Source organism: Corvus hawaiiensis, chromosome 6, assembly GCF_020740725.1.
Source record: "Corvus hawaiiensis isolate bCorHaw1 chromosome 6, bCorHaw1.pri.cur, whole genome shotgun sequence".
Taxonomy (NCBI): domain Eukaryota; kingdom Metazoa; phylum Chordata; class Aves; order Passeriformes; family Corvidae; genus Corvus; species Corvus hawaiiensis.
In genome coordinates, this window is record NC_063218.1 from 918,216 (window position 1) to 1,161,278 (window position 243,063).

General features: G+C 52.5%; 8 protein-coding genes, 1 long non-coding RNA gene and 1 other non-coding gene across 29 annotated transcripts; 4 read left to right on the forward strand and 6 right to left on the reverse strand.

Annotated features, from left to right (window-relative positions):
- Positions 1 to 15,489: 15,489 nt before the first annotated feature.
- LOC125327033 lies at positions 15,490 to 24,316 on the reverse strand. Its single transcript, XR_007204118.1, has 3 exons — positions 24,190 to 24,316; positions 16,422 to 16,535; positions 15,490 to 15,654 (listed from the first exon to the last, which is right to left on the reverse strand). It is a non-coding gene; the product is annotated as an uncharacterized LOC125327033 (long non-coding RNA).
- Positions 24,317 to 74,301: 49,985 nt separating this feature from the next.
- LOC125328117 (protein PBMUCL2-like) lies at positions 74,302 to 84,815 on the reverse strand. Of its 10 annotated transcripts, none has more exons than XM_048308357.1 (3): positions 80,112 to 84,543; positions 77,126 to 77,707; positions 74,302 to 74,683 (listed from the first exon to the last, which is right to left on the reverse strand). In XM_048308357.1, exon 1 carries the CDS (start codon positions 83,343 to 83,345, stop codon positions 82,437 to 82,439), a length of 909 nt encoding a protein of 302 aa, XP_048164314.1. In that variant the 5' UTR covers positions 83,346 to 84,543; the 3' UTR covers positions 74,302 to 74,683; positions 77,126 to 77,707; positions 80,112 to 82,436. The 10 variants fall into 10 exon arrangements, 8 of the variants coding, with proteins under 8 accessions (XP_048164314.1, XP_048164311.1, XP_048164316.1 ...); XM_048308354.1 differs by lacking the exon at positions 74,302 to 74,683 and adding an exon at positions 76,454 to 76,721; XR_007204540.1 differs by lacking the exons at positions 74,302 to 74,683; positions 77,126 to 77,707 and adding an exon at positions 78,074 to 79,751 and having other exon boundaries at positions 80,112 to 83,246; positions 83,313 to 84,543.
- Positions 84,816 to 96,318: 11,503 nt separating this feature from the next.
- KLHL28 (kelch like family member 28) lies at positions 96,319 to 105,185 on the reverse strand. 2 transcript variants are annotated; one of them, XM_048308014.1, is made up of 5 exons: positions 105,085 to 105,185; positions 101,655 to 102,553; positions 98,927 to 99,370; positions 97,760 to 97,968; positions 96,319 to 96,968 (listed from the first exon to the last, which is right to left on the reverse strand). In XM_048308014.1, exons 2-5 carry the CDS (start codon positions 102,551 to 102,553, stop codon positions 96,805 to 96,807), a joined length of 1,716 nt encoding a protein of 571 aa, XP_048163971.1. In that variant the 5' UTR covers positions 105,085 to 105,185; the 3' UTR covers positions 96,319 to 96,804. The 2 variants fall into 2 exon arrangements, with proteins under 2 accessions (XP_048163971.1, XP_048163972.1); XM_048308015.1 differs by lacking the exon at positions 105,085 to 105,185 and adding an exon at positions 104,998 to 105,054.
- Positions 105,186 to 105,537: 352 nt separating this feature from the next.
- On the forward strand, positions 105,538 to 147,539 carry TOGARAM1 (TOG array regulator of axonemal microtubules 1). Its single transcript, XM_048305960.1, has 22 exons — positions 105,538 to 106,950; positions 113,005 to 113,125; positions 113,628 to 113,762; positions 114,335 to 114,631; positions 115,803 to 116,065; positions 125,757 to 125,989; positions 127,959 to 128,059; positions 128,715 to 128,795; positions 129,066 to 129,211; positions 130,006 to 130,180; positions 130,308 to 130,442; positions 132,584 to 132,731; positions 133,828 to 133,933; positions 134,277 to 134,512; positions 137,257 to 137,415; positions 138,388 to 138,514; positions 138,658 to 138,776; positions 142,745 to 142,934; positions 144,483 to 144,702; positions 144,980 to 145,066; positions 146,552 to 146,819; positions 147,250 to 147,539. The coding sequence occupies exons 1-21, from the start codon at positions 105,538 to 105,540 to the stop codon at positions 146,800 to 146,802; spliced, it is 4,743 nt and encodes a 1,580-aa protein (XP_048161917.1). The 3' UTR covers positions 146,803 to 146,819; positions 147,250 to 147,539.
- A 964-nt stretch (positions 147,540 to 148,503) lies between these two features.
- Positions 148,504 to 163,177, forward strand: PRPF39 (pre-mRNA processing factor 39). Of its 4 annotated transcripts, XM_048305815.1 has the most exons (14): positions 148,504 to 148,566; positions 151,496 to 151,847; positions 152,213 to 152,338; positions 152,974 to 153,092; positions 153,831 to 153,998; positions 154,670 to 154,826; positions 155,551 to 155,658; positions 157,539 to 157,703; positions 158,012 to 158,138; positions 158,224 to 158,492; positions 159,037 to 159,221; positions 160,465 to 160,539; positions 161,155 to 161,275; positions 162,500 to 163,177. In XM_048305815.1, exons 2-14 carry the CDS (start codon positions 151,518 to 151,520, stop codon positions 162,548 to 162,550), a joined length of 2,001 nt encoding a protein of 666 aa, XP_048161772.1. In that variant the 5' UTR covers positions 148,504 to 148,566; positions 151,496 to 151,517; the 3' UTR covers positions 162,551 to 163,177. The 4 variants fall into 4 exon arrangements, with proteins under 4 accessions (XP_048161772.1, XP_048161774.1, XP_048161773.1 ...); XM_048305817.1 differs by lacking the exons at positions 148,504 to 148,566; positions 151,496 to 151,847 and adding an exon at positions 152,684 to 152,846 and having other exon boundaries at positions 152,246 to 152,580; XM_048305818.1 differs by lacking the exons at positions 148,504 to 148,566; positions 151,496 to 151,847 and adding an exon at positions 152,684 to 152,846 and having other exon boundaries at positions 152,257 to 152,338.
- On the forward strand, positions 158,576 to 158,661 carry LOC125328228. Its single transcript, XR_007204610.1, has one exon. It is a non-coding gene; the product is annotated as a small nucleolar RNA SNORD127 (small nucleolar RNA).
- Positions 163,178 to 163,479: 302 nt separating the features above from the next.
- FKBP3 (FKBP prolyl isomerase 3) lies at positions 163,480 to 167,729 on the reverse strand. The gene is made up of 7 exons (XM_048305821.1): positions 167,540 to 167,729; positions 167,347 to 167,448; positions 167,154 to 167,261; positions 166,514 to 166,649; positions 165,521 to 165,588; positions 164,454 to 164,551; positions 163,480 to 163,707 (listed from the first exon to the last, which is right to left on the reverse strand). Exons 1-7 carry the CDS (start codon positions 167,648 to 167,650, stop codon positions 163,653 to 163,655), a joined length of 678 nt encoding a protein of 225 aa, XP_048161778.1. The 5' UTR covers positions 167,651 to 167,729; the 3' UTR covers positions 163,480 to 163,652.
- A 288-nt stretch (positions 167,730 to 168,017) lies between these two features.
- FANCM (FA complementation group M) lies at positions 168,018 to 222,893 on the forward strand. 6 transcript variants are annotated; one of them, XM_048305811.1, is made up of 24 exons: positions 168,019 to 168,568; positions 169,331 to 169,503; positions 170,384 to 170,461; positions 170,930 to 171,088; positions 190,962 to 191,093; positions 191,894 to 192,026; positions 192,223 to 192,351; positions 192,778 to 192,879; positions 194,332 to 194,513; positions 195,244 to 195,450; positions 198,304 to 198,538; positions 202,765 to 202,922; positions 203,465 to 203,617; positions 211,430 to 213,332; positions 214,065 to 214,144; positions 214,245 to 214,313; positions 214,839 to 214,961; positions 217,185 to 217,341; positions 218,199 to 218,305; positions 218,878 to 219,026; positions 219,129 to 219,429; positions 220,125 to 220,635; positions 221,059 to 221,350; positions 222,682 to 222,893. In XM_048305811.1, the coding sequence occupies exons 1-24, from the start codon at positions 168,139 to 168,141 to the stop codon at positions 222,809 to 222,811; spliced, it is 6,093 nt and encodes a 2,030-aa protein (XP_048161768.1). In that variant the 5' UTR covers positions 168,019 to 168,138; the 3' UTR covers positions 222,812 to 222,893. The 6 variants fall into 6 exon arrangements, with proteins under 6 accessions (XP_048161771.1, XP_048161768.1, XP_048161767.1 ...); XM_048305810.1 differs by having other exon boundaries at positions 194,335 to 194,513; positions 218,878 to 219,429; XM_048305809.1 differs by having other exon boundaries at positions 168,020 to 168,568; positions 218,878 to 219,429.
- LOC125327004 (heme-binding protein 2-like) lies at positions 172,381 to 182,829 on the reverse strand. Of its 2 annotated transcripts, none has more exons than XM_048305819.1 (5): positions 182,597 to 182,829; positions 179,477 to 179,568; positions 178,306 to 178,447; positions 176,751 to 176,934; positions 172,381 to 175,776 (listed from the first exon to the last, which is right to left on the reverse strand). In XM_048305819.1, the coding sequence occupies exons 1-5, from the start codon at positions 182,823 to 182,825 to the stop codon at positions 175,605 to 175,607; spliced, it is 819 nt and encodes a 272-aa protein (XP_048161776.1). In that variant the 5' UTR covers positions 182,826 to 182,829; the 3' UTR covers positions 172,381 to 175,604. The 2 variants fall into 2 exon arrangements, with proteins under 2 accessions (XP_048161776.1, XP_048161777.1); XM_048305820.1 differs by lacking the exon at positions 182,597 to 182,829 and adding an exon at positions 179,712 to 181,020 and having other exon boundaries at positions 179,477 to 179,606.
- Positions 222,894 to 223,881: 988 nt separating the features above from the next.
- MIS18BP1 (MIS18 binding protein 1) lies at positions 223,882 to 238,473 on the reverse strand. The gene is made up of 16 exons (XM_048308190.1): positions 236,837 to 238,473; positions 235,403 to 235,528; positions 234,636 to 235,147; positions 233,749 to 233,825; positions 233,004 to 233,134; positions 232,078 to 232,168; positions 231,704 to 231,867; positions 230,878 to 231,041; positions 230,305 to 230,410; positions 228,753 to 229,620; positions 227,743 to 227,912; positions 226,356 to 226,495; positions 225,706 to 225,854; positions 225,021 to 225,105; positions 224,426 to 224,468; positions 223,882 to 224,293 (listed from the first exon to the last, which is right to left on the reverse strand). The coding sequence occupies exons 1-16, from the start codon at positions 238,242 to 238,244 to the stop codon at positions 224,199 to 224,201; spliced, it is 4,329 nt and encodes a 1,442-aa protein (XP_048164147.1). The 5' UTR covers positions 238,245 to 238,473; the 3' UTR covers positions 223,882 to 224,198.
- Positions 238,474 to 243,063: the final 4,590 nt, after the last annotated feature.

The window sequence follows — 243,063 nt, forward strand, 5'->3', positions numbered from 1 at the left end:
GAGCTGAGCCCAGGAAGCTCCCTGGCTAATGAGGTCCCATTGATTAATCTCATTAAATATTTCATTAGGGCAGTAATGGGAAATTAGCAGGTTCTTACAGCCATTCTGCCTTCAGCAGAACACGGCCGAAAGGGCAGCTCCCCACAGAGCCAGGCTGGGAGGAGACTTATCCCATTTATTTATGGGATACTGGCTCGGATGCCGACCAGGAGAGCTGGAATAAATGGAAGCAATTGGAGAACAAGTAATTATTTTCTGATTCATTCCTTTTCTGAATAAATACCATTTATGTCACCAAAAAATCATAAATGGAAGGAAAACATGGAATTTGGGGGCAGAGCTCTGGAGTCCTTAAATCCTGGGAGGATACTGAGGGAAAGGCAAAGCAGAGAAGCTGGGCAAGAGGCAGAGCTCCCACACTGGATTTTGGAAGGATTAAGGAAGTGTAAAATGTGGCAAACTGCTGCTGTGGCCCCCACACCACCAATCTCCCCATTTTTACTTGCAGCAATAATCTGGGTACATTTTTTTCCCAGCACAGAGTTTATTGGAATTAAGCCTGTTGCAGATTCCTTGTTCCCAGTGTGCATTGAATGTTAATCAAAAGGGGAACCGACACGAACATAAAATGTATAAATTGATTTAAAGCTGAATTGTTCATTGTTCAATAACAATTCTCAGCATCACACAGAATCCTGGGATCCCTGAGGCTGGAAAAGCCCTCCCAGCCCATGGAGTCCCAGCTGTGCCCGATGCCCACCTTGTCCCCAGCCCAGAGCTCTGAGTGCCACCTCCAGGAATTCCTTGGACACCTCCAGGGATGGGCACTCCAAACCTCCCTGCCAGTGCTTAACTCCACGCTTAAAGTTTGGAGAGATGAGAAGGCGGGGGCAAAAGGGAGTTTCAGTGACTTTGGTTCCATCTGGAAAGGTCAGAGTGAGCTGCCCTTTGGAAAAGGTCAGTGCAGGCCCAGGAGCTGCCCAAGGACTCGGTGCCAGCAGCCAGGCAGCTCTGGAAGGCTGGGACCAGAGGGATTTGTGATCCCTTGATTCCCCCAGCACCACCCATCAGAGAATTGGCCCTGATGGAAAATAATAACGGCTTTAAACTGAAGGAAGTTAGGGCGAGATGGGAGATTGGGAAGGAATTGCTGGCTGGGAGGGTGGGCAGGCCCTGGCACAGGGTGCCCAGAGCAGCTGGGGCTGCCCCTGGATCCCTGGCAGTGCCCAAGGCCAGGCTGGACATTGGGGCTGGGAGCAGCCTGGGGCAGTGGGAGGTGTCCCTGCCATGGCAGGGGTGGCACTGGGTGGGCTTTGAGGTCCCTTGGACCCAAATCATTCCAGGATTCCACGAGCCTGCCGAAATAAGAACTTTTCCCCTCAGCAGGGTCCATCCCCAGAGCTGTGGGGGCACAGCAGGCTGGGCCAAGAGGAGGGAAATGCTGCTCAGGGAGATGGGTCAGACCCTGCAGGAGAACATTCCCTGTCCCAGACCCCCCCACAGCCTCATCCCACTGCTGCACTGCCTGGCTCAGCACAAGGAGGAGCTGGGCTGGTGCTGCAGTGCCAGGAGGGCACAAAGCTCAGCATCCCAGGAGTGGTGCCCAGGGGCAGGCAGCCAGGCCCTGCAGGGGCTGGCACCACAGATCCACCTCACCATGGGCCAGGGCTGACAGGACAGGGGCCACTCTGTCCGTACAGCCAGGGATTCAAACCCCCTCCCTCCAAAACAGCCAGGGAATCAAACCCCTCCCTCCAAAACAGCCAGGGATTCAAACCCCTCCCTCCAAAACAGCCAGGGAATCAAACCCCTCCCTCCAAAACAGCCAGGGAATCAAACCCCTCCCTCCAGTGCAGCCAGGGAATCAAACCCCTCCCTCCAGTGCAGCCAGGGAATCAAACCCCCTCCCTCCAGTGCAGCCAGGGATTCAAACCCCCTCCTCCAAAACAGCCAGGGAATCAAACCACCTCCCTCCAAAACAGCCAGGGAATCAAACCCCCTCCCTCCAGTGCAGCCAGGGATTCAAACTCCCTCCCTCCAAAACAGCCAGGGATTCAAACCCCTCCCTCCAGTGCAGCCAGGGAATCAAACCACCTCCCTCCAAAACAGCCAGGGAATCAAACCCCCTCCCTCCAATGCAGCCAGGGAATCAAACCCCCTCCCTCCAGTGCAGCCAGGGAATCAAACCCCCTCCCTCCAGTGCAGCCAGGGAATCAAACCCCTCCCTCCAAAACAGCCAGGGATTCAAACCCCTCCCTCCAATGCAGCCAGGGAATCAAACCACCTCCCTCCAAAACAGCCAGGGAATCAAACCCCCTCCTCCAAAACAGCCAGGGAATCAAACCCCCTCCCTCCAATGCAGCCAGGGAATCAAACCCCTCCTTCTGAGCTTCCCAGCACTCTGCCAAGGTCCATTGCCATCCGTTGGGTCTTTGGCTCCTGTGGTGTCTCTGCTGTGACTCCAGCAGACTCTCAGCCCACCCACTGGGGTTTTATCCTGCTCTCATCCCTGCTCTCCGCAGCATCCCACAGCGTTCTGTGTGCTGAGGCCACAGGCCCTGCTGGGACGCCCTAATGGATGCTGTGGCAGCAGGAAATGAGAGCCCTCGTTTCTCTGGCTGGGTGCTCAGCTGACCAGGAAAGGTCAGTTGGAGATAAGAGGTGGCCAATAATGCACAGCTCTCGTCTGCTACTTATTATTTCACTGAGAGAGCTCAAATTGCTTTGCAAAGTTGACCAAGCATTATTTCTTAACCTCTCCGTGTGATAGAGAGCCCACTTTCCTCCTGTAAGTTCCTGGAGATGGTTTGAGCCCGGTGATTAAGGGGGCTGTGTCATGAAGAGAGCATTTCAGCATCGCTGAGGCCTGGGGAAGCAGACACGAGTTCTGGAGGAGGCAAAGCAATGCAAATCAGCATTGTTCCATTAGGGACGGCAGAAAGCAGAGCTTTGGACACTCCTGCAGATCCAAAGCCAGGCCTGGTGCAGGAGGGAAGAGCTCAGGGTGTGACCCTGCTGCACCAGGTCCCGCTGGGAACACCAAAGGCAGGCACTGCCGGAAGAAAAGCCAGGAAAATGGGGCCAAAGTGGCTGTTCTGGGCTTTTGCATGGGCAAGGACACAAATGCAGCAGATTTTTGGACAGATGGGTGTCAGTAACTTGCTCTGATCATCCCTCACCATCAGAAAGTTCTTGCTCAGGCCTCTGCCACAACCCAGGCCCCAGCAGGGTGGCACCAGCTGCGAGCCAGGGCCTCTGCCCCTGGATTGTTCCTGACATGGAGGAGATGAGCTCAGCTGGCAGCAGGAGGAGGGGAGCACACAGAAATGTTCACGGTGTCCGTCTGCTGGGGCAGGGCATGACAGCGAGGAGCAGGGAGAGGAGTTCAGGGCTGCACAAGATGCACCTCGAGCTCCCAAGGGCACAGAAGGAAGGAGAACAGAGGTCACCGAAAGCCTCAATCGTGGCTTAAGTTTCCACATCCATCCCTGCAGCGAGCCACATCCATATGCATTCCAGCCCCTGGAGCCGGGCAGGCACGGAGCTGTCCTTCTGTCACCTCTGCCCATCACACCCTTCACTCAGGGCAGCCACAGCTGCCCTCGCCCTCAGCTCCTGCCAGGGGCTGGGGTGGCATCACAGCCTCACCTGTCACAGTCCCCTGGCCCTTCACACCTGATAAATCACATCAGCAGCACGCAGAGCGATGGCACCGAGTGCGTGATGCCCCTCAAACCATCAGCAGTGCCGCTGGCACGGCCCCGGGGCACGGCTGCCTCTGCCAGCAGCACACGGAGCTGCCAGGGCTCTGCTGGGGCTGCTGCCCATGGCAGGGACACCTCCCACTGTCCCAGGCTGCTCCCAGCCCCAATGTCCAGCCTGGCCTTGGGCACTGCCAGGGATCCAGGGGCAGCCCCAGCTGCTCTGGCAATTCCAGCCCAGCCCCTGCCCACCCTCCCAGCCAGCAATTCCCAATTCCCAATCTCCCATCCAGCCCTGCCCTCTGGCAGTGGGAAGCCATTCCCTGGCTCCTGTCCCTCCATCCTTGTCCCCAGTCCCTCTCCAGCTCTCCTGGAGCCCCTTTAGGCCCTGCAAGGGGCTTCTTCAGAGCAGGTACTGGCAAAATAGAGCTGCAAACTGCCCGGAGCTGAGCAGGATGAGCCATGAGCTACGAAGTGAAATCATTCCAAGGCAAGTCAGGAGAGCTCTGTCTGTGCACGAGTCGGTGCCAGGAGCAATTGCAGCACCTTTGTGAAGCAGCTCTGTTAACACAGAGACAGCTCAGCCTCACAGACGTGCAGTGCTCTCACCTGACGCCCCTGAACAGGGGAATAATTTGTCAGAGAAATTCGATTTTGCGATGCAGCATTGCAGACAGCCATTAGAATATGCTTAAATGCAGAACAATCACTCTGAAGATTTAAATAAAGCTGGCATTGCTGAGCAAAATACATTTTACACAGGCCTTTATTACACTCTGAGTAGCCTGCAACTGCTTTGTTTCCCAGCCTGTTATACAAACAACCGGTGGAGCTTTTTCCCTTGGAAAATGTTCCTGAGGTGTAATTTCTGGAGCTGCCCTTGCCCAGCCGAATCAAAGCACCAGACTAAAGCAGCAAATACAGAAATTCAAGTTCCCAGAGTGTCATAAACAGGCCAATGTGTGAACAGAGCCATTCTCTCTGCACTGCTTGTTCCTGCTCCAAAGTTTTTGTGCTCAAGGGTTCTCCAGCCACGTCAATCTGCAGCTTTCCCATAAAATCAGTCTCCTCTTGAGGTCTGAGCACAAAGAGCTCCTTCCCAGGTTTCAGGCAGCAGTTCTGAACAGGAGGCACTGCCAGCCCCGGGCTGAAGGAGCTGCAGCGAGTTCCTTGTTTAGGGCAGGGCAGAGCTGCAGGGTCCCTGAGGGCTGAGGGACCCCTGTCCCATGAGAGGGCAGGGGACACTCCTGGGCTCCCCACAGGGCTTCCACAGGGGCAGGAGGAACCCACAGACAAGTCATGGATCCTCCAAAAATTCCAGCTTTGAGTCCTCAAGCCAGGAAATTCAGAATAGGGGATTTAATTGCTAAAGGAATGATTTTCTAGAACAGCTTCCTAGCAGGAAGAGGCAGCAAAGCCCCGGTGAGGCTGCGTGGGGTGGGCACAGGCAGCTCCCAGAACGTGGAACTGGGTCCATTTTCATGGAATCCTGGAATGGTTTGGGTTGGGAGGGACCTCAGAGCCCACCCAGTGCCAGCCTTGCCATGGCAGGGACACCTCCCACTGTGCCAGGCTGCTCCCAGCCCCAATGTCCAGCCTGGCCTTGGGCACTGCCAGGGATCCAGGGGCAGCCCCAGCTGCTCTGGCAATTCCGGCCCAGCCCCTCCCCACCCTCCCAGCCAGCAATTCCCAATTCCCAATCTCCCATCCAGCCCTGCCCTCTGGCACTGGGAAGCCATTCCCTGGCTCCTGTCCCTCCATCCTTGTCCCCAGTCCCTCTCTGGTTCCCAAGCCCATTCCCAGAGTTCCAGGAGCTGCAATTTTAATGTGTGAACACCCAGCCCTAATTAATGCTGGTTAATTCACAGTGCACAGTGCCCTGCCAGACCCCCCCGGGAGTGAGCTGCTCCAGGAGAGGAGGCCGTGGGACCTTCCCAAGCTGGCCTGAGGCCGTGCTCTCCTCCAGCAGGAAAAGCTGTGCTGAATTTGCCTCAGCCCCGGTTTTGTGCGGCAGAACCTTTGGATTTCACTGCCATGAAAACTGAGGAAAAAAATGAGAAAACACCCAACCACATCAGCTGCTGGAAAAGCTTTGGCATTCCTTATTCTCTGTCAATCTCCTTTATCCTCAATAATCCTTAGAGGGCTCCAGAGCTAGCCACAGATCAGAAATATATTCATAAATCATGAATTCATCAGCTGAGAGGGGAGGAAAGGAATAAATCCATCTGTTTGTGACTGTTCTTTAGGTCAGGCTGAGCAGGGGCTGGGGATGTCACCACTGCCAGCCTGGCTGTCACCTCCCTGCTGGGACACCGAGCCACAGACACTGCCTGGGCTGGCTGAGGCTCAGCTGGACAGAGCCAGCCTATCCCGATTATCCTGTTCCTGATTAAAGGGTGGGAGAAGTAAGGAAGGACTGGGAGAGCTGGGAATGTTCAGCTGGAGAAGGGAAGGCTCCAGGGAGAGCTCCGAGCCCCTTGCAGGGCCTAAAGGGGCTCCAGGAGAGCTGCAGAGGGACTGGGGACAAGGCATGGAGGGACAGGAGCCAGGGAATGGCTTCCCAGTGCCAGAGGGCAGGGCTGGATGGGAGATTGGGAATTGGGAATTGCTGGCTGGGAGGGCGGGGAGGGGCTGGGCTGGAATTGCCAGAGCAGCTGGGGCTGCCCCTGGATCCCTGGCAGTGCCCAAGGCCAGGCTGGACATTGGGGCTGGGAGCAGCCTGGCATAGTGGGAGGTGTCCCTGCCATGGCGGGGGTGGGATTGGGATGGGATTTAAGGTCCCTCCCAACCCAAACCATTCTGGGATTCCAGGATTTTATTAATTCCCAGTTTTCCCCTTGCCTTCCTCTGCTGCTGCTGCTGTGGGAATGGGGATCAGGAGGAGGCTGGGGACCAGCAGCACCTCAGGGCTCCAGCCCAGCTCTAGGACATTCCCTGGTTCAGCTGTCAAAAAAGGCCAAAATCACAGAGACGCAGACCCAGGGTGTGAAAAGGGGAAATCTCAGGTTTGGATGGGATTGTAAATGAATAATAACCATGGGATTGCATTTCCATCAGTGCTGCAGGCTCAGAGGGGAAGACAGGAACAACATTTATATGTGTCTGCAGCTATTTCCATCTCTCAGTCCCTGTTTATCACAGAATGGTTTGGGTTAGAACCCAAAAGACTCTAAAAATCCTCCAGTTCCAACCGCCATTCCAAGGGCAGGAACACCTTTCCCTGGAGCAGGTTGCTCAGAGCTGCATTTCTGTGATCCTACAATTCCCTGGGTGATCCTAGAATTCCCTGTGCTTCTTTTCCATGCCCCCACTCCGGCCCTGCCTCTTCAGAAGACACGAGCCCCCTGCCTCTTGCTTTACTCCCACTGTGAAATTCAGGGAGTTTAGGTGATCTCTGGGAAAAACCCCCTCCCCGCTCTCCCACATCCAGAGGAGCTGGAGCAGGTGCCTCCTCAAGGATCCTCCACCAGCAGCTGCCACACTCCGAGACATCTCTGGGGGAAAATCTGTCTTTAGCAAGACACACTCAAAGGCCTCTCCTGTTCTTGGGCACGGAGGAGGGCAGGAGGCACGGGATTTGGAGGGATCCTTCCTTTCCCATCCTTGTTTTGCTCTCTGCAGGGAGGAACGAGGTCTGTGCTCCCAAACAAGGCTGCCAAGGGCTCGTTACAGTAATTGCACCGCTCCTGACACAGCCGGGAGCGGCTGCTCCCAAGGAAGCCGAGCTCCGCACAGTTTGCAGCAGTAATCTCTTAAGAGGTTTATTCCTCATCCCAGATAACGATTCCTAGGGCTGAGCATGAGCTGGGGTAGCCGCGGTAATTCCAGAGCCCTCCCGAAGCCCCGCACCCGGCCTGTCCCGGCTCCAGGCTCGGCATCTCCCCGGTGAGCTGAGCACAAGGAATCTGCATTTTCCCTGCTTTAAATGTCCCCCTTTCCTCACAGCAGGAGGAGACACAGCCCTTCCTTCCCCTGCCACAGCCTTTGGGAGGGTGGGAGGCACCTCCTGAGCCCCCCAGGGCACCTGAGAGGGGAACAGCCACGTTTGGAAGGAAATCGGAAAATTTGCTGCAGCTGAGGTGAGACCCGACCTGCAGAGCTGGGTCAGCTCCGGGGCCACCAGCACAGGAAGGGTGGGAATGTGTTGGATCAAGTCCAGAGGAGGCCATGGAGATGCACCAAAGGCTGGAGCCAGGCTGGGAGAGCTGGGAATATTCACCTGGAGAAGGGAAGGATCCAGGGAGAGCTCCGAGCCCTTTGCAGGGCCTGAAGGGGCTCCAGGAGAGCTGCAGAGGGACTGGGGACAAGGCCTGGAGGGACAGGACCCAGGGAATGGCTTCCCAGTGCCAGAGGGCAGGGCTGGATGGGAGATTGGGAATTGGGAATTGCTGGCTGGGAGGGTGGGCAGGGGCTGGGCTGGAATTGCCAGAGCAGCTGTGGCTGCCCCTGGATCCCTGGCAGTGCCCAAGGCCAGGCTGGACATTGGGGCTGGAGCAGCCTGGGACAGTGGGAGGTGTCCCTGCCATGGCAGGGCTGGGATTGGGATGGGATTTAAGGTCCTTTCCACCCAAAGCATCCCAGGATTCTGTGATGGAGAACACCCCTGGGACTGGCCCCATCACTGTGACCCCAGGGTGACGTCCAGCCAGGCAGGGGGGCAGCCCTTCAAGCTGTGGGGACAGACGGGGACAATTTCAGCCCCACACCCCAACTGCGTCCCCTCCGGTCCCCAAAATGCTGAGAGCAGCCCGGCCCTCCAGGCAGGGCAGAGCTTTTAGCACCACAAGGATCCTCACCTTCCCCGCTCATCTTAAAGCACAACAATAATATTTTTAAGCCAGCTAGCCCTTCCCAGGAGGGGAAAAGCAGGACACCAGTGCCCACCCCACAGTTCCTAGCCCAGGACAGGGTTAGGGGCAGTGACAAGGCAGTGCCACATTTGCCTGAATGTTTCAGAGCAAAGCCGGTGCTGAGCACAGAAGCTGCAGTGCCCAGCAGCCCTGGGGCTCTGCACAAAGGCAGCAGGGCTGAGTTTTCCCCTTTTCCTTTCCACATCTCTGGATAAACCCCAGGTGTAGCAGCCACAGAAGGGGATTTCAAAGGCTGGCACAAGCCATGACACACACTGTCACCACAGCCCAGGTTGCCACTGTCCCTGAGGCACCAGGAGATGAAAAAGCTTCCCTTCCCAATCCCACCAGCCCCTGTGGCAATCGATGCTTCAGAAACGAATAAGAGTTTTTAACTTGCAAACCAATTTACTGTGTTTTAATATCCATGAGTTGCCAGTGATTGGAAACCTGCTGCTGCCAGGAAAGGGAACAGCAGTCACAGCCCTCAGACGAGCCCTTTATAAATGGCACACTTCAATTAAAAGAAATCAAATCAATATGACAATAATTTCGTTTGCAGCAGGTGGTGCTGCAATTTTTCTCCCTGGGAAATGGGATGCACCTGTGCAGCACAGAGAGAGCAGCACAGGCCTTGGCACAGCTCATCCACAGCCTTTAATCCCAGTTTTGCTCAGACCTCCAAGGGTTAATGACAGCCAAAAGCAGTGAGAGGAGAATGAGCATCAAGGTGGAGCATTTATGGAAGTTTTTAACAGGCAGAGTCAAAAATAAAGCAGCAGTGACATCATCTCTTGCTGCCACCCTGAGCAGAGCCTGTTCCCAGCTCTTCTAAAGCATCTCCATGGGAAAAGTCCTCTCCCATCCTGCTCAGCTGGGTGGGAATCAACCCCTCAGCAGCAGCTGAAGACCCCTCCGAGGCAGACATGGGGTGATCTCAGCAGCTGAGACCTCACCTGCCTGGGGAGAGCCACCAGCACCTCCTGTCCCTGCCCGGCTCAGGTTCCTCCTGTCCCTGTCCTGGCTCAGGTTCCTCCTGTCCCTCCTCTGATTCAGGCTCCCCTGTCCCTGTCCTGGTTCAGGCTCCCCCTGTCCCTGCCCGGCTCAGGCTCCTCCTGTCCCTGCTCTGATTCAGGCTCCCCTGCCCGGCTCAGGCTCCTCCTGTCCCTGCCCAGCTCAGGCTCCTCCTGTCCCTGCTCTGATTCAGGCTCCCCTGCCCGGCTCAGGCTCCTCCTGTCCCTGCCCAGCTCAGGCTCCTCCTGTCCCTGCTCTGATTCAGGCTCCCCTGCCCGGCTCAGGCTCCTCCTGTCCCTGCCCGGCTCAGGCTCCTCCTGTCCCTGCTCTGGCTCAGGTTCCTCCTGTCCCTGCTCTGATTTAGGATCCTCCTGTCCCTGCCCGGCTCAGGCTCCTCCTGTCCCTGCTCTGGCTCAGGTTCCTCCTGTCCCTGCTCTGATTTAGGATCCTCCTGTCCCTGCCTGGCTCAGGCTCCTCCTGTCCCTGCCCGGCTCAGGCTCCTCCTGTCCCTGCTCTGCTTTAGGTTCTTCACATCCCTGCCCTGGTTTAGGCTCCACCTGTCCCTGCCCTGGGTCAGGCTCCTCCTAACCCGGAGCAGATTTTGGACTGGTTTGGGAACAGCCACAGTTCTGATCCTTCGCTGTCACCAGCTCCAGAGTCAGGTCCATGCAGGGCACCAAGCCCACCCGAGGACAAGCAGAGCTGCTCATGGGCAGCATTCCCAAGCGTTGGGGTATTTTCCTGCTCCTTTTTCCAGTAGAAGGAAATGGTTTGGGTACAGAAGCCCAGCCTGGGCAGGATCAGAGGCTCGAACTTCACCGTGCCACAGAGGAAAATGCGGACTCCAGTCTCCTTCATTCACACATTCCACGGGGAAGGAGCTCCTTGCTCGCACCACAGCTGCTCCAAAAGCTGGGAAAGAAGAGGGAACACAGAGAAAATGCTACCACCAAGTGGAGGTAAACGTGCAGGTAACAGCAGGGAAAGGTGGAACAACACCAGCGTCTGTAAATCCCCACCAGTGCTCCCAGTGATTTATCTGGGAAGGAGGGCACCGTTGTATTTTCTGGTTCTGTCTTCAATAGGGAGGAAATGGGTTTTCTTCCCTCTGCCTTGCAGATATTCCCACATCCAGAGCTCCGTGCTGAGCCCCAGCACTGCACACGGAGGCTCCGTATGTGCACAGAGGATGGATGGATGGATTTAGGGAACAGTCGGTGCAGGAACATTTGTCAGCCCCGAGGGATTTCCCTCAGTCACTTTGCCAGATGTCAACTCTCTGCTTCAGTGTTCTGGCTCCCGTGCCTGGACGTTCCCAAGGCAAGGAGCATTCCGTATTGTTTGGCAGGGAGGGAAGAGGCTTTCCCACTGCAGGAGCAGCCTGTGGCAGCAGGAATGCAGCACAGCCCTGGCTCCTGCTGGAGCCTCCAAGCCCATGGTGGAGATTCCCAACTCATGCTCAGAAGATTGATCTGTTTTCCACAGCTCACCTAAAATTTGAGCACTTGGGTGCTTAACAACAGATTCTTCCAAAGATTTTTTATTTCCTAGCCTGTCAAACACAGATGGAGTCACAGAGCCCCAGATGGATCAGGCTGGCAGGGACCTCAGGGGGTCACTGGTGCCACTCCCTGCTCCAGCAGGGCCATCCCAGAGCCCAGGGCACAGGAGCGTGTCCAGAGGGCTCTGGAATATCCCAGGGAGGAGGCTCCAGCCCCTCTCTGGGCTCTGTTCCAGCCCGGGCCCTGCCCAGGGCAGCAGTTCTGCCTCCTGTGCGGGGCAATTGCCGGGCTCAGGCCCTGCCCGTGGCTCTGGTGCCGCTGCCGGGCCCCGGAGCAGAGCCCGGGCCCTGCCCTGAGCCCTCCCTGCAGCCAGGGACACCCAGGGCTGAGGGCCCCTCTCAGCTGGGGCTCCTCTCGAGGCTGAGCAGCCCCGGCTCCCTCAGATTAAAATACGGAGTCAGTAGGGTGGAATGTGAAAATGGCTTTGTTATTCCTCAAGTGAGAGACTGCAAGTAAGAGCTGTGTGGCCATCAAAGCCACCGAGCTCAGATTATTGTTTTGAACTTGTGACCTTTCTTTCATCCCAGCCATCTCCTGGAATGGCAGAAACCAGGAGTTCTACTGGCTGCAGTGTTGGAGAGCCCACCCCACCCTGGGTGTAAGGTCCTGGCAGCCTAAGAGCTGAGCAGGAGGAGTGGAGAAGGCAGAGAGCCCCAAAATGGTTCAATGAAGTGTCAGAACTGAGCTGCCTCTGTGAAATGGCAGCAACTCAAACTAAACGCGGGCTGCAGGGCAGGTATTGCAAAGCAGAGCTTTCCAAGGCCTCAGCTCCCACTCAGGCAATGAAATCCCTGCTGAGATGTTCCAGAACGCTCCTGTTCTGCATCGTTGATAATTATACAGAGAAGCACTTCGGGGCACTTTTCCAAGGTGCTCCAGCAGCGGTTACTCTGGAAAGCAGAGGTTGGGAAGCCGAGGTGCAGCCTTTTAAAGCCCAGATCTAAGAGGAGAAGCCATCAGAGGCTGCAGAGAGGAATGATCTGATGGTGGCCAGGCTGGGAAACCTCCAAGCCAAGGCAATGACAGTCATGAGCAACGTGCTGCAGTTTGGAGGTCACAGGGGTAGAGATGGGGCAGTGATGAGGGGTTGTTTGTGCCCAAACCCAAAAATGCTCATTCAGAGCTGGGCAGGAGGAATTTGGGAGGTTGGGAGCTCCCCACAGGGCTCCTTCTGCTGCTCCTTCTCTGCAAAAGGCTCCGGATTTCTCTCTCCCTAAATAATTCTGACAAAATGTCTGTCACTATGGCAACCAGGGAAAACAAATTGATTAGAGAGGTGTCTGATATTCGTAATGCATAGAAATTATTGTTGCCATGGCAACGCGATTTACAAACGAATGGGAATATTTAGGGAACAATTAGCAATGGAGACTCCTCGGCCTCAGGTGAGTCTCAGATGGCTCCAGAGCCACAGCTGAGGCTCCTCACCTGCCCAGCCTCAGGGTGCTCGGGCACTGAGCTCAGGGGCCTTCCCAGAATGGGTGGCTCAGGAATTTGTCATGGACTTCGGAGGAAAGCACCACGCAAGGCAGATCAGAGTGACAGGATGGCCAGGCTGAAGTGCCAGGAGCTCTGGTGGCAGCTGCCCCTCTGGTGACACCCACAGGGACATTCCAGCTCTCCCAGTTTGGGGCTGGAGCAAACCCTGCTTTGCTCTTCAGATTGAGCAGCAAAACACCTCATCTGGAGGGGCCACGGGAATGATGTAAAAGTTGTGTCCCAGCCCCTGGGGACAGGGGACAGTGGTGCAGAAGAGCCAGGGCCATGGTGCAGCACCTCCAGCCCTTGAGAGAGCGGTTGGATTCACAGAATCATGGAATGGTTTGGGTTGAGTGGGACCTTAAATCCCACCCAGTGCCAGCCCTGCCATGGCAGGGACACCTCCCACTGTCCCAGGCTGCTCCCAGCCCCAATGTCCAGCCTGGCCTTGGGCACTGCCAGGGATCCAGGGGCAACCACAGCTGCTCTGGATAACCTCGGCTCCTGTCTGGAACCTTCCAGAGAGGGAGCACAGCACCAGCAGCACCAGGTACCAGCCAAACACCAATTCCATTTCTCCAGACCCAACACTTCCATCTTTCCCAGGAGTTTGGCTGTCAGGCACCTCCTGTCACACCAACAGAAACTTTATGGGCTGTTGCAAGAGGTCTCAGAGTAGAAATCCCTGTGGATCATTTCCTGGTGTGCCAGAGGATTCTGGAGCTAGGGTGAGAACTGAAGACTCTGGGGATGTGGAGCTTCCTTCAGAGTTTTCCATTCCCCTTTTATCTGCACACACTTGGACATCAATCATGAGAGATCCACCCCAAACTCTTCTGAGGCCTGGACTGATGTGGAATTTCCACCCAGCTCCCTGTGCTGGACACCACATCTGCTGGACGTGGGGCTCTGTGTCCCTCCTGATCCTGAGGGACACCCCCAGCAAAGTCCCCTGGCTCTGAATCACAAATCCACCCACGGAACCAAATCCCTTCCCAGGATCTCTCATCCCGCAGTGCCTGTGGGGGAAACACAGCCACAGGGATTTGCAGGGCAGTTTTCCTTCCATCCCACCTTTATCTCCTCCCAGCAAGGCGGGGCAGCCAAATCACCCCTTTTCCACAGCATTCCTGCACAGCCTGAGGAAAACCTCACCTGCTCAGGGCAGGGCCTTTCCCAGCAGCCAGCACAGCAACCTCCCCGTGTTGGTGTTGCTTTCAGCCAGAAGAGCACTCGCAGCATCCACAGCAAATGCATTTCAGTGCTTCCCTAAAACTGCCTGCGAAGCACTTCGGGATTGAGGAGTCAGAACTGGAGGGAATTCACACAGTGGTGAGTCAGTGCTGCTGGCGCTGACGGGACATCATCCCCGCCCAGGCACAGGGACTGATTTTGTAAAATTATTCCATTTTCCAACCCTCCAGGTCTTCACTCCCCCCAGGTTACTCAATATTCCAGAGGTGTGATAATCAGGAGCAGAGCAGGCCTGGAGGTCCTGCCCAGAGCAGGGAACACGCCAGGACACCTTGGAACGCTCTGCTTCAGCAAGAGATTCCTGTTGGAAACAGGAATTAACCACAACTCTTCAGCTTGAGACTAAAACAAATTGGAAAAAGCAGAACTGTCACCTAAACTTTCAAGAGGGACATGGAGCATCAGCTGGACTCGATGATGTTGGAGTCTTTTCCAGCCTAAATGGTTCCATGGTAAAACCCAGAGATCCCCATCCCTCCTAGTTTGTGGGACTGCTCTGGGAAGACCTGACCCCCAGAGGATCCCATGGATGCACAGCTCAGCCTTACGCCCTCACAGCAGGTTAATTTGCAAATAAAATCCTTTCTCAGATGTTTGGCTCCGTCTTGCTCTCTGCACACACCCGATGTCACAGAAAAACTGGAAGAAATGTGGTCAGAGAACACGACAAAAAAATCAAATTAAAAGTACATGACTGAGATCTAAGTCCCCAATAAGAAGTTTTTATGCCTTAGTAAGCAAACAGGGCTCTCCTCCACATTTCCAAGATTTCTGCATTTATAATCTCCTGTGTTATCATCTGCTTAACTGTAAGAAATTTAGCAGAGAGCTTCAGGCTGTGGAAGCCCAGAAAACATCCCGATTTTTATTCAGAGAAAAAGCAGAGAAGCTGATAATCCCCCTTTAATTTTCCTTTAATATCCCTAAAAACTCCGAGTTCAGCTCCTCTTCCTTGGGCAGACCTTCCACCACCACACACGATTTTCCATTTGGAAGTTGTACTTCCCCCTCTTCAGGAATAATAAAACATTTCAACGTTCAAGGTTACAGCTACTACTGACCCCAGGAAACCCTCTGGGAACACTGGAATGGAAAAGAGCCCTGGCACGAACGTTTCAGCCCCACCATCAGCGTGGGGATGTATAAATCCATAATCACACCCATCACAGCAACCAGCTGACATCCAGCAACCCCTGGCTCTGATCTGCCTCTCGCTGAATATCCATGACCATGGGAAAAGGGGTTTTTTGCAGGAGTTTTCCCATTGTTATGCTGCAGATAAGCAGATAAGCATTTGAAAAGTGTGCTCTGCTGTCTCCCGATAAGTGATAAGTTACGTGGTGCTCGCTGCAGCGATTGGACAACCTGATAAACTCTTCTGGCAGAGGCAGTTGTGCCCACGCATTTACAAACCCATTCCCGGAGTTTTTTCCCGAGTTGGATCATTTGTTTTCTGAGTGGGATTTGCTGTTGCATGCAAAGCCTTTTGCTGAGATGGCTCGGTGTGAATTTCGATATCACACTGAGGCAGGGGGTGGATAAGAAACTTTGGCATTCACAAAAGTTGGCAAAGCCAGAGAGATCATGGATTATTTATCCAGGAGGATGGAGTCGAATATTCCAACGCAGTTACAGGTATTTATTTAGAAGAAATGAATAACAGGTTCTGCTCAGGGACAGATGTGGGGACAGGGCTCCTCCACCAGACTGACTTCCTGCACTATGAGGTTCACCCAAAGTGACCTGGATCCAGGAACTTCCAGAGCTGCTGTGTCAGAGACCAGTGTGTGTCTGTGGAAAAGAAATGAGAGGAATTCAGAGAATTCCACAGCCCGGAATTCTGCCTGAGCTGTCTCTGGGTACCTGATCCCAGCTGGAAGGCTCTGTTCAAGCCCCAGCCATAAACAACCAGGAGGCAGGAAGAGAATCCCCAGTTCAGTGGGAATCTCTGAGCTCCAGGCTAGAAAATGAAGTACTGAGGTTTCCTCTGTCTTGGACACTGCAGCAGGATGGCATTCCTGTGCCAAACATCCACCCTCGGCATGCTGGGATCCCCTCCACAGAAAAATGGTGCAGAGGAGTAGGAGATCAACAAATGGAAATCTGTTGGTGGGGAGGAGCAGCCCCGACAGCAACACAGCCAACACGTGGGGAATGCTGAGCAAAAATCTGGTACTAAAACCAAAGCACGAGGCTGTAAAATCATGGAATGGTTTGGGGTGGAAGGGACCTCAAAGCCCACCCAGTGCCACCCCTGCCATGGCAGGGACACCTCCCACTGTCCCAGGCTGCTCCCAGCCCCAATGTCCAGCCTGGCCTTGGGCACTGCCAGGGATCCAGGGGCAGCCCCAGCTGCTCTGGCAATTCCAGCCCAGCCCCTCCCCACCCTCCCAGCCAGCAATTCCCAATTCCCAATCTCCCATCCAGCCCTGCCCTCTGGCACTGGGAAGCCATTCCCTGGCTCCTGTCCCTCCAGGCCTTGCAGATGTCAGGTCTGGGACAAGGAGCTGAATCCACCCTGCCCTTGATCCTTGCAGGAATTCAGCCTCCTGACCTACCTCCTGCAGCTCCTGCAGGGAAAGGGGTGAGGCAAAATCTTCCCAGACACGCTGGAATGTGTTACCAGCTCCTCCTGGTAACATCCTGCAGTGTGACCTCCTCGCTCCTCTGGGCTGAAAGAACCAATATTAAATTAACACAAATTGCAGGAGTCATCCTCATCCTCGCCCTCCCAATTTATGCACCCAAAATAGTTCAATTCATGCTTTTGAAGTGCAAAAAAAAAAGTCACAAATGAATCTGTAGCTTCCACTGCTGTGGGGTTTGTTTGTTTTTGTACAAGACCATGCCAGCAGTGTCAGTCTGCACCTGAATATGAGGTCACTGATCCAAAGCTCACTTCCCAACCCTCTCATTCCCAGGATTTTGGTGTGTTAAGGAGCTTTCTGAGCAGAGAAAGGCCTGGAGGCACCCGAGGTCTCAGCCTGTGCCCAGCTCCTGCCATGGCTGTCCGGAGAGGAGCCACGACCTGGATGGGAATTGTGCTGCAGATTTTTACTGGAGCTGAAACTCCACTGGGGGAAAATCAGCTCATGGTCTGTCCCAAAGCCAGCAGAAGCTGCCTGCATTGCTCAGAAAGCAGTGAGGGCTTCGGGTGAAGCAGTTGCTGCCCCATCCACAACGAAATATTGAGAGTTTTCTCTCACTAAAAGACAAATTCCCTGTGTGCCATCACAGACACACCGGATGATTTCTAGGAAAGGCAGTGGGGACACTGGGGCAGCTGCAGTGTGGGATCCTGAGGCCCTTGGCAGAGCTTGGAATGCCCACGCCACAAAAATCCTGCCAAAATGGGTCCTGAGGGAGGAATCGAAGTACAGCAGAGCGCCCAGCCCCTGCCAGCGCTGTCTGGAGCTCATCAGAGGGACAGGGGGTCGAAAGGAGCAGTGACATCACTGCAGGCCACAAGCCACACACTGGCTTTGATAAGCCACGTCAGCAGGGCTTCCTCCAGCCAGATTATCTCAGGGTGCTTCGGATCCTTCCCTGCTCCGGCTGGAGATGCACACACCAAAGCAAGGAGATGTAAATATTCTCTGAAAGAACACAATTGTTCCCTTCCCGGAGCATCCTCCCTCGGGTATTCCCTGCTAATCCTATTACTGCACAAATAAAGCATCTGCAGACGCTTTAAGGATTAATTTATCCCTGGGTGAGAGGAGGAAAACTCTCCCTGCCACCAGGATCTGGCAGAGTCATTGCAGGGATGTGCCAGGGACGCCCACCCGGGTGGTTACCGGGGTTGGGGAGAGCTGAGTCCAGGGAGAGTCACCAAGGGGACAGCCTGGGACAGGCTGAGAGTGTCACCGAGGGGACAGGATGAGAGTCTGTCACCAAGGGGACAGCCAGGGACAGGATGAGAGTCTGTCACTGAGGGGACAGGCTGAGAGTCTCTCACCGAGGGGACAGCTTGGGATAGGCTGCAGTGGCACTTGGAATTTACTTCCCACTTCCTTGCAGTGGCTGGTGGAAGCCACTTGGCCGCCACGGGGAATTCCTGCAGATCTGCACCCTTGGACAAAGAAGGAAAGAGCCTCTGGCAGCTCCTGGAGGTAAGAAGTTGTGAAGGTGAAAAAAGGATTTGAGTCAGGTTCCAGGAGCACCTGTAGGGCTTGGATCCCTGCCTGGGCTCACCTGAGGACACGGAGGGAAGGCACATCCATGCACTGATCCTGTGGCCGCAAGGACAGACCAGAGTGGGAAGAAAGGGAACATCCTTTGGCCATGCCAGCACCAGAGAGCAGCTGGGACTTGTCCCAAGTTCCACCTCATGGGGCAGGTGCTGAGAGGTGGGAGAAGGCCGACCCCAAGCCCAGGAGGAAATCCAGGTCCCTGCAGTCAGCGGGACACGGAGGAAGGAGGCACAGGGATTTTGCTTTCCTGGCTGGATCCTCTCATCCCAGGATGCTCCTGATTATTTCAGGCTGGGGAATGATGCAGAGGAGGAAATGGCAATGCAGGAGCCACTTTCCTCTGCTGCCCTGGAGTTAAGGGCTCCTCTGGGATTGCAGCCACGACTGACAGATTCTTCCCTTCTTCCAGAAAGAGATGGACGCCCAGAATTCCAGATTTCCCAGATCTAAGGCAGAGAAACAGGACAGCCCCAAACAACAGTAAACACAACCTCTCCTCCCTGCTGTGGGCACGGATTAAAGCCCTGCAGGGAGAGAATTTCCTGGGCACCTCTGTTCCTCTGCAAGCAGTGAAGTCTCCTTGTGCACTCCTCAGATGAGAGAAAAGTCTCTGGTAGATCAGAGAGAGGCTCTTGAAAGGGAGACAGGGCTTGGAAACCTTCTGCTTTGAGGGATTCATTAAAGGAGGAGAGGAGCAGGAAAACCAAACACAGAGAGAGGAGCGGAAGCATCTGATGGGGTTTCAAAGCAGCTCGGGGCTGAAGAAGGGATCCAGGCTGCAGGGTCACATCCAGCTGGATGCAGGGAACTGGGAAAAGGGGATCTGGGGGAGAAAAGGTGCTCCCTAAGGATGGGAGTGGGGCTAAAGGGGTCTCATCCTCATGGATGAGCTTTTGTGGGGTCACTGTGCTTTGGACACCCTAAAACAGGGATTCAGGGACAGGCTGGGCGGGAAGGTGCTGCATCCACAACTCTCTGTGCTGGGAACATCCAGAGGCCCCGAGGGATGCCCAGTTTATCCCATGAGATCCAAACCACAGAACTTCCCACATGAATCCATGACCCTGCAGAGCTCACAGACCCTGTGGGTGAATTTCCCTGAATTTCCTGGTGTTCCTCTGAATTCCTGGTGAGCCACAAAAGCTGATTCTGCTGGCACAAGTTCCAGTCCCAGTCTAAAGTTTTCCTTTGTATTTCCTGGTCATACCCAGAATTCCCTTCCCAGCCTGGTGGCTGAAATGCTGAACTTTTCTGTCAGGTCCTGTGAATCCCATGATAAAATTCCCCAGGAAGGACCCTGCTGACCAGGGCTCATTCCAGGTGCTGCGCTGGCACCCAGCAGAGATCAGACACAGAGGGAGGAGGCTCCGTTTTGTCAAGACCTTGAGGTTCATTTTCATCCTTAATTAGAACGACATCTGAAAAATGCAAATTCCTCAAAGAGGAATATTCAGAAAAAACGTCAAATTGGGGCCAGGAAGAGACAAATTGGAACTTGCTGTATCAGTAAAATGTGTGTATTATAAAAAACCCCCACAAACCCCCACAAAATTTTGTTATAAAAAACTTATTCCAAAGATGTCAAAACAGAAAACTGCTCCTGACTCAGTTTTTCTAGTAATTTTCTTTCAAAATGAAATATTCTTGGTTCTGCTGTCCCTGGAGGGATTCTAGGCTTTTTTTAAAGAAATGGATACTCAAATTTAGTATCATTCTGCTGTTTCTCCCAGAAGAATTGTTGACCGCCAGATTATCCCACAATCAGCTGGAAACCAAATAATTCCTTTTATTTTTTGGCTCACCCTGCTCAGGATGAAATTCTTTCCCAAAAGTCCCAAGGTTGTTGTGGCCAAACCCGAGGAGCAAAGTGGACTTTTGCTGTTCTTGGGATCAAGGAAGGTTTTTCTTTTAAGTTTAAAAGCCTCTCGTCAGTTTGTTGCACTGATGATCCTTTGATCTTGGGAAACAGTGGGAAGAGCCCTGGGAACAAGTGTTGCCTGGCAGGAAGCTCTGAATTGCTTTTCTCTCTCAAATAACTTCCTTTCTGTATCCATTTCAAACCCTGTGGTCACATATCCATGTGGGATCCTTAATTCCATTCATCCACTTTTCACTCCCCCTGTCAAGCAGAAATCCTTATCCACGGCTGGCAGGGAATTCTCAGGGATCACAGGGAAATGCTGGGTGTTATTCCAGCTGTCCCTGCCCTGACCCATGGACACAAATGTGCAATGTTTGATCCTGAGGTGTCCAAGGCCAGCAGGAAAATAAATCCCCTGTCACTGCCTCACTTTGTCCCACAGAATCCTGGAATTACTGAGGCTGGAAAAGCCCTCCCAGCCCATGGAGTCCCAGCTGTGCCCAATCCCCCCCTTGTCCCCAGCCCAGAGCTCTGAGTGCCACCTCCAGGAATTCCTTGGACACCTCCAGGGATGGGCACTCCAAAGCTCCCTGGGCAGCCCCTGCCAAGGCCTGAGCACCCTTTCCATGGGGAAATTCCTGCTGCTGTCCACCCTGAGCCTGCCCTGGCCCAGCCTGAGGCCGTTCCCTCTCCTCCTGTCCCTGTTCCCTGCGAGCAGAGCCCGACCCCCCCGGCTGCCCCCTCCTGTCAGGGACTTGTGCAGAGCCACAAGGTCCCCCCTGAGCCTCCTTTGCTCCAGCCTGAGCCCCTTTCCAGCTCCCTCAGGAATTCTCCAGCCCCTTCCCAGCTCCGTTCCCTGCCCTGGACACGCTCCAGCCCCTCCATGTCCCAGAACTGGACACAGGATCTGAGGTGTGGCCTCACCCATTCCCAGCACAGGGGAACAATCCCTGCCCTGGTCCTGCTGCCACCTATTCCCGACCCAGCCCAGGTGCCTTTGGCCTTCTGGACACACCTGGCTCAGGTTCACATCCCATCTTTTGCCTGCCCCTGCAAAATTAACAAAAGAACCTCTCCTTCCCCTGGGAGGGGTCCTGTTGTGCTCAGTTCAGCTGCACAGAAACCCCAGCCCCAACCTCTCCTCCTCACATCAGTGATAAAAACACTTCTAAAAAACCTGCAGTTACTCAGGAAGCTCCAATTCTCACAGCACTGCCTCCTCCAGCCTTCCTGGGAGCTCCAGGAATTTGTCAGACATTCATTTCATTTAAAAAACTCCTCCAGGTTGTATCACCCCTCTTTTATTTTCTCCTGTAAATAACAACAATAAGCCAGGAGCACAATGACCCAACATTTGGAATCAGCTGAGGAAATGTAGCTGGGAAATGTCTTGAGTAGAAGCTTTAATTCAACATTTCCCTCCTGTACCAAACAACAACAACAACGACAAAAAAAACAGAACAAAAAACCCCAAACCAAACAAACAAACCCCACCAAAAAAAAAACCCAAACCAGGATTAATTTAACAGGGTGCCCCTGGATCCCTGGCAGTGCCCAAGGCCAGGCTGGACACTGGGGCTGGGAGCAGCCTGGGACAGTGGGAGGTGTCCCTGCCATGGCAGGGGTGGCACTGGGTGGGATTTGAGATCCCTTCACCCCAACCCATTCTGGGATTCCGTGACCTCGGGCTGGTCACTCGAGTGAGGGGGAGGCACCTGGAGGGGAAGGAGGCCCAGCTTTAGGTGCAGGTAAGTGCCAGCACTGGAGCTGGGGGACAGCAGCAGCTGGGGGGACTCTCCTGCAGCAGAAAGTGCCCTGCGAGCACCCCTGGCTCCCTGGGAGCTCCGATTTCCCTGGGCTGAGAGACAGAAACAGGCAAGGCAGAAAAGCTGACCGCCCACGGGCAGGCTCTGCTTCACCTGGGGATGTTTTACCCCTCCAGGGAGCAGAAACCCTGGCTGTTCTGGCGGAGGGGGCTCGGTGTGCCCACAGCAGACGCTGTGCCCGGGTCCAGCAGCAGCTGGGCAGCGCAGGACGCTCGGGACACGCAGCTGCAGCCGGGGAGAACAGGGATTGAAATGGGAAGCACAGGACCAGCCTGCAGCCTCCCACGCCCAGAGAGATCCCCAAATCAGTATTTGCCAACACCCTCCTTGCAAAGCCAGCCTTTTTCTTTCCAATTTAACACTGTGAATATTTACTTTGCACATCCCAGTCCCCGGACTGCTCTGGCAGGTTGGAGTGTCCCGTGGGAATTCCGTGTGTGATCAAGGCAGCCAAATCAAATCCGTGTGTATTGCACAGGGAGCAAAAGCCTGGAGAGGCACAGCCGAGCCATTTGCATTTCCTTTTGCTTCTCTAGGAGACTGACAGCCCGAACTAGGCCAGGGATGCTTCCACGAGCCCGGGGGGCTCCCGGGGGAAGGGTCCCGCAGGAGCAGCGGGATCCACCTGGCGATGCTGCTGGAGGCCTCAGCTGGTGCTGCCCCACATTTCCACAGCACTGCCAGAGGGATGGGCAGCCCCAGAGCAGGCAGAGGGTGCTGCAGGCACAAATACTGACCCTGGGGCCAAAGGGCTTTGTGAGATCCAAGCTCTGCGGCACGGCGGGGTTGAGTGGCTGCTTGGTGTGCAGCTCCTCCTGCTCAGCCGTGCCCAGCAGGGACTGGAGATGGGGCTGGGCACAGCCGTGTCCCTGCCAGCTGCAGCCAGCTGTGCAGCAGCAGCTTCCCGGCAGTCCTTGGAATCATGGCACTGTCAGAGGCACCCAGTGCAGGGGAGGAAATGCTCTGGGAATGGAGAGAGAGCAGCTCAGCTGAGGTGTTCACAGAATCCCAGGATCCCTGAGGCTGGAAAAGCCCTCCCAGCCCATGGAGTCCCAGCTGTGCCTGATGCCCACCTTGTCCCAGCCCAGAGCTCTGAGCGCCACCTCCAGGAATTCCTTGGGCATCTCCAGGGATGGGCACTCCAAAGCTCCCTGGGCAGCCCCTGCCAAGGCCTGAGCACCCTTTCCATGGGGAAATTCCTGCTGCTGTCCACCCTGAGCCTCCCCTGTCCTTTTCACTGCCATCCTCAGCCCTAAGCCTTAGAGGAAGCCCCAGAGTCCAAGGCACAAAACCAGTGCTGGGGGACAGACACAACAGATCACAGGATGCTGGAATGGTTTGGGTTGGAAGGAATTAAATCCCATCCCATTCCACCCCCTGCCATGGCAGGGACACCTCCCACTATCCCAGGATGATCCAAGCCCCATCCAACCTGGCCTGGAACATTCCAGGGATCCAGGGGCAGCCACAGCTGCTCTGAGAGAGTCAGAATAGCTTTGAAAGGAGCTGAAAGGAACAAACAAGTTTCACATACAAATCAAATTTCCTGAAGAATGTGCTTCACCAGCTCAGCCATGGGCAGCCAATGGGAAATGCTGCACCTTTGGGAAGCAGCAGGAATGTGTTCAGATGGACTCACTGCTACCAACAACACGTGGGGAATTATCTCTCTTAACGGAGCAGCACATGCAGAGCTGTCCCCAATTGTAAAGGCTGAAATATAGCGGCAATCTACAGCCATAAGGTGAGATTTCCATCTTTATATGACATGAAAAATGTGCCAGACACAGGTTTGCCCATAAACAAAATTGCTTTTTTTTCAGCCCTGCCTTTAATGTGAAATATCAATCTTTTGGTGGCTTTTATTACAGAGAATTTAGCTTTTGTTTTTGACAGACGGCTCGCACTCAGTCCAGAGTACAACTGTGCATCATCCCCAGTACGGACACATCTGAATTGCAGAACATATCTTTTAAAAAGGCAGCAAAAAATGGCAAAACAGCACCTGGCAAAGCGAGGGCAGTCACGGAGAGCCCACTTGACTGTGGATTTAAAAGTGAAGAGGTTTGTCAGCCCCAAGCCTCTCGCCGTGGTTTGTGTTCACATTACAACATCCAGCTGCTGCCCCATGCAGCACAACCAAAATGAACAGAAATGTTATTTAAGGCCGGGTTGCAGGGGCTGGGTGGGAGGAAACCACACAAATTTCAATGATCAGAGGTTTCCTTCAAGTTTTGTCAGTTTTACTGAAGTTTTCCAAATAACTGATCGAAACCTGGGAGCCCCAGCTGCCTCACTGCTCCCAACCCTCCCCGTAATTTTACCTTAAATGAGCTTGAAAGAGTTTTCTCACAGACCTATTTAACCTATTGCGTTTTCAAAACCAGAAAGAAGTTATTTCATTAAGGACTACCTGTTAATTGGATTTTCCATCCCATTAACTCACCTGCCCCTTCGGTTTCTGTTCCCTTTTACAGCACCCACTCCAAAGTCCAGATGTTCAGCTCAACATCTGCCTGAGTCTCTCCTCCCAGTTCCTGCAGGTGATGTGTTTCCTGCTCTTTAGATGGAGATTGGGAATTGGGAATTGCTGGCTGGGAGGGTGGGGAGGGGCTGGGCTGGAATTGCCAGAGCAGCTGTGGCTGCCCCTGGATCCCTGGCAGTGCCCAAGGCCAGGCTGGACATTGGGGCTGGGAGCAGCCTGGGACAGTGGGAGGTGTCCCTGCCATGGCAGGGGTGGGATGGGTGGGATTTAAGGTCCCTTTAACCCAGCCCATTCCCGGATTCCCTGATTTAAGCAGCACTTTTCCAGGAGCTGTTTGACTCCAGGCACCCACATCCCAGGGAGGAGGCAGCGGGAGGTGGGCGCCTGGGACACCTTGGAGCTGTGCACATAAATCATTGTCTGGAGCTCTGTTACTCTGCAAACAGGCAAAGCAAGGGACAGAAATTTGCCCAGCTCAGTCAATAAAATTATTGATTGCCGAGGACAGGCAGAAATCAGGGATGCAGCTGCCAGAGCTGCTCTTGTCGTGTTTGTTCAGTAACACAGCCCCAGCCCTGCCTCCCGCTCCGCAACGCTCCAGAACCCCCATTCCAGCAGCACTCCCTGCTGCTGCACCAACACATAATCAGCCTTTATTATCAACTCCCAGCCGCCTCTGTAATCAGTCACTGAATTTACAATTTCCCAGGTAGCTGCACAAAAATATTAAGTACAGTTAAGGCTCTATTTGAAATAACAAAACCAATTGCTTTTTAAAAACCTTGGTATTTAAAACCTTTACATTCCTCACACGACCTGAGGCAGTTGTGTGGCAAAAGCGAGTATTTAGAACAGAAATGGCTGTGATGAATCCATCAGCAATGATTCATTCCCTTTGCTATTTAGAACAGAGTCCCAGAGCCCTGAATTAAAATCAAATAACGCCCATTTCATCCATTCCTGCTCGGCTTTTTGTCCCAGGCACATGTGCAGGTCACTTCTATATTTTTAATTTGCCTGCCCTGTGAGGGTGATCAGGGCACAACGTTGGATGTCCTGGGCACCCAGCACGGCCTCCTGAATTCCAGGAGCAGTTCCCACAGCAGACAGCAGCTGGTGTCTCCCAGAGCACATGGAAACCTGCAGAGCACTACAAGAGGCTTTTCCTGGATGGAACAGGCAGGGAAGTGCTGGAGAGCGCCCAGGAAGGGGAGATGAGGGAAGGAACCACACCCAGAACTCTGGGAGCATTTGGACACCGCTCCCAGGGTGGGACTGTTGGGGTGTCTGTGCAGGGCCAGGATGATCCTGGGGATCCCTTCCAGCTCAGGGTATTCCATGATTCTCTGATCTCTGCCTGCCATGATGAGACAGGAGTGTCCATAACTTACAATTTGCAAACAAAATGGAAGAAGTCCAAGTGAAAATTAAGAAAAAGTTATGTGGATTCATGAGCAAGACTTGAGAAATTCCCCCTCCAAGCTAGTCCCAGGTAGGCAGGGAATGGCAGGACAGGGGGGAGTGCCTAAAGCTGAAGGAGGGCAGGGATGGATGGGATATTGGGAATTGGGAGTTCCTGGCTGTGAGGGTGGGCAGGCCCTGGCACAGGGTGCCCAGAGCAGCTGGGGCTGCCCCTGGATCCCTGGCAGTGCCCAAGGCCAGGCTGGACATTGGGGCTGGGAGCAGCCTGGGACAGTGGGAGGTGTCCCTGCCATGGCAGGGGTGGGATAAGAGGATATTGAAGGTCCCTTCCAGCCCAAATTATCCCTTGATCCTCTAAGTGCCCACGTGGAGCCAGCACCCCAGTCCAAACCCTGGATTTGCTCCCCCTCATCAGGGTGTGGTGATTCAATCAGAGACCGAGCACCTGATGGACCAGGTTTATCCAGGCCCACCTGGAATAACAAATCCCACTGCCCTGTGCCACTACTTCCTTCAGCTCTTCCTTCAGGCACAATTTTTAAGCATTTTCTTGATTCCTGAGGGCAAAGGAATAATCTTTAGTAAAAAAATCTATAAAAATGTATCCCCAAAGCACAAGGGGAGCCCTGCAGGGCAGTGGGTGGTTATGGATACACAACACATCCCCCAGCCTGGAGCCCTGGTGGGATCGCTCTCCAGATCCATCAGAATAACAGGAATGACTTCAGCAGCTTTTCTCTCACTCGCATTGTTAGAATAAAGCCCTTGAGTTAGAATAAACTCCTGAAGAACCCACTTAGTGCTGCAGCTCTGTAGCGCAGGCTGAGTGTGCACGCAGGGCTGTTTATTCTCTGTAATTTACATCCTTCTCCAAGCTGTTTAATCACCCAGTGCTGTCAGGAATTGAAGGTGGTTATCCCATTCCCTGCATGCACATCCCGTGGCTGCCCTGAGGTTCCATTAAAACCTGAATATTGGAACAGAAGTGATCCTGCTTCAAATCCTGACCCTCTGCCCTCCCTGCCTTTCCCTTGGCCTCAGCACTTAGCCCGAAATTAAGGACTTGAGAGTTCAGCACCTGCAGCACAGCCCTTTGTGAGACCGTGTGGAAGTGATGTGGTTAATTCCACACTGGGAATCAGAATCATGGGATGGTTTGGGTGGGAAGGACCCTAAATCCCACCTTGCCATGGCAGGGACACCTCCCACTGTCCCAGGCTGCTCCCAGCCCCAATGTCCAGCCTGGCCTTGGGCACTGCCAGGGATCCAGGGGCAGCCCCAGCTGCTCTGGGCACCCTGTGCCAGGGCCTGCCCACCCTCCCAGCCAGCAATTCCTTCCCAATGTCCTATCCAAAGAGCAGCCAGCATTCCTAGAAATTCCAGACTGGCTGGGATTCTTTCCAGCTCTCACACCTGCACCTCCTCTCCCAGTCCAAGCTCCCAGTGCAAACCAGAGCAGGAGCAGCAGAACTGAGCAGGCTCCACTGAACTCTCGAGATTCATTCAGGCCAAGAAGGAAAATCTGATCCTACACCAGGACAGAGCTGAAAATCAGGAAGGGAAAGCTCTGGGAAAGTCAGGCTTCCCCAAAACCACCGCAGTCACTGACCTGGGATTTATTGATACCTCAGCTGGAGGCAGCCCACACCACCTCTGATCAGAGTCCTTTCAGATGGAGATTGACTTAGTGGCACAATAAATTTAAGGAAAATGCTTCCTCTGGCTCTGTTCAGCCGTCATTTCCCAGCTGCCAGGGAGAGGGAATTGAATCTCGCACCCACGGAGTGGACATGAGCACAGGCTTGAGCAGGGAGAGGGGATCATCTCTGGATTAAGATGTAAATCATGTTCTGTGATCTCCGGCTTAATGAGTGGCGAGGCCAACATACATAATGCAGGCAAAAGTTCTAAATTATTGCTGTCTTCAAGGGACCATTACAGAACTAAAAAATCCATGTTCGGTAATTATAGAACAGGGTTAATTAAGCAGCCTGGTGCCCCAAATCTCCCTGCAGCAGCCAGCCCTGACCACTCTACCCAGATTTCCACTTCCAGGCAGGAAATAACACTTTTCTGTGAATACTTTTACCCAAAGCTTTCCTGGTGGGGTAGCAGTTCCTTCCTCTCAGTTCTTAGTTAAGTTACCCACCTTTGTGACATCTTCCCTGATGAATCAGGAGGTGCATCTGATCCTTCTCAAACATTTAAACCCAAGGTTTCTGTTGCTTGTGCCAAATCTCTCATCCCAGCAGCTGGGGCAGCTCCCCAGCCTCCAACCAAGATCAAACAGGAGCCAGGAGGTGTTTGCAAGAGCAGGAGGGGTGGCTCAATGAGGACAAATTGGGATAAATCAGATAATCCATCATCCCAACCCAATGAAAGAAAACATTGGGTGCTTTCTCCTCTCAGTGAGGAATCAGGAGCTGAGGTGTCACCCTCAGGCATCACCTCTACTCGTAAAAATAAGTTAAAGTTAATGGCAAATGGAAAATGTGATCAATGAAAAGCAGTGCCTGAGCTGTGCTGCAGTGACACGTGGGGAGCAAAGAGATTGTGGGGCCAGAAACCTCTGCAGAGAGACGAGATGTCAAACCCCTTAATTTAATTGGGAGAGGGAGAAAGCCAAGGCTGCAGTGCGCTGTCACAGCTCTCATGGTTGGTAGAAATAAAACTGGGAGAAACACCAGCACGAAGGTGGCTGGCGAGGATTTGTTCCAGCACTGGGGTTGTTTTCCTGCTCCAGCTGGAAATCCCCAACCCTGACACGACATCGGCTGGGTATTGATCAAACTGAGGGGAGATGCTCCAGAAATGCCCCACCCGAGGTGCCGCTGCCCCAGGCAAGTTCTGCCTTGCTGTCTCACAATCCCCTGGAGGTTTATTCTCCCCACCCCATTTTTTTCCCCTATTTACCAACCTTTGTAGGTAAATGGGCCATGAGACACAAACCTGTTGAAGAATGGTTAGAGGATCAGGGGCATGGGTCATTGATAGAATTATGGGACCAATAAAAGAACTGTACAAGCAAAAGGCCTGCAAGGAAAGGTTTGTGTGAGGAACTGCCTGCATGAGAAAGCACCTGTGTGAGAAACAAGCCTGAGAACAAAAAGGGAGTTTTGAGGATGTGCAGCTGTGCAGATAAGATGTACTGGCCAGGAGAAGGGAGGGTGAACTCTGAATTCTTTAATCATAGCATAACTAGTAGAAGCTTGCCAATGTAGTCTAATTACGTAGAAGCAGAAATGTGCTTTGATAGGTTTAAGCCAATTAAGAGTTAACAAGCTGGTATACTACATAAGTGCCTCTGGATTGCTAATAAACGGAGCTTGCTTTATCAATCATATTGGTTGTTCTGAAATGTCTTCCCCCACCAAAGTCGTCGAACATTTTCAACTCAAACTCATCCCCCAGACCTGTGGCACCAACAGCACTCGGGTGTCTCGCTCCTTGCGCAGCTCACCTGGAATGTGGCTTTAATTTGGAATGGTCAGAGTGGTCACTTACGGTCACCCCATGGAGCCCAGCTCCAGGAGGAAGCCAAAGAGAGCTGGGTGGCATTTGAGAATACAGACACAGCTGGTTTAGGGGCAGTGCAGCCTCTGGCTTTGGCAGTGGCTCTTTGGTTCAGCTTTGGGAAGGAGGAGCGGAATTCAGCCCCAGCACAGGGCTCAGGCTGCCAGCCTTCCTCAGGGAAGCTGCTCCCATCTTCAAAAGGCAGAAAAGTTCCTTCCTGAAACTCTACAAAGAAAGAGAATACAGGACTTCAGACTGCAAGTTTTATTTATTTCCAGGGATGGGGCAGCCACAGCTTCTCTGGGCAAAGCTCTGCCAGGGCCTCCCCGCCCTCAGAGCCAAGAATTTCTTCCATAGAAAGAATTCCCTCTTTTCAAAGATATGCAAATATTTTACACACACCATTGCCCTTTCCCCTTCCACACTCCACAGCTCCAAGTGGTGTTTGATTTTTTCAATAATACGACTTAATACTCGAGCTCAATGGTTCAGGGTTTTTTTCCAAATCGTGTAATCCCCTCAGCTTAGCTGTTTAATTAAAAAAAGAGAAGAAAGCAAATATCCGAGCTCCAGTAGGTTACAGCCTGCAGTGACTTTGTGTGGAGATGGTGTTACCTGGGAAGGAGCAGGGAATTCTCTGTGCCACTGGCTGGAAACGTTTCCCCTCCTGCCGGGCCTGCTCCCCCTTCCTCTGAGGGACAAGAACTTGAGGTAAAACTCAGAGCAGCTGAAAAATTAATGTGCCTGAAACATCCAAACAGCAGCTGGGAGCTTGGGGGTCTGGGAGTGGGGAAAACCAGACAGATTTATGGGAAAAGCCACAGATTTATGGCCTCTCGCACCCCAGCCATGCTCCCTGGGGCCAGCTCGAAGTTGCTCAGGTACAATTCATGAGGTGCCACTGCCCCTCTAAACTGCACATCCCCTCACCCTGTTTTTCGCTACAAACCCAGAGCATTTTCCTCAGGAATATGTCAAGGACACGGGAATAGGAGGGAAAGGGATGTGCCATTGCTCAGGGTGGAAGCTGCCGCTGGGGACTGTGGCTCCTCAGGCATGGGGGGTCCTCGCTGCCTGCCAACCCTGCTTATGCTGAAAATAAAACTTGAAAAACCAGCTTCTAAAGTGTGTCTCTGCTTTGCCTGACCACCTTTGGAACTCCAAACAAGTCCCAGGTAAAATATCCTGGATCAGGACCACCTGGTTTTGTCCCTACCCCGGATGCACAGGGCCAAAAAGCCTCAAAGTCCGAGCGAAATGCTGGGTGAGGTGAACAGGCCTGTGCTGCTTCCAGTACTGAAAGTACCTTGTCTTCCAGCCAGGTATTGCAAATTGTGAGGGGTAGAGAAATGCTGAAACTGAAAAAAAAATTCAATATAGTGTAATTAATTGCTAGGAGTTCTGCATGAGCTCTCCCTGTCGTCCCAAAAGTGAGCCCATTTCCCGGAGCACCCGGTGATGTCCTGCCAGTTTCACCCTCTGGGACTGCAGTGCTCTCCAAGGCCTGTTGGCTCATCCCCAGATCTGGGAAGAGGCGTTTATCCCCTCAGGATCCCTGACATGTGAGGGAGGTTTTTAACACAGGGTCACATTCTGATTTTTCCTTGGAAAAACCACCCTGGCCACCCTTGGTCACTCACCTCAAGCACCAGCTCTGAGGAGAGGCCATGAGCACTGTGCCAAGGGAACTGTGTGGAGAAATTCCCATTAAAACTCCAGCAATGCCACGTGCTCAGGAGAGAGGGACTCTTCACCCCATGCACTCAGGATTTCTTACTTTTCAGGAATTTCCTAAATACTGAAGTTTACAGGAGCCGCCCTGTGGCTCCCAGGGTTCTTTGCTCTTTGTGTTCCTATCTTTTTCCTGTTCTTCCAGTGTTTTTTCCACCCAGGGCCCAGAGACAAGGGAAAGCTTGGATGAACCAGTTCCCAACCCTGCTCCTGATGGAATTAAAATCTCCTTCCAATGCTGCTCCTCCCAGGGGATCCCCCACCCCCTGGGCCAGCAGCTCTCATGTGCAGCTCCCAGCTTGGGACATCCAGAGCATCCCAGCCTGGGTGAGCCTGGGCAGGCTGGGGACAGCAGGGGACATTCCTGAGAGCCTGGACAGGATGGGGACAGCAGGGGACATTCCCGAGAGCCTGGGCAGGCTGGGGACAGCAGGGGACATTCCTGAGAGCCTGGACAGGATGGGGACAGCACGGGACATTCCTGAGAGCCTGGGCACACCAGGGACAGCACGGGACATTCCTGAGAGCCTGGACAGGCTGGGGACAGCAGGGGACATTCCTGAGAGCCTGGACATCCTCTCAAGGTGGGACAACAGCCAGCTCCAGAACCCGGGGCAGCAGAAGACAAGGCAGGATAAAACCAAGCTTAGGCTCAGCCTAGAGACAGCGCCAAGCTGGGATTTAGGATGGAGCTCAAATAGAGCTCAGCTGATGGGCAGGGCCCTGGGATTGAGGGCGGTGGGCCCAGGTGGGGCTGGGCAATGCCAACGGCACCTGCAAGGGTGTGACAGCCACTGAAGGCGGTGGCAGTGGAGGACAGGGAGATTCTTGTGGGCGTGCCCCATCCCAAACCTTCCCTCATCCCACATCCCCGTGGGTTGTGTGGGGTCAGGTGTGTGTGGCAGCTGTCCCAGTGCTCCCACCGATAATTCCTGGCTGGGAGGGAATCCCTGGCAGTGCCCAAGGCCAGGCTGGACATTGGGGCTGGGAGTAGCCTGGGACAGTGGGAGGTGTCCCTGCCATGGCAGGGGTGGGATGGGTGGGATTTAAGGTCCTTCCCACCCAAACCATTCCAGGATTCCATGATTCTCTGAAGGGAGGGCTCACTGCCTTCTCCCCAGCTCCTCCCCACAGCCCCATTCCATTCCTGATGAGTCCGTGGAGCTTTCCTGTGGTCCATCTCTGGGAGGACATCACCATCCTGGGCATCTCCATGGAAAAGGCTTTTCCTGTCATTTCATCCATGTCTAAAGCACAGCAAGAGCCTGGATTCCCAGCAATGTGTCACAGCTGAATGGTGGCACTGGAATTTTTGCAGCTGAGCTTTCTAGAATAAACCCAAGTCTTTGAAATAGTGGCTTTCATTAAGAGAAAATTTTAATTTGTCTTCATTAATGATGTGTGTGAATGACCTACTTTTTGATTACTGAAGGGAATAATATATTTTTCTCCTAACTGGAAGGTACCAAGTTATTTTTATTTTCCTCTTTAATCCTGGAGATGGGTTAGGCTGTAGCTGGATGCAGAGACTCAAACCTACCGAGCTCCTGATGCAGCAGGGTCACAGCTCTGGGAATTCCAGCACTTGCATTCACACACTTCTTGTCTGTACGAGGCAGAGAATTCCTGACAGAAGGATCAGAGAGAGTGGCCAGGCTGTGTGTGCTCCAAAATACATCCCACTTATCCAAACTTCCTTCCCAATCTCCCATCCAGCCCTGCCCTCTGGCACTGGGAAGCCATTCCCTGGCTCCTGTCCCTCCATGCCTTGTCCCCAGTCCCTCTGCAGCTCTCCTGGAGCCCCTTTAGGCCCTGCAAGGGGCTCGGAGCTCTCCCTGGAGCTTCTCCTCTCCAGGTGAACACCCCCAGCTCTCCCAGCCTGTCATCCTCACCCTGGGGACCCAAGGGCTGGGGCAGAGGTGACAGCCAGGAGCGAATCGTCCCTCAGGGCTGGGGACACCTGCGGGGTGCAGAGCCATGGATCAGAGCTGAGGATGGGGTTGTTTTCCAGGGAATTCACTCCTGAGGTGCCTCTCGAGCTCTCAGAACCCAACCCCAGCACTCCATGCCCTGCCGGCACCAGGCAGCTCCCTGCTCACTTCCACACCCTCAAAACACAAAAAGCGAAGGAAAGGCCAGCTCAGGCTCCCTGCTACCATCCAGGAATCCTTCTCCCTGATTTCCTTTCATGGATTTGAAACCTTGTGCTGCGAATCTTAATTAAACCCACATTTTTCAATATTCAAGTATGTTGCCAGAACATTTTCAGCTGTGTCCTTCCACAGGAGCCCTGGGAAGCCTTTTAAGTGTTTAGGATTTGTCTTCCATTTCCATTCTTAAAAGGTACTTTACATCCTTTATTCTTCCAGATTTAGGCTCCAGGCACTCCTACAAGGTTTCCCAACTCCCCCCCCCTCATTGCTGCAATCTTAAAAAAAAAAAAAATCCAAAGTTTCTGGTTTCCACTCAACCCTTGTTTTTCTCCGCTGTCTCCTGGGCTGGCTCTACTCTTTATGCAAATTTCCTGTGATTATGCAAAAAGATCTAATTAGATTGATTGATACTGTCATATCAACGAACCGCAACCCTGCTCCGCGGTCGCCAGGACATCCGTGTGCCAGGCAGAGTCCCGGGCTCTCCCCGGGGATGTGCCTCGCCTGTGCTGCTGTTTCCCGAGCGGGGCTGGCTCCTCGCAGCTCCTCCCCTGGATCAGATTTCTTTAATCACAGCTTTCCCTGGCGGTGCTGATAATCGCCACCTTTTGCAGCCGCCTTTGATGCTGCCAAGGTGAGAGGGGGTGTGGGCTGCTGTGCCTGCCCAGGGAGCAGGAACTGCGCTGCCACAGAGCCACGTTTCCTGGGAAATGGGAATTGTGGGGGTTACACGCTGAAGACACTCGTGGCTCCCAGGAAAGGAGGAGCTGGCTGTGCCCAGGTCACATCCATTTTTCCTTGGAAATGCTGCTCTCCTGGCTGGGAGGAGCTGGAAGCCTCCAAACACCTGTGCAGGTCCCACACAGGAGGAGGCATCGAGGCCAAAGGGCAATTTCTTTATCGTAGGATCCCAGACTGCTTTGGGTTGGAAGGACCTTAAATCCCATCTTGCTCCATTCCCCTGCCGTGGGACAGCTTCCACTACACTCCAAGCCCTGTCCAGCCTGGCCTGGGACAATCCAGGGAGGAACTCTGAGGGATAAAGCCCTTCCCTGGCATCACCTGGGGGCCAAGCACAGCACAGGATGATGAAAAGCCTCACCCCATCCCCCTGCAGTCACCCCTGGAATAAAATGCCCCAGCCCATTCCAGGGCTTTAGGGGAGGGCAGCTGGATTCACCCTGGGCAGTGAGAGGGGGAAACACCCAAATTCTCTGAGCGTTCAGTAACAACTCGGACTCGCAAAGTGCAGAACATTCGCGTTGAACAAGGTCCTTGGTGAATTTTAAACCATCCAAAGGAAGGCGCTCTGCAAACTTTAATTTATCCAGACACAACTGGGATATTTTATGATATGTTTTGAGAAGAAGTCGGGACGAGAAGGGGAGAGAAAAAGAGAAAGACAAGGTGGAGAATCTCCCCCCTGATTCCAGTGTGGCCTTGTTGTCCACAAAAATCAGATCCACCACCCCTTGTGAAACAAGGCAATAATTCCACGCTGGAGAGAGACCTTGACTGGTTGTTTCAGAGCTGGGTGCTCAGTGGTGCCCCACAAACCAAGCACGGCTTTTTTACTATTTGTACCTTTTAGCACACAGAGGAATTGCTGTTCACTGGCTGCAAGTGACACAATTCTGTCATTAATTAGCGTTCTAGCTGCATTGGTTAATGCTCCTGCCCCTTCTCAGGCTGATCAGTGCCATGCTCAGCGTTCCTCTGGGTTTGGGTTGTGGTGTCCTGGGTCAGGGTCACAGACCCCCTGCTGGAGTTCGCATTCCCCAGTCAGAGCTGATTTCAGTGCCTGAGTTATCAGTTTCATTCTCATCCTGGGAGTTCTGCCAGCTGTCCTCATGGCCCTTAAATGCTGCATTCCCTGTGCCCGCCCACTCCCCGAGGTTCATCCTCCTTCCCAAGCCTTGTTCACCTCCCCCTGAGCCCGGATCATGGAAACACAGCCAGCCTGAACCTTAACAAGGCAATTCCACCGAGTCTCGCTGCTTTTCCAGTGCCTGGACATCACTTAGAGCTTGTGGGCTGCTCTGTTCCGTGGAGTCAATCTCCCTCCTTGCTGATTAGGCTGGAAAATACACAAAGATCAAACATTAAACACCCTCCTTTAGAAAATCTTACGTATCCCACACTTTGCACCATTCCCAGCTGGTTGTTTTGAGCCAGTCAAGGCTCCTGTGGTCTCCGACACCCCCTCCCCTTGCTGGGACCTTCTGAGTGCTCCCAGGCCCCTGCTGGACACAGGACTTTGCCAGGACTGACTAATGGCCCCGGGAGGGTGAGAGAGAAGCTCCTGATTCCCAGGGAGAGTGAGACACACAGAGGCCTAAAGAAATAAGAGTTAAATAAAGAAGTGAGAAGAACTGAATAAAGAAATTAGAATAATTAAATAAAGAAATGAGAAGAATTAAATATTACCTGCCCTGGAAAGCTGCTCGTCACTACCCGAGGAAATAAAGAGAATAAAGATAAATATGCTGCATAAGGAAAACTTCAGGCCTGGAGCAGAGCTGGCATTTTCCCAGGACAAAGCAGGAGGAAAAGCTCAAGGAAAGGCAAAAGAAACTGCTAAAAAGTGTCTCCAGCTTAAAGTCATGTTTCTTAGTGCCTCTCATTATCACTCCTTAAATACTCATATTTTACTCCAGTCCTGAAGAGCAGCCAGCTTCTCCTCCATGAGGAGGAGGTTTCCCAGCTCCTCGTTCCCAGCACGTTCCCTGGGTGTGTTTCTGGCTGTTGTCCCAGCATTGCTAATGAGAATATTTAATAAAATTAACTAAAACTGGTCCCCTCTCCAGTCTCGGAGAAGCTCCACAGGTAACTCCCCACGGCCTGTGGCTTCCACTGGCAGCGTTTTTCACCTCTCCTGCAGGCAATTATTCATCTCCTTGGCCCGATTATGGCTCTCATTATTATCCATCCTCTCCTATTTGAGCAGTAATATCCCATCTGTGCAGAGGCAACTGCTTCATTCCCTTGTTCCCTGCATTTAGCACAAACCATCCCTGCTGGAAATCCGGTAATGGCTGCGCTGTATCCGTGCTCTGTGTGCTTGGGCTGGCCATTTAAACGACGCTTAAATCCTGCCCAGCCCCTCCTCTTCTCCCTCTGTCCCCTTTTGCCCTCATGAACTTTGGGATTCAGTGTTTAATTGCCCTTAAGGAGCACAGCTGAGCCTGTCCTGGGGCTCCCAGCCTTTCCCTCTACTTTTCCTGGATCTGAGGGTCAGTTATTTCCGCAGATTTGTTCCTAATTCCCTTCTGGGATGGATTTGTTACCCCAACACCCAGTCCTAGAAGGTTTTGGCACTGTGGAATCAAACAAATCGGGGATTTATCCATATCCAGCTACCTGAGTTCTGCCAAATTTCCCAACAAACCCTCGGAATTCCTCAGTCTGGCCCTTTGGAATTCCAAGCTTGGTTGAGGGTTTGGGCTCTTTGGCAGCATCTCCCTCTCCCCTGCCTTTTTAATCCCTTCAGACTCAGTGATTTAACCTGATCTGACCTGTAAGTGTTCAGTTCAGGGCTTTCACTCACAAAAAGGGAGAATTCTTCACAATCCTCCCCTCCCTGCTAACCCAAACACCGCAAATGCCATCACCTGCTGTTGACCAGGTGAAGGAATGGTTCAGCTGCTCTGCTCTGAGGCGTTACGGAGCCACCACTGCTGCTGCAGCTTCTGGGCTTTGTTTATCCATGGGAAGATCAAGTCTCTGCTGCTGATTTCATTCTCCTTTATCCCCGTGAGGGGGGTAAATGGACATATTTCCACCCTCCATTCCCTCCCTGAGGGCCAGGAGCAGCTTCCTCTGATATTTCACTGGTTTATCTGCTTTCCTGCTTTTCTGTAACCTTGTCCTTCCACCCCCCAGCCCCTTTTCCTCCATCCGTGCTGTTTGCTATGAGGGTTTGATTATCCCGTCCCTGGACCATGAAATCGGGGTAATACAATGAGAGATATCACAAGAGGGAATGTTAAAGTATCAAACACTTAATGCTCCCTCAAAGTTTGAAAAAGAATATTCTGACTGGAGGGAGCAGAGGCTGCTGGCAACACTCCTTTGAATTACTGCTGCTTAAATATGCCACATTCTCCTTTGATCTTATTAATTCCAATCACAAACCAAGCATGGCTTTCAATCTGAGTGGGGTTTTTTACCCTGGAAAAGATCAAAATATATCTTGTGTCCAGCAATTAAACAGTTTGTTTCTGAACTCCACCAAGTTTAATATTCCACTTGAAACGCAAGGGTAGGAAGCCAATTAATAAGAAGTATATTAACCGTGATTTATGCTGAGCTTAAACACTTGGCAGTGAGGCTTTAATGGGATTTTGACTTATTTAATGGGTTGGGAGAAGTGGGAGGGCAGGGAGGAGGTGCTTGGGGTCTGGAGCTCCCTCCAGTCTGTGGGACTTGCTTCCAAAATGTAAAACATGAAACCAGAGCCGTGCAGAGCAGCTCTCCTGGTGCGGTATTCCTGTGTGCTTTAATCCTGGACCTTTCATGCTTTGTGCATTATGGAAATGCTCCCATTGAGAATCCCGGATGGAAAAGGCCTTTCCCTGCCCAGGTTTTCCCAGGTGGAAGCTCTGGCCCAGCTCAGCCTCTGCCCTCAGAGCCGTCGCTTTCCTTGGACTTTCTCCTTAGGAAAGAACAAGTGGAGCCCTTTGGAGGAAGTGGGAACACAAACTCCAAGAACACTCTTGTACCTGGCAGCCCCCAAGCCAGGAGGGAACATTGCGGAATTCATTCCCACTCCCTTCCCTGCACGATTCCAGGGCTGTAATTTGGCTTTTCCCTGGAGCCCTTGGATAAGCTGAGCTCCAGCAGGAAGGGCTGGAAGTGCTCCCACACCTGCTGTGAGCAGGGCAGGAGAGGGATCACATTCCCACCTCATGGGGCTTTGTCCCCACAGCCCCTCCAGGGCTCAGCAAGGAACACCCTGCTCCCCTGGGCATTCCCTATCCCTGTGCTCCCCTGGGCATTCCCCATCCCTGTGCTCCCCTGGGCATTCCCCATCCCTGTGCTCCCCTGGGCATTCCCATCCCTGTGCTCCCCTGGGCATTCCCATCCCTGTGCTCCCCTGGGCATTCCCTATCGCTGTGCTCCCCTGGGCATTCCCCATCCCTGTGCTCCCCTGGGCATTCCCCATCCCTGTGCTCCCCTGGGCATTCCCTATCGCTCCCCTGGGCATTCCCTATCGCTCCCCTGGGCATTCCCCATCCCTGTGCTCCCCTGGGCATTCCCCATCCCTGTGCTCCCCTGGGCATTCCCTATCGCTCCCCTGGGCATTCCCTATCCCTGTGCTCCCCTGGGCATTCCCCATCCCTGTGCTCCCCTGGGCATTCCCCATCCCTGTGCTCCCCTGGGCATTCCCATCCCTGTGCTCCCCTGGGCATTCCCATCCCTGTGCTCCCCTGGGCATTCCCTATCCCTGTGCTCCCCTGGGCATTCCCCATCCCTGTGCTCCCCTGGGCATTCCCTATCGCTCCCCTGGGCATTCCCTATCGCTCCCCTGGGCATTCCCCATCCCTGTGCTCCCCTGGGCATTCCCTATCCCTGTGCTCCCCTGGGCATTCCCATCCCTGTGCTCCCCTGGGCATTCCCTATCACTCCCCTGGGCATTCCCATCCCTGTGCTCCCCTGGGCATTCCCTATCCCTGTGCTCCCCTGGGCATTCCCTATCGCTCCCCTGGGCATTCCCTATCCCTGTGCTCCCCTGGGCATTCCCCATCCCTGTGCTCCCCTGGGCATTCCCTATCGCTCCCCTGGGCATTCCCATCCCTGTGCTCCCCTGGGCATTCCCCATCCCTGTGCTCCCCTGGGCATTCCCATCCCTGTGCTCCCCTGGGCATTCCCTATCGCTCCCCTGGGCATTCCCTATCCCTGTGCTCCCCTGGGCATTCCCCATCCCTGTGCTCCCCTGGGCATTCCCTATCACTCCCCTGGGCATTCCCATCCCTGTGCTCCCCTGGGCATTCCCATCCCTGTGCTCCCCTGGGCATTCCCTATCCCTGTGCTCCCCTGGGCATTCCCATCCCTGTGCTCCCCTGGGCATTCCCCATCCCTGTGCTCCCCTGGGCATTCCCTATCACTCCCCTGGGCATTCCCATCCCTGTGCTCCCCTGGGCATTCCCTATCGCTCCCCTGGGCATTCCCTATCGCTCCCCTGGGCATTCCCATCCCTGTGCTCCCCTGGGCATTCCCTATCGCTCCCCTGGGCATTCCCATCCCTGTGCTCCCCTGGGCATTCCCTATCGCTCCCCTGGGCATTCCCTATCGCTCCCCTGGGCATTCCCCATCCCTGTGCTCCCCTGGGCATTCCCCATCCCTGTCTCCCCTGGGAGTTCCCCATCCCCGTGCTCCCCTGGGCATTCCCCATCCCTGTGCTCCCCTGGGCATTCCTCATCCCCGTACTCCCCTGGGCATTCCCTATCGCTCCCCTGGGCATTCCCTATCCCTGTGCTCCCCTGGGCATTCCTCATCCCCGTACTCCCCTGGGCATTCCCTATCGCTCCCCTGGGCATTCCCATCCCTGTGCTCCCCTGGGCATTCCCATCCCCGTACTCCCCTGGGCATTCCCTATCGCTCCCCTGGGCATTCCCATCCCTGTGCTCCCCTGGGCATTCCCATCCCCGTACTCCCCTGGGCATTCCTCATCCCTGGCATTGCTCCCGGGATGGGGAAGGAGCTTGGCTCCTCCTCAAAGCAGCTTTTCCGTGGCACAGCAGCAGCACCTGGGAGCAGCTGAGGCGCTTTTCTAGAGGAGTTTGTTGTGCAGAAAAACCAACTGGGAACATCTCCTGCTGTTCTCCTTGTATGCCAGGCAGGAGAATTCCCCTGGGATAGAGACCTGGAACCAAAGAATTACAGAATCATTAAGGCTGGAAAAGACCTCCAGGATGATCAAATCCAACCTATGATCACCATTTGCCCACTAAACTGTATCCCAAAGTGCCACATCCACTCTTTGTCTGGACACCTCCAGGGATGGGCACTCCAAAGCTCCCTGGGCAGCCCCTGCCAAGGCCTGAGCACCCTTTCCATGGGGAAATTCCTGCTGCTGTCCACCCTGAGCCTGCCCTGGCCCAGCCTGAGGCCGTTCCCTCTCCTCCTGTCCCTGTTCCCTGGCAGCAGAGCCCGACCCCCCCGGCTGCCCCCTCCTGTCAGGGACTTGTGCAGAGCCACAAGGTCCCCCCTGAGCCTCCTTTGCTCCAGCCTGAGCCCCTTTCCCAGCTCCCTCAGCCTCTCCTGGGGCTCCAGACCCTTCCCAGCTCCGTTCCCTGCCCTGCCCCAGCCCCTCCATGTCTCTCTCAGCACGAGGAGCCCAGAGCTGGACACAGGATCTGAGGTGAAGCAGAACCTGTTGTTCCTGCCCCTCATCCTTGCACTCCCTCAGCCTCCACCCATCCCCTCTCCATGCTGGAATCTTCTCCAGTAGGTCCAGCCCCCACCAGACAACCCCCGACCCCAACAGGAGCTCACCCGCCCTCCATCCTCGCTGGACCAGCTCCGGATCCATCCCCTGACCTGCCCAACCACACACATTCATTCTCTCACAAAGTTCAGCCACAACTGGCGTTTGCTGTGTCTGGGTGTTTCCTCTCACTGCTTTTATGGCGTTCCCATAAAGCTGAAGAGCTCACTGTGTGCTGTAACCAAGCTGAAAAGCCACCTCATCCCAACCATGGGGTTGTTTATGCAACCCAGATGTTCAGGCAGCTCTGGAGGAGCCCAGGATGCTGTAAAGTTGATGCCTATCATAAATTATAATATTTTATTTAACTCCGAGTAAAACCCAGCTGACAAAGATATTTTATGGATACCTATTCATGGGAATGGGAGCCATGGATCATCCCTAACACAGGGAACAAATCCTGTGGGCCGGCTGCTTCACAAGGAGTCTCTTGGGAGCTGGGTTTGCCATTCCACCCAACAGCTTCATCTGGGGGACGGGTTCTCCCCATGCTCTGCTCGTGCTGAATATTTGATTCACTGCTAAATACAGTGACTATTTTCTGCTGGGAAAAAATCATGGAATCCCAGAATGTTAAGTTGGAAGGGACATTAAAGCCTACCCAGCCCCACCCCTGCCATGGCAGGGACACCTCCCACTGTGCCAGGCTGCTCCCAGCCCCAATGTCCACCTGGCCTGGGACATTTTAAGAGACCTGGAGAGGGACTGGGGACAAGGCATGGAGGGACAGGAGCCAGGGAATGGCTTCCCAGTGCCAGAGGGCAGGGCTGGATGGGAGATTGGGAATTGGGAATTGCTGGCTGGGAGGGTGGGGAGGGGCTGGGCTGGAATTGCCAGAGCAGCTGGGGCTGCCCCTGGATCCCTGGCAGTGCCCAAGGCCAGGCTGGACATTGGGGATGGGAGCAGCCTGGGACAGTGGGAGGGCTGGAATGGGATGGGATTTAAGGTCCCTCCCAACCCAAACCCTCTGGGATTCTGTGACCCTCACGCTGAAACCCCCACAGTGACACCCACTGCAACACCGCCAGTGGCTCTGAGGGACGTGCAGGACTGTCCCCAGGAAAGGGGATGGGAAGAACGAGAACTCTTTGTGCCACCTTTTCCTGACAGAAAAAAAAGAGGGAATGGGAATGGAAAACAGGGAATTAAGCAGCCGATCTGGCACAAAATTCGGTGTGTGCTGTGATGATGACTCACGAGCCCTGTGCACTGTGAGAAGGGGACGGTGCTGTCCCCTCCAGCCTGGGGACATCCTGCCTGGAGTGGAGCAGGAGGAGCCGGGAGGAGGCTGGGCAGCAGCAGCTGCTGGGATGGAGGTGCTGCTCCTTCCAGGTTCCCTTTGCCTGCGGAGCACTTTGCTCACAGATTTCCCTGGAGCATGGAGCATTCCTCTCAGGACAGCCTGGCTTTCCTTCCCACAGTGTCCCTAATGCAGAATTCCTTCAGCTCCTGGGGTGGCTCCTGCTCCCACCCTGCTCCATCCCCGGGGAGGCTTTGGGGTCCGAGCTCAGAGCAGAGCCCAACTGCTCCTTCCAGCTGGCCATTTCTGCGTGACTCGAGAGCACCAGGAGACTACAGAATGTCCTTTCCTCTTCGGGGTTTTTAATTAACATTTCTATTATCAAGCTTAATTAGCACAGCTCTGGCTTCCATCTGCTTTTCCCTGTTGCAGCCTGCTGCAGACACTTTGCTGTGACATCCTGCAGCCCATCGCGGGGAATAACAAATGAGCGGTGCCGCGCTCACACGGCACAGCTGGAGCCACAGGACCGTGGGGACAAGGGACAGCCACTCCTCGGAGCTGCTGGTTGATTCCTGGTGTCACCTGGGGGTGTTTGTGACACTGTGGCCACAGGAGCTGCACGTGCTGGGAGCACTGGCCTGGCTGAGCTGTCTCTCAGAGCCCGTGTGGATCCCTTCCACCCGGGATGAGCATGATCCCAGCAGCGCTGTCAGCCAGGCCCTGGGTGGCAGCCACGTCACCAAGTGTGGCGCTGGCCCCGCGCAGGGACGGGCCAGGACAGAGCAGCTCGTGTGCAGCGACCTTTTCACTCTCCCGGCAGAGATGGAAGCGCCAGCTTGGCTCCTTTGAGCGGAGCAGCTTCTGACAGGTGACCGCAGGTGCCGGCTCCCTTCACCTCCCGTCAGCCCTGGAATTCCATGGATGCCCCAGGACATCGCTCCCTCTGCCCACAGAGCCCTCACCCACAGCTCCCAGCCTGGTTCTGCCACAGTCCCTGTCCCTCCACAGCCACCCCTGATGACAATTCCAGGGAATCCCCAGGAAAGGGGGGTCTGAATGCCAGGTAAAGAACCATGGAATCCCAGAATGGTTTGGATGGGAATGGATATTAAATCCCATCCCATCCCACCCCTGCCATGGCAGGGACACCTCCCACTGTCCCAGGCTGCTCCCAGCCCCAATGTCCAGCCTGGCCTTGGGCACTGCCAGGGATCCAGGGGCAGCCCCAGCTGCTCTGGGCACCCTGTGCCAGGGCCTCCAAGCCTCCCAGGGAAGGATTTCTCCCCAATATCCCATCTATATTTATCCTCCTTCCGTTCCTAAGGGACACATTCCCACCCCAGTTCCCTCTGCTGGCTCTGCTGGGAGCCAGGGCCTTTCCTGATACCCAGGCTGGGCCTCACACACCAAAACCAGCCCAGCTGAGCTCGAGGTCACACAGCCTCCGAAGGTTCTCATTTCTCTGCTGCGACCTCAACTCCTTAAAGCCAAAATCCACATCCCCCTGTGCCTCCGGGGATGGAGAGTGGGATGAGGTCACTACAAGGAGGAAATTTGGGCTGCTCAGGAGCATGCAGCCCAGGGATGGGATTCCCTGCAGGACTGCCAGGGCCAGGCAGGACAGACCTGCTGGAGTCACACTCCTGCCATGGATCCTTTGCCTCCAGCAGGCAGCACGGAGGAGCCCAGCGCTGAGGATGCCCCAATTCCCAGTTGGACACTGGAGATGTGCCCAGTGGGACACCAGGGGGTCAGGATGGCCCAGCCCCTGTCCATGGGGTCCCTGTGCACCCACAGGGTGTGTGACACACGGACTGGCAGCAGGACTGGGATAAATCCCACCCTGCTCTCTCCTCCCTCCATCCGTGAGGCTCCATCCGTGCTGCTTCCACATCTCCATGGCAACCATCCCGCTCAAATTAGCTAATGGCAGCGAGAACCTGGAGAATACTTAGGAAATTCTCATAGAATCGTTCCTGCTCCTCCAGTTTGCTCCGTTCCGCTGTGTAAAAACATCTCCTGCTCGTGCAGCGGTGACACGGGCACGTGGGGAGTGTGGGGGCTGTGGCTTGGCTGATTTCCCTGTACCTAACCTGGGTGAAATCTGAAACCCCGAGTGCTCACAGGCATGAGGGATGGAGGTTTTATTTAGGTCATTCCAGAAAGCCTCTATTAACTCACCTGGAGAGCAGCGCACGTTAAAATGGAAATACAGCTCTGAGCTGCCTGGGTCTGCTCACGGAGCAGGTTACTGCTCATGCCAGAAGTTATTAGAAGGAAAATCAGTTGTTTAAAATGTTTCTAATTGTCTCTTGGCTGCTCCCAGCACTCCAGCGCACACTGAACGTGCCCTGGGACTCTCGGAGTGTCCAACACGGACACGGAGGCTGGTGCTCGGTGACAGATCCTGGATCCTGGAATCTTTGGGGCTGGAAAAGCTCTCTGAGAGCACCAGGCCCAGCTGTTCCCCAGCACTGCCGTGTCCCCGAGTGCCACAACAAGCTGAGGTGGCCCTGCAGCCCCCTCCTGGCTGGGCACACCCTTCCTGGCATCGCAGCTCCTGTCGCGAGTTCCAAGCTGTTGGAACAGTCCTGGTTTCCATCTTCCAAACATTCCTGCTTGAAGCACCAAACCCCAGAATTTCCCTCCACCTCTGCTTTGCCTCCTGGATAATTCAGGCTCCCCAAGGCTGGGCACCTCTCCTGGAAGCACAGGAGGTCCCGCTTTGCTGCTTGGTAGGCACCAATCCATCCGAGGCTCCGTCTCCCCTGCGTGAGGTGAAACTGAGGCAAATCTGTGTGAGGGAAATCTGAAATCAATTTCCTATTTACTGGTGCATGGCTGGGTTTGATTTGTGCCTCGCTGAGGCAATCAGGAATCAGGGTTTTCTCCACGTTTAGATAAATTCGTGGGAAGTGTGGAGCAGGACAGGAGTGGGCAGCACATGGCAGTGCCCCAGCTCTGGACACAGAGCCTTCAGCCAGCGAGGTGGCCGCAGGTCCAGCTTCCAGATCTGCAAACTCCAGAGACCCACAAGGCTCCTGAAGGAATTCAATGCCTGTTAAAAGTCTGAATTTTGGGAAGGGTGATGAACTGATGGCTCTGAATTGCCGTGGGGATGGACAACGAGGCCCATCTCAGGCTCTCCCAAAGGCCACCGTGCTTCAGACATGGAAACAACATCAAAAGAGATAAAATAAATAAAAGCCGGGGGAGGCTCAGGTTGGATATCAGGGAAAATTCCCTCCTGGAAAGGGCTGTCCAGCCTGGCACAGCTGCCCAGGGCAGGGGTGGAGTCCCCATCCCTGCAGGGATTTCGAAGCCCTGTGGATGTGGCATCTGGGGACATGGGGCAGTGTGGCCCTGGCAGTGCTGGGGAGGGGCTGGACTCTGTGATCTTAAAGGGACTGTCCAACCTCAACGATTCTGTGATTCCATAAATCCCAAGCCCCATCAGAATAACGGCCGTGGGACGTCCCTGGAGCTTTGCTGACGGTGACACCTGAGCCCAGACATTCCCCAGGGTCTGGCTGCAGCATCCAGACCCTGTCCCACCAAAATGCAGGGTGGGGAACAGACTGGAATAGTCCTGGGCCACGAGGGAAAGCTGCCAGCTGCTGGGAGGCTTCTGCAGGTGGGAACGGTGATCCACGGGCAGTGGGAAGCACAGGGCAGCTTCCCTGCTGCTGCACAGCGGCTCCGGAGCTGGAATAGCAACTCCAGGAGGGGAAAAGCACTGCTGAGGTGTTTTTCTGCTGTCAGAGCAGAAAGGAACCAGCGCTGTTCATCGCTGTAGCCTGCTGAACTGAAAACAAGGCTCTAAGCCTGCTGTGCTCTTTTCTACACTCTATTTATACATGGAGTCTCTTTCTAATCCTGTGGCACACAGACTGGGAACAGGAGGGACCTCGGGGTGTTGCACAGCCTGCTCCACAATGAGCTGCTCTGAGCACGTTTCTTGGGAATTTTAGAGGGGTGAGAGGCAGAACTTCTCTGTTTTTAAGCTTCCTTTCAGTGCTTTCAGACATGGACTCACCTTTCGGCTCAGGAGCGTCCCCATATCTGATGGGATAAGCCCAGAGCAGGAGCGTGCCCAGGCTCAGCTGCCTGTGGAAAAGAAATGCTAATAAATTGTTCCCTCTCCTCTCCCTCAGTCGTTTGCTGATCCTGGAAACGCAGCTGCTGGTGGATTCGTGCAGCCTGTGCCTCCCGGGCTGCGGGAAGGGCATCGGCTCCTGATCCGGGATGGGAGAGCTGGGCAGGACAGAGGAGGGTCAGGACAGGGAACCCAGCCTTGAAAATCCTGGCTCTGATGGAAAACCAGAGCCTTGGCTGATGTGTGCAGTGAACTGCGGTGGATTCCGGTCCCATCCTCTCAGAATCCTGGAATCCTTGAGGTTGGAAACCCCTCCAGGACCATCGAGTCCCAGCTGTGCCCGATGCCCACCTTGTCCCAGCCCAACGTCCAGTCCCTCCTTGGACACCTCCAGGGATGGGCACTCCAAAGCTCCCTGGGCAGCCCCTGCCAAGGCCTGAGCACCCTTTCCATGGGGAAATTCCTGCTGCTGTCCACCCTGAGCCTGCCCTGGCCCAGCTGGAGCTGAAGTTTGAGAAGAATCACCAATATCGGACCAGATTTAGATATTTTTAGTGCAGATGTGAATCCAGAACTGGCCTGATTTCTCCAGATGTTCCTCTCCCCGCTGGGAGCTGCGGCACTGAGGGACTCTCAGGGAGGGTTCTTGGGGTTTGCTCCTCCCTGGATAATTCCCTTTGCCTTGGAAGTTGGAATTTATTACCTACAACTAACAGAAGAACCAGCAAACAGGAGAGGTATCCATCATGTGTCCATCACATCTCTTTAAACCCCATTCTCCTCTCATTCCCAGTAAATAATCTGCAAAATTATGTGAAAATAAAACCCCATCATAATAAAAATTACTTTTTAGGCAGTTGGCAAAGCAAATTTCCAAGGGAGAAAAATAGAAGCCTGGGAAATAACTCAATATTCAAGATACCAGCCTATCTTCATCAGCCTCTGCTACCAGATTAAGTTGTCAATGGAAAATCTTGATTTAAGGCTTTTTTTCAGAAGTGCTGTGACTTCAATATTGAAATTTCTCAGCAAATAAAGTCGTACACAGGGATAAATCAGCCCCTTCTCTCAAAACATTTGCTCAGGGATTTAATTTGAAAGCTGAATAGCTTATGGCATTTATTATCAGCTCATTGAATGACAAGTTTAAACTTCAGTTAAATATTCAGGCTGCTTTTAATACGACATTTTCGCTGCTCATGTGCAGCAAAGTCTATTTATTATTCCCAGAATAAAGTTCAAATCTGGGGAAACAAGCCCAGGAAGAAGGAGTGGAATATTGAGGAGTGATGAGTTTATTTTAACTGCTCTGCCAGCTACTTTTAAGAACAATTACTCACTAAAATATGGAGTTTTGGGAAATTTTGCTAAATTGGGGCATGGAGGGTCATTAAGAGGGGTTGGAATGTCCCCAGGCCCCTGTGGCTGTTCCTGCCCTGTCAATCCCCGGTGAGAAGGAGAAGGATCCATCCAGAACATTTCATGTATTCCCACGGGACCACATCCTGGGATTGTTTCCATAAACTGCTGAACTTCAAACAAACCCATCATTTTCCCCTTCTTGTCCTGTCGGGAGCTGTTCTTTATTTTAGTGGAGGTCAGAAACTTTCTTCTGCTTCTCAGCCTGAACTTATCCAGGGACACTTTAAATCCTTCAGGATAAATCCTTCCCTGGTGTCCAGCCCTGGATTTCTGCAAGGCAATCCCACCCCTCCCAGTTCCAGCTTGGCTCCAACTGTTAATCCCCACTTTCAGCCTTTCCTCACGGGAGAAGCTCAGTTTGGGTCTGGTTTAGGCAGAATTAACTTGAACTGGACATGAGGAGGACACCAAAGCTGCTGGGCCAGCTCAGCACCTGAGCTCCTCCCACCTCAGGGCTTGGGACGGCGTTTTCATGGAATTCTGGAATGGTTTGGGATGGAAGGGACCTTAAATCCCACCCAGCCCCAGCCCTGCCATGGCAGGGACACCTCCCACTGTCCCAGGCTGCTCCCAGCCCCAATGTCCAGCCTGGCCTTGGGCACTGCCAGGGATCCAGGGGCAGCCCCTCTTCCCACCCCCTCTTAGCCGTGTTTGATGTGTTCTGCACATTCCACATCCACCTGCCATCCTGAGAGCAGGGAATAAATCAATAAATGACCATGGAGGGCCCCAGCTGTCTGTGGCCACCCCCAGTTCAGCATTTCTGAGCTCAGGCTGTGCCTCTCCCAGGCTCTCTCCTCGCCCTGCTAATGAAAGCAGCTGAACTCCGGTGTTATCTGTGCAGTACACATGGATAAAAACCCAAATAAGCACCAGGAGCCAGGCTGGCAGCATTGAAAATAGAAATCTGCTGAAGCAAGCCCATGAATAAAACGCACTGCAGTCCCAGGAAGGAAGTGTTATCCCTTGAAATGAACTGCCCTGGCTGACAAGCTCCGAGGGGCCCTCGGCATCCACAGAACCCCGGGAAAGGATGTACTTGGAATTACAGGATCTGTGTTGCCTGTCAGCCCTCACGAGGCACTGCAGAGTCATCCAGGCTTGAATTTCAAGTTGGTTTTGATTCTCTGGGCTGTTGAGAAAGGCTTGGAGCAGTTTATTTGTCACAGGCGTTGTCACATTGTGTCACCTGTGCTGTGCCACAGCCAGAGGGACGCTGCTGGGCCCTGGGCACCTCAGAGGAGATGCAATTCCTCCTGGACACAAGGAAAACCACTTTACAAATAGAAATAATCTGCATTTATCCCATTGGAATGCTCTGGAACAGAACATTGCACATAATGCCAGGAAACAACAGGTGAAAATAAAAGGAAAAGAGGTAATGGGATAAAGAGGAAGAGAACATCACCACCACTCAATTTCCTGCATTAAATATCTGCCTCCAGATCTGTTAAATATCCAGATTTCAGGAAGAGCCAGGAGTGGTTTGCTCTGGTCATCTATAATATGAAAAGTCCTGCTGATGGATACAAAAATACGGGATGGGGCATCCCTGCCCTGCCAGCTGGCCGTGGCTCTGGAGCAGAGCAGGGACAAGGTGGCCTCTCCTAAGGACAGAACCCCTCTGTTCAGTGTCATGGCAAGAACCTCCGGGGTGCTCAGGGAACAGTGCTGGGATCAGGAGCTGATCCCTCTCTCCTGCTGGCTTTCATCTGAAGAGCTCCAGAACCCAAAAGCTTGGGGTTGTTAATTATCCTGGCCAGCCCCGGGAGGCTGATCGGGATCAGCTCACACGCCCCGTCCGTGGCTGCAGCTCAGGGACAGCCCCGAGTCACAGCAGCAGCCCCAGAGCCAGGGATGATCCTTTAATCATCAGACAGCTCATTAACACGAGCAATTACTGCTCCGAAGTGAGTGAAAGTACAGCCTCGACCGGGCAGCAGCTCGCGGCTTGTGTGGGGAGCGCCCAGGGCGGCTGGGCTGGAGAACCTGTCCTGTCACCGCCCTGTGTCCTGGGATCCTGATCCCAGGGTTTGCTGGCCCTTGGAGCAGCAGAAAGGATCCCAAATCCCAGCACCGAGGTACAGCCGGTGCACAGAGCCGGTCTCACAGAGCCGGGTGCACCCGTTCCCTCAGGGAATGCTGCGCAAGGAGCCAGGCGATGAAGGAGATTTTCGTTTTCCACCCCAGGGATTCCGAGCAGATGGAACCAGTCCAGAGGAAAATGAATCCGTATCCTCTGGACACAGAAGGGGGGCAGAGCTCACCCCTTGTGCCACGGTGGATTAAGGGTTTCTCAGTTTGTAGGAATCAACCCCATCCCAAGAATCATCTGGGACAACTCCAGTGCCTGGCACACCCTGGAACAGTGGGTGAGTTTAACACGGCGTGGGTTTGGAATGTGAAATAATAATAATAATAATAATAATAATAATAATAATAATAATAATAATAAAAATCTTTTCCAGGCCGATGCCTGGCCCGAGAGCCACCAAACACGGCAGCCCTGCACTGGTCACACTCCTTTGGGACACAGCTCTGCCCAGCCCTCAGCTGATTTCTTGCCCAGCCAATTTAATTTGTGCCAGGTCTCTGCCCCATCCCCGGGGCCTGCAGCTCCCAATTCCATCATTCCCTGGGCAGGGAGACCCCAGATCCAGCCCCTTCCTTCTGCACTTCCCCACAAAAACCTCTTCCCTCGAGAGGATGCCAAGAGGAAAAAATGGCTTTGTCTGCCAGTGGAAATTTCCAAGGCTGGTAATTTGTACCACTTAATTAGCCCAGCCATGTAAATTAGAGCCAGGTTTATCCATCAGTGCAGGGTTTGATGAGCTCGGGGCGCTCCCTCCTGAGCTCCCACCACTGCCAGAGGGGAGCCAGGAGTGGCAGAACTGGGAAAAGAAGGAGGAATCACTGATTGCTGTGCCCTGGGGGGAGCCCCCGCTCCCATTCCCATGGAAAGCAGAGTTCCAGCAGCATTCCTGAGGCACAAGAGGGGCAGCTGCAAAAGGAAATCATCTCTCATCGGAGCCATCTCGTTGTTCTGCCAGCTAGTGATCTGCCGAGGTAAAATCGGATAAAATAAATGAGATAAGGTAACATGAAATAATGTCATTCAATTAAAATAATATCAAATAAAATAATATAGTATCGAATAAGGTAAAGTAAAATTAGGTAAGGTATAATAAAATAAAAGATATAATATAAAACTAAATTAAATAAGAAAATAAAATGAAATAAGGTAAAAAATGTAAAATGAAATTAAAAATACAATAAAAAAGAAGATATAAAATAAAAAACCCCAATGAAATAAAAAATAAAATAAATTTTAAACAATAAATATAAAAACTAACAATAAAATAAACAATAAAACCCCCAATAAAATAAAAATAAGAACACAATAAAATAAAAACAATAAAATAAAAATAAAATGAAAACAATAAATTAAAAAAAACTTAAAAGAAATTAAAAAGAAAATACAAAACTGAAATAAAATAAAAATTAAAATAAAATAAAACAAAATAAAAAGATTCAATTAAAAATAAATGTGCTAAGCTGAACCTGCCAAATGAAGAATGGGCAGCAGCTCCAAATTCTGGTGCTTCAGTAGTCCCAAATCCACATGAGGAGAGGTTCAAGCTGAAGTCCCTGGAACAGGGAGCAAACCTCAGGGATGTGGGAAGCGCCCTTGAGAGGCGGAACAGGAGCAGCTCCTCCAGGTCAGCAGTGACACCCAGCTCTGCGCCTGGCACCCAGAGAGATCCAAGGGCCTCTCCCTGCAGGTGGAAACCTGCTCCAGGAGAGACCAACAGCAGCAGGAAAGGGGAACAAAAAATTCCATGGAATAACAGAATCCCTGAGGCTGGAAAAGCCCTCCCAGCCCATGGAGTCCAAGCTGTGCCCGATGCCCACCTTGTCCCCAGCCCAGAGCTCTGAGTGCCACCTCCAGGAATTCCTTGGGCACCTCCAGGGATGGGCACTCCCCCATAATCATAATTCTGGGGGCTGCAAGGGGGGTCCAAGCCCGCCCATTCCAGCCCTGCCATGGGCAGAGCCACCTGCCACCATCCCAGGGTGCTCCAAGCCCATCCAGCCTGGCCTTGGCTCAGGTGCAGATAAAGACACCAATTTCACCCCAAAAGGACCAAGCTGCAGCTCCCTCTCTCCTCATCTTCTCTGCTGACACCCAAACCCACAACCCAAGCCCTGCCCTCCAAAACAGCAAAGGAATTGCCTGGTATGAGGCCAAGGCTGGCCCTGTCCTGCCCTGGGGACAAGCAGAGGATGGGGAGGGAGGGAAGGGATGTCCCCAGCCCAGCTGGTGGCAGATCCCTGCAGGGGACCTGTGGCTCTGCTCACCCTCACTCACTGCAATCACAATCCCACATCTCTCGTATTTCCCACACACAAAAAAATCCAGCTGCCTATTAAAGCTGAAATGAGGCATTTTGAGAGCTTTTAGATTTATGCAGCCAATGCCTCAAAAGAAATGGATGGCTCCATTATAATGAGAAAGAAAGAAAAACCTTTCCCAGAGCCCATTTCAAAATAAATAATAATAAAAAAAAAAAGTCATTGATGTCACCCGCTCAACAAAAAAAATCTAATTTAAGGTTTATGACAAACATGCCAAAACAAGCACAGACTGCTCGGGATCATTCACGAAACACAGCAATAGATGAATAAACAGCCATAAGTAACGCGGGGAAAATTTGTTAATTAAACATTTAATGTAACCGAGCTCGTGAGCTGGCTGGGGGTTGAACTGAGCTCTATTTTTGGTGCTCACTGAGCTGAGCAGCTCCTCTACCCACACGGAGAAATTACGGGCCCGGAGTTAATTACGGGTTGGGAAGCGCTACCTGGGGAATGGGGTTGGATGCAGAGCAAAGGGGTCCATGGGGGGGCTGGGCTGGGGCTGTGGGGTTGTTCCTTCCCAATAGCTGGGGCTGTGTTTGGGATCTGCACCCCCAGGGATGTGTCAGGCCCTGCTCTGCTCCTCACCCACCCCACAGCGAGGGGCTGGGGGGACACAGCTGGGACAGCTGATCCCGACTTTCCCAAGGGATGTCCCAGCCCCCAGGACACTGTGCCCAGCACGTGGAGCTGGGGGACAGGGACGGGGCACATTTGGGGTTTGCATTCCCAAGCCGTGTGCTGGAGCCCTGCTGTCCAGGGGATGGCTGAGCACCACAGGAAGCAGGGAATTAATGCCTTGATTTGCTTTTCCTACCGAGCTGTCTATCTCAACCCACGGATTTTCTCACTTCCACCCTCCCACATCTCTCCCCGTCCTGCTGGGAGAGCGAGTGAGAGGCTTGGGGGGGATTGTTTGGCAGCTGAGGTTAAACCCCGGGAAAAGCCAAGGGAAAAGCTCTGCTCCTGCACAAATCAGCTTCCCTGGAGCCCCACAGCCCCTGGCCCCTTCCCTGCTCTCCCTCCCGAAAAGCACCACCTGCTCTTGGCAACCGCTCTCGTTTCAAGTGGCAACCCCGGGAAAGAACAACCCCAAGTCTCCCTCTCCCCGGGACTCCTCATTAGTGTGGACGTTCCCATGCATCACCCTAATGAGGCCGGGCCGTTCCAGAAACTGCTGCCCTGGGCTTTGTGGAAGCCTCCAAAAATCACAGGAATTTGGGGGGGAAAAGAAAAGCCATTAGTTAAACACAAAGAGTCACAAAGTACCAGTGGATGCTGCCAAAACCTGCCTGGGTTTCACTAATAACCGCTGCCCGGAGCACGAAGCGGGGGTTAAATGTGCTCCTGTTTCACTCGGAGCAGGAAAAGCTCCCGGCTCCTGCCAGAGCAGCACCGAGCAGCCAGCACCGGCAGGGCACGGACAGGATCCATCCCAGCTCGGACAGGAGCATCTGGACCCCACAGGGAAGGAGGCAAGCTGAGGTGATGCCTTTTCCTGGTCTTAAAATCAAGAGTCAGACACGGTTAGAAGGGGAAAAGGGATTTTACCTTGGTATTTATTTTAAGGATCCTTAGGTGCACACGCCCAGGTCATATGCATCGAGATGCACCCCACCGAGAGTGTGTGTCAGTGTCCCCCCCAGCATTGGGTATAGCATTCTAGGTGTTACTAATTAGCAGATCTATCAAAGATTCCCCAATGAGAGGCTCAAGTGAGCCCCCTCCCCAAGGAGCCTTCCCCTGGATGGTTCTATCTCAGGTTACAGAATGTGTTCTGGAGAGGACCTTGGGCTCTGGGGCACACTGATCCCCAGCTACGAAGCTTCTGGGATGTTGAGTCTCCTGGCTGAACAAACAAGTCCAAGAGTGGAGGCAAAGAGCACTGAGAATACAGAGGTTGTAAAAGGTATAACAGGGGTATAAAAGAAAAGGCAAAAATCTTCATGGCATCAAGGAAAGGCTCGTTATTCCACACTCCGCTTCCTTCTCCCTCCAGCATTCCCGCAGTTACGGACCCCAGGCTGCAGTGGGATGAGATAAAGGGGCATTCCCAGCTGGAAGCAGGCAGGGACACCTCCACATGCCCGAGGCCCCGGGAATTTGGGGTCAGGAATGTTAGAGGGATGTCTAAAAATAGCTTTCTCGAGTCACCTTTCAGCATTTCTGTTGGTTTTGCTGTTGGAAAATAAAGCTTGGGGGACCCCGGAGAAGGCAGAGGTGGCTGGGCAGGAGTGGGGCACAGCAGGACCGTGTTTGTGGGGTGGATCCTTCACCCCCCTCTGCTCTGGGGCTCCAGGGTGGCTGCTCACAGAGGCTCCGGATGGGCTGGGGAGCAGGGCAGGGTCTGGCTCCAGCAGCTCCACCAGGAAACTTCGGGGGAATCGCTGCTCTGCCAGGGCTGCATCTGCCTCCCAAGGAGGTCAATGGGTATTTATTATCTGATAACTGAGCGTATCACAACGACAGGGAGATACAGCCCAGGCAAGCAAACAGAATGCAAAAATCTCCCTTTTCAACGTCAAAGAACCATGGAGGAGGGAGACTGAGAAGTCTCCAATTCCCACCACCTGCACAAGCCCCACGTTTTGGGGCTGAGTCTGGTCCCCAGGTGTGTCAATAACAAATTTTATTAAAAACCACCACTGGCCCCGTGACTGAGCCACCACCTCATCCCCTTCCAGCAGCCAACAAGGCACCTCCTGAAGCCATCACTTGTCTGCAAAGGCTTTACTACAGCTGTAAGTCTTTCATAAGATCATTAAGACTTGTAAGATACTGGGAAGGAATTCCTGGCTGGGAGGGTGGGAAGGCCCTGGCACAGGGTGCCCAGAGCAGCTGGGGCTGCCCCTGGATCCCTGGCAGTGCCCAAGGCCAGGCTGGACACTGGGGCTGGGAGCAGCCTGGGACAGTGGGAGGTGTCCCTGCCATGGCAGGGCTGGCACTGGGTGGGATTTAAGGTCCCTCCAACCCAAACCATTCCAGGATTTTGTGTGTTTCTCTACAATCTAAGATGAATAAACTTGGAAATAAGACTTTCTTGAGTCTCTCAGGAGCTGTGTCCCCTCCAGTGACCCAGATGCTACAGGAGCAGCCCCAGCCTTCTGGCCCAGCTACTCCCAGCGGAAGCAGAGGAGGAACATCCAATACACCCCGACATGGAGGGCCCAGCTAACAACAAATCCAGCTCTGGACACAAAGAAAGGCACGCAGGAGCCCTCAGCACATTCACTCCCTCGTGAGAACACTGTCACACAGTTTATTACTCGCCAAGCCCTTGGATGTGCTGTTAATGAAATCCATTACACAACAGAGGTTTATTTTTAAGGAGCTCAAGCCTCTTGCAGCAGCAACCAGAACCGTTTATTCAAGCCCAGAATGGATTCTGAGGTGTTCAGACTGTATAGAACGGGCTCATTGTGCCTGGCACTCCTGCAGAGCTGCTGAGGACACTTTATCCCCATGGAAAGGTGTCCCTGCGAGTGCTGAGGTGGCAGCCAGGGCAGGGTTCTCTCTGTTGCTCCACAGGCAGCACAGAGGAGTTGGGAGCAGCAGATGGAGGATTCAGAAAGCTGGGAAGTTCAATGTGAATGCTCAGTGAGGAGCTTTTTCCCTTTGGGAAGCCTTCCCCAGCCTTGCAGCCCTGCTCCCTGCTCGTGCCCGGGCCGAGATCCCTGGAGCGGTTTGTTCCTTGGAGCTGGGAGCTGAGTTTGCCCTGATCTGCTCAGCAGTGACCTCGAGGTGCCTGAGCAAAGCAGCCAGAGCACTCCAGCCCTCCCTGACTCCATCAAAGTCACCAGAATTCCTCCCCTGTGGGATCCCTTTGGTGCCAGCTCACCCCACGGAGCTGGGGATCCCCTCCCTGGGGCAGGACACTGTTCCTGGCACATCACCAGCAGTGGGTGCACACAGAGCTCCTGCTGCCAGGTGGTTTGGGACACCTCCCTGTGCTTCCAGGGGCTCTGGGCTCATCCCACAGCCTCAGCAAGCCCAGCAGATGCAGACTGTGCTGGCAAGGGTTGAATCCTACAAGAGACACTTCCCCCCAGGGCGCAGCAGGGAGGATCCTCCATGGATTAATTCCTCATTCTAATGCTGCAGATAAATACCCTGGAAAAGTATTTAACAAATAAGAGAGAAGAGAGAGAGAAGCTTTCCAAATGACACTTGGGTGGGTTCAGGAGCGGCAGAAAGAGAGGGATTTCTGTCTGCAGAGGGAAAGGGGCAGCGTGCCAGGGACAGCTCCGAGACTTGCCCTAAAAACACAGCAAAGGAGGGCAGATTTAGATTAGAAATTAGGGAGAAGTGTACTAGCAATGGAGGAATGTGGAAGGTATCTTTTCAGCTTTATACCGGCTAGCGCTTGTATTTCAATGCCTTAGAAAGCCTCGAGCAGCCTTGAGAGGTAGCAAGGGCGATCTAGCACTTTAGTAGCTCTAAAATCGGTACCTGAATCAGCTGCAGAGCAAATACCATCAGCAGAAGCAAAGAGGGAGAAATAGAGCTCCCTGCTCGCTCAATTCCCTGCAGTTAGAAGCTTTCAAATGAGACAGACAACCAGAGATGTTCACAGGAAAGTCGCTGAGCTGAGTGAGAGTTCGCCTCCCCTCGACCATCTTTATCAGGAGAAGGGGAAAGGGGAGGACTGGGGGCGGACCCGGGGTGAGCGGCCAATCAGACACTGCTGAAGAGTCTGAGTTACATTTGGCTTTGCCCGCGCTTGGAACAAAGGAACTCGGAGCACATGTCTTTGGGAGGGGGGAGGGGAAGCTCGGAACAGGCAGCAACAGAGAAGCTCTTCCCTGGCAGGGTGGGCAGGCCCTGGCACAGGGTGCCCAGAGCAGCTGGGGCTGCCCCTGGATCCCTGGCAGTGCCCAAGGCCAGGCTGGACATTGGGGCTGGGAGCAGCCTGGGACAGTGGGAGGTGTCCCTGCTATGGCAGGGGTGGGATGGGATGGGATTTAAGGTCCTTCCCAACCCAAACCGTTCCATGAGTTTATGATTTTAAATGAAGGTTTTCCTGACACCTCGGTAGTTTCACATCTCTGTGAGAGGCTGTGCTGAAGCAGCACAGCTTGCTGGGTTTGCAGTCCCAGGGTGCAGGAGCATCTCTTTTCCCGGGCTCTGCAGCCGGTCCCTGTGCCCTGGCCCTGCTCTTTCCTCACACCAATGCCCTCCCTGTACTCACCGATGGCTCATCCCCGGAGCCCAGCCATTCCCAAGGGAAGCAGGGGGAGCAGCCCCATGGAGCTGTGCACCCCGGAGAAGGCAGAGGTGGCTGGGCAGGAGTGGGGCACACCGGGACCGTGTTTGTGGGGTGGATCCTTCACCCCCCTCTGCTCTGGGGCTCCAGGGTCCCACTGGGACAAAGCCCCTGCTCCACCACAGGAATCTGAGAACCATTTAGGCTGGAAAAGCCCTCCCAGGCCATTGAGTCCAACCATCACCCAGCACTGCCAGGGCCACACTGACCCAGCTGAGCATCCCCAGCCCCCAAGGCACACCAGCAGTGCCTTGGGCAGCAGCAGAGCCCTCCGTGGCCGCAGCGGAGCCCTGTGCCGTGCTCCAGCAGCTCTCCCACAGTTCTGGAGCAGGGAATGCTGCTCCCTGCACAGCAGCACGGGACTCGTGGCTCCAGTGATGCCTTTTCCTGGTCTTAAAATCAAGAGTCAGACACGGTTAGAAGGGGAAAAGGGATTTTACCTTGGTATTTATTTTAAGGATCCTTAGGTGCACACGTCCAGGTCATATGCATCGAGATGCACCCCGCCCAGTGTCCCCCAAAGATCTGGTATCACATTAGAGGTGTTACTAATTAGCAGATCTATCAAAGATTCCCCAATGAGAGGCTCAAGTGAGCCCCCTCTCCAAGGAGCCTTCCCCTGGATGGTTCTATCTCAGGTTACAGAATGTGTTCTGGAGAGGACCTTGGGCTCTGGGGCACACTGATCCCCAGCTACGAAGCTTCTGAGATGTTGAGTCTCCTGGCTGAGCAAACAAGTCCAAGAGTGGAGGCAAAAAGCACTGAGAATACAGAGGTTGTAAAAGGTATAACAGGGGTATAAAAGAAAAGGCAAAAAATCTTCATGGCATCACCAGGCAGGAGCAGGAGGGAACGCAGGGCTTGGTGCTGCTCCAGGAGCGGCGGTGCTGGGGCTCCAGACCGGGAAAAGGAGCCTCTGCCCCTGCTCCTCACCCTGGCAGCGGGGTCAGGGTCCCCCAAAAGCAGCACTCGCTCTGTGAACACTTCCAGCATCCACAGGGATCCTGCCTCCACTCGGATCCTCCATCCACAGGGATCCAGCAGCCAGGGGGAACACAAGGATGGGGAGAAATGGGGTGGGTGAGCACCGAGGGCACCCCTGAGTGAGGCAGGAACGGTTTCTTTGGCACCACAGAAAATTCCTGTGTTCAAAACACAATTTGGAAGGGCCAGCGAGGGCTGGGCACCCACCCCGTGCTTCTCCTTAATCCTGACACCTTCCACGGGCAGGGATCAACAGCAGAGCTGGGGAGAGCCCTGGCCTTGGAGCAGCCTGGGGCTCTCTCTGAACCTCCCGGGCTCCAGGAATAATCGTCTGGTGCATGGCCAGAATGCGAGGCAGAGAGATGAGAAACCAAGGAATGATAATGAACCACGAAAGTGAAATAAATCTGCCTAAATTATTCAGCAGCCTTGATGAGTGCAACACTTCGGAGCACTGCAGAGAGGCTGAGCCACCTTCCCTCAGTGCCCAGTGAGGAATCACGGGATCCTTTAGGTTGGCAAGGAATGAAATCCCTGACCCAGGATGGGAAAGCCAAGCAGATTAAAGGAGATGGTCAGGACAAGGAATCCAGCCTTGGAAAACCTGGCTCTGATGGAAAAACAGAGCCTTGTTTGATGTTTGTGGTGAACTGCAGTGCATTCTCATCCCATCCTCTAAGAATCCCAGGATCCCTGAGGCTGGAAAAGCCCTCCCAGCCCATGGAGCCCAAGCTGTGCCCGATGCCCTCCTTGTCCCCAGCCCAGAGCTCTGAGTGCCACCTCCAGGCCCCCCCAAAGCCCTTCCCAGAGGCACATTTCCCTGTCCCTCCTGCTGCCAGGCCCTGCCCAGCCTGGCAGGGGAGCTGAGCCCATTCCCTGTGTGCTGTTCCAGGGGCAGTGCTGATTTAGAGTGTGCAGGTGCATTTGGGATTTTGCACTCGGGCCGAGTTCAGGAACAGGAGCTGAAAAAAAAACCCAATTCCCATCCTCAGTGCTGGGCCAGTGTCTGGAATTCTGACAGCAAACAAAGCTCCTCCCTCCCTGCTCCAACACGCAGCAATTGCTTTCCCAGCTCCCTGGAAAGTTCAGGAGGCGCTAATGAAGGTGCCACGGCTCTCGCTGGCAATCAGCTCCTGGGAGGAAATTGCAGGAGCCCGAGAAATTGGCAAAAGCTCCGCTGCATCCTCAATTACAACAATCAGCTCCAAAGCCTGCTCTGCAAACAAATTGTTTGTTATTCTGCTACGGATCTGGGGAGGTTTGATGTGCCGTTGGATGAGTGCTGTTTTCCAAGGAAACGGGGACAGATCATTCCCATCCCTTTAAGCCTCACTAAAACAGAGCTGAGTTCCTGGTTTTAATTGAAATAAATGCAGCAGGCCAGTAAGTTACCAGCTTTAACTTGGTGGCACCTCAGGAATTAAGGGCAGAAAATGATTTCCACAAGCAAACACCAGACCCACAGACTGAAACAACCCTTCCTTGGCTGTCCCCTTCCACAGGCACCTCAATTTCTCCTCATCCCTGATCCACAGGGCATTCCCACACTCTCCCACACCACAGTCCTGCCCTATTCCCACTCCAAAACACAGGGCAGCTCCACAGCTGGAGTCCTGAGGGGATTTCACTCCTCCAAAATTGCTCACCCATTTCTCTGGATGCTTCCTCTCCATCTCCATCACCTGCAGGTTAAACTCCTCTCCTAGCACAGAGCTGTCCTGCACATGGATTTACTCTCAGCCCACCCCCAGGCCATAGCTGAGGTCCCTTTCCCTGGCTCTGTGCTCCCAGATGTGTCCAGGTAAACACATTCTCCTCATCCTGCCCCTTGTCACTCTGGGTTCATCAAGGCCCTTCCAGAACTGTCTCCCTGAGCTCGCCTGAGCAGAAGAAGGAACAGAAAATTCCTACTCTAGCTGTTAATGAGTGATTGGCTTTTTATTTGGCTAGTTTAGTACAAATTTTTGGCCCTCGTGGCAGACGGATTTAATAAAAGGAGTGACCCTCCAGATTCAGGGCATTTTTAGAAAAACACAGTTTTTTAAAAGCTGTTTCAGAGGAAAAATATAAAATCATTCCAAGCATTTAAAATTACATTAATTTCACCCTTGTCCCACAGCTGAGAGGTTGCTGAGGCACAGCTCTGAAGCCTGAACAGGTATTTCTGTTCATCCCCATCAACATGAACACTCAGCTCCTGGCCAGCATCAAACCAACAGCTCAGACTCACCAGGATGAGCAATTCCTCCTGCACAGAGCTCCTGAGGGTCAGGAATTTGGAATGTGCTGCACCTGCTCCATCAGCTCAGAGGGATTGGGGTGCTCGGAGAAGCCAAGGTATTTCCAGAGAGCTTTTGTAGGACCAGCAGGGATTCACCATCCTGGGTGTTTTACCCTGACACAACTCACCCTCCCCTCTCCTGCAAACATCTCCCTTTCCAGTCCCATTTCCACTGCAGCTGGAGAGCCTCAGATCACAGGGAACATGCTCCGGGTGCCAGCTGCCAAGGAAAAGCCCACGGGGACTTGCATCCATCCCTCCTGATTTGGCTGAGCCCGAGTTCCTCGCTTTGAAAGCAAATCACCAGGAGATACCCCAGCACACATCATCCCACAGAAAACACAGGGGATTTTCCCAAAGTGCCCAGCTCCCTTTGCTGGTTCGGAGCTGCTTTGTGTATTTTGAGTGTGTGGCCACTGGACACAGATTTTCCTTGATGTTTCTCTGCTCCAGAGGTGGCTTGGGGAGGGAAAAAGAGAAGGAAAAGCATCAGGGAAGTGGTGAGCAGGTTGTGTCACCTCGTCTGTCACCTCCCAGTGCCAGGTGGAGGCATCCAGTGTCCTTATCTCTCAGCAGAGTGCTGATACCTGCGAGGCTCCAGGAGATAAGTGAGAACATTGTTCTCAAAGAGGAACTTCGGCTTTAAACTTTTCCAGTTGTTTCCAAAACAAGTCTTCCTGTTCTTTGTCAAGCAGGAAATGCAGTCAGTGCTGGATTTATCCACACCTGCACCCTCTGCTGTGTGGGCTGGGTCCATCCCATCCCATCCCATCCCATCCCATGCCATCCCATCCCTGGGCACAGCTGCATCTGCTGTGCTGATGTGCTGTCCCAGGGACACATCCCCATCCAAAGGGGACATTCAGATGGAGGAAGGAGCAAAGGGAAGATGGGAACTCTGGGATAATGCTGCCCTGGGGAAGAGCTGAGTAGGTGCAGCCCCATCCCTCTGAAATCCCTCCACAGTTTTTGAGCCACCCAGGAAAATTAAAATGGGAATGCAGAATCAAGGGATGAATGCCAGTGGATACAGAGCCGGGCCTATCACAGAATCCCAGAATGGAATGGTGGGAAGGGGCCTTAGGGCCCACCCAGTGCCACCCCTGCCATGGGCAGGGCCCCCTTCCATGGATGAGGTTGCTCCAAACCCCATCCAACTTGAACCTCTGGAATCTGGGGCCTTCACCCTTTTCCACCTTTGCAGCTGGAAGAGCCTTGGCCCAGGAGCTGCTGATTTCTTTAAGGCCCTGTGGTGTCTGTGCAGGTGGGTTGGTGCTTCCCACCCCGGATGAAGGGCCAGGAGCACAGGAGGGGCTGGAAAATGGCAACAGTTCCGGCAGCAAACTGCTCGGATAAACACCAACCCTCTGTGCTCTCCGTCTGAAACCCCTCAAGGCTCTTCTTTCCACCAGCATTTGGGGAAGGAATGCCCAGGAGGCTGCTGAGGCACTGCCATTGTTTGAAAAGGTGATGATTTCCAGGGAGAAGGATGGAAGCACTGGCTCCCAAACACACCTGGGACCCTCAAAGCCCCAATAATCGCTCAGTAACTGGAGCAACGTGCCTTGGACAGGGAGAACTCAGCTGGAAGCTGTGGGATCAGGGGAGCTCTTGGTGGGGCTGGGAGGTTGGCAGTGACCCAGGGAGCTGGGAACCCTCACTAAGGAATCCTTTTGTCTTTTGTCGTGCAATTTCTATTTCAGATTTGTAAATCTTCCCAGCTGCTTTCATCTCCTGCTGCAGGTTTTGAGCATTTTGTCTTTTGTAGCACTTCAGAACATCAAATGGACTCGCACTGGAGAGGAAGATGCAGATTTCCAGCACAAACTCCACTTTATGCTCACTTCTCCCTGAATCCCCTGCTTCAAAAAGCAGTGCCTTAGTGCTGCTGTAAATTTCCTTTAAAATCCATAAAAACATAAAACTCCAGGTTCAAGGGAAGAAACCAAAAGCGCTGTGTAGCCCTTCAGAAATAAATCAGACATAAAACCACAACTAAGTGTCTGAAATGGAGTCCAAAGGCTGCCAGTGTTCCTGAAATTGGCTTGAAGTGGTGGGATCTAAAAACCCTGCTGGAGCTCCTGGGATGTCCTGTTTTCTTTCCGGAGTGTAAATCTTTAGGGTTTGTGTTTTCAAGTGTGATGGGTTTGCTTTGGATCCAGAGCCGCCCGTGAAAGGCGGTGGTGCAAGCAGAGGGAGCTCCCAGCACCTCAGGGGTTGGGAAGTGGGGCCTCAGGAAAGGACAAAATCCTGCAGGATCACGGAGAGAGGTGGAGGGAAACCAGAGCAAGGGAAAGGACAATTTCTAGAAGAAGGGTTGATTTATTTCAGATACAGGGAGGAGGTTTTTGCTATGAGGGGGGCAGGCCCTGGCACAGGGTGCCCAGAGCAGCTGGGGCTGCCCCTGGATCCCTGGCAGTGCCCAAGGCCAGGCTGGACATTGGGGCTGGGAGCAGCCTGGGACAGTGGGAGGTGTCCCTGCCATGGCAGGGGGTGGGAATGGGATGGGATTGAAGGTCCCTTCCAACCCAAACCAGTCTGGAATTCTATATGGGATGGAATGGGATGGGATGGAGTGAAAGGGAATGGGATGGAATGGGATGGGATGGAATATATTTCTTCATGCCCAGTGCAAGTCTCACTCCACATTGTTTTTCTGGATAGCCCCAGTGCCCTCCATGCCCTCCACATTCCCTTCTCACCGCCCCCATTGCCCCACCCCGCCCCTCCCTGTTCCCAGCTCCCAGCATTCCCAGATCCCCCATTAATAAACCATTGTCTTTTTCTCATAATTTCCTAATTACAAAATTAATTCAGCTCTTAAAAACCTCACTCTTCGCCCGGCTTTGTTTTGCTCAGCTCGTTCCAGCAAAACCTCCGCTCCAGGATTCCAGCAGGGTTGGCTTCTCCCAGCCTGCAGCTGAGGGGGAACTGTAATTCCTGAGCCAATAACCATCTCACACTCGTACGTGCATAATTTCAAATAAAAATATTGAGCACCCCGTGGCTGCCTACAAAGACATAGATGAACTGTGAGCCTCATTTGTGCTGTGTGGATGCCCGAAAATCCCTTTTTAATTTGCTCTGTCACAGTTAAATATGATTGCTCAGACAGCAGAGAGCATCCTTTGCGGCGGTGATACAAAGAAATCATTTGGATGAAAGAAGTGGGGAAACAAATTTCCAGGCAGATCTCAGCACAAACGAAATCCCGCTCCTGGTTCATGGTACATAATCAAGGTTTTATTAGTTCTAAATCAGCTCGTATGAATAGAGGGATAATGCAACCACTGGGTAAAAATAGATTTTTAGGGAATTAACAGCACAAGAACACGGGCTGCTGAAAGGAAAAGTGCCCAAGGAAGGAAATGAAATCTTATGGAGGTAAAAGCTGCGGGCTGTGGCTGCTGTGGTCTGTACCGACAGAAACTGGAGCTCTCCAGGAGCCCTGCCTGGAGCCAAAGGCACAGCTGGGACAAAACACCTGGGAACTCACAGCAGCCATGGCAGGATCATGCACAGGAGGGGATGCTCCACCCTCACCCTTCCAGGGAGCTGCAAAAACAGGGGAGGGTTTTAAAGCACAAGAGGGCAGGGATGGATGGGAGATTGGGAATTGGGAATTCCTGGCTGGGCTGGAATTGCCAGGGCAGCTGTGGCTGCCCCTGGATCCCTGGCAGTGCCCAAGGCCAGGCTGGACATTGGGGCTGGGAGCAGCCTGGCACAGTGGGAGGTGTCCCTGCCATGGCAGGGGTGGGATGGGATTTAGGGTCCCTTCCACCCAAACCATTCCAGGATTCTCTGGTTCTTTCTCTGTCCCTATTTCCATCCAGCTGTGACCATGTAACTTCACAATCATCAAATGTCACTGAAATTCAGACTGAGAGCAACCAAATTCTCTCTTCTCAGAATCCTTCCACACCACAGCCCCTTTTCCTACATTTATTTCCCCAGTGGCACTTTACCAGATGCCACCAAGGCTGCTGAGCACCTGACACAGGAACAAATCCATGTCCGTGCAAAAGTGGGGCTTGCCGTCAGCATTTTCTTCCAAACCTCAGAAGAATCTTTGGATTTGAATTTCCTTGTAACAAAGTACATTTTTCCCAAGCTTTTGGATTCCAGATGCAGTTTGGTTGTGCAGGAGGTCGGTGGAGAAACACCCAGCCATTGCTCAGATGTGGCGCCTGGGGACGTGGGTGAGTGCTGGCCTTGGCAGTGCTGGGGAATGGTTGGATTTGATCTCAGAGAGCTTTTCCAGCCTAAACAATTCCACGATTCTCTAACCCCCAGCAGCATCAGGTTAGAGTTAGATTTCTCTGTATATACAGATACGTGTATAATATAGATAAAAATTATATATATATTATATATATATAAATATCTAACAAATATAAAAGTATTTTAATATATAAATATAATTTAAAAAAAATAAATATATAAATAATAATAAAAAAATATATAAATACATAAAAATATCCACCAATCACTCTGAAATGTTGTTCAAGACAACAATAGTATCAATTTTTCTCGTCTCCTCATGAAAAAACTCCAAGGTAAAAGTTCTCTAAATTGCAATAATTCCCTGCCAAGAAAGTGAAATTGAACGTTGGAGGCAGCCCCTTGGGCTCTCACCCAGGAGAAATCCCCACCTGCCTGGATTGGACAGGGATGGTTGAGGCTGTTTGGATGGTTGGGTTTGGGATTTTTGCTGAACATATTTTGTAAAATCATCTGGAAAGGCTGTCAGGTTTGCACACGGAGCATCTTCGGGATGATTAATAAAGATCAGCCCCCGCTCTGTTCTGTGGAGCAGAAGAGGATCCCGATATTGGTACTGATCGAGCAGAACAGCCCAGCATCTGTTTGCCTCTCTAGGCCCTTTCCCCAGGGATTTGGGCTCCCAGGCTTGATCTGTTCCAACCCAACCACTGCTCAAAGACAAAATCCCGCTGCATTTTTACTGGGAAATCCCAGTTTGGCATCCCAGAGACGTTTTAGTGATGGCCTGGGCAGTGCTGAGTTGGTCTGGAGCTCCAGAAAGGAGGAAAATGGAGCAAAGGCCTGGAAGTGGCCTGGAAAGGCCAGCCCGGAAAAGAAACCCTCTGGGAATGGGATGGGACAGGGCAGAGGGAGAACAACTCCTCCTTCCCCAGGTTAGAGGTGATCCTGTGGAATTATCAGGCACTGAGCTGAAAATAAAGCTTAGGGGGGAGTTAATTAAGGTACATAATTAGGCTGTGGAATTCACTCCTCCACAGAGTATTGGAGAAACCAAATCATGAGGAGTTTCCAAAGGTGTGGACAAATGCAGGGAAAACAGATCTGTTGGTGGATATTAGATGATGCCATTGCCTTTGGATTCTGAGCAGCTGGGATGAAATGCTGGAGGAAAAACCTCCAGATTTTTTTGTCTTCTTCAAGTTTTCCTGCATTTTTTTCCTGCTCTCTGTGTGAGAACACGGCTTTTGCAGGATCCCTGCTGGAAATATCCCTCAAAGGTTGTGTTCTCCCAGGGAGCTGTTGCTGTGATAACTCTCCACTATCCCAGGGTGGATCATTCCAGCCAGGAACACAGGGGTGGGATCAGGCTTTGAGCAGCACAGGAGCTGCAGGATCCCACAAAAATCAGAGCCATGGCTTGGTGTTCCTGTGGAAAACGCTGGTGTTGCTCACACAGACTCATCCCTCTGTCTCCCCTGTAAACGAAGCTTGTCCATTTATAAAATGAAAATGAATTATTTTCTTTAATTGATGACTTGGTCCTGCACCTTTGCTTTCCAGTACAGAGTGAATTTTATTCTTTCCAACATTAGGCTTGGCAGATTTTTGAGGGGAAAATTCCAAGTGCAAAAGAAAAGTCAGGTTCAATTAATTATTCCAGCACGTAAACACAGGATCACTGAGGTTGGAAAAGGTTCCCAAGGCCACAGAGTCCCAGCCATGCCCGGCCCCACCTTGTCCCCAGCCCAGAGCTCTGAGTGTCACCTCCAGGAATTCCTTGGGCACCTCCAGGGATGGGCACTCCAAACCTCCCTGGGCAGCCCCTGCCAAGGCTGATGAGTCTCCCGAAATTAGGGAAGCTTCTTTTTTTTTCAGGCATGCTGATATTTTCAATTAATAAATGGAATTATGTGGGACCAAAGGCAAGTTGCAATGAGTTCTTAGGGATCCACATCAGCTGGTGATGGACAATTCACTTCCTCCCCCTGAAGGAATGCAGTGCCTGGATTTTTAGGAGCAGATGGAGCCCAAATAACATTAAGAACAGGGAATTTTCCTAACCCAAAATGATTGTTCAGTACAAAAGGAAATCCTTTGACAAGCCAGGCCCCGGCTCAAACAAGTGGAAATCAGGTGGAGACGCAGAACTTTGATTTCCAACTCCATGTTAGAATGTGCTAATTGTGCCCTCTGGGAGCTGAGCCCTTTGAAAGCAGCATTTCTTCATCCATACATGAAATCATTCCTGGCTGTTTCAAGCACAGCCTTCATGTCTAAAGTAAACATATGTTGATCAGTTATTTCTAGAATAATGCACCATCTGCTATTTGACAACATGTTCTTCTGAGTGTGGTGATTAGTGAGGGGTGAAAGGGAAGAAACACTTTCTGTGACATTTTCCTCACTCGCAGACATCTCGGGAAAGTTGAGATCTGGAAATACAAATCTTCCAAAAGGATCAAGGGGTTGTTTACCCATGGCACTGAGGAAAGAACGCCCTGACAGTGATTTTAACCTTCTCTTGCAGACACAGCCAGGAGGACACAGCAGAGCCCCCCCAGCACCCTCCTGCCCCAAAATCTGAGCAGCTTTATCTGTTCCGGACAATTCATGTTGGAAAATTCAGTTTGCATTTTTTTCCAGATAATTGTATTAAAATATCACTGCAGTGAACATCAGCTGGGAGATGAAAATTCATTTTCTTGCACCTCCTCAAGCCCTGCCCTGAGACCCCACCTGGGCTTGGACACACCACAAGGAAAGTCCTCTTCACCCTCCAGGTGTATGGGACGTGTTCCTAAAACAAAATCCTTCTGGAGGGGGTTTTAGCCTGACATGATTTCATCCATCAGTGTTACCCAGAGCAGCTGTGGATCCCTGGCAGTGCCCAAGGCCAGGCTGGACATTGGGGCTTGGAGCAGCCTGGGACAGTGGGAGGTGTCCCTGCCATGGCAGGGGTGGGGCTGACTGGGATTTTAGTCCCATTCCATGATTCCACGATTTTGTGCAAAGCCCACAGTGACTGGAAAAACTCTCCCTGCTGAGAACTCAGGGAGCTCCCCAGACCACCTCTCCAACTCTCTGGCGGTTGTGTGATGGAAAAGGCTGCTCCAGGAGGAGCACAAGATCTGTCACGGCTTTTTTCTGTACAAGTCAAGCTGTTGGAACATTATTTCAGATTAATCTGATGCCTGATTTGGGCAAAATCAAATCATTCTGTGAAAGGAAAGAAAGATTAAATTATAACTGCAAGAAATGTTCCAACAAAATTCCATTCAAACTGGAAAGAATCAGTGATTTAATTTCACAAGCACAGGAGCCTGGGATCACCAGCACCTGTCTGAAAAGCAAAGGGTGGTTTTGAAAGCGTTAGGTAAATAATCACTTCAGTTTTCACTGGAATAAGTCACAGACAACTCTTCCCCAGCAAGAAATGCCTGAGCTTTCAGAGCAGAGCGAGAAAAATGGCAATAAAACACCCTAAATCTCAAAGACACAGCCCAGCATGTTGGAAGATCATGAAAAGCGGGGTGAAAACTTCCACCAGACGTGCTGGGGAACACTCTCCTCATTTTTCAGCTACAAACCAGCCTGAGCAGCACCTCAAACCCCCTTTCCTCCCATCATCCTCGGGCGGATCAGCAACAAAGCAGGAAGGGCCATGAACCCTGAGCACAGCACAGAGAACCTGGGGTAAAAGTGCTTCTGTGTGTCCAGCTCGGGGCTTGCAGCACAGGGAAGATGAATTAAAAGTGCCAGGAGTATGTCCCAGCTGTACTAGTTTGAAAACAAACCAGTGGGAGGCACCAAGTCAGAATAACAATTTAATGGGGAAATTAAAGAAAAGGAAAAAACTAAAAGAAAACACTGGTTCAAACTGACAGAGCCAAGGTACAACCTGAGTCCCTGTTAGGCAGGGGGGTGGTAGCAGTCTGGTAGAATGGTGGCTGCAGTCCTCTGAAGCGGTGATCCTGTAGAAAAAGGGTCTGCTCTTCCTCAGAAGGTCCAGTGGTGGCTGTGTAGCTCCTGTCCTCTGGAAATCCAGTGGGAAGGGTTCTCTGTGGTGTTCAGAGTCCCAGATTATATCCACGATGGGATGCTTGGTTCCTCCCTCTGGGTGGAGCATCTCACAATGGGGTAATGAGCAATGGGGTAATGAGTCATGAGGCCGAGTGTTGATGGGCTCATTAAGAGAAGATGGTCCGGAGGGAGTTATCTGGGAGTCATAGGCAGGGCATGGATGGGCCATTAACAGAAGATGGTCCGGTGGGAGGGGGCAAGGAAACCCTGCCCCACCTGGTTCCAACAGCTCATGGGGATGGTAATAGAACACACTGCAACCCTGGACACCAGCCCTGCTGGTCTCCCGAGGATGGAGTGTGCCCATTCCCGGCCAGAGCTGTGGGAACCCAGGACAGATCCAATCTTTCTGGCACGCTCTCCGTGGAAGTGGGGCTGGCTCCAAGACTGCAAATCCCCAAGGAGCCGCAGAAGCTCTTTGTGCCACGCAGGGGCTGGGGTAGAGCTGGGGGAGCTGGAAAGGGCAGCACAGGGACAGACCAGGAGTGGGTGCTGAGCCCCAGCCCGTGCTCCCATCAGGAGATTGGGACTGCTCCCAGTGCCAGCGGGGCAGAGGGTTTAGGGGCTGGTTTGGGGGCTGGTTTGGGGCTGGTTTTACCACCCTCCCAACAGGGATTTACCACCCTTTCCAGCTGGGATTTACCACCCTTTCCAACAGGGATTTACCACCCTCACAGCAGGGATTTGCCACCCTCACAGCTGGGATTTACCCCACTTCCAGCAGGGATTTACCACCCTTCCAACAGGGATTTACCACCTTTTCCAGCTGGGATTTGCCACCCTTTCCAACAGGGATTTACCACCCTCCCAACAGGGATTTACCACCCTTTCTAACAGGGATTTGCCACCCTCACAGCAGGGATTTGCCACCCTCACAGCTGGGATTTACCCCACTTCCAGCAGGGATTTACCACCCTTCCAACAGGGATTTACCACCCTTTCTAGCTGGGATTTACCACCCTCCCAGGTGGGATTTGCCTCCCCACTCCCAAGGAACTCGCTGGGAGTTTTCCTGTGAATGAAAGCAGAGCGTGCAGGGATTGGGAAAACCAGCAAAGCAGAAGAAAAGGTATTTTCTGGTATTGTTTTCCCAGCTGGTTACACACAGACCCATGGAGAGCTGATCCAGGAGGGTTCAGCCAAGAGGCTGAAGGTCAAAGGAGCACTTCCACAAGTCAGAATAAGGGAATAAGGGCCCTTTCCCTCTTGGATGGCTGGGAGAGTTTCCTGTGTTCACTCAGTGCTGAGGGCTCTCCTCAGTCCCACAGCTGCCCTCTACACTGAAATGGGAAATACTGGATATGGATTCCCAGAGGATAAGGTGCACGTAGGCCCCAGTTTGTGCAGGTAAAATCAGGATGTGCTGGATGCACATTTTACATAGACTGGGATGGAAAAATGGAAAGCTACCCCAAATGTACATATTTTATATATATATATATATATTAGTGTCTTTAATTTATTTTATATGTGCATTTTATATTTAATATTTAATAGAATATTTCAGTTGGAAGGGACCTACAGGTCCCTGGCCAGGTTGGACAGAGCTTGGAGCAGCCTGGGACAGTGGGAGGTGTCCCTGCCCATGGCAGGGGTGGCACTGGGTGGGATTTAAGGTCCCTTCCCATCCCAAACCATTCCAGGATTCTGGGATTCTACATTGATCTCCTGCTCCAAACTCTCTGAGCCCCTCAGGGCTGCCCGAAGTTCTTAAGGTCTCACAGGGGATTTTTTGGATGTCCTGTGCAGGGCAGGAGTTGGACTGGACAATCCTTGTGGGTCCCTTCCAGCTCGGGATATTCCAGGATTCTGTGATTATCCCAATGTCCCTTCAACAGTGCCAGGCTTGGGACACCACCCCCCTCTCCAGGGGCTGTTCCACCCTCTCCCAGCCTGAAATCTGAGCTGGAGGGAGAAAATCCCCACTTAGCAGAGTGTGGCAGCTGCAATTCCTGGGCCTCTTCACCATAAATGTGCCAAGGACATCAGCAGTGACTCAGAGGTACCCAAACCCTGAGTCAGTCCTGGGAGTCTGCAGGGAGCCAGGAGATTCATGGAATCATTTCCATTGGAATGGGCCATAAATCACCCAGGAGAAGAACAGAACTTGAGGAGTGTGTCCTGGCAGAATCAGGAGAGAAGTGTACCAAGGCTTTAGGTATTTGAGAGTGGGCAGAGCATCCATTCACTGTAGTCCCAAAAGATTCCCGGGAGTTACTGAGACGACTCCTGCGAGTTGCTGACATGACTGTGTAAAGTGCTAGTAGCTCCTTAGTAATCATTTTCCTCGGTTTATTTGTTTCCTCCACACATAAATGTTCTGATTGAACACCTAATGACCACGAAATACCTGAGCAGCACTTCTCCCCTAATAATGACACGTCCTGTGTTCCTTATGGCCGCCAGCCTGCAGCCCAAAAAGGCTGGGATAATCCCATTATCTATTGCAGCCATTTAGTTGCAGAAATGGAGCATGAAATAAACACTTTAGATCATTAGCCCTGCTACAGCAGCACAGTGGGAGCTGTAATCGCCCCTAACCCGCCTTAGCCTGGGACACACCTCATTACAGACCCTGGGGCAGCTGGGATTCATCCTGGGAATGCAGCAGGTGCCCCTGGAAAAGGCTTTGGGAGCAAAGAGGCTGAATTTTACTCGGTGTGCACTGCCGTGTTTCCCCTGTGCTGCCCTTCTCCAGGGAACAGGGACAGGAGGAGAGGGAACAGCCTCAGGCTGGGCCAGGGGAGGCTCAGGGTGGACAGCAGCAGGAATTTCCCCATGGAAAGGGTGCTCAGGCCTTGGCAGGGGCTGCCCAGGGAGCTTTGGAGTGCCCATCCCTGGAGGTGTCCAAGGAATTCCTGGAGGTGGCACTCAGAGCTCTGGGCTGGGGATAAGGTGGGCATCGGGCACAGCTGGGACTCCATGGGCTGGGAGGGTTTTTCCAACCTCAGCTGGGATTCTTTTCCCTGTTTTTTCTGGCATATTCCCCCAGCTCGCCGCGTGGTCCTTCCCTGGGAGAAGGTGATGCCAGCACTGTCGGGGAAAGTCAAATTTATGGATGGAACGGGCACGGAACAGCCTCAGCTCATGAAAGCAAATGGAGGAAGATCAACACGGGGCAGAGCACCCGGTGCCCTGCAGGAGCTGTTCCTCCCTGGCTCCCTCTTCCCCCTCATTCTGGTGGCTTTAAATGTCGGGAGGTGGCTCCGGGCCGTGGCCGTGCCCAGCCCCCGTGGCTCCCCGGGCTGTGGTTGGCGTCCCCGGCACAGAACCGTGCCCTGTTTGTTCACACCCATCTTTACTTCTCCTTTTTCTCCTTTTTTCCCATCCCTGTCCACACCACTGCGTGTCCATGGTGGCTGTCAGAGGACCCCCACTCCCCACGTCCCCCATGGGAGACGAGGTGACAAAACACCCAGAACAGCCTGGAGCAGGGGCCAATCCAACCTGAAAGCTTTGTCTTCCTTTTTTGTCATCACTTCTTAACAAAAACCTGGCAATAATGAGAAAATCACGTTTGCCACAGAGGCTGTTGGAGGCATTCCAGGATGAGAGAATCTTTCAAAATGTGTTCAGTGAAACAGATGCAAATTAGCTGCAGGTAAAACTCAAAGTGCTCTGCCTTGTTGGGTGGAAAATGTGACAGTTCCCATTGGAGGAGGGCAGGGATGCACTTGGGAGAGGGAAGTCGGGATCTGCTCATGGGCAGCTCGGTCAGCCTGGAGAAAAGGGGGCTCAGGGGCACCCTGTGGCTCTGCTCGACTCCCCAACAGGAGGGAGGATCCTTCTCCCAGGGAGCAGGGACAGGACAAGAGGGAACAGCATCAGGCTGCACCAGGGGAGGTTTAGGTTGGATATTGGGAAAATTTCTTCCCAAAAGGGGCTGTCCAGCCCTGGCACAGCTGCCCGGGCTAGGGGTGGAGTCCCCATCCCTGGGGGGATTTCAGAGCCCAGTGGACGTGGCACTTGGGGACACGGGGCAGTGTGGCCCTGGCAGTGCTGGGCATGGTTGGACTCCGTGGTCTTACAGGGATTTTCCAGCCTAAACAATTCCATGATTCTGCGATTCCATAAAGATGGGATTTTCTTCCAGACCTGGCGGGAGTCGGACCTTCCCCAGCACTGGGGTTTAGGTGGGAGCCCAGATTGGGTTGCTCAGATCAGCCCTTGGCTATTTGGTTGTTACCTCTTCCCCCAGATCCACTCTGAGCTGGGTTCAGCCCTCACCACCAGACACATCCATCAAATCCCCTGGTGGATGTGGGGAATAAAGGCCAGTTTGGGAGGAGCAGAGTGTCCCAGGCAGGGGCTCCATCTCCTGCAAGAATTCCATGCCAAACCATGGAAAATGCAGCTCCTCTTCCCGTGTTCCTTCCAACCCTGTCCCTCCTAGAGCAGCAAATGACCAAAAAAAAGTGTTCAGAACTCATTCCCATGCCCTGCAGGCTCTACCCTCATCTCCAAAAGCCAAGGCTGATGTGTCCCACGCCAGATTAAATGGGAGATGTGTGCAGCAATGGAATTCCATGGAAATGCTCCCTCTGGAGCGAAAGGGACCAGGGTTAATCAGCTGTGCAAAACCAGCAGTGTCAGGGTAACTGAGCTTTTCTCCCCAGATGCTGAAGTGTCTCACTGGAGGGAAGGCACTGGCTCGAGATTTGCATTCCAATTAAAAATTCCTCTAACAGAATTAATAATTACTCTTGAAAGGGGCAGGAAGCATCTCCCAAGGGAGGGGACGGAGCAGGGTGGGATCCCAACAGCAGCAACCCCAAAGACACTCCAGGATTAACCCAAACATTACACGATGAGGCATCAACAAAAATTGCCATCACCCCCAGAGCTTTTGCTTCCAGCACAGCATAAAGGATCTTGCAGCTCCGCCTGTGATATCCGACCTATTTCCATGAATTCCCTGCCACTGGCGAGTTGCAAACGAACCAATGGGCACCACCCAATGAGTATCCAAGGGAGGGCAGAGGAAAACAGATCCCAGGCCAGGGGAAGCAGGGATTAAATGCAGTTATTTGGGGTGAATCCCACAGGGCTCGGTGTGAGTCCAGCCCAGTCCAGCCCTGTCCAGCCCCAGTCCCTCCCACCTCAGAGCAAGAGGCAAGGAAGGAAAGGGTAAATGATATTTTCCTGCGTTTTTGGAGTGAAACTGTGCACGAGGAAGCGGCAAAAGGAGCAGAACCCAGCTCCTGGCAAAGCACAGTGAGCTGTGGAGGACATTTAGTGGTGATTTCCCTTCCAAAGGGAAAGCAATATTAGAGATCTGCAGGGCCTGAGATTTGCATCTTTCCCATCCTCATCTCCATTCCCCCTAAATCTTTTATGGGATCATTAAAAGGCGTTGTGTGCTACCAGCGTCATCACAAATACACTTCTGCCCATTTCCCAGCGCCTGGGGCACCGCGGGGGCTCGGAGAGATCCATCAGAGCCCTGTGCACAGCAAACGTGCCCCGGGGAGAGCAGGGCTGTGAGTGGGGAAGGAATTCAGCCTTGCCCTCCCAAAACCCAGCCTGCTCCCTGCTGAGCTCCCTGCTGCCCCTGGACCCAGGGCTCGGCCCCATCAGCTCCTCTCAATCGCTGCACAAAGAACTCCTTAGAGCTCAGTGCAGCTGGGAGGAAACGCAGAGTCCTGCGATGGTTTGGGATGGGAGGGACCACCCAGTGCCACCCCTGCCATGGCAGGGACACCTCCCACTGTCCCAGGCTGCTCCAAGCCCATTCCAGCCTGGCTCTCCAGATCGTGGGCTGCACTTGGAGCCTGGGATCCTTCCAAGAGGAGCTTAGCACCAGCACAGGCTGCTGTAACCCCAGTTTGCGCTGTTGGATCCTCCCAAAACCAAGCAGGGGCTTTGTGCTGAGTTTGAAGAGCTGTGCCCGAGCCCAGTGGGGGAAGCACCTCAGGATTTATTCGGATCCTTGCAAACAAATCTTCATAAACTCCAAAAACCTGCCCGTGGGAAGTCCCGCCCTGTCAGTGCTGGGGCTGTTGAACGATTCTAATGAGGCAGCCAGCACAGACAGGGCACCCCGAGCTGGGCTGTGACTGCCTTCCCTCCTCCCACCTCACTGATCAGCGTCTTCAGACTCCTGCAATCATGGCCAGTGTCACGGAATCCTGGAATATCCTGCGTGGGAAAGGAACCCACAGGGATCACCCAGCCCAGCCCCTGGCCCTGCCCAGACACCTCAAATCCCACCCTGGGCATCCCTGGCAGCGCTGTCCAAACGCTCCTGGAGCTCTGGCAGCCTCGGGGCCGTGCCCATTCCCTGGGGAGCCTGGGCAGTGCCCAGCACCCTCTGGGGAAGAGCCTTCTCCCAGTAAAAGATCTTCCCAGAACTCTGTCCAAAGCTGGTCCAGGTGGTGCCCACCAGCCCCAGCGGCTTTGTGCTGTTCCCATAAATCCTCCCTGTGCCTGGGCTGTGCCCAGACAGTGCTCGGAGCAGTTTAGACCCCTGGCTCAGCTCCTGAGGACATGAAAACCACAAGTTTGTAGCCAGCTTAGCATCCATCATCCAGAATAAAGAAAAAATCATGGCATTATCTTTGCCTCATTTTCAATGCAGTCGACAAGAGCAATTTCTCTGCTCCAGGCCAAGCAAATTACACACGATACAGGATTGCAGATAAAATATTGGGCTGCATTCAAAATTCACTTTCAATTTTAATGCATTTGAGCTTGAGCAGGCAATTCATGGGGAAAGAAATAATAGAGCCGAGCACCATGGTTGGATGTGCTCAGTGCAGAGCCTGAAGGGGAAATGGCTCCGCTTGGAGCTGCTCCTGCTCCCTCTGTTTCCCACAGAGCACAGGAGAGCTCCAGGGCTGGAGCCCCTCTGCTCCAGAGCCAGGCTGGGAGAGCTGGGAATGTTCACCTGGAGAGGAGAAGGATCCAGGGAGAGCTCAGAGCCCCTTGCAGGGCCTAAAGGGGCTCCAGGAGAGCTGGAGAGGGACTGGGGACAAGGCCTGGAGGGACAGGACCCAGGGAACGGCTTCCCAGTGCCAGAGGGCAGGGCTGGATGGGAGATTGGGAATTGGGAATTGCTGGCTGGGAGGGTGGGCAGGGGCTGGGCTGGAATTGCCAGAGCAGCTGGGGCTGCCCCTGGATCCCTGGCAGTGCCCAAGACCAGGCTGGACATTGGGGCTGGGAGCAGCCTGGCACAGTGGGAGGCGTCCCTGCCATGGCAGGGCTGGGATGGATGGGATTTAAGGTTCCTTTAACCCAAACCATCCTGGTATGATGATTCTGTGACCCTGTGTGGACAGGGGGGTACAAGAACCCCACCCCGATGGAGATGCAGTAAGAAGTAGAATTTTTGGCTTGAAATGTTCAGGTTATTGGAGCCCAGGCCACTTTGGGATATTTCTTCATGGAGAAGATGGACTGGTTTCTCCCAGAATGATTTGGACTGGAAGGGACCTTCAATCCCACCCATCCCACCCCTGCCATGGCAGGGACACCTCCCACTGTCCCAGGCTGCTCCCAGCCCCAGTGTCCAGCCTGGCCTTGGGCACTGCCAGGGCTGGGATAATGCCAGAATGATGGAACATCCACGGCATCACCACAGCTGGGAAGATCTCCCAGCCTGTCCCCAGCAGCTCCGAGCCAGGATCCGAGCGGCCTCCCTTCCCTGCACACAGCCAGCCTCGTGCCAGCCCTTCCATGAAGCTTTCCATCTTTTTTCATTGAAGTGTTTCTCATGCCTGCTCACACACCTCTTCCAGAGCCCTGATATTTATCTAACATATTGAAAAATTATTTTAATTTTCAGGATTTTTTCTTTTCCCCTCCCTCCCTCCCTCCCTGGCAACCTGGCAGAGATAACAAAGCCATGAACAAGCCTCATTCATTTCACGCATTTCTGAACGTCGTGGCAACCACTGTCAGAAAATTTAATCATGTTGCTTTCATAACATTTATTTTGCATATTTCTGCCGTCGCTCCGTGGAGCGTGGCCGTGGCAAACACGACTTGCCTAAGGTCACAGGCGAGAGAGGGCCCAGCCCGTCAGCACAGCACAGGGCTGGCAGCTCCTGCAGGACTGAAAACTCAGGATGTGAGAAGGAAACACTCCAAACACTCCTTGCACCCTCCTCGGGCTCCGCCCTGCACTGCACTCAAAGCTTCCTGCTGGGAAATCAGTCGGAATCCGCTTTTCCTGCTGCTGCGGGGAAAAGGGGAGCGAATCTCAACAGTATCATGGAATCCTGGAATGCTTTGGGTGGAAGGGACCTAAAATCCCATCCAGCCCCACCCCTGCCATGGCAGGGACACCTCCCACTGTCCCAGGCTGCTCCCAGCCCCAATGTCCAGCCTGGCCTTGGGCACTGCCAGGGATCCAGGGGCAGCCCCAGCTGCTCTGGCAATTCCAGCCCAGCCCCTGCCCACCCTCCCAGCCAGCAATTCCCAATTCCCAATCTCCCATCCAGCCCTGCCCTCTGGGTCGTGTCTCCCCAGGCCCTTGTGAGCAGTCTCTGCCTGCTCTCCATGAGATAAAACTCCTCTTGGAGCTGCTGGCTCTGGTATCAGATGTGGAAGTGCCTGGGGTTCACAATCAGCTTCACTTACCTGGAGTTGGCAGACAATGATAAAGGAAATAGCCTGTGCCTGCAGCACCATCTGGGCACATTCCCTGCTCAGTACCACTCATTAATTCCATCTTGAAGAGCCTTCTGGACCAGCCACGAGGACGTGTGGGTACCAGTCCCAACTCCCAGGCCACTTTTCCTTCGAGGCAATTCATCTGCATTTTGACATTTCTGAGTTCTCCAGCTCCATAAAATTTATTTCTGACTGGTTTCATGTAAATCAAATTGCTTGAGACTTCTGCCTTCAGATTATAAGTGATCACATTAAACCACAAGATGCTCTTGGCCACAGGGAGACTAAAAATGAGATTTTGTACAGTTGTTCTGTCTCGTTAAATTCTTTTTTTTTTTTTCTTTTGTGGGAACAGACAACTTTGTCATTCCCAAATCATTTGCCCGCACAGTGTTCTGGTGAGATCCAGCTTGGAATATGGCATCCAGCTCTGGAGAAACCAACATCAAAAAGACATGGAACTGCTGGAGAGAGTCCAGAGGAATCCACGGAGCTGCTCCAGGGCTGGAGCCCCTCTGGAGCCAGGCTGGGAGAGCTGGGAATGTTCACCTGGAGAAGGGGAGGATCCAGGGAGAGCTCAGAGCCCCTTGCAGGGCCTGAAGGGGCTCCAGGAGAGCTGGAGAGGGACTGGGGACAAGGCCTGGAGGGACAGGAGCCAGGGAATGGCTTCCCAGTGCCAGAGGGCAGGGCTGGATGGGAGATTGGGAACTGGGAATTGCTGGCTGGGAGGGTGGGGAGGGGCTGGGCTGGAATTGCCAGAGCAGCTGGGGCTGCCCCTGGATCCCTGGCAGTGCCCAAGGCCAGGCTGGACATTGGGGCTGGGAGCAGCCTGGGACAGTGGGAGGTGTCCCTGCCATGGCAGGGGTGGCACTGAGTGGGATTTAAGGTCCCTTCCCACCCAAAGCATTCCATGAATCTCTCCTGGCGTTTGGCACGGAGCTGCCCCCCCTGCCCTGGTCAGTGCTGAGGCTGCACCCCCAGGATGTTCCCAGTGCCTGGGAACGGTTTTGGGAGCTCCAACTTTGGGGACAAGTCAGTCCTGAGGTCACACCTGGGGTGGGAAACTCCTGTGCTCAGGCACAGGAACACCTGGATCCTTTCCCATGATCCAGGTGGGATCACCCAGTGCCTGCCCCTGGAGAGGGTCCCCAGGCCCAGTGGCACCAGTCCAGCCTCTGGATGCCCCAGTTCCCCTCACGCTGCTCCAGCCCAGGCTGCCTGAGGCTGCCTTGTTGCTGTTGTTTCCTTTAATTAGGCAGGAAAGCATCTCCCTGGGCTGCAGGTAATTGGAGGAGCAGCTCGGGCACTCGGGAACTTGGGGAAAATAAATGCAGGAGGCGAAATTAGTTCCAGCATTTTTAAGTTGCAGAAGTGCAAAGGCAAAATAAAAAAAAAACAACCAAACCCAGCAGCAGCAGCAACAAATATTCCCAGAGAGCCGTGTTTGCTGGAGGCACAGGAGGGAGGAGGGAAGCTGGAGGAGGATCAGGGAATTCTGGATCCGCAGCTTCCAGCCAGGTCAGCACAGAGCCAGATCCTGAAATCCAAGATCTCCTGGGCCTGTGGAATGCCAGAGCCAGGGCTCCGGGCTCACCTGCCCTCGGGCACATCCACGGATGGCCTGAGCCACGATGGCAATCGTGCGCATGGGTTGGAGCCCAGGGAATTCCTGGACGTGGCACTGGGGGCTCCGGGCTGGGGACACGGTGGGCATCGGGCACAGCCTGGACTCGGTGACCCTGGAGAGCTTTTCCAGCCTCAGGGATCCTGGGATTCCGTGACTGACCCTGGGGCAGCCAGAGGGTTCTGGGAGGGCTTTTCCAGGGATTCTGGGATTCTGCCTTGGTGCCTCCTCTCCAGCAGCTGCTGGGGAGGATTCCAAGCTCCTGTGGGTTTGCCATGGAAAAGTGGGGCTTCCAGGGGGGTATTGGAGCATCTCCCCTGGGACAGCTCTGGGGACACCGATCCATCCCTGGGGGAGGCAGGGCTGTGCCAGCCTCTGCTCAGCCCCTGGCAAAGCCCACCCCGTGCCCTGAAGCAGCAGTGGGAGCAGGGGTGAGATTCCAGCAGCGCTGCCCTTCCCAGGGCAGCTCCAGGCAGGAGGAACAGTGCGCTGGGAAACAGGGAGCAGCTGGAATGTTCTGCAGAGGAGCTGTGCAGCCAGAGCTGGGTAAATACGCATGGATGGGTTATGTAACACTATAACCACACACAAAGCATGTTTTTACTTTCTCTTATTTGTATTTTGGGGGAAAAACACCGGACACGGTCTCTGGTTATTAAATCTCAGTCCTGGAGGGCTGAGAGCCCCCGGGGCAGAGCGTCCCCTCAGGGCCTGGCCAGGGTGGGGCTCAGGGGGCAGAGTCCCCTCCCTGGCACACAGGGACAGCCCCAGCCCCTGTGGGTCTGTCGGGGGCACGGGCTGGGCACGGAGGGGCTGCTGGGTTCCACCTGAACCGTTCAATTGTGCTTTCAGTGAGGCTGAACTAAAAGAGTCCGGGTTGAGTCCATTTGTCAGAGATCACAAAGGTTTCTCCCTCTTAATCAGGCTCTTGCAGCAGCACAGTTTAATTATTCCCATGGCTGCTTTCCCCTGCAGGCAGAGAGAATCCCAGAATCCCAGAATCCCAGACTGCTTTGGGTTGGAGGGACCTTAAGTCCCATCCCAGCCCTGCCCTGGACAGGGACACCTCCCACTGTGCCAGGCTGCTCCCAGCCCCAATGTCCAGCCTGGCCTTGGGCACTGCCAGGGATCCAGGGGCAGCCCCAGCTGCTCTGGCAATTCCAGCCCAGCCCCTGCCCACCCTCCCAGCCAGCAATTCCCAATTCCCAATCTCCCACCGAATCTCCCCTCTTTCAACTTAAAACCCTTCCCCCTGTCCTGTCACTGCTGGCCCTCACAGAAATCCACTCTCCAGCCATGGCAAGATGCTTTTATGACTTCCAAACCCACTGAGAACCTTTGATTCCTGAGCTGAGCCACAAAGAATCACCAAACCGAGCCGGCAGATTGCTTTTGTTCTCCTTTCCTGCAGATTTCCCCCGGAACAGACAGAAGCAGTGACACTGATTACTTGTTACATCATTAATATTTAATGGCTTGCCATAATAAAATATTTAAACTCAAATATATTGATTTTTAGCACGTTAATACAGTTGCAGCACAAACAGGATTAGCAAGGTCTCATATGCAGAACTTTAATTAAATCCATAAAGCACACTTTTTTAATAAGCTCTCACACAAAACTTAACTTTCAATAAATGCTTTATAATAGGCAGGGAGGCTCTGCAGGACCTGGAGAGGTTTTATGGACCTGAGCATGTCCCACGCTTCCTGATGGGAATTCCTGCCCTCCTGGGAACCTCAGCTGACATTTGAACCTGCTCCAAGCAACCTAAATGTTGTCTTCGAGAGAGAAATAAGAGTTTTGTCAAGAAATAATAACACTTTGGCAAGGAGATGAGCTTTAAGGTCCTTCCAGCCCAACCCAGTCTGGGATTTTATGGTTCTCCAGCACAAGGAACGGGACTGGAGAGCTGGGAACACACTCAGGGATCACCTTCCATGGCCCAGGCCAACCAGGACCTTGCACGGGGTCAGCTGCCAGGACCTCTGGGTGATCCATCCTCCCCCTTCTCCAGGGACACCCCAGCTCCCATCCCACCAATTGCCCTGGCAGTGAAAATATCCATTTTCTACCTTTCTTGGAAGATTTTCCTGTGCTGCTCCCACCAGTGGATGCTCAAATATAAAGGCAGCAGGCAGGTGGTGGCTGCAGCCACACTCAAATTCAATCATGAAGCTTTTGGGGGCAAAAAAGGCCATTTTTAGCACCTTGCATTTCCCTGTGGCAGCAGCTGAGGCCTGATGGACACCTGGAGGTCACAGGAAAAGGTCAGAACCTTTCCCCTCAGTCCTGTTCCATCAATCCAAGCTGCCAACGGACTTCTCCAAGAAGTTTTCCTAAAATCCTTGGCTCTTAGCAGTGCTGGTGCTGGGAGAATGCCAAATTATCCTGCACGAGCTGAATCCCGACCACGGGGCTGTGATCACAGTGTGAGAGAGCCGAGGTTATCAGCAAACATCATCCCAGAACCCTGGAACAGCCGGGAAGGAGCCCCTTTGTTTGCCATGGAGCCCTGATTCCAGAGGCAGCCAGCCTCCTGCCCTGCCCTGCCCCTCGCAGGCAGCACCCGGAGAGGGGATTCCTGCCCGGAGCAGGGGTGGGTGCTGATGTTCCCAGAGTTCTGGGAGAAGGAGCAGCCCAGCCGGCCCCTTGGAGCGCTTCCCACCGGGCATTGTTATCCCTGGTTTTAGAAAGTCCATCCTGAGCACTGCCACAACTTCTCACAAAGGGGGGGATCCAGGTGGGGGTCGGGCTCTGCTCCCGGGGAACAAGGGACAGGCCAAGGGGGAGCAGCCTCAGGTTGCCCCAGGGGATGTTTAGCTGGGATATGGGGAAGTTCTCTCCATGGAGACGTTGTCCAGCCCATGGTGTGGGTGGGGTGAATACCACCCTCAAATCCCTGAATTCCTGCCTCACCTCTCCCCAGCACTGTTCCAGAAATATTATTTCTGCATTTCAGTTTGTGTTTTCCGGGGTGGTTTTTTTTTTTTCCTAATAAAACAGAACAGTGGGGGGGAAATGACCTTTTCAGGTTTTAGATGTTCTGGAAAGGGGAAAAAACCCAACCAAGTGATTGTGCTTCAAAAGCCTCCGATGGAGGAGGCTCGGGGAGCTGTGGTTACTGCCGTGGCAGGGGTTATTTGTCCTGCTCTTGTCAGAACCTTCTCCACAACTAACAGCCTCCCCCCAGCCAGATGAGATCCTCGGCCATTACCGTCAGGGCTTTCTGTGAGGAGAATCAAATCCTTGCAACTGAAATGGGAGCCAAACCCCAAAATCCTGAGGGACACGGGCGCCGCTCCAGCTCCGGGTGCAGGCTGGGTGCCCCAGTGAGGAGGGTGGAGGGCCCAGCTGGTGGGACCCCAATCACCCAACACCATCCCAGGGTGGGATTTCAGGGTTTTTTCCATAGTTTTCCTCCAGGATAGCAGGAATACTCACTCGACCCTGAGCCAGCAGCTCCACTGGGAGCACTGCCAGGAAAGCCCAGCCTGGCTGAGCCTGCTGGTGACCACTGTAAATCCTAATCCCTGCTGCAGCCAGCCCCGTGCAGCTCCCTGCCAGCACTGGGATGGCAAATCCCAAATAACCTCTTCCCTAAAGCTGTTTAAAACAGCCAGGGACAGTCAGGTGCTGCTGGAAATGCCTTTTCATCTCCCAGCGCTGCTGGCTGTGGAAATCTCTTCCCAGTGCTCGGTGTTATGTTGTAAATCTGCCTGGGCTGGGTTTAAGGGGATCAGGATTGTACTGAAACCCCCTGAGCGACCCCTCCAGGTAAATCCTGGCTCCTCCTGAGCAGCCAGTGTCATCAGTCTGGGATCCATGCCGTGGATCTGCTCCATCAGCCCAGGATCCATGCCGTGGATCTGCTCCATCAGCCTGGGATCCATGCCATGGATCTGCTCCATCAGCCCAGGATCCATGCCGTGGATCTGCTCCATCAATCCAGGATCCATGCCGTGGATCTGCTCCATCAGTCTGGGATCCATGCCATGGATCTGCTCCATCAATCCAGGATCCATGCCATGGATCTGCTCCATCAATCCAGGATCCATGCCGTGGATCTGCTCCATCAGTCTGGGATCCATGCCGTGGATCTGCTCCATCAATCCAGGATCCATGCCGTGGATCTGCTCCATCAGTCTGGGATCCATGCCATGGATCTGCTCCATCAATCCAGGATCCATGCCATGGATCTGCTCCATCAATCCAGGATCCATGCCGTGGATCTGCTCCATCAGTCTGGGATCCATGCCGTGGATCTGCTCCATCAGCCCGGGATCCATGCCGTGGATCTGCTCCATCAGTCTGGGATCCATGCCGTGGATCTGCTCCATCAATCCAGGATCCATGCTGTGGATCTGCTCCATCAGTCTGGGATCCATGCCATGGATCTGCTCCATCAATCCAGGATCCATGCCATGGATCTGCTCCATCAGTCTGGGATCCATGCCATGGATCTGCTCCATCAATCCAGGATCCATGCTGTGGATCTGCTCCATCAGCCCAGGATCCATGCCGTGGACCTGCTCCATCAATCCATGGTACAGGCCATGCATCTCCTTCCCTGGTCCTGCTCCATCCACCTGGGTTCCATACCATGGACCTTTTTCTCAGTCCTGCTCCATCAATCCAGGACCCACAGTCACGGAACTCCTTCTCTGGTCCCACTCCATCAATCCAGGGTCCACATCATGGATCTCCTTCCTCACTCCCCCTCCATCAGCCCCAGGTCCAGCCCATGGATCTCATTCCCGGCCGTGCAGCGTGGCCGAGCTCACGCTCCGTGGCCAGAGCGAGCAGAGGCCCCTTTTCTCTTCTGGAAAGAAGTGCGGGAAGCGCTTTTGGGAGCAGTGGAATTGCGGGCCCTGGCAGCGGTGGCTGCGGTGGAGCTCTGCTACCACCTGCAGGGCTCCTGCCGGGCTGCTCCGCATCGCAGCGCCTGGAAGCGCTGGAAGGGCAGGCAGGGCGGCTTTGGTTCTCCCTCGGTTTCATTCCCGAAGGCAAATCCAGTCGCCCTCCCAGCAGAGGCTCACACGCATCCCGGGCAGCTCCCACATCCCGCTGACCTGGTTCGAACAAGACGCCGGCACCAGGAATCCCAGGAAATGCTTTGTTGGTGCCCAGCAAAGCAAACACCGATGCCAACACGGAATGGCATGGAATAAACGCTTCCCTGGCATGGAATAACCCCTTCCCTGGCATGGAAACACCCCTTCCCTGGCCCTGCCCCTGGCAGGGGCCACCTGCCCGCTCCAGGCCCGCAGGCCCCCCAGCTCCAGCCCCGCTGCATTCCGCAGCCCCAGAGCTGGCTCCCAGCCCCGGCACAGGGCGAGGGACCATCTCCAAGGAGATGGAGCACGCCACGGCTGCGATTCCACATTTCCCTCGGGAAAAACGGGGCAGGGCGGGGGGCGGCGGTGCCGCGGGGCTGGCGCGGCAGGGGATGCCCAGGTGAGCTCACCCGCGCACCTTTCCATGCCCTGAGAGCCGACGGTGTTCCCTGATTTCCTGAGGCAGCAGCACCTCCCAGCCGCAGGCGTTTCCCTTCCCGTCTCCGAGTGACCGACACCCGGCAGCACCGAGGAGCAGCCCTGCCCCGGCCGGGGCTCTGGGAGCCTTTCCAATTCCCTGCTGGAAGTCAGCCCCTTGCTGCCCACTGCGGCTCCTGTCCGAGGATGGCAAACACCTCCCGCGAGGAAGTTTCCTGGTGCAGGAGGGAGTGCCGCTGGAGTGTCCCCGGCTGTGCTCGGGTCCCCCGTGCCCCTCGCCCCGTGCCCACCCTGCCCGCACGAGGCAATTCCCGTGGCACAAACCCGGATCAACTGGAATGGGAATGGCTACAAGCGAATTCCGGCGGCTGAGCCGACACCGGCGCCCGTCTGCCGGCGTTATCCCCCGGGAGCTGGAGAGGGAATCGGAGAGGGAGGGGGGAAGCAGCTCCTGAACGTCATTGCCCTGGGACTGGACTGGGAATCACCGCTCTCTGTGCCCTGCTTCTGGCCCCAGCCGCACCCCGCACCCATCCTGCATCCATTCTACATCCTGCATTCATCCCGCATCCATCCCACATCCCGCACCCCGCACCCATCCCGCACCCATCCCACATCCATCCCACAACCCGAATCCATCCCGCACCCATCCTGCACCCATCCTGCACCCCGCACCCATCCTGCATCCATCCCGCACCCATCCTACATCCTGCATCCATCCCACATCCCGCTTCCCACATCCATCCCGCACCCATCCGCACCCAGCATCCATCCCACATCCTGCACCCATCCCGCGCCTATCCTGCATGCATCCCGCACCCCGCATCCATCCCGCACCCATCTCGCACCCAGCACCCATCCCGCACCCAGCACCCATCCCGCACCCATCCTGCACCCATCCCGCAGATATCCTGCATGCATCCCGCACCCCGCATCCATCCCGCACCCATCCCGCACCCAGCACCCATCCCGCACCCATCCTGCACCCATCCCGCAGATATCCTGCATGCATCCCGCACCCCGCATCCATCCCGCACCCATCCCGCACCCAGCACCCATCCCGCACCCCGCCCCGTGTCGCTGCCGAGGGCGGGGATTGTGCCGGGAAGCAGGACCCAGCCCGTGCTGCTCCTCAGGGCGAGCCCCGACCCCTCTGGGCCCCGGGGTGCGTTCGGTGCCCTCGGAGCCCCCAGCCCCTGCCCGGGTGTTCCAGCATCGCGGGGCGCGGGGTCCCGGCGCTGCTCCGCAGCTCTGCAGCGCCGGCGGCACGGTCCCGTCCTGCCCCCCCGCCCGCCCCGAGCCGGGCAATCGCCGCAGGAACGCCGGGCTCGGTTATTATTATTATTCAGCACAATCTCATCATTTTATCCCTCAGCAGTGACCTTCCGAGAGCGCGTTAAGCCTACAGAAAGAGCACTTGTAATTAATCTATTTCCATAAGATTAGCATGTCAAATGTCACAGGGATCCGTGTAAGATCCTTTCGGAGCTCAAATCCTTTTGTCCCAAAGGCTTTGAACCCGTGCCGGTGTCAGCAGCGAGCAAACAGCCCGGCGGGGGCGGGGGCTCCCCACGGACCCTCCCCTGCCACGGAAATCCCGGCCTCGGCTCGGGCTGCCCAAATCCCGGCCCTGCTCCATCCCCCGGCGCGGGCGAGGCCGAAGCGCTGCGGAGATCGCCCCGGAGAGGGGACAGGCAGGGCCGAGGCGGGGCTTGGCACCCTCACCCCTGCTCTGCTCCCAGCTCCCCCGTCCCATCCCATCCCACCCCACCCCATCCCACCCCACCCCATCCCATCCCACCCCACCCCATCCCATCCCATCCCATCCCATCCCATCTCCCACATCCCAGCTCCCCCCGTCCCACCCCATCTCCCCTATCCCATTTCCCCCATCCCTGCTCTCCCATCCCATCCCATTTCCCCCATCCCAGTTCCAGCACCGCTGCTTTGGGATGAGTCGATGCCATCTCCGACCTCTCCCGCTCCACCACGGCTGCATCGTTTACAAACCAGCAGCAAAATAATTCCAGGAGCTCCAGAGGGATTTATTTTCTCTTCCTCTCACATGCAGACATCTTGCACTGAGTCCTTCTCACCTGTGAGGAAAATCCCTGTTCCGTTCCAGCACAAGGCATTTTTAAGTTTAATTCTGTGTATTCTCCCGGGGGTTGGCAGGGAACACCCCAGGTCCCACCAGGGCTCTGCTGTCGCTCCCAGGAATTCTCTGCTCATCCCAACATTTACATTTCAGCTCCGCCACAGCTGCTCTGGGCACCCTGTGCTGGGGCCTGCCCACCCTCCCAGCCAGCAATTCCCAATTCCCAATCTCCCATCCAGCCCTGCCCTCTGGCACTGGGAAGCCATTCCCTGGCTCCTGTCCCTCCAGGCCTTGTCCCCAGTCCCTCTGCAGCTCTCCTGGAGCCCCTTTAGGCCCTGCAAGGGGCTCGGAGCTCTCCCTGTGTCCTTCTCTTCTCCAGGTGAATATTCCCAGCTCTCCCAGCCTGGCTCCAGAGCAGCTCCAGCCCTGGGAGCAGCTCCATGGATTCCTCTGAAGGAGGAGATGGAACTTTTCATTTGGACTTTTATACTTTTGTGGCAAGAGGAAAAATCTCCTATTCTCTAAGCACAATCTTCCTCTCAAAAACTTCCCCCTTTGATCAGGTTCTCTGTTGAGTGTGGCTCTTTCCTTCTGAGTAATTAAAAGATATGACCTTTGCTAATTAAATTTAATAATTAAAAAGTAATTCTGAAAGCAGATTCCTCAAATAAGGTTATTTATTTCTTTTCTTTCTGCAGAATAAAAGAAGTTTTCTATCATCAGATCCTCACTGAAGGTGATTATGGGGGGGGAATGCTCCCCTCTCATTCCAAGAGGGGGATTATCCCTAATCCTGGTTTCTGTCACCTCCCCGGCCCCAGGCCGTGCCATGGGCAGCCAGGACAGGCATGGCCAGGCCCGGTCACCCACGTGCCACCTCTGCACCCCTTCTGTCCCCCTGCCCTGCCATGTCCCCATCCCAAATCGCCCCTTTCCATCCCTTGGGTACTCCTGGAACATCCCAGAGTAAATCCCGTGCAATCCCACGGTATTCCCCTCACATCCCGCAGCGTGTCCATGCCCCAGGGCTGTCCCAGAGCACCTCTGGGGTCCTGCAGGCCCGCCCAGCTCCCTCCCAGGGTGTCCCCAAGGTGCAGGGGACACCGAGCTCAGCCCCACCCGCTCCCCTCGCCCATCATTCCCCAGGGACGCCGCAGCTCCCGGCCCTGCCCTGGCACCTCTGATGCCGTGAAGACTTTTTTGCCTTTTCTTTTATACCCCTGTTATACCTTTTACAACCTCTGTATTCTCAGTGCTTTTTGCCTCCACTCTTGGACTTGTTTGCTCAGCCAGGAGATTCAACATCTCAGAAGCTTCGTAGCTGGGGATCAGTGTGCCCCAGAGCCCAAGGTCCTCTCCAGAACACATTCTGTAACCTGAGATAGAACCATCCAGGGGAAGGCTCCTTGGGGAGGGGGCTCACTCGAGCCTCTCATTGGGGAATCTTTGATAGATCTGCTAATTAGTAACACCTCTAATGTGATACCAGATCTTTGGGGGACACTGGGTGGGGTGCATCTCGGTGCATATGACCTGGACGTGTGCACCTGAGGATCCTTAAAATAAATACCAAGGTAAAATCCCTTTTTCCTTTCTAACCGTGTCTGACTCTTGATTTTAAGACCAGGAAAAGGCATCCCCACCACAGCCCCTGGAACTCTCCCCCCCACCCTCCACAGTCCCACCAGGGCTTTCCCAGGCTGAGCTCCCCCAGAGCTGCTGTCACAGTGATGCTGACACAGAGCAGGGCCCAGAGCTGGCTCCACGTGTCCCAGATTACCCCTGTGTCATCTCCAGCACCTCCAGGCCATATTAAAATGCTTTTTCCCCCCCTATTTTCTCCCTCTCCTTCTCTTCCTCCTGCAGGAAATTCAGGATGGCACCGTGCGACAAGCTCTGTCACTTCGAATTAAAGCAGCCGAGCTGCGGTTATCTGCAATCACGTGGGAGCTGATAAAATATGATATCCCTGGGAAGGTAGGGGCCATCGGGAAGCAGAGAGGGACACAGCCGGAGAACCAGACACTTCCCGGGATTAGCTGTGGACTCTCCACCTACAGCCTCCCAACAGCTTCTTGGGAACAACAAAAATCAGGTTTTGTTGGCTTCAAATACTCCCAGAGCCCTGTGGGGTCAGGGTTTGGGGTCCCTGGGCAGGAGTGTTGGGGTCGGGGGGCTGTGGGGTCCTGCCAGCCCCAATTCCACCTGCCAGAGCCAGGGTGGGCACCATGTTTGGATCATTAGGGAGTCACTGCCAGCCTTGCTGGATTTGGGATGGTCATGGGAATGGGAATGGGGCATCCAAACCTTTCCCACGCACCTAGGGAGCTGCTAATCCAAAATTTTGGATGGATTTGGAAAACTCATCTTAAAGCCATAAATGAAATCTTCCACTATCCTGGGCTGCTCCAAGATCTGTCCAGCCTGGCCTGGAACACTTCCAGGGATGGGCACTTCCAGGATGGATTCATCCTGTCAAAGGATGAGTGTTTCAAACGCTGCAGTGATTCCTGGTGACTGGAGAAACTCTGGCAAACGTTCCTTCCCTTCCCCAGCGTCTCCATCCTCCCTGTGCTGACGCAGGAACACGAAGCATTCCCTGCTCAGGATGATGGGAATCCCCTCACGTGCCACGGCCGAGGTGGGCACGGGGCTGGGGGTCCCGCTGAGGCTCCAAGGTCTCCAGCAGGAGCATCCCGTGGGGCCATCCCAGCCCTCCTGGCATGTGCAGGGTCACCTCTGGCCTGGCACAGCAAACCAGTGTCCTCCCAGTGCCCCTCCTGCCCCCGGCGCTGTCCTGCACCCTCGGGCACGGCAGGCCCATGGGAGGGATTTTGGGGAGGAAGGATGGGAGAGGTGCCCTCTCCCAGGAGCCAAGGGGAGGCTCTGCAGGGACCATCCTGCTCCCCTGCCACCCCTCCTCTCCTTCCTGTTCCCATTCCCTTTCCCACTCCCATTCCCATTCCCACTCCCATTCCCATTCCATATCCTGTTCCCATTCCCGTTCCCACCCTGCCAGTGAGCAGGACCCAAATCCAGCCCCCTGGGTCTGGCCACATCCAGCCTCCCTCTCCCAGGATTTCACCACCCTTCACTCCATCCATTATTTTCTCTGCTTTCTCCCTGTGCTGGGTGAGGACTTGGGAGGAAAAGTCGGCCTGTGTTTGCTCCTAGCTGGGCACCAGCCTGAGCTGAATTAGTTTAATCTGAATCACCACAAACCCCTGGGGAAATCCAGGGGAAATGTATAAATTATTATCTCCAGCTCTCTGAATTAATCTGCACAAATGAGTAAAGCACTTTTTCATTTAGGATTTCAAGTGAGCAGGAAGGCAGAGAAAACTCAGCACGCACCTCGTGCCTGCACCGGCACAGCTCCAAACATTCCCTTGGAATTCCAGGGCCGTGTGGGGATGGAGCTCCAATGGAAGTAGAAACAACTGGCACAGGGTGCCCAGAGCAGCTGTGGCTGCCCCTGCATCTCTGGCAGTGTCCAAGGCCAGGCTGGACACTGGGGCTTGGAGCACCCTGGGATAGTGGGAGGTGTCCCTGGAATGAGTTGGGATTTATGGTCCCTTCACACCCAAACCATCCCAGGATTCTGGGATTCTTTTGAGATTCACTTCCCCTTTCTCTGTGCAACCAGCAGAAGCAGATCCCAACCTATTCCCAACCTCTGCCTGCCCAGGGAAAGGCTCTTGGACACCAGAACCCCTTCACTGATAACACTCCCTCATTCATCCATAACCTGTCAGGGAGGAGGAGGAGGAGATGAGCCAGAAACCCAGCTGAGGGCTGGAAGAACCAGTGGAGCTCCTTATGGAAACAGGGATCTGAGGAAGGAGTTCCCGGGGCTCTCAGGGGCTCCCTGGAGCTGTGCCGAGGGCAGGGAGAGCCCCAGTTCCACCTGGGAGAGCCCCAGTTCCTGAAGTGTGACCTGCAGGGAATTGAGGGATGGGACAGGACAGGAGGAAACAGCCTCAGGTTGCACCAGGGGAAGTTTAGATTGGATATCAGGGAAAATTCTTTCCTGGAAAGGGCTGTCCAGCCTGGCACAGCTGCCCAGGGCAGGGGTGGAGTCCCCATCCCTGCAGGGATTTCGAAGCGCTGTGGATGTGGCACCTGGGGACATGGGGCAGTGTGGCCCTGGCAGTGCTGGGGGAGGGGCTGGACTCCATCTCAGAGGGCTTTTCCAACCTCAACGATTCCATGATTCCATGATGGGGTACCTGCCATCCGTGCCCATGGGCCCAAGGGGGAAGTGCAGTGTGGTTTGGATTAATTGAACCCACATCAGCAGGAATTTCCCCATGGAAAGGGTGCTCAGGCCTTGGCAGGGGCTGCCCAGGGAGCTTTGGAGTGCCCATCCCTGGAGGTGTCCCAGGAATTCCTGGAGGTGGCACTCAGAGCTCTGGGCTGGGGACGAGGTGGGCAGCGGGCACAGCTGGGACTGGATGGGCTGGGAGGGCTTTTCCAGCCTCAGTGACTCTGGAATTCCGTGACTGAGCCTCGGGCAGGGGTTCCAGGGGCTCGGGGGGTCAGCGCAGCCGGGGGGGCTGGAACTGCCCGTGCCCGTCCCTGTGCGGGCCGACAGTGACATCCAGAGCCCGTGTCCCTGTGCCAGCCTGCGGGGACATCCAGGGCGATCCTGCAGTGACATCCAGCGCCCGTGTCCCTGTGCCAGCCTGCGGGGACATCCAGGGCGATCCTGCAGTGACATCCAGAGCCCGTGTCCCTGTGCCAGACTGCGGGGACATCCAGAGCCCGTGTCCCCGTGCCAGCCTGCGGGGACATCCAGGGCGATCCTGCGGGGACATCCAGAGCCCGTGTCCCCGTGCCAGCCTGCGGGGACATCCAGGGCGATCCTGCAGTGACATCCAGCGCCCGCCCGGCCCCGCTGCAGCCCCGCCGCCGCCGCTCCGCCCCCAGCCGGCAATTCCAAAGGAAAAGCGGCTTTTCCTTTTCCCGAGAGCAGCCTGTGACAGCCGGGAATGCTCGCGCCGGCCCCGCTCTTCCCGAATTCCCGGGATTAACGCGGACAAGGCACAGACGGGCGGCTCGGAGGAGCCTCAGCCCAGCCCGGCGCTGCGGGACCGCGGCACGGGCACCGGCACGGCCCGGATCATCCCCGGTACCGGCACGGGCACCGTCCGGATCATCCCCGGTACCGGCACCGGCACCGTCCGGATCATCCCCGGAACCGGCACTGACACGGCCCGGATCATCCCCGGTACCGGCACCGGCACCGTCCGGATCATCCCCGGAACCGGCACCAGCACCAGCACCAGCACCAGCACGGCCCGGATCATCCCCGGTACCGGCACCGGCTGCATCATCCCCGGTACCGCCCGAATCGTCCCCGGTACCGGCACCGCCCGAATCATCGTCGGTACCGACACCATCGCATCTTCCCCTCGGCACCGGCACCACCCAAATCATCGCACCGGCACCGGCACCGCCCGCACCCCCTCCCGTCCCGCCCGGGGCAGGCTCCAGCCCCGTCCCCGCCGAGCAGCGCAGGCGGGATGGGACACGGGGGCAGCTCCAGGCTCTGCCCGGTTTCCTTCGCCGGGGGATGGAGGAGCTGAAATCCCTTCTCCTGTCCGGAAAGGCTGGGAGAGCTGGGAATGTTCACCTGGAGAAGGGAAGGGACCCCTCAGAGCCCCTTGCAGGACCTAAAGGGGCTCCAGGAGAGCTGGAGAGGGACTGGGGACAAGGATGGAGGGACAGGAGCCAGGGAATGGCTTCCCAGTGCCAGAGGGCAGGGCTGGATGGGAGATTGGGAATTGGGAATTGCTGGCTGGGAGGGTGGGGAGGGGCTGGGCTGGAATTGCCAGAGCAGCTGGGGCTGCCCCTGGATCCCTGGCAGTGCCCAAGGCCAGGCTGGACATTGGGGTTTGGAGCAGCCTGGGATGGTGGGAGGTGTCCCTGCCCATGGAAAGGGGGTAGCACCGGGTGGGCTTTGAGGTCCCTTCCAACCCAAACCAGTCTGGAATTCTGTGCTTCTCTCAGCAGGCGCAGCAGAGCTCAGGGATGGTTTGGGCTGAGACTTTGATTGTAAAAAGCATAAACCGGAGCATTTGTAGAGTATTTTCATATTCTGCCTCCATCTCTCACTGTGCTGACCCTCCCTGCTCAAAGGCGGGTGTCTGTGAGCCCCCTGTACCCACATCCACACCCTGGGCACTTTGAAGCTGCTGGATCCGGATTTCCAGCATCCCCTGGTGACTCAAACATTTCTCTGCACTGGGAGCAAGGAAAGCAAACCCTTCCTCTCGCTGTGATTTCCTGGCAGGACACATATCGGTAATTTGAAGACATTACCTTTTAATTTAGAGAATTTAGGGGAATATGTCCATCTGTTCATCCCTGAGACACACAGGGAGGGGCAGCTGAAGCTTCAGGTGCATTTTTAACCCCAGAGCTGGGCTCAGCACCTCTCAGCCTCTCCCCATTTAACCCCGTGTGACAACGGCACAGCCTGAGTTCCAACCCCAATCCCACCCCTTTTCCATGGGCAGGGACACCTCCCACTGTCCCAGGCTGCTCCCAGCCCCAGTGTCCAGCCTGGCCTTGGGCACTGCCAGGGATCCAGGGGCAGCCCCAGCTGCTCTGGCAATTCCAGCCCAGCCCCTGCCCACCCTCCCAGCCAGCAATTCCCAATTCCCAATCTCCCATCCAGCCCTGCCCTCTGGCACTGGGAAGCCATTCCCTGGCTCCTGTCCCTCCTGGAGCCCCTTCAGGCCCTGCAAGGCCACACTGAGGTCACCCCAAAGCTTCTCTTCTCCAGGCTGAACAATCCCAGTTCTCCCAGGCTTTCCATGGATATGCCCCACTTCCCAGAGCAATAACCGGAGTTAAAATCCCCATGCTCTGATCCTGTGTGTGCTGGAGCTTGTCCAAGTGCGTTAATAATAAATTAAAGCAGCATGGGGGTAAAAACCAGGATTTGATCGTAAACAACCTGGAAAAGTGGGGCAGAAGGGGCAGCAGCCATGGAATGAGGGCAGAGGTGGGAGCAGCTCCAGCGGCTCCAGCAGTGAGCACCAGACAAACCAGGATTTCCCGGGTTTATTTTCCTAAAGGGCTTCACCTCCAATGAAATCATCACAACAACGCTCCGAGAGCACAAGGACAACACCTTGGGAACTGCCAGAGAATCCCAGCACAGCTCAGCTCTTGTCCCGTGGAACTCAAAAGCTGCTTTTGGAAACAAAACCGAACCAGGATGTGGCTGCTAAAACAGAAATAACATAAAGATGTACAGGTAAAACCACAAAACTCCAGGGATCAAAAATCAGGGAAATTTTTACCCCAACCAAAGCACTCCAGCCAAGCCTAAATACAAAATTCCCTGTACAGTTACTAAACCCTGCTAAAAATCCGAGTTTTCCTTGGGTTTAAAACACAGCACACCGCATAAGGCAAAAATACAAATAAAAAAATAGGAGTTACCATCCAGTTCTTTGTGTTTCGGATCAGTGGAAAGAATTTCAGGCAATTCTGGATGTTTTGCAGCTTCACACAGCGAATGGGGACTTACAGTGAAGTTCACTGAGGTAATGTTATCTCCCAGAAAAAACGTTTGTAACACGGACAAAAACTCCAACCCGTTCCTGGAAGGAAAGCATTCCCAGGGGGAGAGGCTGGCAAGCAGCCCGCACGTGGATATCTTTAAAAAGCAGAAATTCCGAGCTGTATGGACACAAAGAAACCCATTGAAAGCCCGCTGTGAAGGGCTTAGCAGACAATCTCAGAGATAAGGAACCGGAACTGGGAGATAACTGGGAGGTAACTGGGAGTTGTGACAGCTCAGCTGCAGGTCCTCGCTTTTCCAGCTCCCAGCCAGACATTCCCAGGGCATTCCTGAGTTTTAACCCAGCTTCACCCTCATTGCTGTGCCTGATCTCCCTCTGCCCAAGCGCTGAAGGGACGGGACAGGGGCACCCGGACAGAAATAGGGGTGGAGGGAGTTTCAGGGACGTGATCCCTGAGCTGATCCATCTTTAGGTAAGGAGTTCCCCAATAACAGCAGGGAAATTCATCAGGCATTGCTCCTGAGGAGTGAAAAGCAGTTCCTGCTGCTCTCTGCAGCGTAGCAGTGTCACATCCCACGGCACAGGGTCAGTCATTCACCTCAGCACCTCCTCTGACCTCATTCCAAGGGAGGAATGCCCCATGGAAAGGGGTGGAACAAGGTGGTCTTTGAAGCCCCTTTCACCCCAAACCATTCTGGGGTTTATCATTCCCACTGCCTGGGGAAAGGGAATAAAACATTTTGCAATTTCCAGTGCTTTGACTTCCATAAATGAGAGATGTTGATATAAATAATCACCATAATATGGATTTTTCCTTCTGATTGATGGAGTTTTTTTTAATGATGATTTTGTTGTTTATGGATTTTCTGTTGTGATCCATCCCTGGCAGTGCCCAAGGCCAGGCTGGACATTGGGGCTGGGAGCAGCCTGGGACAGTGGGAGGTGTCCCTGCCATGGCAGGGCTGGCACTGGATGGGCTTTGAGGCCCCTTCCCAGCCAAACCATCCTGGGATTCCAGGATTCCTCCTCCTCCCCACACACAAACCTGCAAACACAGCCATGGAGCCCCTCCTGTCCTGCCCCCAGATGCCCTGGAATAATTAAACCAGGCTTTTATGGCTGTCACTGGAATTCCTGGGGGTCAAATGAACAACTCCAGCATTTTCAATGCAGTTTCTCTCATTTACATTCAAAGTCCTGCTCAGTTCCACCAAATCTGAAGGAGGCCTCCCGGATTTTATGGTCTGTGCCAACACCCAGGATCTCTGAATGATGCTTTATGGTGCCAGCACCCGGCTGGACTGGTGAAATCCCAGTGTTTGGGATGGAACAGCAGGAGCAGCCCTGGCTGCAAGCAGCTCTGCAGAATTCAGGCTAAATCCAGAGCACTCAACCCTCCCCATTCAGCAAAATCATAAAGAAACGGCTTTTAGAGCAACTACTTCAAATATTATTGCACCTTTCAAAATAACACTGTGTGGGCTTGGAAAACAAATCCTAAATATGTCAAAATAACGGGAAAGGAAACTCGGGAGGCAAAAAAAAATCCTCAGTACCACAATGGGCAGACAGACACCACACAAATTCAAGGTGACTGAGAGCAGAAGACAACCCAAAAAGGTGCTAAATTAGTTAAATTCCATTTTACATGATGGTTATAACCCACAGCATCACTTTCTCTCTCTCTGCCCCAGTTTTCAGCGAGTTCAGGGCTGTCACCCAGTGGGATTTGGGTTAATCCCACGATCTGCCCCTCAGCAGGACACACATTTGGGATGAGCCCTGCCTTCACTTCCTGCACTGGAGTCTGAGGAACCCGAGCTGGGCTCCCCCTGTTTGTGAGAATGGCGACAGCGACCCTAAATCCGATAAAAAACCCCACTGAAATACCCAAGAGAGGGAGCTCGTTCCATAGGGGCTGAGACTGCAGAGGCACGGGGGGGGGGGGGGGGTGGAGCAAAGAAGAAACCAAACCAGTGGAACAATCCAAACATGCTTTATGCACTGAAATCAGGAACAGCCTCGTGGGTACCCCTACATTTAGCACCATTGTGAGATGGGAACACTCAGAGGAAGCAATCATACAGCCCTTGAGAAAAGGGGGAACACGGACACGAGCGCGCTGGGGACGAGGACGGGATGGGCTGGCTCGGAGGTTTTATTGGATATCATGCTAGGAATGCTGCTGCTGTGAGCTCTGCTCACATTCCAACTGCAAGCACACAGCAGGATGGAGTCAGTTCATCTAGCACTCGTTTCTCCACAAGGAAACAGAAGGGAAAAGTTAAAAATGCAAATTCTCTTCATCAGATCCAAAAACGTCACAAGGAGGCAACAAATTTGCCTTGTAAATGTCTCCAAGGATCATCCCAGCCCTCCTAGCAGGAAGCAGGTGACAAAGGAGTACAGGCAACATCCTATGGCATTTATTATTTACAAACCTTGAGATACAGAAACAAGGCAGCCCTTGAGTTACTGGTCATAAAAAACCCCGTGAAGCACTGGCGCTTTCCCCACGTGCACACACAGCCAGGGGTCAGCACCCCTGCACTCGCCCCACGCTCTCACCCCACTTCACCCCAGCACAGGGAACTCCACATTCCAGAAGAGGAAGAGACAAAAGCTCTAGGAAGGGTTGGATGGACAAATTCCCAACTGGATCTCAGTTCTCTCCCAAATCCACTGCCACGAGCAGGGTGCCAGCCAAACCCAGCTGGACACTCCGCTTCCCACCCTCTGCTACTGCAGTAACAAAGGAGAACTACGGCAAGGACCGAATCCCTCCTCGTTTCCATGGCAAGGCGAGCTGCAGCGCCGGGGCCGCCGCTCCGCGGGATCGCCGTGCAGCAGGATCAGCTCCGGCCGAGGCCAGCGGCGAGCGGGCAGGGCCTCAGAGGGCGGTGAGGCCGAAGTTGCAGCGGCAGTACATCATCCCCGCCGAGTCCAGCCACGAGTCCGAGATGGGCTCGTACCTCTGCACCGTGTTCAGGTAGGACGAGCCCGAGTGCCCCCCCACCACGTACAGGTGGTTATCGATCACCGCCGCCCCCACGCCTGCGGACGAGAGCACGGCATCAGCACCTCTGGGAACCACTGGCACTTCTGTCCCCAGCTGGAATCGCCCCCCTCCACCCAGGGGCTGACCCCAGAGTCCTCACTGTCTGAATAAAAAGGTCTGGCACTCCTTTTGTGCTCTTCTCATCCCCTTTCCTAGGATAAAACAACATCCCTCTGTCCCAGTGCCCCTTGTCAGGGACACTATGGGATAGGATCAGGGAATATCCTGAGCTGGAGGGACCCACAGGGATCACCCAGCCCAGCTCCTGTCCCTGCCCAGACCCCCCAACAACCCCACCCTGGGCATCCCTGGCAGCGCTGTCCAAACGCTCCTGGAGCTCTGGCAGCCTCGGGGCCGTGCCCATTCCCTGGGGAGCCTGGGCAGTGCCCAGCACCCTCTGGGGAAGAGCCTTTCCCTGAGATCCAGCCTGAGCCTGCCTGGCCCAGCTCCAGGCGCTCCCTGGCTGCTGTCCCTGTCCCAGGCAGCAGAGATTGGAGCTGCAGCACAACCCTGTGCCCCTGAGCCTCCACACTCAACAAAATACAACAGAACAGTGACCAAGAACTGCAGAAACTCATCACTGCTGAAATCACTGATAAAACAGCGGGTAGAGCAGAATTACTACTTCCTATTATTTTTGTTACAGCTCAGCATTAATAAACTGAACTTGGAGAAATCAAGATCCTCTCACAGGGCTGGTGAAGTGACCTTCACCCACAGATGGAGTCCCTGCCACTCTCCCTGCAGCTTCTACCAGCTCAAAGGGTTCATTTCTGCCATGTCCCACCTGTCCTGGGCTCCTTCATGGGCCGGCACACCGTCCACTGGTTCTGGTGGGGGTCGTATCTCTCGATGCTGGACAGGTGGGACACCCCATTGTGTCCCCCCACCACGAAGATGAAGCCCAGCATGACCCCCACCCCAAAGTTTATCCGTTTGTCAGCCATGGAGGCCACGGTTTCCCAGGAGTTCTTGCTCGGATCGTAGCGCTCCATGCTGCAAGGAAAACACAGCTGTGATCCCGGGATCTCAGGGATGGGGATTCACTGCAGGGGTGATCCTGGGATCTCAGGGATGGAGATTCACTGCAGGGGTGTCACAGGCACAGCTGTGATCCTGGGATCTCAGGGATGGGGATTCGCTGCAGGGGTGTCACAGGCACAGCCAGGATTCCGGGATCTCAGGGATGGGGATTCGCTGCAGGGGTGTCACAGGCACAGCCAGGATTCCGGGATCTCAGGGATGGGGATTCGCTGCAGGGGTGTCACAGGCACAGCCAGGATTCCGGGATCTCAGGGATGGGGATTCACTGCAGGGGTGATCCTGGGATCTCAGGGATGGAGATTCACTGCAGGGGTGTCACAGGCACAGCTGTGATCCTGGGATCTCAGGGATGGGGATTCACTGCAGGGGATTCACTGCAGGGGATTCGCTGCAGGGGTGTCACAGGCACAGCCAGGATTCCGGGATCTCAGGGATGGGGATTCACTGCAGGGGTGATCCCGGGATCTCAGGGATGGGGATCCACTGCAGGGGTGTCACAGGCACAGCCAGGATTCCGGGATCTCAGGGATGGGGATTCACTGCAGGGGTGATCCCGGAATCTCAGGGATGGGGATTCACTGCAGGGGATTCACTGCAGGGGATTCACTGCAGGGGTGTCACAGGCACAGCCAGGATTCCGGGATCTCAGGGATGGGGATTCACTGCAGGGGTGTCACAGGCACAGCCAGGATCCTGGGATCTCACGGATGGGGATCCACTGCAGGGGTGATCCCGGGATCTCAGGGATGGGGATTCACTGCAGGGGTGTCACAGGCACAGCTGGTGCTGCCAGGCAGAATTACCACAGAGGAATACAGAGGGAAAGGGCTGATGGGCACAGGGATTAATGAGGCTGCCCAGGGGGGTTTGCTGGTGCCCAGGTGGGCACAGGGACCCCCCCAGCACGTACCTGTTCATGTGGGCAGGTCCATACCCCCCGATGGCATAAATCATCCCGTCCAGCACGGCAGCAGCGAAGCAGCTCCGTGTCCTGCTCATGGGGGCCACCAGCTGCCACTCCTTGACCTTGGGGATGTACTTCTCCACGCTCCTCAGGTAGGACTGGCCGTCGTAGCCGCCCAGGGCGTACAGCTCCCCGGCCAGCACGGCCACGCCCAGCGTGCTGCGGCTCTCGAACATCCTCTCCAGGGAGCTCCACGTGTTGGTGTCGGGGTCCCAGCACTCCACGGAGCTCTCGTGCTTCCTGTAGCTGATGCCCTGGCACACGTGCGTGGCGATGCCGCCCACCACGTAGATCTTCTGCTCCAGCACGCAGATCCCGAACTCGTAGCGGGGGATGCTGAGAGGGGCCAGGCCGATCCACGAGTCGTTCTGGGGGAAATACATCTCCATGCTGGAAGGGAAGAGCAAGGAGCAGCTGAGCAAAACGTGAACCAAAACAGGAACCAAAACAGGAACCAAAATAGGAACCAGCTGCAAATATGACCCAAAGGGAGGAGAAGAGTAAACACAAAAAAAAAAAACCAGCCACAGAAATGGGAGAGAGAAAAGCAAATTAGAGAGAGGGAAGCACAAGATACCTATACTTAAAAATATACATTTAGAAACTACAACTTGCAGTGTATAAATACGTGTTTTACATGCACTCTATAATTTATAGTTTTTTATAATTAAACAGAATGTCAGCGTAGCACAAACTAACCTGAAAAATCTGTCCTTAAAACGGCTTATTTCTTTTAAACAGCACTTGCAATCTTACATTTAAATCTTACATTTAAATCTTAAAATAGCATTTTCTTTTAATTACACTCCGTGTGAGAACACGGTTGGCCTAGCTTGCCCCATATAAAGTCTAACCAATCCACCTGAATAGTTTAATTAATAAATTACCTAAATAATTAAGAGGCTATCTGGTACAGAGGAAACATGATCTGTTCAAAAACCATACAGGAGCATGAGGCCCCTGGAGAGCTGACAGGCACTAAGAGCCCAGAACCAGGAGCTGCTGAAACACCAGAGAATAGAGATTAAATATATTCTATGTAATTTTGTTATTATGAAGCACCAAAAAATTTAAAATAATCCAAATTATATTGGTAGACTACATTTTTATAATCATTGAAGAAGGTGGGAAAGAAGCAGAGCTGAAGAATATCAGAGAATGACTTCATTCAAACACTTCTTATGAGGCACAAACCCCCTTCATTTTTTAAGGCTATAAACCAAACAATTCCCAGCCCCAACACCTGGTTTAATATCAGTGACTATCATTGGGAAAATAAACTTTAAAAGATTTTGACATCTCTGAACACAAGGAAAAGAACAAGCAGCTCTTCCCAGCTTTTTAAATGTGTTTCTCTCTGCAAGCACAGAACTGTCCCAGAAAAGAACATCCCAGAATATTATCCAGAACCCAGCTGTGGAACCAGTTCAGGCAGTCTGGCTGGGCACAGGGAACATTCCTGGGGCTGATAAGGGCACACAACATCAAAGCTCTTTCTGTGTATGTATAAATGTCTGTATGTATGTATGTCTATACATGTACACATGTATATAAACAGCCTCCCCACAGCTTAACCACCAGCTCTGGGAATGTTAATCCCACGTTCTAAGCAAACCCAGCCACACCATCTTGGGGCACAAAGTTGTTTGTCTCTCTCTTCGGTTCCTTCTGCTCCCAGGATGAGCCTCAGGGATGCTCTCCAGGAACTGAGGAGGTTCATTCTGGAATGCAGGTGAAGGAGGAGGGGTCAGAACTCACCCGCTCCTGCCAGCACAGACACCTGCTCGGCAGCTGGGCTTAAAGCCACGGTCACATCATGATCCAGAACTCCTTCATGGAATCCCAGGATCATTGAGGTTGGAAAAGCCCTCCCAGCCCATCCAGTCCCAGCTGTGCCCGATGCCCACCTTGTCCCCAGCCCAGAGCTCTGAGTGCCACCTCCAGGAATTCCTTGGACACCTCCAGGGATGGGCACTCCAAAGCTCCCTGGGCAGCCCCTGCCAAGGCCTGAGCACCCTTTCCATGGGGAAATTCCTGCTGCTGTCCACCCTGAGCCTGCCCTGGCCCAGCCTGAGGCCGTTCCCTCTCCTCCTGTCCCTGTTCCCTGGCAGCAGAGCCCGACCCGCCCGGCTGCCCCCTCCTGTCAGGGAGTTGGAGGGAACAGTCCCCCTTGAGCCTCCTTTCTTCTTCACTCTACTGTGATTAAGTCTGTTTTAATTCCAAGGACTTTTGACTTATCAGGAAGCATATTTGTCATATATTGAGTTAATCTTTATGACTTGTTTGAAATAGTAATAATTCGGGGGAAAATTAATTAAAACAAAAATACCTGGAGGGAAGACTAAGAACTGCACAAACTTTAATTAGCCACGTTATTAACTCAATCAGCAGAACGAAAATTATTTCAGAGCTTTTTGTTTGCACAAACAAACGTCTGGCACAAACAAAACCCCCTCACATTGCAAATTACTCATGAAACAAAAAAGCATTTAAGCATTTTGAATTTGGGGCTCGTCCTTGCCAATAAAAACCTACTGAAGAGGTTTTATGAGGGACAGCAGCACCTACACCTCGCAGACTCTGGTGGGACTCACAGGTCTCTTCCAAGCTCAGTGACTGGGGGGATCCAAGCCCCCAGTGCCTGCGTCCCACTGCCCCCTGGGCCATTCCTCACCTCTCCAGGCAGGCGAAGAGCCCGGCCTTGCCCCCCACGGCGCAGAGCACCTTGGGCGCGCAGCGGGGCCGCGTCAGCAGCATGGTCTGGTGGGACAGTCTGTGCTCGGGCATGAAGTGGTACTTGAGGGCCTCGTTGAGCAGGTGCTTGCAGGTGTGGTCGTCCCGGATCAGGTGGTTGGCCTCGTAGAGCCGCGTGAGGAACTTGACGCTGAGCAGGGGCAGGCGCACGCAGTGCAGCAGCTGCGCCAGGTACTTCTGCCGCTCCTGCACGTCGTACTTGATCCAGGACTCCAGCGCGTAGAACACCGTCTCCTCCGTCACCACGTTCAGGCAGTCGTTGGACACGATCTCGTCCAGCTCCGAGTGCGTCAGCTCGAAGAACTCCTCGGTCTGGCACACGTCCTCGAAGTTCTGGCAGATGAACTTGTTGGCCGCCAGGTACAGCTCGTGGCAGCCGTAGGTCTCGGCGAAGCGCGAGATGCCGATGCAGTTGCCGGGGTCCAGCTGGCTCTCCAGGAAGGCGCAGCACTCCTTCACCACCAGCTTGACCTGCAGCAGGTTGGCGGCGGGCAGCAGCGACTCCACGGTGTCCTGCGAGATGAAGACGGTGCCGGTGTAGGCGTACTCCACGATGGCCTGCAGCGCCGCCTCGTCCACGCACTGGAACTCCACCTCGGCGTTCTCCTTCTCTGACAGGTTCCCGGTGAACATGGCCTTGAAGTAGGGGCTGATGCTGGCCAGCACCACCTTGTGCGCGTGGATCTTGGCCTCGCCCACGCGCAGCACGATGTCGCAGAGCTCCTGGTGCTGCCGCAGGAGGTTGAGGCCCTGCAGGAGCTGCTCCGAGTGCAGCGGGGTCAGCTTGGCCAGCAGGAAGGGCGGGGACGACGGGTCCATCTGAGAAACACAGTTTGGGATGTGTCACTTCACATTTATGTTACTGAGACATGCCACACGTAACAGTTAAAAGGTATTTTTCCATTTTGGCTTTTATCTTATTAAGGTTTGTTACTTCCCAGCTCCCCTTTCAACCCTCACAGGCTGCACTTTTTCATGCAACTTAAACCCAGGACTTCAAGTGTTCATTAACAGTCTATGCTAGATTCGACTCTGAATTAAAAAAAACACACAATCATCTTTTCTTTTTTGCTCTGGAGTAAAGTATCTCTGATCTGGTTGTTGGGCTGTTTGTGCAGATACAGGAGCTGGATCGATGATTCCTGTGGATCCCTTCCCATTCAGGATATTCTGTGATTCTACATCAGGGATTCACTAGAACTGAGCAGTGACTGAAATAAAAATAAACAGAAATAACTAAAGAATACCACTGGTTTGAGACAAAGTTTTAAAAGCTCTCAAACTCCTTTTGTTCAGTTCAATTCCTGCCTACTTAGCGCTCCTGGGGAGCAGCCCAGTCCTGCTGTGCCTTTCTCTGGCCAGGCTCTGGCAGGGAGCAGCTTCCCATTCCAATTCCCTGCCTTCCCTCTGCAAACCACCCCCGCAGAGCCAGCAGGGCTGGAGCAGATTCCCGTGCTGTGAATGCACAGAGGAGCACGGGAGAAGGGGGAGATCTGATCCTCACCTCCCCTCACCCTGGGGCTGCCACCATGACAGGAAATCCCTGCTGGGACGGTCTCAGCCTCTGGAGAGCTCAGGGCTGCCCAGCTGAGCAGGGCCCAGGAGGACAGGCTGAGCACCCCGGAATTCTCAGCACCTCCCCAGCGCTGCCAGCTGCCCACGCTCCCCTGGAGTGCAGAGGGGAGGATCCTCACTCCTCCACAGCTCCACAAAACTCCTCTTCCCCAAAGTTCCCGCGTGCATCGTGACACTGGAGCACTTGGATACCTGCTCTAATTTCAGCTCCATGAACGTTCCCAGGGTGCAGCAGCTCTTTATTCAGCCCCCAGCACTGCACTGGTGAGAGGTGGAGGGTAGGAACGTGTCAGGATCCAGGGCCACGAGGAAAGAATCCCATTGTTCTGCAGGGAACAACGCAACCACCCCACTCCTGAGCTGAGCTGCTTTTGATTCGCTGAATGATCTTCAGGATCTCGCTTCTTTTATCTTAATAATAAGTTCATCATTTGTACAGCTCCCTAACTGACACCTCGCTTGCAGGGGAGCCCACTTAAAAGTGCTTAATTTGAAATAATCAAACGGGTTGCCGACGTTTAAATACAGAACACAATAGCAGTGACAGGGAAGGGAAGGCTCCCAGCTGGGGCTGGAAAACCTCTTACCCATGAAGAGATAAATAAGTTCTCCTATTATCACTCTGTACTGGAAAAAATAACTGAAGGAAGCTAATTTAAGCACATCTGCAAAAGGCAAGATCATAGACAACATTATTCTCCCTGTCACAAATGTGCAGCACAAATTATACACGGAAAAATTAAAAATTTAAAATGATAAAAAAGCTGTCCAGTAACAAAACCCCTTTATTCCCCTTTTGTGTTTGTGTTCAGAAACACAACAAACACACAGAAATTAGGAAACACAGGAAGGAAAGCACCACATGAAAAAAGGAATGGTCACAGCTCAGCTGCAAAACCTGCCCAAACACCTAAAAATAACTATATTTAAGTTATTTGGCAGCAGTAAAGCTTGATGCACCACCCTGGTAGAACCTCTCACACTCCCTGCACAGCCAGGCTCGCCCATACCATGGATTCGCTGTTATTTATTTGAATGTCCAGCAAGCGATCAGCAGCTGGAACGTGAAGCAGCCCTGCAACTGCATCCCAGCCCAGCGGTCTGTGCTCACGGCACACATCAAACGGACACCTCCGGGGGATCAGATCCTTTCAGCCTTTCAACCTTACCTCGAGCAGCAGCAGGTACTGTAAGTTAAGAGGTTAAGCAGCAGAGGAAGCACCTGAGCGGAGGCATTTGGGCGCGCAGAGCAGCAGCGTGAGCCGGGAGCGCAGCGGCTCCGGCGCGGGGCAGCAGCAGCGGGAAGGGCTGCGGGCGCTCCCCGGCCCCGAGCGCGAACCGGAGCTGGGACGCGCAAGGCTCGGGGCAGAGCAGCCGCTGGGCTGGCTCTGGGAATGCCCACACAGCGCCAGCCCCGAGCACCCGGCCCGGGCGAGAAGGAAAATCGCCAGCAGGACCGGCCCGCGTACGGGATTCCTGCTGCCCCGGCGGCCGTGCCCAACGCCGCTGCCCGAGCTCCGCCGGGGGCACGGCCGGTCCCGGCGGGGGACGGGGCTCGGAGCACCCTGCTCTGTGAACGCTGTCCCTGCCCGAGCTCCCTTCCAGCCCAAACCACTCCGGGTCTCTGCGGCTCCGCCACTCTCCGCTCACACGGGGGTCTCCCCGTGTCTGGCTGGCCCCCCGCGTACCGGCAGCCGCTCCGGCTGCATCCACACCCCTCCCGGGGACGCGGCGCTGCCGCTGTGTCCCGGCGGTCCCGGCGTCCCCGCTCCCACCTGTGCCGGGGTGCCCCGGGCCCGGCCCGGCCGCGCCGCCGCCTCGTTCCGCCGCTCCGCCACCGCCCGCGACGTCACTTCCGGCCGCCCCGCCCCGCGCGCCCCGCCAATCAACGGCCGTGCGGCCGCGCACACCCACACCCGCCGCTGCCCGGGCGGTACCACACCGCGCACCGCGCGGGAGGGACGCCTCGGTTTTCGCTTCCCCGGCGGTTTCGCTTCAGCTTCGTCCCCGCGGCTCGCGCGCCGCCGCTCTCCGCTTCTCCGCCACCTCATCCGCGCCCCGTTCCGCCCGCTCGCCGCTGGAGAAGGCGGCGGGGGGGGAGGGCACCGTGTCCCCCCTCCTTGCCGCGGCGTGGTCGGCGCCGCGCCGGCGCGGCACGCGGCGCCCCCTGGCGACGGCGGCGTTGCTGGGCGGGGCCTGTGGGCGGCCCATGGCCGCGGCCTCGGGCCATGGCGGAGCCGCCGCCGGGACCCGCCGCACCGCCGGGCTGCGGCCGCGCCTGGGAGCGCGGCGGCTCCGCGCAGGAGGCTGAGGACGGCACGGAGCCCTCCGGCCCCAGCGCCCCGCAGAAGGGTCCGGGCACGGAGCCCCCCGGCCCCGCTTTGAACGGTCCGGGCACGGAGCCCCCCGGCCCCGCTTTGAACGGTCCGGGCACGGATGCCCCCGGCCCGCAAGAAGACACGGAGCCCCCCAGCCCCGCTTTGAACGGTCCGGGCACGGATGCCCCCGGCCCCATTCACAACGGTCCCGGCACGGAGCCCCCCGGCCCGCAAGAAGACACGGAGCCCCCCGACCCGCAGGAGGACGCGGCTCCCCCAGAGGGGCCGGAGCTGTCGCTGGTGCCGCCGGAGCTCCGCGCGCGGCTGCTGGACCGGCAGGACTACCGGAGCCGTGCCCAGGCCGTGGAGCAGCTGCGGCGGGCGGTGGAGGGCTCCAGCCCGGCCGCGCTGAGCGCCGCGCCCGCCGCCGCCGTGGTGGGGCTGATCGCGCTGCTGGACACGCTGCTGCACGACCCCAACTTCGCGGTGGCGCGGGGGGCGCTGGAGGTGACCCGGCTGCTGGCGCTGCGCCTCGGCCGCCGCGTCCCCGCCGTGCTGGCCCCGCTGGTGTTGGCGGCCGCCCGGGCGCTCGGGGACGCGCAGCCGGCCATGCGGCGGGACGGCTCCCGGCTGCTGCTGCGGCTGATGGCGGCGGCCGGCCCGCGGCCCGTGCTGCGCCTGCTGCTGCAGGAGCGGCTGCTGCGGCACCGCAGCGCCCGGCTCCGCGAGGAGCTGCTCAACACGTGCATCGCCGCGCTGCTCGCCTACCCCGCCGCCGAGCTGGACCTGCCCCGGCTGGCGGCCGCGCTGGCGCCGGCGCTGCTGGACGCGAAGCGCCGGGTCCGGCACGCTGCCATGGAGGCGTTCGCCGCGCTGACCTCGGCGCTGGGCCCCGGCAACTCCGGCGCGCTGCTCCGCGCCCTGGATGCCGTGGAGCTGCGGCCCGGCGGCGCGGGGGTCGTGCACGCCGTGCAAGCCCGGCTGGCCAGGAAGGTGCTGCCCAGGCTGGGCGAGCAGGGACTCGTGGAGTACGGCGTGCCCTTGTCCTCCTCCGGCCACTGCCGCGGGCCCTGCCACCCGCCCGGAGCCGACACCGAGTGGCTGCTGATGGGCAGCAGGAGCCGGAGCGCGCACAGCCACTGCGGCCACCCCGCCGGCCAGGCTGCGCTGCACGGCCCCGCGTGTGCCGAGCGGGGACTGAGCCCCAGGAGAGTCCTGAGTGCCGGCAGAGGCAAAAACAAGCTGCCCTGGGAGAACGAGCTGGCTGCGGACAGGGAAGGTGGCTCGGCGGTCAGGATGCCTGTCACGAAGGGTGTGGAGCAGGTATGTAACTCCCTGGGTGCCTTTATCCTTAAGGTATTTCTAAAGGGAGGAGGGAAAGTTGTCAGAGGCTTGTTAAGTGAGAGATATTTGGAGGTATGGCTGCTGTTCCATGGATCTGTACAGTCAAATCGCTCTGGGAGGGTAAATTTGGGAATTCCTTATGTCAGATTCAACCAAGTAACTTACCAGACTACCTATCACTTACAAAAAAATATATGAATCTTTTTTTGAGGTTTGTTGGACTCCCTGAGACACTTCTCAGGTCCTACAGTAGTGTCATGACTCTGCCATGTCAGCGATGACAGGTGAACCTCTGGGAATGAGCACAGAAGTGGGGAAGGCATCCTTTATTTGTATGTTTGCGTTGGAGAGCCTGGGACTGACTGCAGACACTTTACTGTTTGGAGGAAAACTGAGCAATTCCTTCAGCTCAGGCTCTGAAGGCAGAGCTCTGGGGTGGGGTGAGCCAGGGCGCTCTGGGATAAACCTGGGCACTGCCAAATGCCTGGGTGGCTCTTGCTCCTTGGGCTGATCCGAGCAGGAAAAATTCCAGGTCAGGCTGGAATAACGATTTTGGTTGAGTTTGGGTGTAATCACCTACTGACCACGTCGGCAGCTGGAAAGGGGAGGAACCTCTGGAAAATTGTCCAGGTCGTTTTTCCTTTGCCAATGGTTCTGTGACGTGTTTTGGATACCACACGTGGAGGTGTATCTTTGTGTGGTGGTTTTTCTGTTGTGTTTTGGGGGGTTTTTTTAAAGTGGACACGTTTGATTTATCGTAACTTGATCTCCTGTGTGGGAGCTGAAGCAAACAGAAATCCTCAGGAAATCAGAGGCTGTGCAGAGGAGATTCCTTAGTGCCACATTTACGCACTCAGATTTTAATTCTCAGTTGCTTGGTAACTTGTTGCTGTGCTGGATGAGGTCATGGACAGCGAGTGCTCCTCTGCAGCCTGGCTGTGGGGCAGGCTCTTAACAAAATAAACTCAGTGAATGTCTCTGTACTGTCAAACCTTGACATTCATGCCCAGACTTGGAATGCCGACGTGCTCATCCCTTTCCTTGGTGCCTGTGTTACCTTTCCTGAGGCTCCTAAAGACATCTGTGTCTTCCCGAGCTGATGAATCAGGCAGTAAGTTCCCTTGGAATATCTACAGACAGGGTCTGGACAAGAAGATGTGTAGGAAACACCTCTGGAGCAAGGAGGGTTTCCTTTTTGGGACAGTTTTTTGGTATTAACTAATACAGCCTGTAAAAAACCCAGTTATTTGCCAGTGTTCTCCTGGGAGGCTGGGCCGAGCCCTGTGCTGCTGCTGCTGGTGGTGGTGTTTTTCTGCAGCTGTGAATAAAAAGCAAGTTAGTACAGGCACCAACACCTGGTTGGGGCTTGGGAAGGGGGAGCATTCCCTGCCTGGAACAGCCCCTCTCCAAGGAAGTCAGGGAGGGGCTCTGGAAAGGAATGAACCTTTTGTACATGTGGTTGTGTTTATCCCTGTACAGTGGGAGGAGTTTTCTTCCTCCCCTGCAGGGAGGGAGAGAAAGCAATTAGCTTATGGGTTCTGTTTGGTTGGTGTGTAAAGTGCATTTAGAGGTGGGGAAATCATCAATTCCCAGAATGGTTTGGGTTGGAAGGGGACCTTAAATCCCACCCAGTGCCAGCCCTGCCATGGCAGGGACACTTCCCACTGTGCCAGGCTGCTCCCAGCCCCAATGTCCAGCCTGGCCTTGGGCACTGCCAGGGATCCAGGGGCAGCCCCAGCTGCTCTGGGCACCCTGTGCCAGCCCCTCCCCACCTTCCCAGCCAGGAATTCCCAATTCCCAATCTCCCATCCATCCCTGCCCTCCAGCCATGGCAACCTGATTTGGCACAGGATGAACTGGAGTCCTGTTGGCCAGACCCCAGTTACTGCAAAGGAAACTTAAAACATCGGGGTGGTTTAATAGTGGAATATTTACCTGATTGCTGTAGCTGACACCTTTGCTGCTCCTTCTTCACATCCTGTCCTTTGTCTCATCACATCTGACTGAAGCTCTCTGGGGCAGGGGACAGTTTGTCCAGTGATGCTGGTGACCAGAGGGACCTGAGGGAGCAGCTGCAGCTGTGCCAGTCTCAGGCTGGAGATCAGGGAAAGGCTCTTTCCCAGAGGGTGCTGGGCACTGCCCAGGCTCCCCAGGGAATGGGCACGGCCCCGAGGCTGCCAGAGCTCCAGGAGCGTTTGGACAGCGCTGCCAGGGATGCCCAGGCTGGGGTTGTTGGGGGGTCTGGGCAGGGCCAGGGGTGGGATGAAGACATTCCAGGAGCTGTGTAAGTCAGGCTCTTGTCCCTGGGGCATTCAGCAGTCAGGGTGTGTGGGGAGTTAGCCCTGGATCTGCCCTTAACTCCTTCAGTCAGGAAAATGCATTTATCATGTGTGAATCTCAGGCAGTCCACTTGTTTCTGTACGTGTCAGATATTAATTATTAATTCAGACATTCCTTTGAAATGATTTTGCTTAAAAATTAACTTTTGGAGTCATTCAGTGACTGAAAGGATGCATGAAAGTAGCTTAATGTTTAAAGCTGTTTCCCTGCCAATATTTTTAGGGTCATGTTACACAGTGATTGTCCAAGGCTGTGTCTAGACTTTCCTGATCAGATAAGATGTGAGTAAAACATGTGTAAGTTAATGTGTACTAAAAATAAAAGGTAGATAAGGCACATCGACTTCAGGGGTTTGTCTGGCTTCTCTGGAGAGCTGTGGATTCTCCATCCCTGGAGGTGTTCAGGTGTCCAAGGGCAGGTTTGAATGTTGGGTGTTGCTGGGTAAGAGTTACCCTGGGACACACAGACCCTGCAGGCCCTGGCCCTGCTGCTGGAGATACCTTTTGGTACCCAAAGGTTCCTTTTGGGGGGAACAAGAGCATTTGAACATTTCACTGGACATTTAAGCCTTGTCACAAAGTTCATGTGAACTCTGGGATCTCCCCTAACTGCGGTGTTGGCTACACGGTGTGGAACTCTCCTCGTTTCCATATTGATCTGATAGCTGGAGAGCTTGATAGCTGGGCTTTGTGGAGGCCTCCAAGGGTTCAAATGCCCTGGGAAATCAGATTTATGGAACAAGACCTCTTTGTTTTCCAAGGATCAGAGGGACACAGAGGGTGCCCAGTCTGTGGGAGATAAAGGTGTCCCTTCCTTGGGAGCTGGAGTGTCCCTCTGGGACCTGAGCCCTGGTTTTTCTGGAGCTGGGAGAGGATTTTAGGGGGATATTGTTGTCTTTGCGTGGTGCTGGTCTCTTCCCTGGGAGCAGGTTGTTGATGCTGCTGGTGTTGGATTAGGAGCACCTTTAGTGTCATCCAGTGGCACAGCTCCACAGGGAAGGGATGCAGGAGGGAATGTTTGCATGTGATTCCAGGCCAGGCTGGACACTGGGGCTGGAGCAGCCTGGCACAGTGGGAGGTGTCCCTGCCAGGGCAGGGCTGGCACTGGGTGGGCTTTGAGGTCCCTTCCCACCCAAACCATTCCCTGATGGGCCACTCTCACAGGCTGTGCTTTGATAACCAAGTTAACAATTCCTGTGGTGGATGGATTCAGGTATTTTCCAGCATTCGTGGAATTTAAAGGAAATCCCTTTCTTTTGAGAAATCCCTTTGCTGGGATCTGTCATCTGCTCCAGGGAAGCATCTGGCAGCCTTGGGTTTGCTTTATTTCCCACCACCCTCAAGCCTGTGTTTAGTGAATTTGCAATGCTGTAATTATAATTTGTGTACAAGGAAGCAGAGTTTTCACTCCTGGAGCTGCGATGGGAACAGCTGAGTGAAGCTGCACAGTCATGGCAGTGTTGGAATTTGCTCCTTCTGCACATACTGCTTTATCTGTAGGGAAAAACGGGATGAAAGTTTATCCTGTACCAGCTCCTAAGCAGAAAATTCCCACAACCCCAGCCGAAACCAGGCTGTGGTGATTTGTACAAGGAATATTTCATTATGGACTGGAGGATACGTGGATGGAAAATGTTTGCTGATCACAGGGGCAGGAATGCCAAGGTCTCACCTCTTTTATCCCAGCTTGTCATTACCTGGAATAATCCACTTCATTTTCCTGCTGTTCTTTTCCTCCTGTGTCCCTCAGAGCCTGGTTTGGATGGAGGCTCCCGAAGTTTTCCCTTGTGTGCTTTAAGCACTTGTCCCAAAATCCTTCCAGGGAGAGCCTAATCCCTGCAGGGTGATTGAAAACCTTTAGCTCTGGCTGCCAGGGAATTTTGATGTCAAGTTTTCAGCTTTTGGGCATTTTGGTGGCTTTGCTTAGGCTGCTTCAGGCTGGAGGCTGGGACATCAATCCCACTGGAGCCTGGGAAATGCTGACAGTAAATCCGAGCATGGTTTTGTAAGCAAAACCAACATTTTGGCCAATTTGTTAAGCACAAAACCCCTCCCAGGCCCAGGGAAGTGTTTCCTCCAGGAGCTGATGTCCACGTAGCTGTGGGCCTTGGAGCTCAGCTCCCTCTGGGAATTGCTTTTTAAAGCACTGGATGGAAAAACAGGGAAGTTGCTGCTTCCCTTATTTACTTCCTGTCACAGGTACCCATGTGTGAGTGAAAGTTTCCATTTTTAAGAGGAACAGTCAAAAAAGAATTGGGAATATGTAATTAAAAAGTTTGAATTGGAAAGTTTATTATTCCAAGAGGAGTCTTGTTGGTAGGATATGGAGATGGAATTTCTCTTGGCGTGGATGTGTATGTGGTGTCTCCTCTTTGCTTGGAAAGGACCTGGAGGTTTTGTTGGAACTCTGAGGTTTTTCTCTATATTCCACAACCAGTTCTATTTTTCAGCTCCTCTGTGACACAGTAAATGTTATAAGGAATTAAGAACAATTAGTTTGTGCTCATTGTCATGATTCTCATCCCAATGAGAATCCCATCCATTCCTTTGCTTCATTTTGTGATGCCTTTGTGAAACCCTATTGCAATATTAATTAACCCCTCAAAGATGTTCAACCAGAGCCTTTGGCTGCTGTTTGTGTGTCCCAGGCACTGAACTTGGCAGACAATCTGTTCAGTCACCCTGAGGTTTCTCCTGGAGCAGAGAAGGTTTGGGACATCTGGGAGCTATCCCAGGGGTCTCTCCCTGTCCAGCACAACCTGGGCTGTGTGGACCAGGCTGGCTTTAGGAGATAATGGAATTATAGGCTCATGGAAAGCTGCAGTTCCGTATTCCAGGAGTTTTCTCAGTCTGAGAACCCACCTTTGTGGGTGAGAAATTCAGTGAAATAAAAAAATAAAATATACTTATAAACATGTTGTGGATATGTTAGACTACAGATTCCCCCATTCACCAGGGGAATTGGGATAAACACCGAATTTGGAACACCAGAATGTTGGATAAAGGAGTTTTGAGGCTGAACCTGGTGCTGCTCCTCCCACTACTGAATAAATAAATATTTCCATTTCTGCTCAGACTCTTCTGTGTGCCGCCTGCTCTGTGAAAGAGGAGAGCAGAGTAAATACAGCCTGGGAATGACTTAAACCACTGATTTTACTAATTAAATCAGAAATTTATTTAAAGCATGACCTTTTCTTTGGTAAATACTGGTATTATTGATATTTTCTCCCTACCTGTGGCCAGTTCTCAGTAAAAGCTGCTGGTGTTGCCAGGTACAGCTTTGAGACTGACTCTGGCGTGTGTGGTTTGCAAGAAACTGTTCCATTCTGGGATTTTGGGGTTCTGTTGTCTGTTTAAACCCTTCCCCATCTAAAGCACATAATTCAAAAGGTCAGTGTTTAATTTCTAAAATTTAATTTTTAAAATAGTGCAATTCTCTACCAGGTAATTTTCTTGGGCTTTTTTTTCCCCTTTCAGTGTGAGTAGTTTTAACCTGTATTTTAGTAAGATCTGGGAAACAGCTAAAATGCTTGAAGTATTTGAAAATTGGGTAGCTGAGAAAGTAAAATTTGTATCAAAATGTTTGTCATTGTGCTGTTTGCCCGGAGCAGGACTGTGCTTTCGTTTCACACACCGTTTATTTTGCTTTTCCCTACAATTCTCTGCATCCAATGATTTCCTTCACTCCCCGAAGCTCCGGCCCTCCCAAGGAATCCCAGCCAGTGAAGAATTATTTTTCAGCAGGAAAAGAGCTTCCAGGACTTTATTGCAGCCCAGTGTGGAGCTGAGCTCGGAGCCTTCTGCCCGTGGTGCTGGTGAGTGGGGGCACAGGGACGTGCTGGAGCTGCCCAGGCAAAACAGATTTTAGTGCTTTAGTAGCCACAAGGGTCTGAAAAGCCTGGGCAAGACCAGACCTGAGTGATTGTGTCCCCATGGCCCTGGGTTCTGCCCTTGTCCCCTTTGAGGAATCCTGGCCTTGCCAAGTTTGCTCGCTCGCCGTGGTTTGGGTTTTAAGGTGTTTGCTCCCCTTCACTGTCACAAACTCAAAGAGGGGATTGTTCCAGGGGGTTCTTTCGCCTCCCTGCAGTTCCCAGCTGGAGCAGTGCCCTGGAAGAGCGGCCAGTCCTTTTCCCTTTTTCCCTCGGAGCTGCTCTGTGAGGTTGCTTAGAGACTCTGGAATTAAGTACTTGGAGTGAGTTTGGGTTTCACACTCAGAGCCACACAGAGTCTCTATTCCCGATGAATTATCAGTGGATATTCTCTGGTGGACACCACGTGTGAAGTATTGATTTAGTTCTTTGTGTTCCCTTTTGGAAGGTGCTGTGGGCTCTCATCAGCCCCAGATTTCAGGGAAATGTGGGACACTTGGATACCCACAGGCACGTGGGAAGAGTGGCAGTGTGGACTCTGATTTACAGCTTTTGGGATTAAATGACTGTCAGCAGGACAAAGGTATGTGGCTTCTGCCAGTGGCCTAAGGCAGGGCATGTCACTTTGGAGTTGTCTCTTTGTTCCTTTGCTTCCCTAAGAAATGAAAACTGTTACTGAAAGGTTGTTCAGTCCCTCTCCAGATGGCTCCTCCTGTGTAATTTAATTTGTGGTTGTTAATTTCCAGCCCCACCTTTGATCTCTGCCTGTGTCGGGGTGTTAGAGCAAAGGTGCTGCTGTGGGAGAATCAGAGCAGTGTTTGGTCTACTTGCATCACTCTTTTGTTTGAACTAGAGTTCTCCAAAACATGCCAGAGAAATAGTTTTAAGGCTTAAACTCACATTTGGAGGGGGAGTGCAATTTGCAGAATGAAGTTGTTTGGTTTGTCTGCTTGCTTGGGCAAAGCCTTCAGGCTTTGGCTGCCTAATGGTGCTTTATTTCATGGGACATTATCCTAATGATGTATCATTTCACTGGAAATTATTTTTATGGTGCATTATTTCACTGGAAATCATTCTTGTGGTGCATTATTTCATTATAAATTATTATTACAAGAGCCAGTTACCACAAGTACTGTTCTCTTTTCCTTTGTTCAGTTTGTTCCAGCCTCAGTTTTTCCAGCAAGACCCAGAGAAGTTTTTGCACTCAGGCAGAGCCCACCGTGTCCTTCCAAGGTCCCAGTGCCAGCCAGGGCACCTTCATCCTGCCCTCCTTCCCCCTGTCATCCCCCAGGAACAGCCCCAAGCACCTCTCCTCCCCAGCTGCCTCCCCGAGGAAGTCCCAGGAGGATCCCATGAGCCTCTCCAGCTCCTGGCCTCTCAGAAGCTTCGAAGGGCTGCCTAAGCCTGGGTCCCAGAAGCAGCTGCTCAGCCAAAAGCCAGGAGAAAACACAGGTGGGAACGTTCTCAGTGTGATAAAAAGGGATTTGGGGGTTGTCTTCTGAGTGATTTTTCAGTGGTCAGAAAATCCACAGAGGCAGGTGGGAGGGAATTGGGCAGTGCCCCAGGTGCAGTTAGGAATGGGAGGGGTGGATTGATTGATTGATTGATTGATTGATTGATGGCTTCACTGGTCACATCCCTGCAGGCTTCTCCTCAAAAGTGGAGCCTTTGGATTTGTCATAAAGCAAAATATGCTACAGCTCTGCTTTTCTTCTCAGCAACATCTCAGGGGCTTCAAACTGAACTAAAACCCCCAGAGGAGCACTTTTAGGGAAAGTCAGTACAGAAACACCTGTTAGTGTTCATACCCTGGTTCATACACATGCAAGAACAGGGTTACTCAGTGCATTTTGTCTTTTTGCTTCTTTATTTGAATCATGGAATCCCAGAATGGTTTGGGTTGGAAGAGACCTTAAAACTCATCCAGTTCCAACCCCCTGGGTAAAAACAGCTTTGCTCTCTGTTTTGGTTGATTCCTAATCACTCAGGAGGCTTCTGAAACAAAGTAACAGTTTCCACACCAAATTTTGCACTGATTAAAGAGGCCTGTTGGAAACTTTATCTTCACTGAGACCCATATTTTTGTGCATGTGTGGAAAATTTCCAGCTGAATGCTTTGCGAATTGCCTGTCCTGCAATGTGACTCTGCCTTGTAGATGTATTTATCACTTGCTTTATTATTGTATTTATTATTTATTATTGTATTTATCACTTATCAGGTTTTGCATACACATTTTGATTTTTTTCTGGTTCTTTGGAGTACCTTTGTTGTTACAGCAGTTTCCAGGGGAGTGTGGAGATGAGTGTTTTTCTCTTAATGAAGAAAGTTAATTACTTTTTAAAGGGACTAAGGACATGTGCATGGACTTTGATGATCCTTGTGGGCCTCCTCCAGCTGAGGCTATTTTGATTCTATGTTGGGATGCACATGCATGAAACACTGATTTATATTTTCCTAAAGGAAGGAGACACTAAAAGTGGAATAAATTGGTACCTGAGCCTGCACAAGTGTGTTTTTAACACTCATTCCGTGGCACAAGGGGTTTTGTGGACACAGAAGTGAGATGTAAAGTTTGTCCTGGTGCTGTCCCTGCCCAGCCCTGACAGTCCCTGTGTGTTTCAGGGGATAGCCCACTGGAGAAGCCCTCCCTGGCGCTGGAGAAGCCCTCCCTGCCTCTGGAGAAGCAATCCCTGCAGCTGAGGGCCCCCCTGGGGAGACCCCCGGTGCCCCAGGGGAGGCTGCGAGGGGCCCGGCCCGTGCCCCCCATCCCGCGCCTGCCCAGCCCCAGGGAGCCCCCCGGGGCCAGGGATGGCAGCGAGGGCACGGAGCTGGCAGCGGGGCTGGCAGAGCTGCACGTGGAGCCTGAGGACGTGGACCAAGAAGAGGTGGGTGAAATGTGAAAAATGCACTTTCACAGTGTTGTCCCATCCCTGGAGGTGTTGAAGGGTGGATGGGGCTTGGAGCAGCCTGGGACAGTGGAAGGTGTCCCTGCCCATGGAACAAGGTGAACTTGAAGGTCCTTTCCATCCCAAACCGGTCTGGGATTCTGTGACTTCCTGGCTTTGCCTTTTTGTCTGTACCTTCCATCCTCTGGTTCCCGCTTGTGAAGGGTCCCAACCCCCAAATGTCCTCCCCAAATGGGGGAGAAAGTCCTTGCCAGGAATAAGAGATGAACGGGACTTTTGCATCTTCTCAGTCTTCTGGCTGTTTATTGTATCTTATCAGTGACTTAAATGCCAACAGCACAGCGTGAAGCAGAGCAGATACCAAAAGGCAAATGCAGGAAAACTCAAGGCCTTTTAAAGGTAAACTGAGCAATGGTCACTAAAAGTGTGCATTGTTTTGACTCTTCCACCAATGCCTAATGAACTGTCCTGTCACACAGCCTGTGCTGCAGCATTTCCTCACCAATCACTCTGTGCTACCAACACTGCAGAAAATGGAGTAGGTGAAGAAGAAGGAAGAGACCTGACAAACCCCAGGGATCCTCCATCTTGCCTTCATCTACTTACTGTACTGTAGCGGGTTGAGTTTGAAACCGGGCGGAAACACTAATTAAATGTAGTGGTTTTGATTCAAAATATTCATTATTTACTTATTTTCCTTCTGTGAGATAAGAATTAGGAGAAAAGCAAAGCAGGCACAAACCTTAAACAGTTGCAGTACAATGAAAGAGCTTTATTACTAACAGAATTAAAAGTAAAGAGAAAACAACAAAACAAAATTAAAGTAAATTCCCCCCCCCCCCCCTCTTTCCAGCACTTCTCTCCTTTTATCCAGCTCACACAAGGGATAACAGAACATGGGATGTTAGTCAGTGTTGCAGTTCTTGAAAAGTCTCTCTCTTATGCTTAAGGAAAAAAGGGTTTTCCTTCAGTTGCACGTGGTTCCCAAACTGCCACCAATAGCAGACCCGCCCGGAAACAAACAGTCTGCTGTGTGTAGAACATCTCTCCCATGAAGAATTTCACAGTTCTTTCACACTACAGAACATGGGCCATCACATGGGGTTGTTCATCTTTTTAAGGATAAGTTATTTTGGCCTGCACACAGAGGCTTTTCTTCGCCACAAGTCTCTAACAGCCTCTCACTACTTCTATATAGCCTGGCATAGGCACTCTTCACAAACTTCATAGGCACACGTTGATTCTCCACCCCCCCCCCCCATGTTCTTCAAATGGATTAAAGAGACAAACAGTTTGTGGTATTACAGTTTCTTACCACGGCATGCAAGAAGGTTTCTTTTAAGCTGCGCGCCAGAATCGCGGCACCGCCCTCTTTTCTCCTGTCGCCATTTCCAGCTCCGTCCCACGGGACTCACTTCTCTTTCTCTCTGACTCTGAAGCCGCCATGTTGAAGAGTGTTCTTGTTCGGGCTTTACGGTGGGGAAAGCCTCGCTCCCTCTGTGCTGCTGGCTGCGTGGTGTCCTCTTCAGTTCAGCACGGAGTGTGCTGGCTGCAGACAGGAGGCTCTGCCGGCTCCCGCTGGCTCCGCCGGCTCCGCATGGAGAGGAGAGGGACCCGCCTGTCCCCAGAAGCCGCGCTGGATGGGTTTAGCTGTGAGCAGTCCATGGCTGGTTTTAGCTGCCTGCGGCTCTGGGACAGTCCCCCTCAGTGACCCAGGGTCCGTGCCGCAGCGATGGGAAAGGGGGAAAGGGGCAGTGGCCCCGGCCCGGCCCAGCGGGGCCGGGAGGCTCGGAGCCCCCCCACCTTCCAGCAGGCGAGCTCCGACCAAAAAGGGGAAGTCCCGCCTTTCGGTGCGGTTTAAATATGTAAATTGTGAGAAGCGTAATTGGTCTTAAAGACTGTCCATCAACTCAGGGTCAACCCAACACATGTACTAATAAACCTAAAATCTCTAAACTATGTATTATACTACCAGCTAACTCCCACCCTTGTAGATTCTAATTCATCCCAGAGCCTTGGCAGCCCTCTCCATGGACGAAGGTTAAAAACAGTGTTTTCCAGGGGGGATGGGCCCCTCAGGACAGGCAGAGAAACACTCCCTGCACTTTGGGTTCCAACATCTCCCCCTCCTGTTTGAACCATGAACACTGCTTTAACTGCTCTGTTAGAACATTTTTGGATACACTGAAGCAGACAATGCACAAATACTGTGATAACTAAAATGACAATCAAAACGTACACACCCCATTTCAAAAATTCCCTCCATACTGGAGTGAGGCTTAACCAATCAGACAGATCATCCAACCATGATCCCCTTTCAGCTCTGAGTTTGGTGATGCCTTCTTCTAATTGTCAAATGCTCTTGTGTATTGATACCGAATGGTCAGAAAGGTTCATGCAACACATTCCATCAAAGTCTTTGCATCCATGTCCGTGCACTAACAAAAGATGATCTATCACTGCTCTGTTTGGCAAGGTTGCATGTCTTACACTTTGAACATCTGTTAACAGATTGCTCAATGCAAGAGAAATGGCATGAGAGTTCTTACTTAGCCAACAGCCTAATTGATCCAATTGTTTCAAGGCTGCTCCTGCAGCAGCTTGAGGTACAAAGAGAGCTGCAGCAAACCTTCTTTCAAAATTCCAAGCTTTGAATTTATCATCACAATCAGGTGTGTATTACTCGACAAATCTTTTTTCTCTATGCTTGTGTTCTTCTATCATTTCTATGTTAGGTGGTAGTAAAGTAAGATTCCCAATGCTACATGGACCACCTTCAGGGTTTGATGGAATGGCAGGCCAAACTCTATCTCCACAAATAAAAAAATCTTCTTGTGGTAACTGTAAGGGAACATGGTTGGGTGCTGTGTGCAAGATTGAGGTGAAACTGCACCAAGATGTCACATTTTCGTACAATGCATGATTTGGAGTGACATCTGTGGTTGTGTTTTTATTCTGACTCAGGAGAATCAAATATTATGCAAGAATCCATTCTTACTGAGCCAAGGATTTCCAATTCCTGAGGTTCATAGGGTGTCTCAGGGAGAAATTTAGTCCACACACCCCATTCCTCTGTGGGATTCGAGAGGAATCGTGAAAGATCTGAAGAAACATTTTTTGTATTGGCCAATTGTCTACCGGTAATCCAACCAAACAAAATGGCTTTTCTGGACTTGACTAAGTCAAACAAATGGTATCCAAACCTGAGGCATTGGCTAAGGCTACCCAAACATTGGTTTTTGGTTGACTCACGGGCAGAGTCACGTTACTCAAGGCAAATAATGAAATAATGAGGCACAAGTATGGTACCTGACTTAGTTCCATGGTTTTCTTTGGTTTCTTTTCTCAGTCTTGTTTTGAGACACACCAATCATAGGGAGTAAGGCACAAAAGTTATTTCTTTTGCAATCAATTTTGAAAATTTGGACTTTTTTGGATTCACTCTAAAGTTCTCTCCAATTACCATGGAGACGAGGACTATGTCCCCTCTCGTAACCCAATTAAAATTTCAGTGGCCTTACACTTTGTATGTAATTCTGGATCATAACACGATCTCACCACACACTTGTCAACAAGGTTTTACAATACCAACCATTCCCACACTAATTAACTGGCACAAAACCCAAAGTTCACAGCTTCTGCATGTGGGATGAAAGATGTTAATCATCAGCTGCAGTCTTTCGGCAGTTCACGTCTGTGTGCTTGCTTCTCTGCTCCAGGGGCATCCGGGTATTCCTGTGGCTTGTAGGGCTTCCCGTTCTCTGAAGGAATCCCCTTTGGACCAGCACCTCTAGAGACACAAGTGTACCCTTTGCCCCAGGTTATTAGTTGAAATGCACTTTCAATTTTCCCTGTCTCTGGATTTCTGATCTAAACCAAAGGGTTTGCCTTTAACTTTGCTTATAAGATGTTGGAAAAATGTCTAATTATTGGTGAATTTGATTCTGCAAAAGAGCTGTTTAAAAAATTTGACGTACAGTGCTTTATTCAAGCGCATTTAAGGCGTAGCTTCTGCCTCCCCCTTTTTTTGTTTATCCAAAAGGGATTTTAAAGTGATTGCTTATGATTGCTTACCCTGTAGGAGAATGAGGAATACTGAAGAAGTGACGTGCACCCCAACTCATTAAGAATTTATGTAGCTCTTTTGCTATGTAAGCTGGATCATTGTCTGGTTTTATTTCTTGAGGAACACCTAATGATGCAAATGCTTGCAGAAAATGCTGACATGCATGTTTCACTGTTTCTCCTGTGTGCAAGGAAGCAAAGACTGCATTGGAAAATGTATCCACTGGCAGATGGATATTTTTGTATTTTCCAAAAAATGAGTATTTGGCATTTGCCACTCTGTCAAGGGCCTTTTGAGCCTCAGGAGTAAGAGTCCTGGGAGACATGATGTCACAGTCTCCTCTTAGCAAGTCAGAAACTGGAGCAAATTCATCATTGGTGGTCTGCAAAATCAGCCTGATTCAGTTCATTTTCCCTAAGAGCTGCTGTAGATTTTGCAGGTTATTGACGCAGGTTCTAATCGCTGCATCTTGCGCTGTGATTCGGTGCTCCTGCATTCTCTGCAGACTGGGCAAAACCTTGTGATGTCTCCAAATTTTTCACACCTGAAGCATGGCCTTCTTGAGAATTTTGTGGCCACCACTTCTGTGGAGTTACTTTGTTGTAAATCTGGACGAAGCTCTGTGAGAGTTTTTGAAAGGAGTTTTCTGATTTCTTGTCCCAAAATGCTTGCTTGGATTGTTGCAATATGCTCAGGTGTGCCCACCTCGCTGCATGCCTCTATCATTTCAGTCACGCTTGGTAGACCAGGCATGGCACTGATTATACACTTGCACTCTGCATTAGCGTTTTCAAATGCAAGACCTTGTAGCAGATGTGGTTTTGCTGCTTCATCACTGGCTTGTCTGTCCAAGGGTTGCTTGAGACAATCGACAAATGAGGTGAAGGACTCAGGAGGACCTCGTTTTACTTTTGTGTAGGCGCCTTCTGGGGTTCTGTCTGGTGGAATTTCTAAGATTGCGTTTTGCGCTGCTTCTTTGATGTCCACAAGCACATTTCGAGGCAAGAGCACTGCCTGATCTTCTGGTCTTTCGTGAGGTTCATCCCCAGCCAATTGCTCCAGTGTGAGAGCTGCGTGCGGTCCTCCCGCGTATCTTCCTCTCAGCTCGTGAAGCGCTCTCCTCCATCCTGCCTCCCACAGCAGGAGTTGTGTGTCCATAAAAATTATTGAGGCAATATTCCTACAGTCAAAAGGTACCAAATCGTAATTGTTAAATGTGCCTCTTAAAAGCTGTTTAAAGTATGGACTTCCCAATCCATCGTTTCTCAGTGCGTCCGTTAAATCTTTGATGACATGATAATCCAGAGGTTGCCATGCAGGATTTTGATTGTGTCTCCCATATGTCACTGGCAGTACGATATTATCTGTTCCTGCCATAGCAAAGTCTCTCTCTTTGACTCCTTTTTTCCTGATGCTTGCCCAGTCTGTTAAACCGGACGTATGTCTTGAAACATACTTGTTAAATGGCACCGAATTCATACCAGCATTCTGTGGATCTGGAACTTGCCAAGATGCAGTTTCTTCTTGACTGAAGAATCCATGCATTCCATCTCCTCTTCCCTCTCCTGGCTGAGGAATGGGGAGGGGTATCTGTAGTGGTGCACCGTGAGGAAGTAGGGGTGGGATGGCTGAAGCCACCATTGCCGGAACAGTAGATGGCATTGATGTAGACATAGAAGGGATATTTACAGTGGATGCAGGTAGGGGCCTGCCATCGTCTTCCAAGGATGAGGGTTGGGGACCCAGTGCACAATGTTGAGGTAAAAATTCTCTAGCACATTCTATGGGTTGGAGAAAAAGCTGACGTACAAAGTCTTTTGAAAATTGAAATTGATGTTGATGTGTCGAGGAGGTGGAATGTTGTTGTTGGAAGTGAACTCCAGGAATGGGCATTGAAGAAACTGGAGTGGTACTTGTTACAGTATAAAAATAAGGTGAACCTTGCGATGATATAGGAATGCCTTGTGAGGCTGTGATGGTTATAATATTTTCATCACCGAGGTGTTGAGCAGGTACTTGTGGTTGTAAAAGTCCTATAACGTCAGCTGAACGATCTTCAGTAGTTTGCAGAGGATGTGCTGTAAATGATAGGTCTCCCTCCGAGAATTCCCGTTTAACCGGGACAATATTTATTTTATCTTGTTCTCCTGGTGAACGAACAGAAGGAAACGTGGTAAAATTTGGACTTGGCTGCGTTGGCGGCGTCGGCTTCGATTGCGTGGTGTCGAATCTGAAATACGATTGAGTTTGCTGCAGTTCTCGCGCTGTTCCACCGGGAGGCGCTGCCGCCCCACGCCCTGCCTGCCGCGGGTCCGGTGCGGGTTTGCCATGGACGGCCCGGGGCGCGGGCAGAGGCGGGACGGGGCTGGGACCGGGACCGGGGCCGGGACCGGGGCTGTGCCGGGGCTGGGGCTGGAACCGGGGCCGGGACCGGGGCTGTGCCGGGGCTGGGGCTGGAACCGGGACCGGGACCGGGACCGGGACCGGGACCGGGGCTGTGCCGGGGCTGGGGCTGGAACCGGGACCGGGGCTGGGGCTGTGCCGGGGCTGGGGCTGGAACCGGGACCGGGGCTGGGACCGGGACCGGGGCTGGAACCGGGACCGGGGCTGGGGCTGGAACCGGGACCGGGGCTGTGCCGGGGCTGGGACCGGGGCTGGGGCTGGAACCGGGACCGGGGCTGTGCCGGGGATGGGGCTGGGGCCGGGGCTGGGGCTGGGGCTGTGCCGGAGCTGTGCCGGGGCTGTGCCGGGGCTGGGGCCGGAGCCGCGGCTGTGCCGGGGCTGTGCCGGGGCTGGGACCGGGACCGGGACCGGGACCGGGACCGGCCAGAGCTGAGGCTGTGCCAGGGCTGGGGCTGGGGCTGGGACCGGGACCGGCCCGAGCCCGAGGCTGTGCCGGGCATGGGACCCAAGCGCGGCGGGGCGGGGTGGCCCAAACGGGGAAGAGATGCAGCGTGAGACGGAGGAATGGCAGCGGCGGGGTAATCGGTAGAGACGGGAACCTCGCAGCCCGTGGCGCGCTGTAGGAGCCGAATTCGGAAGTGGGCTGGAGAATGGGAAGGGGCAGCGCTCCGGGGCCGTCCTCGGTTGCGGGGGGGCGGCAGGAGCGGTCAGCGCTGCCCCGAAGCCGCCTGCGGTGTCGGAGGAGCGGGCTGACAGCTGCGGGCTGACGGCTACCGAGCCGCTCGGGGAAGGAGGCCGGCAGACGCCGCTGGATGTGCCCCTGTGCCTTGGGAGGGGGAGCAGGGACGGCGAGGGCTGTGAGACCACGCTCTCGGAGACGAGCTCCGCTGTTCTGGAGGCAGCAGGAGCCACGGAAAGGGAAGAATCAGCCCCCTCCCTTTCCCTCTGAGCACGCGTGGTCGGAGAGAGTTCGAAAAAAATGGTATTATGTTCCTCTGTGGGAGCGATTAAAAGTTTTAACTGCGGGTCTGAGACGAGACGCTTTTTTGGTTTTACTGCGGCTGTCCCCCCGCCTTGTACCGATCCTCCCGCCTGCAGGCACGGGTCATCATCGTCCGCGCTTAGAAGGGCGGAGATTTTGTCCCCTATTTTGGGCCGGGTGTCTTCCCCCGGAGCTGGGAGGGGGGTCTGAGGAGCCCCTGCCGCTAGCAGAGGCTTTTGGGCAGCTTCTGCAGCAAGTTTAGAGGTTCCAGATTTTAGTGGAACGGTTTGGAGGTCCTGGGGAGTTTGCAAAGCCTCTTTTTTAGGAGAAGTGGATGTTTTTGCCTCCTGTATCACTTCATAAAGTACTCTCCCAGGTGATAATAAGCTCGCGGCACGTTTGTCATTTAAGGTTGCTAAATGATATAATAGCATATTTACATTTTCCAAAAAACCTGGATCGAAAAGATCCTTTACTGTAGCATTTGGGTATTTCTTTTTTATCCAGGATACCAAGGTTTCTAATTGCTTTCTGGTTATAGTTGCTGGGTGTTTCTTAATCATCGATTCTAAGTTATTGGGAACATCGGTCTCTGTTTTCGAGAGACCCCCTCCCATTTCTAGTTTTGGACAGCTTACCAGCTCTCAGTTGTTTCTTTCGCTCCTTGGAGTCCCAGTCCGGGCTGTGGCCAGCAGGTCACGGCGTTCTGGTCCCTGTGCACCAGTTCACGAGGTCCTGGGCTTCCAATTCCGCCTCCGGAGGTATTTTGGTTTTGGCTGTTGGCTGCTGTCCAGTGAGCTCCTGGCAGGGTCTGCCCCAGTGAGGGCACCAGATGTGAAGGGTCTTGACCCCAAATGTCCTCCCCAAATGGGGGAGAAAGTCCTTGCCAGGAATAAGAGATGAACGGGACTTTTGCATCTTCTCAGTCTTCAGGCTGTTTATTGTATCTTATCAGTGACTTAAATGCCAACAGCACAGCGTGAAGCAGAGCAGATACCAAAAGGCAAATGCAGGAAAACTCAAGGCCTTTTAAAGGTAAACTGAGCAATGGTCACTAAAAGTGTGCATTGTTTTGACTCTTCCACCAATGCCTAATGAACTGTCCTGTCACACAGCCTGTGCTGCAGCATTTCCTCACCAATCACTCTGTGCTACCAACACTGCAGAAAATGGAGTAGGTGAAGAAGAAGGAAGAGACCTGACAAACCCCAGGGATCCTCCATCTTGCCTTCATCTACTTACTGTACTAATAAACCTAAAATCTCTAAACTATGTATTATACTACCAGCTAACTCCCACCCTTGTAGATTCTAATTAATCCCAGAGCCTTGGCAGCCCTCTCCATGGACGAAGGTTAAAAACAGTGTTTTCCAGGGGAGATGGGTCCTTCAGGACAGGCAGAGAAACACTCCCTGCACTTTGGGTTCCAACACCACTGTAAGGAACTTGAGGTGTTAAACAGAGGAGGAATTTCTGACATGAAAAATATTCAGCAAAAAATATTCAGCAAAAAGAGGGAAGAATGCTGCAGCTTGAAACTCTTAATATTTATAGATTTCCCTGCTTATTTGTGTAGGATCTCTGCTTCCATGATTGCATGATTTAGAGGTGGTTAGATGGGATATTGGGAGGGAATTCCTTGCTGGGAGGGTGGGCAGGCCCTGGCACAGGGTGCCCAGAGCAGCTGTGGCTGCCCCTGGATCCCTGGCAGTGCCCAAGGCCAGGCTGGACATTGGGGCTGGAGCAGCCTGGGACAGTGGGAGGTGTCCCTGCCATGGCAGGGCTGGGATGGGATGATCCTTAAGGTCCTTTCCAAGCCATTCCATGGTTCTGTTTCTGTGATGAGCAGATTTGCTGGGAAAAGCCTGAGGTGCCACTGTGTGTGCTGGCAGCCGTCAAACCCCTCCTTTAATCTACTGAAAACCACGGAGCAGTTGATGCATTTTAGCAGGAATCTGTCCCTGTGCTGTGGGAAGGGCAGCTGGGCTACAGCAGTGCTGTGAAGTTGTATTTGCTTGCGGGATAATTATTCTTGTGAAATAAAACAAGGAATCATTGTAATCCCACAAAAACCGTGTGAGTGCTGATCACACTGCCCAGCAGTGCCTTGTGCACCCCATGGACTGAGCGGAACACTCAGGAATAGACATTATTTAGCTGAAAAAAGCTTTTTCCCTCTGCAGTGACTCCCCCCTGTCATTTTTTTCCCCGCTGTCCAGATGCAGAATTCCCTGAGATCCCTGCGGAACAGCGCAGCCAAGAAGAGGGCAAAGCTGAGCAGCAGCATCGCAGACCTGGAGAGCCCCGACTCCGCTGTGAAACTCGAATTTTCCGGGGACTGCCCCTCCCAGGGCTCCTCCCCCAGCGCCGCCTCCACCGGCGAGAGTGGGATTTATAGCCAGGAATCCCTGAGCTCCCCCGTGGCCGCCCTGCCCCCCAGGAGGAGAGTGATGTGAGTGTCACTTGGTGTCCCCTCAGCCTGGAAATCCCCACACAGCCTTAGTTAAATCATGATCTCAACTGGCACATATTTTATATAGGGTTGCCTTGCTTAATAGCCTGATTTTTCTATGTGAATTATGTTCCTCTCTGAAAATACAAGAGCTGCTTAATGACATTATTCTATTTTTTAATGGCTTTTAACATGAATTTGCAGTGCCCAGGGCAGGGAGGCAGTGCCAGGGGCAATAAATATTTGATAAAGACTTTCCCTGGCACACCAAGAACATGACCCAGAGCTGAACAGGGGAGTGAGAAGGACAAGAGTGAAGAGGAAGGATAAGTTTGGGTTATTACAGCCTGGAAATTGAAGGAGGAATGGCTTGGGTTTGTTGAGAAGAGGAAAACAATGCGTGTGTTTCTTATTGTGGATCGAGATCTGGTTCTATTTATTCCTGAGAGGTAATTGTGAATTTAAAATGCCTTTCCAGAGCTCTTCTAAATAGAAATTGTGTGGTAACAACTGCTGCTCTGGTTGTAAAGGGCAACAACCCAGCTGGCTATGAGAAGTATAAACTATTGTTCAATGAAATAAAAAGGAGGTTGAGGAATTTTGCAAATTTCCCAGTCCAAAAAATTTCTTTTTCTGCTCCCAGAGCCCATGATGAAGCTCTTTGTAGCTCTGCTCTGAAGGTATTTTTGTGTGTCCTAAAAGAATCTTTTCTAGACTCCCAGAATCCCAGAGCAATTTGGGTTGGAAGGGACCTGAAGAATCACCCAATTCCAAGCCCTGCCATGAGCAGGGAACCTTCCATGTAACTGATGTATGACTGCGTGAACAGAACAGAAAGCAAAATGGGGAACGTAAAAAGGAAAGGGTTTTGAGGCAGAAGGAGCCTGGAATGATTCACAAACAGAAGGTGTTCAGTTGTGCAGCCCAGAACTAATTTATATTCACATCCCTTCCCTGTGTGCATTATTGCTGAGTCACATTTTTAAAATAATCTTTAAAATACCACATTCAAGTGCTGGAATCCTTCAGAAGTCAGGGCTGCAGAGTCCTGGGTGTGCTGGTTTGGGCTAAGCCATGCTCTGTACAACATTGCCATATCCATTATCCAGTGCTCAGTATTTTACTGGATCCTCAGCCCGAGGAGTTCTGAACTAGCCAGGAAGAGAGGGGACATGTGGCAGTCACACTGAGCTGGGAGAAGTGACAGAGTCCATCGCAAATGACACTGAAAGTCTTGGAATGCTCAGAAAAATGCCCGAGAATTTAGCTCCGGGGGTTTGTGAGCACCGGCACAAACGGGCATTGTCTGTTCACAAAATCTGTGCCTGGGCACCAAGAGTGGGGCTTTTGGTGTGTTTGCTTTTGGAAGGGTTTGGTTATCTGCTGATAAACTGCCGTGAGTGGTGGGAGCTGGATACAGGAATTAGGGACATTCCTGGAGCAGGGGCCTTCCCTTGGAGCTTAAAAGAGACTTTGGTTGTGGGGATTGCACTGGCTCTGGGTTCCATCATCGTTCCTATCCAGAGAATCATTTGAAATTTAAAACCATTTAGAAATTGTTCTTGTAGATTGGAGCACTTTCCTGAATGTCTCTGCTGGACATTCTTCACTTCCAGCTCATCCCTGGAAGTGGCAGGAGGATTTGGTCACTGTCCTTGGCCAGGTTGGAACCAGCATCATCAGTCCCCAGGCCAAACAATTCCTCACTTTATGGATGTAGCCTAGATTTACTCCTAGTGTAAGGTTTCCTCATAAGGGCTTTCTTTATGTTATTCTTCATAATGGACCTGCTCATCAAATAATTCCCACTGAATTCCTTCTCTGCTCAGTGTGAACATTCCTGGAAATACTGGAAATAGTTTTTCCATGGAGAAACTGAAATCTGTTTTTGTCTTTGCTACAAAGTGTTTTTGGCTGGACTTTGACGAGTGTGCAGGACTGTACGTATGAAATGTGTTTATCTGAACAGGTCAGACACTTTTCCAGCACTTGGCAGCAAATCCCACCCTGCAAAATTATCTCCAGCAAGGCCCAGGGACGCAGAGGTGGCAGAGCATCACCCTGGCACAGGTATGTTCCTGTCAGCACTCCCCTGAGGGACCGCAGTGGCCCCTTGATGTGGCTGTTCTCCCTTGGCTGGTGAGTTACATCCCCTCAGCGCTCACCAAAGGGAATTTCTGGCTGCTCTGGGGCCAAACTGGGGTTTCAGGGTCCTCAGGTGAGGAGTTCCAGGCTTGCAAGCTGCTCATTTCCTGTGGGAACTGAGGTTAAGCGGTGCTGGTGTTTTACCCTCCCAGTGCAGTACAGATCCCTGAAATGGGCAGGGACCAACTGCTTGTGATTATTTGTGTTTCATCAGTTTTGGTGCTGCTGGATGGAGGAAAGGAGCTGAGGGAGCTGTGTCCACAGGCTGTCCCTCCAGGCCTTGTCCCCAGTCCCTCTGCAGCTCTCCTGGAGCCCCTTTAGGCCCTGCAAGGGGCTCTGAGCTCTCCCTGGAGCTTTCTCCTCTCCAGGTGAACATTCCCAGCCTGGCTCCAGGCTCAGTGGGGTATGAGCATCCTTCATATGAGTATTCAGTAAATCCTGTTGACTTCAGTAACCTGACCATACCCCAGTTCAGGAAGGGATCAGTTCAGATGAGGGCTGATGTTTTGGGAGGATAAAACGTGCCCCAAAGCATAACCAACATGATTTGTTCTACAGTGAGTGCTTTTTGTGCTTTCAGGCCCTGCAGAGTCAGTGTCTGCTTTTGCACCGAAGAATGACCTGGGCTTCACATCTGAAGATGTTGTTGTTGTTGGTAAAGGTACCACAGACCCAAATCATCTCCTGTAGCTCTTTGAGTTATGAAATGAGGGGAAATGTGCCTTTTTAAAATGGGAAACGAACAAATAGATCCATACAATGTTGTATGTAGATTGTTGACAATCCCCAGTTTAATGGGAATACAAAGAGTTATGCATGGAAGTGCTGCAGTTCCTGGATAGACAATTCCAGTCACAGCATCTCTGGAATGAGAAGGTTTAATGTCCCTTCCATCCCAAACCAGTCTGTGACCCCGTGTTCTGCCCCCCAGGTGTTTTTGGGAGCCCTCCTGCCCGAGCTCACATGACCAATGGGGATGACCAGGCTGCCAGGGAGGGAGCTGAGGCAGCCCCAGGGAGAAGCTTCCAGCAGACCAGCGCTTCCCACTCCCATTGCCATGCAGAGAATGAAGGAGAGGTAAGAACTGCCCAGCTTGGTGCCATCTCATCCTGGGCTTGTGGGGGTGAACCCAGCCCAGCACAGCCGCAGTCTCTGTGCTGGGGCAGCATGAGATTGATGGGAACAGCCAAAGCCATCGAGCTGCTGCTCCTGGCTTTTCCTCTTGGTGCCACCTGGATGGCAAATGGATGTGCCAGGAGCTTCCCACCATGCTCAGAAATCCCTGGAGAAGGGCTGCAGGAGGGAGTGGAGCTGGAAAATGCCCTCCCTGACTCCCACAGCACGTGCAGATGTGGAAGGAGGGATTGGCTGGGTTGGATCAGGTCCTATTTTCCCCAGGGATGAATTAATCCAGCTCCATTCCTAAATTTTTGTTAAAAGCCTCCCTGAATATCTGCCCATAACCTGGTTTCCTGAGGAGTGGTGCTGTTTGTTCAATACTCTTTACAAGTGGAAATGGAGCAAGATTTATCTGAGTGAAGTGTGACACAAAGTCAAAAAAAATTGAAATGAAACTCTTTCTACAAGCCTTTAAAATAACATTTGAGGAATACTAAAACTTGAAGTTAATGATTAACAATGTCTTAATTTTCTGATTTCCACTGAAGATGTGAACCCTTAGAGGGATCAAAGGAGGAAATGGGGGAATGTATTAAATGTGGCTGAGCTTTCCTGAGGCACAAAAAGTGTCATAAACACATGAGAGAGAAGGGTCAGATCAGAGGAAATCCTAATTTTCCATGCTGACCTTGGCCAGCATCAAGAACTGGGGCATCAGTTCTGGGCTAACTTGTGCATGAATTTTGTTGCAGATAAAAGTGACCTTGTCCAAATCTGCTCAGGAGAAGCTGAGGAAGAAAAGGAAAGAAGACAAAGAGGACAACCATAAAGAGCAGCAGGAAGTCAAAGACTTGGAAGGGAAGGAAGAAAACCCTTGGGAAAGGATTAGACTGAGTATGAGTGAACCAGAGAAACTCACAGCAGAAAGTGAGGATGAGGGTTTGCCTTAAATGAATATTCCCTGTTCAATGCTGCTGAAATGGGCTGGAAGTACTGGTTTTTAACTTGGTTCTAATGGGTTTTATGGTAGTCTGGACATTTCTTTCTTTCCTAGGATTTAATTTCTGTGGGGATTTATTGACATCACCAAGAAATGGATCTTTGTCCTTAGACAATGTGGCCTTGAACCCTTCCCTGAAAAGAACATCCAGTTTGAAGAGGTCAAAGTGTTCATCCTTGCTAGATTCTGGTAAGCTGGGACAGTAAACTCTTAAAATATTTGGGTAGGTGGAGTGGGACAGTCCCAAATTACAATTTATTTGTGCAGTGGACAGTCCTGAGATGCTCTGGAAGATCAGCACTGTGGGGTTGGGGCTGGAGGGGATTTAATTCCTCATTGGGGATTCAGTTGATCATTTTTCATCTAGAATCTGTTAGGGAGATTCATGAACCATCAGAGGGTTTTTGTTTGATCGGGATCTGAAATGACACAATGCATTAACAGCAAACTGAATCCCTCCTGTCCCCCAAAACCCTTTTCTGGGTACATTTTGGCACTGAGTTGTCTTTAAAATAAGCAGTAGAAAAATGTTAAAAGCTCCTACTGATGGTGCTTAAAGGTGGCCAGGATTTCTCAAGTGTCTCTTCAAGGTTTATGACGTTGTTTTAGCACACTGTGCATCTGTTTTTGCATGAAACAACCACTACCTTTGTGTTTGTGACTCTCAGAAGTGAAGGTTGTGTGCAAAATCGAATTTACATGAATGAAACTCTGAGTGATTGAGGCTTCCCCATCCCTGGCAGTGCCCAAGGCCAGGCTGGACATTGGGGCTGGGAGCAGCCTGGGACAGTGGGAGGTGTCCCTGCCATGGCAGGGCTGGGGCACTGGGTGGGATTTAGGATCCTTCCAACCCAACCCATTGTGGGATTCTGTGTCCTTTGGAAAACCTGCTTCCCGTATTGACACTGAACCGTGCCTTAAATCAAGTCCCTCCTGATGGGAGAGAATTTGCTGAAAGTCCTTGCAAGGAGTTTCAAAGATAAACAGAGACTTTTCCTGGAGTTTCAATGCTTCCAGATAGTTGTGTATTAAGTCTTATCAGAGGAACAGAGCTACTAGCGTGACCCAGGTACAGCACAGAAGACAGAAAAGCAGGAGTGAGCTCGAGTCATCCAGATTTACACAGCTTTTAAAGATATTTTAACCAATAGTTACTAAAAACGTCCATTATTTTCACTTTCCTACCAATTATTCAGTAACACGGGCAGGAACTGCAGAATTCTCTATCCAGTCATTCCAAACCACTTTTACTGCAGAACATGGAGTAGTAGAAGAAGGAGAAGAAGGTTTAGAGAACAACAACAATCCTCCATTTTGGTACTTTTTACTCTTACCTATTTACTACAAAGAGAAGCCCAAAACCTCTAAATTTTTCACCCTGTGACAATCTCACATAGTAGTCTATCACCTAATTAGTCTATCACCTAATTCACACCACTGCATTTTCTAGTTCTTGTCTGACTGTTGGTAATTTTTTCCAAGGTTTGAAGCTAAACCAGTGTTGTTCAGGGAGGCAAGAACCCTTAAAAACAGGCAGAGGAATCCTCTCGGCACTCTGGGTTCCTGCACCGTAGTGTTATGAACATAGATTATATTGGCTTCTTGCAAGTATAAAGGTAGATATTATATAATGTTAGAAGTGCTTTTTGCTGTGTGGATGTAGTTTTCTCTCTTTTTAGCAAGAATGTTAGCAAGTGTGAGCAGGTAAGAGAACCTCCCAGTGAGCAGAGGATGAGGCCCGAGAAGCTGCTGACCAACGCTTTGTCCAAGGAACAAAAGGGCCCAAAGGCTGCTCTGCCCGGAGAACGGGCGGCCAGGAGGGTCCGGAGCCGCTATCACTGCTCTGCCCGGGGGGCAAAGAGGCCCAAAGCTGCAATCAGCCCTGACTGTCTGAGGAATTAAGAGATCCATCCCACCATCGACTCTTACCCAGCGGGCCCAACCCCAAGAATCAAAATAAATAAAACCGCGAGGCAGAAGACCACGCATGCTCTATAAAGGCGGAACCAAGGAGTGGCCATGCAGAACAGCTCCTGAAAAGTTTGAATATGAATAGAGAACAGACAGTAAAAATGGTATAAAAAGGACTCACCTCGGGCATCAGGCATGCTCTTGGCGGAGCGCCAAGGCACCCGGCCGTTATCCCTTTGCTTTATTTTATGTGTCTTTTATTGTCTCTCTATTAAACCCTTTAAATTCTCACAGGAGAGTGCAGCTCGTTTTCCGCAGCAGCAGCAGCATTTTGCAGCTGGCTCTGCGCTGTGCCCTGCTCTGGCTGACACAGCGTGCAGCGCTGCTGATGCTCCCTCCCTTCCCCTCCCTTCCCGCAGAGGAGCCGTGCCCGGCGCCGCGGGGCCGCTGCCGGGAGCCGCCGCTGCCGCCGAGCCCCGAGGTGCTGGACCCCGCCGAGCTGCAGCCCTTCCCCAGGCCCGACACGGCGCTGGCAGAGGCGCTGGCACTGCTGAATGACCAGGACTGGTGCGTGCACAGGGGGCCTGGGCACGGTGGGCAGCGGGGGAAATCTCTGTAAAATGCAGAGAAGTGGGTGCAATGTTAAAAAACAGTGAGGGGGGGCTGTGGGTGAGAGAGGAGAGGAATGGGGGAGTTCGGTCAGATTTGAGATTAAAGGAACTTTGAAGGGCCAGTTCTCAGCCCTCATTTACAGAGACTTGGAGGGTGTGAGTTTAAGGACTGGAGAGGCCCCACAGACACCTTCCTGGTGTTTTGTGTGGAGTTAGCAGCATGTCCTTGGTGCTTTGTGTGGAACAGAAGCTCCTTCCTTGGTGCTTTGTGTGGAACAGAAGCTCCTTCCTGGTGCTTTGTGTGGAATTAGCAGCATGTCCTTGGTGCTTTGTGTGGAATAGAAGCTCCTTTCCAGTGCTTTGTGTGGAATAGAAGCTCTTCCTTGGTGTTTTGTGTGGAACAGAAGCTCCTTCCTTGGTGCTTTGTGTGGAACAGAAGCTCCTTCCTTGGTGCTTTGTGTGGAATAGAAGCTCCTTTCCAGTGCTTTGTGTGGAATAGAAGCTCCTTCCTTGGTGCTTAGTGTGGAGTAGAAGCTCTTCCTTAGTGTTTTGTGTGGAATAAAAGTGTCTCCTGACTTTGGAATGTGGTTACAGAGCTGCTGCCTTCAGTTTGGGGAAGGAAACAGATCCTTTAATCTCCACTGGTGCCAGCTGGGAACAGAACTGTGGGGCACAGCTGAGAGGCTGCTGTGCTAAAACATCCCACAGGAAAGAGTTTCCTGCATTATTTCCTGGCTGGGAGGGTGGGCAGGCCCTGGCACAGGGTGCCCAGAGCAGCTGGGGCTGCCCCTGGATCCCTGGCAGTGCCCAGGGCCAGGCTGGACATTGGGGCTTGGAGCAGCCTGGGACAGTGGGAGGTGTCCCTGCCATGGCAGGGGTGGGATGGGTGGGCTTTGAGGTCCCTTCCAACCCAAACCACTCCATGATTTCTCATTGCTTTATTTTACTATCTAATTTGTTTGCTATTTGATTCCTTAGAATTCCACACTTTAATATTTTAATGAAAATTTTCAAATGGATGGAATTTAATTTTTTTTTTTTTTTTCACACAGGGAGAAGAAAATTGAGGGTCTGAACTTTGTCAGGTGCTTGTCTGCCTACCATGCCCCTATTCTGACTGCAAAGCTCCACGAAACAACTTTGGCTGTGGCTCAAGAGGTTGAATTTTCCTATTAGAATATTCCACTGGCTCTCTGTGTGTATATATGTATTTTATAGCTCTCTGAAGTGATTTATGCCGCTCACCTGTGGTGAGTTTTCCTCAACTGGGTGGTCTCAAGGATGATTTGAGACTCAGAGACTGAGAAAATGTAGATTGTAAGTTAATAACATTTTTATGAGTGTGTATTTTAATTCTCACCCATTGTGAATCAAATTAGAAATGTGTTTCTCAGTTGCTTGTAATGTTACTTAAAAATGACAAAGGGGAAACATGAATATTTATTTTAAAGTCTATTTGATAAACATTATTCATTGTTTTTTGGGTTTTTCCTGTGTGCAGGTCAAGAATTTACGCTCAGGTGTTTCTCGAGCTGCTGTGGTCTGTTTAGGGGATTTGTTCACCCACCTGAAAAAGAGCATGGATCAAGAACTAGATAATGCAGTAAAAGTCCTTTTGCACAAAGCTGGGGAATCCAACACTTTTATAAGGGAAGAGGTAGACAAGGCACTGAAGGCCATGGTTAATAATGTGACTCCAGCACGTGCACTTTGTTCTCTTATAAATGGAGGGCAAAGGTAATTCCTATAAAGACTTTATAAAGAATTTTGTGAATAGAGTACATTTATCAAATGTAGGCTTTTTAACATCAAATCTGAGTACAGTAAACAGAAATTTGAAAATCCAGTAAATCGGCTCTGCTAAACCTCTGCTAAAGCCAGGGCGATGTTTGTTGGCATAAATTAAATTAAAGCCCCTCTGTTCCCTTCTGTGCACTGTGTGAGAGGCTGGCTGTTGATTTTGGAGCTTGGTGTATTTTCTGGCGGCTTGCACCACTTCAGTAATTTTATTTGCTGTCATTGTATATGCTTGGGGAGCTGCTGTTTTGCTTTGCCTGGTAAAGCTGACATAATGTTCTTTTCCTCCTTTGCTCTGCAATCAGGTCCTGTCTTATCCAGTTCTCAGCACCCCTCTTTATTTGGAAAACTGATTTATAACTTAAAATTCTCTAGCTGCATCTATCTTGCTGGATGTCCTGTTCCTCTCTAGGCTGAGCCTCTGTGTCTGCATTTTAATTTCCTTCTCAGTGCTGCTGGCCATTTTTTTCTGGAGTTAATTCCCGTCTTTCCCTGGCTGTTCAGTCTGTTTTCCTTTTCCATCCTCATTCACTGCTCACCACATCTGAGCTGGGTGCACCCCCTGGTGCTTCCTCTCTTCTCTGCCACCCTTGGTGACATTTCCCAGGTACATTTCCCTTCATGGCACATTTCAGGTGCTCCATTGGAAATCCCTCCACAGATTTCCTGCACAGCTCCAATCCTCAGAGTTAGTCTTGATTCAAAACGTTCTCTCTCCTGTTTCCCTGGAAGCTGGTTGGTGTGGGATACATGGGTTCTGTCTCCTGACAGCTGTACTGCAGTTTCCTGCTCTTTAAACTGAAAGGCAAAAATCAGCCTTGGGATTTCTGTTCTTTATGAATTCCTGGGATTCAAACTGACTTGGGATGGATGCCCCATCCCTGGAAGTGTCCCAGACCAGGCTGGACAAGAGGCTTGGAACAGCCTGGGACAGTGGAAGGTGTCCCTGCCCATGGATTTATGGTCCCTCCCAGCCCAAACCAGGCCGATCCCATGATTTGGCGAATTTAGGAGCAGCAGGGAGCAGCTACCCCTGGCTTTCATTCAGCATCCAAGGGAAGTGCCCTTTTTGGGTTCTCCCTTCTTGGCTTCAGAGAGCCTTGGCCCTCCTGGTCAGAGTTGTCTGTGTCAGACCTCCCCACCTTCGCTGGCAGATTCAAACTCACCTGCTGAGGGGTTTGCTGTAAGGACTTTCCCCCTCCAGTTTGTGAATTTGTATAGGTTTTCTGCTCTCTCAAGGCATCAGAATTGAGCTGTGAGGCTGAATACAGCATTTGGGCACAAATGAATCTGTTCACAGCTCAGACTTTCCTAACTCATGGAGTACAGTATGTTTTTAATGGATAACACATCAGGCACGGCCTAAAGGTGCAGCTTTTCCAGGCCTGGCTTCAGGAAACTCTGGCCCTGTCAGCAGGGAAGGCCCTGGAGCACAGGGCAGCTCCAGCTCCAGAGGCTGTGACCAGGAATATGGGAATGACCCTTCAAAGGAGGAATTTGTGTCTCCGTAGGAAGTGAAAAGGGTTGTTTGACACAACTGCAATTCCCCAGGGGATGTTCTCTCTAAATTGGGCTGAGTTGCTTCAATTCACCACAACAGAAACCTTCAATTATGGTGGCACTTATAATTCATGAGACCTCTTAAGATGCACCTGGTTTCTGCTCAGCTCCTTTCAAGCCTGCTGTGATCATGACTGTTAATTCTGACTAGACAGAAATACTGATTCTTCATCAGCTCCAAAACTGGGTTTGACTTTACCAACAAGAATAATTCCAGTGGGAGGTGTCACTGCCCATGGCAGGGGTTGGAATAAGATGAGCTTTGAGGTCCCTTCCCCACCCAAACCGTTCTGTGATTAGATATATGATCCAAGAGCATGATTCCAGGGACAGAGCTGAGAGTGGCTTTACTTCAGGAATTTAAAAATCCTGTTTCTTGTCTGTAGGAGCTGTGTTTAAGGTGTTACGTGCACACAAATGTTTTCCAGCTGTTTCCATGAGCAGGGGCTTTCCTGGGAAGAAGGGGTTTGTTTGCTTCATGGCGTGAGGTCTTTCAGCCTCACAGTTATTGTTTTCCCTTTGAAAGTGCAGCAGGAGTTACAAACTGTCCTCAAAGTAGGATTTTTAATCCAAGTATAAAATTGGAGACGTTAGAGCTTGCAGGATTGTGTTCTTGAACACAGGTGGGATCAGCAGGGGAGGCAGGATTTAGATAAAAGGGTCGTTTGCTGCACAAGTTTGAAAGCTGATTCTGGCTGTTCTCTCCTTTGCATCAGCGCAGGTGTTTATTTTGTACAAAACAGGGATCATGAGACTCCTGCAGGGTCTTTAGAAGTTGATTGAACACTGCTTTGGTCAATTTTACAGTGATGCCAAGTCCCCAGGATGTGTCTCTGAGCACAGGGCCTGGTTTTTCTTAGAGCTCATTGAAAGAACAGTCGTGTGCTTTGTAAAATAAAATTATCGGAAGGAAAACTAGAACTGAAATTCTAAAACCTCCCTGCCTGTGTCCAGCAAGAATAATTGTAGTGGAAGGTGTCACAGGGTGGGACAGGATGGGCTTGGAGGTCCCTTCCAGCCCAACCATTCAGGATTCCGTGATTCCAAGGTTTTGTTTGGTAGGGCAGGTGAATGCTGTGAGCAGCCCCTCCAGGGCTGGCCCTCAGGCCTGTTTCCCTCCCCAGCCACCTGCACTCAGCCGTGAGGAGATGCACAGCCCAGCACCTCGGGGACATCGTGGAGCGCATGGGCCCGGAGCGCATCCTGGCCGGAGCCAAGCCCGTGGCTGACCGGCTGCTCCCTGCCATAGCCAGGTTTGCCCAGGACAGCTCCCAGCAAACCCGGTGAGTGTTCCCTCCCTCGGGGAGCACGCTCTGCCTGGCTCTGTGGGTGTGCCCTGCACGACAGCATCACTTAGGATGGAAAATACCTTGGGGATCATTAAGGGTTGGATGGGGCCTGGAGCACCCTGGGATAGTGGCAGAGCTGGAATGGAATGAGCTTTAAGGTTCCTTCCAAACAAAGCTTTGAGTCTATCCCAGCACTGGCAGCACTGTCGGGATAGTGCATGTGGCAGGAATTACCTGGATACCTCCCACACACTCTGGCTGCAGGGAGGAGAGGGGCTCACAGGATGTGCCTGCTGGGCATGGAGGAGATGCAGCCACAGAGGGAATGCTGGCTCTGGGATCCACACTTGGATCCAATCCGTATCTGGCTGACAAGGCTGGAGCGTCCTGGTTAAAGCCAGCAGAAGTGGAAGGCTGTTCTCATTAATTTGGTCAGTTAATTAAATAGTGGTCCTTGAGCACATCCTCTGGGGGAGGATGGAAGGGGGTCTGGTTACTCATGTCAGCAGCAATCTTAGAGTCATGGAATCACTGAGGTTGGAAAAGACCTCCAGTAACAGTGACTGCGGACTCCCAACCTCCCTGGGCAGCCCCTGCCAAGGCCTGAGCTCCCTTTCCATGGGGAAATTCCTGCTGCTGTCCACCCTGAGCCTGCCCTGGCCCAGCCTGAGGCCGTTCCCTCTCCTCCTGTCCCTGTTCCCTGCCAGCAGAGCCCGACCCCCCCGGCTGCCCCCTCCTGTCAGGGACTTGTGCAGAGCCACAAGGTCCCCCCTGAGCCTCCTTTGCTCCAGCCTGAGCCCCTTTCCAGCTCCCTCAGCCATTCCTAGGGCTCCAGCCCCTTCCCAGCTCCGTTCCCTGCCCTGGACACAATCTCCCTGCACCCTTCCACTTTGGAATGACGCACCTGTAGTGACCCAGTGACAAAGCCAGTCCCTGTTCCTGGATGTCCCGGTGCTCTCCCTGCAGGTTCTACGGGCGGAAGATGCTCTTCAGCATGATGGCCCATCCTGACTTGGATAAAACCCTGGAGAAGTTCGTGCCAGCCAAGGATTTGCCTTACATTAAGGAAGCTGTTGGCAGCCTTCGAGAGAAGGTGTGTGGGAAAGCTCTTGTGGAACACCTGGGGCAGGTGGACGTGTCCCAGGGGCTGTTGGGTGTAGACAATTCCAGCACTGCAGCCACATGAATTCCCTGTGATTCTCTTGTTCCATGAATTCCTGCTGTACCTTTGTGCAGGGCCTGGGGGAGATGCCCTTGGATACACCCTCAGCCAAAGGAAGGCGTTCCCAGACTGGAAGTGTTGGACATTTGAGGTTGTCCTCTACTTGCAGAGATGCTCCCAACATCCCGGACAGGTAATGAGCTCCAGTGCTTATCCTGGGAGGAACCTGGCCAAGGAGGGAGCACAGAAACAGCCACACAGGGCTGTGAAAGTTCAACATCCCTGAAGGAAAAGGAAGGTCGTGACCTGTTCCAGGGAAACTCTTCAACGGAGTGACCGGTTATATTAAAATGGCTTTGTGCATTTTGAAGTTAATTTGTCTATTGACCATCTATGAATACACACAGGACACAAACGACCTGGAATTCCCAGTATGGAATTGCAGAATCATGGAATGGTTTGGGTTGGAAGGGGCCTCAAAGCCCATCCAGTGCCACCCCTGCCGTGGGCAGGGACACCTTCCACTGTCCCAGGCTGCTCCCAGCCCCATCCAGTCTGGCCTGGACCACTGCCAGGGATCCAGGGGCAGCCACAGCTGCTCTGGGCAATATGGATCCAATGGATCCATGGCAGCATCATCCAAGATGTTGCTGTTCAGACTCACGGAAAAACCAGTCCTGGTTGGAGCCGCAGCATGAATCAGTCATTTATGCACAACTGTGGTCACCAAGGACTTAGACCCTGACTGGGATGCTGAAGGGTTTAGATCATATTCTGGCCATTTTAAGTTTTGTTTTATCTTCTTACAGGTTTTATATTGACTTTTTTTAGGTCTTGGAGGTACAGTAACAATTTCTGGGCTCAGATAGATGTTAATTACAATGACTTTATGGATTACCCCAGGACATCCCACCCCTTATTCCATATCATCTGATTGGTGCACAAATGAGTACATTTGGACTGTAAACACAGATATCTATACATTATACATATAGCTGTGTACAAATACAGTTATTGCAGTGGTCACTGCCCATCCCCAGGGTATGGGCAGAGTTCATGGGGTCCATCACTGCTAGGACTGGAGCAGTCCATGGGAGTTAAATTGTGCAGTGGCAGTGACATTCAGCAGGCATTTTTACAACCAACATTACAGGCCAATCTCAGCCCAAATCAACTCCCCCTGAGGTACACAACACGTTTCTGTGTCACCCACCAAGTGCAGCCACGTCTCTGAGACAAACCATGGATGGGTTTGTGTTTGCTCGAGGCCGGATTAACCCAGTCAGTCTTTCCTAACACAGGGCCTCCCCATTCTGATACTTAGACCCCAGACCACAGGGGCTTCACCCGCTTGGTCCTGCTTGATCTCAGCTCACGTTTCATGGATCCAGTCATGGATTACCCGGGATACAGTGTCTGTGGTTAAAGCCACCCCTCGGTCTTGAGCCCACTTAGAGGTGGCCCCTCTTCCCCGCTGAGCTGAGGCAGCACGGGCCCACCAAGCTGGAAATCACTCTCCTTGTGTTGCCAGTCCAGATCTGCCCATGACGCCGTACTCTTGCAGCCTGATCCCGCTGTTTGTTGTTGTGATGCTCCTCATTATCCCAACTCTCAGGCACAGGATGGCCTTTCACTGTCAGCCTCTCTACCCAGGCACTGATGTCCTGCCATTCTCCAGCAGCCAGAATCAGTTTTCCTCTGCCAATTGCCCTTTTTCCACCCTCCCTGCCACTCTCACAGAGCGTTTGCCACCATCCACCAGCCAGTGCAGAGGGAGAGTGTTGGCCACTTCTCTGCTCAGTTGGCCACTTCTCTGCTCAGCATGTCCAGAGCCAGCTGGAGGCTCTCACCTCTGCAGTGTGACTGGATCCACTTTGTCCTTCAGCAGCTTCCCTGACTCCCCATGTAGGGCTCCATACAGCTACTTCCCATTTCCTACTGGTGCCGTGGGATCCATCAGTGAGGAGAGAGTGTCACCTCCCACCCTCTGCCAGCTGGTTCTGGTGGGGCCACCTCAGCACTGTCACCTTGTCTTGCTTTGAGACAGTTTAAAGAGGGGGGCACTCTGAAATGAGGAGCCTCCCCTTGATTCCAATCAATCCCTCTCTGCCAATAAGGAATGAGATATGAGTAGATACAGGTGAGAAAATAACAGTTTATTAACAAACAGAATGCCAACAGGCAGCAGGGGGAAATGTAAATAACTGCTGCATAGCAAAGTGCTACATCTCATGGACTCCACAGGAGCAAGGAGAGACCTGGAAACACCCACTGCTCTCAGGGATGGTCTCAGGATTTAGGACAAAGGGACAAGCTGGTGTCAGATCCGTGTTTGGAAGGCAGGAGCCTCCTGGAGCAGTTCCAGCAGCAGACAAAGGCCCGACAGCTCATCCAGGGTCAGCCTCCTCCCCACATCAGGGGACAGGCAGGGCCAGGCCAAGCACCAGGGCTGCCACCACTCTGCCTGGCTGGTTCTGCCCACGGTGATCCAGAGTGGGGCTGCTCTTCTCCTGCTGGGATTCCTCAGCTATGGACGGGCACCCGCAGAATTCATCCTTAAGGCAGCTCAGACCCGCTCAGTGCAGTCCCTCCGAGCTGAGGGAAAAACCAAAAATGAAAAGAGAACCCAAAAAGGGACGAAAAAAAGGACCTCTGCCTGGACAAAGAGCAAGCAGCCCACGAAGCCAACACCACACGGGGAAATCCCGCAAAGTGCCGGGGTGGGGGGATTTCAAAAACACTCAGGATAGCACCACACACACACACACACACACACACACACACACACACACACACACACAGGCTCCCTGGCTGGGAGAGATCTGGAATACAAGAACGTTATGGATCATCCCAGGACACTCCACTATGTCCTTTCTGTGAGGGTGGGCAGGCCCTGGCACAGGGTGCCCAGAGCAGCTGGGGCTGCCCCTGGATCCCTGGCAGTGCCCAAGGCCAGGCTGGACACTGGGGCTGGGAGCAGTGGGAGGTGTCCCTGCCATGGCAGGGGTGGCACTGGGTGGGCTTTGAGGTCCTTCCAACCCAAACCATTCCATGGTTCTGTGATTCAATGAACTGAAAAAGAAACACTCTCAGATTTAAAGCAAGCCAAAAACTGCATCCAAGAACAGAATTCAGAGGGCTGTGACTGCAGTGTGACTGTTCAGAACCACATTTCTTTAACACACCCTCCACAATTCAAAATAATAACTGATTCTACATGTACTGATAAATTTTGATTGCTTATTCCCTTCCCCACCCAAGCCTTGTGTTCAGGAATTAGGAGTGAGGCAATGACTCTGCCTGGATGGTCTGTAAATACTTACCTGGACAGAGAGGTGATTCCACAGGTTTTAGAATTCTTTCCATGACTCTCTAATGAGATCAGGTCCCACAGGAAATATGTTTATAAATGTTCTAGAAAGAGCTGTTTCCACCTCAGCATGGCACGTTGCTCAGGTAACACCTGGTCTGGGGTCAGACTTTAAAGTGCTTTGAGAAAAAAGAATTAAACTGCAGTAAGTTTTTTGGGAGGGTTGTGACCCATTGATGTGAGGGAAGTTCCCAGTTGTTACTGGTCACAAGACCAGCTGCATTTGGAGCAGAATGGATATAAGACTTTGGGAACAACGATTGCTGTTCGGTGATTTATTTTTAATTCACTGTGTTTAAGGTGAAAGTTTCTGTTTACTCCTGATACTTGCAGTTAGATGGGAAGAGAATGTCTGGGATGAGCCTCCTGTTCCAACGTGGCTCATGGAATGTAGATACAAAAATGCTGCTAGCGAGGGTTTTCTTGTTATTTTTCTAAGTCCGTGAGAGACTTTTCTCTCTCACAGAAGAGGTAGCAGGGAATGTAAACAACCAAGCCACCTGCAACCTTGGAAAGTCTTGTTTATGGTATAGTAGAAAATATTTTGATAATGGATCTTTTAGGATTTTAGCCAATCACCCCAAGGGGTGGCTGATCCTTTGTCCAAATAGACTGTGAAGAAAAAAGTCTATAAAAGAGTTTGTAAAATAATTAAATAAATCAATCCTGCTGCACAATTCCTGCCTGCTGGAGCTTCTCTCCTCCTCCTCACTGTGGCTGTGGGACACAGTGATATACCCTAGGGCCAGGGCCTGCGGTAATACATGGAATAACGTTCCCCTTTCCCACAGGGACAGCACAGAGGCCCACGAAGCCCCAAGGAGAGCAGCTCCTCGCAGTGCCCTGGAAGGTGAGGAATATGTCAGGGACATTATCGGGTCACTGAATGCCAAAGACTTCCGGGAGCGCATCAGCGGCGTCCGGCAGCTGCTGGCGGACACGGAGAGCAACCCGGCCCTGGTGCTTGCCAACATCGTCAAGGTAAATGACGATTTATTTATCGTCACTCCAGGGAAAGGCCGGAATTCAAAGGGATTTAGAGCCGGGTCACAAAGTTTTCCATAAAAGTCTTGGTCCTTCTTGGTATAAGGGTGATTAACAGAGAGCGTTGAGGAGCAGGGGGTGCATCTGTGTGGGGCACTAAGGGACGAAAGGAAGGGAAGAGGAGGGAAACATGGAAGGGAAGAGGAGGGAAACTTGGAAGGGAAGAGGAGGGAAACATGGAAGGGAAGAGGAGGGAAACTTGGAAGGGAAGAGGAGGGAAACTTGGAAGAGGAAGGAAACATGGAAGGGAAGAGGAGGGAAACTTGGAAGGGAAGAGGAGGGAAACATGGAAGGGAAGAGGAGGGAAACTTGGAAGGGAAGAGGAGGGAAACATGGAAGGGAAGAGGAGGGAAACTTGGAAGGGAAGAGGAGGGAAACATGGAAGGGAAGAGGAGGGAAACATGGAAGGGAAGAGGAGAGAAACTTGGAAGGGAAGAGGAGGGAAACTTGGAAGAGGAAGGAAACATGGAAGGGAAGAGGAAGGAAACATGGAAGGGAAGAGGAGGGAAACATGGAAGGGAAGAGGAGGGAAACATGGAAGTTTTCACTCAGCACTTTTGAACTACTGCCCAGAGAAGCTGCGGCTGCCCCTGGGTTGCTGGAAGTGTCCAAGGCCAGCTTGGACAGGGCTTGGAGCCACCTGGGATAGAGGAAGGTGTCCCTGATGATGGCAGGGAGTGGAATGGGATGGGATTTAACATCCCTTCCCATCCAAACCAGTCTGTGATTCCATGATTTCTGGAATCCTGTGTGCTGTTTTTCATGCCACTCTTGGGTAAATATCCAAATAGTGGAATAGTTGTAAAAAAAGCAGAAAGGTTTAAATCAGGAACTGAAAAACTGTCTGAAGTAGAGTTAGAAGTTTGTGTGTGGGAGAAGGTGAGGAAAGTATTGTGCTAATGCTCAGGATGAGGATCCTGTCCAGTAGGAAAGGGAGTTCTGTAGGAGAAAGAAGAGGTCCAGCAGGTGTGAATTAAAGATGGATACAATGAAAGGAAACCCAAGCTTGTCCTCCAGCAGTGCCGTGTCTGTGTGTGGAATGATGGAGTTCTGCTCTGGAACTTCCTGCTATCCGAACTGAACGGGTTTGAAACCTTTCAAACGTTCCCTGTGCTGAACAGAGCCATAAAAATACTGGCTTGCAGGAAGTATGAGTCACAGTGAGAGTTACTGTGCCTGGAGTCCGTTGCACTGCAGGGACTCAGGGCAGATGAGGTGAGATGTGGTTGAATAATGCACGGAGTTAAAATACCAAATGTTGCTTGACTTGCCCCGAAAATGATCCCAGGTATTTGCATATCCCAGAATCCCAGAGTGGTTCGGGTTGGAAGGGACCTTACAGACCATCTGTTTCCAACCCCTGGAGATACCAGAGCCATCATTGCAGAGATGGACAATTAGAGTGTAACAATAAAGCAGGTAACGAGCTTTGCACCTCAAGCACTGATTCCCAATTCCACGAGTGCTGTTTGGATGCTTTTCCAGATCTTTGATGCTTTCAAGCCTCGCTTACACGACTCCAACAGCAAAGTGAACCAGGTGGCTTTGGAGGCCATGCACAGGATGATTCCACTGCTCAAAGACAATTTATCACCTGTGATCAACATGTTAATTCCTGCCATAGTGGACAACAACCTCAACTCCAAAAATCCAGGGATTTATGCAGCTGCCACAAATGTTATCCAGGCTCTATGTCAACACTTGGGTAAGCAATTTATTCTCTCTTAATTTGGAACAGTTTCCGTTGTGGTGATTAAGTTGTAAATTGAAAGTGTTACTCTTTCCAAGAGTTTCACAGAGTTGTTACACTGTGTAAAAACCATTGGGTTTATTCTCACCCTTTTTAAACCACACAAATCATCCTGATACGGCTCAGTAGTGCTTGGTCATTTTTCCACAGCATTTTCTTATTTACCTTTTCCCACATTGTGTTTATTTCCAGAGAATTTAAGAATTTAACGTGTTCTGCTCTTTGCCTGTAGACAACTCCCTGCTCCTGCAGCCGCTCTGCACCAAAGCCCAGTTCCTGAGTGGAAAAGCAAAGCAGGACCTGACAGAAAAGCTGGCTGGTAAAGTGATGTTTTCCTTTGCTTGGTTGGTTGCTTGGGTACCACCTTAATTAGGGAAATTAATTGCCAAGTGGAGATGGCTCTGTACCTTCCCTTCTGTCTCAGGAGGTTGTGCAACAGTTGTCACATTTCAGCTCTTTAATGGAAATTGGAGCTGTTGCTGACAAAACAAAGGATTGTTATTAGTATTATATAGTCAGCTGGAAGATCTAGAAATACCTGGAATTTATAAATATTTATAAATATATTAAGGATTTAATTTAAATTTAAAGACCTTATATATTTAAATACCTTAAGGATTAACATTTATAAATACCTTAGGCAGATAATAATTTTAGCATGGCACTGTATTCCCTCTCCCAGTGCTCATTCCCTCATACTCTTGCCAGGAATCCAGACTGGTTTGGGTTAGGGGGAGCTTAAATCCCACCCAGTGCCACCCCTGCCATGGCAGGGACACCTCCCACTGTCCCAGGCTGCTCCCAGCCCCAATGTCCAGCCTGGCCTTGGGCACTGCCAGGGATCCAGGGGCAGCCCCAGCTGCTCTGGGCACCCTGTGCCAGGGCCTGCCCACCCTCCCAGCCAGGAATTCCTTGAGAAAGGCTGAGTTTCCATGTTTTAAGTGAACAAGGAGTGTCTTTATGGGAAATATGCTTGAACCAAACGTGTTCCTTGGCTCACTTTCAGAGCAGTTCTGTGTGAAATGGAACTCAGTAACACAATGGACAGGCTGTTCTTGAAATATCCCTAAATTTATGCTTTCTGAGGGTGTTAATCAGCCTTTAAACAGTCCCTCTCTTGCTGGGATTTTTGGAGGGGTTTATATTATACAGCAGAAGAGGCTGTTCTGGCATTTGCTGATGAAACACTGAATTAATGTTTGAGGATCTATTCCAACCAGAATGATTCAGTGGTTTAATTGTCCAAGTAGGGAAAATATTTCATCTTTAAACATATATATTTATTTTTTACATATATTTTATGTATATATGTGCAGGGCCAGGAGTTGGGCTCGTGATCCTTGTGGGTCCCTTCTAGCTCAGGATATTCCATCATTCTATGATTCTATATTTACAGCATAAGGCTGCTTTTTTTCTTAAATACCTATTGCTTATTTGTGAGATAGAGGGGAAATTGGAAGTACCAGACCTTACACTGTGAGAAATAAAGGTCCTTATGAGAATCCTAACTGAAAAAAAGACCAACCAAAAATCCCCTTTATTTGTTTCAGTTTTTCAGTTTAATGGAAAAGTGTAATTATCAGCAGCACTGGTGCTACTGTGTAAACTGCTGGGAGAGGATAACAGGAGTGATTGTGGGGAAATCACATATTTTTTGTGGGAGCTGCCGGCATTGCAGCAGCAAACTCTCGTGTACAGCAGCAGTTTGAGGAGACGATTTAAACCCCTCTCAAAGCCGGGCATCACATCTAAACTGTAATTTAAGTGAGTATTTTATGCTGAGCCGCTGCTTGCTGCCCTGCAGAGCTGGTGCCGGAGCTGTACCCGCGGAAGCCGAGTGCGGTGGAGCAGAAGGTGCTGCCTGTGCTGTGGCACCTGCTGGGCAGCACGGCCGGCGGCGGCTCCGTGCCCGGCCCCGGCGGCGGCCGCGCGGCCACGGCCAGCTTGGCCCAGGCCCTGTCCGCACAGATGGGCCCCGGCCTGCTCGCCCACGCTGCAGCCCAGCCCCCGCACATCAGGAAGAGCTTGGAGGAGCTTTTGGAGACGGGAACATGAAATCACCATCCCCGCAGGTGAAGCTGCAGCGCTGCCTCAGCCGGACACACGGACGGTGCTGCCGGGACACGGGCGGGCGGGAATGGCCCCTGTGCTGGCCCACGGGGCCTGGGGGAGCTGTGGGAGAGCCCCTGGAGCTGGGCTGGGCTGGACTGGACTGGGAGAGACTGCAGAGCTGGGCTGGGCTGGGAGAGGCCCTGGAACCAGGCTGGGCTGGGCTGAGAGAGCCTGGGGAGCTGAACTTGGCTGTGCTGGGACAGCCTGAGGGCCTGAACTGGGCTGTGCTGGGACAGCCTGCCAGACCGAACTGGGACAGTCTGTGGGGCTGAACTGGGCCATGCTGGGAGAGCCTACGGAGCTGTGCTGGGCAGTGCGGGGCTGGCTCCCCTCACTGTCACCAGCATGGCCATGGAGGAGCCGCTCCAGCCCATCTGTGCTTCCCTTCAGAGGCTCCAGCCCAGGACCTGACCCTGGATTGCTCATGAAGAACCACATGGTCACATCAGCACTGCACTTTACAAGGAAAATGGAAGAGAATCCTGGACGCAGTGACGCAGCGCTATTTGTGAAAAACATGTATTTTTGTACCCCCACAGGCAGTGGTGCAGTATTTGTTGTCTCAGGGCTGGGCGGGGGGGAGAACAAACTCCAACCCTTCTCCTTCCCCAGCTGCAGGCTCTGGACAGATTGGACACGGGACACAATGGGATATATAAATAAAGGGATTTATTTCTGTACAGGGATGTATTTCTGCAATGGGATGGGAAGGAGTGGCTCAAGAACTGCTCTGCTCAAAGGAACCCGGTGACAGCGGCTGAATGTGAGCCCAGGTGTGCCAAGGTGGACAAGAGGCCAAAGGCACCTGGCCTGGACCAGGAATAGTGTGGCAGCAGGACCTGGGCATCCAGACCATCCCCCTGTGCTGGCACTGCTGAGGGACCTCCAATCTTGGCATCAGCTCTGGGCCCCTCACTTTAAGAGGGACATGGAGGGGCTGGAGTGTGTCCAGGGCAGGGAACAGAGCTGGGAAGGGGCTGGAGAGTTCCTGAGGGAGCTGGGAAGGGGCTGGAGAGTTCCTGAGGGAGCTGGGAAAGGGGCTGGAGAGTTCCTGAGGGAGCTGGGAAGGGGCTGGAGAATTCCTGAGGGAGCTGGGAAGGGGCTCAGGCTGGAGCAAAGGAGGCTCAGGGGGGACCTTGTGGCTCTGCACAAGTCCCTGACAGGAGGGGGCAGCCGGGGGGTCGGGCTCTGCTGGCAGGGAACAGGGACAGGAGGAGAGGGAACGGCCTCAGGCTGGGCCAGGGCAGGCTCAGGGTGGACAGCAGCAGGAATTTCCCCATGGAAAGGGCGCTCAGGCCTTGGCAGGGGCTGCCCAGGGAGGTTGGGAGTGCCCATCCCTGGAGGTGCCCAAGGAATTCCTGGAGGTGGTGACTTGGTTGAGTGGTTTAAGGGCTACAGCGGCAGTGCTGGGTGGACAGTGGGACTGGGTGATCCTGGAGGTGTGTTCCAAACCAAATGACTCTAGGATGTGTTTCCATACGGGGCTGTATGTATTGTATTCCCGTTCCGGGCCGTACCGCCCGGCCCGGCCCCTGAGGGACCGGCGCCATTTGGCGGGAAGGGGCGGGGCGCGGGGGGGCGCCCGGTGCGCACGCGCAGGGGGTGGCGGGCGCGCGGGCGGTGCGCGCGCGCGGGGCGCTGTGCGCGTGCGCGGTGCGTGAGGCCCGGGCGAGGCGGCGGCGGCGGCGGCTGTGGCGGCCCCGGCAGGTACCGGCGAGGGGGCTGCGGGGGGCGCGGGGCCGTGGGGAGGAGAGCGGGGCGCTCCGACAGCGGCCGGGAGCGGCCGGGCCGTGGGACAGGCGGGGCGGGAGGCAGAGGCGAGCGGGCGCTGGGCTGGGCCGTGCGCGGGGCGCTCCGAGCGCCGTGTCGGCCCCGCCGCCTCCCGCGGCCGCTCCCGGGCCTTGGGTGTGCCCGAGGGGTGAACTGTGCCGTGGGGGCGTATCCCGGTGTCCCTGTTGTGCCCTTGTATCCCCGTTCTGTGCGTTGGACGGCCGCTGAGCGAGTAACGGGCCCGCGCGGAGCTGCTCCGCGCCTCGCGGCCGGTGACGTGATTGCTCTGACCGGGCCCAGAGAGGCCCCGAGCGAGAGGGAACGGCCTCAGGCTGGGCCGGGGCAGGCTCAGGTGGGACATCGGGAGCAATTTCCCCATGGAAAGGGTGCTCAGGCCTTGGCAGGGGCTGCCCAGGGAGCTTTGGAGTGCCCGTCCCTGGAGGTGTCCAAGGAATTCCTGGAGGTGGCACTCAGAGCTCTGGGCTGGGGACAAGGTGGGCATCGGGCACCTGTTGCACTCGATGGCCTTAAAAGGCTTTTCCGAAGTAAACGATTCCGTGATTCAAACCTAATCCCGGCACAGCCGTGCTGGGCCCGGCAGCGCCGGCCCTGCCCCGGGTGGTTCCAGCAGCGCCTTATCAGGGATGTGAATGGAGCGCTCTGGGCAGAGCTCAGATAAGGCTCCACATTCCTGCCCCTGCCCCTCTTCGCTGTTTGTGTTCCATTCGTTCATTCACGTTTGTGACCGGCAGTTTTGTGTACAGCAGTCTTTTGCTGGTAACAGGGTGAATAATACATGTTGGCATCAATTATTTAATACCAGTGTGTGTAGCTGTCTGATACTCGGATTCAGTTATTTAGCCTGTGTGATATAAAAACCCCCGGAATTAAGGTGAAAACCCCGGAATTAAGTTTCCCTGGTGTGCTCCAGCCTCATGCCCACCCGTGGAGTTTGGTGGCCTAGGCATGGCCTATTGCATTGGCTGGTTTAAACCATGGATTGCTGTCAGATTTTGGGATATGCCAGCGACAAGATTGGAAGGCCTTTTGCTGGAACAGCTGTCAGACTTGGTTTCAGTTTGAAGCCTCGTGTGCAGGTCAGACCTTGTGTGCTGATCCGTACTGCTTCTCCCTCATTCTTTTTTCCCCTCCTAATCTGAAGACAGCTGGATTTGGAGGGCAGTTTTTTTAAGGTGGAAAATGTCTTCTGAATCAGGTCGAGGGAGAAAACATCTGTTAGACATCAGAATAAGTTTAGGTCGTAAATTACTGCATTTCTAAAAATGGTAGAATCCATGGAATCATGGAATTATTAAGGCTGATCATTAAGTCCAACCATTCTCCTGCACAGCCAAGGCCACCACTGATGCCTGTCCCCAAGTGCCACATCCACAGAGCTTTTAAATCCCTCCAAGGATGGGGACTCCAGCACTGCCCTGGGTGCCAAGGGTGGGAAACCGTCTTGGAAGAGAAATTTCCCCAATATCCAACGTGAACCTTCCCTGGTGCAACTTGAGGCCATCTCCTCTCGTCCCATCACTAGTTACCTCTGTCACTGGTTACCTCAAATTTTAGAGCTGTAAATGGTGCTGGGGCTGCTGTTTGTGTCACTGCCTCCTCCTACCCCTCGCCTTTAGAACCTGCACAAGGTACCCTCTGAAGTGCAGCAGCCTTTGAATTATCCAGATCTCTGTCTGTTGCACTGGTAAAGGCACAGCAATACTCTTTGATACTTAATGTATAATGCAATGTTACAAATGATGTTTTTCTTCTCAAAATCATAGAATCATAGAATACTTTAGGTTGGAAGAGATTTTAAAGCCCATCCAGTCCCACCCTTCCACTATCCCAGGCTGCTCTGAGCCCATGGCTGCCAGATGATGGAGAACAGAAATACATTTAAAAAGGAGTGGCAGTGCAGTGTGTGAGGATGACAGTCCAACACTGCCCTTCATCCCAGCTGGACTCACAGCTGGGAGCTGCTGTATCCTGCAGGGTGGTGTTCCCTAGGATCCCTGAGCTGTGAGGGGCAGGGAGAAGGCTCGGCTCAGTGCCCCTGCTCCGGCTCCAGCAGGGAAGGCCGAGGCAGGGTGGCATGCAGCCAGGTCAGGCTGGCCAGGCGCTGGCACAGCAGGGCAGGGCCAGGCAGTGGCTCCTGGCAGGGACATCAAAGGAACAGTGGGAGGAAGCAGGAGTCTGTCCCAAGGGGCAGGAGGAAGCGCCTGGCACTGGGTGTGGGGGGGAGTGAGGGGCTGTGGGTTAGGGGCAGCCAGAGCATTTCTGTGGCCCTCTGGTGCTGCTTGGTTTATTTGGACATCACTAGTGGGGACTGAGTTGGTGCTGACAGTAATTCTTGTCTTTGATTTAGCCTGGCATTGAGGGCAGCTTTTAACAGCTATTATTTCATAAAGAAGTTACTGGCTCGTACTAAGTAGGAGAATTGAATGAATTTAGGGACATGGGTTAGTGGTGGCCCTGGCACTGCTGGAGTAACTTGGACCTGATGGTCTCAGACAGCTTTTCCAGCCTGAATGTTTCTATGGAATTTGAGCATAATTCTTTATTTAAAATAAACTTCCACTGGACTCCTACAGGAAAGCTGTGATGATTCGCTTTTGTACCTCGATAGCTCCCTGTGACAGTTTTTTAGCAACCCACAACGATTTCTATGTGCAGATGTGAAAATCTATGACTGCTGTTAATATTTTTTATTGCTGAACAAGGCTGATGTGTGAGACAGATGTAATCAGGGTTGTGGTGAAATACAGGGATGCCTGGAGCACCTGGGACACTCTGAGCTGCCGATTCACACCCAAGCTCTGCTTGAATCTCACTACAGGAGCACTGAATCCTTCTGTTCCCACAGGATCCAGTCCCACAGCGGTGCCATGGAGAACTCGGAGAGCACGGAGGAGGAGCAGCCAACTGTGGGCAATGAGAGTGCGGAGCCCAGCGCCGAGAGCGCGGCCGAGGAGCAGCACATGGACTTCAGCACCGAGATCATGAGTGTCACTGAGATGGAGCAGTCCCCGGACAGCTCCCCCGACCTCAATGAGGATAACACGCAGGAGAGCGAAATTCCAAACATTGAGAGTTTACAGACCACAGATATCGAGGCTGGCTTCCCTCCGGATTTTGACAAGTTTTGGAAAGTAGTAGAGGACAATCCGCAGGATTTCACAGGATGGGTTTATCTACTGCAGTATGTAGAGCAGGAGGTTAGTGCCTGCCCCTTTCTCCTCAGTCTCCTGGAAATAAATAAAGAACTGAAACAAGACATGGGATTCCAGTGGCAAATGCAGAATGGACATCAGGCTGTCACAGATGCTGATTTAAGGCAGTTGTCCTTGCCACTGTTGTCATTTAATCATAAAATGCCAGGATGGTTTGGGCTGGAAGTGACCGTAAAGCTCATCCAATTCCACCCCCCTGCCATGTGCAGAGACACCTTCCGTGAGCCCAGGTTGCTGAATGTCAAAATAACACCAAGCATTTCTAACACTCTGTTAATAATTGTCTGTAAAATAAACTGAAGTTGTTCCTAAGGAAAGAATTGATTGTGCTCACTCTGTGTTTCCCACAGAACCACTTGCCAGCAGCCAGGAAAGCCTTTGACAGGTTTTTCACACACTACCCCTACTGCTATGGGTACTGGAAGAAGTACGCGGACCTGGAGAAGCGCCACGACAACGTCAAGCAGTCAGACGAGGTACGTAGGGCCCAGGGCCAGCGCTGCCACCAGTCCCAAAGCCAACAATGACTGTCCCACTGCGAGTCATTGGGCTGCCAGTGCCTGCCCTGCACGGCCAGGGCTCGAGGGACGTGTTTGCACGTGTCCCAGCTGTGGCATTTGGAGCTAATGTTCTCTCTCTTTGTTGGCAGGTGCGTTAAACCTCTACAGTTTGTCAAGCTTTGCAGTGCAAGCCTCTGTATTACACTGCAGCTTAACAAGTAGGGCAGGGCTTTTCTGTCACTTCCATTTATTACTCATTTTCAAAACAATATAGTTGGTTTGCTGGTCACAATTGCTCCATCTTATTGCATTTTTGGTCAGACGCTGTCAATGATGCTCTAATGGGTCTGTGCCCTATGGTCTGTACCCCAAAGCCTGCCCACACAACCTGGTCAGAATGCAGGGACCGCTGCGCTTTGAAGATCAAGACTCTGCACGTGGAGATCAGAACATTGCCATGTTCTATCCAACCTCCACCCGAATGGTAATGGTAGATTATTTAAACAAAATTCCAGTAATTAGTATTTCTAAGGTTCACCGGATAACACAGTGTTGCCTCTCTCTTAGGACCCCATTAAGGATTTGAAGTACAGTTCATGTTCTCTTCATAGGTCTATCGCCGAGGGCTTCAGGCAATTCCTCTTAGTGTTGATCTTTGGATACATTATATAAACTTCCTAAAGGAGACCTTGGACCCTGCTGATCCTGAAACTAACAGTACCATCCGGGGGTGAGTTGGGAGCAGCCTGATAGCCATGCACACCAGTGGGGTCAGGTTACTGTGTTGTGAAGATAAAGGACAAATTAATAGTAGCCTGGTGTCGCTTTAAGGGCTTTTAAGAGATGATGGAGCCAAATTCCAGAAGAAAGGGGACACAATACAGTGTGGTACTAGGGGCAAAAGCTGTGGCTTGAGAGCTTCAGACTGGATGTTAAGAAATACTTAGTGCAGCATTGGGAATCTTGGAATTTAATTCCTTGGGGTTTCCAGGGTATGGCTAGGATGTGTCTGCTTGCTGTGGCTGGCAGTGGGCCTGGTTAAAGGGTTGGACTAGAGTTTGATCAGAAAGCTTAATTGAACTGGAACTGAATCTGAATCAGGCTGCAGAATTGCTGCACAGCTTCTGGGTGTTACACTGCTGCACTGGTGGGTTTGGAGTAGTCTGTACAAGACAAAAGTGATAAAGGTTGTGTGTTTTCCTAATATCTTGTGTTCTGCAAGTGGCTTTTGCTGTTGCCTTTACTTATTCTGTTGTGGTAGTGCAAGAAGAAAATGAGTGTGAGCTTTCTGAATCTCTAGACACCTTGCTGCAGATATCTAGAGAACACCTTGAAGAATGTAAATAATTAGTATAAGTCTAGTTTCAAATAAATGAGGGTGCTCATAACCTTTAATAAGAGCCAGGACTTTCCTTCCTTGTTCTGTCCCGGCATCTGGAAACCGCTGTAAAACAATTTCCTTTTCCAGAGCCTATGAACACGCAGTGCTGGCTGCTGGGACAGATTTCCGTTCTGACAGACTCTGGGAAATGTATATAAACTGGGAAAATGACCAGGGAAACCTAAGGGAAGTTACATCCATCTATGACCGCATCCTGGGAATCCCAACGCAGCTCTACAGCCATCATTTCCAGAGGTAAAGGGAGTTAATGCCACGTGAAAGGTGGAAATAGCGCAAGAACTTGAAACAGTTTTATGTAGTTATTTACTGACATACTCAGGCAGTTGGACTGGTTGTTTTAAAGTACTGATGCACATTTGAGGAATTTGGCTTTAGCTAAATTCAGATGTTTTGTTGTGGAATAAGGACAGGCATTGGAAGTGTGGGGAAGAAGAGAGGATGTTTTTGAGAAATCAGAATGAGCGGTTTTGAATATTAATTCTGGTGCAATGCCCACGTGTGGTGAAGCACCGATTTAACTGAATAAAGAGGAATCCTGATTAAGTTCTAGGCAGTGGAATTCTGCATTTGTAGGGAGAGGTGAGCAGCAACCTCAGTTAAATTGCACACAGTCTTTCCTGTAACTTCTACAGATCTCCTGGTGTGGGAAATAAAGTATTTCCTTTATAACTGGTTTTGTCCTTTGCCATCTCTTTTCCATGGCGAGGGTTCTGTCAGCCTGCCGTGCTGCCCTTTCCCTTTGACACACGGCACTGGTGAGGGTGGTGGGTGCTGGCAGCACTCTCGGTGTCACTCAGGAGCCGTGAAGGGAAGCAGAACCCCCTGGGATTTACAGCTGTGCCCTGTTGGGCAGCAGTGCAGCATGAAACAACCCCTTTGCATGCCTGCTTTGTGGCTGTTGTTAGGTTTAAAGAGCACATCCAGAACAACCTGCCCCGAGACTTCCTGACCACTGAGCAGTTTGTGCAGCTGCGCCGGGAGCTGGCGGCCGCCAGCGGCCACAGCGGCGAGGACGGGGACGAGCTGCCCTGCGGCACCGAGGACATCACCGACCCCGCCAAGGTACCTGCACGGGGTGGGCACCTGCACGGGGTGGGCACGGCCGCCCTGGCCTTCCCTGGGGCAGGGGCAGGGATTGCACTGCAGCCAGCTGAGTCTGCTGTAGCTGGGCTGTGCCCAGAGAGCTCGTACATATCAATGTCCTGCAGCCCAGCACATCACTGAGCCCACCAGTGGCCACCCCTCTCCTTCCCTGGGGCTGGGGCAAGGGTTCCCCTGCAGCCATTGGAGCTGTGCCCAGAGCACATCGCTGCCCTGTGGCTCGTGTGGTAACAGGACAGCCCCTTCCAGTGCTGGCAGAGGTGTTAAAGAAATGAGTGAGAAAATGAAAGAAGCGCTGTACAAAACCTTAGGAACAAACAGTAATTATTCCAGATCAGCAGATTGGGATCTGTGGTCTAAGAAAACTCCTCATCAGCAGTGGCCTGGGCAGGTTCAGACTCTTACAGGCGCAGGAAAGTGCAGAGCTGTCCAAAGGAATTGCTGATGGTGAAAACACAGACACTGAAACTGGGGCTGACTTGGATCCAAATCCAGCCTTAATCTCAAATGAGCTTTAGCATAAGATAAAAGCCAGTTCAGCTGTGTGTGCCAAGGCTCCATCAGGCAGTGTCCCAGCCCTTCCCTGGCTGCTCAGGGAGAATCCATGCACTTCACTGGCACAGGAAGCAGTTACAGAGGTGATACCATGTCTGCCTGTGTTACATTTGTTAAAATTCTGTTCTAGCTAATCACTGAGATAGAGAACATGAGGCACAGAATCATTGAGATCCATCAGGAGATATTTAACCACAACGAGCATGAAGTCAGTAAGAGGTGGACGTTTGAGGAAGCGGTAAGTGGGGTTTGTGTGAGGCAGCACAAGCAAGTGGTTTGGAAACAGGACTGGGAGCTGGGAATTCTGTGAAACAGCCTTAAGCTGTTGGGGGGGGGGGGTGGGATTTGAACAGAGACTCAAAGTTGGAGCAGTTTGACTTCTCTGCCATTTTTCTTGTGAAGAGGCACCTGGCACCTGATGATGTAAAGATCTCTGAGCAGTGTTTGGAGAGAGGCAAGGTGCTGTAATGTTTGCTAAGCCAGTGAGTCCTGAGAGTTAGTGCTGCCTCGTGCATCTGGGGTGGTGCAAAGGCATGAGGGGATGGAGGGGATTCCCTTTGAAAGGTAAGCCTGTGCTCAAAGGAGAATGAAATTCCTGTGGTTTTGTATTTTAACATTACACACTTAATCAGGTAACTTTTGTTGTGGACCTCCTGTATATAATGTATTAAAAGTAATTAATTGAACTAATAATTTGATCACTGCAAATATACAGCTTTTGCTGTAGAATTAAGTTGGATTACATTTGAGAAAAACAACTTCATAATTTTCTTCCTGGCAAACATGGTCCTTGTTTTAAATTTACTTCTTGTTCTAAAGAATCCTTTGTGTTACCCAGCTGGGACAGAGTTTCAGAGACTCTCTATTGGGCTGGGTGATGTCAGAACTGGTGGGTGATTTATTGCACTGGGTTGGTCTGGGCCAGGTGCCTCGATGGCCCAGGAGCTCACAGACGGAGTGGGGAGCCATTGTCAGGGGGCTCTGTGCCAGTGACCCGTGGCAGGAGGGAGCAGAGCAGTCAGAGTGTCCCAGGTTCCTGCCCTGGGAAGCCTTAAGCTGCAGACCTGTGGGACTTGGGAGAGCACTGGAACTGCGGGCATTGGGCAGGAAAGGTGTGGGAAGCTGAGTGTCCCCTTGCTCCTGGCCACAATGTGCTCTTGTTACCACGAGAGAGTGTCTGCCCTGGAGCACCAAGGGGCTGGGGGGAGCTGCAAATGCAGAGTTCAGCGTGTCTGTAAAGGACAGCAGAGAGGTGGGTGGGCACAGATCCCACCCAGGCTTTGGGGGTTGCTTAGAGCTGTTTTTAGCAGGAATGGGACTGTGAGCTGGTCAAAATGGCCACAGAGTGTTGGGTTCCACACCAGAGGTCAGTGAGGAGCATGAAGGGGGGGTTTGGCTTTAAATTTCAGGTGGCCTTGAAGAGTTGGATTCTCCTTAATTACTGTAAGTTCTTCATCCATTTGTGTGGGTTTGGATCTGAGAGGGAATTGCAGCACAGGAGAGACATAATCAAATGCAATTAAAGATGGTGAGGAAAAGCAAAGGATCTCTGGCAGGATGCCAGACAAAGCAATTTAAATGTAAACAGAGCAATGTTTAATTTTCTGTGCTGAGCTCTGTCCCACCCAGCCCCTCTTGCAGCCATCAACAATAACATGATGGAGCTAATTCATGGTCTTGCTATAACCAGCTTGATGTAAATACTTAATAGGAAGTCCAGCTCAGTGCTGTCTTTCCTTGTCATGATTCTCAACCAAATTCTGAGTTTAATTTGTGGGCTGAGTGTACCACAGTGAGCACTTCACCTGTGTTGATGGATGTGGGCAGTGTCCAGTGTGTCCATAATGTCACTGACACGGGGCTGCCTTGCGTCCTTCCCCAGCATCTCTGCACTCCAAAAGCTTTCTAGGAAAGGAAGTTTGTAGCCTAGAATGTCACTGCAGTAAATCCCTTGATCCACACACCTGGGTAACCCTGGTTTGAGGAGATGAGGAGGTGTCACTGGAGCCCTGATCACTGAAATGGCAGTAACTGAATGTTGGTTGTGTGGCTGTTGATTGTTTGGACCCCCTTGGTGGTGTGTTTGTAATCACCAGTTGCATCCTGTGACTCTTGCAGATCAAGAGGCCTTACTTTCATGTAAAACCTCTGGAGAAAATTCAGCTGAAAAACTGGAAAGAGTACTTAGAGTTTGAGATAGAGAATGGCACTCACGAGCGAGTCGTGGTCCTCTTTGAGAGATGTGTCATTTCATGTGCCCTCTATGAGGACTTCTGGATCAAGGTAAGGGAGGCAGCTCACGGCTCTGCTGGTGCACACCTTGACCTGGTGACTAACCCTTGTACCCTGTGGAACGTTGTTCATCTATAACTATATCTGTTGCATTAGGAGATGGTCTGCTTGCAACCAGATTTGACTGCTGCATTTGCCAACTGCGTTGCCTCTCTACGTCCTTCCTTACAGAAACTAGTCTAGTGGTTCCATAAAGGTGCTGAATGGGTTTAAACAAAAGAATTTTATCGTTCTGGCATGTTCTTAGAGACAAATACAAGCTTTAACCTGGCTGGTCTCTGCTCTGTTTCCAACCCTAGTATGCCAAATACATGGAGAACCACAGCATCGAGGGCGTGAGGCACGTGTACAGCAGGGCCTGCACCATCCACCTGCCCAAGAAGCCCATGGTGCACATGCTGTGGGCAGCCTTCGAGGAGCAGCAGGGTAAGGGCAGCCCTGCCTGGGGGGGGGCTCTGCTGGGGGAGTTCTGGGATCTGCCCTGTCCTAAAGCGTCTCCCTGCTGTTCCAGGCAACATTGATGAAGCCAGAAGGATCCTGAAGACGTTTGAGGAGTGCATCCTGGGGCTGGCCATGATCCGCCTGCGCAGGGTGAGCCTGGAGCGCCGGCACGGCAACATGGAGGAGGCGGAGCAGCTGCTGGAAGATGCTGTCAGGAATGCCAAGTCCATCAGTGAAGCCTCCTTCTATGCCATCAAACTCGCCCGGCACCTCTTCAAAGTGCAGAAAAACCTGCCAAAGGCAAGAAAAGTGCTGTCAGAAGCCATAGAACTGGACAAAGTATGTGTTCCCTCTTGGCTGTCTTACCCAAAACTCAAACCGCCCTGGTGTCTTTCTCTCTTTCTGAAGCGTTTTGTAAAACATGGCAACAGTGATGACAGGAGTTGTAACTGGATGTAATGTCCCATTACTGCATGAAGACAACAGTCCCTCTAACCTGACGTTGCCAGGGTCCCAGCTTGGAAATCTGGAAGTTTGCACTCTTTTCCCATCAGAAGCACAATGTGCTTTGCACCTTTGTTTTAATTCTTAGAATCTTAAATGTTCTTGGTGTGTTTGGTGTTATTGGTGTGGGCAGTACTTGGTGGTTTGGTGTCAGCACAGAAATACCTGGCACTCAGATGCTACCAGCAAAGTGCAGCACCTGGGTTTGTGGTGTTGGTCGCTTCTGGTCTGTTTGTGCAACAAACCAGCCCAGGGAGAAAGGAAAATCCCTTCGTTGTGTGTGGTTGTGTGTATTGATGGGGTGAATTGTGGTGTGTAACAGAGTTAAATACCTGCTGTGAGGGTCAGGTGTGCACCTCCTAATGCCTCTTTTGCACAGGAAAACACCAAACTGTACCTGAACCTGCTGGAGATGGAGTACAGTGGTGACCTCAAGCAGAACGAGGAGAACATCCTGAGCTGCTTTGACAAGGCTGTCCATGGGGCCTTGTCCATCAAAATGAGGATCACATTCTCCCAGAGAAAAGTGGAATTCCTGGAAGATTTTGGGTCTGATGTGAACAAGTAAGATGTCCTGTGGGCAGTGGCCAAACTGGGCTCACGGGGAGAGTGCTGGCAGCACTTGGGAAGGGGTGGGGTCAGTGGCATCTCTAAAATTGTTTCCTTTGTGCCATCAGCTCTCTGTAAGGAAGAGCTGCTTTTCTAAACCAGCCTCCTGGTGTTAAAACAGGAATAGATTTTTAAACAGGAAAAGATTTTAAATTGGAATCTCTTTTCAGATAATTACCCCTTTTTATCCGAAGTGCCCAACACCTCGCTGAGCAGAGCTTTGCTGCCTGCCAGGTTTTCCTGTGGCTTCCCCTTGCTAAGCCCTGTGAAGGCAGGTGCTCCCCAGGGGAGTGGGACAGGTCTGTGACACAGGTGTCCTTTGAGGCTCTGTTCCCTGGAGCTGCTGTGTGTTTCCAAAACTGCCCTGGCTGGGTTTTTCTATGTTCAGCACTAGTAACAACTGTGCACCTTTGTGGGAGAATACACCAGAAATGCAAGTTTTTAATTCAATACTACAATACTTTTTGCCTCTTAATCGCCTATTGTTTTTATTTACATTTTGCAGCTAAATAACCTGGAAGGATTAATGACAAGTCAGTTTTTCTGCTTTGTATGTTTTTAACAATAGCTGTCCTTAAATTCTGCTGCCTCTGCATGGCAGCCAGTCAGTACAAGTTTGGGATCTGAGACAGATCAAGCACAAGGAATTTTGCAGTTCCCAAATGATCCCAGAGCACAGAATGAGTACAAGGAACTCTTTTCACCCAGAGCACACTGACAGAAGCTGCAGGCTTTGTGAGATGCTGCAGATGAAGGGGTATTCCAGTACCTGTGGGAATTTTAGCCGGGATGCCTGTGCTGCATTAACCGTACTTGTTCTTCCCTGCTGGATGGGGAAAGGCTGCAGGTGCTGCTTTGGGATTGGAATAATTTCCAGTGTTTAAATACTGACTGCCACATCTCAGTGCTGCTGTGGGTGGCATCACCAGCAGGCACTGAAGGAGCTGCTGAATCACAAAGCACTTGAGAAAACTTCTTTACAAAGGAACTTGATAAAAAGTGCCTCAAGTGTGAGGGGAGTTCAGCAGGTTGGGAACTGGGGCTGTTGTGAATAGAGCTGGGCTGGCTTTCCCCTGTTGGTGGTGGTCACCGGTTAGAATTTATTCCACTGCAGTTTGCTGTGTGGTTACAGTTTCGAGTAGGCATTGCTCAGGTGTTACAGATGTTTGCAAGGCCTGACTGGCTGTGCTCTCCCCAGGCTCCTGGATGCCTACGACGAGCACCAGGCACTGCTGAAGGAGCAGGAGACGCTGAAGCGGCGGGCGGAGAACGGGTACGGACTGGGCACAGCTGCCTGGGCAGGCCTGGGAGAGCCATCTGGGACTGCTCTGGGGCAGTGCAGGGAGCAGCCTCGCCCTGGGGGGGTTCTTTAGCCTGTGAGTGTGTATACAGGTGTTTGTCAGCTTTGAACCTACTGATGTGAGGATAGAATCACTTTATTTTAGTTCTTAAAGTGTGTACTAAATAGAGCTGTAGCCATAGAATGGTTCTCATGGGGAGGGACCTTAAAGCCCATGCAGTGCCACCCCCTGCCATGGGCAGGGACACCTTCCATAGACCAGGCTGCTCAGAGCTCCATCCCACCTGGCCTTGGACGCTTCCAGGGATGGAAACATTTTTGGAAAATTAGTTGTTGAGTTGTTGAATTGAGCCAAACAGTTCTGGTAAAATACCTCAGTCTCTAAGCAGGAACGTGCCTTTGCTGTGTCAGTTTGGGCAGCAGCTTTAAACCCAGCCAGTTCTGAAGCACAGCAGCAGCTGTCCTTCCCTAAGCCCAATTCCCTCACGCCGCTGGGCCAGGGCCCCCAGCTGAGCGCTGTTACTCCCCACACGAGGACAGGCCCAGCGTTTCTCCAGGGTGCCAGTACAAGGCTGTGTTCCCTTGCAGCTCGGAGGAGCCGGACGAGAAGAAGCTGCTGACGGAGGACCCGAGCCTGGCGTCGGCGCAGCTCATGGACGGGGACATGCAGGTCAACCAGGCCGCCTACAACTACAACGCCTGGTACCAGGTACAGGGCTGGGCAGGGGCAGCCTGGGAGCATCCAGCTCCTGGAACGGAAAACTCGGCTCCTGTGGGTTGTTGATCCCTTCTGGGCCTGCTCCACAAGTGTTTGGTGCTCCTGTGTGGAGCGAGGAGCGGTTTGGTGGCTGTCCCGTCACACAGGGAGGGGACAGGGCAGGGCAGCAGGGCTGCTGTGTTTGGTAATGTTTTGGCCAGACTGGCCTTGGGGTGCCCCTTTCCTGTGTGCCTGGACAATGACTGTCTCCAGGCAGTAATTCTGTAATGGCTTGGAATGGGTTCTGCTGGTACACAGCACAATCAGCAAAATCAGCTTGTCCTCTGGGGCTCTTCCTCCAGGCATTTTAGTTTGGAATGGAACTGTGGAGGTTGGAAAAGCCCCCTAACACCATCCAGTCCAGCTGTTCCCCCAGCGCTGCCAAGGCCACCACTGACCCATGTCCCTGCTGCCACATCCACGTGTTTTTGAAATCCATGGAAGTTTTTGAAGTGGTTTAATGGAGAATGTTGTTTAGACTGTGCAGAGCCCCCAGAGCTGGGAGAGCAGTGCTACAGCTGGGGCACAACCCCTGGGTAGCCCTGGTTTGGGATTGCCTGCATCCGGGTCAGGAATTCTTTCCAAAGTCAGGCAGTGGGAGGAGTCTCATCCAGCACAGAGACTGTCCAGTGCTCGGCCAGGAAAGACGCCCCGAGTTTCGCACACAGCACTGCAGGAATGGCAGCCTTGGAGCTGTGCCAGGGCAGGCTCAGGCTGGATCTCAGGGAAAGGCTCTTCCCCCAGAGGGTGCTGGCACTGCCCAGGCTCCCCAGGGAATGGGCACGGCCCCGAGGCTGCCAGAGCTCCAGGAGCATTTGGGCAGCGTTGCCGGGGATGCCCAGGCTGAGGTTGTTGGGGGGTCTGGGCAGGGGCTGGGATGATCCCTGTGGGATGACCCAGGTCATCCCTGGGATGACCCTCCATGCTCAGGGTGTTTTGATTCTGTGACTCTGTGATGAGGATCTGTCCTGTGGCTGCATGGTACCTCCATCCCTGCCTGCCTTCCCCAGGGTTTTCCAGAGGGAGTGGCACCGTTGTCCTGCATTCCCAGGGGTGCTGTGCTGGGCACAGTGGGGCTGGGGGAGCTGTGTGGGGTGGGCTGTGCTGCCTCAGGACCAGGGGCTCCCTGTGGAGCTGGGACACGGTGGCTGATGCTGCTGCTGTGTTTGGTTCCAGTACAACTACCAGAACGCCTGGAATTACGGACAGTATTACCACACAACTTGATCCCCGGAGGGAGTGGAGTTCACTGTGCTGCAGTTTCAACAAAGATGGAATAAAAAAATATATTTTTCTAATTTTGGGCTGTGAAAGAACTGTTGTGCCACCTGCTTTTGGTCCTCTGCATGTGAACCGAGCTGCTGCTCACAGGGTATGTGTGAAGCAAGATTTGTGTGCTGGTAACTGATAAATGGTCTCTGTACAATTCTCATTTACCATAAATGATTTTTTTTAATTCCCTGCACTAATTTATGGAGTATCAGAAGAATTCTCATCGGTCTCATGATTCCATAATTGAGTGGGTGAAGCTGTGGGGCTTTGGGTTGGTTTTGCCCCAGAGCTGCTCTGCTGCCCGGCCCTGGCCCCGGGGCTGAAGCCAAGGCTTGTCCTGCTCCCAGCCCGACTGGAGGGGGCTGTGTTGGGATTGGGGGCCTTGGCAGAGCTGCCATACGGGTTCTGTAGTGTGGGAGGGGCAGGGATTAAAACCACCTTTGTTCTTTTTTAAAAGCACAAACTGTGTTTGGGATGAGTTTTGTATTTAGAGTTTTTCATGTACACGGTGTGAGCAAAACTTTTTTCATTTTGATCAAAGTGATCATTCCCATTTTTGTAATAAAAGCGAGGAATTCAGTAGCGCTCTGAGCTTTCTTGGACTGCCTCATTCGAGCCAGGAGGGAGAACAGAATGCCTGAGTTCAGCCCTGGTGGTGCTCACAGGAGGGGCTGTGGCGCGGGGACACCTCGGGAGCACCTGTGGAACACCCGGATCTCTGCGAGCAGACTCCTGTCAAATAAGCCATGGAGTGGGAATGCTGTGGGATTGGGCTGCACAGGAGGGAAGGGGCCGGGGCTGGTGTGGGGCCCTGCTGCTCCGGGGCTCTGCAGTGCCCCGGCAGAGGGGCGGGGCGAGCACAGACACAAAGAAGGGAGGCACTGGCAGGTACAAACGCGGTTTAGTGGGGGGCTGCCGCTGTGCAGCAGCGGGGCGGGGACAACACTCAGCACTCAGCTCCAGAAAGGCACCGCTGTGACCGGAGCCAGGAGTTACAACACCACCGGCAGGAAGCTCTCTGTGGCAGAAACAGATTCCCAGCAGCAGGGGGAATTCTTCATTCAATATCCACCAGCTCCACTTCAAAGAACAGTTTTGCATTCGGTGGGATCCTGTTGGCAAGTGTTAAGGAAGCTGAAACAGCCCCTGCAGTGACCCCTCCCGGGGCAGGGAGTCCCCAGCTGCTCCCCGGCCTCTCCCGTGTCCCTGGGATGTCCCTGATCCGGCTGGACACCCTGGATCCAGCAGGAGCTGTCAGGGGACAGGGCCAGCTCCATGGATACCTTCAGCAGCACTCCCTGCTCCTCATTCCCCTGAGCTGCCCCAGCCTTGTCTGCAGCTTTGGGGCAGGGGAGGTTACGCTGTTCCACTGTCAACAGGGGAGAAGCGTCCAGGCAGCTCCTCAGATTACAGGATTCCAGCACAGAACAATCCCTTCCCCTCCTCCAGAAGTGTTGGAAACAAGAAACAGGGCTGCAGCAAACGCTGCAGGAACACTCCTCTACCCCCTACTTCAGCTGTATCCCAGAACCAACTGTAACTCTGTCCCTACAGCTGCAGCAGGTAACTCCCCTCCTGTCTCCCTACACTCGTTAGGATCCCCATCAGGCATAAGCACTTGGAAGCAGCTGGAATAAAAATGCAGGTGGAAAAAAGCAGCAAGTTCCCCCTGCACGAGTTTTTCTCCAAACTAGAAGGGCAATTGCACCCCCCAGGAAGTGCCCTGGATGCCCTGAGTGGGAATATCCTGAGCCTGCTCTAACAGGTGAACCCCGCTGTAATATTCCTGTCCATAAAGCGCCTCAGTGCCCCCAGCATTCCCAGGTTCCCTAAGGAGTCAGAGGTCACGGAAGGATACTTGGCATCAGGCTGCCCCTTCTTGCCATAGGCCCACTCGGGCTCGATCTCCAGCTGGGCCTTCTCTCCTTTGCTCATGGTCAGCAGGGCCTCATCCCACTGCAAGGACAGAGAGCAGCTCCAGCCGGTGCCGGGGCAGGGCCCCGCGGGGACAACAGCCACTGCACTGCCCAGCTCTTCCTGCGGCTCCGGGAATCCCCTCACAGCCCCGGGCATCCTCCCCAGCTCTGTGGAACACCCTGGGGGGTGGGCGTGCCCTGCTCCCACAGCTCCCACAGCTCCCACAGAGCAGAGCCGTGCTCCCTGCTGGGATGACACAGGGAGCGATGGGAACACGCCTGTTTCCATCACCATTCCCCGGTTCAGTATTCCCTTCCCAGCAGCCCACCAGGAGTGCCCAGGGGTTGGTGCTGTGTCCCCATGGAGGGAAGGCTCTGGCACCCACAAACACGGGATAAACACAGGGATAAACCCGGGCCACTGCTGCTCCTGCAGCGCTGCCCACTGCCCATGGGCACTGTCCCCTTCCCAGCTCCAACCCCATCCCACAGCACGACTTTCTCCTGCTCAGCCTGGAGCAAAGGAGCTCAGGGGGGACCTTGTGGCTCTGCACAAGTCCCTGACAGGAGGGGGCAGCCGGGGGGGTCGGGCTCTGCTGGCAGGGAACAGGGACAGGAGGAGAGGGAACGGCCTCAGGCTGGGCCAGGGCAGGCTCAGGGTGGACAGCAGCAGGAATTTCCCCATGGAAAGGGCTGTCCAGCCCTAGCACAGAGTAAAGCCCAGGGAATGCACACAGGGATGGATGGAGCCCCAGGATCCCAAGAGCCTTGGCTGCTGTGAGAGACTGACAGGAGCCCGAGGCTGGGCTGATCCCAGGGAACAGAGCCTGTTCTCCATGCACTGCCTAAGGAGGGAATCACTCTGAGGACGAATGTTCCACCCTCCCAGGGTAATCCCTTGCAATTTGCCTCCACCAGAGACAGAACAGCCCAAAAACTGCAGCCCAGTCATAAATCACAGAATGAAGCTCCCCGGGGACTCTGAGGGAGCCCTTAATGCTCTACTTACACCTCGGATCACTTTTCCTATGCCAACTTTGAAACTCAAGGGCTTGGCTGCTTTTTTCTTCTTTGAACCTGGAAAAGAGGTTTATGTTCATTTGCTTCAACATCACACCAGCACACTCCACACTTTGGGTAAAACTGCCATTACAATCGTGCTTTATACAAATATCTGTCTGTATAATATTATTTTTAGCCCAGTATCAGATTTTCAGGGGAAATATTAGTGCTGTGCACTAAAAACTTCATTAAATGTTCAAGCTGCACCAAAGCATCTTTCAAACCCCACAGACTCATTCCTGAATTACTCAGGTTGACTGTACAAGGCATGGACATATTAAGGAACTGAAGAAATCCAACAGGGAATGTACAGATACAAGGAATTACAGAGAGTATTCCAGTGACTCTGGAATGCTGCTCCTGAGTGTGGCACATCACTGCTGGGAAAGCCTTTCCAGTATTGCACAATTTCATACCCCCAAATCCTCTGATCTGTCACAAAAACACCAGCAGGGAATATTGCACACTGGAGTACTCAAATCCCTCTCAGTCCAGTGCCTCCAAATTTAAAGATTTACCACAGAAGGGCCCCAGGGTGTGTTTGTTTAGAGAAATTAAGGACACTGCTGGTGCCAGAGTTCTGTAGGAACCATCTCACTGCCCCCGCCCCCGAAGCAGCTCTAGCCCGGATTGACTCCCTGCATTCCACATTCCCCAGGCCTGGAATGCCAGAAGCCAGGGCTGGCAGGATGCAGCTGTGTCACTTGACACCAGCCAGTCCTAAAATACTGCCCTGCGCTGCCTCATGGATCCGGGAGCTGCAGGACACCCGGCAGCTCCACACCACCATGATGAAGCTGTTTGTCAGGAATGCCCCCAGACACCTTCCAGAGGCAAACCCCTGCCCGAATCTGCTGGAGGAGCCCAGGTAATTCCCTCCGGAAGCATTTGCAACCAACCCAAACAGTTTATCTGCACATCTATATATCCATAACCTTACTTGATTGAATATTGGTATCGAAGACTGTCCCATCCTGCAGCTTTCCCGTGTACCAGCAATGGACAGTGTCTCCTTTCTTCGGGAAGTTGGTTTTATCGCCCTTCTTTAAAATGGATTTTGTGTACTTTGGTGGCCCCTAAGGTTATAAAAAGAGAGTTAGGACTGGCAGGCTAGTCTCAGATACACTCAAGATTGAACAACCACTGAGTTGAAGGCATAAAAGAAGACACTGTTAGTGAATGATGTATTCATGTTACTGCAGGGCTGCAACATTTGCAGCAGGTTCAGGTTAAGGTGGGTACAAACACTGGACTTTGGTGTAACCAGGGTTTTGAAGACTTAGGATCACACAATCTCTTGAACGGGAAAAGATTCCCAAAGACCACCCAGCCCAACCCCTGGCCCTGCACAGACCCCCCAACAACCCCAGCCTGGGCATCCCTGGCAGCGCTGTCCAAACGCTCCTGGAGCTCTGGCAGCCTCGGGGCCGTGCCCATTCCCTGGGGAGCCTGGGCAGTGCCCAGCAGCCTCTGGGGGAAGAGCCTTTCTCTGAGATCCCCCTAACCCTCACCCCGGGACAAGTGGCCGGGCTAATCTGGCTTTCCACGCGAAAAACGCGAGGTGAGGGCATCACACCCACCTCCTCCACAGCCTCCTCAGCCTTCACCGCCTTCCCCTTGGCCTCCTCCGCCTTGGCGGGCTTCGCCTTCTCCGCCGCCTTCTCGGCGCCGTCCGTGCCCTTGAAGCGCTGCGAGGGGAAGGATGAGGAGCCGCATCCACCGCCCCAGCCCTGCCCGAGCCCCGGCTCCATCCCCGCCGCCCCCTGCCCTCACCTGCGTGTGGAAGAGCTGCGTGTAAGCCGCGATCAGCTGCTCCTTATTCGCCGTCTTCGCCACGTTCTTCACCTGCCCCAGCAGCTTGTGCTCCGCCAGGAACTGCGGGACACGCGCGTGAGATGGTGGGGGGGAAAAAAACCCCAAACCTCCCATACGCAACTCCAAATTATTTATTATCCCCCGCAATTACCGCCTGCGCCGCGTGCTCCTGCAGGAATTTGATGATCTCCTTCTTGGCCAGCGCCTCGCTCCGCAGCTCCTCGGCGCTCCAGGGCTGCGCCGGGCCCGCGGCCGCCGCCATTTTCCCACCCGCCTCCTGCTCCTCCTCCGGAGAGGAGGGCTGGCAGCCGCCCGGGAGGGAGAAGGGGCGGGCCGGGAGAGGGCCGGGGCAGAAGGGGAGGGCCGGGGCAGAAGGGGAGGGTCGGGAAGCCGCCTTCGGGCCCTCCCCTTCACCCCCGGCCGAGCCTCCGGGGAGGTTTCAGGGCGGTGGCGGCGCCGAGGGAGGGGCAAAATGGCGCCGCCTCGTGGCGGCCGGGGAGCGCCGTGAGCGAGAGCAGCGGCAGCGGGATTGCCTCGGGCTAGCGGGAGCCGCAGGGCAAGGGGAGGGCCGGGACACGGCCCGGGGAGAAGGGGAGGGCCGGGACGCGGCCCGGGGGAGAAGGGGAGGGCCGGGACGCGGCCCGGGGGAGAAGGGGAGGGCCGGGAGGCGGCTCCCCGTGCCTCTCGGCGGCGATTTCAAGCTTCGGGCAGGGCTAAAATGGCGGCGTGCGGGAAGCGGCGCGGGGCAGGATGAGCGGCGGCCGGCAGCGCACTCTGCCGCAGGTCTGGCGGGCGCCCCAGAGCAAAACCGAGCCGAGGGACGCGGGCGGCGACAGCGATGACGACCTGCTGCTGGCAGCCGCGGCCGCGGCCGACCCCGGCCCGGTGGAGGGGTTCAGCGAGGCGGCGGGGTCCATCTGGATCTACCCCACCAACCTGCCGGTGCGCCCGTACCAGGAGCGCATGGCCGGCGCCGCGCTGCTGGCCAACACCCTCGTGTGCCTGCCCACGGGGCTGGGCAAGACCTTCGTGGCCGCCGTGGTCATGTACAACTTCTACCGCTGGTTCCCCTCGGGGAAGGTGCTGTTCCTCGCCCCCACCAAGCCGCTGGTGGCCCAGCAGATGGAGGCGTGCGGCCGCGTCATGGGCATCCCGGCCCGGGACATGGCGGAGATGACAGGTACGGGCTGCTGCCCGAGGGGTGAAAAGCCACAGCGCAGGGGGAAAAAATACAACGTGAGGGGTGTTTGGAGGGTTAACTGCTGGTTTCGCAGTAGGTAAAACCCCAGGTCATCCGTGTAAAGGGTGAAGCGCTGGGGCGCAGCTCCGTGGGTCGCAGCCTGCGGGTGGCTGCACACGCAGAGGGCTCTGTGTGATGGTTAAGCCAAAGAATAATGACGCTTTTTATCCTTTTTCTAGCTTTCCCCCCGCTCCTTCCCTCCACTTGTTGCTTTCCTTGCCGCTTTTTATAAAGTTTTTTCGGACCCCCTGAGCTGCAGTTTGTTACTCACTGGAGCAATAGCCTTAATGACTGAACCCATGAGCTCTCTTTTGGCCCAGACCTTTCCCAGAGGTGCTTTAAATGATGTGTAGGGCAGTGGGCAGCTATGAGACATCTTGAGCTTCCCAGTCTTACCATGCTTCTGGATTTAACTTTTTAATGGAAAAAACCTTTTCCCAGTCATTGTATTCAGTGAGGGTGGCTGCCCCTGGATCCCTGGCAGTGCCCAAGGCCAGGCTGGACATTGGGGCTGGGAGCAGCCTGGGACAGTGGGAGGTGTCCCTGCCATGGCAGGGCTGGCACTGGGTGGGATTTAAGGTCCCTTTTCAACCCAAACCATTCCATAATTTTATGTGTCTGCCAGCCCTATCGCTCTCAGGTCACAGGCCATACTTTATTCCCAGTAAACCAGTTCCCTGATGTTATTTGTTTTATTTCTAGGAGGAACCCAGGCTCTGGGCCGGCGGGAGCTGTGGAATACCAAGAGAGTCTTTTTCCTCACACCTCAGATAATGGTCAATGACCTTTCCCGTGGGACCTGTCCTGCTGTGGAGATCAAATGTCTGGTTATTGATGAAGCCCACAAAGCCCTTGGCAATCATGCCTACTGCCAGGTAGGGCTGGAGCCACCCCCACTCTTCTCTCCCAGTTACAAAAACCTTCCCCAAAATTATTTACAGGATCTCCATAAAGTGCCCCTGTCACAGCTGTGGGAGATTGTCCTTGAGGTCCTTAACTTTGTTTGAAAGAGATTCAACACTCCTGTGTGTTGTCATTGCCTTGTTTATTAATAATACCTATAAGGTATTTTTTGAATGCCTACATTAGATTGTAATTTTGGTTTAAAAATACTTTTGGCTGGGCAGTTTAAAAAAAACTGTAAGGTTTTTTTTGTAAGGTTCTTTAACAGAGTAATATCAGTTTAAGATTTCTTTTTATATTTGGGGTTAGTGTTCATTAGCCAAGAGTTTGTTGTAGTATCATGGGTTAATTTCCTCAGAGCAATAGGTGATGTAAGAAGTTGCTTTGATCCACTGGAGGAATTTACTGGATATTTTGTGGAGTTCAGATTTCATGGAATTAATCATCCATGATTTACTTGTTTTAGAGTTTTTCTTCCGACTCACATTTTGGCAGCTCTCCTGAGTTAGTGGGCTGTCAATACTTTTGTTAAATCAAGGGAGAAAATATTTCATAATTTGCCAAGGTTGTTCTTGGTACATTTCCAGGCTGCCCCTGGATCCCTGGCAGTGCCCAAGGCCAGGCTGGACATTGGGGCTGGGAGCAGCCTGGGACAGTGGGAGGTATCCCTGCCATGGCAGGAGTGGAACTGGGTGGGATTTAAGGTCCCTTCCAACCCAATCCCATTCTGGGATTCAATATTTTTAGTGTGTTTTGTTAAGCCTTTCCTCCTTAGTGGGTATTTTCATTGATGTAGTTTGTACAAGCAAATAATCTCCTTTAAGGGCATTAATGAAACTTTCCTGTTCTTAGGTGGTGAGGGAGCTGAGCAAATACACAAATCAGTTCCGGGTCCTGGCCCTGAGTGCCACCCCTGGCAGTGACACCAAGGTGAGCCCAAGCTTCTTGCAAGACTTAAATAATCAAGGTTGAGTGGAAGCTCTGTTCTTTTGCCTGAAGCCTCTGCAGGGTCCTGAAGTCCATTAGAATTCCACATCAAGACTGAATCTCTCTGCAGTCCATTACTTGTTGAGGCTTGGTGCTTTTCATGCTATAAACCATATATTATTTATTTGTGAGGAGTGCCCAGAGCAGCTGGGGCTGCCCCTGGATCCCTGGCAGTGTCCCAGGCCAGGTTGGACACTGGGGTTTGGAGCAGCCTGGGACAGTGGGAGGTGTCCCTGCCATGGCAGGGCTGGGATTTAAGGCTCCTTTCCAACCCCAGCCAGTCTGGGATTCTATTTCCTGACCTTCCTTTCCTTTTTCGTCACAGGTAATGGGTGCCTTTTCCTTACAATTCTGTTTAAGACCTGCTAAAACATGGAAATAGTTACTTTGTTTTTGTGGCTTCTTTGCCAGGCTGTGCAACAAGTTATCTCCAACTTGCTGATTGCTCAGATAGAGGTGTGTGCTGAAGATTCTCCAGAAATTCAGCCTTATTCTCACGAGAGACAAGTGGAAAAAATTGTAGTTCCACTTGGGGAAGAACTGGTAGAAATTCAGAACACTTACATCAAGGTGAGCGCTGCATTTCCTTTTTGGTCAGTGGCCAGTGACAGTAAGTGTTTTATCATCTCCATCTAGACTTGCAGAGGTTTATAAAGGCAACACTTTCCTATGTAATTAACATTGATTAGAAGGTAAATTAAGCAACACGGTTTCAGTTGCAGCAGCTGCAGTTTCACTTTGCACCAAGGACACCTTTTACCTTGCAGTAACTTGAAAAGCTCAGGTGGAAAACTTGCAATCCAATTTGTTTCCTCACCCTCTTTCAGGAGTCTTTGCAAAATTGACCCCAGACCTAAACTGAGGTTTCTGCATTTGGCTGAATTCAGGAGTATTAAGATGTTGAGAATGCCTTAAGGAATCTGTGTGTGTGCACTGGAACATTTTCTCTGATTAAGAATATTCTTTAGAGCTTTAAGTCATCTGTGAGTGTAATTAGTTCTCCTGGAGGTTTTTTTAATTGGTTTATTTTGAGCCTATTTCGATGATGATGATATCTTTTTCTTTTTACCAATCTGTAATGCCCAAATATAGGAGAAATTTTTGGGGGCCAGAGCTGTTTGTCAGTCAATTGTAACTCGGTGATCTGTGCCTTCCTACTGAGGTACTGGTAGGCAAATGATGTTATATAAGATACCACTTTAAAAAGTTCAGAATATCTGCTCTTTGTTCAGTGAGAGGCATAAAAAATTAGGAGTAAGTTATGTATCAGGCTGTTGGCCTCAGAGCATGGTTTTGGTTAAAGCTGATTGATTTTGGTGTAGTTTTGTGAGGAGCACTGGAAGGCAAAAACTTGTGAGTGCATCAGCTGTTTTCAACCCAGTGACCTGAGAGTGTTTAAATGAGGAACTTCCTCTGATAAAGAGAAACTTTGAAGTAGTTTTGCATCACTGCAGGTGCTTCCGAATGCTCTGTTGAGTGCAGGGGTTTATTTTGGGGGGTTTCACTTGGGATTTAACCTGCAATAAGCATGTTGGTTTGGCTACATGAGCTTTGCCTGCAGTGTTTCTGTTTCCTTTCTCTGGTCTGCTATTTGCATTTGAATTGCTGCTGCTTTACTGGAGAACTCGACTTCTAGTAACACAGGGGGTGAAGGGATGGTTTGCAGTGTGTGCCAAGGCCAAGCCTCAGTTCTGGAGGCCTCAGCACGTGGGGAAGTGGCTCCTGGACCTCAGGTTCTGCTCTTGAGGTGACCATTGCAAATTTAGGGCTTAAATGGCTTTTGTAAAGTCAGAGCAGCATCCAAAGGCAGGAGAGCAAAAGCACCTGTGTCTGCTCCAAGAACGAGAGCCAGGTGTCCTGTGCACAGTAGAATCATTCTCTTTAATTGTGACAAACAGTACCAGTAAACAAGACAACGTTTCAGTGAGAACGAAGGACAGCATCAAACAGCACAGCGCAACAATGCCAGAGGAGCTCTGTTGAGATGTCTTTACATACAATAAGCAAGGCCCTGAGTATCACAATAGCTGGAATAAACTTTTTAGGCACTAACTCTTGTTTGGAAAATACACAGTATGCAGGATAACACTTACCTGTTAAGGCTACATCATTTAATCTTCCAAAAACAGGGGTGAATGCTGTTTTATTACCTCCTTTCATGAGTGGAAGCCTAATAACTTCCCATCAAAACTGAAAATCCATGAGTGGCTCCCAAAGCAGAGCTACGGATGGATAACAAAATACCTGTTCTAGGTCATCCTGCTTGACATGATGTTCTCAGATCTGAGTAAGAGTGGTGTTTGCTTGGCATTCACTGGTGTTACAACCAAATAAACTGTATTGAGTGTCAGCTAAACACTGGAGCTGGTGGTCCCTGTGCTGGTGAGGGCCAGTGACAGCTGTTGGTACCAAGCCATGAAGTGTATCTCCAAACTGGAGCTGAAGTAGTTTTTGTCTCAGCAGCAGAAGCCATCTAACAGGAGTCAAAAGAAACAAAAGCTATGTTGGAATTCACAGTTTGCCATGAACAGCAGGGAGCAGCGGGCTGTGGGTGGCTATCAGCACACTCAGAGAGCTCTGCTCGTGCTTCAGGGACGTCTCTGGAACGTCCCCCACGGCGAGCTGAGTCTCAGGAGGGTCGGGCTGCCTATGGACAGGGACGTGAGACACAGCAATGCTTTTGCAGGAGAGGGCCAAAATGGAAGTGATGGACAAGCTGGTGCTCTGTGGTGAGGATTTCACTGCTTGCAGGAGCTATCCAACGTCTGTTGTGCCAAAGCATTACGAGAATTTCTCTAACTGGCAAAAGCAATCAGATGGCAGAAACGTCTTTAATTTGCCATAAAATCTTGTCAAAGGTGAAAATTACTTTTGTTTGCTCTTATAAAAATCTGGGGGAGGATATGAGAACAAAACCTTTTATTTAATGCCTCCTTGGGCCCTCTATTCACCTCAGGTTTTAGAATATTTTTACTGTTTTTCTCTATTTAAGAGCTTTTAGTTTAATGCTGGCTGGCATTTTTAATTTTCCTTTTCCCAGGCGGTGACACTGTATTGCATTTTAGTTGATTTGGGTGGGTTTTTTTCCCTGCCCATAAAGATTCGTGGTTTGTGTTAAAACGAAGGTTTTTGTGTCTCTCTCTTATTTTCTATTTCCTTTTTCCCCTCTCCTTGCTGCTTCCCAAGGAATCTCCATGCCCAGCAGGCACCAGAGGGCACCTTGGTCCCACTTAAACCAGGACCACTGTGATCCTGCTGCTCAGGGAGAGGTTTTGGATTGAGCACAGAGCCCTGTGGGACCAGGAGGCTTCAGGTTCTTTCAGAAGCCCTCCACAAATCCATTTCTGGAGTTATTTTTTCACCCTGCTGTGAGTTAGCAGCCACTGGCTCTGCTTGCTGGTCTGTGTTGTAATTAAAGAGCACAGAAGCTCTGTTGAAACCCTAAATCCTGTAATCAATAAATAATGCTGGTGATGTACTCAGTGAATTTTATATAAAAAGACATTCACTTCTATCAAGAATAAGCTCTACCCTCTTATCAGTAAGGGGAGACATTAGGGAGGGATTTTGGAGAGCAGAATTGTTTGCTACCCTGATTCTAAAGTGCAGTAGGTGCTTTTGGGCTCTGTGGAGCAGCGGGAATGCTGCTCCCAGACCTTCTGGGGGCTCTGCAATGTGGGAGCTCAGCCTCTGCAGCGAGCCAGGCTGGCAGCTGAAGGGTTATCATAGGGGTGAGGGGCAAAACAAACAACAGATTGATAGAAGAAGAAGAAACTCTCACAGTGAGGGTGGTCAGACACTGGGACAGGGCCCAGAGGGGCTGTGGGCTCCCATCCCTGGGGATGCTCCAGCCTGGCTGTGGTGCCTGGAGCAGCCAGCTCTGCCTGGCCCTGCCCTCAGCAGAGGTGGCTGCCCGAGGTCACTCCTGGCTGGGATTTTCTCTGTATTTGTGTCGTTTATCCCATTAATAGCGTGGGGCTGCCAGAGCAGCGTCAGAAGTTCTGAACAGTTTACTCCAGCTGCAGTGTTTCAACATCCAGCAGAGCTGTGAGGATAAACTGTTCAGAAAGCTGGAGTTAAAAGTAACCAGTGTGTCCTTAGGAAAGCCAGAGGCAGTCATGGGGTTCCTGGGGGGTGTGGTGAAGGTAACCCGTAATTTTGCTGTCAACACTTGAACGAGCAGTGGGGCTGTGGTGCCTTTTTGGTCTCTTCTCCAGACTCGGGGTGCTTTGGTTGGGAGCTTTCTGAGGTAAGCACTGGGGCTCTCTGTGCCACAGCTGTCAGCACTGGCCTGTTCTTGCTCCGTGCTTTAATCCCAATGGGATAGATCTGGTAGTTCTCTTCAGGAACTAAGACCTGGACATTCTTTCTCTGCCTGTGTGGGGTGGGTTTGGTATGTCCCACTAAAAGCCCCAGCGGGGTCTTTGTGCAGCACCAGAGCAGGCTAGCGCTCCAGGATGTCCCCAGGGACCATCCTGAGCCACAAGCAGGCTAGGGATGCCAAAAAATGGATGAAGGGAGAGGTCTCTGCCTCCCTTACCTTGTAAAAAAAATAAAAGGATAAGATGAACTAACTTTTAAAGTGCTCAAACCCTCCATTAAATTTGTGTAAAAGCTGTCAGAGTTGCCGTAGGGATCTGTGTGTGGGGCGTGACCTCGGGCTGGGGCTGGGCTGGGCCGGTTCTCCCTCAGCCAGCTGAGAGCCCCTTTGCTGAGCTGGGAGGGGGGACAGGGCTGCGCCGGCTCCCCGGGGAGGCGGCGGGGAGGAGGCTCGGCGGGGCGGCAGCAGGGGCTCGGCGGGGCGGCAGCAGGAGCTCGGCGGGGCCGCAGCAGGAGCTCGGCGGGGCGGCAGCAGGAGCTCGGGGCCGCGGCAGGAGCTCGGCGGGGCGGCAGCAGGAGCTCGGCGGGGCGGCAGCAGGAGCTCGGCGGGGCGGCAGCAGGAGCTCAGGGCCGCTGCAGGAGCTCAGGGCCGCAGCAGGAGCTCGGCGGGGCAGCAGCAGGAGCTCGGCGGGGCAGCAGCAGGAGCTCGGCGGGGCAGCAGCAGGAGCTCAGGGCCGCTGCAGGAGCTCAGGGCCGCTGCAGGAGCTCAGGGCCGCTGCAGGAACCAGATCTCGTTGTGGCGGTTGGCGGCGGCCGGGTTGGTGTAGCCGGCGATGATGAACGTGTCCCGCAGGCACAGCTCGGGGCTCTCCAGGATGGCTGCCAGCAGGTTGATCTCTCTCATGATCGAGTCTTCGTTGGTGATCCCTCGGAAGCTCCTGCAATGGTCACCTCGATAGCGAGTTCAGATCCACTGCGGCTGCAGCCCGCAGCTCCCTGACAGGAGGGTGCAGCCTGGAGGGGGTGGCTCTGCTCCCAGGGAACCGCCACGGGACAAAAGGGGACGACAGCCCTCAGCTGCACCAGGGGAGGTTTAGGCTGGACATCAGGAAAAAGCACCTCACAGAAAGAGTGATTGGGCGTTGGAAAGGGCTGCCCAGGGAGGTGGTGGAATCGCCATCCCTGGAGATGTTTGAGGAAAGCCTGGATGTGGCGCTCAGTGCCGTGGTTTAGTTGGCAAGGTGGTGTTAGGTCATAGATTGAATTTGATGATCTCAAAGGTCTTTTCTTTAAAAAAGACCGTGGTTCTTTTTAAACCCACTATTTTTCCAGAGACTAGAAATGCCCTCTGAATTACTTGGTTGTGTTTCACCAGTGGTACTGACCATGACTGATCCCAAACAACTTTTTCATAATATTTTTTGTGCCGTGTTGGAAGCTTTGTTCCTGACTACTGAGCATAACCATAAAAATGTGTGTTTTATCACACATTTACAGATGCATCATTTTACCAAGTAATTGATATAAATGTAGAATATCCTGAGCTGGGAGGGACCCACAAGGATTGTGGAGTCCAGCTCCTGTCCCTGCCCAGACCCCCCAACAACCCCACCCTGGGCATCCCTGGCAGCGCTGCCCAAACGCTCCTGGAGCTCTGGCAGCCTCGGGGCCGTGCCCATTCCCTGGGGAGCCTGGGCAGTGCCCAGCACCCTCTGGGGGAAGAGCCTTTCCTGGTATAAATAATTAACCATTATTTCCTGACCATCCCATTCATACAACAGGCAGCTTTTACAACTCCTGAAAATTTAAGTTTTACCGTTTGTTACCTTTTACAAGGTTTAAAAAACGTAACGTGCCCAGATTGAGAACTGCATGCTCTTCCTGTGTTGAGCAGAGTTAAAGCATTTCTCACCTGCTGTAGACAATGGTGGCAGGCCACTCCTCGATGATGATGTCGGAGTCGAAGGGGTGTGGGGGCTCGTCCTGCAGCACCTCGGGCAGGTAATAGGCCACTGTCACCGCCTGTGTCATCGCCGACAGCGCCTCGTTGGTGTGCACGATGGTCACGATGGGGACCGTGATCCCCAGGTACAGCCCTGGGCACACACAGTGGGGTTTGAGAGGATTTAGGAGACACCAAGAGAAGGTTTGCACGCTGTGCTGGCCTGCTGAACTCGTACTGAATTGTTTAAATGAGTGCACGGGGTTCGTGAAAGGATTTCGTTGGGAGGGTTTAGGCAGTGGGGGGTGTGCTCCAAGTTGGAAGTACCAGTCCAGCACTGGCACAGGGTGCCCAGAGCAGCTGGGGCTGCCCCTGGATCCCTGGAAGTGTCCAAGGCCAGGCTGGACGGGGCTTGGAGAAGCCTGGGGATAGTGGGAGGTGTCCCTGCCATGGCAGGGGGTGGAACAGGAGGAGCTTTAAGGTCCCTTCCACACCATCTGTGGTTCCATGATTTCAGTGTGCTTTGCAGTTGGCGTGTGTGTGCAAATGTTTGTGCATGTGTGTGCGAGACAGAGTATATAAATATTTGGGAACAGAACTGTAGGCAAGAGAAGGGGCTGCTTTGTGAATTCATGGAGGATTTGCTGTTGTTAAAAATGCTGCAGTATTTTTTTGCACTGTTGTGTGTTTGGACTGCAGGAGGGGAAGCAGAGATGGCTGACGGGGGAACTTCGCTTCTGTACAGATTGAAAAACTCCCTTCAGTCCTGGAGCTAATATTACCTTTAAACCATGTTAAAGTGTTAAAAGATTGGGGAGAGTGGGGAAGGTACCTGAGGAAAGAAAAGCTTTTGTGATCAATGTTTGTATTTTCTTGGAAAGACACTTAAGGGCTGACTCAATTACAGCACAGAGCACTGGGCATGGCAAAACTTTGTAATAACTGGAGGATGAAAAATATGAGAACTGATGTCTGGAAGTGAAAACCAGTTTAAATTGGATTGGACACCAGGTGCACATTTTACAGGCAGCCACAAGCTCTCAAGGACATGGTGGATTTGCCATTATTTTGAGTTAAAACTGGAGTATCTTTGTGGAAAACATGCTTTGACCACAAATTGTCTGTGTCCATTGGGACAGGGACAATGTAATATCTTGAATGAAAGGGAAAGAGGCAGAAAACTCTGGTCCCTTTTGGTATCACACTCTGACAGATGATTGCAGTGCTGCTGTGAACATTAAACCCCTAAAATCCTGTAGCAAATGCCAGATTTACAGCAGAGAGCTTGGAGCAGCCTGGGACAGTGGGAGGTGTCCCAAGGGTGGCACTGGGTGGGATTTAACATCCTTCCAACCCCAACCATTCCATGATTTCTATGATTTTTCTGGAAAGGCTGTGTCGTGGAAAGATACCCCTATAGGGTGGCGTATTTGGGAAAAGCTAATCACAGCACCTCCCTAATTAGGAAGAGCTAGTTCAGAAATACAATTTTCTAACTCTGCTGTAGGACTGAGGTGCCCATTACCTGAGGAGTTCTGCTCACAGATGTACCTCATGAGCTTCATGAACCCCAGGCAGATGCTCTGTTCGTACTGCTTCTCTTTCATCTTTATACAAGCCCACTTGGCTTTCCCATACTGCCTTTTCTCATAGAGCAGATCTCCCAGCTGCAAACACAGAGAGGACAATTTGGGGGGTTAATTCAATTGTCTGAAACCATCAAGCAAACAAATACAAGTTGAGCACAAGAACTGCATCTTTTTTTCAGCTCTCAGTGACATGATCTTGAAAGAAACATGAATTTTAATCCTTCCTCCTATAAACCAAGGAATACACTGCTAATTTTGGATCAAAACTGACTTCAGCCAATTTCTAGGTAGTTCTCCTTTAAAATAAAGATCTGCCATCTTTTGGGCTGGCACTATTAAACATTTAGTTGCAATTAACACTGAATAACCTTATTTTTTAGCTACAGTAATACTGAGAAATTGCTTTCAAGCTTTTCATTACAACACAAACAGTCAGGAGTCCCAAACTGTTTAGATTAAACACACTCAAATGATGGTATTTATAAATGTGAATTATCTAGATCTATTTAAAAGAAATGTGGCCAAGAAGTCCTCATAGATGGCCAGTAAAGGTTTTCATGGTTTGTTGGCGTAAGGTTAGACATTTGTTTGCACATTTCCTGAGCTGGAAGGAATTTGCTGTACCTTAATTTTGGTTTTTTTATTAGAGAATAAGATGGATTTGCACATTGCTGTTTTGTTTGATAATGATCCCTGATACAGAAGTACATTTTTGGTTTTAAATTCAGATATTCATCTCTTTCAAGTACTCTTTGCTAAGGTTTTATTAAATTGACTGTGTAAAGGGGCAAATGCACCGATTTAATTGAAGGAAATGGGCATTTTATTTCAAATGGCAAAGTAAGAGGGGATTTTCTTTAATTATGTCACAAAGGCTGTGATTCCTGGCCATCTTCTGGCTTTCCTGACAGTTTCTACCTTGCAAAAAAGAAAATGACACATGTTCAAGGGATGAGGTGTTTCAGAGGAGAGGGAGTGGCACAGTTACAGTGCTTTGCACTTGATGGTCACAATCCTAAGCAGTTAAAAGAACTTTCAGAGGAGCCCCGTGCCTGGGAGCCAGGAAAGCCACCCTGTGTGCAGCCAGGCTGGGAAGGGCAGCAGTACCTTCTCCTTGCGCTGGATCAGGGTGAAGGGGATGCTCTGTCTCTCCTGAGGGTTGTTATTCCTGGTCAGCTGCTGGATGGGCTCTGCCATGTCTGCAACAGAACCACACATTGCCACCTGAGGCTTGAGGCTGCAGAAACAACACTGAAATGTGCTTCATTCCTCTGGGCTCTTTGTGGCTGGTTTTGTTTGCTCTCTGCTGGGGGAGGACAAAGCTTTTCCTAGGAGAGCTTACCTGGGTTCTGCCCCGGTGCTGTTAGGAGCAGGTTTTCCTCTCCCATTCCCTGTGCTTGCAGCTTCCCAAGCGTCCATGGAAAGCTTTGGCTGTGCCCCATTTCCTGCCTCTGTGCAGGGGACATTCCCAGTTCCAGCAACTCTTTTGCTGCTGGATTCAGGTGTGTATCCACGTGAAATAAGTTTGGGTTGGCTGCTCTTGTTCACAGGCTCAAGGAAATACTGCAGTGGGAATCGATTTCCAAAGGATGTTTAATGTCTAAAGGTGTGTTTGTAACTGTGGTTGCCCTGACATCAATTCGCGCTGAAGGTCATAAATAAATTCTGCTTAGGAGTTGATCCCTGACAGACAGGCTTGGAAACTGGATAGAAGGTCAGTCTTAGGAATGGAAAGTCTTTCCTCCACAAGAGTTGCTCCCTTGCCTTCTGAAGCTGAAGTGATAAGGTATTTGTGTGCTTAGAGGATTACAGACTCAATTTTACGTGCAGTGTTTGACAGTCTGGATGTGAACTCCTGCCCTGCTGCCTCATGGTATGTACTGGACATGCAGGAAAAGGATGAGTTTCAGCTCCCAGGGCCCTTTTTCTGGGAGTTTGAAGTGCCTCAGGGTCTCAGTGGACGAGGCAGGAAGATGGGAGAAGAGAGTATTATCCATGTTTGAGAGAAGAGGAGAATTAAGATGCAGTAGAATTAACTTGGCCGAGGTCACTTAGTAAATCTGTAGCTGAGCTGGGAATCAAACCTCCATCTCCTGGCATCCAGTCCAGGGCTTTAGCCTTAAGACTATTTGGAATAGTAAAGGTCCTTAAACAAAGGGGAGGAAAAAAAATAAAAGGGAGAAAGCTACACTGTAGTTAAGTGTAAACATTTCTTTTTCTTTGAAATATATTGCTGGGAAACGTTTAAAATGTGACTAATAACTGACAGGTAAAATTGATCTCTTTGGAGGCTGAGGGAAAAATAAAAGTAGATTGGAGTTCAGCACTGAATTTTCCAACAATTAGGAAAGCTTTCAGGACTCTAGAAAAGTTAACTCTATTTTTAGATTACTTTATCAATAAGTGTGGGGGGGGTGGGGGTATGGTTTTTTTCATTCCATGTTAAGGCAGAGGATGGGGATTACAACTGATTAAAGTCCTTTGGGGAGTTTTATCCTCCAGTTTGTGATTCTGTGCTTTGTGTTGTCCCAGTCTGGAGAGCTCCACCTGCACAGGGCCAGGCTGGCAGGCAGCAGAGGGACAAGGACGGTTGTGTTTTCTTAAGTCATGGTTTCAGTGATCCACAGGGATCATCCCAGCCCAGCTCCTGGCCCTGCACAGACCCCCAACAACCCCAGCCTGGGCATCCCTGGCAGCGCTGCCCAAACGCTCCTGGAGCTCTGGCAGCCTCGGGGCCGTGCCCATTCCCTGGGGAGCCTGGGCAGTGCCCAGCACCCTCTGGGGGAAGCACCTGTCCCTAAAATCCATCCCAATCCCCCTGACACAGCTCCAGCTGCTCCCTCGGGTCCTGTGCCTGCTCCCAGGGAGCAGAGGCATGGGGCACGGTCTGCTCCTTGGCACGGGGGGATTCCTCCTTCTGGAAAATGCCCTCCATTGCCTCCCTCCTCCTTCAGCCCTGGACAGGACCTGAAGAAAAATCTTGTATTATTCTGTCTTGGTTTTTGAAAAGTGTGCTGAGTGCCACGGAGCAAACCTGTAACACTGTATAGCTAAAGTGTGGTCAAACGCTGCTTTTGACATATTCCTTAGACTTTGTATCCCTCCTAATGGCTCTCAGGAATTCCAATGCCAGGCACTAGATAATTCTGTGGGAAGGGCTCTGGTTTTCTGCTGCCCAGAGCTCTCTTAAGGACCGCTCTGCATCCAGGCATTCACACTGCACTCGGGAGTGTTAAACAGGGACCCCCTGCTCTTCCCTCCCTCCGTGCCTTGGGCATCCCGGAGCTGTCAGGTTCCAGCATTCCAGCCACAACCCCGTGGCTGCTGGAGTGAGTGCTGAAACTCTGGGATGGCACTGCACCCAGAGACCCCTCCAGGGGCAGCGAGAGCAAGGCAAGGCAGGGAGTTCTGTGCAGAGCGATCTTACCCTTCTTTTAGCACGTTAATTGTCATTGTTAAAGCATTACAGAGTTCAGATGGACTTCAAGGTGTGGCTGGAAAAGGAGGATGGATACAATTTGCTGTGTTGGAGTATAGAAAGGTTTCTAAGAACAGTGATTTAATACTGGTCATGTCCAGGGCAGTCTGGGCGAGGTGTGGCTCTCCCCAGCTCGGGAAGGTGAGTTCCCTGCACGGCAGAGATGCTGCAGATCTCTGCTCCTCTGGGCAGGACAGGGCAGAGTTAAAGTCTGTGACTGAGCTGAGCTTGTAGTGACTCTCGGCTGCTAGTTAGGAGTTCTCTGGCTCATCAGCCTTTCAGAGTCTCCAGTCTTTCTTAAAATTGAAAACAACTAATTTCTGACTAGAATGAGCCTGGGAGCCTCGCTGTCAAAAGCAAATCAGTCCTTGTTTACTCTGTGCCCTTTTTAAATACAGCCCTCTTTCCTCAAAGAACTGACTTTTTGGATGGGTGTAGGGGATATTCTTAGGAAGAATGCCTTTGCAGGTAGTCAGTTAATTAAGTCTGAAAACTCGCACTGGTTGTTTTTAGTATGAATAGGTCCCCCCAGTGCTGCTGCAGCCGCTCCTCTCCATTACGGAAAGCTTTGCATCGCCCTGGGTGAAGCTTTAGCCGCTTCAGAGCCACACTTCGGTGTCTCAGACTCCCAGCGGACTTCGCTGGGTGTTTATTGCTGGGTGTTCATCGCCGTGTCCCGCATCCCCAGCCCTATCCCGGGGCCATCCCGCGCGCCTGTCCCTAATCCCGCATCCCGGCTTGCGCCTTACCGCGGGGCACGTCCACCTGGTGCCCCCGGCCCACGCTCTGCCAGTAGCTCAGCAGCCGCTCCTGCTCCTCGTCGTCCACGCGTTCGGCCGCCTCCTCCTCCAGGCTGCTGCCGTGGCTGTGGTACGCGGAGTCGGCGCTCTCCTCGGCCAGCCCGTCCAGCTCCTCCAGCGTGATCGCGGCCGGGCCGCCGGGCCCCGCGCCGCCCATGCGGCACCCGCCCGTCTCCATCCCCGCTCCGCGCCGCCGCCGCGGGCCTTTATAGCGGCACCGGGGGCGGGGGCACGGGCGGGACCCGCCTCGGCCCGCCCAGCGCCGGGCAGGGATGGACGGAGCCGGGCATGGAGCGATGGATGCCCGGTCATGGCACCGGGGACTGGGGGGGAGCCGCCTCTGCCTGCCCAGCGCCGGGCAGGGATGGACGGAGCCGGGCATGGAGCGATGGATGCCCGGTGAAGGGCAATGCCGGGCAGGGATGGATGGATCCGGGGATGGACGGATCCAGGGATGGATGCCCGGTCCCGGAGCTCCGTGCCTTCACCCCGTGCTGCAGGGACCGAGCAGTGCAGAACTTACACAAGTTGGTGTTCTGTCTGTTTTCCCATTCATTCCCTCCTTCCCAGCTGTTCTCTTCATCGTGTTTTCCCCACTGCTCTTCATGTCCCGTTAGTTGTTCTTTATTGTGATTTTATTTCACTGCTTTCGAACCACACCTTGAAGACACTTCTTTCATTTTATTCAGTTAGTCTCTGAGGTCTTTCCAAAATATTACGAGTGCAAAACCTCTGGGATATTTTGTTACTGAAGTCCAGCTTTGGAAGTTTTCAGCTGCGTAATCTTGCAGTTGAGACAAGGCTTTGTGTGAGCGAGGGGGATGAGCAGCCCCGTTATGGGGTAGATATGGCAATTAAAGCAGGATCTGGATTTCAATCAGGAGTCTGTGTGGACTCTGTGTAGCTGTCTTTCATTCCAAATTTAACATGAAATGACTGTTGTGGCCCTTTTTGTGCATGCAGGAATGGGGAATCTCATGGCATTTAGGGTTTGGAATAATAGGAAAACAGTCCTTTCCTGTGCCCTGTTGATGCTCACAGGGAAGGCTGGAGGTTGAGGATGTGACTGTTGTGATGCTTAATCTGCCCCCTCCTTTCTCCCTTTTTCTGGTCAGTCCGTTTCTCCAGGCTCAGCTTTGGCTCCCCAGCCCCAGGGGCTGAGCTTGCTGTGGAAATGACCCCTGAACTGCCTTAGCAGCCTGGATGTGCCGGTCCTGACTGTGCTGCTGACAGGGCAGACCGAAATCCTGCTGTGCCCGGGCAGCACTCCTTGGGGAATGTGCAAACGGAGGCACAGCTGCCGGTGGGAATGTCCTGAGAGGGTTTTTGGGATGCAGCGGCTGCAGGGAGGGAAGCACCGGCCACCGAGGGGGTTTGGCCTCTGGGTTTCGGGCGGCTCTGGAATTCACTGGGAAGGCAAATCCTGGAGCAAGGCTGGATCCCATGCTTGTTTAAGTGTCTGGGTGCGTGCTGATCTGATTTCACGGGCAGCTGCCCGCAGAGCAGCACCAAGGGCTCTCTCACAGCAGGGAATTTCTGGCAGTGACCACATTTCCCTCTCAGACCCGGCTGAACCCTCAGCACCTGAGGGGAGGCACAGTGGGAACCCATCCCTGCCCCAGGTAAATCCCACATCACACACTCCAGTGCTGGGGGGAAGGAAATTTCCACTGAATTTTGGCAGCTGGGTTATCAGTACCGAGGGAGGGCATCTTGGCTCTTGGAGATTTCTTCCAGGAACTGGCATTCCTGTTTGAGTCAAGGTGTAGAGGTTCTTTTTCTGCCCATCCTGCATAAATAGTTCATGGAAAACAGTCCTGACTCTTTTGTTCAAGCATTGATTATGTGAATTAATGGTTGCTTAAATGAAATTATTTCTGTTTTAAGTATTAAGCATCTTTGTTGGAGATGAGAGAGAAGAAAAAGAAAAACCAACCAGCAGAAAAATAGTTTAAAATCACAGCTAAATTTCTCTATTTGTGAGAAATGCCACAGAATACTAACTATGAGAAAGAATCTGGGAGGAGTTTAAAATCCTGTTTTAAAATTCCGTCTGTACAAATTACTCTGTGTGTATTTAATTTGTCTTTGATTTCTGACGAGTTTAGTAATTAATGCATTTGATAGAGTGCTGAAGATGTGATGGTCTGTGTCTGGATAGATAAGAGGAACTCGTTGTTACTGCAGGTGGAAAAAGCTGATTTTTGTTTTATGTGTTGTTTTTTTTTCCCTCAAACGTGCTTTTTTTGTGTATGACTGCTGGCTGATAAACAGCCACTCTTGAGATAACACAGTTTTGGTAGGGCTGTGCTCTTGGTGCTCTCCTGGCAGGTTCTATTTCTCAATATAACACAAAAACTAATGTTCAGCCTTAAAAAATTCAGATTCAACCCATCCTCAGTGTGATGCTCCTTTCTGTCTGACAGTCACGTACTGAGTGGCAGGTTGATGTGGCAAAGCCACTTCTTTCTCAAGTAAAAAGTAAAATTGTTCTTGGTGAAATTAGTTGAAAAGTAAAATCTGTAGGTCTTGTTTTATAAGCTTTAGGAAATGAAAAATGCTGTAGCAGGAGAAAACTCAGCTGTTAGAAAAGGACAAAGTGTTGGATTTTTTGGATGGATCCCAGCTTCCAGGGAAGAACAGTGGATTTTCAGTGTGTCTCATGTCCCTGGAAGACTGGGAAGAGTCAGAATGAGTTAATAGAAACTTAAACCAAAACTTTTGGTGCCAAGATCATTACTGTGCTGATCAGTTTTGGGTTTGGAGAGCGACAATATCAGCTAAAATCCACCCTACCCTGCTGGGTCCCTGCTGCTTTCCTCTCTTTACTGGCCAGGTGAGAAAATGTCAGGAGGAAACTTACACAAAATGCACTTTTCTCCCTTGTTTAGAGTTTGTTTGTCAGGACTCTGAAGTTTTGCAAGAGAAAAACTAAAACTCAGTGCCAGTCAGAGCTCCAAAGCCTCCCCAGCTGGCAGACACTAAACATGGTTTGTTCCCGAGACTTGCTTCTGGAAGTTACTTTTGGGAATATTGGTTACTGCATGGACACTCCTCAAGGTACCACACTTGGGGAACCCAAACACTTGGGGAGCCCAAACCTTCCTGGATTCAGTGTGATGCCTGAAGTGGCCACCTAAAAACAGAGACTGGACAGGAGTAAGGGAATAAGGCAGGGATTTATTTGAAAGGCCTTCAAAGGTACCCCTGGGCAGCCAGAGGCCACTGCCCAGATGGACCCCAAGGTGGACGGCAGGGCACGAGTTCTTCACACTTTTATAGGTTGGGTTCATTTGCACAGCAGGGTTCATTCTCCAATTCAAGCTTCAGTTAATGATGTAATTTCCCCAAGCTTGCCCCCCTGTAGAGGCTTTTGGTTTATACTTTTGGGCCTAGGACGGTCTGGGTGTCCTTGGAGAGCAGGCCCGGAGAGGCTTTGTTCTGTGTGCCTGGCACAGAGAGCAGCAGTGAACAGGGTACAAGGAACTGCAGAGTCACACACCAGGCACTGCGGGGTCTGAGAAACGGGAAAGTTAAAACCTAATCAAGTTCTGGAACAAAGCAGGGAATGCTCTGGATCATCCCCTGACCTTCCTTGGAGCAGTGAAGGCTCCGGCTGCGTTCACGCCTCCCTGCAGGATCTCTGCCCTAGGACAGCCTGGTCACATCCCTGCTGTGGATCCTTGGGACGGAAACCCCTCCTGAGCCCGATCTCCAGCAGAGCCCCCATGGGCAGAGTCTCCTTTTGCCCTGCACTGCCTTTCTTTGCTCTCTTCCTTGAAAATTTGAGGATGTGGAGCAGAGGGTGGGAGCATGAGGTGCATGGCCACAGCACAGATCTGGGTTTGGCCTGCAGCTGTTGGTTATTCCCTGCTCCTGCTTTGGGGGATCCCCTTAGGACAGACCAGTGTGTTGGGCTGTGGTGGGACCTCACTGGCACTACCTGGGCTCATTTCCTTCTCACCAGCTCAGCCCCAGCACGTTGGGAAGGGATCCCTGGCAGTGTCCAAGGCCAGGCTGGACATTGGGGCTTGGAGCAGCCTGGGACAGTGGGAGGTGTCCCTGCCATGGCAGGGGTGGGGCTGGGTGGGATTTAAGGTCCCTTTTCAACCCAAACCAGTCTGGGATTCCATATTGGGCACTGAAAATACGGAGCCAGGGGGCTGAGGAGAGCAGGGGAAGAGTAGAGGAAGGTGCAGCTCTTTCAGCTCGGTGTGACTCCGTAAAAGCCAGTCAGGACTGTCAGGGGAGGCTGGGAGCACTGTGGGGCTCCTGTGGAGGGGATGCACCTTTGGAGTCCTTGTTTGTGGAGGTCCTGTCTGCTTGGCAGCTGGTTTCTGCCACCCCTCCTTCTCCACTGCGAAAGAAAAGCCTCACTAACAGTTATTTATGGGTGTTTTTCTTTGCCGAAGACCCCCTGCAAATCTGCACTAAAATAATTAGGTCAGGGCGTTAGTTTAGAGCCTGTAGAGCCCTGTTTTTTGTTGTGCCGACAGAAAACAGATTAGGAGCAGTTTTTAGTGAGGTGTAGCTGGCACAGGACCAGCTTTTTGCCCCATACACAAGTCCTCAGCTCCTGTCAGAACTCCAAAAACCGGTTCTAAGCTCATCGTGGGTACAGGCTCCAAGAACTCATTGTGCTTTGCTGCGGGAGATACCTCAGAACAGAGAAAGTCTTTGTGTTCTCAGCAAGTTCAGTGCAGGATGGGATAACTCTGCCAGTCCTCTTTTGTCTGCTCCTGTAAATCTGTCAGCCCTGAACTCCAGCTAGTGAGCTGGAGAAAGCCACGAGCACTCCTAAGCAATTAATTGGAATTAATTCTATAGCTGTGTTTGGGTAACGTGACACTGCGATGTTTTGGAAAGGCTGAGGGGACTTTTCCAGAAGTATTATCTTTTTAATTAAAAATGAAGCTATGGAGGCAAGATAAATGCAATCAGTGAGCAGTGGGGGGTCTGATTCTCTCCTAAGTAGGTTGTGTTTACTGTTCCCTGTTAGTTCTGAAGCTCCAGGTGACTGGATCCTGCTGTCTTTCATAACAGTGCTGGGTTTGTTTGGCAGAAGGTGATTAAATCAGACAGGGGTGTACATTGAGCAAACAGGGACAATATCATTTTCTTGTATGTTAGAAACTGGGTCAAGGGATGAAACAGAAAAGCACATGTAATGGAGATTTCTTAAAAAAAAGCTCTGCAAGTATAGGAAATAATAAACCAGTGCTGAAATATTAGATTTTGTGGCCAGTACTTTTTAATGAAAACATTAATTTCTTTTCTAGAGGAACATTTATGGAAATACTGACTCCATTTCCACTACTTGAGACATAGTTTAAGCTTCATCTTCAGCACTTCAGGTGTCCTCATGTCCAACTGTTTGGGGTTTGATGGGAGGGTAATGAGCTATTCCAGTGGTATCCATACAAATAAAAAGCACTGAGTTCTTCCTCCATGGTCAGCATTTTGATGTATTTTGTAAATCCCTTTTCCTGTAGCTGGCACCGACATCTCTGTCCTTTTAAGGGGACTTGTCAGGTACAGCCCGGATTGAAGACTAAAGAACAGTAACAAACTCTGTGATAGAACACAAAGTTCTGAATTTTAAACCCTTAAAACAAAACTACATCTTGGATTTTGTTCTCACTAATATGAGAAATTAATTCCTTGTGCATTCAGCCTTCCCAGTGGCTTGGTGAATGGTTTTGACTGTATTTTGAGAAAACAACATTTGATATCTTCATTTTCTCCCCCCCTTTCCTCCAGAAATTCCTGGCACTGTTGTAGCCTCCAGTTGGTGTTTGCTTGTTGGTGATGTTAGAGGTGTTAGTGGTTTATTTCGCTTAATTAATCCATGAGCCTTAATTAGAAGGAATGCCTGGGGCTGGAGTGTCCTGCCTTGCTTTTCCTGGGAGCTGTGGGACGCCGTGACCCAGCTTCCCGGGGGATAAAGGAGACCTGGGCAGGGCTGGGAAAGGCCTTGGAGCCCTTTGGATGTTCAGTGCCCACAGCTGGGCTGACTCCAGGTGCCCCAGGGGACACGGAGCGGGCAGGCAGGGGCTGCCCCAGGCCTGGGCCCACCCCACGGCCCAGAGCAAAGTCATGGAATGGTTTGGGTTGGAAGAGACCCTAAATCCCACCCAGTGCCAGCCCTGCCATGGCAGGGACACCTCCCACTGTCCCAGGCTGCTCCAGCCCCAATGTCCAGCCTGGCCTTGGGCACTGCCAGGGATCCAGGGGCAGCCCCAGCTGCTCTGGGCACCCTGTGCCAGGGCCTGCCCACCCTCCCAAGGAAGAGGAGGAACCCAAAATGCACCAAAGCCCTCAGAATCCTGGCTCCATTTCTGTGCTTTCCCTTTATCTGCTGTAAGCTGCTTATCCCGCTGGCTCCGGTCTGCTGGTTTGGAGTGACCCGTGGGCATGGATGGGCAGGGTGGAAATTCCCCAGCACATCTCCCCCAGTTCAGCTGGGGCTGTCACAAATTTTCCTTCACCCTTCCAAATTTCTCCTGGCTTTTTTTTTTTTTTTTTTTTTTTGATTCTTTGGGGGATTAATGCTGCTGTCATTGATAATGGCAATTATTCCCACTCCATTCCTTAGGATTTTGGATTAGATTTAGATTAGATATTGGGAAGGAATTCCTCCCCGGGAAAGTGGGGAGGGGCTGGCACAGGGTGCCCAGAGCAGCTGTGTCCCTGCCATGGCAGGGCTGGGATGGGATGGGATTTGAGGTCACTTCCAACTCAAACCATTCCATTCTGTGATTCTGTTTTCATTTTAATGCCACACAGGTTCTGCACACAGACTAAGAAGGTAAAAGAAGACCTATAAATAAATTATATTAGGAATTAAATCATAAAGTAATCTATAGCAACAATCAAAGCAAGCAGACAGAAGTTCAACTAAGCTGCCCCTGCAGTGCCTGAGCACGAGCAGCACATGCTTGTTAAGGATATTTGTGCATCCTCACGGGATCTGGGAACCCAGCACAGGAGCAGTGCCTGGAGAGCACAAGTGGAATGCTGTTACTCAGGGATAAACTCAGGTTGCATTTTACACGTGGCTTTCTTTACTTGCCAGGACATTTTCTCCCCTCCAGTTCCACTGGGATCAGTGTTTGAAGCCTGACTTAGGCCTGGCTTTATTGGTTTAGTTGGATGCTTTTTAGGGGGCTGAAGAGACACTAAAGGCATTAAGCATTTGTTACACTCCAGCCCTCTCAGGGCAGGGCAGCTGTGCTGCTGCTGGAGCGCCTGGAAAACTTGGGAAACGTGGTGTGCATGGAAGCAGCAATGGGGAATTGCCTCAGCCTTTGGAGCAGCCTGTTCTTGTGCACTGGGATGATTTTGGGGCCCTTGGCCAAGGGGGCCAACAGGTTGTAAACAGTGTTTGTAGGACAAATCTGATTACTGCAATTATGGCAGAGTTAGCGCTCAGGCCAAACTAAGTCTGTGGAAAAATCCTGACCACCTAAGGCTGGGAAACAAAGAGGAAAAACAGGATTAAGATGCATTAGTGCAGGTTATTGTCCTTGCTGCACCGAGGTGGAAAGCAGGTACATGTGATGTTTGAAAACAGGCTGTGTTTTGGGGTGGATTCTGAAGGAAATGGGACACGCTGCTGTGCCTGTGCCCGTTCCTCTCTGCTCATGTGTCCCAGCTCCCATGCCTTCCACACACAGATTTTGGACATTCTGGCCAGTCTTTCACCCAATTCAGTCTTCTCAGAGGTGAATCCAGGTGTTCTGGGATCAAAATGCCGTTGGAGTGCGAGCAGTGAGAGCAGAGCTGCAGCCCCAGTTCCGTGCCTGGGTGTCCATCCCGTTCCGCTCCCTCTCTGCTCAGTCAGCCCCTGTTCCAGTCCACACCCCAGGGCTGTTTCCCCTTCTCGGTTCCTGGATGGATACAGGGCTATCCTGGGGGCAGGAGGCTGTTGGTCTGTAGAAAGGGGGGACACAAATCCTTAGGGAACCATGTTCATGGAATCTCCTGAGTGGGAGATCAGAGTCCAATTCCTGACCTTGCACAGGACACCCCAACAATCCCACCCTGTTCCCGAGAGCCTTGTCCAAGTGCTCTGGCAGGAATTTTGAGAGTTAACCTAAAAACATCCTGACTATGGCGAACCTTCCACTGAGGCAGAGCCCCAGGTACGGTAACAAAGCACTCAGAATTCAGCACAGCTCACTCGGAAAAATTCTGTGTTTCAAATAAAGTCAATGAGCTGCTCATGTTCTCTTGTGTAGGATCTGTAAAAATAAAATGATTTCAAGGGGCTCAACCCCCCCCCACCCCAACCTGTGCTGGGTTTTGGTTGCAGGTGCTGGAAGCGTTTGCTGGGCGCCTGATTAAGGTGGGAGTGTTATCCAGGAGGGATATTCCCAGCCTGACCAAGTACCAGATCATCCTGGCAAGGGATCAGTACAGGAAGAATCCCTCTGCACAACATGCAGTAAGTTCTTTATTTATTTCATGCTATTAAAGTAGGGAATAAATAGAAATAATCCATCGTTACAACATTTCCTGAGACATTTTAAGCAGATTTCTGTTCCTAGCCGTGGAATAAAATATCATAGAATCACGGCACGGTTTGGGAAGGAAGGGATCTTAAAGATCATCTATGGAACCTCTAAAATATTCCTAATTGTTCCATGTTTCTGGATGCCAGTATAGGAAGGTCAAGGAAAAGATCAGGAGCTCCATTTCCAAAGTGAAGTTGTTGTGAGAATGTACATTGTAATTACTGACAGCCAAGTTTTCATTTTCCCCTCAAAGCTGTATTCCTGCTCCTATATTTTGGTAAATCCTCATGGAATGGTCAGATTTTGTAAACTTAAAGAAAATTGCCTTAAAAAAGACTGTGTGCCTCAAAAAGAGCAGTGGGAAATCTCCTTCACTGTAAGCAAGGCAACTTTCCTGACTTAATTTCATAGCCTGGGTGGATGTGCTGGGAATCCCTTGTTTTCCCAAATGCTGATGGTTCAGCTGTCTGAGTTGGAGGGTTGATGAGCTCATTTTGGGAGGCAGTACAGGTATTTTGGAGAGTATTTTTGGAGGTGGAAGAGGATCACCTTCGCTGAGCATTGTGGAGTCTGTCCCCTGAGGGCTCTCATGGACAAACTGCTCCCTGGGCATCACTCTGGGCTTTGCTCTGCTCCTCAGGTGTCACTCTGGTTCTGGTCAGGAATTGCAGTGGCATTCCTGCTCCTCAGCCACTTCCTAACTCAGTCTGAGTCTGCTTTTCTCCCACAGGGAATCCATCAAGGCATCATTGAAGGAGACTTTGCCCTCTGTATCAGTCTGTACCACGGGTACGAGCTGCTGCTGCAGATGGGAATCCGCTCCTTATTCATCTACCTGTGGGGAATCATGGATGGATCCAAAGGTGAAATGTCCTCGGGAACATCCCTCCTTTCAGCTCCACTCTTCTCAGTTCCCTCACTGTGTGGGTGGTTTGGCACAAAACAGCTTAGGGAAAGAGGGGATACAGATGGAATTGGTGTTTTGTTCCCCTTCTGTTAAAGACAGAGTCTGTTTGGGAAAGCAAATGAAATCCTGAGGCGTTCCAACTCTCTCCAAAGGGTTATCCCGCACCAAGACCGAGCTGGGGCGCAACGAGGACTTCATGGAGCTCTACCAGCAGCTTCGGGACGTGTTCTCAGCCACTGCTGTGGCTCCTGAGAATGGAAGTGTGTGCAAGAGCACAGCAGGTCAGGATTCCCCTCTCAGGGACAGAATGTTCCTGGTTGAAGTCCTGCTGCACTGGCTGCTGCTCTTTATTCCAGACTGGCTTCCCAATACTCTCTCTCCCCTCCCTCTCTCTCTTCCCTCGGTGGTTTTAGCTGCTTTCAATCAAGTTTTCTATGTTTGAAGTTTTTTATTTGCTTTCAAGTGAAGGTTAAAATACGACTGTGTCACTGTAAGTCTTTTCCAGTGTGACTCTAACAAAAGTAGCACTTTCTCAAGAACTGGGTTTAACAAATGAGCTTCTGTCAGCAGTTTATTGTTCTGTTTAGAACTAATATCAGGAATTGGGTCTGACTCGGATAATTGCAGTGGGAGGGAACGAAGTTCACTAAACCTTCCTGCTCATTGCAGGTTTATTTACATCCTTTGTTGCTTTATTTCCTTTCCAGTGTTGGAAAAGAAAAAGGAATTTGTCTACAGTCATCCAAAACTAAAGAAATTGGAGGAAATCGTGATAGAACACTTCAAATCCTGGAAAAAGGGATGTTCTGGTGAGTACCAACAAGTCAAGAGAAAACCTGGGGATGGAAACAAGGAATATCCTCCTGACTGATTTCCAGTCTTGTGCTGCTTTATTGCTTTGATTGTTTGTGTATCTTCCCCTCTAGAAGAACTTAAGATTTCTATAAAATAAAACTTGCTGTAAATTCTCATTATTCATTTGATATAAACTGCTCTAACAGCTGAGTAAAACAGGGATAGGCAGCTCATTCCTGGGGCTACCACGTTTCCTGCTGGTCCTGTCCCAGTTTGTCCTGGCAGCCTCCCCTCAGGGCCCTGCTGCCAGTCCCTTCTGCAGTTACATGAGCACATTTAAGTTCCTTAAGGATAAAAGTTCTGATATCTGGCCTGAGGATAAGAATTAAAAACTCTGAGGCATCAATTTGAAGTTCAAACCCTCTGGTTACATTCACCTGTCTCTCATTGGTTTTCATCTTTATGGAGAGATGTCATTCAGATCTCTTTGGGTTTGGGATGTTTCAGCTTCTTGATTCCAGCTTTGGGAATGATTACATGAGTAATAATAACATTTGTTTTGCAGCTTGTTCACTTTTTTTCTTGCCTGTTTGGATCTTTGTGCTCTGTGACATTCTGATAATTTCTGACCTGCCCTTCCCTCTTCTTTTTGTATTTTCTTTTCTCTCTTGAATGCACTGTTCTCAGCAAACCCTTGAAAAGACTGATGCTTTCTAGTAGGCAACTTTAAGGTTTCCCAGTTCTGTGTTTGCAGCTACAGGATATGTCCCAATGCATTTAATGCAATTAACTCCTTTTTCCCCCCTTCCCATTCAGTTCTCTCTGCCTCCCAGCCTCCCTCCCTCCCTCCTTTTGCCTCCACTTGAAAAACCCTACATTGGAGATGGAGAAGGAGGGAATTCATGCCCGAAGTCCTCAGCCATATCAGAAGTACCACCAGCCCTTTCTCCTCCATTTATTGCCCAGAGCAGCTGTGGCTGCCCCTGGATCCCTGGCAGTGCCCAAGGCCAGGCTGGGCATTGGGGCTGGGAGCAGCCTGGGACAGTGGGAGGTGTCCCTGTCATGGCAGGGGTGGGGCTGGATGGGATTTAAGGTCCCTTTAGCCCAACCCAAACCATTCTGGATTGTGTGATTGTGGTTCTGCTGTCCTGAGGGTCCTAAACTGGAGAAATGGAGACAACGGTGTCTTGAACTTCATTCCAAAACAGTTCCCATCCAACCCCAGCTTTTCAAAGTGACTTTAGTAAGGGCACCTGAGATACAAGACATTCTCACCATGATTGGTGTAAATCCTCCAAAACTGCTTTGATTCCAAAGAGGAATTTTGCAAGGAGATGGATCTTGGAGCATTTTCTGCCCGTGTTCTCTTCCCGTTAATGAGACAAGAGCTGTGAACGTGTAACTTGTGGGGTGCCCCATCCTTTTTTATTGGTAATTCTATTAAAACCTGACATTTTCAAATCCAGCAGATGAAGGCAAGAGTGAAAGTGGGGACACGAGGGTGATGATCTTCTCCTCGTTCCGGGACAGCGTGCAGGAAATCGCCGAGATGCTGGCCCGGCTCAGCCCGGCTGTGCGGGCCATGACCTTCGTGGGACACTCCTCGGGGAAGAGCACCAAAGGCTTCACCCAGAAGGAGCAGCTGGAGGTGAGGAAAGAGGGCACTTGGAGCAGGAATTAGTGATGAAGAGCATCAATGTTGTGTAAAGAACTCCAGGAGCGTTGCCTGTGTGGCAGTGGCTGAACTTCAAGTGTCGTTAGGAAATCCCTGTGGAGTGCAGAGGCTTCCAGAGTATCCAAAATTGTACCCACTGAACAAAATATAGAAATAATTTATAGATTCATATTATATTAACAGCTGCTACATTTAGATGGCAAAAATCTGGGGAAATATGCAAATACATGCTAGGGAAATTTTATTTTTCTTGTAGGTCGGAAAGATAAGATCTTTTAAATTTTGATCTAGAGAAGTTAAAAAAAAAAAAAGATAACCCAAATGCAAAGTTGGGAAATGAGTTTTAGAAGAATGCCATGGTTGGAGTCAGAATAAGGTGTGCTTTTTTCCCTTTATTTTAGAATCCAAGAGTTGAAATGCTGGTGTTGGCCACACTGGTGTTTGATCACAGGGGCAGCAGCTGGGAAATTCAAAAAGAGTTATTTTCGAATACAATTATTCTAAAATATAATTAGAATCTATTTAGAATATTAATATAACATATATTAATTAATATGTTAATATAATATATAGAGAGTATATTTTAGAATAGTTGTTGTTGTAGTTGTTGTTGTAGTTGTTGTTGTAGTTGTTGTTGTAGTTGTTGTTGTAGACTCAGTTTTCCTGGCGGAGCTGGGAAATCCCATTTCCATCGTCCCCGCAGGTGGTGAGGCGTTTCCGGGAGGGAGGCTACAACACCCTGGTGTCCACCTGCGTGGGCGAGGAGGGGCTGGACATCGGCGAGGTCGATCTCATCGTGTGCTTCGACGCCCAGCGCAGCCCCGTGCGCCTGGTGCAGCGCATGGGCCGCACCGGCCGCCGGCGCCACGGCCGCATCGTGGTCATCCTGGCCCAGGGCCGCGAGGAGAGGGTGAGTGGGGGCATGGGCAGCGGGTCAGGGATAGCCTGGCCCACAGGGGTCATCCCAGCTCCTGGCCCTGCCCAGACCCCCCAACAACCCCACCCTGGGCATCCCTGGCAGCGCTGTCCAAACGCTCCTGGAGCTCTGGCAGCCTCGGGGCCGTGCCCATTCCCTGGGGAGCCTGGGCAGTGCCCAGCACCCTCTGGGGAAGAGCCTTTCCCTGATCTCCAGCCTGAGCCTGCCTGGCCCAGCTCCAGGCGCTCCCTGGGTGCTGTCCCTGTCCCAGGAGCAGAGATCAGAGCTGTCCCTTGGGACAAAGCTGCAGCCCCCAGTGAGTCTCCGCTCAGCCTCCTCCTTCACTCTGTCACAGGAAACTCCAGCACAGAATCCTGGAATGACTGGGGTTGGAGGGACCTTAAATCCCATCCCATCCCCTGCCATGGCAGGGACACCTCCCACTGTCCCAGGCTGCTCCCAGCCCCAATGTCCAGCCTGGCCTTGGGCACTGCCAGGGATCCAGGGGCAGCCCCAGCTGCTCTGGCAATTCCAGCCCAGCCCCTGCCCACCCTCCCAGCCAGCAATTCCCAATTCCCAATCTCCCATCCAGCCCTGCCCTCTGGCACTGGGAAGCCATTCCCTGCCTCCTGGCCCTCCAGGCCTTGTCCCCAGTCCCTCTGCAGCTCTCCTGGAGCCCCTTTAGGCCCTGCAAGGGGCTCGGAGCTCTCCCTGGAGAGAGTTCACCTTCTCCTCTCCGGGTGAGCATTCCCGGCTCTCCCAGCCTGCCGTGTCACCAAATGAAACTCGGAGCATCCAGGGGTTTTCCAAGGGTGCAGAGGAAGGTGTGGGGTGGGGGCTGGAGCTGGGAGGGGACACTGGTGGTGCTGCTGGTGACGCTGGGTGTTCAGACTGGTACTTACTGGGCTGGTGACGACACCGGCGCTCAGAGCTGGCTTTAGTGGCTGTGCTCTTGCGTGTGACGCTGAAGAGATCGGCTTAGGTGCAAATCCACTTTGGCTGAGTTCCTGGAGCCCAGCACTCAGGCAGAGCATAATTAATCATCCCTGAGTACAGCCTGTCCCTTGGGACATCCATGTCCCGCTGGAAATGTGTGCTGGGAGCTGGGGGGTCCCACCACAGCTGTGCCAGCTCCATCCCACAGCCCTGCAGGGCCCGGGCTCATCCATGGAATGGGACTGGGCAGGATTTGGGCAGCACAGGCTGGGCAGTCCCTGCTGCTATCACTGGTGAAAGGAGGTGCAAACCAATAAATCCAAGACCTGTGCAAACCAATTGTAAACCCAAAATTTCAGACTCTTGGTATTATTTCATTTATTCCAGCCAATGCTGTAGCTCTGGTTTGCATTTGTGGGTGGCAGGGATTTAATTCTGAATGATGCTGCAAAGAATCCTCCCTGACGGGAAAAAAGTTGCTTTGAAGGGATGAGAGTTAAAAATGATAAACCTGAGTAGAGCTTGTAAATATTTTCTCATGCTGCTTACAGAGGCTGGTTACTATTGAAAGCTCTGCTCTGTAATGGGATATAAAATAGTCCCTTAAATTCCTTGGAGCTTCACTTAAGTAGTTGGATTACTCTGTGGTCCAGATTTTCTCAGATATCTTTGAAGCAGAACCTCCCCCCAGGTAGAACAGTCATTGTATATAATTTTGTTATGTTGAGATCAGGAAATAAGTTTAATTGCAAACCAATATTGCCTTGGTCAGTTTGTTTGGTTTTTCTCGAGGGTGTTTCTTGGGGTCGTTGTTGGGTTTTTTAAGTTTAACAGAACTGGAAAGAGACTCAGTGTGGAGATTCTTCCCCATCACTTCATTGGCACCTAAATAATTCATGTCCACGTATTAATTTATGGGAATTTGTTTGGGCTTTGTGTGGCTTTTTGTTTTGGTTTTGTGCTTGTTTTTTTTTTTTTATTTTCCTTGGTTTAGTTTAGAGGTTGTTTTCAATCAAACCACTTCAAGTCAACCACAAAGCTTTTGAAGGTGTTTTATTGGGAGAAAGGGGTCAGTGCAGGTGTGGAAGTGTGATGCTGGCAGGAATTTCCATGGCCTCAGTGTTCCTGGGTCAGCTGTTCCACGTGGCAGCTCCCGCATGTCCCAGACCCCTGGAGCTGCTGGGATTGGGCTCGGCATGTCCTGGGGAGCTGCTCAGCCCAGAGAAACACAGGGGAGGGAAAAGCCAGCAAAGCCACAACTCCCTGATGCTGTTAATTTGGTAATACCACAGTTTTTTGCCATAAAAACACTGGGCTTGACTGTTCTAGGATTAAAAAGTTGTTTCTTGGAGTGCCCGAGGGGTTTATCAGAGCTGTGGGCTTCTTCCAGCTTTATTCGAGGAGCATCTTTTATGGTCCCTGAAATCCTCTCTGTCAGGTGGCAGCTGCCCCTGTCCCACTCAGGGCCTTGGAGAGGAGCACAGCACAAAACCAGTTCCACACTGAGCCCCAGCTTCCCTCCTCACTCTGCCCAGCTTTGGTTTCTCTGTTGCACAATAAACCAGGGTGTAATTAAAAGGACTCGGAGCACTCATGACATCAACAAATCATCTTAGGCCTTTTTTTTTGCTTGACCTCCTTTCCCTGTTTCCGAGTAATCTAATTTACATCATCGCTGTATCAGTGGCAGATTGTAACTTCCCCCAGGCACGGGCTGTGCCCCTTTCTCTCTCTCCTGTGCTGTGCCTGCTTCTGGACCATTAAAAAACCCCAAACCAAACAACGCCTTGCTGAGGGAACAGAAAATAATGAGAAACCCCACAGGCACTGAGGTGTTCTTTTAGTTTTGATCAAATGCTGTGAAGAACCAATCAATCACCAGGTGATTTATCTATTTATCCTCTCTTTCAGACTTACAACCAAAGCCAGTGTAACAAAAGGAGCATCCACAAAGCCATTTCAGGGAACAAAACCCTTCGTTTCTACCAGCACAGCCCACGGATGGTTCCAGAAGGCATCAATCCCAAAGTGCATAAAATGTTTATCACTGCTGAAAAACACGAGCCAAGCACCTCAAGGATGCTTTCCAAAGAGAGGAGATCCAGTTCCCTGCAGCACAAATCTGCTCCCTTTTCCTGTGTCACTGGTAAGAGGATTATGATGTTTCCAGCACATCCAACCCCTCTGACGGGGGCCTGGGGCTCTGCAGGGTCACTCTGTCAGCTCAGACACTGCTCAGGGCTGCTTCAGCCCTCAGCCTTTCCTGGGCATCCTCACAGCTCTGTCCTTGCCTATCCAGATCCTCAGGCAGGCCTTTGCTCATCTTTCCCCACGGAGTCTCTCACTGAAGGTCAGGAGCTCCAGCTACGGACAGAGGAGGCAGATGTTCATCCCAGAATCCCAGAATCCAGGACTGGATTGGGTAGAAAGGCTCCTTAGAGTTCCCATGGGCAGGGACACCTTCCCCTATCCCAGCTTGCTCCAAGGCCTGTCCAACCTGGCCTTGGGCACTGCCAGGGATGGGGCAGCCACAGCTGCTCTGGGCATTGTGGCTTCCTAAATGACAATAAACCAGAAATGCTTGAAAACAGAAGGATTTTGATGGGAGCCAAAGGAGAAAGCGAGGGCAGGGTATTTATGAATTGTTCAGACTCTCTTGGAGGAAAATTGGAGAATTCTCTTGGAGGCTTTTTAGCTGATGCAGTTCAGTGGTGCTGGAATGCTCAGGAAGCTGAACACAATCCTAAGTCAGGAAAAAAGAGCTACTTTTTATAAATACTTGGGAATTTTCATGCTCTATGTCCTTGCTAGTGCTTTCTGTAAAGACCAACAGCAGCTTCTTGAAAGAAGAAACTCGAAGCCTTGAGAAACTTCCTGTTTCAGTACCTGATTAAACAGACACAGCTGCTGGAAAACAACCAGAGCACACCATGGAGTGCAAATAACCATTTTGGGAGCCTTTGTTGGTCTGTCCTAGAGCAGAGAAACGAGCAGGGAGGGCATAAAGAAAACGATAATGCTGGGAACATTCCTGCTGAGGGAGCAGCACTGCAGGGCTGGAGTTACTGGGTGCCTTTTGTGTGAGCCACGGGTGCAGCTCCCCAGGGCTGGGCGGGCTCTGCATCACCACAGGGGCCTGCAATGGGTCCCCAAGGTGGCCAGGGGTGAGTCCCCAAGCTGGCCAGGGTTGATTTGCTGGAGCTGGCCAGGGGTGAGTCCCCAAGGTGGCCAGGGTTGATTTGCTGGAGGTGGCCAGGGGTGAGTCTCTAAGCTGGCCAGGGGTGAGTCCCCAAGCTGGCCAGGGTTGATTTGCTGGAGGTGGCCAGGGGTGAGTCCCCAGGCTGGCCAGGGTTGATTTGCTGGAGGTGGCCAGGGGTGAGTCCCCAGAGGGTGACCAGAGTTGAGTAGACAAAGGAGGCTGGGATTGATCTGCCAAAGATGCCAGGCTTGAGTCCCCAAGGTGGCCATGGCTGAGTCCCCAGAGGTGGCCAGGGCCGAGTGCCCCTCCTGGCAGCCAGGGCTGCCCTGTGCAGGTCACTGAGCACCAGCCCTGTGTTGAATCCCCTTCGTTGCTGGGTGAGCCAGGGGCTGCTCCTGATTTTAGTGACACTCAGGATAAAGCTCCAAAAGAAGACAAAGAAAGGAGTTGACTTCTTTGCATTTTCTCTCCATTTTAGTGCCCGTTCCCATGGTAAGAAATGGGCAAAGCTGGCAGCAGTGAGTGGGCCGGGTGTGTTCTTACCTCTGCTCTCACTTTGTTGTTGAGCTCCAGTTCATCCTCAGGTTTCTCCACGGCAGGAACTGAGCTATCATGGGCTGAATTATCACAGGAATTTCAAGCATTCTCCTTGTTTTCTAGGTAAAATCAGTACAATCATGGAATCATTCAGGTTGGAAGACCCCTCTGAGCCCATCGAGTCCAACCACTGCCCAGCACTGCCAGGGCCACACTGCCTCATGTCCCCAAGTGCCACATCCACAGATGGATGGAAATCCCCCCAGGGATGGGGATTCCACCTCTGCCCTGGGCAGTTCCAAGGCCTGACCACCCTTTCCATGAAGAAATTCCTCCCAATGTCCAACCTGAACATTCCCTGGCACAACTTGAGGCTGTTTCCTCTGGTCCTGCCACTCATTACCTGAAAAAATACACATTTCCTGTTCTTCTTCATTTGATCCAATTTCTATTAATATTACACCCCGCTTTCACTTCAAAACCTCTTCCATAAATTTTGTCTGTCAGTCCCAGAAGGATCCAATATCTTGTGCTGCCCCATCATAAACCAAGCGCATCCTTCCATTTTCAGAGCTCTCCTTCAAAAAGTGCAGCAAAAAATCCCTTTCCTCCATCAGCCTCTTATATCATTTCTTGTATTTTAAGTTTCTTTTTTCTCTCTGATTTTTGGGTTTTGTTTGTTTGGGGTTTTTTTAAGAGTTCGCTAAAGTGAGGAGCATGTTGGTATTGTTGCTCCTGGGAGCTGAATCTCATTTCAAGCTCCCAGTAATTCCTTTTGCTTTTGTCCAGATGAAATCCCATTTTCTTAATTCTTCTGCTGGTTCTCCACAATTCCTCTACTCTCTCCTTTCCAGATAGATCAATTTTGAGTTGTCAATAACTGTGGGCTTTGTTTGATTTTACAATTTCATGTTATTTCTGTAATTGCTGGTTTTATCCCAATGATAATTGGTTTGGACTCACTTTTTAAAAATCTACCAACACCTGCTTTATGTTTAATCCTCTGTGGGGTTTTCATGCCTTTCCAGTGGCTAATTCTTGCTCTCTTCCCCCTTCAAGAACAATGAAAATACCTTGGTTCTGGAGAAAAACAGGGAAAATAACGTGTATGATGTGTTTGTGCCTGGTAGGACACGGCATCCCTAACTCAGAGTGTTCTGGAGGATAATTCCTCATGAGACAGCACGAGCTGCTTCCCATGGAGGGGAGAGGCTGTGCCAGTGACTACAGGACGTGGTGATTCCCAGCCCTGGATCCTTATCAGCCTCACTGAGGATGGGAATGTTCTCCCTGTACTCTCACTCTGGAGGCAGCAGTCATGTTTGTCATGTCTCTCTTTCCTTACGTTGGGGAAATGTTCTGGACAGCCACAATCCTCCCTGTGCTCCCCAGCAGGACACCCAGAGCTCTGGGAAGCGTCTGTTCCCGAGTTCTGCCAGCTGCTCCAGGGCTCCTTGCCTGGCAGGGTTGCACCATGGATCACTGGGGCTGATCTCATGGGATCATCTTGTCTCTGTCCCACAGAGCGGGGCTGGAACATGGGGCTGAAGTCATCTGTTGTTCTCAGCACTCCCTGATGGGTCTGGATGGCAACAGTTCCTCAGGAACTGGGAATGGGCACAGCCCCGAGGCTGCCAGAGCTCCAGGAGCCTTTGGGCAACATGCACAGGGGGGGATTGTTGGGGTGTCTGTGCAGGGACAGGACTGGGACTGGATGGTCCTTGTGGGTCCCTTCCCACTCAGGATATTTCCTGACTCTGTGATCCTTGTGAGTCCTTTCCCACTCATCCTATCTCCTGATTCTGTGATCCCTGTGGGTCCTTTCCCACTCAGGATATTCCCTGTGGGTCCCTTCCCACTCAGGATATTCCCTGATTCCAGATGCTTCTCTGAGAATTGTTAGTTTCCTTTTCCTTCAGGTCTCTCTTTTGTCCTCTCTGCCAGGTCCTTGGACTGGGAGTTCTCTCTTCAGGGATGTGACATCTCCTACACTTGAGTCAGAAATACTTCACAGTGGTGTTGATCTTCTGGGATCATTTCACGATGGCCTTAAAAGCATCAGTGTTGGTTCATTTTTCCAGGTTTTCCTGAGCATGAGCAGGACTCTCAGGGTTTGATCTGTGCAGACCCAGCCCCTGGCAGCTGGAGCTTGAGAGCATTGAGAGACCCAGGCTGGTTCCTCTTGTGTGGCATTAATTCCCAAAAGAGCCTGGGCTGCAGACTCACCCCAAATCCTGTCTGCACAGACACTGGCAAATTCCCTTCAGTGTTCTTCGCCAAGCTTCACACAGCTGGCCTGAAAGCACTCACAGCCTCAGCTCTGGTTCTTTGGAATCACTGCTCACCCATGGCTCTTTAGGGGATTTGCCATTATTTGGGACAGTGATGATTTGTATCTGTCTCTCTCTGTTCTCATATGATGCCCTTTCCCAAAGCAGCTGTTTAACAGGTATTTATCCATATGAATCATTAACACTCTTGGGATTCTTGTCCCTGGCTTCAGATTCTCTGCAGTTTTGGCTGTGGCACAGAGATGATTTTTCCTTGTGCCTGGCACCACACCAGGTGGATTTATTCTGTGCATCCCTTTTCCCAAAGCAGGTAACGTTTCCCTGTCCTTGTTCTTGCCCCCATAGGCCAAAAGCAAATGCACTCCCATGAGAGCTGGTCCTTGTCACCTGAGGAGTTGGAAATATGGGACAGACTCTACAGGATTAAGGAAAGTGATGGAATAAAGGAACCAGTATTGCCTCAAGTTCAGTTTGAAACCATAGAAAACCTGGAAGAAACACCAGTGAGTTCCATGGAATGTTTCCTGAGACACGGGGCCTGAAGGATGCTGGAAACGACAGAGTTAACTCTGGATTTGGAGGAAGTTTGTGATAAAAATGCCTTTTTGAGATTTAAATGTGGGTTTTTGAGGTTAGGAATTTAGCAACTAGATGTTTGAAATGGGTCTTTGAGGTTCGGTCTGTACGTTAAAAGTTCGTACCCCAAGTTAAAAATACATTAAGAAGTCTCAGCATCCATTAAGTTCTGCTCCTGTTTTTAAGAGCTCCATGCAGGATGCTGTATTCACAGAGTCCCACAGAGGGTGGTTTGGGTTTAAAGGGATCTTCAACCCATCTCATTCCACCCCTGCCCTGGGCAGGGACACCTAGGCACCTTCCCCTAGCCCAGCTTGCTCCTGATGTTTTTATTTTAGACCAGACTTAAACCTGTGTGATGAAGTTTAAATCCTTCTCTGCATGTCAGTATTCATTGTCCCTGACAGAGAAGTTTTGCTAAACAATTCCTTGCTGAAAATCTCCTTTCCCCTCCCTGTTTCCACTGCAGAAGCCCGAGGAGGGGGCAGCTCGGGAGCTCTCCTTGTCTGAGTGGAGCCTTTGGCAGAACCAGCCCCTTCCCACGTCCCAGGTGGATCACTCGGATCGTTGTCACCTCTTCATCGCTGCCATGGAAATGATGGAGCTGATGAGGCATCAGCAGGTAAGGGGCTGCCTCTGGCTGGCTCTAAACTGAATGTACAGTTAGAATAGTTTAAAAACAATTAAATTAAAAAAGAAAAGAATTGTGAAATGAATCGTGTGTGTTTAACCTTGTTTCAAAATGTCTCTCTCTGCTATTCTGTGATTCCTAATCCTTCCCACAGAAACTGTTCAAAAATATTTCGTGTTTCCTTACGCAGGAAAAAGCCCCACCCTTAAATCAGCCTTTTTTTTATGGATTCCAGTATCAGTTTGTGACAGAATGACATTAAATACAAGAGCTACAAGTGTCAAAGAGCAAAGCCACCAGCAGGGAGATCAGAGTTGTTCCAGGAGTAGGGAAGAGTTTGGTATCATGTGCACATCAAAATCATCCCAGAAAAGTCATGCAGGAGCACATTGCGTGTTTTAGGGCATTCGTTTTTTGTTTAAAGCTTTTTGGGTTTGTTTTTTTGAACTGAAAAGAGAATTGTTCCTAAGGGTTAAGGGATAAGAGGAGCTGAGCCAAACAAACACGGATGGAAATGGCTTGGGAGATGGGAATTCTGTTTTCTGGCAGGGATGGATAGAGAGATCCGTATGGAAGGCACAAGGAAGTGGGTGTAGAGGTGGATGGCGGCTTCAGTGGTTCACCACATGATTTTTCCCCTCCAGCTGAGCTCCCCACGTCCCTTTCAGCACGTGGAAGTTTTTTAGGTCATCAGAATCTGTTGCTAAGCTGCCAGAGTTTCCTGAATAATACCAGAACTAATCGAGGAGGAGAATGGAGACATTGTAGTTGTGCTCCTTGCTCGGAGAGGGTGGAAGGGAGGCTGTGAACAGCCCTGCCCAGCTCAGATCAGCTTCTCCATCACACCAGAGACATTCCTGACTTCTCTGACTGTCCCTGTCCCCAGCTGGGGTCAAGGACACACTGCAGGGGGAGAGAGGGGTCGGGGAGAGGGCAGGGATGGGCAGGGCAAGGTCGTCAGGAGGAGAGAAATGGTTCAAGAATCAGAAGGTGCCCCCTGAGCCTCCCTTTCTCCAGGCTGAGCCCCCTCAGCTCCCTTTGTGCTCCTCTGTGGGAGTTGCAGGTGGGTTGGCTTCCAGCCTCTCCAGAGTGTGTTAGCCAGGCCGAGGTGGGGCTGCGGAGCTCCCTCGTTGGGAGGAGGGATCCTCCCTGGCTGTCCCTGCTGCGCCCAAAGCGCCTCCAGCAGCACCAGAGCTGACACAAGGCCCAGCACTCACCCTCTGGAGCCTCCTGGGGAGCGACAAAGCACTGGCACCGACTCCAGGGTTTCAAACTTCAGAGGTTCTTGGGCTCCTTTTCATACTGAACCAGTTGGTGCCAGGCCAAGGACACCAAAACTGCACCGAGACTGTTCCACAGAAAGGGAAGATGCAACTTTGTCCTGATCTCATCTGATCTGTCAGCTCTGACACTGAGCTCTTGTGTGAGAGTTTCATTAACATTCCCTGAAGTCCTCCTTGCCTTCCCTGAAAGGCGCTGGCAGTGTTCCCAAGGCAGGGTATGTTCCCACTGGAATGCACCAAAATCTTCACCTGGAGAAGAGAAGGGACCTGGGAGAGCTCCGAGGCCCTTCTGGGGCCTAAAGGGGCTCCAGGAGAGCTGGAGAGGGACTGGGGACAAGGGATGGAGGGACAGGAGCCAGGGAATGGCTTCCCAGTGCCAGAGGGCAGGGCTGGATGGGAGATTGGGAATTGGGAATTGCTGGCTGGGAGGGTGGGCAGGGGCTGGGCTGGAACTGCCAGAGCAGCTGGGGCTGCCCCTGGATCCCTGGCAGTGCCCAAGGCCAGGCTGGACATTGGGGCTGGGAGCAGCCTGGGACAGTGGGAGGTGTCCCTGCCATGGCAGGGAGTGGGAATGGGATGGGATGGGATTTAAGGTCCTTTCCAACCATTCCATGATCCTCTGATGGAATGGTTTCCGTGGATGTGCTGTGCATCCAGGCTCCTGCTATAAATATTCCATGGCTAAATACACCCAGCTGATCTGGCTGACGTTCGTTTACGGTGCTTAATTAACAGAGGGGTTTAAGACCAATACAGGTCAAAGCTCTTTCCTTAAATACCCGAGAGAGGGAACCTCAAACCATGGTTTAATTGATTAGTTTCTTGCTGGGGGGTAAAATATAAAATCAAGCAAATCATTGTTTTACTGTGAATAGCCAAATGATCTGGAAATTTCTGATCAATTATCAATTTCATTCAGAGATTTGTCATGACTTACTACAAGCCTGCACAAGAGGTATTTGTGGGGGGTTTTTGGGTGTTTTCTTTCCTGTTAGAGAAGAAATTCATTGATGTGTGGCTTTCCTTTCCTTGTACTCACTCAGTGATTCAAGAAATTTGTATTTTGTACAATAGCTTAAAAAAAGTCAATTTAAAGGCTTTTTTTTTAACTAGATGAAGTGAAAATGGTTGGCAAAAAATCATATTATATTTACATGCTCTTAAAATCTTAGAGAAGAAGTTGGCCCAGTCAAAAGGAAATCAAAAAGTCAAAGAAGCCCTAAATATGACCCCTCAAAAGGCACATCCAGCAAAGTCTTTAATGCCCCGGGGGCTTTATTGCTGCAGCAATGCCTATGGGCACATGGGGGGATTTACTCCCCAGGGGATTTTGGGTGCAACATGGGAACAAATCGAGTTGTCCTTCTGCAAAATAATTCAATCTCTTTTAAGCATTTTTTTGCAAATTAAACTGTGCTGTTTGGAAATAAGGTCAGGCAGAGTAATCCTTTTTGTGGGGATGATGTTTGTGTGGGTTTCTGGGGGGAGCAGGGCAGTGCTGGTGCTTTGTTGTTCCTTAGGAGATGAGGAATGCTTCATTTCCGTGTCCAGAGTGGGAGGGGAACTCTGCACCTTTCCCACTTCCAAGCTGGCAGTGTGAACTCGCAGCTTTTCACACAAAAAACAAAATAAATCCCCAAATCTTTGGGATTGTCTCCGTTTTTCACCCTCTGACTCCAAACACCTTGGGAGGGAAGCATCTCCTAACCCTGGGATGACTCTGGAACCAGTGGCCCTGAAATCAGCTGTCATTTATCATCTGTCTGGGTGCCCCAGGGGATGCTCCAGATGAACTCCCTGACAGCAGGGAAGCCATTCCCAGGACACCCCAGAATCCCAGTGAACCTGAAAAGCCTTCCCATGCTTTTGGAGCCTTAAATCAGACGTGTTTTGGAGAGAAATTCGGTGTTTTCAGCCAGCTGGACCTTTTTTCTCAGGAGACCCTGAATGCAAAGTGAAAAATGGTTCAAGTAAGGACAATGAAATGGTTTTATCTGGGTTTTTTAGACCCTCATTGCCAGTAACTTCTCTCTGATTAAAATCCTCTTCTGAGATGTGTCAAAACCTCTGATTTCAGAGAAGGTGGAAGGAGTTTGGGGTTGGTTTTGGAGGGTGACGTGCCAGGGAGCCCCAAAATCTCAGTTCCTTTATACTGATTGTTCTGGTCTTGTTGCCAAACGATTTGGGACCAAGCATTAACTGAGAGCAGGGCTGGGTTGTTCAGAGCTGGAACTGCAGGTGCTTTGTGCTTTTCCTGGCGCTGGGTTTGTGCTCCCAGTGAGAACAGAGAAGTCCCAGTGATTTGGGAGCGGGACTGGATGGTCCTGCAGGTCCTTCCAAGCCCAGCCATTCCATGAATCCACACCCTCAGCTTCCAGCTCTGCCTTCCCAACGCTAAACACGGAGAGAACAGGGGTACCCAAGCAGGGGCAGGGCATGTTCTCTGTAAATGGGATTGTTATCATGGAATCCTGGAATGGTTTGGGTTGGAGGGACCTTTGTGGGAAACACAGGAGTAAAGACTCCTGCAGTTAGGGGTGGGTTTGATTTACAGCCCTGGAAGGGATCAGGTCAGGCATAATTGACAGAGATTTACAGACCTTAAGCAAGAGAACTACAAACCTGTGTTTTTTATAGTTAAAAGTAAAAATATGCACTGGGTGCTATGGTGAAGGGTTTTGAGTATAATAATGTGATTTTATAGGTTAAGAATTCAGATGTTGTAGAGGTGGTCTCCGTGTGGATGTGACATGACAGGCTATTGGGTAAGACACAACCGCACTGCGGTGAGAAGTTCCACAGGTGATGGGTCACAAAGTCAAAACAAAGTTTCCTTTTAAGTGTCTATTGGATTAGAAAGTTATAAATTGCAGTGTAGCCCTTTGCCTTGTGACTATTGGCCATTACTCTGATGTAGTGCAAACCTCACGCCTCGAGACTGCTGCCTTATGTGTTATTTTAAGCAATAAATCCTGTGTAATTGCATAGTCCCATCTCTCTTTAACAAGAGCTCAGATGGGGTGAAAGCGCTGAGGATAGGCACCAATAGACCCTAAATCCCACCCACTCCACCCCTGCCAGGGCAGGGACACCTCCCACTGTCCCAGGCTGCTCCCAGCCCCAATGTCCAGCCTGGCCTTGGGCACTGCCAGGGATCCAGGGGCAGCCCCAGCTGCTCTGGGCACCCAGATTTATCTCCTGATGCTGTTGAACATTCACCTCTTCAGCCTCTTTAATGATGCCAGTTCCCGTGTTTGCCAGGGCAGACACCCTGTGTTTGTAACAATCTTTCTTTTCAATCAAACTTTCTGGTTTTATTGGGTAGCAGACAGCAAAACCCAACAGAATGAGCAGGTGCATCAATAATGTGATGCCATTAGGGAGAGAATGATCACAGTTTGGGAGAAGGAAATGGGGGTTTCTGTGTCCCTCAGGCTTCTTCCATGACTCAACTAAATACATTTTTAAAGATCTCATGGAATACACTTAAACCTCCAGAAAAAAGTTGTTCTTCCCCTGAAGTGCGTTCTGGAAATGGAGCAATCATGGAACAGGGATTGATTACTCTGCTCATTAACCAGTTCCTGGAAGGGATAATGAGTACAGGGCTGTTCTGAGCTGAGGGTGAGGAGCAGGGCAGTCACAGGGCACCAGGTTTGGGAGTGCTTTGGGAAGTGACCATTTGTGCCACAGCAAAACAGGAGTTTTGGTAAAAGATGTAAAAGATGATCAGAAAAAATTCCTGGAATCACAGAATGGCTTGGGTTGGGAAGGAGCTTAAAGCTGTTCCAAGCCCCTGGAGAGGAGAGGGGGAATGGGGTGGCTGGGAGGGTCTGAGGAGCAGCATTGGCTTGGCCAGCCCACCCCAAAGGGGGAATTCTGTGTGGTTTCACTCAGGCTTTCAATTAAAGGAGTTTTAATTGTTAAAAATCCACACTGTAGCTGTCTACAGATTTATCTTTAATTTCCAAATAGCAACATCACTGCGGTTTCATCAGGCAGATGAATCTTGTTAGAAAATGTGCACCCAAAGCAGCTTATGAGGAGAGAGGGGGTAATTTCAATTTTGGTACTTGATGCCTTAAATTGAAGTACTGGGAAACAGAATGGGAGTATATTTTATATAAATACACATATATTTATATACTAAAAGTGAAAAGTTTAATATCCTAAGTTTACTTTTCTGCTTCTATTTTCTATATTAAAACATATTTTGTTTTATAAAGTGAATCAGTGGTTCCAGGCAGGGTCATTGATTGAATGCAATAATCTCAGAGGGATGCTGTTTTCCTGCTCCTGACCTATTTTCCGAGGAGCTGGTACACCCTGGAACCCTCTGGGTTAGAGGGGAGCTGAGCAGGTAATTTAAGGTTCCACAAGTTGGGTACGTCCAGGCCAAAATGTGATAATTCCAAATCTGCCCTTTCACTGGCTCAGCATTAGCTGCCCTGGCTGGGACACGGCGTTTTGTTCTGGAGAAAGTGTTTGGAGTGGCCCCGGGAAGTGGAGCAGTTACATAACCCTGGGAGCCCCAAATGAGGTTACTGAGCTTTGGCCTAGATGCTAAATTTGGCCCCAGCAGCGCTGCCAGGCTGCAGTGGGGCTGTTCTCCATCAGAGCACAGTCAGAGGGAATGTGGAGGGGCCTGGGGACATTCCTGGGAAAACTCCTCCCTGATCCTGTTGGCTGTGGGAGAATCCCACAATCCCGGAATGGTTTGGGTGGGAAGGACCTTAAATCCCATCCCAATCCCACCCCTGCCATGGCAGGGACACCTCCCACTGTCCCAGGCTGCTCCCAGCCCCAATGTCCAGCCTGGCCTTGGGCACTGCCAGGGATCCTGGGGCAGCCACAGCTGCTCTGGGAAACTTGATTCGTTTGGGGGTTGTAGGTTTTGGGGGTTTTAGCTTGAGTGGTTTTGTATTTGGAGGCTTGGGAGGGTTGTAGTTTGGTTTTGGGGGTTGTAGCTTGAGTTTGGGTTTTGGAGGTTTTGAGGGTTGTAGTTTGAGTTTTGGGATTGTAGCTTTTGGGAGTTGTATTTTGATTGGATTTGAGGGTTGTAGTTTGAGTTTGGGGTTTGGAGGTTTTGAGGGTTGTGGTTTGATTGGGTTTGGATTGGTAGGGTTTAGGGGTTGTAGTTTGGTTTTGAGTTTGTAGGTTTTGGGGTTGTAGTTTGAGGAGTTTGAGATTTGTAGGTTTGAGGTTTGTAGTTTGATGAGTTTGGGGTTTGTGGGCTTTAGGGATTGTAGTTTGATTGGTTTTGAGTTTTGGGGGTTTGTTGTTTGGTTAGTTTTAGGTTTGGGGGTTGTACTTTGATGGGATTTGGGTCTGGAGGTTTTGGGGGGTTGTACTTTGGGGTTTGGAGGTTTTGGGGTTGTACTTTGATGGGGTTTGGAGGTTTTGGGGGGTTGTACTTTGATGGGGTTTGGAGGTTTGGGGGTTGTACTTTGGTTAATTTTGGGTCACAGGACAATATTAGGCCGAGCCTGATCAGCACTGCGCTCTCAGAACTGTGTGGGGTGGGCAGGGGCAGCACCTCCTCCTGTTTCACCAGTGTTCAGTGGTTTGGCAGCTCATTAACTAATCCTTAATCCATTTAATTTCTGTCTCGTTTGTGTAAAGCTGAAATGCTTGAATTGAGTCCTTGTGGAAGGGCAGTTGTTCCTTAGATAAACCCAAACAGACCCTTATCAGCCCTGTTACCATCAGCCCAGTGTTCCCCTCCTCAGCTGACACCTGGGGAGGGAGCTGGACCCAGGTTTGTCGTTCCTCTTGGATTTCAGACAAAGAATCCCATGTCTTGAGTCTGTGTTTTGACCAGGCTTGAGGGAAAGGAGTAATTTGGAACCTGCCAGATCAAAATCATCCTTTAACCCTCTCATGATAATTCCTTTCCTCACTGTTTTTATTAATCCTTCTCCTAAGGCAGCTGGTGTAGTCTGGGTGACCTTTAACTAAAAATCCAGACTTGGAGTTTCTTTGGATGCCATTACAAATGGATGGTCTAAGCATCAGTGTGTGTGTGAAATCGGTGTTGAAACGATGCTGATGATTCATGACAAAATCTGTTATCACTGCACAGTTTGCTTTGCCTGCTGCAACCAGAGAGGATCCCCAACCCTGTTAGGGATCAGTCTTCAAATTCCTGGAAGGTGGCTTTGGATCCTGCTTCCAGAAATACCTCCAGACAAGCCCATCTCTGATTGTCACAGTCATTTTTCTCACCTTCTATTCCATAAAGGTACCTCGTGTAATTTCAGGGGTGAAGGAGTTCAGGGATCCATCTGCCTGAACTGCCAAAAAATGATTGTTCCTTCTGCTCAGATCCCACGTGTCCAGGTGCACTGTGCTTCTGCTTGCCTTTCTAACAGGGCTTTATAGACACCCACGAAAAGTTAATTCAGAGTCCGTGGGAAGTTCTTTAGGAGAACAAAACCTTTGTCCCTTGCTGTGAACCTGGCTGTGAGCAGCCCCGGGGCGCCTGGGTGCGTCTCTGGTAACCACTGCCCTGTGTCCCCAGGGAGACTGCAGCTATGAGCGGGAGCTCCGGCCCCACTTACGGATGGAAGATGTGCATATTCCCGGGAATCAAAGGCATCTCTCCACGGCCAACCCCCCCTGCGAGCAGAGAGGTCGCAGCTCCAGGAAAGACCTGGCAAAATCGAAACCAAAACCACTCTCACCTGATAGAGGTGATAATGGGAGCGAGTTCTTTGCCACCTTTAAAATAACCAAACCCAAGGCTCCCAGAAGAGCTGCTGGACTCAGTGAGGATGTGCCTGTGTTACCTCGGGATCCTTCGGCTTCTCCCTCAGGAGCAAGGCTTGCTCTGGCTGGGCACTCTGACCCGGGCAGTGACAGGGATGAGGGGCTGGAGGTAACATTTGATTTAAATGCATTTATTGACCTGTGTGACCACGGCGAAGGCACTGAAACCCCTGCGAGTCCAGCAGCCCAGGGAAACAGCCCTGCAGGTAAAGCCTGCGGATCCCTGGGGTGGATCCACACGGATTCGGGGTACGAGACCTCTCCCGTGGCCTCGGACCTGTTCTACCTCCCCGAATCCTGCAGGGATTCATTCCCTCTCGTGGGACGGCCCCAGGAGCCCCCGGGGCTGGAACAAGCATTCTCCCAGGTGCAAAGGCTTTTATCCCAGTCCCCTCCCTCTGGGGATAAACTGGAGGGCTTGGAGAGCGCGATGAGAAGTGAAGGAACAACATCTCCTTCCCCAAAAGTTCTCCCCGATGGTCACTCAGAGGCACTGCAGGGCAGCATCTCCCTCGCATCCCCAAAAACTGATCCTGCACTGCTGCTCCTGGAGAATCCCAAAGTGACAGTCCCCAGGGAATTCTGTGCCTCAGAAAGTCCCCGTTGGTCCAAAACTGTGCCACCTCCCAAGGCTGCTGTGGATGAGGGGGAGCAGCTCTGGGACGACAGCTTCGATGGCCTGTTTGACACTGAGGAATTCCCTGAAATCCCAAACAACATTCCCAGCATGAACCAGCTCCTGACAAACGGCCCTGCAAAGGAGCCCTTTGTTCCCAAGGACACGGGAGAGGCTGCCCTTGAGCACGAGGCTGTGGTTCCTGGCGAGGAGCAGAGTCTCCATCTGTTTGAGGATGAGGCTGGCGAGGACACGGGCGAGGGCAGCTCCCTGAGCTCTGAGCCTGCAGCCAGGGCAGGTCCAGCTGGGAGCATCGCTGGGATGGATGGAGAGCCCGGCAGGGAGTTCCCGAGTGTGACCCCCGCCCAGCCCTGCAGGGAGCAGCCCGGCAGCAGGGAATCCATGGGAACATCAGGAGTGGCCCAGCAGTGCCTGGAGAAGGAGGATCCCTACGACTGCTCCCAGGAACTGTTCTCCGTGACCTTCGACCTGGGCTTCTCCATCGAGGAGAGCGGGGATGAAACCTCTGAGGAGACCAGGAATGCTGATAACCCCAAACTGAACGGTGCCCCAGGGGCTGAATCCACTGAGGATGCAAACATGTCCCTGAGTGATGGCTCCAGGCTGGAAACCTCGCCTGGATGGGACTGCAGGAGGCTCCGGAGAAGGGACGTGTCCACACCGATGTCATTCCAGAGCAGGGGCAGGAGTGGCAGGGAAGGGACAGAGGCTCCTGCTGCAGGGCCTCTCCTGAAGTCAGGGGGCAGCAGAATGGGAAGGGAACCCCCTGGACCTTTGCCTTCAGCACTTCTGACCCCAACAAGTAGGAAGGGTATGGATATCAAAGCTGTCAAAAGAATTCCTATGAAAGTCTTCTCGAATGCCAGGGAGCAAATTCCAGAGGTTCCTCCTGTAGATCAAGTCCAAAAAAGCCCAGGGAGGCAGAACTTTGGGAGCTCAGCCATGGATTCCCCTTCAGGAAGGACAGAAGGCCTGGAAAACACCAAGCTCCGTGGATCCCGTGTGGCTCCTGCTGCAGGTAGGGATTTTGGTGGGACGGGTGTTGGACCTTCACAGTTAGGGAACAGGATCCAGTATCTTTTGGATCCTCACCTGGGTTTTATGACTGGGGTGGGAAGATTGGAAGGAAGAGGAATAGTGGCTGTGTGCTGGAAGCTGGGTCCATGAGGGGACGTTCCCTGAGTCCTGTCCCTCCATGCCTTGTCCCCAGTCCCTCTCCAGCTCTCCTGGAGCCCCTTTAGGCCCTGCAAGGGGCTCGGAGCTCTCCCTGGAGCTTCTCCTCTCCTGGTGAGCCCTCCCAGCTCTCCCAGCCTGGCTCCAGAGGGGCTCCAGCCCTGGAGCAGCCCCGTGGCCTCTCAGGCAGTGACCATTTGCAGGCCCCACTCGGTGCTGTCACAGGGATTTGTGTCACAAAGTGCTGCCACAACTCTGACTCTTGCTCAATCAACTTTTAACGGCTTCTTCTCTTGGTTTCCTGCTTCCCTTGCCTTTTTCTGCCTTTGTGCTGCCTGGGGTAATCACTTCCCCCCCGGGACTCTCCAGGGAAGCAGGATTTATTGTCCATCCCAGCGGGAGATTATCTCTTTCCATTACCAAGGCTGCAGAGAACAATATTCACCCTGTAGATCAATAAATAATCTCCTTTGGAGGTGCTTTTCTGAGAGAGGCACGCTTTGATTGCTCACTTAGAACAAAATTGTGTTGGGAACTGTGCAATTCTGGTGAATGTTGTTTACTCTGCTTTCTGCAGGAGCCAGCAGTGACAGTGAGGAAGAGATCGTTTTCCAGAGGAAAAACAGGATAAAAAAGAATGTTTTGAAGTCTCCTGATGTGAGTCTGAAGGGAAAGAAAATAGACAAGAGAGCAGAATGACACTTAAACCAGCGAAACACAAACGCTGTGTGCACTGACGTCCGTTCTGTTCCCACAGGAGATGGATCAGAGTGACTCGGAGTGTCCAGCTCGGCTCACCAGGAAACGCCGGCGCCCCCCGAGCGTGGTCAGCAATGAAAGGGGGGAAAAATAATGGGAACCCATTCCTGCTCCCCTTCAGTCCCTCCCCAGGCTCTCCAGAGATCCCACAATCCCAGAATGGTTTGGGCTGGAGGGACCTTAAATCCCACCCAGCCCCACCCCTGCCATGGCAGGGACACCTCCCACTGTGCCAGGCTGCTCCCAGCCCCAGTGTCCAGCCTGGCCTTGGGCACTGCCAGGGATCCTGGGGCTTTGATGACTTTGGAGTTGTTGTTTGGCAGTGAAATATTGTACCAGCCAGGAAGAGTAAAATAACCTTCCTGCACAAAGCTTTGAACCAAAAGAAGCAAATTCATGTCCCGTTTTGCCTGATTTTCCTTCCAAACCCCATTTTTCTGTGCTGTTAGTGGGAGGTGTCCCTGCCCATGGCAGGGGTGGCACTGGAGGAGCTTTGAGGTCCCTTGCCACCCACAGCAGTCTGGGATTCAGAGCCTTTAATGGAATTATTCCTCGCTGTGCCCTTGCTCACTCTGTGTGTTCCCTGTTCCAGTCGGACACGTCCAGTGAGGACAGTGGGGATTTCCAGCGGGGCAGGAGCCGCTCCAGAGCCTGGGCCAGGCCCCAGCAGGGAGGAGCCAAGCGGCAGCGGGGCAGGAGCTGCGTGACAGCCAAGGTGTGTGACATCCTGGGACAGCAGTTCAGGCTGGGAGCAGCTGGGATGCAGCTGGAAGGTGGACACCCAGCTCTGTGCTGGGGAGGCTTCCAGAGGCTCAGCTCTCCCACACCAGCTCATGGCAAACATTGGAGCTGGAAGCTTGGAATGCTGGAGAAAGATCTGCACCCTCTGGGTGGCAGAGGGGTCTGCAAGGCCTGGTGACAGCTGTGAGGACAAAGAGCAACTCAGAGGGCAACTCCAGAGATGCCCAGAGAGGATTCAGCCTGGGAGCTCAGGGTCCTGTCCAGGAGAAGAAATAATAATAATAACAACTATTATTATTATTATTATTATTATTATATTATTGTTGTTGTTGTTATTATTATTATTATTATATTTTTCCTATCTGTTATTATATTATTTTATTTAGTACATTCTATTTCTATATTATATACAATATACTATATAATGTATATTACAATATATATAACTATATATATTATTATTATATATCATATATATTGATTATAAATCATTATTTTTATTATTATCTTATCAGTATTGAGCTGCTTGCTCATGTGAATGATCCCTACCAATGGCCTCACCTCTGCACGTTTAAGGCAGCAATGGTCCCTCAACCCCACATCTTAAATCTTAGCTCAGCATTTAACACTTCAGCAGGGTTGGAGGCAGGAGAGGAGGCAGCACCAGAGTTATTGTAGCTAAAAAGCTCTTAAATCTTCATGGCTGTGGTGGCTCTGGGCAGAAATTGTCCTAATCAGGGCTCCAGGGCACAGTATGTGGGACATTATAAGATTTTTTAACAATAATCTTCCTTACTAAGATTCCCCAGTGGTATCAGTGGTTTATGTTCTGGAGTACAAAGAATGAGGTGGAGTAAAAGCCATTTTACGGTTGGATTTAAACTTTTTTTTTTTTCCTTAATGTGAGACAAAAAGGAAGAAAAGTGTGTCTGCTTGGGAAATTGTGGTGTGCCTTCACACAGCACCTTCCCTGAACGGCCCCAGGGAGGGACAAGGCAGAATTCCAGACCCTCAGGAGATCCCAGACATGGAAACCACCCTGGCCAGCCCAGCCCCAGCCAGGGAGCTGTGCCTGGACTGGGAGCAGCTCTCAGGGCCCAGAGCTGCAGTTTGAGAACAGAGGGGGACAAATCCAAGGGCCCAGAGCAGCCCCTGGCACTGAATCCAGGAAACCATTCCAGGAGCTGGGACCTGGCTGTTCCCAAGGGTGACCAGGCTCTGGACTGGTGGGTGTTGGTGTCAGGGAGCTTTGTGCTCTCCATGGGCTTTCCAAGGAGGAAGGATTAAGGGCAATTGGCAATAGCATTAAGAGCTCCTTACTATCAACAGGTGACTCCAGTGTGTTCCAAATAATCAGAACAGCTGGGGAAAAGGAACTGTTAATAATTCCTGTCATTTGGGATTATGGCCTGGTGTAAGCAAAGGATTAAAAAGTTTAAGGGAATGTGAAAATCAGGGATGCCACCTACTGCAGCACATGATACCTGAGAGTTCCATGAACTAAACTCAGATTTACAGCTCTGTGCTTTTTATTCCAGGTATTCTGAAGGCAAACAAACCATTCTCTTGGAGTCGTGGAGATACATAATTATTTTGGGGCTAATTTTATGTCTGTCTTTAGTACTTCATAGCTGAAATTACAGGAGAAAAATCAGCTTAATATAAAGTATTTTGGACAAAACATCTTCCTGGGTTGTTTTGTTTCCATGTATGACCTTGGGAAGGTGGTGTTGTCTGGTTTTGGTGGAATTTAGGATCGTGTCTCCTGCACTGCAGTCACCTGGGAAGTGCCTCGCCTTCCCTGGACTGAGCTGCACCACCTGAGGGATTCATGCTTTGATGAATCCTAAATCCTGGGCAGAAAGGGGCAAACCAGGGTGGGGTCTGTGTCTGAAATTCCTGCTGGACTTGGGTTTGGAGGAATCCAGCACTCCGAAATCAAACCAAGTTTTTTAAAGTAAATGAAATGAGTAAAACTGGACTTAGGAGTTACAAAGTGACCTGTTGTGTCTGGGCACCTTTGTGTGGGCACTCTGCCCGTGCCATTCCCTGGCCCAGCAGATGGATTCTCTTCCCAAGCTGGATCCCTGCGCTGATCCAAGCGCTGCTGGAGCCATGGAGCGGCTCAGGTGGAGCTCTCGGTGCAGCAGGGTTTAATTAGAGGCCAGGGTTAATTGTGTGTGTGTGCTGTGTGCAGGCTGCAGCCAGGCAGTTCCTGGAGGAGGAGGCTGAGCTGTCCCAGCTGGATGCTGAGGGGGTCTCGTCGGACGAGAGCGACGGCGCCAGGGATGAGCTGAGCCCGTCCCTGGCCCAGTTCCTGAACGATGACGGGGAGGCCACACAGGCCCTGAACGGTCAGTGGGGAATTCCGTGTGCATCCCAGATCCAGGGGATCCCTGGGGTGGGATGGGCATGGCCAGGGGCAGCTGGGAGCACTGACTGCCTCACCTGGGCATCCGGGGCTCTGCCTGCCTGGAAAACCTCCTGTATCCAGAGGGAGCAGCTGGAGCTGGGCCAGGGCAGGCTCAGGCTGAGATCAGGAAAGGCTCTTCCCCAGAGGGTGCTGGGCACTGCCCAGGCTCCCCAGGGAATGGGCACGGCCCCGAGGCTGCCAGAGCTCCAGGAGCGCTTGGACAGCGCTGCCAGGGATGCCCAGGGTGGGGCTGTTGGGGGGTCTGGGCAGGGCCAGGGGTTGGGATAATCCCTGTGGGTTCTTCCAGCTCAGGGTATTCTGGGATTCTGTGGCAGCTTCCATGACACAGCTGGGCACACTTGGAATCCCAGAATGGTTTGGACTGGAGGGGCCTTAAATCCCCTCCCAGCCCACCCCTGCCCTGGACAGGGACACCTCCCACTGTCCCAGGCTGCTCCCAGCCCCAATGTCCAGCCTGGCCTTGGGCACTGCCAGGGATCCAGGGGCAGCCACAGCTGCTCTGGCAATTCCAGCCCAGCCCCTGCCCACCCTCCCAGCCAGCAATTCCCAATTCCCAATATCCCACCTAACCATGTGCTCCTTCATCTTAAAGCCTTAGACCTGTGATTTGAGATTTCCAGAGATGGCTGGAGAACTGCACGTTTTTGCTTCGGGAAATGCAGGTTTTGGGGAGGCTACAAAGGAATGATTGGATATGGGAAACACGGTGTAGCAGCTGGGAGTTAGCAATTGTGTCTGCACTAATCCTTGATTGTTTTTTCTCCTGTGCTGTTTCAGACACTGAGATGAGGGGGGTTTACCTGAGCTCCCTGCGCAGCCCCGCCCTCGGCAGCAGATACAAAATGGTCCGTCGGGAATTCAACGCCTCCGCCATTTTCTCCCAGGTGGGAAGGGCAGGGACTGCTCTCCTTGGGGAGTTCCCCTTGTGGGACCGCCCTGAGCTTCCTGGCCTGCTCTGAAGGGCAGTTATAGCCTTTTTTTTTGGTAAATTACAAATTCTAACACAAAACTTCAGCCTGGAGAAGAGAAGGGTCTGGGGAAACCTCAGAGCCCCTTGCAGGGCCTAAAGGGGCTTGGAGAGGGACTGGGGACAAGGCCTGGAGGGACAGGAGCCAGGGAATGGCTTCCCAGTGCCAGAGGGCAGGGCTGGATGGGAGATTGGGAATTGGGAATTGCTGGCTGGGAGGGTGGGCAGGGGCTGGGCTGGAATTGCCAGAGCAGCTGGGGCTGCCCCTGGATCCCTGGCAGTGCCCAAGGCCAGGCTGGACATTGGGGCTGGGAGCAGCCTGGCACAGTGGGAGGTGTTCCTGCCATGGCAGGGGTTGGGATGGGATTTGAGCCCCTCAGCCCCAGTGTTTTTGTGTGGGGAGGGCTGGATAAGCCAAGGCCTTCCTGGAGAGGAGCAGCCAAACCACTGCAATTTTCCAAAACTTCCTGGGTCTGTTTTCCCCCCCAGATTCCCGAGCAAGACTCGGCTTACGCTGAGGACAGCTTCTGTGTGGGAGATGAGGAGGAGGAGGAGGAGGAAGCTCGGAGTGGCTGCAGTGAGGAGGAAGTGTGTGTGAATTTTGGTCTGCTCACTGCCGAGAGCTCCGGCAGGAACCGGTACCTGACTCGCCGCAGGACGAGGCTGCACCAGGCCAGACTGGGAGGGAACGCTCCTGCCCCGCTGCAGAACAGGAAACCATCCCGAATTATTGTCCTCAGTGACTCCAGCGAGGAGGAGATGGGAGCCAGCAGGGAGAAGCCCCTGGAAGGAGCCTGTTCCAGGGCAGGGCAGGGAAAGGGGCCGCTCCCCACGGCCCTGCCCTCAGCCCCCTCTGCAGAGCACAGGAACAGGGCTGGGCAAGCCACAGCTCCTCAGGCTGGGCAGGAGGGCACGGGGAGGCTGCTGGGCTTGGGAGCTTCTGCAGTGCTGGATCTCCCCCCAGGGCAGCCAGGCAGGAGCACATCCATCCCCCCAGCTGGCTCTGGCTGCAGGAGCACGGAGCTGCAGGCTGCCAGTGAGGTCAGTGCTCCGTGAAAGCAGAGAGCTTCCTTGTGGGAAAGAATCCCTGTGGCAGGGCTGTTCTGAGGGCTGTCAGCAGCAGCAGTCAGGGAATCAGAGACTCATGGAATGGTTTGGGTTGGGAGGGACCTTAAAGCCTGTCCCATTCCACCCCCTGCCATGGGCAGGAACACCTTCCATAGCCCAGGTTGCTCCAACCTGGCCTTGGACACTTCCAGAACAGGAAAACATCTCCCTTTCCTTTGCTGCCAGAAGCTTTTGTACTGCCAGGGTAACCTGGACTATCTTGGGAGTGAACAAATAAAAACTGGGGATTAGACTCTCCCTTGGGTCTGACAGTCACGGGGCGTCGTGGGTCTGTGTGGAACAGCAGCAGCCACTGAAGCTTTGGGTTTGTAGCTATAAAATCCTGGTTTGCTGTCTGCATTCAGTGCTTTCAGCACCTCCCTGAGGTTGGGTTCCTGATCTCTCACACTTCCCAGCCTGATCTCTGTCCTTTACAGGATCCAGGTTCTGTTGAACTTCTTAGTGAAAGCTGCTGCTTTTGTCACTCAAACTCTGGGATAATCAGCTCAGCTCAGTGGGGAGACTGATACAGGAATTAAAGTGTCAAGCTGAAAACTGTTGATACTGCAAAACATCCTTTTATTGATTTGATTTGAACCCTCATGATATGTTATTTTCAACACTCACAGGTGCACAGCTCTTTGAAGAAGACCCACGGGAGCAGCTCAGGCCCAGCATGTCCTGCTGCCCCTAACACCTCCTCAGCCTGGGCTCAGACTTCCCGTGGCCCTGTGGAGCAGAGCCCTTCCCTGGCTGGGATCTCCCGTGGCCCCGGGGAGCAGAGCCCTTCCCTGGCTGGGATCTCCCGTGGCCCCGGGGAGCAGAGCCCTTCCCTGGCTGGGATCTCCCGTGGCCCCGGGAAGCAGAGCCCTTCCCTGTGCGTGCTGGCAGACAGCCGGGAGATCTGCTCGGGGCCGGAGGTGATCTCCTGCCTGCGGGCGGAGCACGGGCTGCGGGTGCAGGTCTGTCCCCTGGGCTCCAGTGATTACATCGTCAGCAACCGCCTGGCCGTGGACAGGCTGCTGCAGTCGGAGCTGCAGAGCCCCGGGAACAGGAATAAACTCAGCCAGAGGCTGCAGCGCCTGCAGGGCTCCTTCGAGAGGATCTGTGTGATTGTGGAGACAGACAGGGTCAGGCCAGGTGGGTGCTCCCAGCTGGGCAGCAGGGAATGGCTTCCCGCTGCCAGAGGGCAGGGATGGATGGGATACTGGGAATTGGGAATTGCTGGCTGGGAGGGTGGGCAGGGGCTGGGCTGGAATTGCCAGAGCAGCTGTGGCTGCCCCTGGATCCCTGGCAGTGCCCAAGGCCAGGCTGGACATTGGGGCTGGGAGCAGCCTGGGACAGTGGGAGGTGTCCCTGTCCAGGGCAGGGGTGGGATGGGATTTAAGGTCCCTTCCAACCCAGTCCAGACTGGAATTCTGTGATAGGAACAAGCACAATCTTCTCCATGCAGAGACATTTGTTTTAATCCCAAAATCCAAGCTGCAGTGAAATGATTCTGTCTATTCCCAGGCCCATCTAGACAATAACAGGCTCTTGCTTTCCTGTACTTCCACTCCTCAGGAGAAACATCCCGGTTTTTCCAGAGGACTCAGTACTACGATGGAGTGCTCTCAGCCTTGGTCCAGGCTGGAATAAGGATCCTCTTCAGCTCCTGCCAGAAGGAAACTGCAGCTCTGCTCAAGGACCTGGCTCTGGTGGAGCACAGGAAGGACGCTGCCATCCAGGTGCCAACGGAGCCGGAGGGGCACCGGAGGGACATCCTCAACTTCTACCTGAGCATTCCCAACCTCAGCTACGGAGCTGCCCTCAACCTCTGCCACTCCTTCGACTCCGTGGCAGCCGTGGCCAACAGGTAACGCCAGCACAGGGGGTGCCAGGGGTGCCAGGGCCCGGCCTTCTGCTTCTTCACCTCTCCTGTGGCCAGGGAGAGCCTTCCTGCCCCTTTCCTGCTGTGATTGCTGCTCAGGACATCCCTTCCTGCCCCTTTCCTGCTGTGATTGCTGCTCAGGGCATCCCTTCCTGCCCCTTTCCTGCCAGGATTGCTGCTCAGGACATCCCTTCCTGCTCCTTTCCTGCTGTGATTGCTGCTCAGGGCATCCCTTCCTGCCCCTTTCCTGCCAGGATTGCTGCTCAGGACATCCCTTCCTGCTCCTTTCCTGCCAGGATTGCTGCTCAGGGCATCCCTTCCCGCCCTTTCCTGCTGTGGTTGCTGCTCAGGGCATCCCTTCCTGCTCCTTTCCTGCTGTGATTGCTGCTCAGGACATCCCTTCCTGCTCCTTTCCTGCCAGGATTGCTGCTCAGGACATCCCTTCCTGCTCCTTTCCTGCTGTGATTGCTGCTCAGGACATCCCTTCCTGCTCCTTTCCTGCTGTGATTGCTGCTCAGGACATCCCTTCCTGCTCCTTTCCTGCTGTGATTGCTGCTCAGGACATCCCTTCCTGCCCCTTTCCTGCTGTGATTGCTGCTCAGGACATCCCTTCCTGCTCCTTTCCTGCCAGGATTGCTGCTCAGGGCATCCCTTCCCGCCCTTTCCTGCTGTGATTGCTGCTCAGGGCATCCCTTCCTGCTCCTTTCCTGCTGTGATTGCTGCTCAGGACATCCCTTCCTGCTCCTTTCCTGCTGTGATTGCTGCTCAGGACATCCCTTCCTGCTCCTTTCCTGCTGTGATTGCTGCTCAGGACATCCCTTCCTGCTCCTTTCCTGCTGTGATTGCTGCTCAGGGCATCCCTTCCCGCCCTTTCCTGCCAGGGTTGCTGCTCAGGGTGAGCCTTTCCTACCGTCTCCCAGGAGCTTTCCTGTCCCATCTCAGCTCTTCACACATTCCAGTCTCTCCCGGCTGAGCAGCCCAGGGCACTGACACGGGCTCTGCTTCCACCCTCCCTCCTGCTGCCCCACCCTCTCTTTCCCTCTGGCATTCCCTGTTTTCATTGCTCAGGCGCGCTGCCAGCCCTCAGACACCAGTGCAGAGCTGACTGCAGCAGCTCCCGGTGCTGCCCCATCCCGGGCAGTGGATCCCAGGCTCCAGGGGATGCCGGTGCTGCCCATCCCAGGCTCCAGGGGCTCCCGGTGCTGTTCCATCCCGGGGCTCCAGGGGCTCCCGGTGCTGCCCCATCCCAGGTCCAGGGGCTCCCGGTGCTGTTCCATCCCGAGCTCCAGGGCTCCCTCTCGCTCCCTCTCTTGCAGCTCCGTCCCGGCGCTGGCGGCGGGGGCGCGGCTGAGCCGGCCCCAGGCCGAGGAGCTCCATCGGTTCCTGCGCCACGACTTCGACCTCCAGCTGCTGCCTCAGCCCCTGCCCGCCCAGGGGAAGAGCTGAGCTCGGCAGTCCGGGCCTGCACTGCACTTTACCCCGTTGGGATTGGGTGTAAATATGTAAATAAACATCACTGCACCACTGAGCCCCGTTTCCAGGTGAAAAAGGGAATTGCCAGGCGTTCCGTATTCCCGGCACACGGCTGGGGCTCTGGGTGGGCCGGGGCAGCGCGCTCCCGGTGCTTTGGGGCCTCTGCCGGGCTCAGGTGCCGGATCCTTCCCCAGCCCCGCCGCTGCAGCCTCTGCTGCCACCACCTGGAAAAGGATCGGGATTGGTATTCCCGCCCCTCGGACAGCGGCGGGACAGGGAGAAATCAACTCCCTGGAACAGGAGCTGTCCCGGGCAGCCGGGCTCAGGCATTCCCACCTGTCTGCCCCTGTGCTCAGGTGAGACCCCACCTGCAGAGCTGCCCCAGCCCTGGGACACAGGAGGACCTGGAGCTGCTGGAGAGAGGCCAGAGGGATCCATGGAGATGCTCCAGGGCTGGAGCTGCTCTGGAGCCAGGCTGAGAGAGCTGGGAATGTTCACCTGGAGAAGAGAAGGATCCAGGGAGAGCTCCGAGCCCCTTGCAGGGCCTAAAGGGGCTCCAGGAGAGCTGCAGAGGGACTGGGGACAAGGCCTGGAGGGACAGGAGCCAGGGAATGGCTTCCCAGTGCCAGAGGGCAGGGCTGGATGGGAGATTGGGAATTGGGAATTGCTGGCTGGGAGGGTGGGCAGGGGCTGGGCTGGAATTGCCAGAGCAGCTGGGGCTGCCCCTGGATCCCTGGCAGTGCCCAAGGCCAGGCTGGACATTGGGGCTGGGAGCAGCCTGGGACAGTGGGAGGTGTCCCTGTCCAGGGCAGGGGTGGCACTGGGTGGGATTTAAGGTCCTTTCCCATCCAAACCATTCCATGATTCCAAACCAAGAGGATGAAGCCTTGCAGGCCCCATTCCAAGCTGGACAGCTCCTGGATTCTGCTGCCCCACAACAACTCTGAGTAATCTGTGAGTAAAAAAAGCTCATCGTTGTTTATTACATTAAAGAAATGTAAAAATCCAAGTTCTCCCTAGAACAAATTAAAAAGCAGTTGCAGTTCCTTCCAGACCGCACCTGAATTTATTTTACAGCCACGTCCCAAAAGAGATTTTAGCTTAAAATGAATGAAAACTTGGCAGTGATTGGTGTCCATGCACATTTCTCCTTCCCAGGAGGAACAGGACACGGAGGAGAGGTGCCTGGACAAGGAGGTGCCACTCTGACACGTGGGACAGCCAAGCACTGCTGGCAGGGGGGAACGGGGTTAAAACACATAAAACCAGCGTGGGGCGGCTTTCCGGAACTGAGCTCATCATTCCAGCATTCCCTCCCCGAGGGGCAAGTAAGTGCTGAACAACACAGCCACAAAGTCCATCACATGGAAAAGTAGGAATCCTCCTGCTCCTCGTTGGACGAGTCTGGAGTCTCAGCTGTGAAGAGCTTCCCCAGCACCGGGGCTGGGATCACTCCTGCAATAAAAACAGGGATTAGCAGGGAGGCCCCAGTGGGAAAAAGGGGCAGAGAAGGTTCAGAGAGCAAAGGGCTGATGGGACACAGCTGGTGGCGATGGTGAGGGAAGGGAAGGAGCTGGGAATACTCACTCTTTATTCTGCGGGAAGCCGGCGTCCCGAACGCAGCTCCAGCCTGAGGGAGGGAGGAGAGAGGCTCAGCCAGGGCCAGCACCGGGTCAGGGTCCCCATTTCCCAGAATTTCCACAACTGCTTTCCCTGAGCACAGGCACAAGCTGTATTTCTGCTCCCAGGATCACAGGGTTTTATGGCAAAGCCAGAGGAACCACAGAGCCTGGGAGCGTGGAGGAATGGATACCTAATTTCAGGGACTGGGACACAAGGTCACCGTTGTTATGGTCCTTATTGGGAGTTGGACTGGATGATCCTTGTGGGCCCTATGGGGACCTCAGGATATTCTATGGCTCTGTGATTACTGTTCCTTTTCCCACCATTCAGAAGACTTTAACGGGAACCTAAAGGTCATGGAATTACAAATCCTGACATTAAAGAGCTCCCCCTTCCAATGAAGGAACTTCTCTCCATGGCAGCAGATACCAAGCCCAGGGAGGGTTCCTGTTTTCCATCCCAGGCACACAGGGGCTCTGATCCCGGGATTCTGTCTCCTCTGGCCAAGCTGTGCCTGGCTCAGGTGCAAGTGGGCAGCATCCAAGGAGAGCAGCATTACCGACTTCTTCTTGACCTTGTCCCAGGTGCCTCTGCTGCCCTGCGTGTTCTTCTGCATGCGGAACACGTGCCGGTCGTAGGCATTCCTGGGATACAACGGAGCACCAGTCAGCGGGGCTGGAATGCTGCCATGGGACCCTCTGGATGCAGCCACGGACCCCACACAGCTCCAGCTCCCACAGGGAATGAGCAGGGCCAGGAGGAAGGGGTGTTGGGCAATTAAACACAGCAGCTGCACGGGGAGCGGGGCTGGGCCATGGGCTCCAGCTGCCACTGCAGGGATGGCACAGAGCCTCAGCCCCTGCCCAGGGCCAGTCCTGCCCAGCAGGCACAACCCCACCAGCGCCAGGGTGCCAGAGGGTTCCAGTTATCTGAGCAGAGCCTGAAGCCCTGGGTGAACAGGGCAGGACTGAAGGCTCTGCTGGGGCTGAAGGCCAAGGCAGGGCCGTTCCCAGGGCCGGGAGCAGGAGCTGCTGGCGTTGGCTGCGCTGCCCACACGGAGCTGAGCAGCTCCAGCAGCACACGGTGGGTGTGGGAAGAGCTTTCCCCAACCAAACCACGGCTGCAGGAGAGGCTGGAAGCGAGCTGCTGTCCCAGCTCCAAGAGCCACAGAGCCACCATTCTCAGAGACACAAAGGGATCTTGGGGCAATGCCAAGGCTGGCAGAGGGCTGGAGGAACTCCTACCTGTTGATGGGGACCAGCATTCCCGGGCTGATGTGGTCACACTGCGGGGTTTTCACGGGGGGAAAGAGGCCTGAGGCGGGGGTGAGCGGGAACTCTGGAAGGCTGAAATCCTCGGCATCCTCATCCCAGCTCCCTTGGAGCGCTGGCAGCTGCAGAGCCACCTCAGAGCCATCAGTCACCTGAGCCCGGGGTGCCTCTTGCTCCCCCTCTCTGAGCAGTCCCTCCATTCCTCCCTGCCCTGGATCTGCCTCCCCCTGTCCGTGCAGAGGCACAGCGCCAGCCCTGTGCCCAGAACTGGACAGGCCCACGTGGCTCCACCTCGCTCTGAGCGCTCCTCCAGACCCTGCCCAGCACTTGGCTGAGGGGTTTTGGTGCTGCCACACACCCAAAAATTCATTTCTGGTTACAATCCCAAGCTCCAGGCTGCCCAGGACTGCTCAGAAGGATGATTACTTAGGGAGTGCTGTCACCACGGCAGAGGCTCCTCCCACCCTGCCCAACCTTTCACTGGCACAAGCCAAGAGCTGCTACAGCACATGAAGGACAGAAGCCTCTTCCCACAGATCCACAGAATTTTATTGGTGGAACTGGAGCAGCCCTGGCACACCCAGCAGGAGAGCACTCCCGCAGGTTTATTGTCCCAGGTTTACCTGGACCCTCCTGCTCTGGAAGGGTGTTGTGGTGAAGACGTCATCGTGGTTGTCCTTGGGCAGCTGCTCCAAGAACTCCCTCATCTGCTGCTTCCGTTTGAGGGTGCCCACCTTGGCAGTGATCACTGCCTCCTTCTTATCTGTAGGATCCAAACAGGAATTGCCTGAGACAGCAGCTACGGGGTTAAAATTCACTGCCTGCAGCCAGTGCTAAAGCCCAGTCAGTCCTCCGGGGAAATCTCTTACAGCTTCTTTAGGATCCTTTTGAGTTCTCACAGTTTTTGCTTTCCAAAGGAATTCCCCACTCCATCTTTGGGGGGGGTCACTGCAGAGCCCCACACAGCCCCCGCAGGGTCACACCTCAGGTTCGTTGTGACTGTGACAGAACTGTGCTCACATCTGCCTTGCAGAGAGCAAACCCAAGGTGTGTCCCTGTGTCAGGAGGCATCAAGGCTCCAAGAATCTGCTGCTCAAACACTTTATCCGTCCCAGAGCCAGGGAAAACCCAGCTCAACTTGTGTCCTCGGCAAACCTCAATCCAATCCAGCCCCCAGCGAAGCTGCAGCGCGGGGATGGCAAACACCAGGGAATGGGACTGGCTGTGCTGACTCCACGCTGCCCTTGACCATCCAAGAATCCAAACCCCATCTGGAAGGAGCTCTGCAAGGAGCTCATGACCTGCTGGGCTCTGAGATGTCAAGAGCTCTTTGCCCTGAGGGGGTAAAGCCAGTGGAAGTCTTCCCCTCATGCCAACAACATGAAAACTCTACAAAGAACCTTCCTCTTCTTGTCACCTCAGCCATTGATGGCACCCTCCAACCCACACACCAGAAGGTGACCTGGCTCACTATCACACCCTGATGGGCCCTTGTGGATTTATCTCCTGGAACCAGAATTGGTGAGGTTGGAAAAGCCCTCCCAGACCATCGAGTCCAACCATTCCCCAGCACTGCCCAGAACACCACTGACCCCTGTCCCCAAGTGCCACATCCACAGGGCTCTGAAATCCCTCTGGGGATGGGCACTCCAAAGCTCCCTGGGCAGCCCCTGCCAAGGCCTGAGCACCCTTTCCATGGGGAAATTCCTGCTGCTGTCCACCCTGAGCCTGCCCTGGCCCAGCCTGAGGCCGTTCCCTCTCCTCCTGTCCCTGTTCCCTGCCAGCAGAGCCCGACCCCCCCGGCTGCCCCCTCCTGTCAGGGACTTGTGCAGAGCCACAAGGTCCCCCCTGAGCCCCCTTTGCTCCAGCCTGAGCCCCTTCCCAGCTCCCTCAGGAACTCTCCAGCCCATTCCCAGCTCCGTTCCCTGCCCTGGACACGCTCCAGCCCCTCCATGTCTGAATTCAAATTATTTACCAACCACAAAACACCCAGAACCAGGATGCTGGTACCTTTCTGCTCAGATTTTCCTGATGTGGCTTTCCTGGGCTGCTGTTTGGAGCCTTTCCCCTGCTGCTCCTCCAGGTACTTCCCCTGGCATTCCTCAGCCGAGCGGGACCCCACAGCCATGGCCACCTCCTGCCAAAAGCCGCTCCTGTGCTTCGGGAACGATACAATGGCCCTGCCAGGACAGCACGGGCACAGCGTCACCAGGCAGGGCACCTGTGGGCACAGCCCCCGGAACCCGCCTGGGAAGGACTCTGGGCAGTGGAGTGAGGCTCTGTTATCTCTGGCCTCTTGTTGCTCAGAGCTGGGGCTGCCCCTGGATCCCTGGCAGTGCCCAAGGCCAGGCTGGACATTGGGGCTGGGAGCAGCCTGGGACAGTGGGAGGTGTCCCTGTCCAGGGCAGGGGTGGCACTGGGTGGGATTTAAGGTCCCTTCCAACCCAAACCATTCTGGGATCCTGTGGTGTCTTCTCCTGACACTTCAGAACAGGCAAATTTATGCAAGCACCTCAAGCTGACAGATGTGTCACAAGACAAATCTCCTCCTCACTTGCAGCAGGTCCCCTCAGGCCTGAGCTCCCGCTGGTCTAAAAGAGCTAAACCCAAACATGGCCATTTTACACTCAAAGCCTCTATTAAATACTGCCCAGTGGTTTAAGTAATTAGACGATGGATTAATTAAACATCCTTGCAGTTAATCTCCCCTTACCAAACCTGCTCACAGAAACTCAACATGTTTAACAAGTGATTGCAATCTCAGGAGGGAACCTGCTCCCCCCTCAGCTGTGGCCTTTACTATGGTATGCTGATGTTTCATTTGTGAAGAAAATTAATAGGGAATAATAATTCTAATTATTATTAGGGAATAAAACCAGCGAATTAAATAGGGAATATTTCTAATTAAAACATAAAGGAAACATGGCAAATCATGAATCTGAAAACCCCAATCCAGATCATCCAACCCCTCCCGATGCCTGAGGGAAACTTTTCCCTCTGAACACAGAAGGAGCCCTTACCTGTGAAGCTTCTGTAATTCCTTCTCAGACCAACCATCAGCTGCCCTTGGAAAAAGTTCCAGAGCTTCCTTTCCCTTTGCCCTCTCACGCTCTCTCAGTTTCTCTGCTGAAGCCTTGGCACCGCTGGAGCCTCCATCGCTTGTTTTTATCCGGGATACTCTGGCATTCCTGTCCTTCCTGTGAAATTCCTCTTTCCCAGCCTTGGGCTCGGTGTCGGAATCGAGCCAGCACCTGCGAGGGTTGGTTCTGCTGTGTGCCCTCGTGGCCTGAGCAGGCAGACGGGGACTGGACTCAGCAGAAGATGTTTTCCCTGCAGGAGGGAGCTCAGACTCGTCACTGGACTCGGGCCCGCTCAGCCTCAGCAGCACATCCCGGGAGGGCTTTCCTGCCCTTTGGCCACAGGACTTGTTTGCATCACCCTGGCAACTTTTAGAGCCAGAGCAAGGCTTCCAGTTTTGAGACTCTGGTTTTAATATAGATTTCTTTTTCCTCTTGATCAGCAGTGGGGTCTCCTCACTGGACTGCTCCCCCTCATCCTTGTCTGAGGGCTCCTGGGTGAGGAGAACCCTCTCTTTTCCCGGGAGAGGCCGCTTGGCTGACCTCAGGGAGTTCCTGTAGCCCTGCTCGTACATGCTCAGTCCTCCAGAGCCTGCTGCTCTCTCCTTTGCTGTCCCTGGGGTTCTGCTGCTGTGTTTGTTCAGCACTTTGGTGTTTAAGGAAGTCCCCCTGGCAGGGAGCTGGGATCTCGTTTTTGCGCCCCTGATTCCAGGATCACTTTCATCCTCGTCCGAAAGGAAGCGCCGGCCCCTCCTGCTGCCGGCAGATGAGGAGTCTCGTGCGGCAGTGGCTCCTCTCTCCCTGCTCTTCCCTGCAAGAGACGGTGTCAGGGGGTGCAGGGTGGGTCCTGGCTGTGTGTGCAGCACAGGGATCTGCAACCCCCTGCCAGAGCTTTACCTGCCACAACTACAAACTCAGAGCTGCTCTCAAGGGCTCTCCGTAACTCTACTGACTGAGCAGGCACATCCCCAAAGCTCTGCTCGTGCTCCAGAGAGCTTTTCTGCAGGAAACATTGCAGCTGCTTTAAGAGAGAAACTTCTGCTTTATATTGCGCATTCTTTTCAGGCTTCTATCACTGCTCAAATCCTACTAAAACCAAATTTTTATTAAAAACTCTGTTAATAGATTTTTTTTTTTTAGGGTTGACATTTCATTTCTTTCATCCAAGTTAAAAAGCAAAGCCAGGGCCCCAGCTCACTGGACTGGTGAACTCCAAAAAATCCCAGTCCCTTCATTTCAGTTTCCAGAATGAGATCTGTGCGTTCCCATTATGTAATTAACGAAGTGATTTACAAGCACAGTTCTTGTTTGGAGCTGTGAAACTCCACATGAATGCTGCTCTGATGATTCTTCAGAGAAAAAGCAGTTGATCATTAAAATATTTCAGTAATTTCTTTGCATTAACAGACCCCACCCTACTGTTCCAGCACCCAGCTCACAATCCCACTGGTTCCATCAATAACTTGAAAATAGAAAAAAACAAATTAGTTTTTACCTTTACTTTGGCTTTTTGGCATTTCCTCTGTTGTCTTCATGTCTTCCTTTGGTTTATCCTTGGAGATGGAACTGGCCTTTCTTTTGGGTTTTTCACTACTAAACATCTTCAAAATAAAACAATTGACTCTAAAACTAATTTAATCTCCTTTTCTCCAGGCTGAGGCCGCCCAGCTGCTCCTGGTGCTCCAGCCCCTTCCCCAGCTCTGTTCCCTTCCCTGGGCATGCTCCAGCCCCTCAGTGTCTCTCTTGCAGTCAAAGGCCCAGAACTGACCCCAGCATTTCAGGTGGGACCTCACCAAATTCCTGTCTGATACAATCATCTTTCAAAAAAACCCCAAATTTTTTTCCCCAGAAACAATTCCCCATTATGTCAAATTTACAAACCATGAGTATATGACAACATGGACATGAGACTACTTTTTGGTGTGTTTTTCCAATATTTTGATCACATTTCCAAGACTTCCTTCCTCTCCAGGTACCTCTAAGAGCTGCACCCGTTCTGTTCCCCCGTGGCTGAGCTCAGTAACTCTATTTAAGCCACACTCGAGAACCCCCGTGCAGAGGATCTTACCAGGCTCAGATAATCCACTCCCCCATTTTCTATGGTGACGTTCAGGTTCTGATCCACAAACTCCCTCTGCCCACACCAGAAGTTCAGGGGGGGTTTGATGAGGCGCCCGCTGCGAGTGTAGACCCTGCTCGAGTCATTCCTGGAGCTGCGCTTTGGTGTTATGACTGCAAGGGGAAAAAACCCAAACAAAGAAGAGTTTTGTCCCAAATGTTGCATGGAAAATTCAGTTTGGCAGATTTCACAAGCAGAGGGACGATGTTGTGTTTAAACTGGACTACAAGGGAAATGTAAAATGTACCCAAAGTTGTTCTTTTCAAAGCATTGTGACAGAAATAACAGGACTGAAGCAAGAATCTTCACAAATTATAAGATTTACTGTGGGGAACTTTTACTTTGTTCAGAAGGTTATAAGTACTGTGAAAGTCATTTGAGGAGGGAGAATGATAAAGAAAAGTTGTCACATGGACCAGCTGCTCACTGAGACAAATGAGAGTGAAAAATAAATGGGATTAATGAGAGAAAAACATAAAAGCTTTTATAGTGTGAGCAAGGAAATCTGATTACAACGGTAACAAACAGCACAGTGGGGTTTGGGAAAGGCCCATTGGACAAAGATCCCAGAAAAAGGCAGAGTTAAACCCCAAAGCTGTCAGTGCCCATGGCAAGGCAGGGACTGTGCTCCAAGGCTGAGCCAAACCAGGGGCTCAAGAGGCTGTGGCTTTACAGCCATTTCCTGGAAACACAACCAACATCATGAACCTTTCCCTAACCCATTCCAGCCACCCCCAGGTGTGTTTTCCAAAGGAAGGGATTGTTAAATACTCACAGATGTTCTCATGATCCCCTGGCGATACTTCATAGGTGGAGTTCCTCACTGCAGGTTTCTTTGCATCGTTCACTGAGCCCTCTGTGGTTTCCAACACATCAGCTCCCCCCACTGAGTCATTCTCTTCATTTTCTTCCACACCACTGCCTTGATTTCGTTCCTTCCTGATGGTTTTGAGACAAGAAATAATAACCATCTGAGGAAGCTGTTCGCTAACAAACAGTGTGCATGTGAAGCCCTGGTGGGCAGGAGCCCGGTGGCTTCATGGCCACATCTAAAACATTTCACACTCCTCTGGTGTAACAGCCTTGGAAAGCAAAGTCTCAATGAACACTTAGAACACTGCAATGAAAGAGAATCTCCAAAGAAGTTACCTCCTCCTTTCCTCAAGAAACTCCTCCACGTACTCCTTCCACCTTCTGGAGAAACCGAACGTGAATTGCTTGATGAAGCGGTAGGGGAACCCTGAGGGGAGCACAGGTGGCATTAACAGCAGCTCAGCAGGGCTGTCACTCACTCAGGGGACAAAAGAACCCCACCAGAGCCTCTTAAATCCAAACATCAGAGGAACTGACCCAGGCAATTCCATCCAGCACAGCCCAGTCACTCTTAGGCTCAGGAAACCTCTGCAGCACTTGAGCCACTCTGCTCACAAGCCTTATGCTGCCGCTTTTCCTTCTCAGAATATTAAAATAAAAACAAGCATAAGTTCTTAGCAAAAGAACTAATAAAATCTTCAAGTCGGAGAGCAGCCAGATCAGGTATTTATCAGCAGGGATCCCAGTGCTGCAAGTGAGAAGGAAACACTGAAGGCACAGACACATCTTTGGGCCTGAAGGAGCCAACAGTGAAGGTGTGTTGGGTAAAAAACTGTAACACACCCGGGGCACACCTGTGTCAGGGGAAGTAAAGCTGAGGGAATGGCTGGAGCTGGAAGGGGGTGGGGGCTCAGGCTGGTGGACAGCGCTGCCAGGGATGCCCAGGCTGGGGTTGTTGGGGGGTCTGTGCAGGGCCAGGGGCTGGGCTGGGTGATCCCTGTGGGTCCCTTCCAGCTCAGGATATTCCATGGTTCCAAGTATTTATTCCACCTATGCCACAGAATATCTTTGTGTCCTCAGAGCTGCCTGTGAGCACTGGCAAGCACATTCCCAGCGAACGTGCCAGAGGAGCACACGGAGCAAGGAGAATAAAGCCTGTATTTACATCTGCATGCAAACCCCATTTCCTTACAAATCCCACATGATCCAAAGCAAGCTGAAGCAGTTTGTAATTTGTCAGGCATTCAGAAGCAGCAGCTCACCTTCCTTCCTCATGGCAGCTGAGTCTATTTTGCCCTGCAGCAGGTAGACACCGCCCGAGGAGGTTTTCACCTGGTTGTGTGTGACGCGCTCTGTGATGGCACTGCTGTGCCAGAGCAGCTGCTTCATGTCCCTGGCAAAGACACAACAGCAACCACAGACATCACTTCCAGAAGGGATTCCAGTCTGGAATGCTGACACTCCACGAGGGAGTGGTGTGATCCATGTTTTCTGAGGGATACAGGTGCTGGCAGGATGTGCTCTGTGCTCGGTTTTCCTCTCTTAGCCTGGAACTGACCCAGCTCTGCCTCACCTGACACTGGGGCAGGGGACAAACTGAACGTATCACTGCTGCAGTTGTCACTCATGGGACATCAGCTGCACTGAAGCCAGCTCATCACTGCAGCCCAGCCTGCTGTGCAGCTCGGATGGGGCTGGGAGCAGCCTGGGACACTGGGAGGTGTCCCTGCCACGGCCGGGGTGGCACTGGGTGGGATTTAAGGTCCCTCCCAACCCAAACTGTCCAGAGCTATTTGATATTTGATTTATTCCTCTGAAGTTTTCTGATTATCTCAGGACAGGACTCTGAAATGATTTCACCAGGAGCTCCCTGGATGCTGGCTCTGTCCCTCTTGCCCACACAAAGGAATTGTCTCTTCCTTGATAAAGCAGTTTAAGCTCTGCACCATCACCTGGTGTTTGGTGTCAATGGGTTACTTTGCATTTAAATAATAAACTGGTTCTTACTTCCTTTTCCCTTCCACACAGATTGCCGTGTTTCCAGTCAGCACCTTAATCCTCCAGCTGCTCAGGCAGATGTTCTTCTGCTCCAGAAAAGAAAAAAAGAAAAGAAATCATTTAGAAGCATTTATTAGCCAGCACCTCCTCATTGATCAGATCCAACAACAAAATCATCTCTCTCAGCATCTTCTGAGCTACAAATCTGGAATATTAGAGGATATCTGATCCTTGGCTCAGTCCTGAAGGTAACTTGTTTTAATAAAGGAAACACATCAAACACTCTTGGTCACAGTGAGGGACAACAGAACAAGTCACCTCCAATCCCAGATTTCTCCAGGGAACAAGGGAAACCTTGGGCAGGTTCCTAGGGAACCCCAGGGACGCAGCACTGCTTTCCCAGGATTCACTCAGAAAGGGAGGAATACTGCAAGCTGCACACTGCTCTCCCAGGAAGAGATTCTGGTCCAGTTTAATGGAACAGGAGTCTGGATGTTCCATAGGAGAGCCAAGCCTTTCCCTTCCCCATCAGCAGAGCACACTCCTGGATGGATTCATGCCCAGCTGGGAAAGGTGTCTCCTCCCTGGATTTGAGCAGGCAGTGCTCATGATCACACCAACACATGGAACCCCTGAAGCCCAACCATGGCTTGTGCACACTAAAACAAAAGTGCTTCTTTTACACAAAAAAGCCCAAACCCTGAACATTTGTCATCATCTAGGAGTATGGAAAAAAAGAAACCCTTTGGATGGGAGAATTTACTGGTAAAATCTAATGAAGTAACAGTTTATTCTCTTCTGAGTGTTCGTTGCTTTTGACAAGAACAGGAATAACTCTGAGCTACATGCAGCCCAGAGGAATTTATCATTTTCCCTAAAGGATTAATTTCTCCCACCTCTTTGTGTGCTTTGCCAGCAGGTTGATCAGAAGGAGGTTTATCCAAAGGGACCTTGGGGTCTTTTGTCAGGTTCTGCCTCCTTGGAATGTGGACTGGAGAGGAAAGCATGATGCTACAGAAGTACTGAGAGGGCTTTTCAGGATTAGTCACTGGTGCCTCTTCCACTGCTGGAGCTGCTGGTTTTTTACTGGGCTGCAACTCTCTTCTGTCTTCATGAAGCTCTGTACATTTTGCTTCTCCATTTCCACACCTTCCTTTTACCTGATCCCCATTTTCCCACGGGGTGGAGTTTACTTGCACAGGACTGGTCACTGTATTCTGAGACATTTCTCCATCAGCATCTACTTCTATAGATTCCACGAGGAAAACATCCACATCATCCTTATCGGAGTCCACATCCTCTGCAGGCTCATTCCCTGGCTGCTCAGCACCAGCATGTTTGACTAAAGGCTGCTCTGTAGTTATGGAGGGAAGAATATTCTGCTGGGTTGGGGTTGAAGGTGGTGTAGCTGCCCATTTAAAGAAAAAGAAAAAGGAATAACAAAGAAATTAGTGATATTTAAGCATAGGAACAGGCTGCCTGTTCCATGCCAAGAGGGATTTAAAGCCATGTGGATGTGGCACTTGGGGACAGGAGTCAGTGGTGGCCTTGGCCATGCTGGGGGACCAGTTGGGCTTGATGGTCTCAGAGGGCTTTCCCAAGCTCAGGGATTCATGGTTCTCTGACTGCAGGGAGTCTGTGTTCTCCAGAGCAACCCCAATACCTTTGTGCTGCTGCTGCAGTTGCCACTTCACCCGCAGGAAGAACTTCTGGGGGGTTTCCAGCACGGGAGGCTCTGCAGGGAGCACTGCCAGGGGTTCGATCCCAGGAACCTGAGGCCAAGCTGACTCTGGAAAATAACCAGACAAAAACCCCCAAAGCCCTCCTTCAGTTTGGGGAAGAAAAACATTTTCATGGGGGGGGGAGGGGGGAAATGATTTTTTAATATGCTTTTTATTAAAAAAACCCCACAGAATCCCAGAAAGGTTTGGGTGTTGGAAGGGACCTTAAATCCCATCCCAGTGCCAGCCCTGCCATGGCAGGGACACCTCCCACTGTCCCAGGCTGCTCCAAGCTCTGTCCAGCCTGGCCTTGGGCACTGCCAGGGATCCAGGGGCAGCCCCAGCTGCTCTGGGCACCCTGTGCCAGGGCCTGCCCACCCTCACTGTAGAAAAGGGTCACGTCCAGCTCTGTGTCAGTTGCAAACCTGCTGAGAGTGCGCTGGATCTCACCACATCACAGATAAAAACATTAAAGGTGTCCTGGAAAAGCCATCAGGGAGTGCTCAGAAAAATGCCCCGGTGGGATTTCAAACCCCAAACAAGTTTTCCATGAACCTTCTCTGCACAGGCTGTATGGAATAGTTACAGTAATTTGTTTAGATGTTTTAATTACAAAGTGGTTTTGAAGATGTTGCATGGGTCAAGCCCAGTCATGAATACAACAGAGGGAACAATTAGAACCAGACTGAGGCAGAGAGGGAGAAAAACCAAAGGGAGGGAATCGTCTACAATATAGAGCAGGGAAGAGACATCAGCAATGCTACAGACATTTCAGCACTAAAAAACTTTACTATCCGACATTTTTTTTAATCCCAGCCATCTGGAGGCAACCAGTGCTGGTGCCAGTACTTTTTACACCCACCAAAGTGCTCTCTCTGGCTGCTTTTCCAGATCCTGAAAGAGCCATGAGTAGGACACAGAGGGAAAATGATCACACCTGAGACGGCTCTCCCAGGGAAGCTGTGGAACAATCATTGCTTCCCAAGGGTGACCAGGCTCTGGACTGGTGGGTGTTGGTGTCAGGGAGCTTTGTGCTCTCCATGGGCTTTCCAAGGAGGAAGGATTAAGGGCAATTGGCAATAGCATTAAGAGCTCCTTACTATCAACAGGTGACTCCAGTGTGTTCCAAATAATCAGAACAGCTGGGGAAAAGGAACTGTTAATAATTCCTGTCATTTGGGATTATAGCCTGGTATAAGCAAAGGATTAAAAAGTTTAAGGGAATGTGAAAATCAGGGATGTCACCTACTGCAGCAAATGATACCTGAGAGTTCCATGAACTAAACTCAGATTTACAGCTCTGTGCTTTTTATTCCAGGTATTCTGAAGGCAAACAAACCATTCTCTTGGAGTCACTGAGGACCCGTGGAACTCACCTCGTCCCGGCTGGGCGCTGCTCCCCGCCGCCGCCTGGGCCGTGCCGGGCCAGCGCTGCCCGGCCCCGGGGCTCAGGATCAGGTCGGTGGCGGCCCTGCGCTGCTGCTCCGCCCGCGCCTTCATCCGCTGGAAGATCTTGGCCGGCGACTCCTGCCCGGGCGGCTCCGGAGCGGGGCGCTTGGGCCGCCGCTCGGCGACGGGGCCGGGCCGGGTGTCGGGGACAGGCCCAGCCCGGGGGTCGGAGCCATTCTGGTGGTTCGGCCACTGCTCAGCGACGGTACCGGGCCGGCTATCAGGGACAGGCCCGGGCCGGGTGTCGGAGCCATCCCGCTGGTTCGGCCACTGATCACCGACGGTTCTGGGCCGAGTGTCGGGGACAGGCCCGGGCCGGGTGTCGGAGCCATTCTGGTGGTTCGGCCGCCGCTCGGCGACGGGGCCGGGCCGGGTGCCGGGGCCATCCCGCTGGTTCGGCCACTGCTCAGCGACGGGGCCGGGCCGGGTGCCGGGGCCATCCCGCTGCTTTGGCCACTGCTCAGCGACGGTGCCGGGCCGAGTGCCGGGGCCATCCCGCTGGTTCGGCCACTGATCACCGACAGTTCCGGGCCGAGTGTCGGGGACAGGCCCGGGCCGGGGGTCGGAGCCATTCTGGTGGTTCGGCCACTGCTCAGCGACGGTGCTGGGCCGGGTGCCGTGGCCATCCCGCTGGTTCGGCCACTGCTTACCGACGGTGCTGGGCCGGGTGCCGGGGCCATCCCGCTGCTTTGGCCACTGCTCACCGACGGTGCCGGGCCGGGTGCCGGGGCCATCCCGCTGGTTCGGCCACTGATCACCGACAGTTCCGGGCCGGGTGTCGGGGCCATCCCGCTGCTTTGGCCACTGCTCAGCGACGGTGCCGGGCCGGGTGCCGGGGCCATCCCGCTGGTTCGGCCACTGATCACCGACAGTTCCGGGCCGAGTGTCGGGGACAGGCCCGGGCCGGGGGTCGGAGCCATTCTGGTGGTTCGGCCACTGCTCAGCGACGGTGCTGGGCCGGGTGCCGTGGCCATCCCGCTGGTTCGGCCACTGCTTACCGACGGTGCTGGGCCGGGTGCCGGGGCCATCCCGCTGCTTTGGCCACTGCTCACCGACGGTGCCGGGCCGGGTGTCGAGGCCAGGCCCAGGCCGGGCGTCGGGGCCAGCCCGGCGCTCCGGCCCCGCGAGCTGCGGGCCCGACGCGTGGCTGTCCCCGGCTACGACGCTGCCCTGACCCCACAGGAGCTGCTTCAGCGGGGTGAGAGTCCCCGCGGGTATGCTGCTGAGGGACACCGAGCGGAGCGGCGGCCCTCCCCAGGGGGGGAGGCGGCTGGGGGTCGTGATGATGTCGTAGGCTCCCCCGCGACAGTCCTGGGTGGGTCCCGGTCCCCTCATGGCTGCGGATCGGTCCCGCTGCTCCGGCGGCGCTCCCGGGCCGGCCCCGCTCCCCTCACGGCGCTCCGCGCGCAGATTCGAGCGCAGCCGCCGCGCCCGCCGATTGGCGGAAGAGAGCGCAGCTTCAGGCCGCGACCATCACTCGACGGTGCGGGGGGTGTAGGGAAATAAAGCCGTGGCGGGACGGCATTGAGACAGGCGGCAGCATGCCGCAGCTACGCCCGAGCTCCCCTCCAGTCTCTTCGCCGCGGTGGTTCGGTCCGCCCGTGGGCGGGCTCCGCGGCCGTTGGCGCTGAGGCGGGGCCGGGGCGGGGCGGGGCCGGCGCGGAGCCGGCCTGAGGCGAGGAGGGGCTTCGCGGGGATGTCTGGAATTCACAAAGAGCCCGCGGTGCGCCTCGTGGAGCTTTCCCGGAGCTGCAAGCGGATGGGAGGCGGAGGTCGGATCGCGGGAGGGACGGAGCGGGGCCGGGCGGTGGCACAGCCCGGCTGCCCTCAGCCCCGAGCGCGGCCGGACGGGCAGGGGCCGCCGCAGGTGAATAACGAGAGGTGCGAGGGGCCGGGCACGGCTGAGCAGCGTCCTGGCCCGAGTGGGTGTGCAGGGCTGTGAAAACAGCGATTAATCCACGCTATTAAGTGATAAAAAGCGGATTTAATTAGGGCTATGGGCCTGGGCAGGCTATGGGCCTGGGCAGGCTATGGGCCTGGGCAGGCTCTGGTCTGTTCTGGCTGGAAGATTCTGTAGTAGGGGTTTGTCGTTCAAGTGGGAAACGGGGAGTTACTTGAATAATAACTAAAGTATACATGATAAATCACAGGTGTACCCAGCTGTACGGCTCTCCCTGCTAACAAGCAGCCACAGTGGGATCAGGTGTGTCTGATTCCTAAATTAGTCCCAGCAGGAGGGTTAGAAACTCAGCTCTGAGTAAGAAATTACTTCACCGTGTGCCTGTTAATAACAAGCAGCTGCGTTAAAAAACCAAGTTGTTATTTTGGGGTCCCATTTGCTACTTTGCAACTTGTTGAAATAATGAAAGCCTTTGGGTTTATTACTGGAAATGCAAGTGGTAATTAGCAGCCCAGTTAATAGAGCAGACAGGGAGCTGTGCTTGCTGCTCCCCCGACTTTCAGAGGATTGAGGAGGAGGAGCCCCCAGGGATGCAGTGTCAGGATCAGAGGCAGGTGAGTGTCAGGGGAGCTGCTCAGAAAAGAGAGGGGATCTCTGGATTGCCTCTCCTGCCATCTGCCACTGGCCTTGGCTCCTGTGCTGGTCCCAGGGAAGGAATGGGGCTGGCAGATCTGTGGGTGGAAGAGGGAAGGAGAACGTAGAAAAGTTAAAACAGGAATAACAAGGAACAGCTGTGTTTAGGTGTTACATCAGTTAAATGTCCACTTGTGGTTTCGGATCCACTGACTCGATACAGATGGCATGGCTTCATTTGGTTCACTTGTCCTTAAAAAGCACAAAAAACCCTGTTCAGTCCATAATTTACTCCTTATAATTAGTGGTATCTTAGTGCTCCCATAGTTTCTTAACTCCTTATCAGCTCAACTTTTCCCTAAGTCATCAGAAGCAAAGAAAGTTCGTTTTGCTCCAGTTCCTTACAGAAACCACTGTTGTGGTTTTTTTCAGGAACACAAAAGGATACACAGAAAGTCAACTGGGAAAATTCCTTCTTTCTAGGATAAATGTGTGTGAGATCTGTGTGTGTAATTTGGGTAGTTGTGGAATTCATACAAGTTTTGTTAAGGTTCCTGAGATTTGTTACTGCGACAGAGCAGGTCCCCTCTTGTTTGTATTACCAGATGCCAGTGGAGCTTCCCAAAGGGAATCCCAGACTGGTTTGGGTTGGAAAGGACCTTAAATCCCACCCAGTGCCAGCCCTGCCATGGCAGGGACACCTCCCACTGTCCCAGGCTGCTCCCAGCCCCAATGTCCAGCCTGGCCTTGGGCACTGCCAGGGATCCAGGGGCAGCCACAGCTGCTCTGGGCACCCTGTGCCAGGGCCTGCCCACCCTCCCAGCCAGGAATTCCTAATTCCCAATATCCCATCTACATTTCCCCTGTAGCAGAAATACTCTTTTTTTCATAAATAGCATTTCTTGAATCATTTTTAAGCTTGTTTGCTGTCCCTTTGTTCCACAGAGGAAGAGATCAGCTTCATTATTCAGAGAAGAAAGACTAATCCAGACTGAGTAGGAAAAGCTGGTGAGGATAAAGCAGTTAATTAGATTTTTGTTGAGTGTGTGGTTGGCCCAGCAGCTGGGGGTGATTCTGGGGCAGAGCAGGTGCACCTGGAGACAATAAATCCAAATTTAGCTCGGGGCCACACCTCCAAGTGACTTCTCAGCCTTATCAGCTGCTTATGCTGTGGGCTGAAAAGGAGACCAGGGGATTTTACTGGGATTTATCCATGTGGATCTCAGCAGTTACCAGAAAGGACCTGAAACTGGGTGTCCTGATGGTTCTCTTTGGGAAGATGGTTGATGCCAGTTAAAATCTAAATGAAAAAAAAAAAAAAAAAAAGAATTAATCATGGGACACAGGTCACGATTTCATTGTAAAGGGTTTTCCAAGCCTCCCTTCCAGATCTCTGCCTCTTTAGTTGCCAGTGGAGATGCAATCCCTGCAGCTGAACTTTCCTGCTTTGGGTGGTATCAGCTATTTTGGCAGCAGCTGCAGAAATGCAACCCAAAAAGTCTGGTGTAGATTGTACAGCCCAGACACCTCGGTGAGATCTGTGGTGTGGGGTTAGACTGAGGAAAAAAACCCAAAACACCCCTTGCTTGCTGCTTGGCTGAGGGATGGTGCTTTGCCGTGGGTTTTTCATGGAGATATTTAAGGTTTTTCCCTTTTTTTGGGAGGTTCCTTTAACAGGTCTTGTTAATGAATCAATCCTATAAATTATTAAGTATAGAGGTATGAGAATAAATGTTTCTCCATTCAGCTTTTTGGGATCTGGAAGAAAATACTCATATTTCATATTTTATCTGTATATAGGTGTGTTCAGGATGGTTTATTAGTGACTTTAAAGGCAGAAATAAAGAATAATCTTCATTAAACCTAAGGAAACCTTTTCCTGCTGCAAATTCCTGCTGGGTTTCGTCGTATCTCGGGCTGACAGAACGCCCCACCCTGTGCTTGGGGTGTTTTGTTCTTATTTCTTCATTTCCTACTCTGGTTTAGTCTTATTTAATTTCTCAGCCAGCAGCTCGGGGGGTGGAAGGAGGGAGTGGAAAAGGCAGCTGTGGTTTGGGGATATCAGAAAAATAATCAACAAAGTCGCTCTAGGAGCAGCTGTGCCCGGGCTGGGATTCCCCTTGCGAGGGAACACTTCCCTCGGCATCCCGGGGGCAGGCGGGGCTGCCCGGCATTCCAGAGGGAAGGAGAAGCGCCGAGGTGCGATGTGCGAGCAGCGCTGTCCCCACGAGGTGGCAGGAGCTGCCTGCCCGCATCCCTGCCTCTGCCAGCGCCACTCTCCCGGGCGCTGGGCATCCAGCACTGCCCGTGCCCCGCGGGGATGCTCGGCTGCGGGACAGCGGCTGGCGTGGGGCACGGCTGAGCCTGGGTCGGGAAAGCCGGGCCTGCTCATCGCTCACACAGGGCACTGCTGCTGCTCTCCTGCTCATGGATCCCACACGCCTGAGGAGCATTTTGACTGAATTTTGCTGCCACGTCGGGCGCAGAAATGACTTTCCCAGGGAGCGGCTGGAGGTGTGTCAGGGAACTTTTGGGATGGATCTCAGGGAAAGGCTCTTCCCCCAGAGGGTGCTGGGCACTGCCCAGGCTCCCCAGGGAATGGGCACGGCCCCGAGGCTGCCAGAGCTCCAGGAGCGTTCGGGCAGCGCTGCCAGGGATGCCCAGGGTGGGGTTGTTGGGGGGTCTGGGCAGGGGCTGGGATGATCCCTGTGGGTCCCTCCCAGCTCAGGATGCTCTGGGACTCTGTGAATGATTTCTGATTTGAGAAGGAACCAGCCCCAACCCTTAGGGAGTTGTTCTGGTGACTGTCAGCTCAGTGAGAGAACTGTGCCTTCCCTCCTACCTGCAATGGTTTTGCTTTACAAGATTCCAGCTGCTCCCCTCATCAGCTTTCCTTAGGATCCTGTACCCCCAAGGGCTCCTGAATGCCACCTTCAGTCCTCTCCCACAGCTCTCATAACCTGAGCTCATTTTTAACTCACCTCTTGTTTTCCCATTGCTGCAGGAGTGCATTCCTTGATATTCCCTCTAGTGCTTGGCCTCTGCTTTCCTGTTTCAGTGTACACGTGGTCCTGGCTAATTCCTAACCCTGGTTCTCGTGCTGGCCCTGCCTTTTACCCCACTGATTCTCTCCTTTCCCGGAGACTCCTTCCCTGCTTGTCCCTGGAGAACAATCCCAGCCCCCAGCCTGTCCCAGCTGGAAGCACTGAGCCTGGCACTGCTGCTGCTTCTGGACCAGTTTGTCCCTGCATTTGGGGTTTGGAGCTTTGCGTGTATGGGAATTCCATGTCCTCCTGATGAGCATCTTCCCCTGTATCTCCTCAGAATGAGAATTTCCAGTTTGGTTGTTAATTATAAGATGTTTCTATGGGGCATGCAGGTCTAGTTTTTCTAAAATCCAATCACCATCCTGGTAATTAATCTGCCACCCAAACTCCTTCACTGCCAGCCTGCCTCGTGTTGCCTGGCTGGTCTGTCCCATTAAACATTCTGGAGCTTTTGGGGGCTGCTCACAAGAAGTTTTGTGAAAATTGTCTGTGATAAGCTCAGGTTATAGTCAGTTAATAATCTTATTTAACAGTGATTGAACAGAAAATATTTAGTTATTGCCATCAGAAATGA

What these genes read in the sequence shown, in the direction of transcription:
- LOC125328117 (XM_048308357.1), bottom strand. Translation starts at nt 83,345, where the DNA reads ATGCATGGCCTGTACCATGGATTGATGGAGCAGGTCCACGGCATGGAT.
- KLHL28 (XM_048308015.1), bottom strand. Translation starts at nt 105,018, where the DNA reads ATGCAGCCGGAGCGGCTGCCG. An exon ending in TGCAGCCGGAGCGGCTGCCG is followed by an intron (nt 102,554 to 104,997) that starts GTACGCGGGGGG and finishes TGTGTTTCTCAG; the next exon opens with ATGGACCCGTCGTCCCCGCC. An exon ending in CATGAAGGAGCCCAGGACAG is followed by an intron (nt 96,969 to 97,759) that starts GTGGGACATGGC and finishes TCTCGTCCGCAG; the next exon opens with GCGTGGGGGCGGCGGTGATC.
- TOGARAM1 (XM_048305960.1), top strand. Translation starts at nt 105,538, where the DNA reads ATGGCGGAGCCGCCGCCGGGACCCGCCGCACCGCCGGGCTGCGGCCGC. An exon ending in AGAGCATCACCCTGGCACAG is followed by an intron (nt 128,060 to 128,714) that starts GTATGTTCCTGT and finishes TTGTGCTTTCAG; the next exon opens with GCCCTGCAGAGTCAGTGTCT. An exon ending in GACAGCTCCCAGCAAACCCG is followed by an intron (nt 137,416 to 138,387) that starts GTGAGTGTTCCC and finishes CTCTCCCTGCAG; the next exon opens with GTTCTACGGGCGGAAGATGC.
- PRPF39 (XM_048305815.1), top strand. Translation starts at nt 151,518, where the DNA reads ATGGAGAACTCGGAGAGCACGGAGGAGGAGCAGCCAACTGTGGGCAAT. An exon ending in TACAGCCATCATTTCCAGAG is followed by an intron (nt 153,999 to 154,669) that starts GTAAAGGGAGTT and finishes GGCTGTTGTTAG; the next exon opens with GTTTAAAGAGCACATCCAGA. An exon ending in ATGAGGACTTCTGGATCAAG is followed by an intron (nt 157,704 to 158,011) that starts GTAAGGGAGGCA and finishes TTCCAACCCTAG; the next exon opens with TATGCCAAATACATGGAGAA.
- FKBP3 (XM_048305821.1), bottom strand. Translation starts at nt 167,650, where the DNA reads ATGGCGGCGGCCGCGGGCCCGGCGCAGCCCTGGAGCGCCGAGGAGCTG. An exon ending in CGATACCAATATTCAATCAA is followed by an intron (nt 165,589 to 166,513) that starts GTAAGGTTATGG and finishes CCTCTTTTCCAG; the next exon opens with GTTCAAAGAAGAAAAAAGCA. An exon ending in AAGGGGCAGCCTGATGCCAA is followed by an intron (nt 163,708 to 164,453) that starts GTATCCTTCCGT and finishes ACTTGCCAACAG; the next exon opens with GATCCCACCGAATGCAAAAC.
- FANCM (XM_048305809.1), top strand. Translation starts at nt 168,139, where the DNA reads ATGAGCGGCGGCCGGCAGCGCACTCTGCCGCAGGTCTGGCGGGCGCCC. An exon ending in CCCAGAAGGAGCAGCTGGAG is followed by an intron (nt 194,514 to 195,243) that starts GTGAGGAAAGAG and finishes TCGTCCCCGCAG; the next exon opens with GTGGTGAGGCGTTTCCGGGA. An exon ending in GTGGCAGCCGTGGCCAACAG is followed by an intron (nt 221,351 to 222,681) that starts GTAACGCCAGCA and finishes CCTCTCTTGCAG; the next exon opens with CTCCGTCCCGGCGCTGGCGG.
- LOC125327004 (XM_048305819.1), bottom strand. Translation starts at nt 182,825, where the DNA reads ATGGAGACGGGCGGGTGCCGCATGGGCGGCGCGGGGCCCGGCGGCCCG. An exon ending in CCAGGTGGACGTGCCCCGCG is followed by an intron (nt 179,569 to 182,596) that starts GTAAGGCGCAAG and finishes GTTCTGTTGCAG; the next exon opens with ACATGGCAGAGCCCATCCAG. An exon ending in TGATCCAGCGCAAGGAGAAG is followed by an intron (nt 178,448 to 179,476) that starts GTACTGCTGCCC and finishes CTGTGTTTGCAG; the next exon opens with CTGGGAGATCTGCTCTATGA.
- MIS18BP1 (XM_048308190.1), bottom strand. Translation starts at nt 238,244, where the DNA reads ATGAGGGGACCGGGACCCACCCAGGACTGTCGCGGGGGAGCCTACGAC. An exon ending in CAGCGCCCAGCCGGGACGAG is followed by an intron (nt 235,529 to 236,836) that starts GTGAGTTCCACG and finishes GTTATTTTCCAG; the next exon opens with AGTCAGCTTGGCCTCAGGTT. An exon ending in GGCTTCCCGCAGAATAAAGA is followed by an intron (nt 224,294 to 224,425) that starts GTGAGTATTCCC and finishes TTTTTATTGCAG; the next exon opens with GAGTGATCCCAGCCCCGGTG.